Consider the following 288,319-nt stretch of genomic DNA (forward strand, 5'->3'; position numbering starts at 1 on the left):
TGGGTTCCTCAGTGGCCCCTGACTAAAGAAAAGATACAAGTAGCCCATGATCTGGTCAAACAACAATTAGCGGAAGGACATTTACAACCTTCCGTATCTCCCCATAATACTCCCATTTTTGTTATCAAAAAGAAATCGGGTAAATGGAGATTATTACAAGATTTAAGAGCAATTAATAATGAAATGGTCATTATGGGACCTGCTCAATCAGGGATTCCTCAATTGTCTGCTTTACCAAAAACGTGGCATGTTTTAGCTATAGACATTAAAGATTGCTTTTTTTCGATTCCAATTCATCCCGAGGATAGTCCACGTTTTGCATTTACTATCCCTGCATTAAATCATGAAGGTCCTGATGAGAGATATGAATGGAAAGTACTCCCTCAAGGAATGGCTAACAGTCCAACTATGTGTCAAATATATGTTAATAAAGCAATCCAGCCACTTAGAAATCAAAATCCTGAACTAAAAATATTTCACTATATGGATGATGTATTATTGGCACATAAAGATAAAAACATATTGCTGGAATGTTATGCCACACTTACAAACTTATTAAAAAATTATAATCTAGAGATAGGAATAGACAAAGTACAATTAAATTTTCCAATTAATTATTTAGGAGTTCTATTATCCTCAACCATGGTCCGTCCACCTAAAATTCAAATACGAGTAGATCAACTCAAATCACTTAATGACTTTCAAAAGTTGTTGGGAGATATAAATTGGATAAGGCCTTATCTAGGCATACCAACAGGAGAGTTGGGACCTTTATTTGATATTCTAAAAGGTCCATCAGATCCAAATTCACCCCGAATGTTAACTCCTAAAGCTAGAAAGGCATTAAAAATTATTGAGACATATATGGAAAATATGCATTTAGATAGAATTGATATAAGTTTGCCTTTATTATTTATTGTACTACCAACAAGAAATATTCCTACAGGAGTATTTTGGCAGGAAGGTCCATTATTGTGGATACATTTATCTTATTCTCCTAACACTATTCTTACTAGGTATCCTGAGGCTGTAGGACAATTAATACTCAAAGGTATAAGAGCAGCAAAGACAGTGTTTGGAATTTCTCCCAATAAAATTATTACTCCATATACTATGGAGCAAATTGATGAGTTAGCTAATGAATTAAATACTTGGGCAATAATCATGTGTAAATCGAATGTTTCATTTGATAATCATTTACCATCTAATCCTTTGTTGTCTTTTTGGTCTAAGCATCCTGTAGTTTTTCCTAAAATGACAAGAAAAACACCTATCATGAATGCTCCAAATATATTCACTGATGGGTCTAATAATGGTACAGCTGCAGTAGTTACCCCTGATCAAACTTTTACATTTTTAGTTCCCAAACAGTCAGCTCAAAAGGTAGAGCTTAATGCAGTTCTACAAGCTTTTGTGATGTTCAAAGATTCTGTATTTAATTTATTCTCTGATAGCCAGTATGTAGTTAATGCTATAACATCCCTTGAAGATGCTGGTAGGATTTCCCCTTCCTCTACTGTTTTCTCTTTGTTTTCCACTATACAAAGTCTAATCTGGGATAGAAAAGATCCATTCTTTATAGGACATATCAGGGCACATACAGGATTGCCTGGAGCCCTTAGTTTGGGCAATGATTTAGCAGATAAAACTACACATGATATACATATTTTTTCTACTGTAGAAGAAGCTACAAATTTTCATAAAAGGTTTCATGTTAACGCTAATACTTTACAAAAGCGTTTTAAAATAACTAAGGAACAAGCCAGGCATATAATAAAACAATGTCAAAATTGTGTGACCTTTTTACCACAAGTTAATCTTGGAGTCAATCCTAGAGGATTGATACCTAACCATATTTGGCAGATGGATGTCACACACTTGCCAGAATTTGGAAAATTAAAATATTTACATGTTACAGTTGATACTTCTTCCGGATTTTTGATGGGCTCCCTTCATGCCGGAGAAAAAACTAAAGATGTTATAGCTCATTGCTTACAAAATTTTGCCACTGTGGGTGTTCCTAAACAGTTAAAAACTGATAACGGTCCTGGTTATACGTCTAAATCTTTTAAACAATTTTGCTCATCATTTGGTATTACTCATATAACAGGAATCCCATACAATCCACAGGGACAAGGCATAGTTGAAAGAGCTCATCAAACTATTAAAACGTACCTATTAAAGCAAAAAGAGGGAATTGGAAAGGGGTATATATCCCCCAAAGATAAACTTAAAATAACCCTTTTTACTCTAAACTTTCTACATTTGGATTCATCAGGACTTAGTGCTGCGGAAAGACATATGTATCCGAAAAATGTACATAAGCCTAAGGTACTTTGGAAAGATATTCTAACAGGACAATGGAAAGGTCCCGACCCAGTTATTGTCTGGAGTCGGGGTTCCGTTTGTGTGTTCCCACAGGGAGAACAGCAGCCGATTTGGATTCCAGAGAGGTTAACCAAAACAATTTCTACAGAAAAAGAAGATGATTTGACTGAAATCCATAACAGCTGATATCCAGAGCTCCAGCTTGGCTATTCTTACATCTGCGACAGTGATTAATCACGGTGCTTTTTTTTCAATATCTATTTTATTATTGCTTTTTCCCACATCATAAAGTTCTATTTTATTTTTTGAGCTCATACAAACCTAGGTTAATGTTTTTCTGATCAGTTTTGTTTTTTGACTATGTTTTATTTTTTGACTGTGGAGTTTTTAAACATTGCAATGGAGATTTTACCTAGGTAAAGCTACAAGGCCGTTATTATTGTCTTATATGTTGTATGTTATGTGTGCCCTGTTTTGTGTTGCATGTCAGTATGTGTATATTTTTATATGAGGAGCGCTCATGAAAAAATGGATCCGAATTTTTTTTTATTCACGTGATTTAAGTGGTTTAATTTAAATTAGTTAAACAGCTGTTAATGATTGCTTTCAAAGGTGATTAACAGATCTGTTTGCTTACTATTGTTTTTAAAGGTGATTAACAGATCTGTTTGTTTACTTTCACTTTTCCTTTTCATCATATTTAATAATTCTGTTCAGGATAATGTCTCTTTAACATCATTGCCAGAATTCCCATCTCCATCCCAGTGCCGGTGAAGACAAAGAAAACCAAACTACAGCTTCTATGATAGCTACCACAGTAAACTGTATAAACTGATGCATCAATGAATATAACTCAACAAGTAATGCTCAATCAAGGACTTGATTTACTTTGGGAGGAAATGGACATATTGATAGACTCCTCCGATTTGAACTGCCTGCAGAACTTGCCTGGACTATATATCAGTTGCATGCATTGTGAACTATCGTCTGGTGCAGCGAATTGTGGTACTGCTGGCATATTTTTGCTGATGGTGTCACCAGTGATGCAATTTCCTTGCCAGCGCACCCCATGTTAATTGTGGTAATGCTGACATCTTTGCTGATGGTGTCACCAGTGATGCAATTTTTCCAAAGGAGCCGTCAATTGGCTTGGTGTCGTGGCATTTCTGTATCTTCCTCCCTTCTACTAGTGATGGTCTAAAATTTGGGGGCCAACAGAGGTGAGGCAAGAACCTCACCCCCCACTGGCACCAAGGTTAAATTTGGGGGCCAACAGAGGTGAGGCAAGAACCTCACCCCCCCACTGGTGCTTAGGCCTATCCACAAGCATGGCTGAATGTTGGACCGGTAGTCAGCGACGGGTTGATCTGATTGCAGTGGATTCAACCTAAGACAGGGGACTGACGCCTAGAGGTCAGTTCATCCGATGACGGGTAAGAACCATATGTTGAATTGGACAACCTACCAGGCACGGTCCTAAGCCGCATTGCTTGTTGTTTAATTAATCAGAAGGGGGGAGATGCTGAGGGCCATTACCAAGTAGGAATGACGCATCGAAATTTCCTTGCCAAGCGTACCCCATGCTGCTTAGAGGACATTTGATGGAACATTGCATGCATGCTTTAATAAGGTGACCTTGCTCAAGGACCAAGGCGGATTCGGGTTTAGAGCTGATCAGGTTTGAGGAAGTAACCGGCTCCTTGAGTTTAAGGCGTTGCCAGTTTAAGATAATGGGTTTTAGGGAAGTTGGCGGTTGAAGATTATTGCCGGGATTAGGGTGTTCCTGCTGCTTGTTCCCGTTGAGTTCTCCTGAGATTAAAATGGGATTTGGAGAGAGCCTCGTGGAGTAGGTTGTTGGTGCGGGAGACGGCAGAACGTGTTTGCCCCTGGACCTGTGTGGAGGCGGTGTGAGAGCTGGAATAAAGAATTGCTGTTTGAACCTACAAAGCTGTGAGTGCCTCGTGATTCTGGTGCCAAGCCGAGACATTGGCCTTGGCAATATTCTAATTATCTTCTGTATTTTAATAGTGTCTTTTATGATACAAATTTAGAAATTTTTGTTTTCTCTTTCTCTTCATTAGTGTAGCTAAGGGTTTATCAATTTTATTTATTTTGTCAAAGAACCAACTTTTTGTTTTGTCAATTTTTAAAATTTTTTGTTTGTTTGTTTCAATTTCTTTGATTTCAACTCTGATTTTAATTATTTCCTGTCTTCTTTTGCTTTTAATGTTGATGTGTTCTTCTTTTTCTAGGGCTTTGAAATGTAATGTTAGGCCACTTCTTTGATGTTTTATTCTTTTAATGAATGAGCTCAATGCAATAAACTTTCCTCTTAGCACTGGCTTCATAGGGTTCTAGATATTTTGATATGTTGTATTGGTGTTCTCATTTACCTCTAAGTATTTTTTTTATTTTCCCCTGTTTTCTAATGCTATGCATTCATCATTCAGCAGCATGTTATTTAGCCTCCAGATGTTGGAGTAACTTCTGTGCTTTTTCTTTTTAATCATTGATTTCTAGTTTTAGTCCTATTATTCTGATAGAATTCAGGGTAGTATTTCTAACTTTTTTTATTTGGTCAGAGTTGATTTGTGACATAGCATATAATGTATTTTAGAGAAGAATCCATGTGTGTCTGAGAAGAAAGTGTATTCACTCAATGATGAGAGACTTTTTGTTTAAAAGATCTTCCCAGTGGTGAAAGAGGTGTGTTAAAGTCATCCAGTATTATTCTGTTGTGGTCTATTTGATTCTTGAAGTTAAGAAAGGTTTATTTGATGTATGTAGATGCTCCATTGTTTGGGGCATATATATTTATGATTGTTATGTCTTATTGATGTATGATTCCCTTGGCAATAAGAAATATTCTTATTTATCATTTCTGATTAACTTTAGCTTGAAGATTACCTAATATGAGGAAGAAAAACTTCATTTGTTTAGGAAGTCCATGTGAATGACATTTTTCCCCCAACATTTCACCTTCAGTCTATGAATGTCTTTTCCTAGGAGGTGAGTCTCTTGAAGACAACATATTGTTGGGTCTTTTTTAATCCAATCTGCCAGTCTATGTCTTTTTATTGATGAGTTTAGACCATTAACATTCAGGGTTATTACTAAAATATAATTTTCATTCCTGTTCATTTGGTTTATTTTTGGTTTTTAACTTGACTTGGTTTCTCCTTCGATTGACCTTTCCTTTAGTGTAATTTTTTTCTTTGCTGTTTTTCATTTTTTTCTTTTCATTTCCTCTTCGTGAAATATTTTTCTGAGAATGTTCTATACTGTAGGATTTCTAATTGTGAATTCTTTTAACTTTTGTTTATCATGGTATGCTTTTATTTCATCTTCAAATCTGAAGATTTAGTTTTACTGGATTTAAAATTCTCAGTTGAGGTCCATTTTCTTTCTAGGTTTTATGTATGTAGTTCAGGACCTTCTGACATTGAGGGTCTGGATTGAAAAAGTCAGCTGAAATATGAATTGGCTTCCCCTACATGTAATTTGACTTTTTTTTCTCTCACAGCCTTTAAAATTATATTCTTATTCTGTATGTTAGTCATTCTCATTATAGTGTGTCTTGGTGTGGGTCCATTGTAATTTTGTACATTTGGGTTCCTGTAAACCTCTTCTAATTGATTTTCCATTTTATTCTTTAGATTTGGGAGATTTTATGATATTATGTAATTGAAAAGATTGTGCAGACCCCTAGCTTGTATCTCCATGCCTTCATCTATTCTAATAAATCTTAAATTTAATTTTTCATGTTATTCCCATATTTCTTATAATTTCTGTTCCTGGTTTCTGTTCCTCTTCTCCATACAGTTGACTTTATTTTCAAGAGTATAAAGTTTGTTCTTCATTGCTTGATATTCTGTCTTCCAATTAATCTAGTTTGTTGGTGATGCTTTCTATTGAATTTATAATTTGGTTTATTGATTCCTTCATTTTGAGAATTTTTGCTTGTTTTGTTTTTCACAGTCTAACTCTTCATTTTTTTAATATTTATTGTTTTACTTATAGGTGGACACAATATCTTTATTTTATTTTTATATGGTACTGAGAATCAAACCTAGTGCCTCACTCATGGAAGGCAAGTGCTCTATGTATGAGCCACAACCCCAGCCAACCTAACTCTTTATTGAAGTGATCTTTCACTTCTTGTATTTTCTCTTTGATTTTACTCCTCATACTATACTTTGCAGGTTAATTCAACTATGTACATTCTAAACTCCTTCTCAGGACTGGAATTTCTTCTACTGTGTCTACAGATTATATTACTGAAACATCTTGGTTTGTTTGAGGTGCTTTGTTTTCTTGTTTTTCAAGTTGTTTGTGTTCTTCCCATCTAGTGGCATGGATCTGAGGCAGTACAGTTTCCTATAATCTTATAATGTACCTGAAGGCTTCCATTCCCTTACCTTTAAGGTGCAGACCAATGTTAATAACATCCAATGCAAACAATATACAACCTTAAACTGAATAGCTCCTATTAAGGCATCTACAGTTTTGTTGCAATAAATAGAAATGATGTGTTCACTTATTGTCTACAATATAAGCAGTAAGTTTGCTAAAAATGTTTACCATTTCAAATGATGGACAAAGAGATACAGAAGTAGTGTAGGATGTGATGTTTATAAAGGAGAAGGAGAGAAGATAGAGGTAAAAAAAAATATATAGGAAGATAAAGGAAGGAATTAATAGAGGTTGGCTGTAAGCATGAGAAGTGAGGAAGAGAATCCAAGGAGACATATAAGTGAGAGAAAAAAAAATACAGATATTTTTACAAAGTTAAAATATAAGAATACACAACCAAAATGTAACATACTATTCAGACATCCCACTCTTTAATAAATTGATGCATAAAACATATTTGGATTTAAAGATAGTAGAGGTGTGAAAGAGATAGAAAAGAAAAAGGAAAGTCTCTATGGAAAATTGCCACTGCTTCTGTTTGCTTTCAATAATTTTCTCACCTTCCATTCTCTGCTTATAGGTAGGATTGTCTGAAGTTTAACTGTACATCCAGTCTTGTGCATGCCGGACCAATTGACTGAGTGAGCCAAAACAGGATGCCGTTACACCTTCTTCCAGTTTTTCCTCCTGTAGCCAGCTCCTTTCTTCCCCACACCCTTCAGGACTCACTGAGCTGGAGAGAGCCCAGGTTTCTCCAGTTCCTCTAACCTGTGCTACCCCTGGGAAACTGCCCCCAATCTTTGGCTTTCCACAGGCTTTTCAGGCCCAGACTGGCCCATGCAGATCCAGCTGCAATCTGACAGACCTGGGCTTCATATTCTGCAGGCTCTGCCTTGCTGCAGTCCCACTATCTCAATGCCATTCCAACTTGCAGAGAGACCACCAGGGATGCACTCACACAAAGTAGAGATCCTGCAAAGAGGCCACCAGATGGAGGCCACTAGAACACTCAGCAGGAAGACCGTAAGGGCAACCAGACCTACAGGTATTCTGACAATATATTTCTAGTTCCTGGCCAGTGTCCCCTGACTGGGGGAGCCACACCTTGAGAAGGCAGAGGTGGCTGCAGATGAAAATCAGACAATATACTGGCCAAAGGCTGGTAATTGCAGTGGACAAACAGGGGAGGGGACAAAGAATAGAGGATCAATTGGCAGCAAGCACTGTCTTGCAGAGAAACAGTATTTTCTTTGCTTGAGTCACAAAGTGACAAGGAATGCAGCCTTCCTCTAGCTCATCTCAGTGGTTTTTAACCTTCCTGTTAGAAAAAGGAAGCATATTGAGTAGGGGCCTGCTTGTGATCAGATATTCTAGGGTAGGGCAAGGATAACATGGGAAAGGCTGCTGTAGTTGCAGCTGTGAAGGAACAGAAACAGGCATTACGGGTCAGAAGAAGGCATTTTGATTAACATTGGCATAGAGCAGTGAGTCACAGATGTCTTTCAAACCATGCTGTCTCCTTTCTTGATGGCATAATGTTCCCCTCCCATCCTATGCTCCTTGAGGGCTCTTATCCTATCTGCCTATGGGAGACCTACCTTCCGGCCTCAGTTGTGTCCCCTGTTCATGTCCGTGAGCATTTCCTCAACCAAGAAATTGACCTTACTGGGGGAACTTCTTTATACTCTTAACACCTAGACCAGGTCCTAAATTCCTTATTTAGCATCTTACCCTGACTGGCTATGCAGTTCTAAATCTCCCTCACTGGAACAGGATACATTCTACTGAAGTAGGCTCCTTGCCACAGTTCCTTCTACTGCTGCAAGGAGCACTAACTGTCTCCAGGACTGGAAGAAGCATAGCTCCTGTCAAAGGCTAATATACACCAACCTCACCATTGGCCCCTGTGCCCAGCCAGCCCATCCCAGGAGGAACTGGCAAGGAAGGCAGTGATGAGCATGGGTATCCCAGAACCAGGTCTACTGTATTGCATCTGAGCATGATCAGGAGAAGCCACTCACACAGTGATCATGGTGCCTGACTATGCCTGGAGGCAACTCACGCAGTGGCACAGAGCCTCCAACAGAAGCCAACATACTAGCAGACCAACTTGCTTCCCATGCTAAAGCTGGCACTGGCATACATGATGAGATGCCTCACTAAGCAAAGTATCTAAGTGGTGAATGACTTCTTGGAAAGGAAGACCAGGCAGCAGATCAGCTCCACTGCTCTTGCCTTGTACAACTCCATCAAGTTAATGGCAGCTATTCACCCAGAAGAGTGACTCATCCAAGGACATCTGGGGTGACAAGATCACCTTGACCAAGGGCTATAAGGCCAGCTGTGAGACCATCAGGCTGCTCATGAACAGTATGAATGACCTGATACTCCACTGCAACAGCAAGCTGGTCAACTACAAGATCAAGGGTCAGAGGAAAGCCATGGGTTTCTGGTAACCCAAGCAGTGGGACAGATTTTCCAGTTGATAATCCAAATGGAAATAAAAGATGTGTGTGGTATATATATTATTTAAATAAAGACTGGGGTGCTAAGGTAAGTGGAAATATACTTCAAATTTTCCAAGAAGGAAAAGCCCAGTTTGCTAACATTGAACCCAAATTTGATAGACTACTATTTTTCTGATTAGACTGGTGGCAATTCTCACATGCTACATGCAGTGGCAACCAGCATATGCTACAAGGTAACAATAACTTTTGTATTTGATATAGATGAGAAAGCATGAACTAAATTAAAATATCTAACAGGTATTAGAAATATCTAACAGGTGTTAGAAATACCAAGAATTCAGAATATGGGTAGGCAAGGCAAACTTTTACTCCTGCTAGAAGGCCTGCTACCAAACCTGTCTAGCAAGCACCTTGACAGAGAGTCTGCCTGCCTATTTACATAAATATGACAGTAGAGTGTATTTAAACATATTATGCTTACATATAATATAACTTATTCTAATTAGTATCACATACTTGTGGCTGTTCCTCTCTTCTCTGCTGCTTCTTTTATTTCCTTTCTCTTTTCCTCTTCTTATCCTTCTTCTCCTTTATCTTTATTTTCATGTCCTATACAGTTTAATATCAATTTAACTTCTTGAAAAACAATCTTGTAGAGTATACCCTCCTTTTATCCATTTCAGAACTACTGGAGTTGGAAAAAACATTTTTAATAAGTTTTATAATCTATTAGTTTGTGGTTTGCTATCATGTATTTGGTGATTATCATATTCCCTCAAAAAGATGGAAGGGGTTGATTAAAGCACTGTGAATACATTGATTAGATGCTTTGACTTAGAGGCATACCTCTGTCTGGGCACACATATTAAGGTAAAAGAAGTCTACTAAGTCTACTAACAATTTCTCTAAAAAATAGGCATGAGAGAGATCCATTCAAGGAAAAAAAATCTCAACATAAAAATACAGGTGACAAAGAAAGTAAGGAAATAATTAGGGAGACTTCTAAAAATCCCTCTACTCTAATGAGAATAGAGAAACAACATACAAGAATCTCTGGTATTCTGTGTGACCAGTTCTCAGAGTTTATAGCTGTGAGGGCCTGCACACACAAAAAAAATCAGAAAACTCTGAAATAAATAACATAATGATGTATCTCAAGATCCTATAAAAATCAATAACACACCAATTCCAAAAGAACTAGAAGGAAGAAAATAAATAAGAGTTGGAATTCATGAGAGAGAAAATTTAAAAATAATAAAAAGATTGATATAAAAGTTGGTTCTTTAAAAAGTAAAACAAGGGCTGGGGATGTGGCTCAAGCGGTAGCGCGCTCTCCTGCATGCATGCGGCCCGGGTTCCATCCTCAGCACCACATACAAACAAAGATGTTGTGTCCGCCGAAAACTAAAAAATAAATATTAAAAGATTCAAAAAAAAGTAAAACAAGATTGATAAACCTTTAACTAAATAAACCAAAAGGAAGAAAAGATCAAAATTAAGAAAATTAGACATGAAATGAGAAGGTAAAATCACAGACATCTCAGAAATCCAGAGGATAACTAAGGACTATATTCAAACACGTATTTTAATAAATTAGAAAGTCAAGAAGAAATGGATAAATTTTTAGGCACAAGTGAATTACCAAAATTACCAAACTTGAGCACAGTGGATAAAGAAAACCTAAAGATACTGATAATAAACAATGAAATTGAAGGAGAAATAAGAATTCTTCCAACAAAGGAAAGCCCAGGACCAGATGGATTCTCAGCTAAATTCTTGCAAAGAATATTAACAGAGATACAGTGATGCAGAGGCAGGAAAAAAGGCTCCAAGTGGCCATGTTTATTTATATCAAAAGGTTATGTTTGGTCATTAGTGCCATAACTACAAAATTGTTTAGTGTTTCTTTTTTCCCAGGAGCTGAGTGTCTGAGATCAAGGTCCATGCTAATAAGACTAGCGCAGAGCCTCTTCACGAAGAACATTATCATAGCAACTAGACATTGCACATGTATTAGTTATCTTACTAGATTCTCGGAGAAACTACAGAGCATTCTAAACATGGGAAACAGTATGCCTTTTACTCCCGGGAGTTTGCTCACCAGAGGAATGCTTTCCTGTATATTTCCATGATCAGAATCCCTACAAATTCTACCAGACTTTTAAAGAAGAACTAATATTCATGCTTTGTAAATTATTACATAAAATAGAAGATGTGGAAATACTCCTAAGTTGGTTCTAAGAAGTCAGTATCACCTGGATAACAAAAAAAGATTAAGAACACATAAGGCATGAAAACTATAGACTAATTTCCATGATGAACAGAGATGTAAAAATGCTTAATTAAATATTAGCAATTTTTATTCAAAATTACATTAAGAATAATATACATCATGATCAAATCAGCTGAATTTCAGGAATATAAGAATTGTTCAATATATGCATAGAATTAAAGACAAAAGTCACATGACCATATCAATAGATGCAGAAAAGGCATCTGATAAATTTGAGCACTTTTTCATGTTAAAAACACTGAAGAAATTAGGGTTAAAAAGGAACTTAACTTAATATTATAAAGCCACAATCATGCTGTCTGTTGAAAAATTGCAAGCATTTCCTCTTGAATCAGAAACAGCACAGAGATTTTCATCAACACCATTCTTATTAAATATAGTATTCCAAATTTTATCCAGATAAATTTAGCATGAGAAGATTATAAGGGATACAAATAGAAAAGAAAGAAGGCAAATTACCAATATCTGCAGATGATATGATCCTATACTTAAAATATACAAACAACAAAAAAGTCCATCAGAAAACTTCAAAAACTGATAAAATCAGCAAAGTTCTGGGATACAAAATCAACACACAAAAATTAGTATCTCTTAAATACACTAATAATGACACTGCTGAGAATGAAATCCATTTATAATAGCTCAGAAAAACCCCACTGAGGAATAAATCTAACCAAGGAGAAAAAAAATGTCTATAATAAAAATTATAAAACACTGAAAAAATATTGAAAAAGACACTAAGAGATAAAAAGATCTCCCATGTTCTTGGGTAGGCAGAATTAATAGTGTCAAACTGGCCATAATGTGAAAAGTATTCTACAGATTCATTTCAATGCCCATCAAAATACCAATGATTCTTCACAAAACTAGAAAAAAAAAGTTGTAAAATTAATTTGGAAGAATAAAATACCCAGAATAGTCAAAGTAATTCTAAACCAAAAAAAAAAAACAATATTGGAGGCATATCAATATCTATGTTCAAATCATACTACAGTGCTCTAGTAACAAAAACTGCATGGTATAGCATAAAAACATACATGTAGACCAATGGTACAGTATGGAAGACACAGAGAAAAACCCATACAAATAGAGTCATCTGATCTTGACAATGGTGCCAAAGCCATAGATTGGAGAAAAGATTATCTTTAAAACAAATGGTGCTAGAAAAAACTAAATATCCATATTTAGAAGAATGGGCCCCTCACTATACTCACATCATGAGTTTAATTCAAGGAAAAAAAGGTAATCTGAAGAATTTCTATAAAAGGTATGTGAAGTATTTGAATCTATCATTCTGTTTTTACAAATTCTGACAGCTACTAATAGCATAAGCTTTCTTCAGAAATTTTTTAGTTTAGATATTTCCAGGTTCTTTCTTATGAAGAAAGCCAAGAGACTCTTTAGAAAATATTATTACCTTATTCCCCCTTTATGGAAAATGCTCCCAAGCTTTCTTGATATTTGTGTTTTAAGTAAAGTTTCAGGTCTTCTCAAGAACAGAGAACAAATAAAATACTGACCTCCCCCAGCTCCAACTCATTTTTAGCAAGATAAGCAAGAGTGTCTGTATTCAAAAGGAGCAAGAAAGACTAACTGAAATGACTCCCCACTACCACCCCACTTCCTATAAAGGTAACCTGTAAAGAAATAAAGAACCTACAACAACTATCATTTTCAGCTACTCCTTAAAGATTATAGAACACCTGTGTTAGAAAATTATAGGTGATAGAGAGATTGAATGAGAGAGATTGATGTTAAATATGAAAGCACATTCTGGAGAATCTCCCCTTTGCTACAGATTTATTTCAGCTGGGGAGTCACCCGTCAACTTGTGCTTGAACTGAAACTAACTGCTATTTGTTTTTCTAGAATCTGGCTTCAGCAGATCTAATGAAGACCAATACTTATGTATGCACTTCTCAGATTTTGTTCTTTCTTGTTTGCATGTTAAAATTTTGAATAACTTATGCTGGCTTCTGTGCCTATTGTTTAGTGCTTTTCTCACCTTCCTGGTACTTTGATAGGCACACTCTTTAAAAGTATGTGCTGTACTAACCTCCCCATTTTTAGTTATTAGATTCTTAAAGTTGCTATGTCAATGCTTTCATATTTAACATCAATCTCTCTCATTCAATCTCTCTATCACCTATAATTTTCTAACACAGGTGTTCTATAATCTTTAAGGAGTAGCTGAAAATGATAGTTGTTGTAGGTTCTTTATTTCTTTACAGGTTACCTTTATAGGAAGTGGGGTGGTAGTGGGGAGTCATTTCAGTGTAGCAATGAGGTACTAGAGACAAAGAACTTAGTGGGAGGGGGATGAGAAAACTTTCAAATGGGCTTAAAATGAAAGAAGGGAATTTCTTTTGCAAAGGCATGGCAACTGGTCACTATTGTAAACTTTAGAAATTCACAAGAAATGCTGTTCTCTGACAGAAAATACTCTTAGGTTTATTTTCTTTCAAACATGGCAAAGGGGCCTTAATATATCTCATGATGAATGATTGCTTCCAAATGTGTGAAACTCTAGATAGAGTGCAGGAAGCCAAGCTTCCAAGTGAAGCTGGAAAACCACAAAGTTTTCTCCTTTCTTCATTTTTTCCACTGGCTCCTCTCATTTCCCTGATTACTTCAAAGTCTTTGCTATGGTTTTTGGGTAAATAATAGCATTGTGGGTTCCAAAGTTTGCTTAAAAGTGTTGCCACAGGAATCCAGGGTTAGTGGTCTCTAAATGTTTGGAGTCTGAGGCTAGTACTATGAAAATCATGTGTCCTAGTCACACTCCAGATTTTTTTTATGTTTCATTAGTGCATTATACTTACACATAAAATTGGGGTTTATTTTGATATAATCATGCATGGATAAATTATAACATGCTCCAATTAAGTCCCCAATACTTCCACATTCCCTTCTCTCCTCTCTCTCCCTACTCACCTCTCTCTAACTCACTGGACTTTCTTCTATTTATTTGTAGATTTTCAATTTTTAATTGGTGCTTTATAGATATACATAAAGATAACACTCACTGTGGTATATTCATTTATGTACGTAGCATAATTTGGTCAATATTATTCTACAATTCCTCCTTTTTCCCTTCCCACTTCCATCCCACTCTGCTCCATGGGTATTCATTGATTTTTTATGGTATCTTTTCAACACATGTGTGGTGGGGTGGGTTACTTAGAAAACTCACCAAGTCCCAAGTTTATCCAAATTAAAGAGTCTTTATTCTGACCAGTTGGGTCTGCTTCTCACAGGATCAAGTTGTCTCCCCAGAAAGCAGCCCCACCTTTAACAATTCAGGATATTTAAAGGCAGAAACACACACACACACACACACACACACACACACACACACAAACATGCAGTTAGGTTAGCATAGCAACAAGCAAGCAAGCACACACACATACAGAAGCTGAGTAGAGCTGTTAGCAAAACAATGTAAGGTAATTAATAATATTTGTATTCTCATGGGATTTTCCATAACCATAATTAAAAGAAATAGATCAAAATGTTCCTAGTCAATACAAGTAAAGAATGGCTGTGCTTTGGTTTTGACTGCTTTTGCTAGGTATTTAAGATCAAGATGCTCAAACTGAACTTGCTCCCATCTATTGTTAAGAGTGAGGTGAGTTCCCTTGGGGGACACTCTTGGGGAACTTGTGAGCAGCATTTTAGCTCTGCTAGTGCCATTTGTGTTAGGATGGGTCAAGGTCTTGCTAACCATGTGGCTTTCCCTTGGAAGCGTCAGGTGGGTCTCCTTTTTTCAATGGCCCTCCTCTTTTGCAGCATGCCCACTGATTGGCTTTCCATTCTCCAGTGATCTCATTAATCTCCCTTATTGGGAGGTTAAGTGGCCCAGGGTTGCAAAGCTCTTCCCCTTTTCCCTAGGTTCAGGCTGACTCAGAGGGCAAGAGCCAAATATTGGTTTTCTTGGCCCCTTTATTTTAACCTTCATCTTTAAACCTTGGCCTTAAACATTCAGCAAGTCAGTCTTATCAGTCTTAAACTAAGAGTACTTGAATTTAACTCTAATGTTCATTACTTTATGGTTCATTTTATTTCTTTCAATTACTGTCTATAGATGATGGCTTTATATCTCAAATTAATTTAGGTTTTGTGTTCTTGAATTATTACCTCTGCAAAACATTAATAGGCATTAGTTACAAGAAAAATACAAAGTGAAATTAACAAGAGTAAAAACATATTTAGCTTGTATATAATTTTGAGCATTGGCTGAGTCATACATTATATCCCCTGTTTGAGATCTTATAATAAAATCAATCTTTGAATACAACTTTAAATGAACTGAAGTCTGGCTTAGTTTGGAGTCATTCTGACACACTATAAAGTGGAAGGCAGAGCCTTGTCTCAGGTAAAGTGGGGCTCTTTACAAATCTTAGGTAAAATGTTCTAGTTCTGAAGTTGGTCTCATAATATTAACCTTTAAATGATCAAGCTGTCATTATCTTTTAAAATACTTTAAAATTTTTGTATCCAGTTATTTGTAGGTAAACAACTCAGCAGGGTGGGTAGGTGCCTAGGAATGCTCTGTGGGTCTTTCCAAGGACAAGGGTCACGCCCCCTTCCTTGAAGAGGCTTTGCTCTGAGGTAGAGGCTGGTTTTTCACTGCATAAATGTAAATATATGAGTGTGGGGTATGTGTATGTGTGTGCTCATGTATGTGCAAGTGTGAGTGTGTGTGTGATACAAATGAAAACAAAAAGACACATTTCACAGTATCTGGGTTTTATTCACTTAATCCACAATCCACATATACCTATCCCAGCCTTTTCTCACTCTTTTTAATACTTTTATTACTTTAATACATTTTGTGAATATGATACCATTATTTATTCAGTACCTAGAGGCTGGGATAAAAAGTTTAAGTTCTTTCTACTCATTTACTGTTACAGGAAAAACAACAACAACAACAACAACAACAAAAACTCTGCTGCAGTAGGTAATCTTGTTCAATTTTAACATCTTTTATCTGTGATTCCAAGGCCCAAACTTACAAAACTGAAAATATTTTCATTTGGCATGCTCATTTGGCAGCTAAACTGTAGTTGAGAAGATGTTAGGCTATTTATAATATTTATTTATACTACTTAATGTGAATTTGTGTATTTTTTCACCAATATATAACTGTTTGATTATAGGCTGTTACCCCCAACTCCTACTAGAGTTGTTACAAGATATACTCAGTTGTATACATCAAAATATCTTTCAAAAATACTAAGAGTTTTGGGTAAGTGATAGTGGGTCTATAGATGTTCATTTTTATGAGTTGTATCTTTGGGATAAATTTGAAAAAGTGGAGTTGCTACAGGTATGTGCATTTTAAATTTTGATAGGTATTATTAAATTGCTCTTCAAGGAGTAAATGATTTATATCACCAACATTAAATGAAAGTACATAGTCCTTAATATTAAAAAATTACTTGATGTTTGTTAATATAAGTGAAAAGGTGATAACTTACATAGTTTCAATTTCAGTTCCTTTTTTATTGGTGAGATTATGACTATAAAACTTATGGTTGATTTTTGTGCAAATATTTAAATTTTTAAATATCAGATTAATGGGCTCTCATGAATCATGAATATTCACCCATATTTTTTTTGTATTTTGACTTATATTTTATTTATTATAATTTGTTGAAGAAAGTTTTAATCTTCATATTCATATTCATCATCAATCCATATGGAATTTATTTTGGCATAATGGATTTTATTAGTCTTGAGTTGTTGCTATCAAAATTGTCGTAAATTTATCAGCTTTAAACAATTCAAATATTATATCTCAGTTTTCTGAGTCAGAAGTCCAGGACAGCTTAACAGAACTCAGGGTTCAGTCTGGACTAAAATATTTGCTCAAGATTTCACTAATCTAAAATCAAGGGAACATCAAGGATGCATTTGGGAGAATCTATTTTCCAAGTTCACTCACAATCTTGGAAGAATTTAGCTCTTTGCAGATGTCAGAGGTCCCCATTTCCTGTTTGTCAGGAGATGGGCTCTTCTAACCCTCATCCCCTGTCACATGGCCCTTTCCACGTATGGTAGTTTCTCCTTCATCATCCACATTAGAGCATCTCCTGCAGCTCCTCAACTCTGAATTGACTTCTGCTACTACTCTTCTGAGGGTTTATGTGATTTCACTGAAACATACAAATAAGCCATGATAATCTCTCTACTTGAGGTCAGTTTGGCCACATAAAACACATAACACAATCATAAGAATAACACTGAACAAAGATCTTAAGAAACATTTCAAATTCTGCCTACTACAATAAAGAGGGGTCCACTTTTATTTTTCTTCCAGATTTCTAGCCAGTAGTCCCCAGATTATTTTTTAAATTTTTTGTTTTAATTAGTTATACATGACAGTAAAATACATTTATGCACTTTGAAATACATAGCTGGGATATAATTTCTCATTTTTCTGAGTGTACATGTTGAGAATCATATTGGTCATGTAGTCACATATATACATAGAGTATTAATGTCTGTTTCATTCTACTATCTTTCCTATCCCCAACTCCCCCTCTCCCTTCACTTCCCTCTACCTAATCTAAGATAACACTATTCTTCCCTAGTGCCCCCCACCTTATTGTGAATCAGCATTCTCATATTAGAAAAAATATTTGGCCTTTGGTTTTGTGGGACTGGCTTATTTCACTAAGCATGATAATTCTCCAACTCCAACCATTTATTGGCAAATGCTATAATTTCACTCTTCTTTAAAGTTGAGTAATATTCCATTGAGTATATATACCACGTTTTCTTTATCCATTCATCTATTGAGGGACACCTAGGTTGGATCCTGAGAGACACCCAGATTATTTTGATTAAGTCACTAGTAACAATTTGGTTGGTTGCAGAGGCTGGCTTTGAACTTGCAATTCTGCTGCGTCAGCCTCCCATGTCACTGGGATTACAGGCATCTGCTACCATTCCTGGCTTTAGTAGTTCTTCTTATTAAAAGAGATAAAAACCATTCTGGAAATTTGTCTTTTAATTTAATTAACTTTTTCATTCTATTTATATTCAAAATTTAGTTGTGGAGTTGTTGTTTTTTGTTTTGCTGAGTATCTTCTCTTTCTTCTTCCAATCCATTCTTTTTGGGATACAAAGAAGAGAAAGAGGATACTTGGGTTTTTATTCCTTTTTAAACTTCTGCTGGTTTGGAAACTAATTTTATTTCTCTACCATAAGATTGCCATTAACTATTTAATAAGTATATCAAATATGTTACAATCTCTAAGTTAATATATTCCTTCCATCTGAATAATAATTAGAATTTCTTAATTTGAATAAACTTTTGCATATTTCTACATTGCTTTTTTCTCTTGAAACTAGTCATTTTAATTATTTTATGAACTAAGTATTTGAAACTTGGTTTTCAAATTTCTTCACTCATGCTTCCTTTTTGTATCTCACTTCTCCCTTGGAGCATTCAATTTCCTCAAGAACACCTACTTAGAGGGAGATAAATAGAGGTAAACTCCTTCAGTAAGGGTTGAAGTAAAGGGTAGAGATAAAATCCAGTAACCTTCCAAAAGATTAAGAAGTGAAGTCACTTAGTAAGGGAGAGATAAACTATCAATCTTTGAAAATTTTATTTCAACCTCCACTTAAATTACATTTTATAAGGGTTTACTTTCATTCAGTACTTTCAAGTTTTCTTCTGAAAAGCAATACTAGGTAAAGCTATTGTTAGCCTAATAGTCAGCTATTGTCTTTAATTGGTTTTGCAGGTTACTTTGTTTCCTAGCAGTCTCACTATATCTAGGCTTTTATTTATTTTCATTTTTCCAGAATCTGATGATCATGACTTTCATCAATTTTTTTTGGGGGGGGGGTACTTTTAAACTTCCATCAATTCTTTAAAAAATGTTCAGCTTTTATCCCTTCATAAAGTGACTTACTCTCAATTCAGTCCTTCAGGAATACTTAGGAGATGTATTTTGAAATGTCTCATTCTATCATCCACATGTTAATATCTATATCCTAAGAATCCAACAGTGTCCCACAGAGTCAGTGCTCAATAAATATTTGTGGAACAATTGAAATAATTATTTATACTGAACCCATCATGGAAATCAGAATAAATGCATCAGTCCAAGTAAAGAATTGGACATCTCCTAAAGCCCAACTTCCTAGTAGTTGAATCTTCAACCTGGTAGTCAAACTCAGACACAAAACAGCAAAATTGAAGATCATTTGCTGACAGGAACCAACTGTTGCAGTATGCTACTTACAAGAGTCAGGATGGATACTATGATTTGTTCTCTATTTTGAGGAATTTGCATAAAGTGACAGAAAATATGTTGCACATCAACATACTGAACATTAGAAATTATATGAAATCAGGATTTAGTATGTATTTGAAGTTTCCTTTTGGACACTTAATACAGATCAGAATTAAACAGTAGTTCTCTAATTATAAAAAAAAAATCAACATTTTTTATAATTACATTGATGTAAAAACTGAAGTGACTTTCCCAAAGTCACCTTTAGTTAATTGGCTAAAGCCAAATTTGATCCTGTGTCTGCCCCAGGGCCTGAATTCCTCCCTCACACCTTTCCCCTTTGACTAAAAGTTGCCTTCTGGCAATGCTCAGGAAACAGAACCAACTCCCAGTCAGGCAGTGGTAACTCAGTACTTTACTCTGCAGCAACTGAGCCATGGCATTCCAACTTATTGATTACTAATAAAAATCATCATTCTCAAAAAAAAATACTTCATTCATTTACATATATTATTGCATTAACTCCTCCTCCTCTCACCATACCCATGAGCAGAAGCAGACAGATATTTACTCCACTTTACAGATTAAGAACTGGACATTTACAACAAGTGAGGCACTTCTTCCAAATTGACAATGTGAGCCAACAGAGAGTGGAAAACAGTTCTGATTTCAGCTTCACTTTCTCTCACAAAGACAGAGGGTGTCAGTGGGATACAGCACGCTTGGAGAGGTGGCAGCTGCTCCGTTGTGCATGGTGGGTTAGGAGAAAGTAAACATCCCCAGAAGGCGGGCTCTAATTACTGATGCCATTGGACTCCTTGGCAGAGCTGTATACAAAGAATCTCAGCAGAATAACTGGTATGCTGTTGGTTGTGGTTTTAGAAGAGGTTAATTTGGACAGGTTAATAATCTGTTGAATTCTAATGCAGTTCATCACATCATTCATGAATTTCAGCCTCATGTCATAGTACATTGTTGCTGAGGGCCATTACCAAGTAGGAATGACGCATCGAAATTTCCTTGCCAAGCGTACCCCATGCTGCTTAGAGGACATTCGATGGGACATTGCATGCATGCTTTAATAAGGTGACCTTGCTCAAGGACCAAGGCGGATCCGGGTTTAGAGCTGATCAGGTTTGAGGAAGTAACCGGCTCCTTGAGTTTAAGGCGTTGCCAGTTTAAGATAATGGGTTTTAGGGAAGTTGGAGATTGAAGATTATTGCTGGGATTAGGGTGTTCCTGTTGCTTGTTCCCTTGAGTTCTCGGGAGATTAAAATGGGGTTTGGAGATAGCCTCGTGGGGTAGGTGAATTGTGCGGGAGACGGCAGAACACGATTGCCCCTGGACCTGTGTGGAGGCAGTGTGAGAGCTGGAATAAAGAATTGCTGTTTGAACCTACAAAGGCGTGTGGTGGCTCGTGATTCTGGTGCCAAGCCGAGACATTGGCTTTGGCACATTGTGCAGCAGAGAAGACCAGATGTTGTAGAGAATCAGCCAGATGCTGCTTCTCAATTTAATGTGGATGCTTCTGGGAATTTAGCTAAGGAAGCAGCTGCAATTGGAGCATTTCTCATTTATATTAGCTCAGATTATCTATTTGATGGAAGGGATCCACCTTACAGTGAGGAAGACATACCAAGTCCCCTAAATTTGTAAGGTAAAACAAAATTAGGAGAAAAGGCAGTCCTGAAGAATAACTTGGAAGCTGCCGTTTTGAGAATTCCTGTTCTGTATGGAGAAGTTGAAAAGCTTGAAGAAAGCGCTGTGACGGTCATGTTTGACAAAGTGCAGTTCAGCAACAAGTCAGCAAACATGGACCACTGGCATCAGAGGTTTCCCACACATGTCAAAGATGTGGCTACAGTGTGTTGGCAGCTGGCAGAGAAGAGAATGCTGTACCCATTAATTAAGGGAACCTTTCATTGGTCTGGTAATGAACCGATGACCAAGTATGAAATGGCATGTGCATTGAAGATGCCTTCAACTTCCCCAGGAGTCACTTAAGACCTATCACTGACAGCCCAGTCATAGGAGCACAATGTCCACATAATGCTCAGCTTGACTGCTCCAAATTGGAGACCTTGGGCATTGGCCAGCTAACACCATTTCAAATTGGAATCAAGGAATCACTCTGGCCTTTCCTCATTGACAAGAGAAGGAGACAGTCTTTCACTAGTTTATTATTATTTTTTTTAATGAAAAGTATATATTTTGTGGCACTTTTTAAAGAAAAAAGGAAATAGTTATGTATGGGTACTCTTTAATTGTGACTCAAAATCTTTCAGGTAAATGATATTCTTACACTAGTGAAATTGTCTAAAGAAACTACAGGGCAATGATGCTTTATTTAGTGATGATTTTTATCATATTTGTTCTGGCTGAATTTGCAGTTTGAAATAAAATTATAATTCTTAAATATTTAGAGCCAGGATGAATCAGACCTGCTGTAGACTTATTTTGTATGAAATGCATTGTTCATTTCTACGAGTTCTGTATTTTCAGGTTTGTTTTTTTTTTAAGCTGTTGACTCGTATGTTGATTAAAGTGTGAAGTCATACAAAAATCATTGGTGTTCATTTTGTGCTTTGCTTGAGCGAAGATCAAAATATTTGAAGAAAGAAACTTTATTTTTGCAACTTAAGTACAGTTTTTATGCTTGAGATACTTCAATATGTTATGTATATGGGAACTTCTGCAGTTTGATGCCTCCTGCTTTCCTAGCAGTGATGGTGAACATTTGAAAGAGTATGTATGTGTATTTTTAAATATAAATATAGAACTATTCTTTTCATCCCATGTTGCTAAATAACATTTCATATGTGTGGTTATAATAATAATAGATCTCATAATTCTTTGACCACTCATGAATAATAAATATGTGCTGCTGACAAAACAAAATTTAAAAAAATAAAAATCTTTTAACAGTCAGGTGTGGTGGCTCACTCTGGTAATTCCAATGATTTGGGAGGCAGAAAGATCATGAGTTCAAGGTCAGCCTGGGTAACTTAGACCTTGCCTCAAAGTAAAACATAAAAAGGGATAGGGATGTAGCTTAATGGTAGAACACCTCTGTATTCAATTCCCAGCACAAAAATAAATAAATAAACAAACAACAAACTTACAGGCACTGTAATCAAAAAATGTTTTCACACTTTATGGGGAAATTATATTTGTGTATCATTTTTCACTTTATTTACTCAAAATTGTACTGACTTTGTCATATCCCCAGTGTTATGTTAGTTATATGTATAATAAAAAACATCTAGATATTTTAGCAATTTGTTTCATATCAAATGAGGACTCCGGTGTGGCCCTTTTAAGATTAATAAAGAAAAAATTTTGCTTAATTATGTGGCACATGTAAATTAACCACTTTCCTCCATTACTACAGTGAACCTCATACCAGTAGATATTCTATTAGCAACTTGTTTAATCAGAAAATGTTACTAAAATTTAACATGGGTAAATAATTTTGCAGTAAGTTTATATCTGTCAAAATATGATTATGAAAATGAGTTGGTCCCTAATAAGCAAATCTACAAATGGGGTTAAGGATCAAGCCCACTTTTACCATGAACTAACCCAATATCATAAAAGACATTTTTAAAATAAAAGAAATAATTCAAGTGACCCAAACACATAAATATTTTTATTCCTGAGATTAACTACATGGACATCCATAGTAGAATTGTTTGGATTCTAATAATCTTAGGTTAGGATCATTAGAAGCAGTATATGAAGGAAATAAAGCACCGGACCCTAGAAAAAATTGTTCATAATGAAAACTGCCACTCAAGAGAGTAGACAGTGCCTCCTTTTGCTGGTAATAAACCAAAAGCAAGTCCAAGATGTGTCTGTGTCAAAATTATTCAAGTCCATTCCTTATCACTTGTTTCCACTTGGAAGGATAATACAGATATATTAGGTTATTTTAGTAATTTTGATGTGGCACCATTCTAGAAAATATCTAATTGATATGTTTACTTTACCAATCTTATGTACACACACATATGTACACAGAAACAGTCTTGGAGATAATTCTGAAAGGAAAGGAAAGAGATAATCAGAGTTCACAGTTCATACAAATGCATACCACCCAGCTCAATGGAAAGCCATGTCTCCCAGAATGCACAGAAGGTAGGCAATGTTCCAGAGAGTATCACTGTCAGCTCTGGTGATCTGATTTTTGAGTGGTGTTGACCCTAACACGCTTTTCCAGTTCCAATAAGTTTTGGTAAAACCTTTCAGCGGTGTCTTCATCTATATCCATCTGAAAAAGAAGCCAAAAAAAAAAAAAAAAAAAAAAACAATGACAAGAAAGAAGAAAAAATAAAACAAATACCATGTGTATAAAAAGATGACATTCTACATATGTAAGAGAACTAAAAACAAAGGAGCTAGAAGAAAAGGGCATGGTGGAAACCGAGACTATAAAAACTCTCATTTGAACTTCAACACTCACCAAACCTACTGCTGCTCACCTTAAACAGTAAGACTGAAATATCTGAGTACTGCTATCTCCCCAACTCCCCTGTATCAGTTACAGAAGATACCAATGATGAAAGAAAAGCACAAAAGAGGAAAATCAAGAGAATTTACAATTTCCAACAGCAATTACCAAGATCCATATTCTTTTGTAAAGGAGCCCTTGTTTTTGCTGAGCTCACAGTTGTCCAGACAAAAGATTACGCATTTCCTACTTCCAAGGTAGCTATGGGTTCCATGTAACACCGTTCTGCCCAATGACATGTATTCAAAAGAATGGGGCATCCCTTTTCTTCCTTCTTCCATACTGTTTATTTTAACCAGAAGGATGAGGGCCATACCCTAAGGACAGCAGATCAATAACAATAGGATGCCTGGATGCCTGACAATTTGTGGAGCTGCCGTGCCAACCTGAGGCTGCCTTTTTCCAAACTGCTTTTACCTGAAAGAAATCTAAGATTCTATCTTATTTAATTTTCTGTTATTTTAAATTCTTGTGTTTAAATAGAATATTCCATTTTGGCTATTTTTTGTTAGTGCATTATTTTTTCCACAGAACAATGGGGTTCATGTTGACATAGTCATATATGTATGGAATCTAATTTGTTCCACTTCAGTCGCCCAGTACTTCCCCTTTGCCTTCCCTTCTCCTTCCCTCTGTTTCTTTTTCTCTACTCTATTATAGGTCTTACTTCTGTTTATGTATAGTTTTCTTAAAATTTTAATTAGTGTTTTATGAATATACATAAAGGTGAAATTCATTGTGGTATACATGTACACAGCATAATGTGGTCAGTGTCATCTGGCATTTCCTCTTTTTTTTCACGTTCTTCCTCTCCTTTATTCCCCCTCCTCTGCTACAGTGATCTTCCTTCTATTTTCCTGGGATTCCCTCCTATACACACTTTCCTCTCCCTTCTCATTCCCCTTCCTTTGCTTTCACTGATCTCCCTTCTATTTTCTATTTTTCTGAACTTTATGTCATGCTACTGACATAGACAAAGATCACTGCCACTTATCTGACTTACTGAGATGACTTGATTTATCTCTTATTATCATCCCTTTCCCCCCTTAGTTAGGTCTAGTTTCTGTATATAAGGAAAAACATTCAACCCTTGACTTTGAGTCTGACTTATTTCACTAACCCTTATATTCTCTAGTTCCATCCACTTACCAATAAATGTCAAATTTTCTTTCTTCTTTATGGCCAAGTAAAACTCCAATATGTACCAAATTTTCTTTATCCATTTATCACCTGGACTGATTCCCTAACTTGGCTATTGTAAACTGAGCTACTATAAACATGTATGTGCCTGTATCACTATATTATGCTGATTTTAGCTCTTTTGAATAAACACAAAGGAGTGGGATAGCTGGGTCATACAGTTATTCTATTCCTGGTCTCTGGAGGAATCGTCATACTTTTTTCTAGAGTGGTTGTACTGATTTGCTGTCCCACCAACAATGTATGAGTTTATCTTTTCCCCCACATCCTCACCTGCATTTATTATTTGTATTCTTGATGATTGCTATTCTAATTAGAATGAGATGAAATCTCAATGAAATTTGGATTTGCATTTCCCTGACTGACAAAGGTGCCAAAAACATACACTGAAGAAAAGAAAACCTTTTTAACAAAAGGTGCTGGGTATCCATATGTGGATGAAGGAAACTAGATCCCTACCTTTCACTCTGCACAAAAGTCAATTCAAAACAGATCAAAGACCCGGGAATTGGACAAGAAACTGAAACCTCTAGAAGAAAACACAGGTTCAACATCTGACATATTGGCAAAGCCACTAAAACCAAGGATCAATAAGTGCAATGACATCAAATTAAAAAGCTTCTGCACACCAACGGAAACAATTAAGAGCATGAAGAGAGAGCCTATAGAACAGGAAAAGATCTTTGTCAGCTGCCCCTCCAACAGGGGATTAATATGCTGAATATATAAAGAATTCAAAAAACATAATGCCAAAAACAAATAAAAACCAAATAACCCAATTAATAAATGGGAAGAAGAATTAAACACTTTTCCAAAGAAGAAATACAAATGGCCAACAAATATATTAAAACATGTTCAGCATCCCTAGCAATCACAGAAATATAATCAAAAATCTTATTCTGATATAATGTATGTAAAACACTTTCAGCCTCTCTAAAACAATGATAGCTCTTTTTTTAAGAGAATGCAGAGGCTAAAATTTAAAAACAGGCTCTTTCTTCACACAATTGAAAAACTAACAATTAAAAAAAAACTATTTAACATTTTAGAAATGACATTATATTCATTCAACCACATTACAATTTTTTCCATATTAGAACTGGAAGAGACATTAGCGATCTCTTGTAGTCCAGCCTTAACTTTTAACAGACTAAAGCTGACATCCATGAATTAAAACATTTTCTTCCATGTACTTCCATAAAATGCTAATGAATTACTTTAGTTTGCAGAATTAAATGCTTTCTCCCTTTGAGAAAAAAAAAAAAACCTATTCCCTCTATATTACTATATATTCTACTAAATTCAGATAAACTCTATAACCTTGAAAATAAACTAATTTACAATAGAGTTCCCCCAAAATGTATTCTTTGGAATGTTGAGGGGAATATAAAATCTAAGGGAAAAAAAATTCACATCATCAAGATAATTTGGAAAAACCAGGATTAAACATGTCACATACACATTTCTGAACTCTCTGAACTTCTGAAAGCCTTTCATGGACTAATGTGCACTTGTGGAAGTCTTAGAAAGGGAATAATATGAAGCATCACTCAAATTTACTTGTTCAAAGAAATGCTTTTTGCAAATATTCTCAAGAAACTAATATCTCACAGAACATATTTTGAAAAACACATAAGATTTGTTTTTAGTAAGCAGATAGCATGGGAACCAGTGAACATGGATCTCCTCAGACCTCATACTACTGAGTTACAAAGATCACTGCTACTTATCTGACTTGCCTAAGATGACTTATTTATCTCCCTCTAGTTTTATTTTATGCCAATGCCTCCTCACAATAAGATAGGCAGATGGGAGGCTGAAACAGACCTTACTCATGACAGAAGTACAACAGTTCTTATACTTCAAAATAAATTTTCTCATTTCCCATGATTTCTTTTAAGATTATACAGAGTCCCAAAAAGAAACACAATATTATTTTTTTTTTCTGTATTCCATCCCCTTCTCTTCAAAACATTGATCTATTAAAGCTGATAATTGTTGTAAACAGAACTGAATACTCAAATGGAAATTAACTACACATAGAGATTCCTATTTTAGGGCTGGGATGTAGCTCAGTGGCAAAGCGTCTGCCTTGCGTTCGCAAAGCCCTGGGTTCAACCCCCAATTCCAAAAAATACAAAAAAAAAAGAACCCCACCAATAATAATAAGATTAAAAAAAGAGAGAGAGAGAATTCCTATTTTACCTAATTTGCAACATATTATCCAATACCTTCATGTGTAATATAAGATTCTAAAACTGGGGGCATAGTCCTTTTCAGAAAGCTAATATGATGATAGGATAACCCAAGGATGAATAGTGTTACATAAGAAAGTCTACAATTTAGGGACCTGACCTGGTCTAAAGGGTCACAGAAGGCTGGGAGGGAAAAACAGAAATCAATCAGATGAAAGAAGAAGTGTAAAAGCAGCTCAGGTAGGAAAAACAGAATATGCAAAGCTCAGAGGAAGGAGAGAACACAAAGAAATGAAAACAAGCTAAAGTAAAGCTACTGAATAGTGATGCCGTCTTCCCCTGAAGATGCAGGGAAGAGAGGCTGGGAAGGCATAAGGCTGGAATGCAAGATCCAATCCCTCAGCCCAGCAGCTAGTATCTTCAGTGTAGCAATGTAAACAGATTTACCTTTTCCACTGTGACATAATTACTTCCAAAGCCTGTAGTAGCACTCAGATATTTGATCAGAGGATTGAGAGACTCTGGCTTTTGATGGAAAAGCCAAATCTGGAAAGGAAGAATATGACAATGATTTCTTTCTTCTGTGCGAGTAAGATTTACAATCAGCACCTTATAGAACTTCCCAAACAATTTCTAAAATCCTCTCAAATATCATCAGCTAATTGTTAAAATCTCATGAACCACTCATATATACATTTTTCCTTTCCTTTTTTGCAGTTTTGGAGATTGAACCCACAACTTGTGCTATTATAATTTGAAAAGAAAAAAAAAAGACCACTTAATAGTATCCTTTGAAAACTTATTTACAGCAAAAGAATCATACTTGCTAAAGTATGTCTTTTCCCTTAGTCCTCAAGTAAATTTCCTGGTCTGTAGATCACAGTAAAATATAGGCACTGATGTAATATTTTATTAATAGACAAGGATACTCAAAAGTTGTATATTGTAAAAAGTCTCCCTCCCTTTCTAATTTTCTAGCCAAAAAGCTCTCCTCTCTGGAAAGCATTTTTTGTTTTTAAACTCTTGTATATTATTCCAAAGAAAATCTATTTACTGAAAAGCATTTATATCATTTTCTCTTACTCAATGGAAGGATAACATATAGATGTTTCATTTATAAAATATGGCTTGGAGATACTTTCAAATTATATATGTAGAGCCCCTTCATTCTGGTTTTAAAACAAACACAGTATCCCATTTTAGGAATATACAACTTATATAAGAAGTTCCAATTAAAGGATATATAAGTTGTTTCCAGACCCTGCTATTAGGAATTATATTGCAATGGATGGTGAACATATCATTTCATACGTTTCAGTGTATCTGTAAGATAAATATCACAGATAAAACTGCTGGGTTGAGGGTACATGCATTATTTAGTATTTTGACTGAACTTGCCAGAGTCCTTACTAACAGCTATATTAATTTACTCTCCCTTGATGTAGAAGAGTTCTCGTTTCCATACACCTTTTTCAATATATATGTTATCAAACTTTCTGATCCTTGATAATCTGAGCTTTAAAAGTTTTCAATAAGTTTTAATTTGCATTTCTCTTAGTATGAGTGAGACTAAGCATCTTTTCACACAATAGAAACCATTAAACTTTCTATTCATGTAAAGGACATGAACAGAAAAAAAGGTTTATTGTTCTAACAGACTTCATTTCCTGATTTGCTGAAACTCTGTGTTTACTAAGAGTGGCAGATATATATTTTTCTTCCAGTTTGGGCTTTATTAATAGTGAAGTTTCTGGCCAATCAATTTTTTTTTTTTGGTCAAAATTTTCAGTCTTTCTTTTTGCTGTTTCTGCAATTAGATAAGGATTTACAATCTTGAAGCCATTCATAATTCCCCCATATTTTCTCCTAGTAATTTAATATTTTAACATTTTTTAAATTTAATCTCTTAGTCTATCTATAATGTTATTTTGGTATGAGGTATGAAGAAAAAAATCCTATTCTACGTTTTTTGAAACATTTACTAAATAACCCACCTTTTCCCCACTAATTTTGGAAATGTCATATTTATAACATAATAAATTGCTACGGTTTATGGGCCTGTATCTCAACTTTCTACTCTGTTCCATTTGATCCATCTATTTGCATGTCAGAACTATACTTGTTTTTTTGTTGTTGTTTGTTTTTGCAAGTGCTAAAGATTGAACCCAGGGCCTCACACACGCTATGCAAGTGCTCTATCATTGAACTATATATCCCAGCCCATACTTTTTTCACTAAAATAATTTCCTTTAAATTCTTAAGCGCTGAAATATACTAAATCCTCTGCAATATACCTTCTCTTATTTACATCTAATTCCTATTTTATAGATAATGAAAGGCTTAGCAGGGGTCGGGGATATAACTCAGTTGATAGAGTGCTTGCCTCGAATGTACAAGGCCAAGGGTTCAATCCCCAGCACCACACACACATATAAAGGCTCAGATGGGCTGGGGTCATAGCTCAGTTGGCAGAGTCCTTGCCTTGCCGAGTATTCATAGCCAGGAACTAGAGAATTGGGGATTTGGACAGAGTTAATAGTAATTCTAGTGCCCTCACTCTTCATCACTGTGCTTTAAGTCTCTCAAGCTCAAGTTCAAGCTCTCCTTTTAAGGAGATAAAACGCATCTAGAGACTGAAAGAGATTGAGCTTCTCCCCATGTGCTATGCTCACATTCTTATCCACACCCACCAGCAGCTATGACCATCACTGGGTGGTATTTAAGGTGATATTCTCCTACCTATCCATATTTTGGGAAATTATAGAAAGGTTACAATATTTTTAATTGTGATACTTGGGTCATCCTATCCAAATCCTTCCTGACCCTCAGAGCCTAGATCAATTCAACTCAGTGAGCAAAGTCTGCTCCAACTACTCCAGTCCCTTCACTGGTCCTACCTTCTGATTATTCCTGGAGGAAGCATTATATGATGTCTTATTTCTTGTATATTTTGTGGGTTTACTCTTTTTTCTAAAATAATTCTAAGCGACTTAGCTAAGAGATTTTTTTTTATCCAACTATTCCCCATTACCTCTGATACCTATATGTTCTTGACCTCTAGACTTGATTTTCAGTACTATAGATGCACAGATGAGTAATTCCTAAGGATTACATATTAATACTTATCCTCAACTGGCATCTATATTAAGAATTAATTAAAACATAGTATAGGCCAGAAGCAGTAGTACACACATATAATCCCAGAGGCTCAGGGACCAGCCTCAGCAATTTAGCAAGGCCCTAAGCAACTTAGTGAGACCTTGTGTAGAGTGCCGGTGTGAGTTCGGGAATAAAGAATTGCTGTTTGAATCTACAAGGCTGTGAGTGGCTCGTGATTTTGTGCCCAGCCAGACTGCGGCACAGTGCCACGGTGGATGCTACACTTTCAAGCTCCAATCCTAATGTTCTGCATCTACCCTGATGGTTCACCCTAGTACTAAACAGAACCTTGATTTTTCAGTTTATTCTCTTACCATCTCTCATTATTTTTTCAGCTGAAACTGTTTCTTTTACCAGTGAACTCATAATTCACATCAGCTAAGTCCTTATACAAGCTATAAAAACTCAAGAAACATACCAATGCTTCTGTTCCATTATATGGTGTCAAAGTAAAAGAATTTGCAAAAAAGCGAAGCTGAGAAAAGAAAACAGTCATTTTGAGAGGGTTAGAATAGAGTCACAAAAGAATTATTCATTTTAATATTAAGAAAGAAAACTTAAACTTCTGATTAAGGAACATTTTTCAATATTGAAAAAAAATAAAGACATCAAAAAAGAAATATCAATCTCCAACACTCTGAGTCAACTACTTTTAGCATGAGACATCTTTACTTCTGAACTTTTTTCTATGCCTGCGCAATAAAGGGACATTTTTTCTCCTGACTCCTATCAGGAGGAACATTTCCTATCTGTACAATTTTTTAATGTGTACTAGAGGAACTGGTCTTACAAGATCTCAAAATGCAAAACAAATGAAAACAGTTCTGGGTTATATAATATACAATCATTCCCTTATTGAGAAGCTTTTTATTATCATAATTTTTTTATTTTATTATTAATTATTATTCATCTTTTACAGTGCTTAACTTATAAATTAAACTTTATCCAAAGGTAAGTGTATAGATTCCCAGAAGAAGCAAGTCTTGAAAAATTTTAATGCTCATAAACACATTAAAAATGCAAAAACAGTCCAGCTTAACATTGCTTAACACAGGTTTCCCAAAATTATCTGAATACAGAACTCTTGGGATCCATGGTGCATTATCAAAGAAAATGCTCAGATACTAGAGCAGTGGTAATGCCAGAGAGTTTGGAGCAGAGGCTACATATAAGTAACATAAAAACCTTCCAGTTAAATAGAATTCTGACACACGCAGGTTCAATTTCTTATGTCTTTTCCCAACTCTTAAATTAAGAAGTATTACTCACCAGCCAAATCACTGGCATCAGCAGTGTCCATAAAAATGGAGGTAGAATTCCATAGGTCAAATTGGTCAGCACTGTCCCTGGGCAAATTACACTCGAATACAGACCCTGGAAGCACAGAGAGGAGACACAATATGATTTTAATTCAACATACATTGACTCAGTCCAGCTATAGCTAGTGTATACACTAGGTAATAAAAGAGATACATACATAAGCCAGGAAGCCAGGATATAAAGAATTTATACTCCAAGTCATCTCTGAAGTTGGGACTATTTTACTTTAAGAATCAGGTACTGAGAACCCACTATGAGAGACACTAAGGGTGCATAAACTAGTAAGATAAAGTCTCTATTTTCAAGAAACTCACAGCATAATTCATCACATCAATACCCTTAAAGACAAGAATCATATAATCCTTTCAATAGATGCAGGAAAGCACTTGACAAAATATAGCACCCCTTCAATTAAAATCTCAATGACATTCCTCATAGAATTAGAAAGAGCAATCGTGAAATTCATTTGGAAAAATAAACGAGTCCCAGAATAGACAAAACAATCCTTAGCAAGAAGAGTGAAGCAGGAGGCATCACAATACCAGACCTTAAAGTATACTACAGAGCTATAGTAACAAAAAATGACATGGTACTGGTACCAAAACAGACATGTAGACCAATGGTACCAAATAGAAGACACAGAGACAAACTCAAATAAATACTGTTATCTCATTCTAGACAAAGGTGCTAAAAACATACCCCAGAGAAAAGATAGCCTATTCAATAAATGATGCTGGGAAAATTGGAAACCACATGTAACAAAATAAAGTTAAACTTCTATCTCTCAAAAACTCAAAGTAGATCAAAGACTTAGGCACTAGACCAGAGACCCTGTGCCTAACAGAAGAAAATGTAGACCCAAATTTTCACCATGTCTGCTTAGGAACTGACTTCCTCGATAAGACTCCTCAAGTGGAAGAAGTAAAATCAAGAATCAATAAATGGGATGGATTCAAACTAAAATGCTTCTTTTCAGCAAAGGAAACAATAACGTGAAGAGAGGGCCTACAGATTGAGAGAAAATCTTTACCACATGCACCTCAGAGCATTAATCTCCAGAATATGTAAAAAACTCAAAAAAAACAACACCAAAAAAGACAAATAGCCCAATCATTAAATGGGCAAAGAAACTGGACAGACAATTCACAGAAGAAATACAACTGATCAACAAATATATGAAAAAAATGTTCAATATCTTTAGCAATTAGAGAAATGCAAATCAAAATACTCTAGTCAGAATGGCAATTATCAAGAATACAAACAACAATAAATGTTGGCGAGGATGTGGAGAAAAGGGTATATTCATACATTGCTGGTGGGAATGCAAATTGGTACAATCATTATGGAATGTGGCATGGAGATTCCTCAGAAAACTTGGAAATAAACCACCATTTGATCCAGCTATCCCACTTCTCAGTATATACTTAAAGGACTTAAAATCAGCATATTACTGTGTTGCAGCCACATCGATGTTTTTATAGCATCTCCACTGAAAATAGCTTAACTATAGAACCAAAGTAGGTACCCTTCAACAGATGAATAAAAAAAAACTGGTACATATATGATGGAATATTGCCCATCCTTAAAGAATAATGAAATTATGGCATTTGCCAGTAAATGAATGGAGCTGGAGAATACCAGACTAAGTGAAATAAGTCAAACCCAAAAAACCAAAGGACAAATGTCTTCTGCTAATTCACAATGGAGGGGGGTGGGGCTAGGGAAGAATAGTTACTTTAGATTAGGTAGAAAGGAGTGAAGAGAGAGGAGGGGGTATGGGAGTAGTAGAATAAATAGTAGGATAGTAGACTGAATTAGACATCATTACCCTATGTACATATATAACTTATGACCAGTGGGATTCTACATCATGTATAGCCAGAAGAATGAGAAATTATATCCCATTATATATGATGTACTCTACTGTCACAAATAACTAATTAAAACAAATTTTAAAAAGAAAAGTATATTGCTATCCATGCCAAGTGTAAGCAAAATTTTATTGATGTTCTGTTTATTGAGATAAAATTTCTAAGATCAATAAAAAACAATTTTAAAAAGTACCACAAAAGAAAAAAAAAAAAAGAATAACCAATCTTGAAGCTGGAGGAGAAAAGTAGAGCCTTATAAGGACTTGATTTTTCTATAGTACTAACTTAACTGAAGATCAATTTATCAATCTTCATAAGCACTTCAGATGAAAAGACTGACAGAGTTTATTTAGTCCTTGCCTTCAAAAAGTTTCTGATGTAGTAAATACAGATAGCCAAACCTAAAGTATGTATTGTTTCCCTGTAGGTCCCTAAGACCCATACCTCTAGCTTGAGATGGGTGTTCCTGGCATGAGAGGAACAAAGAGTTGTTCTGGTGCCATGAAGGGCTCCAACTGAAGATATCTAAATCAGATCCTTAGTCTGGGATTCATCAGGTTAGAAAATTCTGTCTTAGAAAGACAGCCTCAATTAACAGAGCTTATGTTAATAAGAAGGGCCCTATGCCATCTGTAGAAAGCTCTGTGGCACTGGGCTTGGTTAAAACTATTTCATTTAGTTTAATTTTTACTACATTTTACCTTATTTTAATACTGAATATTTTAACTCTTTTTTTTTTTTTTTTTTACATTTAATCTCATTTTTTTCCTCTCAAATAAAAATTAGGGGGGCTGGGATTGTGGCTCAGCAGTAGAGTGCTCACCTAGCATGTACGAGTCTCTGGGTTCAATCCTCAGCACCACATAAAAATAAAATAAAGATACTGTGTCCACTACAGCTAAAAAATAAATATTAAGAATGAATAAATAAATAAATAAATAGAAATTAAGGACAGGCATCATGGTGTGCATCTATAATCCCAGCACTTCAGGCTGCTGAGGCAAGAGGATCCCAAGTTCAAGGTCAGCCTCAGCAACTTAGCAAGACCTTGTCTCAAAATAAAAATAAAAAGGGCTGCCCGATGTGGCTCAGTGGTATAGCATGCCTGGGTTCAGTCCCAGTACCGAAAAACAAAACAAAAAGGCAGTGCCAGGGTAACAGACAGATCAATGGACAGATGGCACACTGACAAACAGAAGCTGGAAGCTTTTCATCATTTATTTGGTGCTGCAGAGGACTGGTAGTACCTGACATGGGTCATTCACGCCTCAGAGTTCCTTGGATTAACAAACAATTCTCTGAAAAAAATGTCAAGAGCTGGAACTCATCACCACTATACCCAAAAATTCTTCCCCAAAAAAGTATCTTATTTTGCCCCAAAGATCGCTAAGGAAAAGTTCTTATTCTAGAAATAGTTAGAAAATATTTAGTTCCAAATGAGAAATCTTCAAACAAAAATACAGGGTTTTAACATGTAAAACTTTCTTTGATAAGCAAAAGAAATTAACAAGACACCTCTCCATGCTTAGTTACAGGGAAAAAATTGTGATGATCTTGAGAATTTCTATGTAGCTTATATAAGGACAGCCTACATTAATGAATCATTAAAATCTCTCAGGTAGCCAATACAGAACCTGACACTTACAGTAATACAAAGCTTCAAAAGGAATTTCCTAATGTAGTTCTAAGTTTCTTCTCTCCTTATAAAAGCCAAGGAGGAAAAGCTTGAACCAAAAAGCTAAGAACTTTTTTTTCATGTAATTGTTGATTGATTGTATATCCTCTTCTGAGAAGTGTCTGTTCAGATCCTTGGCCCATTTGTTGATTGGATTATTTGCTTTTTTGGTGTTTAGCTTTTTGAGTTCTTTGTATAGAGCTCTATCTGAAGTGTGAGGGGAAAATATTTGTTCCTAGGATGTAGGCTCCCTATTCACTTCACATATTATTTGTCTGGCTGAGAAAAAAACTTTTTAGTTTGAATTTATTCCATTTGTTGATTCTTGGTTTTAATTCTTGTGCTATAGGCATCTTATTAAGGAAATGGGGGCCTAGCCACACGTGATGGAGATTAGGGCCTACTTTTTCTTCTATTAGACTCAGAGTCTCTGGTTTAATTCCTATATCCTTGATCCATTTTGAGTTAACTTTTGTGCATGGTGAGAGAAAGGGATTCAATTTCATTTTGTTGCATATGGATTTCCAGTTTCCCCAAATAAGAGAGCTCATTGACGCATGTATTATAATTATTCATAAAAGTAGGATTCATTTGCTATATTCATACATTTATATAGCATAATTTGGTCAGTTTTACTCACCAGTTCTTTCTCTTTCCCTCCTTCCCAGAGCTTTCTATGAAAGGAGAAGCTAATATGACCTTGCCCTTTAAAAGGGAGTTTCCAGAGTACAAAGAAGCAATGTGACAAGTTTTTAAACATCTCAAGAAACATTAGAAAGAGGTACCTAAATGGACCAACACACTGAGCACAAAATGAAATAATAATAGACAACACATGAACATACACAAGAAGATGCAGACACCTACACAAATACACACCCCACACATACACATACAAATGCATACACACCCACAAAAATACACACACACACATACACACACAGGTATCCCCATGTGAATGCATGCACATACACACATATAAATATCCTCACATTCTGAGCAACACAGCACTTCTGTGAAGGCTTCATATTGATCCCCTCATTCCACTCTCCTAACAAATCCATGAGGCAGACATTTATTATCCCTATTTTTTCAGAAGGCAAAACTGAGACATAAGGAGACAAAATAATTTGGCAAAGATTAAAAAGCTAGTAACAAAGTGAAAACTCAAATCCAGTTTTAGAGAAGATATTCTTATACTACCCCGAGTTAGTCAGATTTTAAACACTGCAACCAAATATCTGATAAGATTAACTTAGAGGAGGAACATTGATTCTGGTTCATGGTTTCAAAGGTTTAGTCCAAGGTTGGCCGACTCCACTGCTCTGGCCCAAGGTGACAACAGAACCTCAAGGTGGAAGGGCATGGCAGAAGAGCACTGCTCCACTCATGCCAACCAGAAAGCAGAAAGGGAAAGAGGAGGAAAATGAACTCTTCCAAGGCACACCACCAGTGAGTCACCTCCTCCAGTCAAACCTACCCACTTCTAGTAACCACCCAGTTAGTCCATTCAAACTAGAATAGACTGATTAAGTCACAGCTCTCATAAATAAAATGTACATGAGAAAGATCAGAGACTTGCAGTTAATATTTTAGACATAGGCAATCAAGGCAAAGAAGCAGTAAGTTCCAAACCACAATGGGTACAAGGAGCCAACACGACTCACAAGGGTCAGCTTCTCCAAAGAAAACCCTCTAAACTCAGATCCCCATGGAAGAAGAGCTCTGGAGTCATCTAAAAATCACCATTATCCAAAGAGCATTATAACTATTGACTGGGAGGTAGTGCAGTTTAGTGGGAAAAGTCCAAACTGTGAAGCCAGCTGGCCTGAGATTTTTGAGTAAATGACTCAAGTTTTTTTGTTCTCATTTGAAATATGGTAATAATCAGACCCACCTAACTACACAGGGAAGACAATAAATAACAAACAAGATAAAAAGTAGAACACCTGACAGTAAGTACTTAAACAGTGGCTATTGTTATTGTTAATAGTGTCATTCTCTTAACAGGTTGGAGTTCCTAAATACTACATTATAATAAATGAACCACATAAAAATACAAGATCAGGAACTAATCATCTCTGTTCCAAAGCTTTCATGTATACCAACTCTCACTCTAAACTACAATAGTAAGTGGGAAACCAGTCATATTATTAGGAAATAGATTGTAATTAAGAAACTACTATTCTGCCATTTCCTTAGCACTGAAACAGGACTCACCTGCTGGTTGAAGTGCTTATTCAAAGCCACATTTAGAAGGTCAGTGGCGTATTTGGAAGAGCTGTAGGGTTCCTGGCCTTTCCTGTGCTGGATGTCTTCAAGACTGAAATTAGATTTCCTTGCATTCCGAGATGATGTCCAGATGAGTTGAGATGGATTATAACTGTGACAGAGGAGAGGTTCTAGTTCCCGAATCTGAAAGGAAAAAAAAAAAGAACAAAAAAGTATCAAAATCTGCTGAGCGGTACAGGATAACAATTTTGAAAGTACTACATTTGTATACTGGAATTGAATTATTACATACATGGATTGAAAATGGAAAGAACCAGTTGTCACTGATGGAGTGAAAAAAATCACAAATAAGAAAGAGAAGGAGGCTAGAATGATCCATGAGGAAGAAATTAGAGACATCAGTATTAACTCATGTCCAGCCTTATAGGAATACAGATTAGTTACATATAAAATAGATATGTATGCATCCATGAGTTCACATGCACATACTTATCTCCTTAGCAGAGAGGCATGAAGCAATTGACATCTCAATAGTAACAAGCACCCAGATCTTGTTTTCTGATAACAATTTTCCAATAAAAGGAACCAGATCTCTTTAGAGAAACAGCTGTTCTAGGATCAAGGCAGAAAATACAAGAAGCACCCTACAGTGCCCAAAAGAAAGAAAGTGCTCTAAATGAAAGTTAGAACAAAACCAGGAAACTCAAACAATGGCATAAAAGTACAAGAGATGGGGGAACCAACTGAAAGAACCAAGTAGAAATTGTACATCCATGAGTCCATATGGATATAAAAAGATGATCAAATAAAGAAAGATTTAGAAATGGAAAAGACACAAATCTCTATTGCCAGAAAAATTCCAAGTAATTTCTATAGATGATCTGCCCTTGTCCCTTCCTGGGACAAGAGCATAGAGCATGCTAGATAAGCTACACATCTCATGTTTAACTTTATATGCATGCCTGAAATTATAACACCAAAGTGCTAATGCTTAAGAAGTCAGAAATCATGAAAACAAAAAATTAACTATGTATTACTGTTTAATAATGGCTTGTCTACCATCCCAAACTATTGGATGCCAAGCACACTTCCAAAGACTACTTAGAATTAAGAATAGGTAGCAGGGCATGGTGGCGCATGCCTTAATCCCAGTGGTTTGGAGGCTGAGGCAGGAGGATCTTGAGTTCAAAGTCAGCTTCAGCAACTTAGTGAGGCCCTAAGCAACTCAGTGAAATAAAATATAAAAAAGAGCTGAGGGGCCAGGGTTGTGGCTCAATGGTAGAGCACTTGCCTAGCATGCGTGAGGCACTTATATAAAAATAAGCAAATAAAGGTTAAAAAAAAAAAAAAAAAAAAGAGCTGGGGATGTGGCTCAAGTGGTTAAGTGTCCCTGAGTTCAATCCTCAGTACCAAAAAGAAAAAAAAAATGAAATAAAATAAAAACTAGTATGCTTTATCTCAGTTCTATACATTATTTATGAAGGTTACTGTACATTTTCCACTTTCTATCGCGATTCGCTACAGTCCTTGTTAAAAGAAAAAAAAATTATATATCAATAGGTCACTATAGGGAAACAATGTTTTCAAAAAGTCAAGTGAAATAAAGTGATTACCTTATTTATTTACTTGTTTATTTGTTTACTGGTACTGGGGACTGAACCCAGAGGCACTTTACCACTGAGTTACATCCCCAGCCTTTTTACTTTTTATTTGTAGACAGGATTTCACTAAGTTGCTGCAGCTGACCTCAAACTTTCAATTCTACTGACTCAGACACCCGAGGCACTGGGATTACAGGCCTGTGTCACTGCCCAGCTGATCACTATATTTAAATACTCAAACATTTAATGCTAACCATAAACTAATGAGCTTAAAAACAAAAGAAAAAAAAATCACTGTAATGTGTCCATGCAAGCCCTTAGGATCATAGCACTAAATATGGGTTTAGTTAAGTCTTTTTTTTACCAGGATAAAGTGTCCAAAGATATTGGTTGCAAACACCTCCTGAAGCCCATCAGCAGTGACCCTATCCTGTTGGGTCAGCAGTCCTTCAGCTGTGGAGAACATATGAATCGCTTTTCTGAAACAGCAAAAGACAGTGGTATGACTTTTTAAAGCTTCTTTAATTAAAGACACTCCCCATTTGCCCCACTCCCCCACCAACACATACACACAAGCTACAGCTTCCTTGAGTCTATAATGACAGAAATAGAAATATCAGTTTCTCAGACAGGGTTATTCTGAGTATTAAATGAGATAAAAAAAAAAAAAAGCTTTCTTTCCCCAAATTCATGGAAATATTTATATTCTTACCATTCCACTACCAAAAGGAAGCCATGTCTCTCAAAACCTGCTTCTAGCAAACACTCTCTTCACCTCTTTCCAAATCAGGTTAATGATAAACTGTTCTGAAGGAAAACAGCTATGCCAAGAGAAAAAAGTCTACCTGCATAGAGTTTAACTGCTTAAAAAAAAAAAAAAATAGGCAGGTTTGCTTTTTCACTAGGAATTTTAAGAGCATTGAACATAGTAATATGCTGTTTTGCTACGCAATCAATTTAGCAGGTCAAGACCAGTGTTCTGGACACTGAGGAATAGCAGGAAGCAGGTTTATTGGCTGCAGGGTTCAGAGGTAGGTCTCGCCTAAGAATTCTTCTTCTGAACACTTGAGTTTAGAAATATTTAGAATTTTATACCCAGTGTACAGGGGGAGGGGGAGCTCAGAGGTTCACAATCTGTAGAAGTCCACATAAAAGTAGTTTTGTTTGTTTGTTTTTTCTCTAATGTACTTGGCAGTTAACCCAGTCTAGATACAAATAAATCAAGGATATTCTCTGTAAAAAGCAGTGCCTGGGATAGGGAGAGTTTTTCTCCCTTTTCCTTCAGCAGCTAGTTTTCAAGGATTTCTCCAGTGTTTGGGTTAGTCTTATCACACTCTGCTTCAGCAAACATATCTCCTGCCTAAAAACTTCTTTCAGAATTTTTTTCTGATAGTCTAAGAGCAATTATGGTGAGGGTCTCTAGAGAAGCTTAATTTAAGATTTCCTGTGAAGAAGGGGGTGCCACTACAATGTGGGATTTGTCTGTGTATATTTTAATGCAAGAAAAGCATGCAATAAAAATATGTATTTATAAATAAGTGTACCGAGTCACAAGACATTTCTTACTCTGGTTTATGATTTTACTTGTTGCAGTACTAGAGATTAAACCCAGGGTCTTGAGCATGCTAAGAAAGCACTCTACCACAGAGCTATGCTCCCAACCCAGGTAAATAGGTTTTTCTTTTAACATTTTTTTTTTTTAGTTGTAGATGAACACAATACCTTTATTTAATTTATTTATTTATTTCTATGTGGTCCTGAGGATCAAACCCAGTGCTTCACACATGCCAGAGGAGTGCACTACCACTGAGCCACAACTCCAGCCCCAGGTAAACATTTTTGAAAGCTAATACATCAATGTGTATCGAGAAACTCCCAAGTAAACACTAGTTCTTTGAGTTTCTCCCAGCTACCAGTCAGAGCACCTGACATACAGCTAAGGAAAAGCTTCCAAAGCAGCCTTTGTGAGCCTGGAGTCTCCCTGGAAACTCTAATGTAGAAATGATCCTGCAAATAGGCACTCTCAGGCAGACCAAAACCCAACATCCTGAAACATCCAACCACTTGGAATGTCCTAGAGACCTAAAATACCATAAGAAGGAAGTTGCATGAAAAAATGAATGCTTTTCTTTCATGACCTGGTTGTAACACCTGCTTTGTATGATTTCATCCTTCCCAACGTTCCTTTGCCTTTCATTCCCCACAATTTAACACACCAAAGACAAAATTAGGAAAAAAAAAAAAAGAATACCTTTCTTTCAATCAATTCACCTAGAAAATTATGGAAATTACCTTGAAAAGAGGCCAGAGAAAAATGCTTTAATATTTAGCTGTGGGTTAGGCATGATTCCAGCATTTAGATACACATAGTCTAATCTTTGAAACCTGCAAGTAAAACATTAAGACAAGATTGTTAGAATATGAAGACAAAAGGTAGTGTATTCTATCTCTAGAGTATAGAAGGCCTGAGAACAGGAAAAATTTTCTGGCTAATTAAGATGGCCACTTCAAGATAAATAAATAAGACAGTGTTATAGCATTTTTCTTTTTTTTTTTAGCCCCAGTAAATGTTTGAGTTTTTCTTTTTTCTTTCTTTTTTTTTTAACTTTTTTTTTTGGGGGGGGGGGTTTTGTTTGTCTCTTTGTTTCTCTGCTTTGACACTGGTTTCCATGGGCTTGAAAGTCAAATCTTCTCTGATCAATAAACCCTTTCAGGTTTCCAATTAGGAAGTGCAGCAACCCTCTCTTAATCTGCTTTCCTGTTATTACAAAGTTTTTTTTTTCCTTGCATTTAGTTAGTTGGTTAATTAATTAGTTCACCATCCCCCCTAGTTGACAAATGAAATTTATATCACATATAATAGATCTGGCCTAACCTATCTGAAGGCCAAGATGTCTACTAAAATGGAGGACCCACACGGAAGCCATTCAGCATTCATGGACAAGAACTATTTACCATAAAATGATGAAAGTTCACTATCATATGGTGACATTATAAGACCTGAATGGGGGTAAGATATTCTTGGAAAGTTTGGTCCAGAATACTTGTGGAGGGAACTGTAAAATGGTGACTTGAGAAAACTTTTTTATTTTTAAACCTATATAAACCTAAATCTAAGTGTAACCCTTTTGAACTAGGTTCAAGATGAGTGGAGCCTCTTCTCATGATACTCAAAGGTACCATGCATATTAAAAATAATTCCTATAATTCTATGTACACACTGTGTCTTCTGTATAGACAGAAGGACAGGGCCATAGCTATTAAAACTGGACCTTGAAATACATATATGGCTGCCAATTCAGATCACACATAAGTATTTCTTATTCATCTTATAAATAATTAACAGTCAAAAGACTCTAGTTACTAAGCTGTTTAAACACTGGTCTTATTAAGATCAGTTTATCACACAAGGGCCATAAAGATAATAAATAGTTCCAGCTATTGTTTATGGTTCCATTATCTAATTTTCAAACTTCCATCTAAGACTATTAATCTATTTTGCTAGGAATGAAGACAAAATGCTTAGTGAAGAATAAACATTGCACCAGAACATCAAATTAAGCTCTGGCTTCAATAAAAGAACAAAATATTTTCAAAGATGAAATGATTGACACAGTTGCTCTATTCTGGATACATGAGAATCACTATTTCTTATGAGTTTTAAACTGCACATATCTAATAAAACAGAGTATTATAGATGAAAAGACCAGGTTTCAAGGATGGTGCTGCTGAAGGGATCCTTCTCAAGCTCTCAAATTTACTTCAGGATCAGAACCAACAATATCCATTTGGGCCATTAAGTATAGTATGTAGGGTCTACATAGGCAAGAGATCTATCCATACACTTTCAAATATTCCCAAATTCATGAATATCACTATCACCACCATTTCCTAAAACCAGGCAATGCTGCCCATCCCAGAGAAAGGATTTTGTGGATTAAACAAATACATCAAAGTTGCACTAAAAGTTGACGACAGGCAACTGAGACAACTGCCATCTTACCCTCTTCAATGCTCCCTTCTGTTACACAGCCTTAAATTTGTGCTAAATCACTAAATATCTCATTATATTACTAAATTTGCAAAAGATTACCAAATATCTTGAGTCTTTGAAGGCAACTAAGAATAGTCCATACTACAAATATTAAAACTTAACATCTCAAAAGTCAATTATATTGACATGGACCATTTTTCACAAAGGATGAAGGTTCTTTTCCACCAGAAAAGGAAAAAAAATAATTCAATTTATACTAAGTAAGATAACTAGCTGGCTAGGAAGGTCTGGGGAAAGAAGGCCTGCAAATTTCTCTCCTGACTCAGGTATTTGTTATTCTTTTTAGATATTTTTAGATATTCGTGACAGTAGAGTGTATTTTGACACATTATACACACATGGCATATAGCTTATTCTAATTAGGATATCATTCTTGTGGTTGTAAATGATGTCAAGTTTCACTAGTTGTGTATTCACATATAAACACAGAAAAGTTATGTCTGATTCATTCTACTGTCTTTCCTATTCCCGTCCCCCGCTTCCTTCATTACCCTTTGTCTAATCCAATGAACTTCTATTCTTCCCCACCCCACCACCAATTGTGTATTAACATCCATATATCAGAGAGAACATTTGGCCTTTGGTTGGGGGGACTGAATTATTATTTCACTTAGCATGATAGTCTCCAGTTTCATCCATTTACCAGCAAATGCCATAATTTAATTCTTCTTTACGGCTGAGTAATATTTTATTGTGTACATATACCACATTTTCTTTATATTTGACTGTTGAAAGGCACTTAGGTTGGTTCCATAGCTTTGCTATTGTGAACTGAGCTGCTGCAAACATTGATGTGGCTGTGCCACTGTAGTATTCTGCTTCTAAGTCCTGTTTGTAACTCTATAAAGAATCTTCATGCAGTTTCGGCTTGAAGACTGTCTAAGTTATGGAAGAATAAGGGGTATAAAACATATCACAATTTATTGGAAAGTAGAACCTATAAAATCTCCTCGTTTTTTTTTTTTAGAAATATAATGTGACAGAAAACTCCAGAAATTCAGCAAGAGAGAGAAACTGGATGCACAAGGTCCAAGGCCATAGAGAACAGGAGTGGGGTGAAAATACAGCTTCATAACTTGTGCATTTGTGACAGGGAAATGCAAATGACTATGAAATCACAAAAATAAAATACAAAGTATTATTGTCCAGGAAATGTCTTTACCAAGAACACCTTCCTTGTATCTATCACATTTCCTCTACTGTACAAGGAAATAAAGTAGTTTCCTGTTTCGTAAAGGCCTCAATTATTTAAAAAGAAATAAAAAAGTATGAAAATTAATCAATGTGGATAACACTATGGCTCACTCGTATTTTTACTGTAGGATTTATAACCTTTGGAGATCATAAATTCCTCTTAGAATTTAAAGAAAGGATCCTCTGAATCCAGAAAAAAATGTACTGTGTACCAAGGCACAATTCTGTGTGCACTTCCAGGGAAATTAAACACCCAAGGACTCTATTCCTTCATATACCAAAATACTCATCAAATGCCTATCACATGACAATTATTGTACAGATATGAAGAAATCTTTACTGCCTGGGGAAAAAGATTTCTTAGGAGCAAGGAAGAGAACTGAGCTTTAGAACAGCCCAACCAGATAAAGTTACATGATCCTATTAGGCATATCACTCCTATTTCTGTATTAGTTTCATCAAGTGTTAAATATCAATACTCTCCCTATCAATTAGTGAGTTTGTTATGTGGAAGAAATATGTAAAAACAGGTTCAAATATCAAAGGAGTTACATTAATTTAAGCCTTTACAACTGACCATATATCAGGGTATATTCACAAATTTATCTTCATGACTGAGAATGAAAATGTGATGTATTGAAATGAAACTGAGATGTATTGAGGATCACTCTACAGATTTTCTCAGCATAACTTCTGACCTGTTCAAAGTTTTCCTATCCTTTGATATTTTATTAAATGTTATGTTACACAATCACATGAGAGAGAAATGTGACAATAGGAGACATACCTTTGCTTAAGTTCTTTGGCAGCCTCGAACACTGACTTTAAGTTGCTGATATCCACCTGCACAGTGGTGACTTCAGCAGAGGGGTAACAGGCCAACAGAGTAGCACGGACAGCTTCTGCCTTGCCCGTGTTCCTGCACGCCAAACAAAGGTAAAGCTCATTGTCTTCTGCCAGAAGCCTCTTGCAAAGGGCTAGGCCGATGCCACTGAGAAAGCAATTCAGGTACAAGATATATGTAAATTCAGATGGTGCTAAATAAAGGCATTTCTTTCTGACTGTATCAAATTGAGCTCCAAGGAGGAGTAGAGACGGAGAAAAAAAATACTTAAGCATTATTTAAAGAAAATAGGAATCTGCCACTCAAATAGTCATTTGTTCAGGATGATGTCTTGTTTGTTTCTCCCATTCCAAAAAATCTCAATGGCACAATAACTGGTTTTCATTATGTACTTAGTGTGCTATTCATGAAAGTGATACGTTACTAGCAAGTGTTGAAAAGAGCATTTTATTAGCTGTTTCTTGTGCTTATGGTTTATTTTGCTGTCTACATTCTTCAAGGTCCAGGGCTCCACCACCTATTGGTACCATCACCACTATAAGGAGCACCAGAAATCCCTGATAAGGGAATGAATGAGTTTTTTAGGAAGAGGCATCAGTGACAGGCAGGAGGTATAAGTCCCTCTCAATTACTGTGACTGAATAACCACTACAAAGAGAAAGAACTCAGTATTATTGAATAGGAGGTATCAATAAATATTAGATGGGGACCAAGAAAGAGATGCAGGGTCAAGTATGCTTAGACTTTAAATAAACTACTTCAGAAAGAGCACTATAAAACTTCCCACTAGATGGCGACAGCAGTCAGATCATCTGCTGGGACTAATGAAAACCGGGGCAATAAATTAAATATTAGAATTCCAAAAAGAGCCTGAAACCATCAGTAATATGTTGGTACTACCAATGCTGCATCAAGTATGTTATGTTTATTCATCTTCACTAAAGAATAACAGGACTTTAAATATAAAATTGCACATATCACAATATATGAAAAAGAAGCAAACACTAAGTCAACCCTGCTTTATTTATCCCCCGTTGGCAAAGTAGAGGGCATACGGAAAAACTGTGCATGGCAGACACCTACATAATTGATTTAGTTAATATGAATATGGTTAGATAACTGAAGCAGGGCAATCTTAAATGACATTCATTTACCATATTTTCTGTCTTAATCTCTCAAAACGCCAAAAAGCAATTAGTAGAAAAATGGATTGATTGATTTCATCCTCCACACAGTCTTCGTGAAAGTACAAATTTACTTTGTAAAACAGTCAGTCAATAAAGGAGGCTGAGAGTCCAGGTGAGCAATCCCGGAATATTTATGAGCTAATTACTTTGCACTCGGACTATGCCTTAACAGGAAATCATTTTTTCCTATGTTCCTATCATATACTCTGTATTACAGAGTATGTATTAGTGCTGTGTGAAATGAAATAAGACACCAGCTCCCCACCGCGCGCGCAGGCTCCTGATGCTCATGGAAGTTGAATTTTAAAACTAGGAGCATAAGGACATGGCCACGTGCTCAGCACCGAACTAAACTTCAGGAATTCACAGTGTATACTTCAGAGTGGGTCAAAGGTGTGTGCAGGGTCCGCGTAGGAATCTTCCTTTTCCCTGGATAATCACAAGCAACCCTGACGACTTACTGGTGGTGTAGTTCTCCCTTTCACTGCCATGTTTAATTCAAAGCACCAGTTTCGGAGTACCTCAAGGGGCCAGCATGCCCCATACCTTGGCGAAGGAACCAGAGAATAGTAGGACGGGGTCTCGGCCCAAGTCCCCAACGGAGCAAATTCAAAGACAGGCAACTGCCCGGGTTATCAACGGCAGGTCGCCGGCTTCTGCTCCCTCCGACCCCAGAACGCAGCCTCTGCAATCCCCAAAGGGCCCTCACCTGCTCGCCCCGGTGACCAAAACCACCTTTCGCATCTTCGCACACTCAAGAGCCCGGCAGTAAAGCAGGTCCTCACCTCAGCGTTCGGAACCCCTGCGAATTCATACTAACTTTGGAACCTCCCTCCTCCCCCGCTCCGCCCCCAGAGAGGCTGCACCCAGGCGCACGCCCACCAATGGGGGACCGATCGGGACTCTTGCGTCATCGACTCCACACCGTGCCTGCCAATCGCAGTCTGCCGTCGGCGCGCAACGCCTAGGCCGGGTGGAGTGAGATAGGCCGAGGGGCGGAGCCGCGTGACGCAGAGCGTCAAGCCAATCCAGGAAGTCCCCGCCTACTCCGGGGCGCAGGTGCTTCCCGCCCAGCTGCTCCGGGCTTGCGGCAGCTGCGTTTTTCCGCGTGGTGGGGCTCTTTGAGCAGAGCATGGGTTGCGGTGGCTCGCACAGAGTGGATGTACTGGAGCCTGAGAATGGCCTTAGGATGGTTGCACCCGAGCTTGTATTAGAGAAAAGGGATAGATACAGGAGCTAAGGTTCAGGGATTATGTGCTTTTCCACTGTTTTTTTTTTTATGTTTATCACATTTATTAGTAATGTGCAACAATGTTTAAGATGTCATCAAGTAAAAATAATGCATATTATACATAATTATTTGAAGTATATATTAACTTTTGAAAAATATTGCCTAAAATAGAAAATCTGAATATATGTGAATTTCTTATTTATGAATTGTGAAATTTGGAAGAAATATTTGTATGTTTTGTATTTTATCATTTTATCAAAAAAAATCTCTCATATTAAGAAAAAAATAAGAGGGATAAAGGGAAAGTGAGGAAATTAAGAAATAAAGATAAATGCTTGAAACTTTCTAACAAAATAAATTTAAAATGATCACTTACTTGTCTCATGTAAAATGAACATTGTATTAAAATGGATAGTATTGCATTATTTAGAGTTCTTTGCATTTAACACATTTAAAAAGTCAACCTAACTTATGCAAGTAATAATGTGATTACAATTTGTAACTAATTAAAAAAAAAGTGTGTCACATTAGATTGGGTAGAGAGAAGTGATGGGAGGGGAGGGGAAGGCAGGATAGGAAGGGCAGCAGAATAAAATAGACATTATTATTGCTGTATGTACATAGGTGACTGTATGACCAATGTGATTCTGCAACCTGTACAATCAGAAAAATGAGAAATTTTCCACTGTTTTTTGAGTGTATAGATCCAGCTTAATCCTCTTTTGGAAAATGAACATTGACTTTATTAAGAATTTTATGTAGAATCATGCATGAAATATCAATCTTCAAAGATTGGAATGTGGTATGGAATCAGATATTCTCAGAACTTCATTCTCAGAATGATGTACTGAAAATATACTATAATCTACATCAATGCCTCTCAAACTCTTTCTGGCCAAGAAGTAGTTTTTTGTTTCCAAGCCATTCCATATACGTATTTTTGGAAAATACGAAAAACAAAAAAATTACTGGAAAAATTAAAAACAAAATTCATACAAATTACGAGCCCTAGTTTTTTTTATTAGAATCAACACATATAAAAGTACTCTACCAAACGGCTGTAAAAAATTTCTAATGTTTCCTCTAGGTTTCTATATTTCGAGTAGACAGAAGAACCATTACCATGCCCTGTTAACTGAATTAAACTGTATATCATCATACATCAAACTACTGAACATGCTTTAATCCACTCCATGGCCTCCTTCAAAATTTCAATTACTTATGAACAGCTATGATCCCTAAGACACTGGGATAATTGGTATTGGTTTTTGATCCTAGACGTTTTGATTAATAATACCACTGAGAGTAATCATTTATCTTATGCCAATAAAATTAGATTTTAAAAAGCGAATCTGATTATTTGAACATTAGATTCCTAGATAAAAATTTTTCATTATTGAGGTGGGACTCAACTTTCATTGTTATCTCACTTTCAATTGCTCTGAAGAGACCACAGTTCATCAATATTTTCTAAATGTATCAGAGTGATATTAACCCCAATCTTGAGAATATAAATCAAACACTTTTAAAATGTCCTGGAGCTCAGCAGGCACATGTGAAAGGAGTAAGAGAGGAAAGAGAGATGTGTGGCCATCCCAAAGAAAATTAATTTCTACACAGAAAGTAGAGGGTACAGACTCCAGAGGTTCAGCATCACCACAATCTTGCGATGATAGTGTAGGATGAAGTGTGAATTATGTGAAGGCCATTTGACTGCAGAGCAAGGGCATCGGGGTCTCATCCCTTATGACTTCCATTTAACTGAATGAAGTAACTTTGGTCTCTTTTTCCTTTTTTTTTTTTTTTTAGTATAATCTGCTTTTTTCAGGGTGCTGTGAGCTTTGAAAGATGGGCTAACCTACTAGAATAAAACCATTTTTAATAAATGTCATTTAATTTTGTATTTTAAAAATGTTATGACACATAAAACACAGCTCAATAAATATTGGAACATATTTTTTACTAAGTAGATGAGTTTGGGAAGGTATGTTTTTATAATCTCAAGATGAATAGGTTTTCGTTGTGCAGAGCTCATTCTGTTTTCCTGGAAACCAGGCACACAATGATTCCATCTATCACTGACAAATCTCGGTTCCTATTATTTGAATAGTAAATGTAGCAACTATATCTATCTATCTATCTATATATATATATCCTTATCTACCATGACCACTATTGAAAGAAATGTGTTCATGTTACTTAGATAATTGAAAATATAAATTTATTTTTATTCTTCAGGCTAAAAATAATGTATTATGTTGACTGATTTCACACTAATATCTAACATGAAAACTGAATCTATATTCTGATTGTGTATAATTTTGTTGGTTTGTGCATTGTGTACAATCTAAGACAGACCATATTTGGATTTAGCAGGGATTTGTATAGATAACTCTGTAACAATAACAAGAAAGGTCCCCAATAAACTCTAGACTGGTTTCCTCAGAACTGGATAATTAATTTGAGGATATAAAATCACAGACTCTGGTATATTTGGATATGTCAGAGACTAGAATGTTTTTCTTCCAATAAACATTCAACTAAGGTGTTAGAAGCCTATCTAAATAACCCTGTCAGACAACCTCAGCAAGAGACAGCCATACTATACTGTATAACTTCCCTATCTCTGTCCCCATGTCCCATTACTTCTCCAAAACTGATGTAAGAAATCTCAGGTGATGTTTACACAGAAATAAGGATTCATTAGTATCATAACTCTTTAATCATTGTTATTTACAATTTATCATCTGACAGACAGAGAATAAATAAAGAAAAGAAAATATACAAATGGTATCATGTTTCTTTTTCTAATACAGAGAATTTTTACTTATTCTATTTTGGAATGACTATAATAGTTTTAAGCAAAAATTAAATCCATTTGATGTTTACCCCTTGATGAGACACATTATCCTCCAAAGCCTATGGAATAATGCCCAGATGTTTCCTCATCATTGCTGCAGAAACTCAGTCCTCCAAAAAAAATTACCAGACAACAGGGGGAAAAAATAGGATATCATGAACAGTAAAGAACTGTTAGGCTAGTTTACAGATTCTTGGTGTGTATGCAATAATTTTCCCAACTTTCAGTTACTTCCAAACCTTTCCTTGAAAAAACAATTTTACAGTGCAAATGAGTACCTCATCCTAACATACTCTGCCGTAAGTTTTTGGTGTGTTTTTGTTGTTGTTATTATTTTCAAATTCTTCCTTAACATGCACAGGCTAGCTTGGGAGGCAAATCCCTTCACCTGTAAAGATGTTGACAAAGTGTCTACAGGAGAAACTAGGTTTGGAGCCAGAGTTTGGTCCTTGCTTTTAATCTGGTACAGTGTTGAGAACTACCTTGCACTGCTGTCTAATTACCTCAAAGAATGAAGCATTTCCATAGATCAATTTCGCTATTTCCAAGTGTGCAGATGGAGAATGTATTTTACCTGGTACAAGAATGAGCACTATGTCCTCTTATTTGAAAATAAAATTTCTGTTACAACAAAGCAATCTCACTAACGTCACCCTAGTTATACTAGATGACAGGGTTTTTGTCCCCAACTTTTATTCATTCAAAAAACAACATTTGGAAAATATTTATCAAGTGTTCACTTATGTGCTAGGAATTTTATAAGACACACATTGTTATAGTCTTGTGACCCTTCAATAGGGCAGCTTAAAAAATGGCACTCACAAAACTCAAAAGAATTCAGTACCTAAAGGAATATATGTATAAAAGTGGTGAAATCCAAATAAAATCTGTAGTTTAGTTAGCAGTATTACACCAATGTCAATTTTCTGATTTTGAAAATGGTTCAAAAGGGACTATGGTTTCTGTGGTTGAAATGGGCTATGTAAATTTTATCAATTAGGGAAAACTAGATCTAGGGTAAGAACATTTCTACACTTTTTTTTAACTTCTTGAGAGTCTTAAGTTATTTCAAAATAAAAAGTTTTCAAAAAGGAGACAGCAACTAAACAATTACTCATTAGTCTTCTGCCACCACGCAATGTATCTAATTGGAGCAGATGAAGACATTTATCTGTTTCTATACAAATGTGAAATTTCAGTTCAGAAGTATTTCTCAGAGTAGATCAGGATCTGCATCTTCCAGAAATATTAGTGACCTACCACATGCACTAACAAAGAATAAAAATACGACAGACAAGAGAAGACTAAGATGGCAAGATCAGGGTTTATGAATTCAACTTAGGATCAAAAACATAATAGCTATACACTGTCATCCTTTTCATTTTTTTTTTTTAGTTTTGAGAACAGATGCTGATGTTTTATTATATTTCTTTGCAACATCTTCCTTTTGCCTCCTTTAGACACTCTATTCTACTTTACTCAAAACACATGGCCTAGCCCCACATCATGGCTTTCTTGTGGGAAGACTGGATGGAACTAGAAACATGCATGTTTCTAACGTGGCACATAACTCATTGTGTGGAGGACACCAGATGAGATTAAGTTTTACCTAATTTATGCCTATTTTTTCCAGTTGTCTGTTGCCATTCTGGGCACAGCAATGATGGACATCCTTGAAGATGGATTTCATTAACAAAGGCAAGAGGAGGGAATGCAAAGTTTCAGGAACTACCATTAGCTCCCCGTATCTAGGTCTTCATGTCTAAAATAACCCTTGGAAAGTCAAATCCAGTTCAGGCAGAGAGTTGACCTCTCACCAGCCCTTGAAGTACTCTAGAACACACAGGGGCTTAAACTGCCTCCCTCACCCCCTGACTCTGAAATTAGAGGATCATTCCCTCATAGTTATGTGTTTTTAGATCTGTGGAGGACATCCCTACATACCTTTAAACAATAAAAACAACAATCCTGTTTCCATTACTGCACCTGTCTTTTCATTTTTAATAAATATTTTATAATCTCTATCACCCAGTATTTCCTCTTTACCATCCCTACCTCAAGTCACTTTTCCTATCCTTTCTCAGGTCTCTTTCTAAATTTTTGCTTCCTTGCTTCAGAGCACATTCCATCAGCTCCCGTTACCCCTGTTTCTACCTTGTTTGACTAGCCCCTATCCATGGCTCTCATGCACTCTCATTGCCTCTTTTTATTGCCTCTCTACTATCGCCACTCTCTTTCCTAACCCCTCCTCAGCCTCCCTGCCCAGTCATATGCACATTCATGCATTCATTTTTTGTCCCACTTGCATACTTCCCTCTTTGCTATATATTCTTCAACACTTACAAGTGATCTTTCCACAGCTTACTCTCCCTGGATACTTCTTTTCACTCCAGTAAACACTTGCGAACTAATCATATATGTGTCTGGACAGCACATCAAGATTTTGACCTAGCTATCAACACGTTAACCAGCACAAGTATAAATTAAAATCTTGACTATCTAAAAACACAACCTTGACACAAAATAGCTTACATGCATCATGAAGAGGATAACTTATAGCAAAGAGAAGAAGGTCCTATACTTTCTTATCATTTTCCCTATTTCTTTTCCTAGCTTCATTCCTCTAATTTAGATTTGAACACCTTTTTAATATAACATACTAAGTCTACATACTAAGTCTTTACCATTTACTCTGTTGGGTCACTTTTGTGCTGCTGAACTCTACAGGTACGAGTTAGGTTAGAAGTTAAACCTATGTCTATAGTGCAATTTCTCAGTGCCAAAAGATGGAGAATTCTTCATCCAGAAAAGGATACTTGTACATGATAATACATATTTGGCTGCCACCTAAAACAGATTACTTCCATGACTCAAGGTCAGGAAAATTCATATACTTTAATAACATTTTAAATATTTTTAAGTATGGGATCATGAAATACAGTGAATTGAGGCAGAATCCTAAAAAGTCCTAAGCAGAAAGATGTTAGGCTATGGAAGGGGAAATGGTCTGGAGGTAGTCCTACCAGAGGCATATGGATAAGTAGACTGTAGGTTCTGATGTCACATCCTTTTATTTCTAAGGAAGTTAACACTTTCCTTGAGATCAGAGGGTGGTAGGTCTCATAGGAAAACATGTCTAGCCCTGTACATATAAAATGAAATAAATATTATAGAAATGGTAATGCTAAGGCACTATACAGATGCAGGTGCCATTGTTACTACTATTACAGTAACTTCTCCCAAGATCCCTTCTACCAACCACATTTTCCAGAACAAGAGATGACCGGATTACTGAATCCACATCAGTTATAGAAAAACAGTATTCAATAAGCACTTCAATGCCATCTAATTCAGTTTACTCACTTTACAGATAAGAAAACAAAATTCAGAGAAACAAGATGGCACACTTGGCTTAAAGCAAAAGATGGTCAAACATTCTCCCGACTCTTAAACCAAAGTTAGTCATGGAAGAGACTGAAGTCCAGGCTTAGAACAACCAGGGGGAAAAGGTATTTGCTATAGTCAGAAGATGACCTGCAAAATGAATGTTGGGGACTTAGATTTATGTTCATGCAGGGCCTGGAACAATTTTGAAAGCTAAATGGAGAAACATTGACGTTTCTAAGAGACTATAAAAAGGCAGACTATGGAAGCAAGAGAAGCAGATCCAGGGGATCAAGACTATTTCTTGCCACCTTAGGAAGTTAGTTTTGTAATCTTCTCTAATTTTTTTCTCAATGGGAATTAAGGGTCCCCTTTTCTAGTTTTCCCAATGAATCTGGAAATTTATCATGTGTCGAAAGCTCAGAATCTTCTCTAAGGAGATTCCTACTCAACAGGTATCCACTTCCATGAATTCTGAGAATCAGAGCCTCATACTATCTTGTTAACAAGATGAACACTAAGCAGTAGCACTGAATGGCCATCCTATGCCTCTCTGGAATCGATGATTCTTGGGGTTAGAAAATCATTAAATATTGTCTAATATAGCTATCTTTCCTCTATTTGGAAACCTTCATCTTCTTGCAGAGTTCTTTAGCCTATATATGATCCTCTGCAAAAGACAGAGGACTCTCCATCTCTGGAGGCAGCCCATTGATTCTTGTATGTCCTGACTGGATGTATTTTCCCTAAAAAGAATAGATTTCAGTTTCCTTTTAACATCTCCTCATTGTTCTGGGTCAACCTTTTGGGGACACTCAGAACAGATCTACTCTGTTATACATGTCCTTTAGGTATTTATGCCTGAGAAATTCAGTCTCCAGTTCATACATCCAGCGATGTTAACCATTAATAGAAACTTGTACAAGGTGAAACAAAGGGTCTATCATCAAGCTATTAAGACACCAGCCTTTACTAATTAAAAAATCAAATACCCACTAAAACACACACATAAAAATTTCTTAACAAGACAAAGAAGAGGACCCTCACAAGTGAATATTGAATAGGATACTTGTTATCTGTCCTTCATAGAACTCCTTTCTTACATCTGTTATCCATTCAAGAATCCTTCCATGCAGGATGTACTTTTAAAAAAAAATAACTGTTCTCTTACATTTAGCCTTGCAGCAGACATTCTTTCCTCTCCATATCCCCTGTTACTTTATAAATGCATTTCAACCATGACCCCTGCCCACGAATGAAGAAAATACCCATTCCAAAAAACTAGGACTTTTCCAGAATACATTATTCACTTTGATAGGAGAGGGAAATCAGAAAATGGTACATGTTCAGAAGCCAAATCAGAAAACCATCTGTGGTAAGTTGTTAAATATCAAGTCTTCAGATTCTCCATGGCTACTACATGCTTCCCCTAAGTCTAATCTCATGTTTCCCAAGACCTTAGTATTCTTCAATTTTTTTTTCTCTTTCTGAAGACACTTTATAAAAGGTGACATGGAAAAATATTATAGGATCTGCACATTTATAAACATAAGCATATTTAACCTTTATAAATTATCTAAATTTTGTAGCTTTTGTTATCTAACTCTTTGGTATATCAAGATTTCTTTTACTAGATTTTATCTGCCCTAGATTTTTTTTTTTTCTTTTGTAGTGCTTTAATGTAAAAAAAAAAAAAAAGTATATATGAGACAGTGGTAGGGAGTGAAGGAGTGGCATGGGGTAGGTGAGGGACAGAGAGAGACAACAAAGCAAAAGGCCTGTGTCTCTCAGTTCCGTAAAATGTCCTGATGGAGTGGCTTAGGTATGGTTGAGTGGTAGGTCTTGTGGGAAGAACCTGGGCCATTGGAATGCTGTTACGCATTGACGGCATCACTCATCCCCTTGTTGAAGGAGCAAAAGGTGGATTTCTTGAAATGATGGACGGTGCTTTGTATCTCTTCTCCAACAGCTGAGCATCAGCTTATACACAGAGTCAGGGCAAATGGCTGGTTGAGGGAGGTAAATCTTTGGAAACAAAAAATTTAAAGAAGAGAGAGAAAAAGAAATATTAAGATCAGGAAACAAAATGAAGACTGGTTGCATCATAGTTTAGACATCCCCCTTGCCCACTTTCTTGAACTTGATAACTGAAATGGGTGTTTCTATACTCTATCAAACTTTAAACTCTACATCATGTACAACCACAAGAATGATATCCTTATTAAAATAAGTTATATTCCATGTATGTATAATATGTCAAAATACACTGTCCTGTCATGTCAAATAAAAAAAATGTTTTTAAACTTTTAAAATTTAAATACTGAAATTTAAATAAGAAATCCAATAGTAATTAAATAGTAAAATGTAATAAAATAAAAATCAAATAAATTATGCTTAATCTATTAGTTTAGAAAATTTTCATCAAAAATTTACATTTGGATGTTTGTAGATGAGTTTACTCAGCTTGTAATGATGCTATTTGGCTTTGGCCTGGCTTTAGTCAAATACGGACTTTTAGTCCATGAGCATTGATAGTCAAAAATGTATATTTTGTGCACCACTAGCACTGATGAAGGTAAAAATAGTGGACTTTTTAAAAAGTCCACTATATTTTTATTTATAAAAAATAAATAAAATAAAATCTATAGGAGAAATGTCTCATAATCAAGATAATTTAGAACCCCCTCCTAAAAAATATCTAAAGGATATCTAGCTTCTAGCAAGCTTTAAATATCCACTCATAGGAATATCAAAAAACTGAATCAACCAAAAAAAAGCACCCAAGTCTTCATCTGTTCATCCCTAAATACTCTTACCTGCCTCCCCTGGTCTCGGAAGAACTCTCCAGTATTTTCAATAACCTGTTCATCTGACAGCTGAGAATACGGCTGCTCTTGGCAAAAGGTGAACGTCTCCCACAGAGTCACCCCAAATGCCCACACATCACTTGCTGTAGTGAATTTGCCCTATTGAAGTCAAAAAAGGAAAACTCAGAATAACCCATGCAAAACAAGAGCAGGTTATATTTTCATAATCTGGAGTTAATTTCCTTTCCTCAACCCAGGGCAAAGAATACTGAAACTGCCAAGATCTGCACAGAGGTTCTAGAAATAACAATGTGAAGTTGTCACAAGGCAAGCCATTCTCTCATCTTCATGATCTCAACTTAGATCTGCTTTTCTTACAGATGAGAACCAGGAGCTGAAAGGAACACAGCCACAAAGCATTCATCATAAACTGAATGTCAGAGATTCAACTTTTAGGCTCTAGGGTACCTTGGAAAAAGGTCCCTGGGAAAGTCAAAGATAGAGGAATCTGGTTGAAGTGTCTGGAGTTAAGTCCCTGAGTGAATCCAGCACTCTTTCTTCCCACTTCAGTGATAGTCATAGTATTAAAAAAGAGACTATCAAGTGATGGCACTAAGATTCACATGTAATTAGCATGTAATAAATACTCGGACCCTTTTTATTCAATAAATACAACCACACAGCACAGTAGATGATATATTTAGATCAGAAAAATGAAAGAAGAGGGTTTGCCAAATTACCATGGTTAATAAGAACATAAAATATTGGAGAAATTGAAATTTGAGCCAGGGTCTCTCTACCTCAGTCTTAAATATTTTTTTAACAACATAGAAAGAGCAATTACTACTTACCTTAGAATTAGGTAAAATATAAAGATTCACATATAGAGATGAAAAATTATAAAGATTTTTGAAAAGCTGTATATATTACAGCATCATTCTTAATAGCAAGAAGTTGAAAAGAACTTAGACATCAAATTATAAAGATATTATTAAATCACAGAACATATCCCTACAATAGAAATGATTCAGTCACTAAATCCATGCTTTAAACAATATGTAATGATATTAGACATTAAAAATATATAGAATTGTATGAGTTGGCATCATTTCAATTACATAATATACACTTTGCACAGAAATAACATAAAGAAATTAAGGCATATGAAAAAATTCTCAAAGGAAATATACTAAAGTATTAACTGATGAGGGGAAGGAGATAATTATATATTTTCTCATTTCAAATTTAATTTTTGAATCCTGTAAAAGGATGAGCTGTAAATAAGCAAATTAGCTACAAATAAAACCAAAGTGACTTTTCTCTGCAGTACTACAAAAGATAAAATTATATGTACACAGTATTGTAGCAAGTAAAAGTACATAGCCTATTAATCCTTTTAATCAGTGAAATGTTTATAAAACCAGCAATGGAAACTCTTAGGTATGCATGGTCATATAACATCTCCAAGAAAGACATTAGAAAAAGTCATTCATTCATGATGGAGAATACCAGGAATTAAATAAAAGATAGAAAACAAATAATGATAAACTTAAAAAGTAAATGGTAAAGACCATAAAAATATAGTGATTAGACAGGATTGTTGGCACTGACATCTAGGGCAAAATCTAATGAGCAACATGATTATGAAGTTAACATAGAAGAAAATTTTTTTATGTGATTAACATTTCTTTACATAATAAGATTTTTAAAACCCTAAGACCAAAGAGGATGTGGAAAGGGTAGAAAAAATATGATACTGAATCCCACATCATACTGTTTAACTTTCTTTCCTAAAGTATATTACTTTTTTTCAATTAATAGGTAAGTATTGAATAATAATAATAATAATAATTGGTACACAAGAAAGATCATCTCCAATCAGAGAAAATATGGAGGTCTACGGAGCTTGACTCCTGCTCTCTTTGATTTGTCCCCTCCTAGGGTAAGGCTTACAAATGCCAGGAACTCACCAGCAAGATGCTCTCCCAAGACATCCAGCGGATAGGGAGCACTGCTCGACCCTGGATCCGGTAGTAGTCACCACTGTATAAGTTTCTGCTCATTCCAAAGTCAGCTATCTTGATGGTGTAGTTCTTACCCACTAAACAGTTTCGTGTAGCCAGATCTCGGTGGACAAAATTCAGAGAGGAAAGGTACTTCATGCCAGAGGCAATCTGGGTAGCCATAAACTTCAGGTTGACATAACTGAGGAAAATACAAGAGAAGAGAAAGTATGGATACAGGAAGTTAGGAAAGGTACTCATTCTAAAGTTGATATCAACAAACCAAGCATTTAAACCTTAACATTCTTTCACTATTCTTAAAGAATCCCTTTTGCTTTCTTCCTAAGGGTCAGCTGCTTTTTTATTCCCTGCAGAATAGTCACTCACCATGCCAGAAAAATGATAAACTTTAAGGCTTATTGCTGTCTGTTTTAAAACTCCAAGTGACTCTCATGACCACAGGGAAGAGATAGAAGACCTGACTTATTTACCTGACAGTGGGTACATTGCTGGAACAAGAATTGGCAGGCTCATGGCGGGATAGAAACTGATTGAGGTCTCCATTCTCCATGTATTCCGTGATCATGCAAAGAGGGTCATCAGTGATACACACAGCTAAGAGACGGATGATGTTTGCATCCTTGAGCCGGGACATGATCTTTATCTCCTTAAGAAAATCATTCCTTTGGAGGATACAGACACAGATAAACTCAGAGATTGCCAGGATCAGAATGAAGAGGGGAAGTATGCACATCAAAGTCTATTTCTATTTATTACACCAAGGCTCATTTGTCTTTGGGAAATCTTTGAAAGGACAGAGAAATTGGCACTATGAACTGTTTCATTCTCCGTATCTCCTGGAACATCACTATTCAATTATAATGGTTTTAAGAATAAGATTTAGGATTTATTCACATAAAAATCGCATTCCTAGTATTTAACAAAATGTCTGTCGTGCAGAAAGTGGTCAATATTTACTAAATCAAATATATGCTGCATAAAAAACTACTCTGAAAAATAAAACTTTTCACTGGAAATCATTTGCCTTTTCAAAAAGCCACAGATTCACACTATTAATAAAGTCAAGAAAGTTTTTATAAAGTGGATAACCACCTTCTGGTTTATCTCATAATTTTTTTATTTTCTCTTACTGATTTTTCTTAATGCAGTCTATTCCTACAGTCAGTCACAACACACATTTGGTAGCATGTTCTTTAAAGGCTATGGTGGTAAAGTGGGGTCACGTCAAAAGAAGTACTCACCTAGTCGAGACTAATAATTCTCTGAGTACATAATGACAGTCATTCTTGAGTTATATAAAGTAGCAACATTTGCTTTGGTGAAGCCACTGGCCCACATTCTTAAAAGTATTGGAGTCTCCTATGGGTTGCATAGGAATTCTCTTCTGAAAGCCGTACTATGTCAGTATTAACCCTTGGAAACAATATAGTCCTAATCCGAGATCTTCCTTCTTCATTTTCCCCTTTAATCTTAAATCAGAGGTATCCATGGCCTAGAAGGGCCCAGAGTCTAGACCATTCATCACTGGTCAGTACGCTGGGCACAGTGCAGCACGGTAAACCTCACCAAATAAAACAATGATAAGGACTTTATCATATTCTATGTTTTTGTTTCTCTCCTTGCCATTTTTTCCACTCATGTGCTAAGATTAATATGAAGAATACTCCATCTCTCCATGGGAACCAGAGAACATGTCACTTTTCATTCACACTAATATCCTTAAGACTGAAATTCTCAGTTAAAAGTACTCTGTTCCATCTCTCGCCTTTCTCTCGTTTTGATTCCACACCCTGTTAATTTCAAGACTTAATGAAATAGGAATAACAAACTTTACCACACTATGAATATCAGTGATAAGAATCAAGGCAACCCAAATGCATATGTTAACCAGATGTGCAGATTTTTCTGGAACACACAAACAAGCTTTCAATCAGCATGCCTCTCTGTGTGAGAATTAACTCACCATTACTGTAATGGAAAGGCTCTCAGACAATGGAGTATGACTGGAAACAGCAATTTATGAAGTAAAGGATCCAAGAGATTATTAGCAGTTTGAAAAACTGCTAAAGGATTGTGGATCCTTTTGCTTTAAGGTCCATGGATACTTTTCCAACTAGAGGCAACTTCTCATTTGTGGGGTTGCTGGACATAGAAGAAAAGGAGCATAAAAGAGAAAGAAAGGATGATAAAAGTAAATAGAGATGCAAAAACAGGAGAATGTAAAAAGCTTAGCAAGAAAGATGTGTTTGATTGTGAAGTGTGGTAGGATGTAATGAATTCAGAAGTCTGTGTAATGACTAAAGAAGTACCCCACTAGACTTTCGTGTATTGGGAAGTATGGTGCTGTACAAAGGGAGTTAAGAAGTCAATGTGACAAATATAATGGAAATGTACATTTATGTTTGAGAAAGATGGAGAAGATGAGGACTTTGACTGTATTAGAAAAATAAGGCATAATAATGGAAACAAGGGTATTTACCAAACTCTCCATCTCAAATGAAAAAAAAAAAAAAGATTCTCAGATGTTTCCAGAAATATTCCTGGTCAGAAAGATGAAATAAATAAAGGAAAATTCAAAATGCAGACCACAGACCTGGCATTCTTGTTGGCATCTGCTCGGAGCATTTTCACAGCCACCAGGACAGGCTGGTTGGCACTGACATCTAGGGCAAAATCTTTGTCTTTGAATTTTTCCATTCCCTCCACTTCACAAAGATGAACCTAGACAAAAGTCATCTAGTCTCAGCATCATCATTTCTCCTGAAGATGTCTCAGTACTCTTGCTGGGCATTTCCTGGAGATAAACTAACTCTTACCACTCAGGCAAAGTAATCAAAAGAATGATAAGAAGGTATATATAACATATCTTTGATTCAAATGATAAAAGTAAAAATAATGGTAAAGTACCCAGCTAATAGGATATGTTACTGTCTTCTAAAACAAATATACATTCAGTAAGGGAATACATGAATCTATAACATAAAATTTCATTATAACATAGCTCCACTCTAAAATGGAAAATACATTCTTCTGCCACGTATAGCTAAAAAGAACAAGTTAAAAAAAAAGAATAAAAAAAATGTTTCAATTTAAATGCTTGAACTTGGATTTGAGAAAGTTTAGTTACTGGAACCTACAAAATATAAGTCAATTTTCTAAAATAATACCTTAGTATGGGATTTAGCATTGCAAATTATTCCTGAGTTTTAATAACATTATAATGAGTGTGGTTTTTCAACTCAGGAGACAGAATGAGTACATATAAACACCATAAGCAGATAAAATGGGCTCCTCTACCTCCCCCAACACCAGACCTAATCAAGGGGAAAACATCTGACCCAAACTGAAAACCAATAACATATTTCTATAAAACCAGGTATTCGGGGTTGTTGACGAGTTCCTATTACAAATTAAACATTTCTGTATCTCAGAAGGTTTATGTGACTGCTGCGAGAGTGAAATACTTAATATTACACACATCATTCTGAGGACAGTTGAGAAGAAAACTCCTCCTTATGTTAGTTGGTGAGTCATTCCCTAGTAGCTAATTCTGGGACACACAGCAGGGGCGAGGTTGGTTTTGACTACTTTATATGTAACTCCCATCTTAAAAGGAAAAAAAAAAAACAAAGTGGAATAAACACCCAGCAGCAGGGTGTTCCTGGATGGTTTATAAAAGATGATTACATCTCATGAGCTCCATTCTATTATAAACATTTTGTAACCTATTATAAACATTTTTTGGAAGCATTAAATGTTTTTCAGGATATCTGAAGTCTAATGACGTATTTGCCTTACAAACCCTTGTATAGGAATCAGAGTTTCTAGGAACTCCTTAGCTATATGACTAAGATGAAGTTGACCTAATTACTAGTCATCCAGAGGACAATTCAAAGAAAGCCAAGTAGAGAAAACTTTCAGTTGGGCATTCACTTCTGGAAGGGACACTTTGTTCTACTGACCATTGTTAGGCACTTACTTCATTTGAACCACCAAGGACTAGAGGCCTCACACAAAGGGTCAACTCACCTCTCCAAACTGGCCTTCTCCTAGCTTCTCCTTGAAAGTTAAGAGTTTCCGGGGAAACTCTTCCACAGCCACATCTTTTCCTGAGAGAAGGTCCATGGTGACAGCAGGAACTGAGTAGGTGTTGCCTCCAGTCACTCCCTGGAGGTTCACTATGTCAGCCTCTGCGTAGTGGGGCACTCCCTCAGGTCCGTTGTGTTGGGCTGGCTTCACAATGCCACTGCAGCCTGGGAAGACAAAGACAATGAGTCTCATTCCAAGAGCCATCTTTGGAGATCTCTTCAAGAAAAAAAACCAAGAGGAGATCTAGAACATGCCTCCATGACAGTCTAGCCTTCTTCATAACTCTCTTACTTGGAGAACACTTTTGCTTCCTCTAGAGACTCTTGTGATTTTCAGAATGTAGGTGGCCACCATTTTGTTTCTCATTCTCCCCATAATACATGATCATTAACAATTTCTTGGGTCAATCTTGTAACCAAGAAAAGCTACAACAAGTTTCCTGCTATATCAGGATGGGAGTATTAAAGATTGAAGGTTTAATACCAAATTTCCTTAATTTTAAAACATTTTAATTGGTGTAAGAGCCTATTTTAGGGATTAAGAATATGATCAAGTTCATAAAATCTTGTTTAAGATACATGTTAACGTCTTTAAAAAAAACCTAAAATATGAGGTGGGGAATGTTTAAAACTTGAGAGAATACGTAAATAACTTCAGCTTAGCCTAGAAAATAAATTCATTTACATTCCTTAGTCTTGCTGTCTCTGCCAAAATTACTTAAATTCAATATGCTTTTTCAATGTCTTCTATCCACTAAATGATAAAAATAGGTGTTGGTTTCCTTCCTTCTTTCCACAAGATCCCTTCAGGTTTGTTCCCTCAAATGCCTATGCTCTCCAGTTTAGTCCTGTCTGATTCCACAACTGGCTCAGGCTAAGTGCTGCACAAGTCCTCTTCTGCAGAATGGGGTCACTCTTAGGTTGATGAACTATGGAACAGCAGCTCTGAGTTTCAGAGATGACCCTAGCATCCCCAATACAGTCAGGCACTGTGCAGTACTTTTAAAACAGGCACTGGGAATTTAATCAATTAGCATTACTGTTACTTTATTCAATGTTTTTTTTTTATATCAAAATAATATTAAATTTATTTTTTTATTTTTTTTATTGTTGGTTGTTCAAAACATTATCAATGTTTTTATTGATAAAAAGCAAGAAATATTTACTCTCATAATAAAATCTTGTATTATTTAATAAATGTTGACCAAAGACAAATCAAGAAAAATAAGATAATTAATTATGTAGATAACTATAAAACTGGGAAATTCAGGAATTATTTTTCTTTTTCTTTTTTTTTTTTGTACTGGGGATTGAACCCAGGAGCACTTAACCATTGATCCACATTCCCAACCCTTTTATATTTTATTTTAAGACAGGGTCTCACCAAGTTGCTTAGGACCTTGCTAAGTTGCTAAATGAGGCTGGTTTTGAACCTGTGATTCTGTCTCAGCTTCCTGAGTCACTGGGATTACAGGTATATGCCATCATACCAGGCTGCAATTCAGAATTTCTTTAGCTTCACTTTAAAAATATATATATATATTTTTTTCCAGGTGAAATTACAATCCTGAATTTATCCTTAATGAAGTTTTATGTTACATGAATGTGCCCTATCTGGCCCTTCTCACATTCTTCATAAAATGAGCAAGTTAAACTAGTTAAACTGATCAGTTTCTTTTGGTGTTACCACCTTAGTATCATCTTTTATTTTAATCAAATCTAGAAAGAGAATGTGGATTTCTCAGGAAGCTAGCACAGACCAAAAATAGATCCAGTTATCTAGGAGCAAAACTGTTATACCTATGTAACATGTGTGAAGGCTTCTTCCTCAATCCCCTGCTCACTCTTTCATTCTCACCTGACTCTTCCTCCCCTGGAGCAAATTCTGGGAGCTTTCGTATCAGTCTGGATGGCTCCTGGTAGTCAGGGCGAAGAGGAAATATGCGATCATAAGTCGAGTTGGACTCCTGTTCACTTGGTGATGAGGAGCGGTTATTGTTGAACATACTGGACTCGCTTGGTAGGGAGAGGCTGACAGTCATTTCATCATCCAGCATCCTCCGAGAAGCCTGAAGGAAAAGAGCAGAGAAGATCATCTAGCACAAGGGTATTATCACTTCCTTTACTTTTAAAACCTAGCTCTTCCATTCAGTTTATTCCTGCTAAACCTAGAAACACTGTAAGTGACAGGGATACAGTCTAGTTCCACAAACTTCTGTGTCAAAAAAACTTTGAAAAATCCTTCATTTCTTCAAGCTAGAACTCCTGTCCTGTTAACATTCATTAACTTTCACTGAAGCACTTCTAAGCATTATTTACACAATGAAATAAGAACCTATAAGTAACCAAAGATCTTCTAATTTTTATTTTTTTATTGATTTTTTAATAAATGACAGCAGAATGCATTGCAATTCATATTACACAGATAGAGCACAATTTTTCATATCTCCATTTGTATATAAAGTATATTCACACCAATTCATGTCTTCATACATGTACTTTGGATAATGATGTCCATCACATTCCACCATCATTGCTAACCCCATGCCCCCTTCCTTCCCCTCTTATTCCTCTTCCTTTTCTAGAGTTCATCTATTCCTCCCATGCTCCCCCTCCCTATCCCACTATAAATCAGTCCCCTTGTATCAGAGAAAACATTCATCATTTGTTTTCTTGCAATTGGCTAACTTCACTTAGCAGCAGCAAAATTCACAGTAGCTAAAGTGTGGAAACAACCTAGATGCCCTTCAGTAGATGAATGGATTAAAAAAATGTGGCATATGTACACAATGGAATATTACTCATGTTTAAAGAGATTTTTAGGTCCTTTTAAATAATGAGTTTTCCTGGATTACCTTATACTACTTTGATTCTGGGTAAACGTAAGTTAAAATGTTCATTAACTCATTAGAAGAGCTGTAACATGATGTTAATAGTTCACCTCATCACCTAGCAGCATGGGTTAAGATAACACTCCCCATCCCCTTATATTTACTAACAAAAATTAAAATGGCTACAAAATGGGATAAGAAAGTCCTAGGTGTCTGAGGATACCAAGACTAATTATATATAATACAGAAAGAAAAAGAGCCAAATAATTAATTGTTATGGCATATCATTTAAGGTAATCTGCCCATTCCATCAAAAGGAAAATGCATCTGAATTGATATAACTATTTAGAGTTAAATGTGTAAAATGCTCCACTCCAACAACATTGAGCCCTTGGGTGCTCAATGGAGAAACTTAAATCAAGGTGTCATTCTAGAGCACCTTGAATTATCTTACACTGAGTGCATTAGGATAGAAAGAATTTCTTGAAGGACCAACTTAAATATTCAAGGACAAAATATTTGCTCTCCCTTTTATCTGGAGAGTCTTTAATCCAATATTCCTTTCTCAGCTCATGAAGACATTCCAATAGGCCTCAGAAGAAAGGCCTAGAGAAGGGTAGTATATTCTGGCTTAAATAAAGAGAAAAAAAAAGATATTACAGAATAGAGAATAAAACACAGAAATCAATCATTCAGTAAGGAATCTAAGTTGCCTAATGAGCCTTTAGTCTCTCATCTTTTATCACTACCACCCTTTGCTACCCTTCATGCTAGAATTCCTTATTTAGACACCTCATGTATTCCAGCATTCTAAAGGAGCAAAGATTTTTTTCCAATTTTGTTTATTTAGTTTTTTTTTTTTTTTAACATGGTGCTGGGGATTGAACCCAGTGCCTCATACGTGCTAGGCAAGCGCCCTACCACTAAACCCCAACCCCAACCCAGAGCAAAGATCTTGATATCATCTCATAGATGCCTTAAAACATAGTCACACAAATTGGTGAGCTCTCTGTGGATTCTTTCTTTCAGTGTTCAAATCTTCTTTATATCAGGCTTTAATTTAGCTAAAGTGTTTATTTAGGTAAAGTGTTTTCAGATTAATGGTAGAGATCCTTGTTGGAAGCAAAGAGACTTCAATTCCATGAATATTCTTGCCAAAATCTTAAATTAAACCTCAACCATCTCAAGAATCCGAATGTAAAACAGGTCAGAATGATTTGCAGGTCACCCATCTGGGTTGCTCTTCTTCTTTTCTTCTGTCTATATTCAAAGAGTTTTGGAGATTCAAGCCCATTCTATGGTGAGCTTATCCTCCTCTAGAATATACTCCTACATGAACACAGAAATCAATCAGACAATACCTTCCTTCCTGTCCCCTTCTTTTGATAGGCAGTTCAAAACCTTACAGCCCAGAGTTTCTATGACCATGTCAGTCCCTGTCCATTAAAAACTCATTGCCCAAGGGCGGTGTTTATGCCTAAGGACATTGGCAGCGGGCCCAAGAGAATCAGACACTTAGAAGCAGTGTCAATTGAGTTAATATCATCTATGATAAAATGTAACTTTGGAAGAAAGATGGCAACATATTTCAATATTTGCAATTGAAAAGAGCATAAAAGACACTATACTAGCTGCATGACCTTGAATTCATCCAATTTTCTCATAAAAATTTTTTTAATATAACCACTATGCCTATCTCACCATTACTCAGAGGTTCATATAAAACAATACATAAAATATTATACTTATATACTATAAAATAATAGATAAATGTAATGAGAAATTATTTAGATCATTTGACCTAGATAGAAAGAGGAAGCAAAAAGACACATAATCATAATATTTAAATACACAAAGAAATAAGGGTAGAATTGTAAGAAACTTGATTTGTATACTAACGAGGCTGGATGCTTTTCTACTCACTTTCTCTCACTCTCTCACTCTCTCCAAAAACAAACAAAAAGAGAAGAGATGGAATTTCAACAGCACTATCAGAAATTTTAACTAAGCTTTAGAAGAATGATTCTCAATCTTGTATATGCATCAAAATTACTTTTTAAATGAAAAAATAAGAAATAGATAGATGATAGATACATAGATAGAAATAAGAAATAGATAGATGGTAGATAAGATATATAGAGAGATACATAGATGCCTGTACTCCATCCCAAGCCAAATGAATAAGAATTTTCATGAGAATTGTCCAAGTGAAAATTTTAATGTATTAGGAAGCATTTTCTGAGATTTCTAGGGAGGTTCCAAAATCTTCATTCTAAAAATGAGGAAATGAAGTTAGCTAATTCTTTTTCTGGTTCCTTTCAGCAACTAGCTTCTCAATTTCTATAGTTCTTTGCAGTCTCTGATGACTCCTTTGCCATTTGTAAACTCTTGTAATCTGCCTTTTTACTCCTGGGTCAATAACAGCTTAATAAAGAGAGGCACAACCTCCTGTCCCATGCCAGTTATGCACTTCCTCACCTTCTCCAGCATTTTCTGCCAGAACTGTCTCCACAAGATAATGACAATGATGGCCAGGAGGATGAAGATGATGGCCACCAAGCAGCCAATCAGGATCCGTGTGTTGCTATCATCAACTTTAAGCATTGGATCTGTAGCCAGGAAGAAAAGGCAAAGAATATAATCATTTTATTGGGCAAATAAAAGCATCAGGGACTGAACTGGGGATGGGGAAAGAAGTGCACTCTGTTCTTTCAGGATAATTCCAAAGATTCTACCTTGACATTTCTACTTATTCTTGATTTTGCTACTGTTTTGTTACTTTGCTTCTGTCTCTTACAGTACCCCTTCATGAGATAGTAGCCTCCCTTTCCCCATGTCTCACGACTGGGTAATGAAGAGCTTTCCCATTCTTCCCCCAATTTATTCCTATATTACCATGGCATAGACCTAATCACAGCCCATGAAATACAAGTGAGGAACTGGTTTCACTCTCCTTATTCTTTGCAATAGGCAAAGATTGCTGATAATCCTCTTTGGAAACATTAAATCAAACATATTTCCCAGATTGCTGGCAGATACAGTCAATAACCGCCTGAAGCAAAGAATATACTTTTGTATATTTATCTTCAATTAATGGGACCACTATTTGGATTCATAGACTTCTTCCTATTTATTGAGATCCTACCATGGGGTCTCACTTAGGAATATCTCTTTCTCTATTTCTGCCCCAGGGTTCTCAGATTTTCATGGAGCAGTTGGAACACTCTAAATTCTGTCTCCCCAAGCTAAAGAATCACATGAATGAGCAGTGAAGAGAGTAAGTTTGAACTCTCAGCTTTGAAGGTGGACTATCCTACCTTTCCAGGGCTACTCTTCATCCAAAGCCACCTGGTATCAAGCCTCCCACACAGACAGTCAGGCCTTTGCAAATCTCCACCCTTCTTCATCCTCCAGGAGGTGACTTCAATTTAATTTTTATAATTAGGAATCACACATACCATAGGTTGTCGGTGCCATAGGAGAGGTGGGCAGGGCTCCAGAGTTGTTGTACATGGCCGCATCTGTTACAAAATAAGAGGGAGTCAGAGCTGGGGAGAAGATAGTCAGGTAGTGGCTTATCTGAGGGTTGTGACCTGTCACAGTGTGAAATCACTTTAATGAAAATACTTTCATTTGATTATTACACAATGAGTGCATTATCAAAACACCACACTGTACCCAATAAATACGTACAACTTTTATATGACAATTAAAAACAAAATAAAATGAGATCATAAACACATTGAGTAAAATTATAACCACAGTAAGGGGGACCTTTATTTTGCAAAATTTTAGTTTCAACTATTATATAATAGGTGTTCAAGTACAAAAAGTTAAGAGGTTTTGAGAGCTATGACCACACATTATCATAAAATATGCACAGAAGGCAGGACACAAATTTAGCAAAATGTAGAGAGAATACAGTGGGTAAGTGGGCGTGGGACGGACATAATGCAAAGAAGTTATTTCCCTCATGAAAATGAAATTCTTTCCATAAAAGTCTTTCCACTATGCTTTATTTCCCAAAGTCATTATCTTATAAATTAAGACTTCATCCATCCTTAGAGAGAGAATATTGATATCAGAGATATTGATATTTGCTATGATGCTGCAGCTTCTGAGACTTGGCCCCCAGAGTGTATTTGTCAGGTAGATGTTGACAACTAATTTTTTTCCTCTGATTTGTCTAATCAAGGGAGTCAAAAACTAGAATATACATTCTCATATGAGACATTCCTTTCAAAAATTTTATTTTTCTTCTTTTTAACCTTACTATAGAAATTAAGGTGTCTAGCATCGACATGTACTTTCTGAACTGAGTCCTTAGTCTCCAGTGAAAACTAATGGCATTGAATTTAAAGATCAAGAGGACCCAGGAGCCAAAATCCATAGTCCATTGCTACAATTAGTCAAAAATCAGGTAAGTGTATCAATTACTGTGCCAAGGGTATCCCAAAGGATACATAGGAATCTATTAGTCCCCCAGTTAACAGAGTATTAAGTGGCACTGTTTTTGACCACCTTGGTTTCTGCTCTCAACTGATACTCATATAACATAATCAGTCTGTTTACTCTTAATAAAATCACTAGCTCAGAAGGCATTTAGGTATCAAATTTGTTTTTCTAAATACAATCTATATTTCATTATCAGTACATCTTAATAAGGAAATTCTTGGAATTTTCTTAATTTAAAAATTAAATTAGATGGTGGGCACAGGGGTACCCACCTGTAATCCCAGTGATTCAGGAGGTCAAAACCTAAGTAAAGGTTCAGAGGGATCTTTCCCATGAAGAGAAAATGATCTGAGACCAGAAATCACTTTTAGTATGACTGAAAGTGATGGAATCCAGTATTACATACCAATGATGAAGTTCAACACAAAATACACAGTAAGTATCAAACTTGAATCAAATTAGCCTATAGATGTACAGGCTTCCAATTTATAGACATGACAGAGACTAGAGGTTCTTGTAAAATAATACCACAGAAAGCAACCAATCAAACCAAAATGAATTTCTTAGGTAAAGGGAGTACTCTTTTAGACTCAAGAAGATATTTAGAAGATATAACCAAGACAACCTTATTTGATCCTGAATCAAACAAGACAACTATAGTAACACATTATTAGATAATCAGAGATACTTGAATATGGACAAGATATTAGGTGATATTAATGAATCATTTACTAATAAATGTTTATGGATACTATATTAGGTGATATTGAGGATTTATTTATTCATAAATGTTTGAGTTTTTATAAGGATATTATGCCTATGAAGATATATTTATTTTATTAGATTCATTCCAGAATTGTTAATAGTAAAATCAAATAGTGTTTCAGATTTGTTTTAAAATACTACAGGGGGAAAAAAAGAGGACTAGACTGAACAAGAATAGCAAATAGTGACAGTTAGTAAAGTTAAGTGATAGATGGGGTTCCTTGTTCTGTTTACTTTCATAAATAATAGAGACTTTCATTTGAATAGCAATACTTAGGTGTGATTCACCTTAATAGTCTTAGTTTGTATAATTTTTGGCAGATTGTGTCACATTTTTAAGTTCTTTACCACATATCTTTTCTAGATAAATGTGTAAGGAAGAAGAGTCAAGTAAATATTCTGTTCATTTCCATTTTCACCCCTACCCCTCCAAAATTAAACCTAGTCACACAAAGCATTCCCTCTGTCCATCAGTGAGAAACCACCTATACAACCCTGATATTCTCAGAGATGTGCCGGTGGAAGCCTAGATGTGTGCCTTCATCCTTAATCACCCTGCTCTGACTTCCCGATGGGCCTCAAGCTTCTTACCTGATTGGAAAGTGATCTCACTGAACATCATCCAGGTGTCAGCAAAATGGTATTGGCATTTGATGGCACTGGCCATTCGGTGGTGGAGAGGCACTGTGACAAAGCGAGCGCTGGGGTTGACATCATCCAGGACAAGAGGGAAGGAAACAGCATTAGGTTCCCACTCATTGGCTTCAGAACGGAAGTAGCACTGTACCTCCTTAAAGATCTTCACACCTTTAGCAAACATGTTATTGCAGTGGACCTGGCAGAGAAAAAAAGCACGTGAGTGACAGGTTGGGCCAGCTAAGTCACATAGGAACATGGTGCAAGCAAACCCAGAAAAATCCTAGACCTGCCTGTTTCTTTGAGCACCACCCTTGGTGAATAGCTGATGATCCACAGACTTCTGCATTTTTCTCTCTAGGGACTTCATAGTGACAAGGATACAATGATCAGGTCTTATAAAACCTGGGCTGCAACCCCAGTTACCTTGATGCAGCTGCATGCCTCCTCAATTCATGTTTCTGGGCTCCAATATCCTCATTTGTTAAATGAGAGATGAACCACCATCCTCTCAGGCTCTGAACTCTATTAAATCTAAGATCCTCTCAACCACAGTTGCTACCTACCCCTATTTGAGCTATTCTGAACTAGGCATGAGATAAATTGCCATCCTACCTCCTTCCAAAGCCAGACTACTCCTTTTCAACAAGGAAAGGTAAGAAATTTGAAAGATGAGAATATATAAACCAACACAATTTCATATTGTTAGATATCTTATTTCAAGTATCAGAACTTTTCAGCCAGAGACACAGACTTAATCATCTCTTTTAATTAAATTCAGTTTAAGTTATTCTGATGCAGTCATCAAATATTTCTCATAAGTAACTGTTGAGATGAAAAAAAGGTCTATGGGAAATTAATTGGCATGTTTTTTCCCAATGTCATGATTGCACCAGTTATTTATATGGTTGTTTAAGGCCATCAGGAGCAGAAATTCCACAACAGTCCCTCTGTAGCACATTGCTGTATTTAATAACCCGCAAAAATAAAGTGTATATATTTGTAACTGACTCAAGCCCCTGTGGTAGTTCAGTAACATATCCTCTGACTCGGTCTTATGTGGAAATGGATCTTTGCTGGCCACTATCCATTGAATTTAAGGATTTCTTGGGTTGAAAAGATATTATCGTCATTCACAAAATATGCTTTCTGTTTCTGTTTTAATATGTTGCATAGGCCCTGAGTTATAACCCTTTAATTGCCTTAATACCCTCCTGGGGTTTCTAAACAATCAATATAGGACTATACTATAAAATTTGTTTTTAGTTGAAAGATCAGCAATGATAGAAATTCAATAACTGAAGACCACACCAGAGTGTGGTCTCTAAGAACAGAATGTTAGAACTACTAGAGATTGTAAAAATCATCTAGTCTAACTCTTTACTTACCAATGACACACTGGTATCAGAGAAGTTTGACTTGCCTATGAGATAGTGCTCTTTCCACTTATTATGTCACACAGAAATGTGGCAAATCTTCTGAACTTTTCCCTTTGGGTTTTTCTCATTTCAAATGTTTTACTGATGAAAATGTGTTAATACCTTCCTTGGGGTGAGTTAACCATTCTAGTTTTTTGAACATAGGTCAATGGAATAATAAAAAAATAAAAAAATAAACAGCATCCATATCTTCAACAGATTTTTCATGTTTTTAAATCTGCAAAGTGTTGGACAAGTGTCCTGTGGGAAAGGTGATAATCTCTTCTACAGATATTTTGGGAATTCTCCTAGAATGCAAGTAAATAGCATAGGATTTCATTACCATATAGTTTTACATATTTGTTTAATAAACAATACATTTAAAATGCATTAATATATCTTAATGGTATAGTTTCATCATACTTCAAAGTGAGAAATGTGTAGTAATTTGTCCAGGAAGCAAAAACTAGTCTCTAGAAACTCCTTGAAAGTCATATTTTACTTTTTATTTCTCTCAGAAAAGTCAAAATATGCCAGAGATCTGTTTGGTTCTTCAGGAGACTTCCCTGAATCCGCTCCATAGATACTTTTGACACTTTCTTATTGCTGTCTAAGCTCTTGGGTATTTTTAACCTGTGATAAATTATTGAACAGAATCCTGGGGATTCTAGAAGATCAGTGTCTATTGACTAAACAATATAACTTTATAGGGAGTGTAAAAATAATTTTATCATTTATTATACTAAGTAATCTCTCAATTGTTATCTATGTGTGAATTTACCTACATGCCCATAGGTACATATGGATATAGACATTATTTAGGACTAAAAGTAAGTTTTCTTTTAAAGCATTTTTTGTTGCTATGTATATTTACTTCCTCTTTTCTTTTCCTCCTTCAAAAAAAAAAACCTGTGAAGAATAATGTGTTACACACAGTCACACACACTTATGTTGTACAACTGCCAAAGAGCTATCCTTGAATGATAAACTAGCAGATTGGGCATATGTTGATTCTTCTGTTATCATCTTTAATGTTTGTTAATTTAATGAATATCTGTTCATCTAATTGGGAGATATCATCATTCTAACATCTGGATGAAATGTAAAAGACATGCATTTTTCTTTTGGAAACCTAGTTTGTTCAAGGAATCGAAAGTTTTGCGTTACTAGAAACCCTTAATGACAACACACATTTCCTTCTTCTGAGTCCTATGTCAGCCCATAATATCTGCTTCTGCAAATAAACATTGCCTCTTCAACTGAACTGCATTGTGTTCCAAAATACAGACTATTTATTATTCAACTGTGTACATTCAGAGCTGAGTAGTACCATTTATGCTTCAAACATAGATGATAATAACAGACAGAAGAATGGATGAATTTAGGAAATAAATATTAAAGCTGAAGACTGAGTACAAATAGAGGCAATAATAGACCTGCATTAATTTTTGTTTACTAATAACCTGCACCGAACTATTTTTTTAAGACAGTGAGTGAGAGAGAGAGAGAGAGAGAATTTTTTAATATTTATTTTTTATTTTCGGCGGACCCAACATCTTTGCTGGTATGCGGTGCTGAGGATCGAACCTGGGCCACACGAATACCAGGCGAGCGTGCTACTGCTTGAGCCACATCCCCAGCCCTGCATCGAACTATTAATGGGGATAAAAAATATATAAGAAGAATCTATGTGTGATTTTCCCACTTTTTTCCCTCAAGGCTTATTTTGAGGACCCCCTCATACTCCTTCATAAATCAGTAACACTGCATGACATCCTGCAACTTTTTTATTAATCCATCAAGACAGCTTTCCTTCACACTCCTGAGTCCTAATTTTCCTCAAGCTTAGAATTCAGGTTTAACAACGAATCTGGTCACTTTTTCGCATGAAAACATGTTAATACCTTCCTTGGGGTGAGTTAACCATTCTAGTTTTTGAACATAGGTGAATGGAATAAGGCTAAGAAAAAAAAAATCAAAGAAATAGCATCCATAGCTTCAACAGATTTTTCATGTTTTGAAATATTCGAAGTGTTGGACAAGTGTCCTGTGGAGAAAGTGATAATCTCTTCTACAGATATCTTGGAAATTCTCCTGGAATGCAAGTAAATAACATAGGATTTCACTCCCACACAGTTTTATATATTTGTTCTTGCCTTCCATTCCTTTCTTTCTGAAACAGACTTGTGATTGAGTAAGAGAAAAGGAAAATAATTATTTGAGCTAAGCACCAGGAAACACATAATTTTATCAACAGAAATCTCCTCAACTCTAACACCAAGACTGGGCTCTCTGGTGGGGTCCTGCTTCAGAGAATGGAACTTGGGGCTTCTCCCCCAGCTCTTCTCAAGTGTCTGAATTCACATGCCCAGTCTTTAGATCTTTTCCAAGCCTTTAGCCTCTATCCAATTACATAATAAAATTCACCTATTCTCTCTTTTTTATAAGCTTTTAATTTTTATTTTTTATTGGTTATTTTCAGTTATGCATGACAATAAGAGCCCATTTTGATAAAATCACACAAGCACTGAATATATCTTATTCTAATTAGGACCTCAGTCTTGTGGATGTACATTATGATGAGACCTATTCTCTCTTAACTGCTCTCTCAACTGCAGTAGTAAATGTCAACAACAGTAACAGGATGACAAAATAGCTGCTGTGCCTAGTGAAATGTACACATTGGCTCCAATGTTGCTAGAAGGAAGGAAGGAAGGTAGGAAGGAAAGAAGGAAAGAGATAGGAAGGCATTGAGAACTATTGTCCTAGCCCAATCCTTATAATATTTACAAATTAATAAATAAGCCTTAGAGATAAACTAACTTTGAAATGAATATAACTAGTTACTAATGGAATATGTATTTGAATCCAGTTCTGCTGGCACCAGCTAAGGGTTCTTCCTGGCATACTTTTTCTCTTCCACACTGTGAGTTTACCCTCCTGGAAGAAGTTCCACCATACCTATCTCCACTGACCTTCATGGTAGTGAAATTCCTGATTCGGTCAAATTCAAACATGATCTCAATGTAGCCATTGGTGGCACTCTCATTCCGCCAGCCCACGTAGTCATAGCCCGGCCACACGTGGTATTCATGGGTCTGGGTGAAATCATCCAGACCAGACACCCCATCTGTCAATTGGCCCAGTCCTTCAGTCATGCTGCTCAGATTAAGATAGGTGAAGGAAAGAAGTTAATTACACATTCATGGAAGAGCATTCACCCAACTGCTTCACTCTGAGTTTTTTAAGAGCTGATAATCTTAGATGTTCATTGAAGGATTATAAAAACGCAGTTTTATTTATGGTAGTGATTCATTTATCTCAGCATCAATGGAAAAATAAGAGTTTATATAAATGAATTTTACAAAATTCAATGCTTACCATTTTAATAGCAAAAGTTTTAAATAATAATTTATATGAAAATTTTTCTATAATCTCTTCTTATATATTGAATATCATGTCTTAATATGTAGTGACTCAGTATTATCAAATGCACTTGAAGAATTAATTCATTAATAAGTGAATGAATGAATGAATGCCATACATAGTAGCACTTGTCCCATCACTAAATAAATATATCCAGAGCTTGTTGGAAATTTTTCTGACTCTTCTTTGACTATGTGTTGTCATTATTCAGTGAATCAATTTCAGAGAAGCCAATCATGTCCTCGTATACCTCACATCTCCAACAACCTAATTTAACTAGGGGAAAAAATTATCCTTACAAAATTTAAATGTTATTTTTATTTAATTTTAAGTAAATATGTAGAATACTAGACCCATGGAGCAAAACACATGGATTTCATGAGAGTCTCAGGTAATTTTGTTTCTGAGCTTAATAGCCTTTTCTACTTTTGAGTGTGAGGTTCTGTTTTGAATAGCTGAGTTTGTCTGACTGCTGTATGGGACATAAGTATGTTTACATAATTTGACTATATGTAGGACATAAAAAAGCCTTCTTCCTTCCTTTTATGGTGGGAAAGAGCAGGAACTCATCAAGTGAAATGTGTCTTTCCTCAAGCTCTGAGAGATATATCAGGAGTTTCTTAAAAGAAGATACTGCAATAGTCATTCTCAAGCATTATTGGATGTGACCTCTAAAGTTTCTAGCCAGAACCAGTAGAATATAAAATTTGTAAGAAAAAAAAAGATTAAGATGGATTGTGCCAGCTTTGTATATACACTTGAAACTATATTTATTCAATAAAAATGTTTGGCAAATTATAAAATTTGACTGGCCTTATCCACAGTGACCTGGATCTCCCTTCCAAGGTTTTGCCATCTTCTTCTCTCTACAGATCAGAAGGCTAGGAGAACATAAGTTTACTTGTGATAAATGTAGTTCCCATTGTCCCCAGAAAAATAAATCTCATGAAAGTTTTAAGAGAAGCAACACAAATTAAGAGGAATGATTATTCAGTTTCTTCAAAATAAAAATTAAGTGGAGAATACACAAAAAACTTTCCAAGTTAACTTTATATTGTATTAAAATTTACTACAATGAGCATATATTACTCATATTTATTTTAAATTAATAGTTATTTTATAACTTTTTAAAAATTAAAAATTATTATGATTTCATATTAGATATAATATCTGTCTTTAAGTCAGTTCCAATTACTAACTGATTATTTTAAAATGATCTCAGCCAACTGTCCACAGTTATCACTGTTTCATAACCATTTGATTTTATTCTCCATCAAATTGTGTGTAGTTTTTTCTTTTAACATAGTCCTTAAATTTAGAAGATTAGTACCATAAAAACTTTCCAAAAAGTAATCCATTCAATTTGGTATAACACAAACAAGACTAAAGAAACATTTTTAAAAAATTACACACACACACACACACACACACACACACACACACATTTGTGGAGAGGAGTTCATACTGCTCCTGTATTAAAGTGGGCTGCATGGTGGTAGGCAGGTCATGCTCTCCATCAATCTAGGTAAAGACATCATTTTTAATATCTACTACTACTGTATCTGGACAAATATATATGATACAAAATATGGTAACCAGAGACAATGTAGGATTAGATGGACAGGGTCAAATGGAGTTTGTCAAAAAATGAATTGAACCCCATAATTCTAAAATAATTATGATGGCAGATTCAGAATTAAAAATATAAAGTTATTTTATCCAACAGTTCAGCTCATTATCAAATGAAACATTAACAGAATGATGAAGTTCAAAAATGCCCCTGGATTGTCTATAAATCTTTCAACAAATGTTTTGTAATTTTCTGTCTTTTATCCATAACAACTCTTTTTCCTGAGACCCTTATCTAAGTACCTTGGATCTCCTCAGCCACATCCCAATCAGAAATGTGATTATCTCAGTTATTAGTGTTTACATTTCTATAATTATCTGATCTTTCCTTTTGGGTCTATAGCTATATTTTCAACTAACTTTCTTATTTCTCCATTTGAATATTTTGAATATCCCTTTGACTTATATCCAAATGAAATCTATCTTTATCTCCTATTAAACTAAATATTTCATCCAGGTTTTCCATTTCTGCCGGCTATACTTCTCTTTCACAGTCCCCGAGAGTGCATCCATATTAAACCCTCAAAATGTATTTGCTGTGCAAATAATGTCAGCTCCATTGTTTCAGTCACTTAGACTGTCATACTTCATCTCTTTATTTCACCATACTATCTTATCCCTTACATCCAATCAGGTTGCTGATGTCCTGTAAAAGAATATCTGACCCTCAGTCCCATTCCCAAGGTCATGATTCTGGCCTTGGTCATTAATTATTTTATCTGACAAAACCGGAATTTAGGAATATCCCTAATTTTTTATTCTATTCAAATCTAATCTTTGATTAATCTCTCTAAAGCACAGTGATCATGTTCCCCAGCTTTAAAAATGTTTAGTTGCTCATCATATTGATAATGATGTTAATAATAAGCAGAACAACTCTTCCTCATCATCCTGTTCCTTCCTTTCTTCTTTCTTCTCCTTTTCTTGTTCCTCCTGGCCCTGACATTCAAATTCCTCCAAATATGGCATAATCCTTGTTCTACTTCTCATCTACTACTTTGCTATGTAAATATGGTTGATGGTTAACTAAACTGTTCAATTTTTTTTTACAAATATTCTTCTGAAATTTACAACCAATGTTCTTTTATCCCCATGTTATTCTCTCAATCTAAATGCCATTTCAAGATTCTCTACCTATAGAAGTTCTATCTATCCTTTGGAATGCATTTTAGATTTTATCAATTCCATTTATCTTTATTCGTCCTCCAATAAGATAATAACTTACACATGTATAGTACTGTACTTTTACAAAATGCTTTTCTTAAGTATTTTAATTTACTTAACCCTAAAAAAAAATAATAATTCAGAACATGGGGAATCCAGCCATTCTTCACTCCCAACACTGTATGGCTTACTCTTTCCTTAGAACCTCAAAGTGTTAATAAAATAATCTCTTATTCATATTCTTGCATCATAGTAGTTTATATCTTCATGTAGCCTCCATTCCAAACTGTGAGTACCTTAAAGGTAAGATCAATCAACAGCTTATTTATTTTATAATGCCTAACCAAATTCCTTACATAGAGTAACAGTGAATTAGCAAAGGTTGATTAAACTAAACTGAGTTCAATTGATCTCTGGTTTCCTTTATGACATGAGTATTTGCCGTCTGGGTCGTGCTGAGTAAAATGATGCTAACACAGTTTAAGCAAATTGGAAAGACCAGTGACTAAGAAGGTGAATAGGAAGTGACTAAGAATAGAAGACTGGATGAATAAGGATTTCACCCAGAGGATGACAGCTGGGGGCAATCATTTATTCTCTACACCTAAGCTAATGGCAGTGCTGTGATTCCATATCCCCTTTCCTGAGACTCACTAATATTTCCCTCTCTCAGCCCCTGTAAATCCCCATGATCTCTCCCAGGCTCAATCTTTGCAGATAAAGACAAAGATAAGAGAGAAGAGTATTGGGATAGGCTAGAAGAATGGTAAAGCTCAGACTGGAATGGGATACATCTCTTATCTACTTCTAAATTCTTACTTATTTAATGATATTTCTCTGCTATGGCTCTCTGTCAGTCCACTTCAGGGGGCTCTCTTGGTATTTTGCAGCATCCAACTTCTGCCATAATCAGACCATTCTTGTTCTCAACCGTGTTTCCTCTGCTCTCCTTCCCTCTACCTTACCCTGCTTCAATTCTCATCTCATCCTAGAAATTTTCCTTGCCTATTGTCTTACTAATTTCCACAATTTCTAAAAGATTTATATTTATGAAGTCCATTCTTTGTGAACTTCTTGACTGCTCCCAATTTATTATGCTTATCATTTCAATTCTTCTGGCCCTTCTTTTTCACAGCGAGGCCAATATTTGTGTCAGGACAGATGCCCTGTTCTCTGGGTCAAAAATATGGCTACCGCACTTTAAAATCATACCAAAAAGTTCAGCCTTGATTTGTGTAATTTATTGTTGCTTTCTATGTTGTTACTTTGTCTTCCCAAGGTAGACTTTAAGTTCATCGGAAATAAAAACCACACAGTTGGCTTCATCTAAATCACCTTACCATGTATAGTCTAGGGACTAAATAAATACTTGGTTGGTTTGATTGGTTACTGATGTAAAGTCATGATAAAATGATATTCTTAACTCCTGGTGGTCATTTTCCCATTCTGATGATCCAGCTTCCCCAAATTTACCTGTACCCAACGGCTCCATCATAGACAGAATCATTCAGATAAATGATAGAGCCTCCAGGGAGTACAAACTGCTGCCCAGCTGGAGCATTGTAAGACACCAAGCCATCTGCCAAAGAAACAGAGTTGTCAGTGTCTTTGGGAAGATGTGCTTACTCCTCAGACCAACTACCTCAGGGAGCTACATGAGTTTCAAGGGTGCAGTTCTGTGCAATGTGTCCCATCAGGCTCTATTTGGGTAAACAGGGAGCACTACTGAAAAGCTTTCCTTGGTGATAGTCAGCAAAGTAACTTTGAATATGTTATTTCAGGTGTGGTGCACCAAGCCATGGGTGGATGAACAACGCATCTTTCTCTAATCAAGAGGACATCACATCCTTCTGGCAGTAACTAGTCCGATCCCTTTCTGATTTGGTTGACTTTATTTCCCAGGGAGTGGGGTTTTGCTTGAAGTCTATAAAATCCCTGTGCTAGAGACCTACCTAGCCAGACACAGCCATAAAGTTCCACCCTCATGCAAACATTCATGGAGTGGTCAGTGACTGGAATGAAGCGAACAAATCTAGCTACAATGGGTGGCTCCAAGTCCTTTAGGAAAATGTCATACGGGTTACTATTTCCATCTAGCACCTGAAGAGAGAGAAGAGAAAAAGTGAAGAGATGGTATAAAATCATGTTCACTTTTCTTCAACCCTATCACCCATTTTATATGGAAGCTGTCATGTAATTCAAAGAACAGAATATATTGATTCAGCTTTCTCAACAGGCTTGATGACCCTCCCTGTGAAACCTCCTTCTCCCTAGGTCCCATTAACTAGATCATGCCAGGTCTGTAGGCACACATATCTGCACAGATAATCTGTGCTGTTCTCCTTCTCACCTAAATCAAAATATTGTCTGCAGACACACCAGGGTGTGGACATCTCTTCTTCCTACCTGTTTGCCATGCCGGTTCCGCCAAGAAATCCAGCGAGTGCCATCCCGACTATAATTGATCTTGTACATGGGTGCAAACTCGATGCCATGACCCCCTGCATGGCGCCCCTGGGTCCCCACAAGAGTGATAAAGTGTAGGGTGTGCAAGTCAATCTGCAGAAATTCCTTCAGGTCATCAGGTTCCACTGGAATCTCAGGGCACCAGGCTCCATCTCCTTCTTCTGAGTCCAGCCTTGGAAGGCAAGAGTCGGGGAAAGAGAGAGCAATGATGAAACCAAGTTGTTTACCAATTCACAAAAAAAAAAAAAAAAAAAAACAGCTTTCCTGACCCGAGGGGAGAGAACAGCCTGGAAGTCCAGTCCAGACTCACATCTGGGTTCTTCCCACCAGTCTGATTGCCCCCAACCATTCTTATTTAGGCTCAATATTCTTTCTTTGAAGCATCATGGAACCCAGGAAAGTCACCATCAGGGAGTTTAAGGCCTTCAGAGTATTTTCACATTCCCTCTCAATTTAGAAGATCCAAGGAAAATGAAACAATTTCTATCCCCTGTTACCCTATGGAATCATTTCACCATCCCCTTCTCCTACTTTTTTTTTTTTTTTTTTTTTTTTTTTAGACACAGCCTAATAAAATTAGCCACTCCTGGCTTGGATATCAAATTATGGGAGTGGAGAGGGAGGAACAGTAAAATCTCCAGTGTGGGCTATGCAGTGCAGTGGAATTTTAACCAGCAGGATGGGCATGGCCACCCAGCAAAAACCATGGAAATCCACAGCGAGGGTGAGGAATAAGAGCATGTTAAGGGAATTGTAAATGATCTGGTTTCACTTTTATTATCTCCAGGCTGAGTTACCACTAAGCAAAATTGTGAAATCAGTATAAAGTTTACACTGGGAACCTTTTACCATTTTCTCTCTTTCCTGGAATGCTCCCTTTTCTCGCAGATGTTACCCGCTCAATTTTTGTCCCCTCTAACCCCACTAACCCTCATCTTTCACCCACCAAGATAAATATTATGGGGGAGGTTTACCTTTCCTTTTGGGCCATTCCATTTTAATAAAAATCAATACCTTACCCTCAAGAATTCGATTCCAAGAGGAGGAATAGGTCCTGACCCACAGAGAACTTTTTGATTTGGGAGTTTATTGATTTATAGGACTCCTAAAACTTTGCCAGAAGAAACCTACCACACCCTGTTTATGAATGAAGATGGTCCTTCGGTGTGGGATTTCCTTGATAGCAGAAAAGGACTTGTTGGAGGCAACAAAGTCTGATTAAGTCCTTGATTGTTTATCGAGTAATTGGTATTTCACAGACACGATCTGAGAAGGAGGCCTTTTCACTCTCAATGTCCTATATAATCTGCATTTTCCCACATCTGCTACTTTGGCCTCTCTCCTGCAGCAGCTCTCAGTGAGAAGGCCAGATAAGCAAACTGAACACATATCAATCAACCCATCCACTGGATGCGGTGTGGCTCCGGAGCCTCTGTGGTTGGAATGAGGTCGCCAGACCAGCACATTAGCCAAGACCTGAATTCTGTCCTTAAAAACATGCAGAGTAGGACAGACCCACTTGGTGCCTTTCTTCTATTCTCACCGCCTCTCCCCAGCATCACCAATCTTCCCCAGCTGTTTGAGTCAGGACTGTGTGTCCGGGAAATTTGAACTACCCAGAGTTCAATCTTCTCGATACAGCCATCCTCACCTTCCATATTTGGCAGCGGTGGACTCTGACCACTGACTGGAAGCTGTGATGTCCTCATCAGGAATGTGGCCTCCTGACATGCCCAGAGGATACCTGCATATAGCTGGACCAAGAGAAACCAAAGAAGAGTTGAGAGGACATGTTTTTATTTTTATTTCAAAAGCCCCTCAGAAAGACTGCAACTGATTATTAACAGGGAATTAAGAGAAACTGAAGTCTCCTAAATTCCTCCATGACCCCAGTTTGACCATCCTGACTCTACCAGAATTTTCTTCCTAGCCCTGAATCTAAATGCCACTTTTGTTTCCGACATTTGATCCTTAGCCAAACTTATCTTTTAGTTCAAACTCTGTTAAGTGATGTAATATGATATAATGCATTGGTTTATCCCTTTATTTAGTAATAGATGTGCACTTCTAATCAATTTCCCAATTGTAGTGCTCTTTCACTACTTATGAAACCACCAGGTACCCTGCAATCCATAACATTCTTTTTTGTCCAGGTAGCCAATTGCATGAAACATGAAGAAAACCTACAAACTCTTCTAAAAAGGGATTGAATGAGTATTTTTGGCCCCCATTAGCATCATGTCTGTCCCCTAGCTAAGACCAATAACCTCTGGGAATGGACATCTACTTTAACCCAAGCTAGAGTAACAGACACCAGATTTACTCTCCTGTATGAAAGAAACAGAAGGGGCCAACTATATGGGAAACTGGCCTTCAGATCATGAACATCAGGGAACAATGAATAGCAATCTCAGAGAGATGGGAAAACAAAGATAAGCCCTGGAATTGAGCCAACTTACTGCCCCGAGAGTATTCAGCTACAATATAATGAGTGCAGAGTCAGAAAGAGCCTACAGAATTCATTAATTCATTCAACAATTTGTCAAACACTGTGGGGGTACAGCAATGAACAAAACAAAGTGTGTTTTGTCGTAAAGTATACATCCTAGTGTAGGAAGACATTCAATAAGCAAATAAATATCTGAGAGAATATAGCAAGGGCAATGGAAAGGGAACAGACGCTCATTCCGCAAAGAGTCAAGGAAGTCCTCCTGGACATGATGACTTTGAGCAGAGCTTGGAGTGAAGGAAAACAGATGAGCTCAGTGACTCTCAGAGTTGGGGATGTTTAATGCAAAGGGAACAAAAAGTACCAAGGTGTGGTTGAGGAAAAAGCATGCTGGTTAAGGTGGCTTAAGGTATAGTGAGGAGGCCATTTCACCCCAAGTTGATATGCTACCTAACATTATTATACTACCATTCTCCTTTTGCAATGCAATGAACTAAAGCAAACATATTTAAAGAAGGATAATAATGATTCCAATATATGTCTCCTTCCTCTATTTTCTGGCATTTTTTAATCTCTGATATAACATTAGATACACCCTGCTTCATAATTTAATTATTTGTATGAAAGTCCTTTCCCCCTATAGATGGCAATTTTTTTCTTGGTGGGAGGACTATATCATACTTATTTTTATTCCTCAGTGCACACATAGGGAAAAAATATATACTTAAATATATTTATTGAAAAATAGGTAAGCCTTAGAAATAGAGATAGGAGAGGAATAAGAATAAAATTGAGCAAAATACAGACTTCTTTCAAACCTCACTGCCCCCTGAGTTTCTTCCCTTTCATCCAACTTAATTATTCTAATGACTCAAGACAAAACTCTTGAGTCCATTCTTGACGTCTTTCATATCCCATACCTAGTCCATCAACTAGATGGACAAAAAGTTCTGATGACCACATTAGAAGTATTTCCATATCCCATCTACTCCTTCCCACATTTATTTTACTGAGCCAGTTCACAGTTCACTCTGAGCCAATTCCCAATCTTCTATCACCAGGAATAGTATAATTATCTCATGACCAGTTTCCCTTTGTCCACTTCTCCTCGTGTATCTTAAAATGTAAGTCAGATCATGAAACTCTTCTGTTCAAAGTCCTCGAGTAACTGCATATCTCACTCATAATAAAATTTAAATTCCTTGTATGGTTCCCAGGGCCCTGTATAACCTGTCCCCTTGGCTGTCTTTGACCTTGTCCCCACCCCACTCATACCATATTCCCCATAGTTACACTGGCCTTGATATTCCTCCATCACAATAGTATGTTTCTTCTTTGGAAATCTGCATTTACCGTTTAAAGTATTTAATTCAGGGACACGCAACTCTTCATGGGGGTCAAGGAAGAGAAGTAGAATACCATATTTCCTGTTTGTACACATGTTAACATCTGGTTACTTACAAGCAAATAGAAGAGAGACAGAGATCCCACAGATACTCTACTCTTTGGTGTCAGAGGAGTGTCAATTCCCTTTCTAAAGACTCCCTGCTCTCCTTATCATGAATGCATTTCACTTATTAGAATTGTGATACTTAATTATGCCTCTTAATTTAATTGGTAGTTATTTTTTTTCTTTTTAGAGGAAAAAATATAGTAATAATATATCTTAGTAGCTTATTGAATTTGATGAAATACAATAAAAGCAACATCCATTTAGAAGCATTTAAAAATGTGAGAAATTATAAGCATTTTCTCATTCAATATTTTATGTTTCCCATGAATTCTACATTCTACAGGCAAGAGGTTAACTAAACAAGACTATTCATTGAGTAAATACTAAGCCATCTTGGAATCTGCCTCTAAGGCCTCTGATCTACCAAGCTATGCAACCTCTGAAAATCACAACTTCAAATCCATTTCTGGCTCCAGCACTTAACCAGAGGGGACTTGAACCTAGACAAGTTACATGCCGGCTTTTTGTCTCAATTTCCTCAACTAGAAAGCAAAGGGGCTGGATTAGACTTGCTGTAAGGCAGTGGTTCCTGAAAACCAGTCCATGGAACAATTGCTTTAGCATTGCCTAGAGAGGTTTCAGAACACACATTTGTGAATCCCTCCTAGAGACTTAGCTTTGGAATATCTGAAGCTGAGTCCAGAAACCTGCATGTTTATAAAACTATGCAGTTTTTCTGTTGTATTCTCAGGTTTGGGAACCACTGCTCCCAGGTTCTATCCTGTCTGGATACATAATGATTCTCTGGAGCCAGATAATCTAACCTCCACAGTTCCCTTGGGTTTCCATTCCTGGCCATCATGAAACTTCAGACTCTGAGCCTCTACTTCTAAGGACATATGAAGTAAACCAGAAATGTGGAAGAAGGCTTGCACAGGCTGAGTTATGATATTATTGCAAATAACTCTACCAAGGCACTGCTCACCCTTTGGAATAGCAATCCAGAAGTTTAAACAGAGCAACTGCTGCTGCAGCTGCCTCTGTGACATATTTCAGTTGGATTCTATTTCCTAAGATCCTTTCCTCATTAAACCCATCCAGGAAATTTCCATTTAATAGATGAGGAAAATAAAGTAAGAGATATTTGAAATATGTGTAATCGAGAGAAAGAATGAAAAATAGTAGAGAGACAGAGTGATACTACATAGGATACTCTGCTACTGGTGTCAGAGGAGTGCCAATTCTTTCCCAGAAAGCTATCTGACCTCCTTATCAATGTTTTCATTATCTTATGGTTTGAGCTGTGATTCTCAAAGGGCAGCATCAGCATTCCCTGGGAACTTACTAGATATGCAAATTATCAGTCCCCATCCTAATCTGAGTCAGAAACTTAAACTCAGGTGAACCAACAATTGTGTTTAAACCACACCTACAGGTTACTCTAATGCACACTGGATTTTAAGACTTAAGCCAGAGAATGAGCCAAACAAGTTGGTGCACACCTGCAATCTTAGCAACTAAGGTAGCTAAGGTGGAAGAATCACACAAGTCCAATGCCAGCCTCAGCAACTTAATGAAATTCTGTCTCAAAATTAAAAAAAAAAAAAAGAAAGAAAGAGAAAGGATTGGGGTTTTAGCTCAAATGGTAAAGGTAAAGTACCCCTGGATTCAATCCCTAGTATGAGGGGTGGGAGTGGGGGGAGCAGGGAATTAAATGAGGCTTCAGTTCTCCACATAAAGAAATATTAAGTGCATTACTGTCCCCCCCTGACTCATTCCCTCATGGAAGAGTTTAAATCAACTGTGCATAAACAGCAGAATAATAGTGACATTGATAAAGGACTCTTCCAGAGATAGCACAGATGGCCCCAAACCTCTGCTTGAAGACCGATATAGAACATGCAGAAAAATCATTCAGGAATGATAGGTCATACCAGGAGGCAATCAAAGGATGAGAAGTTGCTATGATTTGGTCTTCCCAAACTTGTGTGTTGGAAACTTAATTCCCAAATTCATTCGTTAGTGGTATTTGAAGGTGAGGCCTTTGGGAAATGGTTAAGATTTTATAGATCATGAGGATGGGATCCCCATGATGAAATTAGTGACTTTTATAAGAGGAGGAAGAGAGACCTGAGTGTGCTTGCCCTGTCTCACCATATGATGCCCTCTGCCATGTCATGATGTAACAAGAAGGCCCTCCCCAGATGCCAATTCCATGCTCTTAGACCTCCCAGCCTTTAGAGCTGTAAGAAACAAATTTCTTTTCTTATAAGTTACCACTCGATGGTGTTCAGAGATAGCAACAGAAAACAGACTAAATCAAAAATAAACTGGTCCTTTGAGAATCATCCAGACCATCAAGAGGTACAGAAAATTCTACTTTCTGCAAATTTCTTGAGATCAGCTACATCTTGCCTTCTCTTCCAACAACTCACAGCTGGACTTCCTAGCTCTTTATCCTGCTTTTGTTCTCTTGTTCCTTCTCATATCACCCAAGTGAATTTCCTAAAATTTATTCTGACATCTTAACAGTTCTCCACAATTCTTAAGAAAATATGGCCCATGAGATCTGCAGAGTCAGGACCCAGTCTACTTTGTGGCCTCACCTTGAACGTTTCCCCTCTACATACCAGTACACTGGCCTTATTTGAATTCTTTAAATGTATAAAATACTTAAAGCCTCAGGGTCTCTTTATGTATGATACTCCCTTTAGTAGGGACATTCTTCCTTTCTACTCTACCTGCTTACTCCAACACATCCTCCAGCTCTCTGCCTATCAATCCCTCAGGGAATTCCCCCCAAATGCTCAGCTAACTTAGGAACCTCTAGTACATGCCCTTGTACACACTGTTTTCCCTTGATACCTATTTTCACACTCCTCGTATAAATAGTTATTTTATTTAATTTTGGTCTTTCAACTAAATAGTATGCATTAGGAGGACAGGAATATCTACTGCATTCCCATTATCTCATAAGGTGTCTGAAATTAATGAGTGTTCAATAAATATCTGTTGAAAAACGAATGAGTTTTCCGTTGTTCATTTTTACAGGAATTAAAAACAAAGTCCTATAAATTTAGTCAAGGTTACCCCTAACTCATGATGTTTAATCAGGCAGCAAATGTATGAGTCTTCCTTATAAGTCTGAGTCATCAGAAAACTTATTGCATAAGAAAACTTTATGTTGGTGTATCTAGTTAACAAATGTATTTATTTAATGATTGTTCACATATTTATTTAGTCAGTAAGCTTTTATTATATATTAGGTACTATTCAAAATATAAAGTAGTGAACAAGATACATGAAATGACTGATCTATTCTGGTATGGGAGACAAACAAAATAGATTTTTCAATAATCGAGGAGACACACACCTCAACTGTCTATTTGACATAGCTATTACTAGCAATTAGAGCTGAGAAACAAATTTCTTATACATTACCAATCTATGGTATTCAGAGATAGCAACAGAAAACAGACTAAATCAGAAATAAACTGATCCTTTGAGAATCATCCATTGGCAATTCTGAGTCTTCACTAATGTCTGGACTCTCCTCCACAGAGTTTACCCAAAATAGACATTTTCAATGGGAAAACCACACTGGTACTGCTGAGACATGCCACGTTGGTTGTCTGAAGGAGTGATAGGCAGAGAGCTGGAGGTTGTGTTGGACCAGTACTATATTTCAGGTAGTCTGACAAAGTTACTAAAACATGGTGTCAGGATAAAAGTGATGGGAGGGACTTATAAGAAATCCCCTTCATCGTCGATTTTCATGTTTTACTTATGCTTGAGTAGCTCCTTACTGGAATTATAAGCAATGTTGAGCACAGTAACTGTGTCAGATTATTCCATTTCCCCCTGAGCACTTCCCAACACACAGTACTAATTAGATGCTCAACATACATTTGGCAAATAGGTAACTTCAAAAGAGAGAGAGAGAGAGAGAGATGGGTAGATGAATGGAAGGATGAATGAATGGAGAATCCAACTCTAATGGCCGGTGCTATATCTGATTCATTTCTCTGCCCAGAATCGCCCCAGAACATAGTCATCTGAAGTGTTCAGCACATGTTAAGAAGCAGCCTATTCAGCTGCACTCTCCCAAATCAGAGTCAATACATCATAGGGGGCACTGTCTTTTTCCAATTCACAACCACCTCCAGTGAGTAATGAGCAGAAGGGCTTTCTTTCAGGAGCTTTGGGGGCATTTGCATGGGAGCAAAAGAGCTCTGGCAAAAAATACGACTCAGTGGTTACTGGATAACTACCTACCAAGGTGAACTGAGGCGGGATCCCCAGGCTTTGGTTAGAAGAGACACAGATGACTGGAGAAATGGAGACTGGCAGGAATCTTGCTCTATGCTTTGATGAGGATTCCCAGCTCAATGCTAAGAGTAAGCCTCTGGGCCACAAGTGCTACAGCTGTCTTCCTTTATTGGTAGGCAATATGTTCTAAGACCCCCAGTGGACATCTGAAACCACAGGTAGTAGCAAACCCTATACATAGTTTTCTTTTTTTCTATACATACATACCTATGGTAAAGTTTAATTTATAAATTAGGCACAGCAAGTGATAAAAAGCAACAATTAATATTAAAATGAAATAATTATAACAATATTCTCTAATAAAAGTTCTGTGAATGTGGTCTCTTTCTCTCTCTCTCTCTCTCTCTCTCTCTCTCTCTCTCTCTCTCTCTAAATATCTTACTGTATTAAACTTATCCTTCCTGTGTGATATGAGATGACACCATTGCATACATAATGAGATGAAGTGAGGCCAATTTCACAGGCACTAGGAGGGGCAGAGTGGCAGGGCATGCGATTTCATGACGCTAATCACAATTTTAAACTTATGAATTGTTTATACCTGAAATTTTCCGTTTAATATTTTCAGCCTGCGGTTGACCACAGGTAACTGAAACCACTGAAAGCAAAACCCCAGAGAAGGAGGACTGCTGTATAGACCATTTGGACAGTGGGAGTTAGGCTGGAGGTCTAAAAGTTGGGATCAAAGGAATGTACAGATGAAGACAGGGAATTCAGAAATAAGAACCAGTGAAGCAGCAATAGTCATATCAGAAAACAGGCAGAGTTCCTTGATGAATCAGTATTCCCAGGGGCCTCCCAGAAAGGGCACAGGAAAATGGACGAGCTGATCTTGGATGGCCTTTATCATCCTACTGAGTCTTTGGAACCAGGCGAAACCTTTTCCCAGGACAACCAACGTGGCATGTCTCAGCAGTACCAGTGTGGTTTTCCCATTGAAAATGTCTATTTTGGGTAAACTCGGTGGAAGAGAGTCCAGACACTAGTGAAGACTCAGAATTGCCAAGCTGGCCGGAGTCCTCAATGTCAGGTCCCCTCTCTTTCACCTGAACCCCCATCTTGTTCATCAGATCCCACCAACCTCTCCTCTTTCTATTATGAAATGTAAAAGAAGCATGAAAAATGGGAATTGTAGCCAAAAAAAAAAAAAAGTACCTCCTGATTTTGCCTGCTGAGTTGTCTTCGTGGTTTTCTGATGCTTCTGCTACCCACCAATCTCCTGACAGAGAAGCCAATTGACTTTTCCAGTTTCCCAGAGTGGAAAAGTACCAGCACCAGCTGCAGCAGGCCTGGCTGAAAGCTTCATCCATCCTAAGCTCCGGTAGGGCCTGGCCAGCAGTCTAAGGAGAAGCAGCTGCCACCAGTCCTCAGCTTCCCAAGAATTATTTTTCATACTATCCTGCCAAGGTTGAAAGGCTGAAAGGGCTTCTTGTTCCATGATGTTTACCATCTCACTACTAGCTGCAGGCCACAGGCTCCCTGTCAATGCGTGTCCTATATACAGCTTCCAGGAAAACACAGCCTAAACATAGAGATCTGGTCCCTAGCCTTCTCTGGGCACACATAGCTGACTGAGGGGCAGGTACTGAGGTCATCTGGGGGCCCAAGCAAGTTGATGGCTTAATTTGCAATCACAAAGCTTTAGGGGTTTTTGTTTGTTTGTTTATTTGTTTGTGTTTTTTTTGGACTGGGGATTGAACTCAGGGACACTCAACCACTGAGCCACATCCCCAGCACTATTTTGGATTTTATTTAGAGACAGGGTCTCACTGAGTTGCTCAGTGTCTTGCTTTTGCTGAGGCTGACTTTGAACTCGCTGTCCTCCTGCCTCAGCCCCCCAAGGTGCTGGGATTACAGGAAAGTGCCACCATGCCCTGCTTGGAATCACAAAACTTTAGATCCAGGAAGGAAAATTAAGATTCCAACCTCTCCAATGGCTCTATACTAAATATCAGAATTTCTGAGACCCAGAAACATGAACTTACTTGCTCAAGGACACACAGATGACCCGTGTAACCAGCACTGAAATACAGATCTCCTGATGCCTGGTTCTTTTTCCTTCTTCAACCCCAGACTACCAAGATCAACTTCTTCTAATTCCAGAAAGGAACCCAGTAGAAGCTGTCTCCTGGGACCCTGCTCCCTGCAAACTCCACATAACCAACGACCTCAGACTGATTCAGTGGGTAGATAAATTCCTAATGGGATCCTGCAAGAGTCCAGTAAAGATTTTTTTAGGCTCCATTCTTCAATCTACAGGCCATACAGTGGGTCTGTTTCACCCATTTCCAAGTTGAAATTCCCATTAGAAATCGTTCTTTAGCATTTCAATATTCCTTTAATCCCAAAATACCTCCAGAAACAAATACTATAGCGCTCCAGGAGTAAAGGCCTCAAACTGCAGTGGACTTCAAGGTACTGAGGTAGAGATCAGAGAAGACATTTTCTTCCTGGTTAAGTGGGTTAGTGAAAACTTCACAGTAAAATAGTATGACCTTTTGCCCAACAAGGAGGTAAGTCAAAGAGAAAATGGGTAGTCATGAAGGCTATGAATTGAGAGGAAAAGTGGGCATGGTTTAGAATCATGATAGGTCTGTGCTTAAAACTTGATTCAGCTACTTCCAAATTCTGGGACCCTGAAATTAGTTACTAAACCTCTGGGAACTTCAATATCCTCTTCAATAATCCTGATAAGTAGAGTTGTTAGAGAGCTTTTATATCATATACACAAAGAACTTAACACATTTTTTTAAAAAATAGAACTTAACACATTTTATGGGATAGAATAGAACTTAATAAATAATACCTAGAAGGAGCAAGAAAGGGGGTTATTTGTGTTAAATATTACACTCATTCTTTCTTCAGCAATTCAGAAGTTTTCTAACCTTGGAAAAGTTACTTAAGCTTATACTTTCAGTCGAATCATGATAATAGTACTTGTTCATAGGACTGCTGTAAGAAATATATGAGCTAATATGCGTCAAGAAATTAGAGCAGTGTAATATTTAATAAAGCCTAGTTATTATTAATTTTTAATTTATTCTTAATCTGATTCATGCAGATAAAAGATTTGAGCCAGCTTCCTAAGTTGCATAAGGTAAAATGATATGAATAAATAAATGAAGAATATGGGTTAAGAGGGAAAAGAATAGGAAAAGTAAAATAATCTAGAGCTAGGTTAGTATTCAGAATATATTACATTTAAGCCTACATTCTTGGCTGTTTAAATTTGGCTGTGAGCTTCCTAGAAGTCAATTTAAAAATCGAAACACAATTAGTTAACATAAATCACAATGAAAACAAAGTGAAAGTTAACTTTTTATTTCTGTTTTTAGGTGGGTTAGAGTAGGTTGCCATGCTCTCCCAAGAGTAACTGAAAAAAAAATAGGTAAAATTCATAGATGATCTACACTGTTGAAGCAATAGGAATGGAGAGACTAAGATTTCAGAGAAGGGAGAATATCCGAAAGGTGAGAGAATTTCCGCAGCTACTTGCAGCCATTTGCCAATTGGGGGTAGAAGCAAGAGATTGATTCTGGGCATGGCACTTACTAATAAAGAATTGCTACAAGAAAGAATTAGCAGAGGAGAGCTGGGATTCATCAAGCATGCAACACTTTTCTCACTCAGCACATGTGCCAAATGTTTGGGCTGTGTGGATCAGGAATGTAAAACCCTAAGGAGAAACCCCTCTGAAAAATCAAGCTGAGTTTTTAGTCTGACATAATAAAGATATCTTAAAAACTTGCCAGGAAGAGAAAACACAGAGTTTTTTGAAAAGCTCAGAATGACCAAGAATTCAGGCTTACCAACTACCCAGAGCAAAGATGTTTTGCTCTGCCAAGAATGGGCAGATCCAGTTGTTGGCCAATGTAGTTGGGTTCATATCCTCTTTAAAAAGCCAAAAATCCAAGTACATTCTCCCATAAAAGACCACCCCAGCTTCACAGGGAAGTGGGCCAAGCAAGTTTTTCACCTACAGGCTGGGTGCTTCAGTAGCTATAAATAAAGAATAAAGTACATAAATATGCCCAAATATATATGAATTTAAGGAATTCTCTTGGCATTTCAAGGGGGAAAATCAGATTAAATCTTTTGGGTGCACAGTCCATATTCAAGAGGTAAGAGCTAACAATGAAGTATACCTTCTATATACAAGCATTGTTAACTGAAGAAATGTTTCATCCTCGTGAAAGACATTCAGAATTAGTTTTATGGAATCAAGAAACATACCAATAACCAAAGATATGTCATTCTATCATTATTAATTTTTTGGTACACTTATCTAGCAATAATAGATTTTCTTATCTTTCTTATTGAGCAAGTTCTTTAATAAGAAAATCTATTAATGAGACAGGGACAAAGGACAGGTAGTCAACCTAGATAGTAAATGATCAAATGACTGGGTCAGAAAGATGAGGACTGATTTTCAAAGAAAAGGAAATGGGTGGCTAACACCTCCATCTCTTCCAGGCTCAACTGGTTGTTAAAACTTGGCTGGGGGGGGGGGGGCAGGGGAGTCACACTTTCCCACACTGTAGCCCTAGGGCTGCTCTTTCCTAACTCTGGAAAACTTAGACAGGATATAAGGGGGAGGTAGGAAGGGGGAGAGAGGAAATCTGAGATCTATAAAAGGGCAAGACACACCCTCTCCTGTGGGCACGCAGCTCTGGGCCCTGACTTCTCTCTGGAGACGTCTGCTATCTCTGCTCTGTCTCTTTCTTAAATAAAACTTGCTTTCTATGTTTGCCTCAGCATTTCTCAGGTGTTTAATCTTCAATACCAGAGGAACGAGGACCCCATCCTGATTTCCAAGACCAGTATCATTATCAAATAGGTATGGTGTTGCACCACCACCAACACCACCAATCCCAGCAACTTGGAGGAGCTAAGGCAGAAGGACTGCAAGTTTGAGATGAGTGTTGGCAACTTAGTGAGACCCTGACTCAGAATTTAAGGAAAAAAAAAATTAAAAGGGCTAGATATGTGGCTCAGAGGTAGAGCACTCTGAGTTCAATTCCCAGTACCACACACACATAAAAAAAAAAACCTTAAAGTCTAACCTATTAAAATCCAACAAGTAAATTTAAAGTATAGTTTTCCCAAAAGTTTTCCCGCTGCTCTCCACAGCCAGTGCTCCTCCCATGACAGAATGAATAATTTCTCAAGTTAGCAATGCTAAGTTAACATAGACAGTATGCTTCATTATTACTATCCTCACTGAAAGTTACAACATTTGGAAGATGATATCTGAATTCCTATCTTCACATGCCAAGAGTAAGAGACCTACACAAAATATAAGCACATTTTCCTTTATGTATAACCATCAAAATCTATTGTCTATAGTCTAAAGCAGGGAGAACTTAGGTATTTAGGAATAGGCACAGAGACTTCACCCTCCCCTGCAGCCAGAGTTGCTCTTCACCTACAAGGGGATGGGCTCTCCCAGGCCCCAGACATCACAAGAGTGGACCTTGGTGCTGCACATTGATAGTTACAGCTCAGGGACCTCAAGCTCATCACTCTCCTGATTTACTGACTTCACTTAGTATCCCTATAAGGGATATCATTCCTAAGACTTCTTTTTCAGCTTCCCAAGATCAAGTCTCACATAGCATGATTTTCTTCCTCTTCCTCCTCCTCCTCTTCTTTCTCCTTTCTTCTTCTTTTTGCAGAAAAAAAAAAAGAGTTCCTAGACTTCTTTGCTTCTCTCCCTCTCCTCATTCTCAAAAATTTACTAATTGCCTCTAAAAACCAGGCACTATCATAGGTAGCACCGTGATAGGTAGTGGTCATGGGTGCACAACAGATCATCACCACAGCAAAAAGATAAAAGCCAAGGTCATAAACATCTCTGAATCAGGGATGAAGGAAAGTTGCATATTTTTAACAACTCATCACCTCACACTTAAGCATAAAAAAAAAATCTCAAAAAAGATTTTGACTATCTTAACTTTTGTTTTACTTTACTATATATGTATCCAAACCACCAAAACTTCTAGGAGACCTCTCTTGCTACATGCATGGTCTTCTGAGACTTGCTAGCTAAAACCAAGAGTTAAGTCAACAATCACACTATGGTCCCAATGGGTTAGGGGAACCACTGTAATGGATATTCTCAGCCTGAACTCAGGGCCCTATATCCCCTTGGAGTTAGGATAGCCAGAGTCCAAGGCTATTGGAAATCTTCATTCCCCACAGGCACCTGGAATCTCTTTTGTAGACCACAGGGGACCATAATGATTACCAGTGACTCTCTCTTTCCTCCCCCCTGCTATCATCTGTTTGGAAGGAACTGTTGTTTTGGGGTGTTTGGGTTATTTTAATTTCTCTCTTTTCCCAAAGTAACAAAATACATCTCAATATATGCATATAACTTTCCAAAACCCTTTCACATCCATTTTTCACATTCACTATTGTCTCATTCACATCCTCCCCCATCCCATAATCCTACAAAGTACAGAAAGTGGAGCTATTATTTCCATTTTGTAAGTGAGTACTATGGTTTAGGTTTGGTTTATCCCTGTGGGGATCCATGTGTTGGGAGTTCAATGTGTGAATAGGGAAACTGATGGAATCTTTAAGAGGTGGGGCCAAGCAGGAAGACCCTAGGTCTTTGAGAACCCTGCCCTGAGAAAGAAATCAAATAATTTTCTCATAAACCCAATCATAGTTGGTTGTTATAAAAGCCTGAACCTAGCCCCAACTGCTCTCTGCTTTCCTGGTCAATTGCTCCTTCACATGCCATCCAACATGATGTGACGCAATGGAGAGGCCACTCACTAGAACTGAACCAAGGCAGGCTCCGTGCCCTTGAAACTCCAAGACCGTGAGTAAAACAAACTTTTTTTCTTTATAAAGTTAGCCTATTTCAGGTATTTCATTATAGCAGCAAATAGCTGATAAATACAGTAAGGTATGGGGATTTACCTAAAATCATAAAGCTAGGTAGTGACAGAGCTGAAACTAGCATCTAGACCTCTTGATTTCTATCATCATGGTCTAATCACCATACCATGTGGTCATGACATCCTGCTGACAGCACACACTGTCCACACTGTCACAGTGTGACTCCAATGGTTGAAGAACCTTGAAGTGAGAAAACAATATGGATGGAGGGCTCATGGAAACTTCCTGCCTATCTAAACCTAGTTCTGCTTCCAGGATGTATTGAAATATAATAGCAAAAGATATCTGCATGCTGGGGAGGAGGACAGGACATAGTATTTTGTTAGCACTGAGACAAGGCCTTTGATCATAAAGTATTTGGCACACACTGAGAATTCCAAAATTCCAAAATTAGGTGTCTCCTATTTTTGATGCCACCCCAAATCCACCTTTTTTTTTTTAAAGAGAGAGAGAGAGAGAGAAAGAAAATTTTTTTTTAATATTTATTTTTTAGTTCTTGGGGACACAACATCTTTGTTGGTATGTGGTGCTAAGGATCGAACCCGGGCCACACGCATGCCAGGTGAGCGCCGCTACCACTTGAGCCACATCCCCAGCCCCCAAATCCACCTTTACTCTCATGATTCCTCATTGACAATCATCCCTATCCTCTTTGTTTTCCTTTTGTGCCCATGAGCCTTTTCTTAAACGCAAATGATTTCCCTTACTCTTTCACCTGCTCTGGCAAATTTCTTCAACTCTAACTCACTGTCATAACTTAGTATTTTAACTATCAGGAAATTCAGCCTATTTGGATAGCACATGAACATAAATAAATCGTGTATCTTGATTCTATAGTATTCAAAGCCCTAGAGTTCTTCCAGCTATTAGAAAAGTTATTGGGCCAGACGCATGGCGCACACCTGTAATCCCAGCAGCTCAGGAGGCTGAAACAGGAGGATCACGAGTTCAAAGCCAGCCTCAGCAATGGTGAGGTGCAAAGCAATTAGTGAGACCGTGGCTCTAAACAAAATACAAAATAGGGCTGGGGATATGGCTCAGTGGCTGAGTGCCCCTAAGTTCAATCCTCGGTACTCACCTTCCCCCACCCACCGCCAAAAACAAAAAAGAAAAGTTATTGGTAAGCAGAAATGTGAAAAAGCAGTGATATGTGGCCCTAATTGCTCCAGTGCTTGGTCTCCATGGTAAACCAAAGACACTGACTGGCTCCTTATCTGTTTCTGCCAACATTGTTGGTCCTCTTGTAGACTATTAGCCTTTCCACATCAAAGCCTTGAGAAAACCTGAACTCAGAAGATTATAGTGAAAACCAAGAGGTCCAATAGGGACTTCAGTTGGTATGAATAGTGTGGTAACCTTCCAGCAATCTCACAATCAGGCTTCTGGCCCCTGCCCCTAATGACTGAAGAAAAGTGGAGCTCTGTCCTTTCTTGCACTAATTACAACTTACTGTCTACCTTTTATAAGCCAGGAATCTAGGCCTCAGAGTATTAAATGGAAGGGCACAAGCAAAGTTTTAAAGTATAAACAGGGAATTCAGCTGACTACTTTGGATGGAAAGATGTGTTTATTCACAAACGCACTTTCATCCTAAAGTGGTGAGACACAAGTATGAAATATCTGCTCTAGAGGATAGGAATGGAGTTTTAAAGTATAGTGTAAATAATTAATTTGGAATATAGAAGACTTTAGAATAGTGGAAAGACTATTAAAATCCACTATCTTCAAAACACAATATAGAATTAAGGAAAAGGAAGAAGAATCAGTGTTTATTAATCACACTCATGTGTTTAATGCTACATTAGGTACTTTACATATACTCTTTTAGACTTCATAACAACCTTTAAGGTGACTAGGGATAGATGATAGTGATAGAGTGAGGTTCAGAAAAACTAAAGATTTGTCCAAGCTTACCCATGTAGTAGGTAGCAGAGTCGAGATCCAAAGTTAGGTCTGGTAGTATTTCCAAACATGCTTCTTGCCTTCACTTTATCTCTATGAATCTCACTTTCCTCATTTGTATAAGATTAGGTTAAATCAAATCTGATCATTCTAAGCTTTTTCTGGGACTGATCACAGAATCCTTTGGATATTCAATAATACTTAGAGATTTCTTTAGAAAATTGATTTTGCCTCCAAATGTTACATTTAGGATACAAGTTCACAGGCCCAATATCCCTACACAGCTGACTCAGGACTTTGAGTTTCCTCTACACTGACATTCTGTGAGACTCAACATCCACAGGAGCCAATACAGTACAGAGGTCAAGATCTGGATGAATCCAAATTCTGTCTCTTTGCTTCCTCTTTAGACTTGAGCAAGTTACCTAATGTTCATGGAACTCAATTTCTCCTCTGTAAAACTGGAATAATAATATTACCTAATCACAGGATTATTATTAAGATTAAATTTATTTACATCCTTTACAATGGCACCAGGAATATATTAAATGTTTATTGAATATCAGTTGGGGCTTTCCTTTGAATTTTGCATTCTCTTTTTCCCTATTTGGCATAGCTAAGGGATCTCAAGGAGGCAGCTGAGTTTCTGTTTCCCCAGAGTAAGATCCTTTTACTGGCAGGAAGAGCACCAGAGGCCACCATCAGGCCAAACTCCACAAACAAACATGCAAACAAGAAAGAGCCCATCTGAGCAGTGTCTAGCATTGCTCACTTAAAAGAAATTGAAGCAATGGATAATTAAACATTGCCTTCTTATTTCCCTACCAGGCCCCTGCTCAAACCATCACACACAAACACACACACCCCTCAAGCCTGAAACCAGTTCCACATTCTTATTAACAAATGAAACCATTTAAGTCCTCAGCACATCTCCAGGGACATAAATGATGAGAACTGAGAGAAACAAGAATGATTCTCCAATTTGGAAATGTGCAAAGATTACATAATATGAGGGGGTAGGGATAAAGAGTCAACTTGGTGCAAAAGGGTACACGAGTATCCCCAGTGCTTTGGTTTCTTTGCAAGGCTGAGTTGTTCCTGAAGGATTTCTAGCTCCAATGTTCCTGAGCACAATAATAAGACTCAAGTTTCTGATATGAACTCTATATTCTTCTGTTAGACTTACTCTATTTTTTTTTATCTCAGATTGTCCCTCAATCTTCATTACCTATCACTTCCTAAATGTACATTGAAAATTGCAGAAAGGAAACCATGAGGTTGCAGTAATGTATAGGATTTTTCAGAGAAAAAAAAATAGTTTATTTGTTCAAATCACTCCTTTAGGGGCCTGGTAGTGTGATGAAATGAACCTGGGACTGGAAGATAGGTAGCCTGGGTCCTTGCCCCCACATTAGCATTAGATAATTGTGCAATCATGAACAAATCACTCATCTGCTCTGACTCCCATTTTCCCCATCTGTAAAATGAGAAAGAGAAACTTAGATGTCTCTAAGGTTCACTATGATATGAGTGGTCTAGGGTTCTAGTTGCCCATATGCTAAAAACTCACTGGAGTGTGGAACTGAGACTAGAACAAACAGCACAGTGGTGAACATGCTTGATGTGCAATTTGCAGCCAGGAGAACAGCTCGGCCTCTTCAGTTCTCAAACCCTGACTATCTTTACCACTCTTTTCACACTCTTTTCAATTTAGAAACATTTTGGACACAGGATATGTGGGATGGGGAACACCACCGACTCCCACCCCAATCTTTGAACTGGTAGCAAGTTGCCTGGTTTTTTTTGGTGGGGGTGGGGGGGAGGCAGGGAGTGTGGTGTGAAATCGGCGTCCCAGCACTACCCTACTCTGGCTCTGTGCCCTGGGTCCTAAATGTGAATGTCTGGCTTCCCTATTGGGGAGAAAGGGTGTTTCTTCCTTTCCCAAGCACAAGCAGGTGTCACAGGCCAAGTTGGGAGATGAAGGCCAGCTGTCTCTGTGCTCTTTACACAAAGCAGCTCTCTACTTGGCTGGCTGGGTCCCTGCAACTTCGGAGTCCTGGGCTTGATTTTTAAGATAATCAAATACTTCTCCTCATTCTCCTGCCTCGAAGAACATAAGGACCAGGAGGTCCCTTTAGCCATTGACACCCCCTGGAGGGAGGAAGTCCTTGTTAGCTAGACAAATAACTTCTGATGGCCCAGTATATTCTTGTACCTGGTTGTCGAGACTGAAGGCTCTCCTTTCCTGTAGATTTTCCCTTAGTCCATGATCAAGTCCAGCATCCCAGGCCCAAGTTGGAATTGAAGGGAAAGTTGGCCCAAGGATGATGCCATTAAATAGGGAAGCAGCCCCTCTGGGTCTTTCACTCATCGTCCTCCACCAGGCAGCCCCACCGATACCTCTCACACACGTAGAATTTCCACGTGAGGAGAGGCAAGCAAGCATTTTCACAAACGTACCCTTATGCTATGCAAGGGACGAAATGAAAGTGCCCTCAAGAATTTAATACAGCTACACAGAACATACGAGTTCTACATACTATATGGCATGGTAAATGGGTTAAAACACTTTGGAAAACTCTTTGGCATTATGCAAGATCACATGCTACATACGACTCAGAAATTCCACTTCTAGATAGAAACCCAAGAAAACTGAGTGTATATCTCTACCACAAATTCTATTAAAAAATCATGTTAGGAGCTTTATTCATAATGAGCCTAAATTATAAATATCCAAATTCCCATCCACAATACACTGGCTAAATGAATTATTCAAAGAAATATTATACAACAATGAGAATGAGCAGTCCCACAAAAGCATGCAAAAATAGGATGAATATCGTAAACAAAATGTTGAGTAAAAGAAGCCAGACATAGTGTATTTACGCATCATATGATTCCATTTATCTAAAGTTCAAAACAGGTAAAACTAATCTATGTTGCTAGAAAGCAGGATAAGGTTAACCTTTGGGTCAAAATTGAGGGAAGAAAAGACTAGAAAAGAGGATGAAGAAGGTCTTGAATCTGCTGATAAAGTTCTGTTTCTTGATCTGGGTACTATTTAGTTGAGTGTGTTTGGCATGTGAAATTTACCCAATTGAACACTTAAGATACATATACCTTTCTGTTTATGTTTGTGGAAGAATGAAAATAAATGACTCCAATTCTTCACCTACCCCAGAGATCAGTTCTTCACCCAGGACATATTTTGTGCTTTCCTAGTCTGACTCTAGGCATGACCATGTGACTTATTTTGGCCGATGAAGTCTCAACAAAAGTGTTTTAAGCAGTGGCTTGAAAAACTTCTTGCTCATTCCTGCTTGTTATTTTTGTTGTGCAATTTCCACGAAAAGATCTAGGCTAATATTCTGCAAGATAAAGCAGATCCCAGCCAAGATGCTCCTACTCATTAGCCAAAGCCATCCTAAATGAGCCTAAACCAGCCAGATGACTTCTAGATGTGCATATGAACCATGAAAGAGTAAGAAAAGAGTATTCCAACCAAGCCCAGCATAAACCATCAAACTATAAGTTCATGAGCAAAATAAGTGCTTATTTTAAGACACTGAACTATAGATCTATAGATGGGTTGTTAAGAAGCACTATTGTATAATAGACATATGACACAAATAAATACTTCAGGTCAAAGTTTAAAAATATGTGTAAAACATAATACAGACACACAAATGAATCTTATCTTAAAAGATTCCTCATACATATCTATTTTGAGGATGATCACATCCTGTAAGAAAGAGACCCTTCCCGAGATCCTGCAGATCCAATGTTCTAGAAGCATAGAAGGACATCTAAGTAAAATCTAAGCCAGAGACAAACTGAAACAACAGATAAACCAACCTGCACAAGTTCCCCAGGGCATCTAAAAATTATCTTCTTCTGTTTTTTCTAGAAGATGCAGAAGCAAATGTTTGCCTTTTCCACCTCCCATTTTTCAGAAATGCATGTGCTACACCCTACTCTATATATCAACACTGTTTCATAGCATTCAACATGTGATATTATGGTAAGAGAAAGAGTATTATATTCTGTTTCTTATTGGTCCACGTTTCACCATACAGTCACTTTTTGACTCCCTTGGCAGGACTTTCCCAAGATGAACATTAATGGACTTGACCATTCAACTGGTATTCTAGCATATAGCTGGGCAGTGGTTGTGTTACCTGGATTAACCTGAGCTTTTGCAGAACTCAAGATAGGCAGCAGCAGGAGCAGCACCAAAGGCATTCTGGGAACCAAGATCATCTCAGAAGGTGGTGTTGGGTTCTGCAGTAAAGAAACAGAAAAATGAGGGAACATAATTAGTGAACATAAGGGAAAAATGAGTGAACATAATTATCACAGCTAATTTTGTGTTCTTGCAGTGTCTATTTCTATATTTAGAACTTCAAATTATAGACTTATGAGTTGAATCCAACTAATCATCCAGTAATCACTTAATATAAAAATTTTCAAACTCCAAATGATCATACACTTTCAGAATTAAAATTGGCAAAACTATGGTCAGGTGATAACATTTTACTAAGATAAGGGCAAACAATAAAATAAAACATATTTCTGGGGTTGTCAACTCATGTTTTCATAATTTCAATGTTGATTCCAATATTAAACAAGGAGAAACATTCAATAATTTTCATGTGTTTGCCTTTCAAAATGTGTAAGTTCCTGATTCATTAGCTCAGAAGTGTTAACTGGGATTGTATTTTTCTAGTTTCCTCAGAATGACCATGTGATAATGGATTAGATATGGAGATACCAGTACAAACTCAGGTTTAAAGAGATACAGATAGTTACATATGGAAATATTTATAGGTATTTGTGTATACACAAGTTAATGTGTAACTATTATTATCTGCTCTATCGGCTGAGAGGAATTAAACTAAATGACATCCTAGGAATGAGTATCCAGGAAACAACAAAAGCAAATCTAGTGCTTAAATCTTGGTTTCTGATACCATTATCCAATAAAAGGAATTAGTGTTCCTTAGAAAAATGGCTGATCCTAGAACTAGGACAGGAATTAGTCAAGATAACCTGGAGTATCTCTTATCTCTTAGTGCCAGAAATTGAGAAAGTATACACACACACAAAAAAAAAATGATTAAAGTATATCAAAAAGTCAGAAGCCAAATGAAAGATTTCCCAATAGTCCAGTTGGAATAAAAATAAATATCCATGAGTTAATGGTGATGTAAATAAATGATTAAATAAGCAAATGTGGGAGAATTTGCATTTCCCATGAAAAAGAATTCCAAATAATTTATATAGTTAATCTACATTTAAGGAGTGGAGCATAGCTATGTCCTCCCCTTTGAATGTAAGCTGCAGATGGTTACTTTCTTCCAAAGGGCGCAGGGTGGAAAAAAGAATAACTTTTCAGTGTATAAATCTAACAAACATTACTTCAAGCCAGGTGTTCAGAGTCAATATCAACAATGGTGAGTCATATTGGTAGTATGTGTTCTTGACATGATATGACAAGAATGGCACTTGACTCTGTGTTCTTCCTCCCTAGAGACCATTACCACAGTCTATGCATGAGAAAAACATTAGACAAATCCCAAATGAGGGATATTCTACAAAATTCCTGATGAGTAATCCTCAAAACTGTCAAGATCATCAAAAGCAAGAAAGTCTGAGAAACTTTTACAGCTAAGGGAGCCTGAGGAGACAAGATTAAATGTAATGTAATGCAATATGTGATATCCTGGATGGAATCCCAGAACAGAGAAAAGACATTAGGAAAAACTGAGGAATTGGAATAAGTTATGGACATTAGTTAACAATAAAGTGTCCACATCAAATCACTCATTTTGACAAATGGACTATACTAATATAAGATGTTAATGATGGAGAAAGCTGAATGTGGGGTATACAGGAATTCTGTGTCCTATCTTTACAATGATTCTATAAATATATAACTGTTCTCAAATAAAATGCTTATTTTTTAAAAAAAATTATCCCCTAAGTAACATTGATATTCAATCATACATTGGATTCACTGTTAGAAATCGAAGGCGCAATAAAATTGTAAAAGTTTCAGAAATCCCTTTGAACTGAACTGATTAGGGAAGATTTCATGGAGAAATCAGTAACTGAAGGACAGGCTGGATTATAATGGGGATTAAGTAAAAAAAAGAAAATGGAATAGATAAGGATAAGGTATGTTTTCAGCCTACAGAATTTTTCTATGATGATTTCTAGACAATAGAATGATGACTCACCAAAGTAGTAAATTAAAAACAAATTTAAAAAGTCAGATATTCAAATGATTTTGTCTGAAAACAATGGTGCCAAAGCAAATGGAACTCAGAAGATAAATGTGGCCCTGTTATGAGGCAGGGAATAAGTGGTCCACAGACCATAAAGACTAATAAACTGGGTTTCAATTTATTATTTTGGATGTAATAAATAGGTGATTCAGTGTGCCTTGCCACTTCCAACAGCAGGAATGCTATTTCCATAAATGTGTCCCCAAATATGCTCAGAAAAGAAAATATATAGGCAGGTCTAGTATACATTGATCTGGGTTATAATCTAGCACTAGCTCAGGACCATGATATACGATGTTCTTCCATAAAGTCCTAAGCTCATATAAGTAATCTTTTAGTTAGTGCTGAGTCTCAGAACTGCCTTGTCTAACCATACTCTTTTGTAGAAGAGTCCTACAATTCTCTACAATTCAGTAAATTAAAACATTAAAAAAAAAGGTATCAGGGAAGAATGGAGAGAGATTGATCAATGGGTACAAAGTTACAGGTAGACAGAAGCAAGAAGATCTAGTGTGCTATTGCACATTGGCTGATAGGCTACAATAATGTACTGTACATTTCAATAAGCTAGAAAAAAAGAATTTTGAAGTTTTTCCCCATAAAGAAATGGCAAATGTTTAAGGACATAGAAAAGTTGTCCTATTAAAATGTACAATTTTCATGATTTTTTTTCTGTGTCAGTTTAATATAAATGAAAAAAAAATATTTTAAAATGTGAAAAAAAGAAAGGTATGTATATGTGTAGCAAAGAAAAGAAAATTGAGAAATGTGATAGAGAGTGATTAAGAGCTATTCCAAGGTGGCCAACAAAGGTCTCTTTTACATAAATGATCTCTATAAATAATTTTAAGAGCCACCAGGAAATGGGCCAAATAAACAAAAAAAATTTTACCAAAGGAGACAATATAATGCAGTAAATACCTAAAAGTGTTCAATCTCCCTAGCAGTCAGAAAAACAACCATTAAAGCATGAATTAAATACCAGTCTTGACCATCAGATTGGCAGTTTCAAGTATAATATCTCACATTATTGATAATTGTCAATAATGTGGGGAAGTGCATACTTCCATGTTCTGCCATTGGGTATATAGACAATAATTTAAATAAAATGCATAAACATATGATCTATACACACTATTTATTATTGCTTAAACTAGAAAGAGACCCTGTGTACACAATGAGGCATGTGCAAAGAAGTGTTTTGTCACTTTTTTAAATAACAAAAATGGGGGAAATGCCTATTAATAATAGAATGCTATAAACTATGATATATTCCCACTGTGAAATACTATGGAATAGTGAAAAAGAATGGATTAGAGCTGTATGTGGTTTCATGGTTTGACATCCATGACATGTTTTAGGTGAACAAGCAGAATGCAAATTTTATGAAAATACTTTTATGTATTTTTATGAATACACACACACAATTATATGTACTTAGAAGATGTGAAAATTAAACACCATGCTGAAAGCAATGGTTCCCTCAGAAATGTAGTTGGGAAATGAACTGCAGCATTTGGCACCAGAGATGGTGAATGGTAATCAGAAGAGATCAGTCTTATTTGTAATGTTTTGATTTTTAACAAGGAAAATGCGATTCTTGTTCAGTATCATTTATATCAGTTTTTCTGACAAAAAAAAGAAAGAATTATTCTTGGGAGCAGGCTATCAGAATCTCAAGAGTGCTTTCCAAACAACTCTGTATATTGCAGAGTTGAAGGAGATATTGTGGTGGGGGAACATACACCTTAAGTCATTTGTAGTGTGGAGAGGTATGTATTAATTAATACATCTAGCATGTGGATAGATTGAAAACATAAAGCAGTTGAGATGACTGATTATGTTTTCTATTTTAGAATGCTTTGTATTTATTAGGTAAATTAAACTGCATTATGTCATTGAGCCTCAATTACTAATCCCCTTTTACAAAGTAGGAAAGTAAAATCACTTCATGGACAAGGGAGGCAGTTTTGCTTGGTCTGGCTGCTGCTTCCTATTCATTGTGCTGTCTATAGTTAGCCTCTTCACTATAGAAAAGCCAGACAATGAGTTATTTAAAATCGGGCATCTAGCTTATCTCTATATCAAAATGAGATTAATTTTTATTTGCCTGGGTCATAAAGCTAGAAAGAGGCCTGGTTAGCATTGATTCTCAGTTCCTCTGGCCCCTGAGGTCAGTTTTTCTACTTCCACAAAATTTCCAAGGTGGCTCAGAGAGAATATGTACTTTGTAGTAAAGAACTCCCTTTCCTCTTCCATCAAAACCCTCTTCCTTTGCCAAGCTGGATGAACACTCCAAATTGACTCCAAAGAAAGCCATGGCCCAGGACCTCCCATAAACTTTACAAGAGCTGATGGAAGATGGTTGACTCTTCACGTTGGGACTGCCCACGCCAGAATCTGGACAGACCATGGGTCAAAGCTGTCAGAACACAAGGAAGTAAAATGGAAGATCAGGCAAAAAAAGTGTGGCAGCCACACCTGGAATTTAGCAGCTCTCCAGGAATGAAAGAAACAACCAAACAAACAAAATGCCTGTGAGATTCAACTTCTCACAAATTATCTCTGAACTTGGAAGAACTTCCAAAAGCCTCTCTTGGAAATACAATCAGGGTTTTTTTGAACAAAATGGCAGAATAGAGAAGATCACTTTCCTGGTTGTTCTTTGGAATGAAACTAAGAAAGCAGTCAGGCAGCTTCTCAGCAAGGTGAGAGGGAGACATTTATTGGGAATAAATTCTGGACACTCAAAGAAGATCTGGGACTCGGGAAGTTGCATACAGCCAAAAGAAGAAGGAAGAGGAGGAGGAGGAGGAGGAGAAGAGGAAGAGGAAGAGGAAGAAGAAGAGGAGGAGGAGGAGGAGGAGGAGGAGGAGGAGGAGGAGGAGAAATCCTTAGCACCACTGCTACTGGTGGCAGTATCTGCTAGTGCAATCCTCCCTGACACACACAAGAAAATAGTGGAGAGATAAGTCGATTAAAAAAAAATAAGGGGGCTGGGGATGTGGCTCAAGCAGTAGAGCGCTCGCCTGGCATGCATGCGGCCGGGGTTTGATCCTCAGCACCACATACCAACAAAGATGTTGTGTCCGCCAAGAACTAAAAAATAAATATTAAAATTCTCTCTAAAAAAATAAATAAATAAGATTTTTTGGAGACCTGAAACATGTCTGGGTACAGAGAGATCAGAGATCAAATACTCTGCCCCACTAACCTGAAAGGTGTGCTGCACAATATCCTTGTGCAGGAAAGCAGCCACATCTTTCCTGGCTCCTAGGGAGAACAGAGGAAGGAACCATTTGCAGGTGCAATGCAGGAACCAACAGTTGGGGGGACTCATTCGTGGACATTGAGCTTGGCCTGAAAATCAGGCCTGGCAAACCCACACCTTACAGCATAGAGGTTGCGTAAGTGACCAGGAGAAAATCCAGTATGGAGAGGGTTTTACCCAGGGCAATACAGGTAGGGAAACCTACCATGCTTCTCCCCACCCACTCAAGTCCACCCATTTGAAAGATCAGCTGGGACAGATGTGCCTGGCCGGGAATTCTAAAGGAGGGTAGGGATTGATTGAGTTTAGAGACTGAACCCGAGAGACCAGAAAACGCATGAGTGACTGAGGAGTGCAAGGATTGGCACCTCCACCACAGAGTGAAACCCAGGGGAGATTCCCAGGGGTCAGTCTCCCAGTACCAACCAGAAAATGCTGGGCCTGGGAGGTGTGATGATTTAAAAGGTTCAGACCAATTGCCATTCAACAGAGAACCCAGAGCCTACTTATGCTAAAACCCTGCCTCCAGAATCCCCGACTACAGGATTTCCTCTCACACCCCAGCAACCCCACCTTACACAGCTGAGAAGGGAAGCCAAGAATCTTTTGATGTCCAACACAAACCATTCTTGAAGTTTTCACTAAGATCACTTTTTTTTTCTTTTTACTTTTCTCTGTTCAACTGTGACCTGAATGACACATGGACACTTATAAATATTCATGCTTCCTTTTACCCATTTCTAGCATTTTCTGAAGACAGTTTTTTTTTCTTGGATCATCATTTTAAGGACTAGGATGTTTGATTAGTATGTTTCGGGTTTTGTTCATGTATTCTTTGATTTATATTTATATTTTTTAATTTTTATTTTATCAGTTTCCCTTGATTCTCTTTTTTTAATTAATTTATTTTTATGTGGTGCTGAGGATCAAACCCCAGGCCTCACACACGCTAAACAAGCACTCTACCATTGAGCTACACCCAGACCATCTTCCTTTAATTTTAAGACTTTTATTTTCTCTCCTCCTCCCTCATAATCATCACATCCTACGTCTCTTCTGTTCTCTCATTGTTCATCACTTAAAATTGTAAACTTACTGTTCTTACCATGAGCTATAACTGATGGTATCATTTCTGTTTATTGTGACAATTAACAATGTAAATGCCATAGCAGAAATTATTTGGTTTAATGCTGTAAATTATTTGCATTGATTGTTATTATTACCTGTCTTCCCCAAAAAGGTGAGGTACTAAACATCTTCAGGGAAACTATAAGTCCTCAGAATAGAAATTCTACTGCTTCAACACCATATGGTTAGATGGGTAGACACACCAACAACATAAAAAAGAAAGGAGAAAAAAAATCACCCCAAACAAAATAACATACTTCAATAACAGAATCGATTGACACTACAGTGGATGTCAGAGGAGTTTAGAATGTTCATAGTTAAACTAATCTCCAATGTAAAGGATGATGTAAAGGAGTGATATCAGAGAGGAAATACAGGAAGTGAAAGATCACTTCAACAAAGAGATAGAAATTCTGAAAAAAATCAAACAGAAATCCTTGAAATGAAGGAATCAATAAACCAAATTAAAAATTCATCGGAAAGCATCATTAGCAGACTAGACCACTTAGAAGACAAAGGTTCAGGCAATGAAGACAAAACATATAATCTTGAAAATAAAGTTGACCATGGAGAAGAGATGCTAAGAGACCATGAACAGATCTTCCAAGAAATACAGAATAACATAAAAAGACCAAACCTAAGATTTATCGGGATAGATGGAAAAAGCTCAGAGTTACAAAAAAAGGAATGCACAATCATTTCAATGAAATAATATCAGAAAACTTCCTGAACCTAAAAAATGAAATGGAAAATCAAAATAGGAGGCATCTTGAATCCCAAATATACAAAATTACAACAGATCACACAAAGGCACACTATTATGAAAATGCCTAACATACAGAATAAGAATAGAATGTTAGGGGCTGGGGATGTGGCTCAAGCGGTAGCACGCTCGCCTGGCATGCATGCGGCCCGGGTTCGATCCTCAGCACCACATACAAAGATGTTGTGTCCGCCAAAAACTAAAAAATAAATAAATAAATATTTAAAAAAAAAAAAGAATAGAATGTTAAAAGCTACCTGGAGAAAAAAAAGTGACAGGTCACATTTAGAGGAAAATGAATCCAGATCTCAGATGATTTCTTAACTCAGACCCTCAAAGCTAGGAGGTCTTGGAATAATATATATCAAGCTCTGAAAGAAAATGGATGCCAACTCAGCAAAATTAAGCTTCAGAACTGACAATAATATAAAAACCTCTATGGTTAAAAAAAAAAAAAAGTTAAAAGAATTCACAACTAGAAATCTGGCACTAGAAAACATACTCCATAAAACGTTTCATGAACAAAAAATAAAAAGTAAAAATGAAAAACAACAAAGGGAGAAACTACAGTAGAAGAACGGTGAATCAAATGAGAAACTAATTTAATTTTTAAATAAATAAATCAAAATGAGAGGAAATGAAAATAATTTCTCAATTAGCATTGAGTGTAGATGGTCTAAACTCAAAAACCAAAGACAAAGACTAGCAGATTGGATTAAAAAACAAGACCTCCACAATATGCTGTCTCCAACAGACTCACCTAATAGGCAAAGACATCCACAGACTGAAGATAAAAGGATGGGGAAACATATATCATTTGCATGGATCTCGTAAAGAAGCAGGGGTTTCTATCCTCAAATGAGATAACTGGACTTCAAGATCAGAAGAGACAAAGAAGGTCATTTCATACTATTTAAGAAAATTATACAACAACAAAACATAACATCCTAAATATCTATGCCACAAACAATAGAGCATCTACATACATCAAACAAACCCTTTTAAATTTCAAGAATCAAATAGACCACAACACTATAATTCTGGGTGACTTTACCATGACTCTCTCATCACTGAATAAACCATTCAAATGAAAACTAAACATAGAAGCTATAAAACTAAAAACACAATTAATAATTTAGACTCGACAGACACATATAAAAATGTTCATTCACCAATAACTGAATAAACATTTTCTCAGCAGCACATGAATCCTTTTTTAAAATAGATCATATCTTAGGCCACAAAGCAACTCTTAACAAGTACAAAAAAAAATAGAGATTATACCTTGCTTTCTATCAGATCATAATGGAATGAAATTAGAAATCAACAATAAAATAAAAAATAGAAGTGACTCTAACACCTGAAGACTAAATAATACACTATTAAATAACCAATAGATAGCAGAAGAAATCTGGGATGAAATTTTAAAAATAATACTTAGAGGTGAATAAGAATACCTGCCGGGTTTCTGTTCGCAACTAAAAGGCTCAGGGGTCACTCCAGTTAATTTGGGTTAATTGGGCTGCACGAAATAACCACAAAAGAGACACAAATACTTTTTCTTGGGGGTCGCTGTGATGGCTCCTCTGACCTTAAGGGTCCGCAGGAAGAGAGAGAGTGAGCACATGCTGACCCCTTTTATTGAGGAGAAGTTATTCAAATGAGGCAGGGGTCAGGTTTCAGGGGGCTGAGTATCTTCATGATGTCCACTGTCAGCAGGTTGACTGACACCTGGGTAGGCCACACCCAAGGGCACAGTAAGAGGAGAGGACACACACAAGGCACTTCCATGGAAGATTCTATCCTAAACAGGGCAAGGGGTCATATTACAAAGGAACAGGTGAGCGTAGCTCCATCCATGGGGCTGTAGCAAGACACACCCATGCACAAGACACCAACCCTCGAACCCAAGAAGGTTGGGGAAAGCTCTGCCACATTTCTGTGACTGAGCGCCTCAGCACTTAGCCGGGGAATGTGACTCAGTCAAGTGCAAGATTGGTCTCCCACAAATACCAACACAACATATCAAAATCTCTGGGACACCATGAAGGCAGTTCAAAGAGGAAAGTAAACTGCACAGAGCTCATTCATTAAAAGAATAGGAAAGTCACCAAATAATAAATTAACATTACATCTCAAAGCCCTAGAAGAAGAACAAATCAACAAGAAAGCTACAGAATACACGAAACAAATGAAATCAGAGCCAAAATCAATGAAATTGAAACATACAAAAAACAATTTTTTTCAAAAAAAAATAAACAAAACAAAAACTTGGTTCTTTGAAAAAATAAATAAAATTGATAAACCCTTAACCAAGCTAACAAGAGAAAGAGAGGAAAAACTCAAATTACTAAAATTTGTGATAAAAAATAAATATCACCACAGACACTACTAAAATATAGACAATAATCAGAAACTATTTTAAAAATCTATATTCTGAGAAATTGGAAAATATGGAAAACATCAACAAATTTCTAGACATATGACCTACTTAAATTGAATCAGAAAGACATATAAAATTTAAACAGATCAATTTTAAGCAATGAAACTGCCCTCAAAAGCCTATGAAGAAAGAACTAGATGGATTTTCAGCCAAGTTCTACCAGATCTTCAAAGAACTAACACCGATTCTCCTCAAATTATTTCATTAAATGGAAAAGGTGGAAAACCTTCCAAACTCATTCTATGAAGCTAGTATCAGCCTAATAGCAAAAAACAGACAAAGACAGCTCAAGGAAAGAAAACCTCAGACCAATATTCCTGATGAACATAGATGCAGAAATTCTTAGTAAAATGCTGGCAAGTTGCATACAAAAACATATTAATACGATACTGCACTATGATCAAGTGGGGTTCAACATATGGGATCAAGGTTGGTTCAACATACAGAAATCAATAAACATAATTGACCATGTCAATAGACTTACAGACAAGAAGCATTCCCCCTAAAAACAGGAACAAGACAGAGATTTCCTCTTTGACCACTTCTATTCAACATAGTTGAAACTCTAGCCAGAGCAATTAGACAGAAGACAGAAATTAAAGGGATACAAATGGGAAGAAAAGAACTCAAACTATTCCTATTTGCCCACGACATGATTCTATATTTAGAAGAACCAAAAACCTCCACCAGAAAACTTGTAGAACTCATAAACAAATTCAGCAAAGTAGCAGGATATAAAATTAAAATTCATAAATCAATTGCATTCCTATGCATCAATGATGAATCTGCTGAAAGAGAAATTAGAAAAACTATACCATTCATAATAGCCTCAAAAAAACAATAAAATAAAGTACCTGGGAACCAATCTAACAAAAAAGGTGAAAGACCTCTACAATGAAAACTATAGAATACCAAAGGTAGAAATTGAAGAAGACCTTAGAAGATGAAAAGATCTCCCGTGTCCCCTGATACAATTAATATTGTCAAAATGTTCATATTACCAAAAGCACTATACAGATTTAATGTAATTCCTATTAAAATTCCAATGACTTTCTTCATAGAAATAGATAAAGCAGTCATGAAATTCATTTGAAAAAATAAGAGGCCCAGAATAGCCAGAGCAATCCTTTGTGAGAAACGTAAAGCTGAAGGCATCACAATACAAGACCTTAAACTATACTACAGAGATACAGTAACAAAAACAGCATGGTATTGGCACCGAAACAGATCTGAAGACCAATGGAAAAGAATAGAATACACACAGAGACAAACTCACATAAATACAGTTATCTCCTGCTAAACAAAGGCACCATAAACATACATTGGAGAAAAGAGAGCCTCTTCAACAAATGGTGCTGAGAAAACTGGAAATCTATATGTAGTAGAATGAAGTTGAACCCTAATCTCTTATGCTGCAAAAAAAACTCAAATCAATCAAAGACCTAGGCATTAAACCAGAGACCCAGCACCAACTATAGGGCCCAACTCTCCATTATGTCAGCTTAGAAACTGACTTCCTCAACAAAACTCCTAAAGCATAAAAGTAAAATCAAGAATCAAGAAGTGAGATGGTAACGATGTAAAGCTTCTTTACAACAAAGAAACAATCAAGAAAGAGAGCCTACCAAATGGGAGAGAATCATTGCCACATGCACCTCAGATAATTAATCTCCAGGATATACCAAGAACTTAAAAATCTTCACACACACACACACACCCAAAAAAATAACCTAATCAGCAAAGGAACTAAATAGGTACTTCTCAGAAGAAGAAATATGATCAGATAACAAATATATCTAGCAATTATACATATGCAAGTTAAAACTACACTAAGATTCCATCTCACTTCAGTCAGAATGGCAATTTTCAAGACTACAAGTAACACCCATTATGGTGGTGCACACCTGTAATTACAGCAGCTCAGGAGGCTAAGGCAGGAGGATTTCGAGTTTTAAGCCAGCCTCCACAACTTACTGAGGCCCTAAATAAGCCAGCAAGAACCTATCTCTAAAGAAGATATACAAATAGTCTGGGAATGTGACTCAGTAGCTAAGTGCCCCTCATTCAATATCCAGTACCAAAATAAATAAGTAAAAGTAGCAAAAATGTTGGTAAGGATGTAGGGGAAAAAGTACACTCATACATTGCTGGTGGGACTGCAAATTGGTACAACCACTCTGAAAAGCAGTACAGAGATTCCTCAGAAAAGTTGGAATTGAACCACCATTTGACCCCATTTTCCCACTCCCTGGGGACAAAGACCCAAAGGACATAAATCAGCATACTACAGTGACACATCCACATCAATGTTTATAATACCTCAATTCACAATAGTTAAGCTATGGAACCAACCTAAGTGCACTTCAACAGATGAACGAATAAAGAAAACATGGTGTATATACACAGTGGAATATTTCTCAGTCAAAGAAGAATGAAATTATGGCATTTTTCTGGAAATGGATGGAGTATCATACTAAGTGAAATAAGTAAATCCCCCAAAATCAAAGGGCTGAATGTTCTCTATGAATGTTCATGCTAACATACAATAAGGGAGGGAGAACAGAAGATCATTGGATTAGACAAAGGGGAATGAAGGGAAGGCAGGGGTGATGGGAATAGGAAAGGCAGTAGAATGAATTGGACAGAACTCTCCTATGTTCATATATGAATACACAACCATTGAAACTCCACATCATGTACAACTGCAAGAATGGAATCCTATTTAGAATAAGTTACACTCCATGTGCTTGACATATTATACCTACATGAAGTATAACATAAAAAAATTTAAGTATGACTTATATAAAATTTTTTTCAAAAGAAATACAATCAGGGCCACACCATGGTGAAAGCTTGCGTCACCAGCATATCTGCCTAACCCTGTTGTTCCATGGGGAGCTCTCACTGAAAGGCTCACTCCTGGTCATTCCTAAATATCCTGCAGCTCTGGGTTATATACCTCTGAGATCATGCTCCTCTTTACCAACTGCCTGTAATAGAGCAAGGAATCTGGAAGGACAGTGTGGAAATTATTTTTTTGAGCCATATGGAGACAAGGTGAGCAGAAAGTTAGGATCTCTCTCACACCTGGTTCACATGTTCAGGAATCTTAGAGTAAGGTCCAGTTCTCTGCACTGGTGATAACAGCAGCCCATTAGAAGTCCAAGATATAAGACCCACTGCAATGTCTATTTTTCACTATAGAACTGATAATAAAATATCATTATGACAGATTTGAAAACTTAACTGTAATAGTTAACATTTACTTGGAAAAATAGCTCCATCATTCCTACCCCTGTGATCATATGGAACTCATGGCATCTTTTGCTCTAACAAAATGGAAAGTTTGAGTAGCTCTGTTCTTCCCGAGCCCCCTTAGAATAACCATAACTCACAGAGAGCACAGTGCTTTTCCCCCCAAGCCTGAATATCAGCAAAACTGTCTTTTGCTCTGAAGCAGAACCAGAGGCATAACCCATTTTAAGAAAAGTCTGAATTTACCAAACTCATAAATCATGAAATGTTTACCCACATGACAGAACAGTACTTTGCAAAAAAATGTTCAATGTTGCTCCGGTGATTCTGAATATGAAATCCCACAGAGTGCATTTAAAATAACACTTGGTATGAAAAAATGTTCCATCTACTTACCAAACTCATAAATCATTAAGTGTGTAGCCACATTACAAAATAATTCTCCACTTTACAAAAGGATCCAGTGCTGTGGGTCTTCCAATAGCAAATCCTTTCAATACATCCAAAACGTGATTCAGTGCATCAAAATCCAGTTTATACCCAACTTTTTAGGAATATGGCTGCTGTACAAAGCAGGGAACATCTGATTTGGCAGGTGGCCATTCTTCCCAGACAGTCTGTCTTCCCAGATCCTAAAGCAAGGGACAATCTGAGGTGACCCTGACTTTGCTAAAAAAAATAAAATAAAAATTCACAGATTTCCTTCAGGGATGTTGATATTGACAACGACCAGAAAGGAAATGCTGGCCCCTCCTGGAAAATCGGCTATGGGCTAAAATCCAGGACCCTCCACCGAAACCTAGATAAAATTTCCCTGCAAGACAGGATGGTGTCCTGGAAAGGCTGGAGTGAGAGTGGAGGTAAGAAAAAGGGACTAGGGTCAAGTTGGAGCAAGCACACAATGTATGTGTGTGTGTGTCGTGACTCTATCTATGGCACTTAAACGTATGTGGAACGTTAATGTTTGGTAAAGACAATGAATCTCACACACTTTAGGGCCATATATTTCATCCAGAGCCCATTCAGGGCATTCAAAACTTATTTTTCTCTCTGCTGAGTCATTTTCATTTCAAATTCAACAAACAAAGAGCAATCTTTGGAGTGTTTCATATTCAGAAAACAAATATGCAGAAATGACCTTGGTTTTGGCAAGAGATGGGCCCCCAAACACACATACACACACACAAACAACGCCATCCCAAACATTCTCATGTTTTATCTTGATTCCTAGGGATTTGCTGAAGTTTTCCTCACTCTCAAATTTCCTCTGGGAGTCCCCAACCTCGTGCTTCTCAATCTGCTAACTCCTCAGCACTGAGCCAAGGCCCTCGAATGGCCCAGTCAGTCAGTGTTTAAGGACACAGCATCTATACTCAGTGACCTGGGGTGACCCACACTGCCCAGAGTGGAATGGAACAGCCATCTCTGCTTCTGCCTTTGTTAGGACGGTACACTGTTTCTCTCTGCCTGGGTCTTTTCGTCTGTAAAATGGAGACAGCTAGAGTTTGTAAAAGAATGAGGTAGAGAAAGAGCCAATAGCCTCCTCCTTCCATTGCTTTTCTTCTGGAAAGAGGAGCAGATGCTGAGCACAATCGATGTCAGAGGAGACACCCTTCTTCCAGGGCAGAAAGGAGCCACTGGACAGTGTGAAATTGCTTTCTTTCCTTTACATATTCTACTCAGAGTTTCCAATCTAATGTCTTCATGGCACTACAAGGAGAAAGAAGGAGTGTAAATTCAAAGTGAAGGCAGTACATTTTCCCAAACATAGAACTGGATGCTAAAAAATTCTACAATCCAGTATCCCTCCGCCTGCCAAGATCTTGGGCAAGACCTTGATGAAGTCTATCAGTCCCTGGCTCTCTGAACTGTTTCCTCCCCTTTCTAATTTCCAAACAGCTGAAAATTATCTTGTGCCGATAGATAATCCTGCATGCAACCATTTTCGTTTCCCATCTCAACTTCATCCCAGGCTCCTCCGTCCTCTGAAGCACGGGCTGGTGAGCAGAAGCTGTCTGTCTACATTATGGGGCACAGGAAGGTCAGCAGGATGAGCTATGGTCAGAGGGCCTAGAAAGTAATCAAAGAAGCACGCTAATCCTCAAAATCAAAGAACCACAACAGTGAAAGCTCAAAGGGTCCTGAGCCCTCTTCTTTCCCAACCCCTCTTGAGTTGGAGGCAAAGAAAGGGAGGCAGCCCCCAGACCACATGACTTCTCCAGGGGCAATTGCTGGTCAGAAGCAGAGACAGGCCTCTGATCGTCTAGTCCAGCAGGCATTCTCTTATCATTCTTCCTCTTCTGGCCCAACCGCCTGCTTTTCTTTCCTAAAATTCAGAGCTACACATACATTCTTTAGGTGCTGACTGCTTCAGATAACTGTTTTCCTGAAGCCAGAGGGAAGTTACCAGGAAAATTTCTATGGTCGTTTTAAAATGTGTCAACAAATTTTTTGACTCTCTCCCACGGAGACATTGGGTCTAATTTCCCTTTCCTTGGATATAGGCTGAACTAACTCACCTCTAACAAAATGAATGGGGTGAAAGGGACCACATGAAAACTCAGAGGTTAGATCCTAAAAGATGCTCCACTTTGGGCTGGGGAATGTGGCTCAACTGGTAGCACGCTCGCCTGGCGTGCGTGCGGCCCGGGTTCGATCCTCAGCACCACATACCAACAAAGATGTTGTGTCCGCCGAGAACTAAAAAATAAATATTAAAAATAAAATTTAAAAAAAAAAAAAAAGGAAATGAATTTAAAAAAAAAAAAAAAAAAAAGATGCTCCACTTCCACCTGACTCTCTGTCCGAGGATTATGGTCCTGGAAACCCAGCTACCCTGCCATGAGAACACTCAGGCCACAAGGAAAAGCCACACGTAGATGTTTTGGCTAATAAACAGACAGTGGAATCTCCTTTCACATTTGTGAGTGAGAAAGCATTTGAGACCTTATAGCTCCTCTCTGCCTGCAACGGCACGGCAGACCCTGTGTAAGAACAGCCTAGCAGAGCCCAATCCCTTCAAAGTATGAGAGATAATAATAACTGATCATGGTTGTTTTCAGTCACAAATTTACAACAGATGATTTATTATACAGCAAGATTTAACTGGAACAAGTTCCTTGAGTAAGAAATAGCCTACCTAAGTACTGATTTATGAATGTTGTCTAGTGTGTTAATTCATCACCAATCTGGCTGTTGCCTTGGAGCCTAGAATGAGGACTTAGGCCGTATGGTAAATGCAAAATGGGAAATAATGTCAATCAAAGGATCCTGCTTTCTCCTTAATCCTGAGAGTGAGTTTAAAGACAAATGATATCTAAGATGTCTTTCCCTTGAGAGCTCACTGGTGAATCCCGAAGCCACATCTGACTCAATTTTCAACACTTCCTTTGGCTCCTGGATCCCCTCATTCAATGTGCTGCCTCCTCCTCACCTTATTCTCTTTCTGAATCACCTTTTCTGAAACCAAAACTGGTTTTGAGTTCTGTTCTCATCTCTCAATAGCTGTAGGGACTAGGCACACACCTGAACCTTGACACCTCTGTTTCCTCATCTGTAAAAACAGGAATGTTAAGGATAACACATAAGAGTGCTTGGAACAAGTTTATGGTGACATATACCTGTAATCTCAATGATTTGAGAGGCTGAGGCAGGAGGACTGCAAGTTTAAGACCAGCCTCAGCAACTTAGCAAGGCCCTAAACAACTTAGCAAGACTCTGTCTCAAAATTAAAAAAAAAAAAAAAAAAAAACATTTAATAAAGGCCTGTGGATGTGACTAAGTGGTTAAGTGCCCCCTGGGTTCAATACCCAGTACCAAAAAAAGATAAAAGTCTTAGGACAGTGTCTAATTCATAAATATTAGCATTTATTTGTCTTTTTATTTTAATTTTCTGTGCCTGGCATTGTTTCCTCAACAAATTTGCAAGCTAGGTGCAAAAAAGCATGCTTCCCCCAGCCATATATTTAGTTTTATGTCAATTAATACCTATATAGTAGATGCTCAGAGAATACCTGGAGGTTGACAGGTCATTTAAATTGTAATAAAATTTAAAAAAAAAAAACTACAATACAAACTCCTTGTCTTTGACCAGCACACTAAATTTTGCTGGATGCAGCCTATGAGTGATACATTTCTGAGGAAAGACACTTGGGCTTCAGCAATCATGAAAGATTCATGAGCTTAACTCCGAACCAGAATAGCAGAAGTCAGCCTGGGGCTGAGAAAAACTGGATGGTGACCACGTCATACTACATGACCCAGTGCTGTTCTATCCCTGCATGCGAAGGTGCACACACCACAGAGGCCTGCCAACCCAGCTTCCCAAAGTCACAAGGGCCAAGAGCTTATTTTGGTGATGCCATTCCACTAACACTACCCTGCCTTGGAGTATCTACAGCTGTACTGCCTCTTAAGAAGACATGGCTCTGTGTTACGCTGCTTATTTTCTGTCCAGGCCAAGTCAACATGGGCTTGAAGCATCTCTGAGACACAAATTCTATTTCATTCAGCTACAGGAAACACTGAAGTGATTATGTGAAATTGCAATGAACCTTACTTCCTGATCCCTGTGGGAGGCCCTCTAGTTAGAGACACTTAGACGCACCTTCTCAGGCACCAGCCAGGATAGGCCCTTTTGGCAGAGCCATGTCTGTCCCTTAACATGTTCAAGACCCAGGTAATCAGGGCTTATCCTGGTGATTTGCCACAAAGAGACAGGAGAACCCCCACCTTCTCTGAGACTATTAGCTAAAGAAGAAAGAGAGGATTTCTCCTCTTCGTCCTTTGTAACCATACTCTGTAGTGATAACTTCAGCAACATTACAGGTCAGCTACTTCTAAAATAGAAACGAATTAGTCTCTGGGTGGAGGTACATGTTTCTATAGATCCGGGAAGTATAAGAAAGATAGAAGTATAAAATGGTATCATTCTTAAGATGAAATGGGATACAAAGGACAGATAGCAGAGTGCCTAGAAGATAATAAGTTCTATTAGCATTATTTTATTCATAATATTATTATTAATAGAATAATGTAGAGGAAGAGAAGAAGATCAATAATCAGGTGGCATCTATGTACTGGACATGGACTGTGAGCCCAGCACAGGTCAGGTCATTTAAGAGCAATACAACCACAAAAAGAAATTAGCTCTTTGTTTGGTTGTTTGTTTTGTTGACCAGGAGGAGATTTAAATGACTGGTACTATGAATATTTGGAATAACAAGCAAGACAATCAGGTGGGCAATCAATTTTATGTCAGGTCATGGCCCAGGGATGGTGCAATAGAGCATAAAATCTACATGTGGACTTGAATGAACCACAGACTTTAGGAAACATCAAGAGGAAAAACTATGAAACAGGGAATCATTAAAAATTACAAAGTTTCAACATCCTAGCCAAGGAAAAGGGCTTGAAGGAAGTCCTTCAAGGTTGAGACAGAAAAAAAATTGAATTCTAATTGGCCAGCTTGCTCCCCGTCCCTACTGAGTTGACACACCTGTAGATCCTCTCATAGACAGAAGGCTCCAAAGTCTTAGCAAAAACAGTTCTAAACCTAACCTTCCCATTTCCCTCTGGCTTTAAGGGATGCTAACGCAAAGTGGAAGAGAGGGTACAATGTATCTATTGACCTGGGAATAAATATACACTAAGAAAAAGACTCTAGACCCTCAGGATCGGATCCTTGGCCTAACCCCAGTGTCTGAAAACCTCATTCTGCAGCTGGGTTAGGCCTAAGTATCTGAGATTCCTTTCCTGGTCCCTACCTCTTCTTCCAAGCAAGTCAATCCCTCAGCACTCGCAGCTCCTGCAATCCTTGCCAAAATAATAATATCATTTATCAAAAGGAGTTCAGCCTCTAATCCTTTCCATTTCATGGGCCCTTCACAAAGCTGGCTGGACATTCTCTTCTATTTTACTTTAACCAGCAGCCTCTGGATGAAGCAGTGAAGACAACATAAGTTGATTTAAGGTGATTAAACATCTACAGCCTCCATCTCCATTCGGGAAGTCTCCCCTGAGTCACCAGTGCTTGGCACTTAACTCTTGATGTATAAGAGTGCCCTCTCTACCAGCCCTACTCTCCCCACTTCCAAGCCCAGCTAACAAACACCACATAGTCAAGGTCAATGTGAGACCAAGGGCCTGTCCAATGCTGGCTACAGAGACTTCTCAATCCAGCCTCTGGGTTAATCTCCCACCAACTCCACCTCTTCTGTAGAAAGCCTCATACTTTCCAGCTCTCTTGGACAAGAGCTCATGGTGTTGCATTGCTCCTTTTCAGCTGGTAAATCTTCCCTTCAGACTTTTGCTCTGAGCTCTTATCTGACTTTTTGTTGTTGTTGTTATTGTTGGTTGGTTCGTTCAGATTATTGCTTTGGGAATGTACACATATTTGAACGTAGCATCTGTTGGAGGTAATATCTTTACGTACGCCCACCTTCCCTCCCAGGTTGTGAGCTCCTAACAGGAGAGACCTCATTATGGACTCCTTTAGATTCCCTGTGCAAAGAACCAAGTTTAGTAATAATCAGTTGTTGGATTATTGATTATTATGTTGAATGTGTTGGAAAGAGAAAGGATGACCACACGATTCTTTGGAGTCTACACTAGCTATTGACCTGTTAACCTCACTGCCAAGAATTGAAAAGACGAGTGCACAGGCTTTTTCCATTAGGCTGATACCTCCTCAGTGGTACTTCTTCCAGATCATAATAATGTGTCTCTTTTTTTGCTGGACTCATTGAATCCATACCTCATAACTTAAAAGATAACCACATTGTGACCTATATTGCTCTTTCTAGTTGTGCTTATGCATATATGTGAAAATCTTGCCTCCTCAATAAGACCTCAGGATGCCTGAAGACCAAAAATATTTTTCATGTCTCAGGGCTTCTGAGAATACTGGTAAATATTTAATAGAGCACTTATAAACCAGGCAGGATGCTAAGTTTTGCACACATTTTCCTCATTGTGTTCAGAGCCTCTGAAGGATCTTAAGTAAGTAAAGAGGATAGAAACAGAAACTGCACCAGCTGACATGACCCTCATCTCTGGGTCTGAGTTTTAGTCCAGCTTTGCCACAGAACCTGCTACAGCCTTCGCAGCCATCCCTTCACCTGAATGGTCTCAACTTCCAGCTCTTTCAAAGGAGGGGTTGGGATGGAAGAGAATGGAGGAGTTGAAGGTCTTTCTCACCCTGGCACTCTAAATTCTGTCAATTATGGTTCCAAACACCCCCCAGGGCTCACCACTACATGGCAGAACTGCCTCTTGATCCAGGAGGGATTCTGCTCCCCATTTCAGCCCAGGCACATACTGTATTACAGTAATGAGAGCTTTGGCTGCTTTAAATATCACAGAACAAGGGGCTGTCTGGGTTCAACGTTGTTCCTCATCCAGACCACAGAGGAGAGCATTGCCAGACCCAGACCAGAGGGGGGATGGCAAGAGAAGTCCACACACACACACTCCCTTTCAGGAACCCATTGGCTCCTATCTGGAATGAAAACCACCCATCACAGAGATTGTTAAGAGCCAGTCAGCAGGACAGTCCACAAGGTCACTCTGGAACAAAGAGGTCCTGGATAGGGTCATATTGGAGATCCGGTCCTTGACTCACCAGAGGAAAAAAAACAGTGCCAAGCTTGAGTCTGCAGGAGCTGCAGCCTCTCACCCCTGGATTAGCCAGGAGAGTCCAGCCAAAGTTCTCCACAGAAAAGAGGCTAACATCTCCCTCTGGGTCCTGGGAGGCATCTTCAAAGCAGAATGACAAGCATTAATCAGAAGATAAGTAGCGGGTAAGCCTGTGGACAGGACCGGAGCCAAACACTTCTTCTCTTAGTGCTTTCCCAGAAAACAAAGGGCAAATCTGCAGGGGAATCTAGCGGACATGGAGATCTGCTTGAAGCAAGACCTATGTTTTAGTCAGCTTTATTGCTACTGTGACCATAAGACCTGAGGAGATCAATTTTAAAAAAGGAAAAGTTCATATTGAGACTCATGGTTTTAGAGGTCCATAGATGGCCAACTGCATTCTCTGGGACCTGAGGTGAAGCACACGTCATGATGGAAGGGTGTACAGAGGAAACCAACTAGGAACATGGCACCAGGAAGCAGAGAGACTCTCCTCACTGCTACAAAATATAAACCCCAAAGGCATGCCCCCAATGACCCACCTCCTCCAGCTACACACTCCCTACCTACAATTTCCACCCATTAATCCATATCAGTGTATTAATGCTCTGATTAGGACAAGGTTCTCATAACTCAATCACTTCACCTTTCAACACTCTTACATTGTCTCACACTTGCACTTTTGGGGGACAACTTACATTTAAACCATAACAGATGGTCCATTCACCATAGCAAGTCCTTAGTAAACTCATTCTGTAAAATGGTCCATGACTGTTCAGATTCCTTTATTGGATAATGCTATAGACTGACTATGCTCATATGCATACTTACCCTGCAAACATACCTCCTCTCTCTCTTATCACTTCATCCATTTGATTCCACTATCCTGAAGTATTCCCTGGTGATGAGGAACTGCAACATATTCTCTCAGGTCAGGAAAGGATTAGGGGCAGAGAGATAGTCTTTCTATAACGTGTCTGCCCAATACGCATCCTGCTCAAATTCATCTGTTGAAATCCTAAACTACATTGTGATTAGGAGGTAGAGATGGTATTAGGAGGAACCTTCATTTTGCGCCTTAATTAAGAAGGGTACTCTTTTAATTCCCTTAAAGAAAAACTCTAGAGAGATCCCTGGCGTGTTCTACCATGTAAGGACACAGCAAGAAAGTGCCATCTATAAACCAGAAAGCAAACCCTCACCAGACACCCAAGGTGCCAGCGTCTCAGCCTCCAGAACTGTAAGAAATAAATTTCTGTTTGTTATATACAACCTAGTTTATAATATTTTTATGGCAATCCAAAGGACTAAGACAGAAAGTTATCTGATGCTGATATGTGTCAAGTCAGGTAATAAGGTTATATACACTAAGCAATTCTCCATACAGAAAATGTGTATGGCTCTATGCACACTCACCCTGCAAACATGATTCCTCTCCCCCTTATCATTCTCAGACTTTTTGATTCCATTGTTCTAAGACATTCCCTGGTGATTAGGGAATGCAACAGACATTATCTCAGGACAAGAATAGATTAGGGGCATGTGACACTCTCTCTACAACTTGTTTGTCCTGTACCCTGAACCCTATAATATGTGGTTGCTCCACCAGAATAAGAAATTGATAGATTTATCAAGAATTTTGGTTTGACAGCAAGATACATGGAAAACGCTTCCTTAAACTCATGCATGATAAGTCTTTTCAAAAACCATGCTGGTCAGAGTTTGAAAAGGGAGATTAAAAGTCTATAGTAAAATGAGGGTTTGAGCTCCTTTGGCCAGGATTAACCAGAGAAATGTGCATAGAGCAACAGGATCCAAAAGTATATGATGTCACCAATCCCCCAGGGATTCCTTCATACTCACAAGTACAAAACTAGATTTGGGGAAAACAGACTCAGAAAAAAGTTGAGGTTAGGTGGAAGGAGAGAAGCTATTGCAAAATTTATTATAAAGGGAAAACAGAACCTATAATACCTATATGTAAGAGGAGATTACATGACTTTAACACATCCTTGTTGAAATGGTTTGGTAGACTCCTAGCCCAGTGCCTGGCCTGCACTTGAATTTATAGTTTGTGAATTTAGAGATATTAGTTCTTTTAATCACCAATGAATACCTAAAACCCAATATAAATGCCTGCCACAGTTCAGGTGATCAGGAAATATTTGTTGAATTAATTAATGCAAAAATAAACTTTTGCATCCCTTTTTACATTCTTAATCTCTTCTGTCTCAGAAACTTAAGCTGAGTGTAGGCTTTGTGGGCTTCTTGCCACAAGTGACTTGTACTAAATGGACAATAATGCTCTGAAATACGTACACTTCTCATTTTCCCTCTAGTCTCCCTTTCTCCCTCATAGTCACCCCTCACCCAATGAGAATGACAACCTAATAACAGGCTCTCCATTACCTTCCCTTCCTGGAGCTCTTTATTGTTGTTGATATTCTATGGGACTAAAAGTTAGTCTTTACCACATGATTTAGTCTTGTCTCTATTTTTATCTCATTTATATTGTGCCAACCATAATTACCTCGTTATAATTCACTGAGATCGGGGACTAGGTTATACATCCTTCATAAGCACCATAATATCCAGCATGATGCTTTAGATAATTTCTGAATGAGCATCATAGAACAAGCATAACTCTCACTTGAGTTATGAATTCCCTAGTTTTACTTATGTTTCATTGCAAACTAGTCTTTTCTCTTTAGTCATTTTCCCCACCTTCCAATGGAAAAAAACCTTAAATATTCATTAATGAGCGTATATTGAGAACTTATTACATAGCAGACAATGTACTGGTTGATAAAGAAGAAAAATGCACACACAAGGACACATACACACACGTATAAGATCAGAAATAAAACAATTTAAGTCTCCTTCTCTAAGAAAACCAAGGGAGTGAGCTAGCTAAGTGATTTAGAGAAAACAGCATCTGGCCAGCTGTTCCCCTAATGATGTAAACTTGGATGAGCCAGATATTTTCCCTGTAAAATATTCTCTCTGTTTCTTCATCTGTAAAACAAAAGGGAAGACTGCCCAGGACACCCTCTCTCTCTCACAAACATTTTGTTCCTTCTGAACAATAAGCATTACCAAAGCTTATGTGATTAAATCTTATAGTAGAGAACAAAAATAATATAGCCATGAAAAGAAGAATAAATCTATGAAGCAGATATATAATTAACAGGTAACAATTAAACTGCATGTAGAAGCAATTTTTCTTGAGCCCACATCAACAGAGTACATACTCAGAGTCTGCAGTCATTACAGACCTTCAATTAATGGCACAGACATTTATTAAAATACCTTGGATGTTTCAGTTAGTAAAAAGATGACTGCACTGGGAATTGATCTTCAAATGTGTGATGCATCATCCTGAAATAGAGGAATTCAGATCATACAATAGATATCCAAGGTCTTAATTAAAAATCAAAGAAAGACAGATTTCAATCAAAATTATAAGAAAATATCCTAAAAATTAAAGAGTCATATATATGGATCTAATTGGGAAGATAATACCCGAACAAAAGAAGACCAAACAATGTAAGAAATTTCACTGTTCTTGGTTTTTCTGAGCTCACAGATGCCATCGGTTATAAGTACAAGCTGCTTGCATTTTAAGTATAAGCTGGAAGACAATTTAAAAGACTCTAAAGGGTATCTCTTTTCTCTAGCTAGTTAGGGAAATTAAAAATTCCTGTAAGAAGAATGGAAAAATAATCCAAGAAGGGAAGCAGAATGACAATAATTGTGAAAAGCAAAGACAAGGAATGAGAGTCAGTACTTTTATGTTAATGCTGTGTAATGAGAATACTTTGAAGAAAAATAAGACAAAGGAAAAAGAGAAGAAACCAAAACTGTATATCTAGGACTTATAAAAAGGATATGGCTCTTCTTATAGACAGTGAATGTGACTTCATGACAAAGTAGCTATACTCCAGGATCTAAAAGTTTATGGAACTTAATATAGCCCGAGTGGGAAGAGAAAAGTAGTGATGTGTAGTGACTCCCTACCAGAAAAAGAAGAATCCCTGGAAGACCCTGGGATGCTTCAGACAGGGGGGAAAAAAAAAAAAGATTGTATCAGAACTTGATCTTCAAGTAGGTGATGGACCTTCCTGAAGTAGAGAGATTCTGATCATGCAATAGAAATCCAAAGTCATAACTAAGGAAGATTCAGAGAGTCAGGTTTCAACCAAATATAAAAGAGAACATCCAAAAAATTCAAGACATTGACAAATGAAGGTGCTTTTCTGTGAGGGTAAAAGCTCCCCATTCCTAGAAGTATTCAATTAGAGGTTGGACATGCATCTTATTTGAGAGGGTTTAGTAAGGAGGCTTCTATTCAGGACACTGGACAAATAATCTCTAAAATCAGCTCATCAGGTACAGAATCAGGGTAACTTGACATTAGCCTGACACAGGACAGATACAATAGAATTGAGAGAGCTAACTTATTTATATTGATACCAACTTGAAGCCTCACACGAAAATAGCTTATGGCCCAGCTTATGGTCACATGGTCTGTAGACAGGAACACTTTCACACACATATGCAGATACCAGGGTTGTGATAACTTTCGTTTTGTGCAACATGTTATGTGGCCTAGATTCTATGGCAAAACTGGGATATCAGGCAGTGCTCCACCTGTTTAAAGCAACTTTAACATTCAGTCAAAACTGAGATCTAGAGGGAAAAATTGAACACTTCTCTGAGAAAATATGGTCAACCTATTTAATACAACTTAGTTGCAAAAAATAATTAGATTGACTCTGAGCTATAAAAATCCTAGTTACTCAAGTGTTTTAATCTACAAACACACATTCACAAATTACCTTTTTTTATAGTTCCTCTTTCCATGCTCCTCCCAAAATCCTAAATTATTTACAAGGGTCTTGAATATCACTGAAATAGAACTCAACATTGCTCAGTGGTTTTCCTATTTCATTTCACTACAGCACATGTAAAAGACAGAATATGGAAAAGAAAACATGGGTTCAATTACAAAGCAATAGCTTCCTTTCATCTCTACCATGAGCACAAGCGGTCTGGGGGAATAAGCTATATGCTATTCCCCGTAGTGCCTTAGAAGTACACACTACATACTTCATCTTCTCAATATCATCTTCTCCAAAGTCTTGCCATGGCCTTAAATGCTTATGGTTGGGTCCTAGAGAAGAATGCCCCAACCCCAGCAAATTCATGCTTCTTGCAAATATTTCCCATTGTATGGAAGTTTGCACATATACTAGGAATCCAAAGCTGAAATCACCTGATAAAAATTCAGCACTTTCCCAGAATCCCAGCACCTCAGGCATCTTAAGAACAAAATATTCCTCTAGGCCTGAACCATCAATATAGTGCTTAATTGAGTGGCAGGATTTCCTTGACCTAACTTCCTGAAAAAAGAATGTGGCCTATGGAAGTGAATGGCAGGTCACACTCATGGGTTCACAATAGACCAATAGGCACAGTGGTCATGAGGTTCAGAGCCTGGCAATTCAGTGATAACAAGAAGGAATTAATTTACCCAAAGTGACAAGATGAGGTTGACAGTAGAAACCAGAATATTGTTGCTCAACCTCAAGTGAGGGGTGGGCTAAGGCTGAAAACAGGACAGCAAACCATATGGTTAGAATCTTGCCACATTGGCAACAAGAAACTTGGTAAGCAATAAGCTCAGGGTAAAGTCATGGTCAATTGCCAATGAGGTAGACATCCACCTCTATGTGGTTTAAAGCTCTCTCATGAATAACAATGTTTGAAAATAGAGTTGCAGATGTTTATGATTATGGTTACGGCATACAAAGGATATCACTTTCCCAACTAACTGAGGCACGTACCAACTAATATAATATGACAAGGTAAGAATAGAATCTAATTGGAAAGAAGAGTTCTTTCTGAGGGTTATCTAAACTATTTATCTGCAAATCTAAAAATCTTGGCATTTCTATCTAAAGAATTTCACCATACAAGTCTGGCTCGAATTTTTATCTATAGATTATGAAACTAAAACTGAGTTTGAATTTTATCTATAGATTATGAAACTAAAACTGAATTTAGGCTAAGATAAAATTGTTGACATTCGTAGAAATAATAAATCATTCTTATAGAAAGAAAATCAAAATGAACTTAAGAGAACTTGAATACTTTGGAAATACTCTACATTTTTGCTTTTATTTCTTCATAACTTTGAATGGCTCAAACAAGAAATAGAGAATAGCATTAACAATATTCAAACACCAGATGGATGGTTTGTGAATCAGATTACATAAGCCTCAAGCCATTCTCCAGCAAGACCCCATACTCTTCAAAACCAATGTTCATAAACCATTCATGAGAGCACACTCCTATAATCCCAGCAACTCAGAAGCCTAAGGCAGGAGGATTGTAAGTTTTAGGCCAGTCTTGACAATTTAGTGGCCAGTCTTGACAATTTAGTGAGATCCTGTCTCAAAACAAAAGTCAAAAAGATCTGGGGGAGTAATTCAGTGGTAGAGCACCCCTGGTTTAAAACCAATGTTCATGAAAGTAAGTAATCCCAGGTTAGAATTAACTGAAGTCAGAATTAACTAAAGCAGATATTTTTTCGTAGAAATCTAGGTTCAGAGTGCACGATCAGGTAATCACTATCCTATAAACAAGTGATACTGGGGAGCAGAAGTATTCAGAGATGACGCAGAACTGAATGGACATAGGTGCTTGAAAAGCCTCAAGCATGTACACAGCAAGAAGCTAACTCACTCAGGTAAACAGAGCATCTACCTAGACATCATCTTAAATCCCTTGACTGTTCCGCTTGGACACAATATCCCATTAAGCTTTATCATTTGATCTTTCTCCCTTATCAATTATTCTCCCTTCTCAGTTCTCCTCTAGTCAGCTCCAGTGTCTTATTTCACCCAGCAAAGTGCTCTAAGAAGATAGTTCTAATGCTGATAAATAAGCAGATAAATTGCAAACATTAGTGACCAGCAAAATAGCAGATTTTTTAAAAAATATTATTTAATTGTCAATGGATCTTTATTTTATTTATTTATATGTGGTGCTGAGAATAGAACCCAGTGCCCCACACATGCTAGGCAAGCGCTCTACCACTGAGCCACAACCCCAGCCCAAATATAGCAGATTTTATTCAGGGTCTCTTTCAGAATTTCTTTCAATGGCAGTTGCTCTATTATTAACGACTATAAATCTATATAAATCTTAGGGTTAGAATTAATAACCCCAGCCCATCTAATCCTACACAGACTCTCCTTTTAATAACACTATCGAGCTTTATAGCTCAGTAGCTGAGACACAGGCTTTGGAGTGCCTGGCTTTCAATTTCAACTCTAACCTTTACATAGCTGAGTGATTTTAAACAAGTTAGGTAATACCCAGCCCTTCGCTTTCTCCTCTAAAAATGGGATGCTAATAGCAGTGCTGCTTGAGAAGACTAGCTTGAGTAATAAATGAGTTAATACTGAGATCAGAGCTTGGCATCAAGTCTTAACGTACTATTATTACAACTGGAGCCGTTTAAACAACTGGAACTAGTCTCATTTCATAGTAAATCCATTTGACTCTCCTTAGTCCATGGCTAGGCTCATACATATTAAATAATCATAAAATTACAATATATTGGCAAGCAAAAACAAACATACTAAAAACAAACAAAAAGCCCCACCTCCTTTGTTATAATAAGAAGCAGTCCAGGTTAGCATGAAAAGTTGTCAGCTTCAATCTTCTTACTAGAACTTATTTCTCCGAGTATATCTAATTCTACAAATTTCTTATAAACTTGTTGGGATACTTCATTTTTTTCAGCAGAAGACTTTGTGAGACTCTGCAGTTTTAATTCTTCCTGCCAGGAAGATCTTATGACTGGATTTTATGACGTACCCAGGAGACCCAACTTTGGCTCCAATAGTTGGGCTGCTTGGTGTACTCCTGGGGACGGACAGTCCTTAGTTTTTTTTAAAAAAAATTTCTATAGTTCCATCTCTTTTAAGAAATACATACTCTAGCCGGTAATTCTTACCCATGAAGTTCAACAAACAAATTTCAAGGAGAAATGTGTTATTACTTTTCTGCTGAGCTCTCCTCCATAAGATCATGATTGGATTCAGGATGCACCGGGGATTGAGTGAAAGGAGTGTAGAGACATAAGAACCGAAGACATCTGAGCCTGTTGTAGCACAGAAATCTCAGCCAAGAAGTGGAGATTCTAGTCCCAGAAATAAGGAAGCAAATCCAGGAATCTCAAACAGAAGAAATGCATAGTCAGACAATTAGGAGCTTTCAGCCACGGAGAGGACTGGGTTAAGGAGCTGGGACAGGGGAGAAGGCTGGGGGGGACATGACTCCCCTCTGATTTCAGCATTGAGCTTGGCCAGCATTGAGGGTGTGGGTGGGGAGGAGGGGAGAAGAAGCCTCTCTTAATAAGGGAGTGGTCTGGGCCCCAACCAGGAGGGTGTAGCTGTCAGTTTCATTTGGGGCTGGGGATGGGTGAGGGGGCCTGTCCAGCCATCACCGCCACCAAATGTGCATCCAATCAGTGTCATTTTTCAAAGCCTCACCTAGCTCAGGCCAAGGAAGCAGAGATGAAAGCCAGAGGCCCTGGCTGAAACAGGCAGGAGCCCTGAGCTCTGTGGCAGCCTCAGCCCCAGAACTCATGAAATAGGACACCCGGAGAGAGAAACTGAAGGAAAAGAGTCACAGCTATACAAATCCGCCCTCGGGCAGAGCCCAGAGGCCCAGAGGAGGCCCCCAGCCCTTGAAGGGGAAGATGGCCAGCTGTTCCGGCTCTCTTCCTCTCTAGGGTCGCAGCTTCTCCAGAGTACAGACTCTTTTTGCTCAGAATAAAGTCAGCTGCCCCACACACAATTTAGAGATCTTCTTTTGAGAAATCTCACTGGGTGACACTTATTTTAGTATTATTTGGTATAAAGGATATTGTTTCCATCCTTCTTTGGTACAGGTAAAATTTGCTAACACTTCTCTTCTACCCTTTAAACAATTCTGGAGCACATGAATGCATTATATCATGGATAAACCACAGCAGTAACCTAAAGTAAAATGCATTTAGCTCTAGAATGTGTTAGTTGATATTTTTTTTTTAATATGGGAGGTTAAGGAGCCTAGTGATTAGTATCTGGCTACATTTCAAGTTATCCTACCACTGATATGCTGTGTGACCTAGAACAAATCACTCAACCTCTCCTATGCAAAATGGGATAATGGTAGTGATCCCAAATAGCTGTTATTAGAATTCAATAAAATAATCTACTTAAAGCAGTTATTACAGTGCCCTACATATAGTGATTATTCAATAAGTGATGGGATATAAGTGTATCTGATGTTCGAACATTTATAATTTTCCAAATATAATCCTTAAAACAATGTTCAAAACACCTTGGCACAGTGCTGCATATCCCCATGTTAAGCCCTTTCCAGCTTTCCTATAGTCACACCTCAGAGGGATCAATAACATCCTTTCTCATATAGATGCAAAGCATGTGCTTAAGATCTTTCTTGCCTTTCCCACCCTTTCATCATGTTAAAAAGTTTTCATTTCCATATGAAGGGTCTGTGACAAATTGGAAAGAATGTTCACCTTAGTATGCCAAAAACTTGACAGAACTCATAAAGTTTCAGAATTTTTTTTTTCTAGAAATAAAAACTCAGTTCTGGAACTCAGTCACAATAACGATATAGTCCTGCAATCAGAGCAAGATATTTGAATCTCTACATTGGAATGTTTTCACAGATACATTCAAAGTTTTGTGAACTGGAATTTTACATGTGATTGAGTAAAATGCAGTAATGTTAAAATTTGAAAGATAATGGTTACGAATAATAGAACACAAAATGACCAGGGATGAAAACTTAAAACACAAAGCTGGTCTGGATTTGGTGAGTTGATAAATATTTTTCTGGCTGTAAGATGTTCCTATCAGTTACTTATAAAAGTATTTCTAGAGTCTTGTCCTATGATAAAGATCTAGCTCAACATGCATTCATTTATTTAGTATTTATTAAACAATTTCCGAATGTCAGGAACTAGGGTAAGGAGGATTCAAACAGACAGAGTTATTTCCCACCTGTTGTGTTAGAGTTCAGTGGGAGATTCAGAAGAATGAGTCAATTGCAAATTAATATAAGATGGTATGATCAATCAGGATAGCACAGGATGCTATAAGAGCCTGGTGAAAGAACATCTGGCCTTGGTTAAGGGACCGGAAGTTTTCCAAACAAAACACCTCAGCTGAGACCTAAGGGATGCACAATACATGAAATGAGTAGCTGGAGGAAAGTGCTGCAAGAAGAAGCACCCTTATGTAGACTGACGGGCCCAAAAACTAGGGAGCTCAAATGGATTGGGGAAACGGAATCTGTTTCACATGACTTGAGCACGGAATAGACAGCCCAGCCAGCAAGAAATTGAGACCAGATAGGGAAGCAGCAACCTCAAAGGAAATTTCTCTGAGCACAAAAGAGAGCCACTGGAGGACTTTAGGAAGAAGAAGAGTGTCATAATCAGATAAGTCACTTAAAATCAGAGGAGAAAAAAATTGGGAAATCAGAAGGCCATATTAAGAAACCACTGCCCAAATAGACAATAATGGTAGGAATGGAGAAAGAGTGGACGGATTATAGAAGCAAATAGTCATGATTTGATTTGAATACAAAGGTGAAGAAGAGAGAAGTCCACAATGAGGCTTGACTTTCTTGCTTCAAGGCTGGCCTCCTCTTAAACCAGAACTTTGCACTTAAAGTTCTGTCTGCCAGGAATGCTCTTTCCTCACATACCTCCCAGGCTTCCACTGAATTCAAGTTTCTAAACAAATACCGCCTTACCAGAAATCTTCTTCAACCCTCTGACTTAAAATAAAGCCTACTAAGTGCCCAAATCCTCAGCTCATTTCCATTATTCTCTATCTTCTTACCCCAATATTACTTCGGGAGCATTTATTGCCAACTGATATTTTGTGTATTTGTTAAATTGCCTTTCCATTCCCATGAGAATGTAAGTTCTATGAGAACAGTAACTTCCCTGTTTTGTTAATCCTCAGAATCCAAAGAATCCTCCTGGCATGTATAGTCACTCAATATATATCTGTTTAATGAATAAATTGATGAAGACAAAAGAAAAAATACACACATGATCCAGAAAAACATTCATGGCTATTTCTAACACTTTCATTCAGAAACCCCATTTTTTTTAAGTTAATGACAATATAAGATACACAAAAATGTATACAAATGCTATTGATTTGAATACAAAGGTGAATTACAGGTTGTTCCCTTATCTGAAATGTTTGGGAAAAGAAGTGTTTCAGACTGTAGGTTTTTTTTTTTTTTTGGGGGGGGGGGTTGAAATGTTTTCATAGACTTTACCAGTTAAGAATTCCTAACCCCAAAATCCAACATCCAAAATGTTGTAAAATCTAAAAATTTTTCATCACCTTACTGGAGCTCAGAAAGTTTCAGCTTTCAGATTTTTGGCTTAGGGATGTTCAACCTGTAGAGCAAAATGAACACGCCCATCTATCACCACTTGGGGCAAGAAATATAACATCCTCAGCTACTCAGAAGTCCCCAACAGGACCCTCCCAATCACTACCTTCTTTGGTCCTTTCCAAAGGAAGCCATTAAGCTGACCCCTAACCCCATAAATTGTTTTATTTGTTAATTTGAACTTTATATACATATATTCCATTTATTCTTTGGAGTATGACACTTTTCATTCAAAATTAAATTTGTAAAACTCATCCATCTTGTGATTATGCCTTTTCTTTTTTTTCTTTTTTCTTTTTTTTTGTCTTCTATGTGTAATAAGAATTGTAATACATTCCACTGTTGTGTATTTTAAAAAATAAAATCAATGAAAAAATAAAAATATTTATTTTTTAGTTGTAGTTAGACACAATAGCTTTATTTTATTTATTAATTTTTATGTGGTGCTGAGGATTGAACCCAGGGCCTCACACACGGTAGGGGTAGGCGAGCGCTCTACCTCTGAGCCACAAACCCAGCCCCATACTTTATGCCTTTTCATAGCTGTATAGGTTTCTACTTTATAAATAATCCATAATTTATTTTATTTACTATTAATGAATATCTGGATGTTTATAATTTAGAACCATTACTTAATGATACTAAATGAACATTGCAATACACACCTTCAGGTTAACATATGTATATACATTTTTAATGTTTTTGTTAGTGCATTTAGTTACACATAATAGTGGGGTTGGTTTTGACATTCATACATGCATATAACATAATTTGATCCATTTCAATTGCCAGTATTTCAGCACTTCTCTCTTCTCTCTCCTCCTTCCTTCCCTGAACTTCTTTTTCTACTCTACTGTTCTTCCTTCTATTTACTTGTTATTATTTTTTTAATTGTTATATTATAGCTACACATAAAAGTGGAATTCATTGTGATATATTCATATCTGCACATGGCACTCTATGGTTCCTGCCCTTTTACACCCTTCCTGACCCTTGATACCATCCTTCACCCTACTGTTCTTCTTTGTACATAAACATATTATTAAGCTATTTATCTAGAAGAGTAACTACTGAATCTTAGAGAATGCATTTGTACAACTTTAATAGAGACTGTAAAATATTTTTCAAAGGGGTTTGCTATTTTTCCATTGCTCCAAATCCTCAATAATACTATTATAGCTCTATTGAGTTGTAGCCACTTTGGGGGCAGGTGTGTAGTGGTATTCATTTCCCTAATGACTAGAGTGGAGATGCAGTAGGTTGGTCTACTTTTGTATATGTTGTTTGGATATCCACTCTTATGAAGTTTACCTCCAATTCTATTTCCCCTCTTTTTGCCTATTGCTGATTGATTGGTGAGAGTTCTTTATATGTTCTGAACACAAGCCCTTTCTTGGGTATAAGTACTTCAAATATTTTCTCTGACTCTATTGTTTGCCTTTCCTTTTCTTCACAGTGACTTCAGTGAACATAAATTTCTTAACTTTAATGTGATCTATTTTGTCACTCTTTCCCTTTATGGCAATGTATTTTGTGACTTGGGCCTTGACATGTGATAAAGATCTAGCTCAACATGCATTCATTTATTTAATGAATAATTAAATAAATGAATGCATATTATTTAATGAATAATTAAATAAATTTTATGCTGCTCATAAAAGAGGGTGAGTAAAGGCAGGAAAAGGAGATGAAAGAAAATCACTTCCAAAATGGAGAGAGTGGGATAAGCCGCAGCAGGGATTTGTTCCCAAGACTGTGAAAACTCTGAATTGGCCAGAGTAGGTTTGTGTGAGGAAATGTGGAAGGAAAGTTGAGTGAGGTGAAGTGAGGCTAGTCTGACAGGGACCTTCAAGACAAGCCAAGGCATTTCTGCTAGGCTTGAAGGCAGTGAGGATGCTCAGAAGGCTCCTGTCTCCACCTTCCTAGAATTCTTCCTTACCCTACAGCTTACCATGTGAATATGGTCACCACAGAACTGAATCAGTGTCCCTGGGACACCTTGTAACTTGTGCATACTTCTCACACTGCTTTATCACACTGCCGCTGCAATTTATATAGATTCCAGTCTAAACTGACAATTTTTTAAGCAGACATTGACAGTAGAGTACAGGGCCAGCTTGTACAGCCTCATGAGAAGTGATTATTAAATGCTCAGAAATTCTGAGAGCGAGTTGACATCACGCTGTTAGCTCAGAATCAACCATGGGAAGAATATTTACACCATGGAAACTGGAAAAGGCCTAAACACCTCTCATATAGAACCAGTTGTAAAGTATTTGCAGCACATCACTACACACTACTTCTATTCATCGTTATATGCCTGTCACTGTGTATAGAGTCTGCATTGATGTTAGTTTAATTAAACTGCATTTTTTTTACCATGTCTATTATTTCTTTTAGAATCCTGAGTAAATATATTCTTTTAATAATAATTATGAGAGTTCTGCTCTCCACTTCTTCAGTACAACAAGCATGTATGTCATGTTTATCAATAATACACCATGACACCATCACTGAGAGTTTAAAAGGAATCCAGAAAGCATTTAGAGAACAACGTGGGGTAAAGCACAATCAAATGGAAGGCGGTGGGTTAGAGAAGCCAGTCATTCCAGAGTCCAGTCCTCAGGAGATACTTACATGGCAACTCATGTTCCTAGGAAGTCTGTGAAGTGTCCTTTCCCATGAAAATCTCAGAGTAAAAAGAGTCCAGGCATTTCTTAGAGCCAAAATCTCATCTACTCACAAAGCCCTGGAGGAGGAGCCTGGGACCTGCTGTGTCAGACACATGGGCATGTCGCTTGCTGTTCCCTCCAAAAACAGGATGGGGAAATGTCAAATGGCAGGAAAGCACATGAGTCACACCAACAATGCCCCGTGGGGGGAAAGGAGTTTTCAGTAAAAAGAATGAGTAAAGTTTTATTTGCCACAAAATCCCAAGAGCTCAAAACTTGGTGAAAGAATAAAAGATATAACCCCAACATTTCAAAAGCAATTAACAACTTTAACTTCTCTTTGTTTTTAGAGCAAAGATACAATTCTTAATCAAAATAATACCCAGGACCGGCAGGAGGGGTCAGCATATAAGAATCTCAGGAATAGGGATGAGGGTCTGTGTGATTCAGACAAAAATCAGTCAGCGTTATAATTGTTTTAATGTATTTTTAGTCTCGGTAAGTCACTGACTTGGAAATTTTAAAGAACATTAAAGAAAGCATAACAATGCTTATGAAATATGGCTTTTAAAAAAGCGTTTTCAAAAAGATGGGAAATATTTGTCTATTTTTATTCTCATCTATTATAGATGAGGAAACTGAAAATTCAACTGTAAACTCTAGAAAAGCCTAGACCAAGTCTTACCAGATTGTGTCCAGCACTAACAATGCCCAGCACATGGGAGGTCTGCTAGAAACAGCTGTTGAATGAACAAATGAGGAAGAACAAGAGAGAAGGCATGACTCAGCCAGTGTTCCATGTCCCGTTTTGGCAGGGTTGGCGTGAGTGTCCTAAGCCAAGCCTGGTGGTCTTTCCACCCTAGAGCGGTGGTTAATGAAGAACACGGAATCTGGAGGCAGACTGCCTGGACTCCTACACGGTTCCATGGCTTACAAGCTGAGTGACTGTGAATGGGTTTTATAATATCCCTGAACTTCAATTTCCTCTTCCATAAAATGGGAATAATCATAGTCCAGCTCTCAGGGAGCAGTCACAAGTACAGAGTGAGGAAACATCCATAAAGTAATTTAGATAGTCCCCAGCTTGCGTGCTCAATACATCATGCCCTTTGTTATATTATACTAGATAATAAGACGGAACTACATAAACTTAGTCCCTAATGACTCGGCATTCTGTCTTCTGAGTTCTTGGTAAGTTCTTTGAAAAAAGTAGCCTGAAATAAAACCTTAAAGTAGTTGGGCATAGTGGTGCGCACCTGTGATCTCAGAAGGTTGAGTCAGGAGGATCACAAAGGTCAAGGCCAGCAGGGGCAACTTAAGGAGACCCTGACTCAAAATAAAAGGGCTGGAAATGTAGCTTAGTGGTAGAGCACCTCTGGGTTCAATGTCAAGTACTAAACAAACAACAAACAAAACCCACAAAGAATTATTCATAAGTGACCCCTTGTGTTTTTTTTTTCCAGAAGTTCATCAACTTAAAGTAAACCCAGGAACACCAAAAACTTAAATAACTGAAACCAACAAGTCAGTCTTTGCAGGAATTGTCCATGTTACCCAGGACTTCACCCTATAAGGGCTGGCAGAGGTCAAGGGAGCTAGGCTTGTGGTCAAGAGCACAAATGTTAGGCTTTAACTGCCTGGGCTTAAATTAAAATTGCCTGAAATTAAATCCTAATTCCTCTACTGGTTTACTGTATAACCTAGGGCAAGTTATTTTCCCTCTTTTTGCTTACACTTCTTCAATTGCAAAATGAGTTTAATAACTTCTCTCACCATGTAGGGTTGCCGTGAGGACTAAACAGTACCTAGTATCTTTCTGGAAATACAAGAATTAGCCATCACCACACATAGTAGACATCCATGCGAGTTTCCATAAATTTTCTACGTGACAGAGTGTGGTTGCCCTGTCCTTGGTTATCCTTGCAGAATACATTGCAACTGGCACCAGAGCCATCGTCCAAATCTACAGCACTGACTCTAGCCTGAAGAGATGCACAAATAATATACAAAGCCAACACAGATTACTGGAATGAAGTCCCATGACAATCAGTCTGAATGATGGAACCTTGGTCACATAACAAGAGTGTGAGCAATTTTCTGGCAGAACACTGTAAGGGCAACCCAGGGACCTGGGTCTTCATCATCAGCAGAAATAAGTTCCAATGGACTAACACATTAACAAAAATCTGGGGAGGACCAGCATCATAGCCAGGACTGGACAACCTATGATTTGCAGGTGCCCACGGACACACCGGTAGCTGAAAACTCTTAGATGACCTCTTTGCCTCTTGGTACTTTCTCTGGGCTGTCTCTCCAGCCAGAGTTCTGGCAGAAGCACAATTCAGTTCAACCCAGGACAGCGCTGGGAGTCTCACGTCCACTGACGCACCCTGGATGCCCCTCCTCTCTGAGTCATGACAAAGTCTTCCTAAGGGTGGATTCAAAACCCAAACCAAGCTTTTGTTTCTTTAACAGAGATAGTATATAAATGTTCCTCAAATAACAGAACTTAAAATCAGTAGATTTTACAGAGCCAGTTGCACTGTTGTGGTTAGGAGCTTAGACTGTAGAGCCACTTGCTGCCCAAGTTCAAATCCTGGCTGAACCACTTATTTGTCTTGCTTGAGATACTTTACCTCTTCATGCCTCCGTTGCCATATCAGTAAGATTTAACCAATCTATTTACCACATATGGTGTTCATAGGATTAAATGAATTAACATGTACTAAATATTTAGGAGTGCCCAGAAACTAGAGTGTACCCTACACAGGCTAGCAGACCACTTGGACTGGTGGTAAATGTGTCTGAGCGAATGAAGAGAAAAGAGACAGAGAAGTCTCACACCAAACAGAACCAAAGGTTGTATCCATTTGTGTGTGCTGGTTCTTGGAGTGGAGAAATATTCGGTCTTACTTGTCTCATTCTTAATGTATGCTCAAGTATTCCCTTTAGTAAAAGTCACTTAGAACCAGTCCAAAGCAAAGGCTCTTTCAATTGTTCTCACTCCTTCACTTGCATAACACCAAAGTTGCTGAACCAATCTCATTCAAAGTTTCCAAAACAATCACCTTTGGACTGAGTTGACCTGGAAACTTTTAGTAGACTGAGTTGCAGTTGCAAACGTTTGAGAGTGAAAATACCAGACATTCATCTACATCATGTCTTGCTTTTCTGATTGCACCAACATATAAAAATGAACCCACAAGAATGATCTACACCAGTACTCCATTATTACTTGGTGGTGTGTATACCCTGAATACTCAGATTCTTCCAGTGCTTGAGGTTATTAAAAGCTGTGCTTCGAATTATTAAAAAAATGAATAATGCCAATGAAATGCCTATTAAAGCAGAGATAAACAAAGCACATATACTACACCAAATGTAGTTCAATTCTGATAAGCTTTAATTAAATTTAGCTGTATGGTTTTTGTTGCTGTTCCTTTTAGATACACATGACAGTGGAGTATATTTTGACATATTATACATACATGGAGTATAGCTTATTCTAATTAGGATATCATCCTTATGGTTGTACCTGATGTCAAGTTTCACTGTTTGTGTATTCATATATGAACATAGGAGAGTTATGTCCAATTCATTTTACTCTCTTTGCTATTCCCATTCTCCCTCCCTTCCTTCCATTCCCCTTAGTCTAATCCAATAAACTTCTATGCTTCCCTCCCCTCAGCATATTGTATGTTAGCATCCACATATCAGAGAGAACATTTAGCCTTTGATTTTTTTTGGAACTGGCTTATTTCACTTAGCATTATAGCCTCCAGCAAATGCCATAATTTAATTCTTCTTTAAGGCTGAGTAATAACCCATTGGGTATATATACCACATTCCATAGCTTAGCTATTGTGAATTGAGCTACTACAAACATTGGTGTGGATGTGTCACTGTAGTATGCTGATTTTAAGACCTTAGGGTATATGCCAAGGAGTGGGATAACGGGATCAAATGGTGGTTCCATTTCAAGTTTTCTGAGGAATCTCCATTCTGCTTTTCAGAGTGACTGTACCAATTTTCAGTCCCACCCAGCAATGTATGAGTGTACCTTTTCCCCCACATCCTCACCAACACTTATTTTTACTTGTACCCTTAAAAATTGCTGTTCTGACTGAAGTGAAATGGAATCTCGGTGTAGTTTTAATTTGCATTTCTCTGTTAGAATGTTGAACATTTTTTTCACGTACTTGTGGACCATTCATATTTCTTCTTCTGTGAAGTGCCTGTTCAGTGTCATCATTCATTTTGAGAATCAGATATATAACTGCTCTAAGACCATAGCTGATGAGGTCAAGGTCTTAGAACTCAGTTCCCTCCCTTCAGTCCTAAGAGAACACATGTCACACCCCCCTCATGGTATCACAGGAAGTCACAATGAAAACTGGGACTAGAACACCCAGAGTTATTGGCTCCCAGAAGACAGCTGGGAAAACACCTGAAAAGATCAAATCCTCTCAAAAATTTATATGTTGGTCAACTTCTCAATGCTGGGACCAAAATACCAAAATATCAGAACAACTTGATGGAATTGGTTTTGGGTTCCTAGTTTCAGAAGGTTCAGTCCGCAGTGGACCATCAATTCCACTCCGGAGTTGAGGTGAGGCAGAACATCATGGTGGAAGAGCATGGCAGAGAAAAGGTGCTCAGCTCATAGCAGCTAGGAAGCAGAGAGAGGGCAGGAAGTGCCTGCAAGAAAGATGAACCTTCCAAGGAATGTCCCCAGTGACAGGCTTCCTCCAGCCACACCCCATCTGACCACAGTTACCACCCAGTCAGTCCGTTCAAACTAGGATGATCTGACTTGGTTACAGCTCTCATACTGTAAACATTGTACCTCCTGTGTTACCATAGGTGCTTTGGAGGGAAATCGTGATTTAAACCCAGGCAGTCTGTCCCTTGAATTTGCACTTCTGACCAATCATCTATACTGCATCATGAGCTTAAGAGGGAATTTTTTTTATGACCCAGTTCAAGTTTGAGTGTTAACACTTATACAGATTTCAAATTTTCTTGCTTGGTTTTAATCATGGGTATTTATTGTAGTATTCACACAGATGGCTTTGGTGCTAAGGGTGCTGTATGTGTGTGTATGCGTGCACATGTGTTTTCTGTATTCCACTTACGTGTGTGTGTTTCAGAGTTCTCAAGGACCCATACTGCATGAATTTACGTGTAATATTACATAGAATAATGTCGTCTATATCCACAAAAAAATACTAATATTTTGATGAAAATTATGTTAAACTTATATATTTGATTTGGGGAGAATTACATCTTTACCATATCTTTACTATGTTGAGTAATTCCCAGAACACAGTATGTATCTCCACTTACTGAGATCTTCTTTTGATTTGTTCTATTGGGTTTTTAAATTTTCAGTGTATAAGTTCTGAACGTACTTTGGTATGTTTACATTTAAGCATTTTAAAATGTTTTTGTCAGTGCACTATACTTATACATAACAGTGGGGTTAATTATGACATATTCATAAATGCATATAACACAATTTGCTCCCCTTCCATGCCCAGTACTTCTTTCCCTCTCTTCACTCTCCCTGATTCCCTTTCATTACTCTATTGGCCTTCCTTTTATTTACTTATTATGCTTTTTAAAGTAGTGCATTATAATTATACATAAAAGTGAAATTAACTGTAATATATTCATACACACACACACACATAGCCTAATTTGGTCAATTTAATTCCATAGTTCTTCTCCTTTCCCAAGCTTCTTCCTTCCCCTTTGATCCCCTTCTTCTTCTTCTCTACAATTCTCCCTCCTATTTTCCTGAGATGCCCATTTTAAAAATTGCTTATTTCTATCTAGCTCCTGTGTATGAGAGAAAACATTTAATCCCTGACTTTCTGCGTCTGGTTTATTTCACTTAGCACTTTGTTCTTCAAGAATCAATAGTTTTCCTATACTCCAATAATGAATCTGCTGAAAAAGGCATCAGAAAAACATCTCCATTCAAAATAGCCTCAAAAACAATAAACAAAGAAAACTACTTGGCAACAAATCTAACCAAGGAGGTGAAAGACTTCTATCATGAAAATTATAGAACTCTGAAGAAAGAAACTGAAGATGACCTCAGAAGATGGAAAGGCCTCCCGCGTGCTTGGATAGGCACAATCAATATTGTCAAAATAGACATTTTACCAAAAGCATCTACAGATCCAATGTGAGCCTCATCAAAATACCAATAACATTCTTCACAGCAATAGAAAAACAATACTAAAATTCATATAGAAGAACAAATGACCAAGAATAGCAAAAGCAATATTGAGCAATAAGAGTGATGCTAGAAAAGGGGATATCAAACATGATAAATATACGTGGAAGATCAATGGAGTTGAAAATGAGAGAGGGGGAATAAAGTTGTGGAAGGAGAGGAAATAGGGAATGAATTTAACAAAATCATTTTATATGCATATATAAATATATCAATATATATATGTGTATACACACACACACACCAATCAAAAGAAAATAAATAAAGAAGTGATAGGAAGATCACTGGAGTAGAAGAAGGAGAATAGGTGATGGGAGGAAGAGAGAAACGTGAGGGTGAAATAAAAATTGAAATCAGATTCCTTGCATGTATTGTTTTTATTTGTTCTTTTTAGATATACATTACAGTAGAGCATATTTTGATATATTTATGTAAATATGGAGTATATCTTATTTTAATTGGGATTCCAGTTTTATGGTTGTACATGATGGGAGAATCTGATTTTAAATTACAGTATAGAGTAACAGTAATGAAACCAACTTGCTATTGGTATAAAAGCAAACATGAAGATCAACAGAATAGAAGACAGAGAGAAACCCTCACAGATACAATCAGCTGATCTTTGACAAAGGTACCAAAACTATACATTGAAAAGCCTGTATTTAAACAAATAGTTTTTGGAAAACTGGATATCCATAAGTAGAAGAATAAGACTAGATCCTTATCTCTCAGTCTGCACGCGCGCGCACACACACACACACACACACACACACACACACACACACACACACACACCAAAATGGATCAAAGACCTAGGAATTCGATCATAAGCATTGGAACTGCTAGAAGAATACACAGGGTCAACACTTCGACATAATCTAAAGCTAAAGAAATAAGTGAGTTGGCATCAAATTAAAAAGCTTCTGCACAGCAAAGGAAACAATTAAAAACATGAAGGGAAAGCCTACATAATGGGAAAAAAATCTTTTGCCACTACTCTTCTGATAGGAGATTAATATCCAGAATATATAAAGAATTCAGGGCTGGGGATGTGGCTCAAGCGGTAGCGCGCTCGCCTGGCATGCGTGCGGCCCGGGTTCGATCCTCAGCACCACATACCAACAAAGATGTTGTGTCCGCCGAAAACTAGAAAATAAATATTTAAAAAAATTCTCTCTCTCTCTCTCTCTCTCTCTCTCTCACTGTCTCCTCTCTCACTCTCTCTTTAAAAAAAAAAAAGAATTCAAAAAATTTAACACAAAACATAATAATCAATAAATGGCAAATGAACTAAACAGATATTTCCCAAAAGAAAAAATGCAAATGGCCAAAAAGTATATTTTTTAAAAATGTACAACATCCTTAGTAATCAGGGAAATACAAATCAAACCACACTGAGATTTCATCTCATTGTAGATAGCATAGCAATCATCAAGAATACAAATAACAATAAATGTTGGGGAGGATATGGGCGAAAAGGTACACTCATGTTTTCTTGGTGGCTGCCAGCTAGTGCCATCACTTTAGAAAGCAGAATGGAGATTCCTTAGAAAACTAGAAATGGAACCATCATATGACCCAGCTATCTCACTCCTTGATATTTATTCAAAAGAACTAAAATTTGCACACTATAGTGATACCTGCATACCAATATTATAGTAGCACAATTAACAATAGCCAAGTTATAAAACCAGCTTAGATGTCCCCAAATAGACAAATGGATTTTTAATTTAATGTGGTATACACACAATGGAGTTTTACTCAACTATGAAGAACAATGAAATTGTATCATTTGCTGGCAAATGGATGGAACTGGAGAACATTTTAATATTTTTGAGGGATTATAAATGATAATTGATTTTTAATTTTGACACCCACATATTAATTACTGAACTATAGAAATACAATTTATTGGACTCGGATTGTGGCTCAGCAGTAGAGCACTCATCTAGCACGTGTGAGGCCCTGGCATCACATAAAAATAAGTAAATAAATAAAGATATAAAAAAAAAAGAAAGTTTAAAAACCTGAACTTTGTTTTTTAAAACATACAATTTATTTTTATATCCAGTGAGCTTGCTGGACCCATTTATTAGTTCTAGGAGGATTTTCTAGACATTTCTTGAGATTTTCTATGTAGGTGATCATGTCATCTTCAAATATAAATTTACTTCCTACTTTCCAATCTGTAAGCCTTTGATTTTTTTCCCCCAATGGCTAGAATTTCCAGCACTATACTGAATATGAATGACAGAAGCAGGCATCCTTGCCTCCAGCCCAGGCTTAGGGAGAGAGCATTTCATCATTAAGTATAATGTTAACTCTAGACTCCTCAAAGAGGCTTTTTATGTAAATTTTTATTTATATACGACAGAAGAATGCATTGTGATTCTTATGACATACATAGAGCACAATTTTTCATATCTCTAGTTGTATACATAGTATATTCACACCCTTCTGTGTCTTCATACCTGTACTTTGGATAATAATGATCATTACATTCCACCATCATTAATTACCCCATGCCCCTCCCTTCCCCTCCAACCCCTCTGCCCTATCAAGAGTTCGTCTATTCCTCCCATGCTCCCTCTCCCTGTCTCACTATGAATCAGCCTCCTTATATCAAAGAAAACATTCAGCATTTGGCTTTGGGAGATTGGCTAACTTCACTTAGCATTATCTTCTCTAACTCCATCCATTTACCTGCAAATGCCATGATTTTATTAAAAGAGACTTTTTATCAAATTGATGCTCTGCCCCTCTATTTCTAACTGCAGAGAGATTTTATCATGAATGGATGTTGAATGTTGTCAAATTATATTTTTGAGACAATTAATATGATCATGTTACTTTTTATATTGAACCAGTATTGCATAACTGGAAAAAACCTCACTTGTATGTAATTATTTGTATACATGGTTCCATTCAATTTGCTAATATTTTGTTGAGATATTCCATGCCCATTAGTATAGCTACTCCTGATTTCTTCTGTTTAAAGTTTGTATCATACAGCTTTTTTTCGTCACTTTTCTTTTGACATACCTGTATCCTTATATTTAAAGGGAGTTCTTTACAGACAGCATGTAGATGGATCATGTTTTTAAAGAATTCTGTTGTCTCTGTCATTTTTATAGGTACAAAAAATATAGTAATTATACATGTTTCAGCCTAACGTATGAGTTTATTTAATCCTCAAAATATGTCCATTCCCTAATGAAGGAAACTGAGACAGAGGGAGGTAAAATTAGGAGCTCCAGTGATGTAACTGGTTAGAACACGGTACTGGTAAGACAAAGAGGTAAAGGTATCTGCTGAAGTTAACATACCCAGGAAGCAGTGGAATTGGAATTTGAGTCCAGTTGCACTCCAATGTTCTTGCTTGCACCCAGCATGCATCACCAGCCTGAGCAAGCAAGGCTATTTCATTATCAGTCCTAGAGCTGAGTTTGGCAAAGACTGCACTAATTCTAACATGTACACCTGCTCAGTGAGCTCCAGCCCCACTTGGGAGAGAAGTGAGGTTCCAGTTTACCGTGTAGGACTTTGACTTGATAATATTTACAACCATACATACCAGTCATGGCTGACTGCTGATACTGCTAGGTTCAAGCAGGCAGGGTATGTCAGTGCACTCCACAGGATCCCAGAAAGCTTAGGGCAGTGGGCGGGGGACAAAAATCACTGTCAGGCCGCATGGCCAGAAAAGAGTCCCTGGCCAATTAAAAAAGGAGGGCCAGATCTCAGCCTAAGAAAACAGAGCAGCAGTGTCCAACTCAAGGGAGGCTCACCAAGATAAACACTGATCTCCCGCCTCCACCCTCACTGTGGATTTCTTCAGGAAAGAAGAGGGAGTGGGCTGGAGAGGGACATAGGGCAACACCTTGGATCTGGTCCAAAGTAGACTTACAGGCATGACCAGGCATCTCATGTGATTATAGCTCAGTCCTATCCTTTTGGCAGGAGTCACCTAAATGCTTCAAAGGGGGCCCAAAATTAACCTTCCTCCCTTGAAATGAAGGAGCTTATAAGATGACTCAGAGTAGAGGACTGGAGGTGTCTACACACAATTCACGGCTCACTGCAGCTGGGAGCATTCCTGTGCTGTGAACAGACAGAACGTTCATGTTCCCTGCTAGAATCAAGGTTTATGTTCTGCCCAAATTCTTATGTTGGAACCTAAACCCCAATGTGGCAGTTCTTGGAGTTGGGGCATTTGGGAGGTGAATGACCTCAAGGGATTAAGAAGGGACCCAGAGGAGCTGGGGATGTGGCTCAAGTGGTAGAGGCTCGCCTAGCGTGCATGAGGCACTGGATTCAATTCTCAGCACCACATAAAAATAAAACAAAGATATTGTGTCCATCTTAAAAAAAAAAAAAAAGAAGGGACCCAGAGAGCTCCCTTTTACCTTCTACTATGTAAGAACATAGGAAGAAATCTCTATCTGTCAACCAGAAAGTAGTCCTTACCAGGTACCAGATCTGCTGACATTCAATCTAGGACTTCCAGCCTCCAGAACTTTGAGAAATAAATGTCTGTTTCTTTTAAGTCGTCCTTTCTATATAGCTTGTTTTAATAAACTGAACAGACGTGGACACTGTACTGCCACCCACATCATCCATGCATTGTTTCTTGGAATTTGAGTGAGGCTGATGGCCTAATTCATGAAAGAGAGAAGGAAAAAATTCTCTGATAAATTACCTCTGTCACTACAGAGAGGAGTGGACCAAGGGACAATCATGAAAAAACACAGGCAACCAAAGAAGTTGTATAAATCAATCAATTTTAAGTTGTATAAATCAATCAATCAAACTTCAAGGAAAGACTATGTAGATAATATCTGAACCACGAATTTGTAGAAACCTTTTGCCTGTGTGCCAAGGTTGAGCACAGCACACTTTAAACAAATTGGCATGCAGCGATCTATTTTATAAAAGCTAAAAACTAGATCCCAAAAGGTTAAGACCCTTTTCTCAAGGTTATCCAGCGAAATGGGAAGTAGAGCCCAGGCATAAAGTCTGGTTTCAATCTGAATCTTTTGGCCCAGACAGTGTTCTCTTCATTCTACCTCACTCCATCACAAAAACAAGCAGATGTGGATGCTCACATTGGTAAGGTCATGGTACTCCTCCCAAGAAAAGAAGCCAGACTGACTTCCCGGGGGATAATCAACAAGTCCCTGACTGAACTTGAGTTTTCTTAGAAATGTCTTGGCTCGGGGCTGGGGATGTGGCTCAAGCGGTAGCGCGCTCGCCTGGCATGCGTGCGGCCCGGGTTCGATCCTCAGCACCACATACCAACAAAGATGTTGTGTCTGCCAACTAAAAAATAAATATTAAAAAATTCTCTCTCTCTCTCTCTCTCTCTCTCTCTCCTCTCTCAATTTCTCTTTAGGAAAAAAAATATCAAAAAAAAAAAAAGAAATGTCTTGGCTCTATAATTTCAACTTTATAAAAAAAAATGTGTGCTTGTATAAAATGATTTGAATGTGTTCAGTTGATAGGACTATGAGTCAATCCTCTCCTCCCCCACCCCACCAAAACAAAACAAAAAAACCTCTAAGGCTGGGTTGTCTTATTTTTACACTTTTTAAAATATTACTTGTACACTTTCGTAAAGGAGTCCATTCTCCTAAATACCATTCTAAATATCTCTAAGGCCATTGAACTAAATGAAGCTTTTGACAAGAAAGAAATGAGCTAAGCAAGTGTCATTCTTACTACGAATAGGTCTTAGCACTTTAGGAACCATCCAGACAAAAATAAACCCAAGTTCTCGACTTAAAAATAAGACGTTGATCAGGATCTCTTGAGAATTTTCATGTTTCTCTCTCCATATGGAATTCCTTCAACACCTCTCAGGACACTTGCCTTGATCCACTGGTCTCCAGGATTCTCAGACTTCACTGAGTTCACCTCACCAAAGTGACCAGAGACAGACCAGATTTTCTACCTCACTACTCTTTGAACACAACCTACTCTGTCATCTCAGGAACTTCTCTAAAACTTTATAACAGTTTGAGGTCTTTATGGGGAGATACAAGATCACCTCTAAAAAGTTACTTCCCCTCTCCTTCAGTCCTTCCGGGTGAAAGAAATGCGCTCCAGACAACAGACTTCAGACTGCTTCCTAATTCCTCAATGACTTGTGTTTCTTCATTCAGAAAAGAGGGGCTTGGGGCTGGGGATGTGGCTCAAGCGGTAGCGCGCTCACCTGGCATGCATGCGGCCCGGGTTCGATCCTCAGCACCACATACCAACAAAGATGTTGTGTCCGCCGAGAACTAAAAAATAAATGTTAAAAAAATTCTCTCTCTCTCTCTCTCTCTCTCTCTCTCTCTCTCTCTCCTCTCTCTTTAAAAAAAAAAAAAAAAAAACCCAGAGGGTTCACTTGACAGAAGTTGATATTTGAGGGAAGACAGAACTTTAGCAAGCAAAGAATAATAACCATTTTAATCAGTGTTTACTGTCTGTCATATACTATTCTTGGCACTCTATATACATTGCCTCATTTAATACAGCAACCCTATGAAATAGGAATTGTAATTATTATAATTTACACATAGGTAAACTAAGGTTCAACTAAGTTACTTAACCTTACCATGATTATGCAATTAGTAGGTAAAAGAACTCAGCTAGTTTGGTGCCAGAGCCATGTTCTTAGCTCCTATTACATGTGGAAAGATCTGTCTAGGAAGCTGAGCTCAGTATCTCCCCAGCAAACAATCTTTACTGACTTTAAATTTTAACACATTTACTTTCCCAATTCCCTACAAGTTGACAAACTTTACCATGATTTTCCCTCTATAAAATGAAAAAAAAATGTTTTAGAGAACAAATAAATTTGCTCAAGCCCCAACATATTCAGTAGAAATAATATAAGATGAAAGAGGCAACAAAGAGCTGTATTTTTGAGTAGATATGAAAGCCAAAAGTTGAGAGAATGAAAGTCATATACAGTGGACGGGGAGGAATTTTAGACACAAGACACCTTCATGAAGCCCTGAAATCACTAAAGGCCCCAAATTTCACACCTCCCTATTTTGCTTGCTTCTAAAGGATCCCCAAGTTAAACGCTGCTTGAGTGTTGCTCTTCAGTTCCAAGATACTAAATAAAAAGGACATGTTCATGAATCATCTAGAGCTAGAAGACCTCTCTAGAATGTCCCTATTTGTTCAAGTAAGAAAAGGTCTTTGTTCTAGGATTACCAAACTAATGAAAAAGTCATTTGGAAAAGAAATGAAGAAAAATAAAAAGACATAAAGAGTCTGGAACAATCACCTGATGCTTATCTATGAATGGAGCTTTACAAAGAAACTAGTCAATTAAGACATATCAAGAAATAAAATTTTGCTGGGCGCAGTGGCACACGCCTGTAATCCCAATGGTTCAGGAGATGGAGACAGGTGGATTTCGAGTTCAAAGCCAGCCTCAGCAACTTAGTGAGGCACTAAGCAGCTCTGTGAAACCCTGTCTCTAATAAAATACAAAAAGGCTGGGGATGTGGCTCAGTGGTTAAGTGCCCCTGTGTTTAATCCCCAGTACCAAAAAAAAATGATAATAATAAAATATTCATTGAATGCCTTACTTTTACTTAAAGCCCATGAAAGTCACAACACAGAATTTGGAAAGAGCAAACCCTTCATATATTTGAAAATTTCCACTCAGTAATAGAGCAGCATTTGGAAGTGGTTCCCCCATGGGATAGATGGCATCCTACAAATCCTTGGGAAAGAAAAGAAAAAGCCAATATTTTGAGGGAAGGGGAATCTCTATCCTTGACCCACTGTGGGCCTGGATCTCAAGTGGAACTATTATCATTTCTTGTACACTCCTGGGATCCAGTTCACAGCATCCAGAGCTTGAGCAAATCCAAACTGGCCACATCTCTCAGATAATACTGGTTTGAATTAACATCCTATGATTGGGCAGACCCCCTTGAGCACAAAGGAAACAATGGTTCCTTTTAATCAGATTATACCCTTTTATATCCCAAAGAGAGAGCAGTGACTTTTCCATTAGTGCAAGAAACAGAAAGTTGGTCGTAGGGTATCATAGGGAATGGAAGGTTCTAGAGCATGTTAAAAGCATACACTTTTGAGATCTGATTTTGGCTCTCAACCTAGCTGTGCAACTTGGCAAGTGACTTAACCACAGTGAACCTTGCTGCTGTCATTTGTAGAAGGCAGTTGATAATATTTATTGCCTAGGTTTGGGGCTTTTTTCTTTTTTTAAGATTGCATATAATGTACTTGGCACTGTGCCCAGCACACAATAGATTCTTAATAAATAGCGATTGTTATTGCTATTGTTTCCAAAAGATGCAGGAGGCAATAATGAGATTTTATTTTATTATAAAGCCTTTTGAAGGCTTTATGTTAAATGTGTGGGGTTTTTTTCTTTAGTTTATTTAATACACATTGGCTGAGAATCTATTATGTGCCTCAGTAAGGTAGATTTGGATAGAACAATACATGGCACACTTTGTCAACTTAAAGAATTCACAGGCTAGCAAGGGGGAGTATCATATAAACTAATAACAATAGAGATCTTACAAGTATATGGAGAAAGGTACTGTGTGAATATAAGGAAGAAGCAATTAACAGCTAAGTCAGTCAGGAAGGATTTACTCTGTCCATTTCTGCACGTGATCAGGAGTTAGGCATAAGAAGTACAGCATGAAACTTTAGGCCAAATAAAAAAAGTATTAGATAGTTTTTAACTGCTCACTTGCACTCATGGACACACACTTATTCCAAAACACTAGCCACACTGCATTCCAAGACACACACACTCCAGTCACACACATACACATCCCAACTCAAGTGCACACACACACACACACACACACACACACCCCACATATTTTTCAACTCACTTGCCTACGCACAGATGCACACATTTCACTAGTGTACATTCACACAAAACACAGCTCACTACCTCGCATGCCTGCATGCACATACACTTACACACACACGTGCAACTTAACCAAGCTCACTTGAACATTCCAATCAGTCACCACAGTGTGACTGCACCTCTATGTCTCTGCTTCTCTGCCTGACAGACCAGGCCTAGGACTTCTCCCTGAGTTACTATGGCAATCTGAATACCCTTTCTGTCTACATTTTCTGTTCCTTCCTCATGCTGTTACCTTTCCTGTATATGCTCATGGCTACAGTCTTATTCTTACCAATTCACCCAGTGTTCTGTAGAAGAAGGGATTTTTCTAAAATTCAAACTGATCAGGTCATTTCCCTGCTTAAAGAAAACTCCACTGACCATTTATCTGTTCACTCCCTCTTACGTATTCCAGCATGACAAAAAAGACCCCCAGGATGTTGCCTCTCCCAATATCTCAAGCTCCTTCCTGCCTCAGAGCTATCATTAAACAAATATTAGCCAAATACCTACAATGTTAAAGTCTTTGGATTTGAGTTCCAACTTTAGGTCTCAACTATCTAACTAGGCAACTTAGCAAGATGCTTAAAAATAGAAAGCTTTGCTTCTGGTATTTCTTTGAAACACATACTTCAGCCGGCCTGAAAAAGGGCGGTTCCTTAAAAGCTTTAGGCCCGTTTGCAAGCCCCAAGCCCTTGCTTATTAATTCCTTTGACTGTTAAAACTCACCTTGGACTCTGATATACTCACCATCCTTCTCTTTCCACCACCGACGGTAGAATGGATACTGGTCCCACTCAGCTTTTGGTGAATGCTGTACCATCACTCACATCCCTTCTTCTACTCTCTGGTTTACATGCCCAACCCCAGAACCCTGTGATCTCCATATTATTCCACATCCCCAGCACCTGACCATGAGAATATTTCAGAAAGCACTTGCTGTGCAAGCAGTGTTCCTTCTCTGATTGCAGTCATTAAAATGTGGTGTGGGCTCTAGTCCTCCCAGTTAAGCTCAAGATGAGGTTTTCCAACATTGATAGTAGCTTTATCAACAATAATAACAAAGCAATTAGCAAGTAGTAAATAATCTTCATACAATGCTCTGTCATACTAGTAAGTAACAAAAGTAGGACTTGAATTCAAACTTCTGATTGAATTATGCTGCTTAAAAGAACTGAAAAAACCAGGCACAGTGGTACACATCTGTAATCCCAACTACTGGGGCGGAGAGAAGAGGATAACAAGTTTGAAGCCATCCTGGGAAATTTTGTGAGACCCTGTTTCAAAATAAAATATAAGGAAAAGGTTGGGTATATAGTTCAATAGCAGAGTGGCCCCTGGATTCAGTCCCCAGCAATACACACACACACACACACACACACACACACACACACACACACTAAATCAAGGAAAATACTATTTAAGTTCTTCAGAAAACGAAATATACGACTACCAGTATGCCACTCCTGGGTATGTACCCAAAGGAAAGAAAATCAGCATGTTGATGAGACATCTGTACTCTCACATTCACTGCTGCACTATTCACAATAGCTAAGAAAGGAAAATAACTTAAGTGTCCACAGAAGGATGACTGGATAAAGAAAATGACACACACACAAACACACACCAAAAAAAAAAAAAAAAAAAAACATTCTTCAGTCATAAAGAGGAATAAAATCCTGTCATTTGCAACAACATGGATAAAATTAGAAGACTTTGTGTTAAGTGAAATAAATTAGGCACAGAAAAAGAAATACTGCATGATCTCACTCATGTGGAAGTTTAAAGTCGATTTCGTAGATGTTGAGCTGGAACAGTGGTCAGGAATGGGAGTAAATGGAGGAGGACCAGACCATGGGTATCAAAATACAGACAGGAAAATTGGTTCTAGCATTCTCTAGCACAGTTGGGTGATGATAGTTTACAACAGCTAATTTTATATTTTATAAAGAACTAGAAGAGAGGAGTTTGAAGGTTTCCAACACAAGAAATGATAAATGTCTGAGAATATGGAAATGCTAATTACCCTGGTTTGATTATTATGAATTGTATATATGTATTAAACTGTCACACTAAACCCTGTGAATGCTTATGTAATTATATGTTAATTAAAAAGAAAAAAATTAAGATTTTTGAAAATTGATAAAAAAAAAAGAGATTTTTTTTGGTAAAACAGTAAAGTAAAATGAGTGGTCTGTTGTCCCCAGAAGAGAAGTGTCACACTTTACCCTGTTTGTTGGTTACCTATTGTGTTAGTCCACTTTTCATCATTGTGACCAAAATACACAACAAGAGAACGTAAAGGATAAAAAGTTTACTTTGGCTCGCAGTTTCATAGGTTCAGTCCAAAGTAGGCTGTCTGCCCTGCTGTGCGCCCCTGGTGAATAAAACATCATGGCGGAAGAGCAGGGTGAAGAAAAGCTGCTCTGCTCACGACAGCCAGGAGGCAGAGAGAGCAAGCAAGGTGCCTGGGACAAAAAACGAACACCCAAAGCAAACCTCCAGTGACCTATTCCTCCAGTCACCCGCTACCTGCCTACAGTTATCACCCAGTACAGCAGATCCCTCAAAATATTACCCATCCAACAAATTAATCCACTGATTAGGTAGGTCATGGCTCTCATAATCTAATAATTTTGCCTCCGAGCATTCCTGCATTGTCTAACATGAGCTTTGGGGTAAGACACCTCATCTCCAAGCCATGACACCCATGAAAGCAGGCTAGTCCCACTCTGTATTACTAACTCCCGAGAAGCAGAATTTCTGTCTTTCATTCGTTAATTCCTCAATTTATAGTATTCAGTACACATTTCAGGTTCTGTGTTAAGTGCTGCGTGATCCATTGTGCATAGAGAGGATGCGAATTGTTGTCCTAGTGGAACATAACAACACGCTGGGGAAGTTGATAAACAAGCAAATTACAAGGCATGCTGAGTTCCGTCAAAGGAATAAGAGGACATAGTGACCGAGAAGGGTTAGGAAATCTGAGGATAGAAACACTTTCCCTGACAAGGTGACAACTCACATCTAAAGATGAGAGGTCATCAGGGACAATGTAGAGATAGATGGTTGCTTCAGACAATTAAAAAATCTTGCATTCAGGCTTTGAAGCTGAAAAAAAGTTAGCCTATTCGAGGAACCAGGAGGCCAGAGTGACTTAATTGGAGATAACCTGGCAGAGTAAAGATCACAACACTTAAAGAAAGTACCCCAAATTCTCAGGTTGAAGTTCCAACTCCCAATATCACTACATTTGGAGATAGGGACTATAAGGACGTAATTAAGATTAAATGAGCATAAAAGATGGTGTTATGGTTTAGACACGTGGTATCCCCCCAAAAGCCCACGTGTGAGGCAATGAAAGAAAAGTTTAGAGGTAAAATGATAGGATTATGAGAACTTTAACATAAAAAATTAGTTATGAGAACCTTATCAGTGTTTTAATCCCCTGATAGGGATATGGATGGTAACTGTACCCAGGTAGTGCATGGCTGCAGGAGATGGGTCACTGAAGATGTACCTTTGGGGTTTATATTTTCTCATGATAAGAAGAGCCCCCCTTCCCTGCTTCCAGGCGAGATATCCTAACATGCTTTCCTCCACCACATTCTTCCACCTTAATATTATACCTCCACTCCAGCCCAGAGTCACAGAGTCAGCCATATGTGAACTGAGGCCTCTGAAACTGTAGGCCCCCAAATAAACTATTCCTCCTTTAATTGCTCTTTTGGTCATAGCAGCAAAAACGTTAACTAAAATAGATTGGGCCCTACTGGCATCATAGGATTAGTGTCCTTATAACAAGGACACTGAGATACCTAGAACTTGCTTTTTTTTTTCTCTCTCTCCTCCCCACAACCCTTCTACCTTCCCACTCTGCCACATGAGAACACAATGAGAAGGTAGCTATCCACAAGCCAGGAAGGGAGTCCTCACCAGACACCAGATTCTTTCAATGCTTGATCTTGGATTTTTACATCTTTTAGAACTGTGAGAAATAAATTTCTGTTTTTCAAGAAGCTAGCCAGTCTGTGGTGTTTTGTTATAGCAGCCTTAGCAGATGTATCATGGTAAGAAGCTTGAGTTTTATTCCATGAAAATATTTAAGAAAGAGGGTGTTCTGAACTAATTTATCTTTTATAATAATTGTTCTTGGTGGAAAAGCAATAAATTTAAAAAAATTGAGGGAAAAGATGAAGAGAGGCAAACACGGGAGCTGAAAAAGCAAGAATCAGTTAGCATGGTGAGCAACTGAACTGAGATATGGCAGTCTGAACTGAGGCACTAGCACTAGAGAAAAAGGGAATCAGACAGATTTACAGTATATTCTGGGGATATGTTCTGGCCAGATAAGCCTTGGTGATGCCTCACAAATACAAAGAAGTATGGTCAATGATGATGTTGTTTAAATGCCTGAATATGATAAAACGGATATAGCGTAATTCATGGGGATACTCTGGCATTAGTCTGGTTTTGGTGGGGTGTTTTTGTTTTAAGTAGAGTGCCATAGAGAGGGGGGAAATGCAGAAAGAGATGATTTATCGAGAGTTCTTATAACAGATTCTAGTTTAATCAAGGTCTGCACTGTTAAAATATAAAGCAATCTCTCTCTCTCTCTCTCCTTCTTTCCCTCCCTCCCTCCCCCCCACCTCTTCCTCCCCTCTCTCTCATGCACAGATAATGATAGAAGAAAAAATAGACAGATGATAAACAAATGCCCATACAAAATTAAAAATACAAAAATATAAACCTCATGAATCCAAAATGTCTCATCTGCTCATCTTTTAGTAAGTCACAAGAAAAACAAAAATCCAGGATTGCCCTAACATTAGTTCTTTCCTCTCTCATGACTCATTAAGCATTAATGTCACCTTAACATTTTTCAGTTAAGAGAATAAGGTTCTATATGAATTAAGGGAGTTCTTTCCTGTCCTTTATAGCCCCATTGGGGTGCCTGGCTGACATAAAGCAGCTCAGTCTGTGGGGGAACATATAAAGAGTGATGTTCTCATGTCCTTCCTGAATCAGGGTCTCTCCTGTGAAAACACTCACTGGCTCCCCAAGCTGCCCTTTAAGAAAGTCTTTTCATATGTAAATTTTTAATGATGTATTAATTTTCCTTGAAAAATAGAGTATGGAATCATTATCAGGCATCAATAAAAATACCTTTAAAAAGAAAAAAGTAGCTTATGGGAAAGATCATGACAGTACATTTGAGTTGATATATCTCCAAATTTAATGTCTTTATATCTAATTGCAAAACTGAAATATAAAATGTCTTTATATCTAATTGCAGAACGGCTAATAGAGCCCATAATTAAAGAATGCACATAATGGTGAAATTATAGTGGGCTTTGATTTAGGAACAATCCTAATTATACTCTGTGAACCTGAAGTGCCTGGAACTATCCCATTTTGCTGTTCTCATCACAGAAATCAATTGCATGAGCTCATCTCAGTGGTTTTCCATGTCTCTGAGTGGGATCATTTCATGGGGATAGAGAGGTCCTAAGAACATGCCCACTAGTAACTTTTACTAAAACCAGTCAACCCAGCCCACCCTTATGAGAATGACTGGTACACTGGAGGAAAAGAAATCAAAATTATCTCTGATGATTAGAGAGATGGAATGCTATTCTCTAGATAGTTTTCAAAAATTAATCTTTCATCACACAATAAGCAGAGATTTGCCTAAATCTTTTCATTTAGAAGCATCATCAAAACATTCAATTAATTAATAAACACAAGAGTATTCATAAATCATATGTATATATGAGTCTATGTATACATATATATACATATATTAGTTTAGCATGTATATGCATGTGTATGTCATATATATATTGTTTTAGAGGAATATGAAGAAAGACAAGTATATCACATGTAATGTAGTTCATATAGATCCAGCCACTAGTTTGTGGACTATTTTGCAAACAACAGAAATATCAGAAGTAGAATGAGAACTATAAAACCAAAAAGGCAAGGTATGAACGAAAACCTGTGGAGAGACAAGGAACTTGATATATCTACTAGATGGACTACTGATAGGATATTGGACACTTTTGTAAGCACTGCACATGAACTCATTTAATTCCCATCACACTCAGAGATGGAACAAATACTTTACAGATGAAATACCCCAATTCAGGGTTGTCAATGGCTTGCCCAAGGTTACCCAGGTATGAAGTGACAGAATCAGGTTAAGAACCCAGGCATCTGGCTATGGATCTTAGCAGTGAACCCTGAAGGCTTGTGAGTGACAGAGTAACAAGTTCTATAAAGAATATGTGCTCCGAAGGCTCTAAAGAGGATGGACTAAAGTGGAGAGAAAACTGTAAGCAAGGGAGGGTGAACAGCTTCCCAGAAAATGGTCCATGATGGTTCAAGTAGGCATTGCAGGTGATGGGAGAGATAGGAGACTTCATAGGGGTAGGGCTATGTGACTTGTGGGTATGACAGAAATGGAAAGTCAAAGTTGATAAAGTTTTGGACCCGAAAGAAAAGAAGGATGACAAAATCATTAGATGCAGAAAAAGGGAAGGAAGAATATAATGGAAGAATTGAGTTCTTCACTGATGGTATGTCGTGAGCCCATGAGGGCTTCCATGACGAGGTGTCCATCAGGCAACCAGAGGTTCAAAACATGAGCTTGAGTGAAATATTAGGCTAAAGAAGGTCTGTGAAGACAGGAGCCTGAAGCAAGGTGCAGTCTGAGAAAGCCAAGGGAATGAATATGGATGAAAAGAGGCTCACAGAAAGGATGTGACTCCAAAGTAGGAAAGGTATCAATAATGAGTCACTTCTCAAGGGGTTCCCTTAACTCTAACCCAGTGTCGTTATTTGGATATGAAGTATCCTCCAAAAAGTTTATATGTCGAAAGCATGGCCTCCAAAGCAAGGTTCAGAGATGGGGCTTTAAAGATTGAATGATGAAAGCTGTAACCTCATCAGTGGCTTAATCCATTTGATGGATTAATAACGGGAATGGATTACTAAATGGTAACTATAGGCAGGTGGGGTGTAGCTAGAGGAAGCAGCCACTGGGACCATGGCCCTAGACTATATCTGTCGCTGCCCTCCACCCACTGTCTTTCCTTCCTGGTTGCCACATAAGCAGGCAAGAACCTTTCCTCCACCACGCCTTTCCACCATGATGTTTTGGCCCACCTCAGGCCCAGAGCAACGGTCAACTGACCATGGACTGAACCTCTGAAATCATAAGCCAGAAATAAACTTTTCCTATTCTACATTGTTCTTGTCAAATAGTGTTGTCATAGTGATAAAAAGCTGACTACCATACCTAGACGAGTCCCCCATTTCCTCTATCATAAACCACATGCTTGGGAAATAGGAGCCCTCAATAAATACTTCCAGCGTGATTACTGCTGAAGGGACAGGGCTCCCATCTGTCTTGCTCACTCCTGAATTCTAAATGCCTTGTGCCTGGCCTGACACTACATAAATATGTCCGGAGTAGTGAAGAAATGAGCAGACTACAGAAATGGAACCAATGAGAAACTGGGACTAGGAACTCATTCTACGTCCAGCGCTGTTTCTACCATGCCTCACTCCCTCCCCCGCCACCTCTGCCCACTGTTTCACAGGGAGTAGGACTCAGAGCTCAAGAATGAGCCCCCACACAGTGCATTTCGTGTTATAGACCTTGTGTGTGCCCTGATGATGCACAGAAGCCAAGCCACAGCCACTTTTCCCTAACAGACCACACCTCTCATTCACTGTGAACCTCCTGGCACACAAATAAAAGATCAAATCCAGTATTTAAACCACCATAACAAGTATAAAATGTTTACAGGGACCAAAGAGGAAAAAAAAAAAAAAAAAAAGAACATCCCACCCTCTGACTCCACAGAACTTGTACCAGAGTCAAAGCACTGAAATTAGTGTTCTGGCTCCCTCGCTGACATAACCACTTTCCTCTGGCAAATCAGAGTGAAGCCTCTTACCCTTCAGATAACATGAGCCTTTGGGTACCAATGGACAACTGAAGTAGCCCGGGTTTTGCACTTGGTTAAAGCAACTGGACATCAGCAAAGCGGAATTCAGTCCGTATCTTCCAGTGTATATCAGCTAGATTGTTGACACCAAAGAGGAAACTAGAGGGCAACAGAGCCTCAGAGTCACAGTTTGTCGAGGTGTCAACTTGACTGGGCAATAGTCCCCGTCCTTCAGATCCTAATGTAGGTGTGGATGTAACGGTGCTTTGTAGATCTGAATGAAATCCATAATCGATGCCTTCAAGTGAGAGAGATTATCAAAGATAACCAGAATCAGCCCGATTTAATCAAGTGCAAAGCCTTAAAAAGCAGAGGTGAGGCTTCCCTGAAGAAGAAATTCCATCCTTGGTCAACAGTACTAGCCCAGGCCAAGAGTCCCAGTGTGCTCTTCCAGAGAGCTTACAGATATTGAACACGCTAACCAGCCTCCACAAATGCCTAACCCAAGTGCTTGCAGCAAATCTCTTGCCATACATCTGCTATTGGTTCTCTGGTTGAACCCAATCAGGGATAGACTCTCAGCAGGTACATCCATTCTGTAAACAATTATTGATATTTTGATGTATGCATACACTGTGTTATGATCAAATTTGGATAAACAACATATCCCTTTATTAAATATCATTTCTTTCTAGCCTTAACACTTATAATTCCCTCTTCAAGCTATTTTGAAATGTGTGTCACTTTTCATTATAGTCTCCCTACAGTGGAAGGAAACACTGGAGCTTATTTCTCTTATCTGACATGGTACCAGTTGACTCACCTCTCACCACCCACCTCCCCCTATAGTTTCCCATAAATTTGTGCAATTATTATGTGCCAATCAAAAGTAAAATTAAAAATATAAACCAGGACTAATTAATGAGTTGCTTACTAGGTACAAGGTACTGTTCTAGATGACAGAGATACAAAAGGGGACAGCTACCCATCCCTTGTGACAAATGACTGTCAGATTGCCTGCCTTCCCTGGGGCGCCTTCTACCACAGCCTGAAATCACAGACTTTATTAAGTGCGTGCACGGTGCCCGAATTACACTTTCCCAGTTATCCTATAGGGTTAACAAGGAAGGTAATAAGGAAAGAGGATTCATTTGACAGAAGTAAAATTTCAGTTTTTTCTAAGATGGAGGAGAGCCTACAAAAAACAAGAAGTCTCTAAGTAAGGAAGTGAGGAATGGGTGGCAGAAAGCAGCCCTCGAGGACAGGGATCAGGAAAGTAGGTCACAAAATTCTATGGAGGTACCCAAAGGGAAAATGGAGGCACCTAACACACTTTCTCCCTTCTACTGCCAGGTCTAGGTCAGACCTGTGAAACCTTGACTCCAGTCAAGCACCAGCCCTTCGTGCATTCTTTCCAGCTGCTCTATTTAGCTGGAGTAAGGGAAATCTGTAGTAAAGGTGGATATTTTTTAGCCCCAAGGAAAGCAGATAGAGGATATGAGTCTGAGGGTCTCACTAAGCTCCTAACCATTTAAAACTTGGGAAAATTAAAAACAACTCTTCTGATATGTGTCCAGTGACTGTGGCTCTCACAACAACTTTCCAGGTGAGCCGGAGGTCCAGCCGTGAGTCCACACTGCAGGCATGCAGGATAGAACCCAACTTGAGTTCACAGTGAGATTCAGACATGTTCTAGCACGTATGGAAGGCTTTTGAGATAGAATTTTCTAGAAGTCTATTTGATGAAGGACTGAGGCGCCTCCAGGGAAAATCATTTGCTCTAAGAAAGAGAATTGAGACCACAGGTTTGGCCAATTAACTCATCACTGTGTTGGTGGCAAGGGTGACAGCAAGTTCACCCCAGTCCTCTCACTCATGCCAGCCCTAGCCAACACATCTCAGGAGAAGAATCCTGAAGTAAGACAGGAAATATCTGTATATATGATATATATGCATTCTCTAAGAGGCATTGAAAACACCAGACAGAACTGGATTCCAGTGGGAAAGTGAATCAAAATGATGCTTCCTTTTTACTGAAAAACCCAGACAGTGGCATTAAGAGGATGAGGATTTCTCATAAATAAAGTTATCTTATACTAGACAAAGGCATCAAAAACATTCATTGGAGAATGTTCTGGAAATCTATATCCAGTAAAATGAAATTAAACCCCTATCTCTCGCCATGCACAAAACTCAACTCAAAGTGGATCAGAGACCTAGGAATAAGATCAGAGACCCTGCGCCTAATAGAAAAAATAAAAAATAAAAAGTAGACCCAAATCTTCATCAGTTAGCTTAGGACCTGACTTCCTTCACCAGACTCCTAAAGCACAAGAAATAAAATTAAGAATCAATAAATGAGATGGTTCAAACTAAAAAGTTTCTTCTCAGCAGAAGAAACAATCAATAATGTGAAGAGAGAGCCCACAGAAAGGGAGAAAATCTTTACCTCCTGCACATCAGAGCACTGATCTCCAGGAGATACAAAGAATTCAAAAAACTTAACACACACACACACAAAAACAAATGATCCAAGTAATAAATGGGCTAAGGAATTGAAAAGACACTTCACAGAAGAAGATATACAATCAATCAACAAATATATGAAAAACCTGTTCAACATCTCTAGTGATCAGAGAAATGCATATCAAAACTACTCTAAGGTTTCGTCTTACTCCAGTCAGACTGGCAATTATCAAGAATACAAGCAACAATAAATGTTGATGAGGATGTGGAGTAAAAGGTACACTCACACACTGCTAGTAGGACTGCAAATTGATGCAACCACTGTAAAAGTAGTGTGAAGATTCCTTAGAAACCTTGAAATGGAACAACCATTTGACCCAGCTATCCCACTCGTCAGTTTATACCCAAAGGACTTAAAATCAGCCTATTACGATGACACAGCCACATCAATGTTTATAGCAGCTCAATTCACAATAGCTAAACTGTGGAACCAACCTGATGGCCTTCAATAGATGAATGGTAAAGAAATTGTGGTATATACACACAATGGAATATTACTTAGCCTTAAAGAAGAATGAAATTATAGTATTTGCTGTTAAATGGATGGAGTTGGAGAACATCATGCTAAGTGAAATAAGCCCATCCCAAAAAACCAAAAGCCAAATGTTTTCTCTGATAAGTGGATGATAATCTACAATGGGGAGGTGGGACAGGGGCAAGGGAAGAATGGAGGAACTTTGCATTGGGCAGAGAAGAGTGAGGGGAGAAGAGGGGGTGTGGGGGTAGGAAGGGTGGTGTAATGAGATGGACATTATTATCCCATGTACATGTGTGATTGCACAAATGGTGTGACTGCATGGTGTACAACCAGAGAAATTAAAATTGGTGCTCCATTTGTGTACAATGAGTCAAAATGCATTCTGCTGTCATGTATAACTAAATTAGAATAAATGATTTTAAAAGAAGAAGATGACCATGACAACAAGGGTTTGACCAGACCGGGCAGTTCAGGCACTTCAGAGCTGTCCCTGTACAGTTCTGATGTAGCCAACTATAATAGTTGTTCCTGGGTAATGTCCTTGACTGGATGGAGCAGGAGGTGTGGTTGCCATGGAGACAGTGGTAGTAGTGGCTCTGACCTTAAGAGCAGTCAGCCCCACAGAATCCAGAGCTGGAGCCAGGAAAGAAAAGAAGGGGAAAAAAAAAAAAAAAAGAACAGCTTCTTCTTCAAGGTAGGTGAGAAGCTGGTGATTCTGAATACAGGGCTGACATCTCTGAAAAGTCCCCGGAGCAATTGAAAGAAACTTGAAAACTATGGAAGAGAAAGAGATGGTTTTTCTCTAATTGGGGATTCAGACAAAGAGAAAAATTCTTTTTTCGCTGTTGTAGTAACACACTGTTTACCCATACCCGTTTTTGTTGGTTGGTTGGTTTGTTAAGGGGGATTGACCGCAGGATCACTTGACTACTAGGCTACATCTCCAACTTTTTTGTTTTTTAATTTTTTTAATTTGGGGACTGGCCAAACAAGTTTCAGGCTGACTTTGTATTTGCAGTCCTCGTCCTGAATAACTGAGATTACAGGTACATAGCACTGTACCCACCCATGGACAGCTCTCTTAAATGGGCTACTGATTCTAACCAAAAGTAGAAAACAATGTAGGGCATTTCAATCCCAAGTAAACAGAATTTTATTCCTAAGAAAAAGAAAAATGCTGCATATAAAGAGATCGATACCTCTCCCTTGTACACAATGAGCACTCAATATAAGTATTAGCTATTATTGTTGAATTATTTACTTTATAATGGCATATTTATTGATCATACAGTAATTTTGGATTAGTGATATACAATTAAAATATTGTTATTATTGCTGATTCAATTAACTGAAACTACACAAGCATGTTCACTAAGAGGCTAACATTCCAATTTTAGAATTTGGCAGTATTGAAAAATAGGGGAGAAAATATATTTGGTTCCCATTTACAACTCAACTTACTTAAAATACTAATGGTGTTCAATAGTCTGTTTCCCAAGCTTTTGACAACCTCACAGGTTCAAACAATAGTCATGTGTCATGAAGTAAAAAATCAGGATACTGGGTCTGACAAAGAACACTTTCCCCTAGTAGGTGAATTTATATGAAAAATCTCTAAAAGTTATCCTAGTTATATTAGTAATGATATAGTAAATTGCTTATATTGAGAATGAAATATCCATAAAAGGAAAATATAATTTAGTAAAAATATTTTCAGTTATTGTCTTTTAAATACTTGAAATCAGGACTACCCTTAAAAACCCCCACACTTATTTTTCATCATGTCTGTGAAGAGACACTGTAAGATATGCATCCCAATGGACCTAAACTGCATTTCTTTAGGTACTTAAATCAGATCAGAAGCCTACACTCCCAATGCACTGCCAGATTCCTGCAAACAGGTAATATGTTTCCACTGCCTCTAAGTTAAACCCCCACTGTTTAATAGTGTGGTGGGTTGAATTGTACCCCCATTCCAGAAAGATAAGCGGAAGCCGTAGCCTCTGGTACCTGTGAATGGGAACTTCTTTGGAAATGAAGTTTAAGATGAGGAATCTGGATTGAGGTTTCATCCAATGGGATCTTTATGAGAAAGAGGTGGACATAGAGTCAGAGAAGGACCGAGGGAAGATGGCTATGTAACTACAGAGGCCAAGACTGGAATGGTTGCAGGCACCAGCATAAGGGACAAGAGTCAAAGCAGGATGCCTCTCTAGCATAGAGAGGCAACAATTTTTTTTTTTTTTTAAGAGAGAGTGAGAGAGGAGAGTGAGAGAGAGAGAGAGAGAGAGAGAGAGAGAGAGAGAGAGAGAGAGAGAGAATTTTTAATATTTATTTTTTTTAGTTCTCGGCGGACACAACATCTTTGTTGGTATGTGGTGCTGAGGATCGAACCCGGGCCGCACGCATGCCAGGCGAGCATGCTACCGATTGAGCCACATCCCCAGCCGAGAGGCAACAATTTTTGAATTTTGAATTTTGAATTTCAGGAATTGTGAGACAACAAATTTCTGTTGTCTTAAGCACCCAGTTTTTGGCAACTCATTACGGCAGCCCTAAGAAATGAATAGAAATGGTCAAATTCAGTATCCTTTCCATTTGTATATTATTTTATTTATTTACTGTCTCTTGGAATATGTTTGGTTTGTGTATTTTGAATAGAGAGTTAGAAATGACTTGATAAATAATATCCATCAAAATAGCTTACAAACCACTTAAGCTGCTGGTCATTATATGAAGTCAAGATAGCTTGTCCATACACGTGGCTCTGAGTACTTCTGCTAAAAGCGCAGAGAAGGAAATGCATAAGGAGAGCAAGCAAGCCAAAGAAGCAGAAAGGGTTAAGTTGGAAATATGCCTCTCAGTTACTTAGTTCCTTTCAAAACACATACCTCCACCAGGAAAGTGTCCTATTTGATAATAATGGTTGTAAACATTTGGTCTGAAATTAAAGCACCATAGAAGAGCTCCATTGGCTAACTGTGAATTCAGTCTCAAATCACAAATTATTCTTTTTCTACAGAAATATTTTTCCTTAAAGCACAGGCTAGTCACATGTGTGTAACCGTCAAATGATTAACCAGGATTTCCACAGGTCAAAGAATGAGCTCAGTTCTCCTTATTGGTATAACTTCACTTTCTGTGGCTTTACTGTAAAGTTTTATTTATGAATAGGTTTTCGGCTCATAGACTGTACTTTGCTGATTGATATATTAAGTACCGAATTAAAAGATAATTTTTCTCTCTTGAGTTGGGCTTGTGGCTCAGTGGTAGAGCGTTTGCCTAGCAGGTGTGAGGCACTGGATTCGATTCTCAGCACCACATATAAATAAATAAAGTCCATTGACAACCAAAAAATGTATATTAAAAAAAAAGATATTTTCTCTTGGTCCTTAAATTTTTTGGAGACCTCTTATAGCTTGTACCCAAGACAAGAGCCTCACTTTCTTCCCCTAGGCCCAGTCATGTCTCCCTAAGATTTTCTTCCTACTATGTTCATTAGTTTGCATTGTTTTAGTTGGTTGAAATTATTTAAAAACAACAACAACACTTTAATATTGATAAAATGCTCACATTAACAAGTTTGCACTTGTGAGAGTCATTTTATATTTTTGAGTAATTATAACTACATGGTAATCCATAATAGTATTAAATTCCATCTCTCTCGCACATTTTTCTTGCTTCTAGTCAGATGTTAAGTACTTTGGAGGCAATTAAATCAGGCCAATAAAGAAAGTCTTGAAAAGAAAAGAAAAATATGAAAGTAAACTTAGAAGAAATTAACATTAAAAATTCCCAAAACTTTAGTTTTCTTTCTTTTATTTATTTAATTTTTTTTTTTTTTTTTTTGGCTAGCTCTTGTTCCTGCCAGCCTCTCTCCCATGCTCTTGACCACTGAGAAATGCTTGGTCTCCAGTGACTCTGACAATTGATTGCATCTGTGAATTTTAATAAAATAGCTTTTATTTCCTGTAGATAATTAAGGAAGGTGGCAATTGAGGCCAATCCTAACCACATGCATATGGGCCCTCCCTAGACACTTCTCTTGGGAGAGGGGGACAGTGACATTGGTAGGATTGTTGGAAAGTCCTTTGTAAATCCCCTGACACATTTATGCAACCCGTACCAGCCTCACCATTTGTACATCATACTGAGAACATTGCAAAAGAGATGATGGCTCATTAAAGAACAACTCATCTTATGCTGGCTCCTCACTCACCACTGGTATATCTCTTCCAACAATCTTTTAAATGTGTTTGGCCTTGAGTTTGAGTGTGTGTGAGTGTGTATGTGTGGTTTTGTGTGTGGTGTTTGTTGATGTTGTTATTGTTGCTGGTTTTTGTTTCTTTGTTTGTATGCTTTATATAATTCAAAGTGCTTGCCTGCTCACTGATCCACCCTTCTCTGCCTGGTTGTGGATATTACCTCTCAACTCATGCTTTATTGCAGTGGGATAAAAGGAGCTGTGGACTAGAATTCAAGGCCCTAGGAAATCTGAACTCTGCTACAATCTTGCTGTATGTGTCTGTGTGTGTTCCTGACAGTTCACTTGCTCCCTTCACCCTCTTTTTTCTTTATCTGTTTTACAGAGCAACAATTTCTACCTTGCTTCTCATGGTGGTTATGAGTCAAGGGAACGATACATGTTAATGTGCCTTAATACTTAAGTAACTGCAACAACGAAGCATATAAATATAAATGCATAAGAAGGTTCATTGCAATAATGTTTGTAATCACAAAATACTGGAAGTGGGGACTATAAGTAATTTATAGTTTATTAAAACAATGAATATTTCTGTCTTTGTTCCAAAAGTAGGCGACTTAGAAATCATTGGTAGTTACATACATAGATATGAAATAGTTCCATTTTAAGGAACTTTGGGAAGATGACAGGAAGGGTAAGCCTCAAACCTGAATGTCAAGGAATGTAGTCAACTCTGAGGAATTAGAAGAGATAGCTAGGATGGAAAAATTTACTTCTCGTTTTATATAATTCTTAAACGATATGTTTAAACCTTCGTATTATTTAGTGATTTTTTCAGAGTTTTTAATTAAAAAAAAAATTAAGGAGCCATTTGGGAGGCTAAGGCAGGAGTATATTAAGTTTGCAGCCAGCCTCAGTTGCAGCTCAGAATTAGAACCCCCCTGGGTTCAATCCCTAGTACCAACAAAAAGGAGGAAGGAGAGCTACATAAAGTGCAGGCCTTCACTTGCAATCAGACCAGATGATTTTACATACATTTCTTTCTAAGGTATTCATGTTTAATCACTACCACGCCCAACCCCAACACACACACACACACACACACACACACACACACACACACACACTCCCTTTTCAACAGCAGGGGGAGTCCATTGGACTTGAATAAGTCCAATGAAGGGACTTATTCAAGGTTACAGTACTAGTAAGTCAGAGCAATCCTCCATCACCCATTCTGACTACGACCTGATACTCTTCCCACAGTTCACATTACCCCTATTGCCATCAAAGTTGTCTGTCCTTCCTTTATTCATTCATTCACTCCACAAATACTTACTGAATGCCTACCCTGTGTTTAGCACCATACTTGATTCCAAAAAGAACTGCAAAGCTGAATATGGCAAGATTTCTACACCAAGATTTTTTTTTTTTTAATCTCTTGTGCTATTAATAAGAAACAGAAAGAGAAAGAATGCTTCATGGGGTTGAGAGAAAGAGTAAACAGTTGGGAAGCGTCCATCTGCCCTGGCTACTCTTGGGAAGGGTGAGTCAGAAGATGGCTCTGGATCACCTCCTTCTAACCATGCCCCTTGGGCGGGAACATGGCAAAGATGCTCTTGGTGTTTGGGTATACACTCAGTTTCCTCCAGTCGTCATTGTTTCTGTCCAACATGGATCTGAGTGGTGAAGATAAAGGAAAGGACCAAAGTATTTGCAGAAATTTGAAGGAGCAAGAAGTCTTTAGTCATGTTTGGAATCATACAAGAAATATAGGGTTAAACTAATGGTAGAAGTGGAACCTATTCCCTGGTAGGTCCTATGAAGTGCATATTTATATGCTGGCTTTGAAAGAAAAGAAAAAACATCCTCTGACTCAAAATAAAGAAACACAGATTTATCATGGGTCTCTGTGTGTTTTTTCTTAAGAATATTGGAATAAATAGTCTATATATTCCTTTGCCCTTAGCAACTGGGACACAGATTGGGCTCTATTGGACCATAAAGCAAAGATTTAAGGAAATATGCATTTTCATACCAAACCTCACTCAGCTAGGTTCCCCCACCACCATGGGATTGAATTATCCAAATGGTATTATCTATTGAATCTCGGGCATATGCCATGATTTTGACCAAAGGCAGTATGAGTGAGGGGACAATGGAATCACACATATAGTCCCTGTTAATTAGAAATATAGACAACAGGGTCAAGAAGAAAATAAAAGATTAGCCAAGGAGTGCAGGGTTTGACAGTTGGAGAGGAAGAGAAAGGCCACTTAAGGCAGCAGTCACAACCTGAAATGAGGTACAGACAGATGAATGAGCAAACCTAGGACAGTAGGGGACAAAGCTCACCAAAATTTAGAACTTTAAAGAACCTGGACAACCACCTATTACACTCCCTTGTTTTACAAGTGCGCTGTCTAAAATCCAGAGTCTAAACTGACTTGCCAGGACCACACACCATATCACCGTGGTCTTGCTGAAAGAGACTACTACCTACAGACTTTAACACATGCTCTGTGAAAATGTCCCCAGGAACAAATGGGTAGAAATGGGTAGTTGGGACATATACAAGAAATCGTGAGTATGAAGGTTTTTTGATTTGAATAAAAAATACATATAAGGAACTAAAATGGAAAGAGCCATTGGAAATTGACTCTGAAAGACCTCGGATAGCAGTCCAAGGGATTTGGACCTTGTTTTCCATGTAGGTTATAAAAAAAATTATTTTATATGTTTGAACAGAATTCAAATAGCAAACCTGCAATTATTTGCCCTCAGGAACAAACTGATAAATGAAACTAAGTAGAAACAACAAAATTCCTAAATCAAATAATATTGACATTTTTAAATCTCATTCATGTATCTTATCTATTTGACTTCCATCTTTGATTATTTAATAAGTAAAAATAATATGTATGTGTACAATTCTGGGGTTGGAGAGAATAAGAGTTTTTATTTAATGAAAGTAACTTCAACTGTTCTAACAGTTTTTCGTTAATTAATAAATATTTTGTATATGGATCAAAGTCTCTAGAAAATTAGTTTGTAGAGGGAAAAAATATCTAAATTAGTCTACTCAACCCTTGACCATTTTTTTCCATCTTTGCTTTCTCTTATCTTCTCATCGGTATTTCATTCCTCTCTCTTTCCTCAGAAACTGCCCCACCCCTTTGCCCTCCCAGTTTCTCAGATTCTTGGATATTATCAGGTCTGTGATTTATTAAGGGGGATTCCATTTTGCATTTCCTAGTACAGGGCCCAAGTCCTCATGCTGAGACGTCTGCAGCCTTGCCCAGGGCTTTGGAAAGTGCAGTTTTGCAACAAGATTAATGGTGCTTTCCTGATCCTCACCGCCTGTGTGTTTCTCATTATCTCTCCTTGGATGCAATCATTGCCTTTTGTTCTGAAGCCAGAGAAGGCTGGTCTTTGCTCCTCCCAGAACCAGGCAATTTCTCTAGGGTTAATAATAGTGAGGAGGAAGCTGAATCTCCAGTCTCTTGTGTAGTCCCCTCCTCCCTATTCTACCTATCACAGGTCTGTTTCTGGCTCCTTTACAGCTCACTTGCTCTTTTGCTGAACCTCCTAAGGAATGTCCCAACCCCCAACTCCTTTCCCTCCAATCTTCCTTACCTTCAACAGCAAGATCAAGTCTTCCTGGAGAGAAATTCATATTATCTTACAACCCTGCTCAAATATCTGTGGTAGTTCTTTGTTACCTACATGGACTGGGGGATCCAAAATTTCACAGTGAATCAATAAATATTTATCATGTGCTTTTAAACGAACAAGCCACAGCATTAAGCACTATGGAATCTGTACATGTTCTATGTCATGCTTGATGAACCGCTTTCACACTCAACATGTTTCAAACTCAACTCTTCTTTCCAAATCTTTGTTTTCAGTCTAATAGTTCTGCCATTCACCTTCTCAAGATAGGGCATATACAAGTTACAGATATGGAAAGATTTGAGGTACAGAAGATTTTAGCTTTGCAAAGCCCATCATAAAAACAATTATTATTAACAATCAATAACGTGAAGAGAGAACCTACATAATGGGAGAAAATCTTTACCACATGCACCTCGGATAGAGCATTAATCTCCAAAGTATATAAAGAACTCAAAAAACTTAACACCAAAAAGACAACCCAATTAACAAAGGGGCTAAGCAACTGAAAAGACACTTCACAGAAGAAATATGATCCATTAACAAAAATATGAAAAAGTGTTCAAAACTAGAGAAATCAAAACTCACTGAAATTCCACCCTTTCCAATCAGAAATGGCAATTATCAATAATACAAGCAACAATCAATGTTGGCAAGGATCAGAAAAAAAGGTACACTCATACATTGCTGGTGGGACTGCAATTTGGTGCAACCACTGTGGAAAGCAGCATGGAGATTCCTCAGAAAACTTGGAATGGAACCACCATTTGACCCAGTTGACACAGCCACATTAATGTTTATAGCAGCTTAATTCACAATAACTAAATTATGGAACCAACCTGGGTACCCTTCAACAGATGAATGGATTAAAAAATGTGGTATATATGTGTAATGAAATATTACTCAGCCTTAAAAAATAAAATTATGGCATTTGCTAGTAAATGGATGGAACTAGAGAGTATCATGCTAAGCAAAATAAGCTCATCCCAAAGAACTAAAGGTCGAATGTTTTCTCTGATATGCAGATGCTAATTCACAGTAAGAGGGAATGGGCTAGGGAAGAATAAAGGTACTTTGGAGTAGACAGAGGGGAGTGAGGGAAGGGGAGGGAGTGTGGGGGTAGGGATGAGAATGGAATGAATCAGACATTATTACCCTATATGCTTACATGATTACACTACTGGTGTAACTCTACATCATGTACAACTAGAAGAATGAGAAGTTATACTCCATTTATGTAGGATGTGTCAAAATGCTTTCTACTCATTTATATCTAATGAGAACAAATTAAAAATTAAAAAAAACAATTATTACATATTGGCTTTCTTTTAAAAAATATTTATTTTTTAGTTGTAGTTGGACACAATATCTTTATTTTATTTATTTTTTTATGTGGTGCTGAGGATCGAACCCAGGGCCTCACGTGTGCTAGGCAAGCACTCTACCACTGAGCAACATCCCAGCCCAAATATTGGCATTCTTAATTGTGCCTAGAAGAGTAAAGAAGTTCAGAAATTAATATGATATGTCTCTACTGTTATAAGCATATAATCTCCTGGGAGAGACATAAAAGCCCTGTCCAGTGTCAATTCATTCACTGAAATTATGTCTTACAAGTCTCCAGATCCTCCCCCATCAATCATTCAGTTTAGAAAAAGTGGTCTAGGACATCTCTGCATGCTTTCCACATATCTTATTGTCTTCTACTACATTAAAATCAATCCAGGAGTACCTCATATTTACAGAACATTCTTCTGAACACTACATAATTTTATCCTCACAACAAAGTCACAAAGTATATCTTTATCACCTTCATTTTACATAAGAGAAAGCCGTGTTTTAGGAAAGTAAAGTTACATAATGAGTACCTTTCAGTATAATAAACATACGTTTAATGGCTAATATGTGTCAGGCAGTAGGGGTAAAAATATATGAATAAAACTCTCTTCCATCAATAACGTTACAATCTGGGGAGAAAGGCAGACACTTAATGATTTTCATGTAACATGGTATGATGAATATCCATTCATCATATGCAAAGTTTGATGCAAAAGCAGAGAGAAGGAAACATTCAATAACTCCAATGCACAGATTCAGGGAAAGTGGAATGGGGAGAGAAAAATCATGGTGACTGAATTAGAATTTCAATGAGGAGTTAGTTAGCTCACGAATCTAGAATCTAAACTCAAGCATCTCTGATTCTTCAGTGTATGTTTTTCCCACACCCTCCCCTTACATGGAATATTTTTAGATGGATAATTGTGGAATTTATTAGTTAAATAATTAATGTGCTAGACTTCTTCCAATAGAGAGAATGGCTGAAATATCAGCCCAAACAATAACTTTGGCTTTAAACCCCCATATTCTGACCAGCTGAGATATTGAGCTAAATGTGCCTGAGAGGATGTGATGAGGGTTCCCAGCAACAGGGCGGGCAGTTCTTAGTGTAAGAGGTCCTAATTCACTCTTATCATCTCCGAGTTAATTGGGGGTGAGATATACTCTAGAATGGAGGCAAAGACTTATGTCTACACCATCTTCTCAAAATACCCTGTCAGTGTCCTGTGTTATGCAGACAAAGAGGAGGAAGGGAACCAAAACTAAAGCTCCTGGAGCCACAGCCAAGTTCCCCACAGAATTCCACACTGAACGTCTTTGGCTTCAGATAACTCTGGATGAGGGAAAGGATCTCAATTCTTTCACACCCACCTCTACTGAAATTTGATTCCAGAAGCATAGCCAGGATCTCCAACACTTGCAGATCAGAGCAGAGTGCCCACATCCTTGAATGATTGCATGGGGCCCGCCTCTCTCCTCCCACAGCCTCCGGCTGCACTGTTTGTAGAACAGATGCCTGCAACCCAGCCCCTCTTCCATATTTCCTGCTTCTTGGCCCAAGCCTTCCATCTCTGTATGCTTGGCATACACATGCAGCTATTCTTGGAGCTTGTGTCTGCCATTATTTCACAATTCACAAAACCCTAAATAAGAGACAGGTGGTGGGATTCTCCAGGGGAATTAAAAGAACTCCAAGCCCACACCATCTGAATCTAGCTGTGCAACGAAGAGTCCAGAAATGGGCTGAGTCGGACAATACCTTTTCAGGCTTAAAAATAAAGATTATATCCAACCCATGCAAGGATTTTTTTTTTCTTTTGGTCCCAAACATATGCATATGTCTACTCAGAATTTCCTCTTCTACTCTTTCCAATTCTTGGGAAAGTGAAATTTACCTTAAACAACTAAGGAAATCAATTTGTGGAAGAAGGATACATCTCAATAAAGTTGTAATCTTTTATTCTAAGAGGGAGAGATTAAATGGGACTTGGAAAGTCATAGATTCTCTGGTACCATTATTTGGATCAACTGGACTCAAGATTTTTCATTGTCTACTTGGGAATTACAATTTACGATTCAGCTTCTCCTAGAGCAGAGACAAATTAAGATAGGCTTACAAATTTTGCCACAGGGGCAAAAGATCATAGCTACTTCCTTAACTTTAAAAAAAAGTTAGGGTTCTTCTTGTAAGTCAAAGTCTGTAAACTTTTTTCTGTAAAGATATAATTTCTGTCATAATTATTCAGCTCAGCCAATGTAGCACAAAAGAAGCCATACATAATCTATAGATAAATGAACATAGCTACATTCTAATAAAACTCTATTTACCAAAACAGGTTGGTGGACTGGATTCAGCCCAAAGTCCCTAGGTACCAATTCTATCATAAACCTGTTGTATAGAGGAGTGTCACAGTACGGGGGAAATATTGTCCAAGGACACTCTAAGACAGGAAATAACTACTTTGATAGTATAAAATTTTAAGGCCTAGCTACTCTGTCATTACCTAAGAACTATGAATATGTTAGATCCTGTACTTAGCATGATCCCTAGGTGACTTGTGTAAGAAAACAAAAGTCTCAAATGCCAAGAAAAATATGTCTTCTACTTTATTCTGAGGCCTGAATTATGAACTCTTAATAAGCTCTTAGGTTATATTGATACTGTCAATAGGAAATATTTCAAGTAGCCAAGATCTACTGAAAACAATTCTCTAGAAAGAAAAGAAGAAAGAAAGAAAGGTAATGGTGAAGAGAAACATGGAAACAGGTGGGCTCCTGCAGCTTATCATAAACTACCCAGTTCCTTTACCCACAAAAAAAATACTACAGGTGTAATATATGCCAACTGCTGTGCAAAAGCAAAAATAACTGACAGAGACTCAGATCTTAAAAGAGGAAATCACAGTCATCTGAGGGAGAGAAAACTCATATATAATAAGAATTAATTAATATATGAGACTATGAATTTTTCTTGTAAGACAAGTAGACACCAGTGAGAAATTCTTAAAATTGCTTTGAGTGTTGAGAAAGGAGACTCTAAATCCCACTCATCAAACTTTAAAAGTAGAAACAAGGAAGCAGGAACTTTTGAGTAAATTTAAGCTTAGGAGGCAATTCAGGATACATTGTCAATCAGGAAGACTTGACAACATTATTACTATACTGTATAACTTACATTTGGGGCTAAAATATGTATCGAAATAGGAAAAGTTATAATGAAACAATGAACATCTCCAAAAGATGTTTCTTTCCCTCCCAAGAATATACAATTCAGGTGTGAATCCCTAAAATGGTGTCCAGATGTTTCAGCCCGGCCAACAGTCAGGACGTCCCAGTCTGGCATCTACTCTTTGTCTTCCACCTTTATCTTCCACCACTCTTCAACCCACACTCTGCTCTAAGCAGACTTCTATGTTTTCCCTCTTGTTCACCCCACATGCCCAACACAGATCTCTCTGGGTCCTTGTTGCCTATATCAGCTGTAATGACTGACCCACATCTTTCCTGTAGGTATTGAATTCCTTTCCAGAACCAGTTTCCAATCCCAAACTGCACCCTCTTTATTTAGGACATTTGTTCTTTGACCAACCAAGAATCAAGTGCTCTCTCTTTCCTTAGACTGTTGCTCTTTTGAGTATAGTTCTCTTTTTTATTCCTTTTCTCTTCTTTTAGCTCCTGCCAAACACAGGCTGAGATTATCTCTTATTTATATATTTATATTTGTGCCCCTCAAACCTTCTCCTGGTTCCTTACACAGCACAAATGTTCAATAACTATTGTTCTAACCAAAATATTTGAGAAGGTTCCAAGTGTAATACTATAAAGGTGGGGGTGCTGGATGGCACCCAAATCAGGTTTCACAGGAAAGTCTATATATAGTACATGCCTTGGATATTGAAACAATGGCTTTTGGAAATAGTTATTTAAGATCAGTGACAGAGAAAGAAAAGACCACAATGATAGTTTCTGAAAGGTAAAGCAGAATGATTCATAGATAAATAATGTCTGGGAATCTAATGTAACAGAGAGATGCTGCAATAACTTCTGATTAGTGGTCAGGCATAGCTATGAGTTAATCATTCTGAAATGTATACCATAAAGGCTTTATTAAAACTTCTAAGCTCTCCTGTATCAAGAGTCTATCATAGCAAGGAAGGAGGGAGGGAGGGAAGAAAAAGCAAGTTTCTGGGAAATCTGTGAAAAACAGAGAATTTATAATGTTAAACTATGAATTATCACCACAGGCAGCTGAGGAGTAATGAAGAGTTCTCCAGATAACAAATGGAAAGCAGTATATAATCCAAGGAGCATTGTGACAGTGAGAAGAAACCTGGAGAATGTGAAAAATATACATACTACATTAGCCCCTGCTCATAGCCAGTCATCACTTATCACTCGCATATACTCATTATCTACTCAATCATTCATTCATTCAACAAGCATTCTAAAGCTCTGAGGAAAACAGTAAAGTCTGTGCCAAGTAGGCGGGTTCTCACTGAGCATCTTCCACGTATCAGACTCTGTGCTAGGGTTGAAAAGGGAGGCAGGAAGAAGATATGGTTTCTAATTTCAATGAGCTTAAGCTTCGTAAGGTCTCTGATTCAAAAAATCGCTTCAGGTCTAGATTCGTAGGTAAGATTTGAGCCTACCAAAGGTTGAACAAAGAAGTCTCATTCAGAAAAAGATTCACCTGTGGTAAACCACCTTGATATGTGGGAATGCTTCCTGGTGTCCTAATAAAAGTTCTGCAATGCATCATGCCTCTGTTTTTTTGCCATGAGTCCCTGTTTAGTGTTGTACTGATCTGCAGTAAGACTCTCTGGGCTAGAAATTCTTATACATTTACTGTATTATATATCGACTCTTGTCCTGTTTTCCTGGTTTTGATGTTTCTATTAAGCATTGTTTTACTGTAAGTCACTTCAAATTATTGCTAGAAGAAAGTAACTTTAAAAAAAAAATCAAGAGATTTCTAATATTAGAAAATACACAGCAATCCAGGAACCCCAGAGTCCAGTGGAACCAGTAAAGATGGAGAAATCCCAGCCTGAGGCCAGATACCCCACTCAGAGTTGGGGAAGACATCCTTAGCCAGTACACCCCAAGATTGGCCTCTCACATGGGTCTCATCACAACCAGATTTGTAGAAGAGGAAAATGTTAACTGAAATTCAACATCAGGTTTCTTATATAATCAAATGCATTGTCTCTTCATTTGACATTAGCTATAAGCACAAAACCCAAGCACTAAACTCCTCCTGTGACACCAGCCTGGATAAATGAGGGCTTCAAGGGGAGTCACAGGGCTCCTGTCTCTGTCTTCAATCACACGTGTTGACAAAGCTTCAGCAACTGGCCCTACTTACATCAATGGGTGCAGAACATTCTCTGTGGAGCAGGATCCTCGGAACAACTGGCCTCGGCTTCTCTTCAATTATTTTGGAACTTGTTAGAGCATTGAACCCCAGAGCACCTGCAGATCTCCTTTATGGAAGTGGAAAAAAGAAAAAGCTCTATTTTATTGCAAACTTTTGCTTCATTCACATTTCTTTCCTTCTTGGCATCCCCCTTCACCACTACACAATAAAGCTGCCAAGCACGTGAGGCACTGAGGGAAACAGACATGGCCCAGAGAACCTCAAAGAGATTGTGTTTATGTCTCCTAGAATTTACTGTCTTACAAATTACAGCTTTTACAAATTAAAATGTTTACAAATTAAAACAAAATAAAAATTTTTAATTTATTAATATTAATTTCTTAAATAATAGTAATGTGAGCACAGTAACAATTTTTAGGTAAAAAAAACTTCTCTTCAGAGAAAACTTAGGGAGAAGAGTGACATTGTTTTTTTTAAGAAAAGCAAACATTTACTTCAAATTGCAGTATATGCTTTTGAATCACAAAAAGAAAGAAAAGAACAGTGATCTGACAGTGGTCACATCCTGTGCAAAAAACCTGAAATACAAAAAATGGTAGCACAAGGTATCTGAGCTGCTTACGTTGCAGGAAAAAGGACATACAGTAGCTGAAATATGGCACTCCTGGGAATCGACTTCTAAAGCAAATAGAATGCCTTTTGAAATTATTAAATTTATTTGTGTATTAGTAAGAAAGCCCCACCACCATAAATAAATGCTATTGTAGAGTGACATTGTTTTGTTTTTGAAAATCTCTTAAATGTCTGGCTTCATCAACACAGTTTGATTAGCATATATGCTTCTGGATTCAATTTGTTGCAATATCACATGTCACTTAACCTCTGGAAAGTTCTACCTTCTACTCATGAGAGAATGGGAGTGAGAAAAGAAAAAACATCTTAGTGTTATTATGAAAATAAATTTGGTCTTTTGTACCTCTCGAAAAAAAGCTCAAGAAATTTCCAGAGATCCAACACAACGTCCCATATAATTGAAAAGTAAACCCCACATCCACCTCAGAATATCATCTCTTGCTTAAGAAGGCAACTAGTTATCTGTTACCTTAGTATTTTCTAGAAATAGTCTACATGTATATAAAAACCATGAATTGTATATTTTTAATCTCAAAAAATCAAGTATTAACACATGCATTTCACCTTGGTTTTTCTGTTATTCATGTTAGGAATAGTTCCGTTCCAGTCTATTTAATTGCCTCATTCCTTACCTCTGTTCTATTGTATTCCACTGAATAGACATAGCTGTTTAACTATACGTGGTGCCATGGTGTTCAGTAGTGTTGCTAAATGGCACTCCAAGTGGCCAGTTGCTAATGAGAATGAAATGTCCTCACAAAGCCAGAATAGGAGCCATAGATCTTCAGACAGCTTTCTCCTGGCTTTTACTTTCCTAATCAAACATATAGTTGATTGCTTCCATATTTGAGAAAACAGCCAAATTGTTACTATATAACTGAACCTTTATAGTTGGGACTTACCTCACTACTTCAGAAAAATGAATATTAACAATGTCTGAGCCTGTGGGTGCAGGAATGTTTACAAACATCAAACTCTCTTAAAATATGCTCTCGCATCAATGTCACATCATCACGAGGGAAAAAAGCAGGGTCTAAGGGTTCTCAAACAGTTTTTCTTGGTTTCCTTACTAAACAAATTTTTTATTCAAATATTGGTGCTTTTATTTTATTTAATTTTATTGGTGCACTTAAAAAAATGTAGTTGTAGATGGACAGCATGACTTTATTTATTTATTTATTTTTTGTAGGTGGTGCTAAGGATAGAATCCAGTGCCTCCCACATGCTAGGCAAGTGCTCTGCCACTGAGCCCCAGCCCCAGCACTATTGGCGTATTTTAATTATACATAACAGTGAGATTCACTCCTTTCCCAGTCCCTTCCCCTTCTTTTCCCTCTTCCCTCCTCCTGATCCACTTGCTCTACTCTACTGATCTTCCTTCCATTATTATTATTATTAGTAGTAGTAGTAGTAGTACATTATTATTTTATATATAAGAATTCATTGAGATATATTTGTATATGAATATAATATGTATTTTGTATATGAATATAATATATACATATTATATTCATATACAAATATATGAATATATATCCCTCCCTCTCAACGCCCTTCCTCTTAACTATTAACCTCCTATCTTCCTAAGATACCCCCTTTTTCAATTCCTTTTTTCTCTCTCCCTACTTCCACTTATAAAAGACATTTGACCTTTGATTTCTCTTAGCATGATATTATGAAAGCTATTTTCCTACAGTATTAAGGGGTAAAAGGCTAATCCTGTTGGTTTACAAGTTTCCTAACATAGAAACAGTAAAAGAAAACTCCACCAATACAGCTAATTTGGTTCAATCACATCAAAAATCTCAAACGTTAATGACCAGATAGACTATCTGGGTTCAATTCCTCACTCTGAAATATACTAGTTGTACAGTCTCCAGAGGTGAGTGTGCTTCTATTTATTTATACAAAAGAGATAATTATACCTATTTCATAAAGTTATTAAAAATAATAATTATGTATAAAACCTTCCCACCATGTAAGTAGACGCTCAGTGCTCAGTAGTTGTTAGCCCCCTCCTTTAATTGTTCTTTTTTTTTTTTTTTTTTTAAAGAGAGAGAGAGGAGAGAGAGAGATAGAGAGAATTTTTAATATTTATTTTTTAGTTCTCGGCAGACACAACATCTTTGTTGGTATGTGGTGCTGAGGATCGAACCCGGGCAGCACGCATGCCAGGCGAGCGCGCTACCGCTTGAGCCACATCCCCAGCCCCTCCTTTAATTGTTCTGTAAACCAAAATGAGTTGTGGGACTGATCTGATGGCCCGAACTAAGCTGGCTTTTTGGAAGACCTCTATGGTAAAATTTAGAGACATAGGAAACTAGGAAAAATGAATGTGGCGGAAGAAATTCCAATCAATAAGGAATTTCTTAAAGTGTTTATCATCTGTCTGATTCAAAATGAGATGCACAAGTCTGCTTTCCTCTTTTCTGCCTAACCAGACCAGGAAAATGGGCACAACAGTCCCTGTATTTCTGTTTTAACTTTCTAGTATGCCTCTGAAATTTCATAGCCTGGTATGGTTTGTACTTATAAGTCCATAGTACCAAGAGAAATCCAACCTGATTTGGGTGAGACTCTTATGACGGATGATTCACTTTTGAAGCATCTCAGGAGTAGAACCAGCACTTGCAATAATTGCAGGACAGATATATTATTGCTTTCATTTAAAAATGAAAAAAGGAAAGTTTAGAAATACTAACTAAATCCCTCAATACAGCATAGCTAACAAAGGCAGTCAGAATTCCAAACCAAGTCTAACAATAAAACCCATGTTTTCAGCTATTCAGGATCTGATTTTCTAGCTAGAAAGAATATCACCCTCCTATGACAGAGGCCAGCAAGCTTCAGAGAGATGAAAAGAGTTCACAGGAGACACAAAGTATCCTTAGCTGTTTTTAACTGATGAATTTACTAACCCAATATCATGATAAAAATAAAAGTTCTTAAGAAAATCACTCTCAAACTAGACACAGAAGGATGGATGGAAAAATATCAAAACCAAGACTTAACTAGCTTATGATTGTTATTACTTATTTTATTTAAATTTAACCTACATTTTATTAGATATTATTTCAAATTATACACTTGGTTAGATTAATAGCTTAATAACTTAATATTGATTCATCCAAGAAAGTTTCTGAGCTCCTAATATATACTATGTATTATAGGTAACATAAAGATGAAGAAATCAATGTTCTCTGGCCTCAGAGAAGATATAATTGACACCTGCTGTAGCTTCTGGCCACTCCCTAGGTCCTCAGTCTCTTTCCAGCATTTCTTTAAGCTTCATTTGCCCCGTGTCTTATTTGCATACTGTGTATCAGTCCTTACTATGGTTGAGTCTGTACAGAAAATGCACAGACTTTTTCCTGTCATTGTTGCTTAAATAATGTAATGTAACAACTGTTTACATAGAATTCACATTTTATTAGATCTTACAAGTAGTCTAGAGACGTCTTGAAGTACATGAGAGGATGTACATAAGATTGTATGCAAATACTATGTCATTTAATGTAAGGTACTTGAACATCTGCAGATGTGACTCCTGGGATCAATCCCATGGACACCAAGGGATGACTGTATATAGTCAATTTCTTTTTTTTTTTTTATTAGTTGCTCAAGACAATACAGTGATCTTAACATATCATGCATTTGATTCAAATAGAGTATGAATTCTCATTTTTCCACATGTACAGATTGCAGGATTGCATTGGTTATACATCCATGTGTATACATACAGCAATCCTAGTATATAGTCAATTTTAAGCAGCAAAACCAGGACTAGATAGATTAAGTGACCCCTGAGAATTAGCAACTGGAATAGTTCCATGTGCCACATGACATGATTAGATTCAGAGAAGCCTGAGAACAAACTACAGACTTCATTTATCTCTGTTACATCAGTCCAGCACAGCAACTGTGCCCAACCATATAATCACCTAAGGGGTTCAAACCACATCTTACTCATGTTCTTGTTATTTTCCTCTGAGCCTCTTCCTGCTTCCACCACCAGTTATTATAGAATAGAAAAATCACAGATAATTTTCTTCTTTTGAACATACACATGATCTCAGACTTTCATGGTTGAAAGAAACTTGAGAATTCATCTTGTATTAGTTAAAACTTCTGAGGAAACTGAGGCTGAGAGGGTTCATTGACTTGCACTAGGTCTCCAGTTGGTAGTAGATCCCAGACCTAAATTCCAGACTCCTGTTTCTTCCCATTATACTGCCAATTTTAGTATAAGGGACATTTTTAAAGACAAACTCTCCAGAACTTAATATCTCTGAATATATGCTATGCATCCCTCCTCCCAGGTGCTTCTCCTACAAAAAAAAAAAAAAAAAAAAAAAACATGGTCTGATACATTTGTGAAGTGCTGCAAGCTAACCTCTCTTAGACAGTCAACATGTTTATTACCATATGAAACACTCTGGGAAGTCCTGCAGCAAAGAAATCTGTTTCATTCTCTAATAATATTTTCCAAATTAACTTGACCACGGAACTCTGTCCCTTACCCAACCCCTGTTATCTATCCAAAACCCACAAGTTTTCAAGGATTGGCTCATTAGCAAGATGCCCTTCACAGGTCCCAAGCAAAAGTGCCCCTACTGAGTACTCCTTACTATGGGGACCATGTGGGAGAGCCACAACAGCTGAGGAAGAAAAAAGAAACAAAAAATTGTCCTCATTTGTTCCAGAGTCATTTATTTGCTCTGCCAGCAACAGAAGGTAAGATAGCCACAGGACACTTAGACATGGGATCCTAATGATAATCTTAGAGCACTCATCTTTGACCAGGGGTTCTTATGGGAAAATGAGTTTGGGGTTCTCATATACTGCACATGGACTAATGTGTGAGTTTCCCAGTGCTTCTGTCCAACATTGGCATTGATGCTGTCTTGCCAGTGTCCTTTCCACATCTCCTCTAGTTTTTCCTTTCATGCTCCACCATCCTGGTCTAAAACCTATCATTCCATGTCTGGACCTCAGAAAACAGCTTTCTAATGAGTTTGCCAATTCAATTCCTTTTCCCTGGCAATTTATCTGACATGCTGCTGTCACATTAATCTTAGAACGACACTGCATCTGCTTTCACATGAAGGAAATGGTCAAAATTCTACAACATCCAAAGCTCTCATGGATGTCATAAAACACATCTGTACAGAGCAATGCTCTCCATGCTCCCTGGGGCACATTTCCCACTACTCTGGGCTCATCTTCCACTATTAACTGAGCCAGCCATAGCAGTCTGGCTGCCAAGACTCTGCTGTACTTCTCTTTGTTTCCTGCTTATCCAGTTCTTTCCAGTTCTTACCTTCCAGCATCCACTGCTAGCCCCCTGAGCACAGAAACACTTCCACGCACTTGCAAAAACAGAGCAGTTATCTCCACAATTACATGTTCTGCTCTTTTACTGTTTCCTAAATTTTTTATCTTATAAGAAACTCGAGGAGGGAAAAGACTATGCCTTATTAAGTGCAAGGGTACTTGGTAAGTACTCTAAAAAAATTATGCCAAATAAAAGAATCCACATTAACCTCAGACCTACAAATTATGCAGAAAACTGCAAGTCTACAGAACTTCAAGTCAAAAACTAGGGAAACTAACATCTTTCTGGGCCTCAAAGGCACTTAAATTTTTCTAGTTCAATTAACTTAGTTTTAGAAAAGGGAAAGACTTTTTTCTATTGCAGCCTGGAAGAACCAGGAAATTTTCGCTTTTTTTCTTACAGACATTCATGTTTTTTGTCCCCTTCTCATAGGCTCCTTGCCATACTTGGCCTCTGAGAGTCTAGACCCGGTATATTAAGTGATATTTAAACATGTATCTCTAAACTTTCCAAGGCTCTAGCCAAAAATATATTCTTCCCAAGAATACATGCTCTCTTGACAATTTTTTTCATTCTTTCTTTCAATTATTCAACAAAGATTTACTGAACAGTCTTTAAGATGCAAAGATAGATTTTTTTAAAATCATGGTTCTTCAGGCACACACAGTTTAATCATGTGGCCAGAGGGAGACCTGCAACAGAATCACCTAAGAAAGGCTGCTAAAACAAGAAGGTCTCCTGGATACTGCATGTAAAATTTCTTATTGAGTAAATCCGGAGAGAAGCATGGAGTCTGACTTTCTTAGGAAAAAAAAAATTATATTCCAGATGATCCTGAAGCATACTAAAGTTTAAGTTCCACTGACTCAGTGGAAAAGACAAACATATAAGGGGATAATTATAGAACAGTTGAGCTTATTAGCAGTAAAGGAGAGATTCACAACATAGAGTGGAGGCACATGGAGAGTAACAAAGAAGTGGGTAAAAATTCACCTGTTGCAATGAAAAAGATATAGGTTAAAATTCTGACACTGTCACTTGTCATGTGATTAGCCATTTCTTAGAGTCACTTGTCCTCCTATGCAAAACAGGAAAACTATCCACTTCATGCAATTATTACAAGGTTTCAGTGAGATTTCATATATGAAGCGATTAATTTAATTTTGGTGCATAATAAAAATTACTCTGAGGCCATCACAGTTTTCATTAATTAAATCCAAAGGAAAAGAACAGATCAGAAGTTTTTCTGAAAAGAGCCCAAATTTAGCCTTTGTACAGTGTGTTTCAAAGTATAAATGCAATCTTACAACCCACAAAATTTCAAGTAGGAATGGAACCACCATATGACCCAGCTATCTCATTCCTTGGTATATATCCAAAAGATCAAAAATCAGCATACTATAGGGATGCAGCTACATCAATGTTTATACCAGTGCAATTCATAACAGCCAAGTTGTGGAACCAACACAGATACCTGTTAAAGAAGAAAATGTGATATATATATATATATATTACACAAAATGGAATTTTAATCAGCTGTAAAGAATAATTATGGCATGTGCTAGTAAATGGATGGTACTGGAGAATATCATGTTAAGTGAAATAAGCCAGACCTAGAAAGTCAAGAATGGAACGTCTTCTTATATGCAGAAGACAGCCCAAAATAAGGGAGGGATAGAATCCCAGGAAAATAGAATAGAGTTTTCTGGAATTTTTAAAATTTGTATCTTCTACAATTTGACATTTTAATACAAGTTGTAACCAAATACCAACATAGAGTTTCAAGGCCTGACTTTTCATTTGTGTTTATAATTGTACAAATGCCAAATGAAAGATCAAGACAAGAACCAATCTAGAAATAGAAAAAGAGGTGGGAAAACTGAGTCATAGCGTGGTGAGGGGCAGTTTAATCTGTTCAGTCATAGCAATCAATGCCATTTTCATGCTGTGAGCAGATGTGTGATTTGGAATCGGACTCTACACATACCAACAAGTTCCAATTTATAAACAGAAATTCTTAAGCATAAATACACAAAGTAGAATGGTTCTGTTCCTGTTTTTATTTGTAAGGAGATTAGATAACTACATAATACTAATGTTATTATCTCCACAGTGCTAACCTTATCTTCAAGTAAATTCAGAAAATTATCAAATGATACCTCTTTAACACTGACATTTGATGATTGCCTATTAGAGAGTTGTGTTTGAAAGTTGGTTTTCCTGAATTAACAAACCCTTGAGACTATTAAAATTAACTTGTTCAACAAACTTACATTAATAAGCATTCTTTGAATGAGTATTAATACATTTAAATAACAGACCCAAATTAAACAGAACTGGACCCTGAGGATACATGTTCCACTCTAATTTCCACACTAGTGCTTAATTTCAACAAAACCACAATACCTGTCACATTAAAATAATATTTCTAATTTAAACATGAGCAGGCTTATAGTTATGTTTGACTTCATTCATAAGTTTGCTTTGGATTTATAGTTGCATAAGAATATGAGCATAAGAAGTAAATATAACGTCAAGTTTTTGCACACACAAGTGTGTGTGTGTGTGTGTGTGTGTATGTGTATGTGTGTGTGTGTGTGTGTGTATGTTACTGGGGATCAAACCCATGGCCTTGTGCATACTAGGCAACTATACTACCACTGAGCTACATACCAAACCCCAAGTTTGTATATATTTTTTAATAACATACTAATAATTGATCATTTGAAGAACTGAAAAAATTTTCTCTATAAAATAGGTCCACATATTATTCAGGTGTAAGTAATACCAGATTTGACAATTCCAAGGAAAGATTCCTTGGAAACTATGTCTACTCTACCATCAATAACTCTGTCCCTCAAAAAGATCTGGTTTTCCTGAATTAACAAACCCTTGAGACTATTAAAATTAATAATGTCTTGTCTATTCAATAGAGTGTAAGCAGCAAAAAATGTGCTACATCAGCAACTTGTGACCAAAAGTGCCCCTGTATACATCAAATCCACAGAGACTCTAGTCATTACTTTGAGATTTTTCTATTCCAATGCATCCTACTTCACCACTGGCAAAGCCATTATTCTGGTTATCTTAACATCTTAACATCCAAGCTCAATATTGCTTCAGTAATAAATGACTGAAAAAAGTCTTAGAAAAACTGTTTACCTCTAAACATGATATTAAGCAGCAGTTAATTTGCTTAATGTGATACAATATTTTTTAATTCAGAATTTTTTGGGAGGCGCTTTTTTTTTAATGAAGGAGGTATGGAGAAAGAGAACAAGAATACTCCATAGTGAAGGGAGGAGGTAATAGGCAAATACTTCCAATATCAGAACCCTGAGCATACAAAGAGGAAAGGGCATGATTCAGAGAAAGACTCCAGCACTGCCCATGGTCAAAACAAGAGAAGCCAAATCTGGGAGTGTATCCTGAAACCTAAAATGACTATTCATCGCCTTCTTGGACTAACCATCTTCTGTTTATTGTTAAAATAAAATAAAATAAATCAGCACTATGTATTCAATAATGTATTGACTACACTATATACTATAGTTTAGGGTATATACTATACACCCAAGGTACAGTAAACATTCATTTGTAATCGCATCTATTCCTCCACATTTATATTGTGAAGACACTGGTATCTTTCCTCCACTTCCATAACCAACAAGAATCAGGATCTGAGCCCAGTACTTTTGATAGCAAACCCAGCGCTTGGAGCATTTCTCTATGACCTGGTTCTCTTGAGACTCTGACCCTACAAAATAACAAATTAATGGAAATTAACTGAACTCTTTTATATTCTCAAAGTTTATAGATTATGAGGTTTTAATTACTCCCTACTAAGAATTTTTCCCACCAATAAATAAGCGCTATGTTAGGCATATTTAAGTCCTTAATGCATCTTGAGGGCTCAGTAATTACTCACTTGGAGTTATGCTATAAAGTGAGTTATAGAGACCACCTAAGACATAGTCCTTGCTAAACTAGTGGTCCTGACCAAAAGAACTGGGGATTCAAATAACAACAAATGTTGGCAAAGATGTGGAGAAAAAGGTACACTCGTCACAGCTAGTAGGACTGCAAATTGGTGCAACCACTGTGGAAAGCAGTATAGAGATTCCTCAGAAAACTTGGAATGGAACCACCATTTAACCCAATTATACCACCCCTCAGTGTATAAACAAAGGACTTAAAATCAGCATACTACAGTGATGCAGCCAAATCATTGTTTATAGCAGCTCAATTCACAATACTTACACTATGGAACCCACCAATATGCCCTTCAACAGATGAATGGATAAAGAAAATGTGGTGTATACATACAGTGAAATATTAATCAGCCATAAAGAAGAATTGAAATTTTGGCATTGGCTGGTAAATAGATGGAACTGGAGACTATTATGCTAAGTGAAATAAACCAATCCCAAAAGAACAAAGACTGAATGTTCTCCCTGGTATGTGGATGTTAACACAATAAGGGGTTGGGCGAGAATAGAAGTTCATTGGATTGGACAAAGGAGAATAAAGGGAAAGGAGAGAGGATGCCATTAGGGAAGACAGTAGAATGAACTGGACATAACTTACCTATGTTCATGTATGAATATGTGACCATATTCATACATGAACATAGGTGAACTCCACATCATGTACAACCACAAGAATGGAATCCTAATTTGAATAACTCATACTCCATGTATGTATAATATGTCAAAATACACTTTACTATCATGTGTATCTAAAAAGACCAAATATTCAATTACAAAAAAAAAGGAACTGAGAATTCCTATAAGTGATATCTTGAATATATGGAAAAACTGAAACTTTGCCTATTTTTTAACCAATTGTCTTTTTTACTATTGAGTTTTAAGAGTTCTTTATATTTTAGTTACTAGTCATTCAGGTTTGTCTTTTGCAAACATGTTTCTCCTATCTGTGGCTTATATTTTCATTCTCTTGACAATGTCTTTTATGGAGAAGAAGTTTTTAATTTTAATGAAATTATCAATTATTCTTTCATGGCTGGTGCCCTTAGTATGGTACTTTAATCACCATGTTCAGGATGACCTAGCTTTTCTCCTGTGTTGTCTTCTGAGTGTTACAGTTTTGCATTTACATTCAGGTTTGTGATACATTTGAACTAACTCAGGTCTGTGTCTGGATTCATTATATCTGCAGGCAGAGATCAGTAGTTCCAGCCCCATTTGTTAAAAAGACCATCTTTTCTTCATCGTATTCCTTTTACTCCTTTGGTAAAGACCAGTTAACTATATTTTTATGGGCCTATTTCTGGGCTCTCCACTCTGTTCCACTGATCTATTTGTTTATTCTTTTGCCAACACCACTCTTCCTTGATTATTATGGATTTATAGCAAGACTTGAAGTCTAGTGGTGCCAGTTCTCCAACTGCTTTCTTCTTTCAATATTGAATTGGCTATTCCGGGTCTTTTGACTCTCCTTATGAATGCTAGAATCAGTCTGTCAATGTCTAGAAAATATCTTCCTAGTGTTTTGATTGGAATTTTCATTTGTTTTTAATTTCCTTTTTATATTATGTAAGCATTATCTCAATTTAGAAATCTACATAATGTACATGTTCTAAAATTAGAATTCCATCTAAGTAAGAGTTAACTTGAGTTATTCCTGAGTGAATTTAACTCTCATTCTCTCTCTCTCTCTCTTTCTTTCTCCCTCTCTCATTCTGCCCACCCACTACCTTTCCACCTTAGATCAACTTGTTTCCCTGAATCGAAAGGAGGTACATCCTGAGGGACAAGTGCCAACAGCCTTTGTAACTTTTACCGGTTCTCTAAGTTTTATGTGCTTTCAGGAAGTTACAGTACTGCAAGGCATTTTGTTATAGCTCTCATGGGCTGCTGAAGGGTGATCTCCCTATACAAAGCCCAAATTTTAATTCATTTTACATTTGGTGAGCAATGCAAGTGGCATGTATTAATGTGGTGGCACTTTAAAAGCGCTCAAATCATAAGAACCCCAAATCACACAAATGCCCAAATCACACACATGTATATGCACACCCGCCTGCACTTTAAACTTAGCATGGGGATATGGGAAGGATTTTTAATTCTTGAATTTAGACAGAATGATAATCATAATTATGATAATAATGATGAATAGTTTAGCAACAAAGACAATAATGATGATAAAAAAAATACAGTCCCAATAAAGACGATAGGACTGTTAGTAATGACTTTATATTTTGTTTGCCTATACAGATATCTTCTTTATTAATTCAATAATATTTGATGTGCTTTTGAAGTTTTCTCTAGTCACTGCTATTGTTTCCCAAGTTCCTAAAGACAGAGATTATGTCTTTTACGTCTAGATCTTTCATTTCTGCTTTTTTAATATATTTAGTAGGTATTTGTTGACTCTCTACTATGATTGTGGTAAGCCCTGGCCCTGAACTAGGCAGGCATTAAGTGTCCAGCAAATTTTTTTACTAAAAGAGAGACTTCAAACTATACATATAGGAATTATAAATATTTTGAGAAGCAGAAATATGATGTATTCTTTTCTACTTCTATAATAGCTAGTTGAGAACATGCTTAACAAAAATTATTGATAAATATATATATATATGTATATAATACTACAATAAAAAGGTTATTATTAGAAAAATGTACAAAGGGTAAAAGGAATATAATAGAATTCTCATTCTGTTCTCAATTTTTCTATAGGGCTAAAGGTACTCAGAAATATAAAGTATATTAATTCATTTTTTAAAAAAATTTTTGTACCAGAGAGTGAACTCAGGGCTCTTAAATACTGAGCCACATCCCCAACCCTTTTTATTTCTTACTTTGAGAAAGGGTCTTGCTAAGTTGCTCAAGATCTCATTAAATTGCTGAGGTTAGCTTTGAACTCATGCTCCTCCTGCCTCAGCCTCTGGAGCCACAGGGATTATAGTCATGCACCACCACACTTGGCTTTTTTTTAAATATTTTTAATGAACCAACTTTATTTTATCTCTGGGGCTTTATTCTAATCCTACTTAAGTTTCCTAAGTCTATTAATTTTAAAGAGAAATTATGAAAATTAAAATACAAAATTTGGGATCTTATTTTTTTTTTTGAACCATATCTGGCTCCATTGACAATCACCATGCAAGAACTAGTTCCAAAATATTTTAAAATCACAGCTCAGCAAATTTTAAAAAGCAAAATGTTATTAAGCCAACCCTGAATACTAATTTTTCCCAACGGACTTTTCTCCAAATTCTTGTTATATCCCCACAGAACTAAAGTAATGAGATTTTGAAGAAATAAATAGTCTTATTGATAACTAAAACCAAGAACAATGCCTGGCAGAGAGTACCCAATAATTATATGCTGAGGAATGAATAGATTAATATAGCAAAGACAAAATTATGGCAGTGTTTCAGGATGCTGTGGAATTCATAACAGGTAAAGAACATACCTTGAATATCATCTCAAAATAAACACTACTGTCATGTTTCTCTAAAAAGAACAAATAAATTTTAAAAAAGAACATGAGAAAAAGAACATACCTTGTGACATTTTTAAAAACCAACACCACTTGGAGAAAAAAAGAAAATTAATGAGAAGCTATTTATCTTAGACTTGAGAGTTTACTGCAGTTTTTATTATTTTATGTTTTCCAAATTCATAGTATCCAAAGTTTAAAAAGAAAAAAATTTTTCCAAAAGTACTACATTACTCTAATTTTTAATCCATCTCCTGTCTCAATTTATTGTGGGCTTGAGCCACTCAGATCCTAAGCACAATCTTGCATTATAGTAAAGCTTGCTGAATTTGCTTCCTGTGAAATGTGTCCAAAGGGCATCCCACCTATCTTTTTTTTTTTTTTTTTTTTTTGGTACAATGCTTTCCATTTCATATACATTATCTGATCTGAATCTAAGGGAGGCAGATGAGGAAACTGTGGCCCAGTGAGGATAAAAAATTCCTCAGCTACAAAAATCTAGAAAATGATGGTACTGAGACCAAAGCCTCACTGTGTTCTTTGTACTACATTAGGCCCATGAAATTTTATTTATCCCATGCCCTCTCCCTCTCCCACACATGGCAAAGCAGCAGTAACCTCTGAGAAATACCTCCAAAGGACTTCTCAAAGATTTTTGGGGGGTGCTGAGCATGATGGTACATACCTGTAATCCCAGTGCCTTGGGAGGCTAAGTAAGTAGAATTTCAAGTTCAAAGCCTGTCTCCGCAAATTAGTGAGACCCTGTCTCAAAATAAAAAATAAAAAAAGTCTAGGGATAAAGCTCAGTGTTAAAGTAGCCCTGGGTTCAATCTCCAGTACAAATTTATATATTTCTCTCTGAGGTCTCTCTAGGTACAAAACACTAAGCCACAGGACAACTGAGTGTGTGAATCTGTTACATACAGTGCCCAGCAGAATCCGGGTGTTTCAGAGTAAGTCTAAACCTGTGTTCAGGAATTTATTTGTCTCTGAAATGCTCTTCCAATCCAGTGATACTTCATTTAGCCCAAAGCTGACCTTCCTCCATGCTTAGAGGCCAAAATGAGATTCCAGCTAATATGTACAAATGCTCATTGAACAAAATTAAATTAAATAGAACAGAATTGAATTGCCAAAGGTAACACACTTGAAGATTCATCAGCTGAGGTACTTAACCCTCCTGGTTCACTTTATAATCTGGAAAACATTTTGAAGTATCAACTCCCTTTCCTCATCCTTAAATATTTTAATTTAATGTGTCTGAAAATCCTCAGGATCAATCTGGTGTTCCAAATACACTGGTGAACAGTCTTCAATAAGAATAATTCCTGAATTCACCAGGCACTGTGGCATACACCTGTAATCCCAGCGGCTTGGGAGGCTGAGGTAGGAGGATCACAAATTCAGAGCCAGCCTCAGCAAAACCAAGGCACTGAGCAACTTAGAGACCTTGTCTCTAAATAAAGTTCAAAATAGGGCTGGGGATGTCGCTCAGTGGTCAAGTGCCCCTGAGTTCAATCCCCAGTACCCACCCCCAAAAGAAAAGAATGGTTACTGAATTCAATGAAGCTCTGCCCAGAGATGTTGGACACATGTCTGGACTGAGTATTCATTGTTGGGAATGAGATGATTGATTCATATATTGCAGTTTCAAAAATGGTCGGAGGTATAAAGACTCTAGTGTGCCCGTGTTGCGGACAGGTAACAGCTTTATGTGAGCTGGCACAAGACATTAGCATGTCAGTGGAGGTCCGTGTTTAGATGAATGTTTGCTTTCTGGATGTCTGTGAGACATGTGTTTGGGTTGTATATTTGAGGTGTAGGTGATATGAAGTCCCTGAAGGTTGATCTTGTAAAGAAATTTGGGAAAAAATGTCTGAGAGTTTAGGCTAATTTAAAATGATGTGACATTAATATGTGGAGACAGATTAATTTTATTAGATCATCCATCAAAAATGCAATCACATGGTAAAGTTGAGCTAAATTTGAACTAAACTTCTTACATGGGATGGAAAACTGGCATGGCCTCAACAGAGAGGTTGAGATAAGAGGTAGGTGATGAGACTCCATTGTATTATTGATGCTTCCACTACTTGGACATGAAGACTGTTAAGGATTCTAAGTAAAATTCAAAATGAGAGGCCGAAATGAGATTCCAGCTAATATGTACAAAGCTTCTTCCCCATTTCCCTTACCTTTGAGGTTTTAAAGGAGATTTTAACCAGAAACTGAAGGAGGGCCTCTGCTGCATGCCGACCCTCCACCACCAGGGGATGAAGGTAAAGGATGAGGAGAGATGCCCATTGCCAGTAACAAGAAGGACCTAGGTCTAGCATCTGAGCTAGACACGAAGGTTCTCAAATGTCTTTCTCCCTGGAGGAGAAAGTGAAAGACTGGTCCTGGCCAAATCTTTCTTGTTCAGAGCTACAACAGATCCAAGGGATGCTTAAAGAAGCCCAGTGTGCTTCATCCTCCTCTACTTTGTGTGAGGAATCACAGACAAACCCTGGCACCCGAGGAAAGTTTCAGAGAGAAAAACCCAGAAATATTTCCAGGGAGGAGTGATTGTTTCCATTCAAAACAGATGGGCACCTATTTCAGAGTCTCACGCATGGCCAAATGCACCTCTCCTCCTCCCCCCCGCCTGCCACTGGCATCACCACCAACTCCTTCACCTTACATTCTGGTGTTCAAGTAATCAGTCATGAAAGCCATTATAGCCCTCAATGCATTCATGTCCGATGTCTCTTAAAATAATAATATTGCAAGGTATTGTTGTTCCCAGGTAATCAATAGAGAAGCCAGAGGGCAGAAAAGGTGAAACAACTTTGCCAAGTAGTAAAAGGTAGAGCCAGAACTTAACCTAAATCTTCTGACTCTAAATCCCAGGCTCTTTACATGACAAAGGTTAAGTATATACCAACTGCCTAGAAATTAACTCACATCTGACATGCAGATAAATTTGCATCCAAGTGCAAAAGTCACCTCCAAGAGGGGATTCAAATCATTCCCCTAAGCCTGACAAATTTACCTCCTAGTCACTGAATGAAACAGGGAATTTGACTCCAAAAATAACCAACCCCTAGTGTGGAGGAGGGTGAGGCAGTTATCAGTTGAACAGTGATTCAGAGCACAGGGTTTAGAGTTAGATGTACTTGAGTTTCAAACACCTCAGTTGCATTTCCTCTAAGCAACTCATTTCACCTCCCTTAGCATAAATATATGTATCTATAAGATAGAGATAATGCCTTACATAACTACAAAGATTCAAATAATGTACACTAAGCTCTCAGTATGGGGACTGGTACATACACAATAAGTACTCAAATGTTAGCTTTCTCTTATTTTTCCACACACAAACACGAATAACCACAGATACCATTAACATCCTCTGTATTGCTTATAACTATCCTTGTGATGACTTGTTCATGAAACTGCCTCTAATATCTCAGCCAGAATAAATCTTAAAAGATGAACATGGAAGTTGAGGTATAGAATGGAACAAGTACTGGATTAGTAATAGTGAGAACCTCAATTTCATTTTTAGCTCCACTATAAAATGTGCTGTGAGACCCAGGACGGGTCAGTCCCCTTTCCACTCATTTATGACCTCTGGGAAATGAAGGGACCGAATGAGATGGCGAAGGCCTTTTTCAAGTCTCTTGTTCCTCCAAGGAAAGGAAAGGATCGGAAGGCAAACAGTCCGCAAAATGGTGCTGAACCCCCTACTGGCGCGAGCAGTGTGAATTCTCGCCTCAAATGGCTGGCCTGAGAGTTTGAGCCACACGGAAAAACTCTCTTTCCCTTTGGATGGGACTCTGAAACCTTGGCCAGGACTCCGAGGTCCCAACTGAAAACAGCTTCAAGTCATTGGATAACAAAGGGAAAAGCACCCAGAGCCAGCAAGAAAAGTCTGGGAAGCTGTATTTCATCGTCAACCGACTGAAAATTCCACCAAACAGCCAGCCTCCAGCCCAGCCACCCCCAGTCCTCATCCAAAGCTGCCTTTCTCACAATCAAATCAGCAACTGCCTTGTAACACAGAAAGTGCTTGGTTATGTCTCTCCAAATCTCAGGACCCTCAAACAGCCCTCTAAATGCCTAGAAACCTAGCTCCTCTGCTTTGCTTTCTCTTTCCTGAACCTAGCTCTGGAATCGGCCTGTCTTGCCTGCCAACAATTTCAACTCTGCTCACACTGTTTATTGTATCTTGCAGCTGCCATGGATTCATTTACTTTGCTTCGACCTTCTTTGGTTATTAACACTCTTTAATCCTCCCTGCACAACACAAATCCAGACCCCCCCACACACACCCACAAACATGGGATCTGACATTCTGAGGCTGTGTGCTGCCCCACTCCCCACACTTTCTTGCCTCACTGGAGACTCCCCCTGAATCTTTTAAAACTTTTTCCTGAGACATCAACAGAAGTGTATTAGGAGCTTTCGTTTTCGAAAAAGAAGGGGAAAAAAAAAATGAACAAAACACAACTTACTTTCATCCGGGGGTGCACAGTTTTGGAAAGAAGAAAACAGAGGTATAATCCACTGCGATTCCCCAGCCCCAAAAGCAGAATTTGTTGTGAAATGCTTCTTTTTCAACTTTGCCCGTGAAGGAGCCCAGTGGTAGGCATACATCCACAGGCTGATGCAAGATGCCTTTGAGAGAAACCTCACATTCTGAGGATTCCTGGGAAAGCGCCAGGGATCCCAGCATCCAATATATTGCACATTTGGTTTCAATTAGAAAGGGGGCTGGGGAGGGAAGAAGGAAAGTCACCAATCAGAGCTGTTTTCTGTTTAGAGACTATTTCTTTTGACCCAAGGGACCACAGCAAAGCTATAATTTACAGCAAAACCCATTCATAGAAGAAAAAATATGTATAACCATAGGACAGACTTAAAGATGTAGCTCCTTTCCGCCTTATCCCCACCGGCATCCATCCCCAAGCCTTCCACCTCCGTCTAAGACTTGGTCCTCATCCTGTGACCCCCACACACCTCATTTTTCTTACTCGAGTTGAAGCTGTAAGCAGAACTTAAGTTTGGAGTCTCTTCCAATTGAAACTTCCAGGACAGTTGGGTCACATACATGGAGCTGCTCCTTCGTGTTTTGACCATAAGAGATCAGAGCTGAGCCCTCCTTAAAAAGATTAGATTTAATTCCTTCCCCCCACTGCCTCCTTTACCAAAAAATTTGGACGGTTCCAGCATCCATGATTCCTATTTTTTTTTTTTTCCACTCAATTCCCAGTTGGCTGCTGCTGCCAAGGGTCTGTTGCTGTCCTGGATTCTTGCTGCTAAATGAAAACACAAGCGTTTACAAGGACTTTCTAAATTATTTTGTAAACTTTTTTTTTTTTCCTTTTCTGTGGCCAGGGCCAGAGATCATGTGAAAGTGGCATGTAAGGCAACAGGGGAGGAATCCTTGCTCGGCTCTCCATAGGATAGCTATAATCCTCTCCATCCACCCAGACTCCAGCTTTAACCTTTCAAAGCCTGGATCACTTCTGAGCAAGCGCAGAACCTGGAGCTCCTGATTCTCTGTGAGTGTAGGGAGTACAGAGACATGAGGGAAGGGAATCCACAGAGGAAGGTAGATGGCAAAAGAGAGGTTAAGAAGGCCTCACCTACCTTTAAGAACCACCTCCTGGTAAAGGGACCTCCTTCTTTGGGGCTCTTGAGCTATCACCAACTCTTCTCTGCTTATACGTGACATGTGATTGCACAGCCTCAAAGACTAGCAGGAAGAGAGGTGGGGCCACCAAGACAAAGAAGGAGGGGCATCCCCATCGTAAGTTTGGAGCATGAAATGCTTCATAAAGGGAAATACCAAGCAAAGAAACCTCCAATTGAGAATGAAATTGGTAAAACTATTTTGTCTGGTGGTGTACATGTACAAATATGTAACAACAAATCTCACTATTATGTATAAACATAATGCACCAATTCTAAAAAAAAACGCTAATTGAGGTGGCCATAAAATTAAAGTCCAAACTGTCAATGTTAAGCCTCGAAAAGGTTCAGCCCAGCACCAATCTGAGAGTCAGAATGCAGCTGTAATATCTGTGTTTCATAGTTGAAAGACGATACAGAGAATGGAGAGGTTGTTCAAATGACAGCCACAGAGACAGAAAACAAGACTTAAGAGGAAAAAAAAAAATAGACTTAGATTTATTTTACAAACAGAAAGGTCAATACAAAGAAAAAGTATTAAGACTCTTCAAACAACTCGCAGCATCTGATATCAGGTCTGCGGTTACTGAGGCCAAGATGTTCGGCTCAATTCAATATATACTGAATTCAATGTATATTGAGCATTTATCAGGAACTTTAATGGGTGCCTGCCAAAAACATCTACAAACATCTGGTTATAGAAATCATCCGAGAGTTCTCAGACATCCAAGCCAGGAGGGGTTTACGTCTTTGGCATTACTATAAAGAATGCACTGTTCATATAAACCATGATTTCAGATTTGGTGAGGTTACAGGTCAAATGTGAAAAAGATAATATCTTCATGAAGTCAGTACCTAATAAAGGACAGGTACCTGAGTGCCCTCAGACACCAGGCAACACTGTTTGTATATGTGTGTAACTCCGATTCCACCTTGAGCCAGAAATATTGATTTCAAAAATCCAGCCCTCCTGGGCTTGTCTGAGGAAGGATAGGCAGTCCATTAGGACTTTACATACAGAGCAAGGAGGCTTCTGGGGAAGAACTCACTGAATGAAAAGAAAACTAAAAGGTAAAATATGGTCCAAGTGCAAGGGAGCTTTGTCAAGGGTAAGGAGAAGCTCAAAGAAAAACACTAAGTCACCAGACATAGTGGTATTCATCTATAATCCTAGAGACTCAGGAGGCTGAGACAGGAGGGATGTAAGTTTGAGGCCAGTCTCAGCAAACTAGCGAAAGCTTGTCTCAAAATAAAGAGCACTGAGGATGGGGTAGTTCAGTGTTAGAACAACCCTGGGTCAACTGAAAGAAAGAAAGGGGGAAAGAAACAGGAAGAAAGAGAGGGAGGGAGAGAAAGGGAAAGAAAGAGAGAAAAAGGAGGGAAAGAGGCAGGAAATAAGAAAGGGGAAGAAAGGGAGGGAGGGAGGGAGAGAGGGAGGGAGGGAGGGAACCATATCTCTCACTCAAAATTATGCCTGTCACTCAAAATACCATCTCTATTATTCAGGCTATCCAGAGCCAAGTTCAAGGTCTAATCCTGAACTTTAAGAAGTAGATGCTACCCAAAAAAGAGCAAGGAAAAACTGAAAGTCATATTTCACTGAAATGTTTGAGAGACATTTAAAGTTTTAGGAGGAATCGCAGGACTTGAGCCTCAGTTTTCAGAGGCGACTCTGGTTGGGCAGGGAGGGGTATACTTACTCAGCCTTGACGAGTCATTGCTATAGGAAACCAGATTTCAGAAGAAAGAAAAAAAAAAACAACAAATGCTGCTTCAAAGCTGAAAGAACCAATTCACGGAACACAAAGAAGAAATTTCCTGAGGATTCTCAAAACTATTTGATGGAGTTTTGAGTAAGGCTGGAATTCCTAATATTGTGGGAACAGATGTGGAGAAATACTATTTTATTACTCTTTTGTGAACGGATTTTACCCCCTGGTTGGCTCGGCTTGGGAAACATGAGTCATTGCAATCAGAATTATTTATGTTCCATAGAAGGCAATACATCCTAGTTGTGAGGACATTTTTACACTGAAAATGAATAACTGTGAAGCAAAACAGAATTCCAGTACTAGGATTTTACTAAAAGTGGCATCAAAATATCTGAAATGTTCAAGATGCAGTGTTAATTAGAAGTAAGGAAATGTGCAAGATGACTTTTCAAGATCTTTTCTAGTCTTCCACCCATGATTCAAGCAAATACAAGTGTTGAGAACTGAAATTAGTATTTCTATATCTAAATGGCTCATGCCTTTGTGATGCTTTAGGAAATACAAAGAATAATGGGAATAGAAAGGATTTAATTGATTTAGTTTAAGAAACACACACATAACTTAAAATGACATAGAAACCAAATCTACATGGTACTTTTAAGTTGCAACAGGAGTTAGCAACCAGTAACCTCGTTTTATCTCCTCCCTCTTCTGCCTTCCTCTTCTCTCTTATCCTATTTTTTCCTCCATGTCTTTCCTCATGCATTCATTTTTCCTGACACTCTCTGTCTCTTTCTTCTGCATATTCCTGAACATCTTGCTTTAACCTATTTCTTTTCACCAAACCAGCTCTTTCAGTTTCTTTTCACACATTCCTAAGCGTTAGCCTAAAATGGCACCTTAGCTCTAAAACTTTTATTTTTTTAAAGAGAGAGAGAGAGAGAGAAGAGAGAGAGAGAAGTTTTTAATATTTAATTTTCAGTTTTCGGTGGACACAACATCTTTATTTTTATTTTATTTTTATGTGGTGCTGAGGATCAAACCCAGCGCCCCACGCATGCCAGGCAAGCACGTTATCACTTGAGCCACATCCCCAGCCCTCTAAAATTTATCTCCTTGCTCCAAGGGAGCATTAGAGAATGACTAGTTTTGTTGAGGCCCAATTCCTAAATTTTGGTTCAAAGAATTGTATTAATTGATCAAGTGTGCTTTATTTATTTCTCCTCTGTCTCTAAACAGTGGGGGGCAATGGGTGAGATAACATGAATATATTCCCAAGGGTCCACACTCATAGATGTCATTTCTCAGAAGATAGGTGTCATGCATTAGAAGAGCCCCACAATTTTAACAAATAATTATGGCAAATAATTAGCAAAGCCTGACAGTCCCTGGATTTTAAAGATATTATGCCTCACTGACCCAAATCCAGAGAACATTATATAAAGTCATATTGTACATACATTTAATATAAGTGCCAATCTTATAACCCAATTCTTAAAATGAGACTGTTTGTTATTGTATAATAGATCCACAATAGACAAATCCATTTATATATTTATATATATATATATATATATATATGCATAAAATCTTAATATTTTTAAAAATTCAGTATGGAGGAAATTTATAGATAACAAAAAATACTTGTTTTCTTAAAAGTAGAATAATCTGAATGTCCAAACAGCTGCATATAGACTTCCTTTGGTTCTTCCTGAGTTTAGCTCATGATTCTTGATCTTAGTGTGCTTAGGATTTATGTGGCAGTCAGGTGAGATGATAACATGCCTGCAATCCCAGCAACTTGGGAGGCTAAGGCAGGAAAATTGGGGCCAACCTTGACAACTAAGACCCTATCTCAAATTTTTAAAAAATATACATATAAAATGAGCTGGGCATGTACCTCCGTGGCAGAGCACCTCTAGGTTCAATACCTAGTGTGTGTGTGTGTGTGTGTGTATACATATATTATAAATTTCCTCCATACTGAGTTTTTTAAAATATTAAGACTTTATGCCTTTATATATGTATCAGTGGATTTGTCTATTGTGGATGTATTATCCATTAATAGGTAGTCTCATTTTAAGAACTGGGTTATAAAATTGGTACTTATATTAAATGTATGCACAATATGACTTCACTGTATACAGTGTATATATTTATAAAAATAAATATATGTGTGTGTGTATGGGGGGGAACCGAGCATTGAGCTCAGGGGCACTCGGCACTGAGTCACATGCTCAGCCCTATTTTGTATTTTATTTAGAGACAGAGTCTCACTGAGTTTCTTAGTGCCTTGCTGTTGCTGAGGCTGGCTTTGAACTCGTGCAATCCTCCTGTCTCAACCTCCTGAACCGCTGGGATTACAGGCATGCACCACCACACCCAGCAGATTTAAAAGGTTTTTAAAAGACAGTTTTAACCCTAAGAGATTATTATTTCCTTTATGATCTGGGGTGTAACCCTGCATGCTACCAGATGTTTTCCGGTGATAGAGTTTAGTGAAAGATAATTGAAGTTCCAAACTCTACTGAGGAGAGTCACTTTGAATGAGCCATTCTAACAGTAAAATGAGAGGGAAATATGAACTGAACTCACAGGGTTGTGAGGGCTTGATAAGGTTCAGAAGAGATCATTTAATGAGTGCTTACCATGTGCCAGGCATTCTTCTAAAAATTTTACATGTATTACCTTATCTAAGGCCGATAAGAGTTTTCTGGGGTAGGTACTATTATCTCCTGGTGTCCGGATGAGGAAACTAATGCACAGAGAAGTGAACTTGTACCTGTTGGAGCTAGAATACATATGTGTGTACACATGTGCTTTGCTGACAATAAAGTTATGTGTTTATATGGTGGATAGGAGATATTTCAGATCAAGTAGGACATCATTAATGATGAGTTTTCCTGGGGATTGAAGTCTTCTTATCCATACAGAAAATCATCTGTGTCATTTCCATTCCCATCCTTTTTGCACCAGAAGCCCATCACTGACTCTTTCATTGCTCTGAGCACTTCCACCGGAACAAAAAAATGTGAGTTAAAAAAAAAAAAATTCAAAACAGTCCCCCTGGTGAATCTCCCCTGGATGAGCTAGAAAAGTCAAATAAAGAGGAAGTGGAGGTTAATATTTGGCAGTAGGATTCCTATTTGTTTTTAACAATGCCACCCACGTACAGTATTTCACAGCTTCGGGAACGCTTTCACAGACATGACTTCATCTGACACTCAGACAGCCCCAATATGTACTCAGCGTGGATATTAATATCCTCATTTTACAAATAAGGAAAAGGAAGCTCAGGGAAGTCGTAGCTTACCAACTTTACTTTCTGGTAAATGGCTGAATCTGAGTTTGAGTCCAGTTCTTGTGATTCTCAGTGATCCTTTTGCCCATTTGGCATCAACAACAAACCTCAGAGCCTCTAGACTTTATCACCCAGTTCCAGTGAACGAGGGTATCTGGTCTCCCTGCCTGCTCTGAGGTTCTTTTTTTTTTTTTTTTTTTTTTAAAGAGAGAGAGAGAGAGAGAGAGAGAGAGAGAGAAGTTTTTAATATTTACTTTTTAGTTTTCGGCGGACACATCTTTGTATGTGGTGCTGAGGATCGAACCCGGGCCGAACGCATGCCAGGCGACATCCCTAGCCCTGAGGTTCTTTTCTTCCTTTTTCATTTCATAATTCCTTGCTGAGGGAGAAATTCTGAGAAGCAGGATTAAAAAAAAAAAAAAAAGCCCCCAAATCTAAGAATTGTAACTGGGCAACCCCAAGAGTGAGAGATGCAAAAAGAGTTATTAAGGTGGGAGGATCTTATTTCACACCATTGTTCCAGGGATATAACCCTTCTCTGGGCTACAAAGTGAAAACCTGCACTATCCTTAGATTTTTAAAAAGCAACTTTTAAATGCCTCTCAAAAGCCCAATAAACAGCTATTTATCAGCACTCAGCATCAAAAGTTCTGCTTTATATCTATCTTCAATCTCCCCTGCTGCCACTGGTACCTGGTCTCAAGCAAAAACAACTCCTGTTAGTTAAACTACCTTTCAGTTTCTCATACACCTATATGTCAGATCAGAATGGATTTCTTGCAATAGCATTATTCTCCATACTCAGGCCTAGACAGGAGCAATCATCTTATACATAATGATAACCCTCCCTATGAAATTTCTGGGCTGTGATTTTTCCAGAATCTGTGGAGGGGGAAAATGCATACTTCCCATTAACTGTCTTATTAGGGATTCAAGAACTTCAGAAGATCAATAACTTATTTGAACTTTATTTTAGGAATTCACCCTATTTTTCTCATCTATATAAGAGGGAGCTAGGATGATTGAGAGGATAATATCTGTGTTTATTGGGGATAGTCTTTTTTAAAATATTTATTTATTTATTTTAGTTGTAGTTGGACACAATACCTTTATTTTATTTATTTATTTTTTTTAATGTGGTGCTGAGGATCAGACCCTGGGCCTTGCACATGCTAGGTGAGCCCTCTACCGCTGAGCCACAATCCCAGCCCCTGGAACTAATCTTATAAATAAGTATTCAAAATCATTTTGTCCTCACAAACAACCACTTTATAGAGACTTTGCACCAGGACCTATCATTCCGCCCTTAATGTGTAACTCCATCCCATTGCCCTAAGTTACACGTAAACACCACCTCTCTGTTTCTAATACACAACAGAAAGGAATTTATAGCAAGCACCAATGTTATTTTTCCACATACAAGTCCAGTGTGGACTGCCCAGCAGCGCTCAAATTGCCTTTCAAGATAGAGGCCAGATTCTGATTCTGGACTTCTGGGAAGGCTCAGATGTTAGTCTTATGGTTAGAATCTGTGTTCTCCAAGGTCCTTTATGTCCCAGACAGAAACCCAGTTGCCCAAAATCCTTTCATTTGAACACTTAAGAAAGTTGAGGCTAACAAAATAAATAGGAAAATAAATAAGTAAAGCATTTTAGACGAATGGAGGGTTAGGGGAGTGGCTTGAGGGGAATGGAGTCTGAGGAAGATGGTCCCATGAGCTGTCAGCAGTCTTGGAGAGCACAGATCAAGGTCCACAAGTTCTAGTCTTTGCTTATCCCATGGGAAGTCTGTCTCTTTAATGGAATGATGAGTAGAGATAGAGCTAATTTTTTTCTTTTTTCATGAGAAATCTGGAATGTAGCTGAGAGATCTGGCAGAGGTCAATGACAAGATGCATCTTGAGTCCACATCTCTCCCACATCTGAAGCTGGGGCTCCTGAATTCTCACTTGCAGACTCAGTCTCAGCCCCCTCCCTGCCTTTTTAGGAGCAATCCACACCTGAGGTGGGAGGATCTGTACTCGAGGGCTAGTCTGTCTGGGATTAAAGACTTACATCTGATCGTGGCCCCAATTCCAAGTTTCAACTGCATTACTAAAGTCAAGTTTGGAGATGCTTGTACATCTTCTCAGTCCACAAAAAACTTGCTAACGCTCCCACCCCTACAGGAGTGGACTACAAGAATCCAGGCTTACATTAGGTAACATCTTCTTTCTTGACCATAATTGAAGGGATCAGGAATAACATACCTAACCTAAGTTGTTCTTTCAATTCTATATCATAAAATTTGAAAATGGAGAAAGAGATTGCAAGTCCCATCTAACTAGTTGATTGGAAAGAGAAGGTCTTAACCCTGAAAACATAGGTGGTAATATTTTCTGCAACACATGGACTATGGAAGCCAAGAAATTTGGCCCCCAGGTAAAAGTAATGAGGTCAAAATACAGAAAAATGTAAATACAAGTGAGTTTCCTGACATTTTTCTAGTTCCTAGTCCTGAGCTCTTTCCACTTTGGGATCCAAGCAACACTCTACTTTCTTATAATATAATCCCATTTGTTGCTTAAACTGTGTCAAATGGGCTTCTGTAACTTGAAATCAACATCTTTCAAGTCTGTGCAGGTGTTTCTTCTAGTAAATGAACTAACACGTCAATAGTAATAGAAAGTAGGTATTATTATTCCAATTATGACAGACAAAGAAACCAGCTAAGGGATTTGTATTGGCATTCCCAGCAGCTGTGGCCACCAGTTCACCAACTACTTACTTGCCTGGAGCAATATTTTCCTCTTGGGATTGATGCTCTGAGCTCTACTTCTATATTAGTAAAATATACACCACATCAGAAAAACACACCACAATAGGTATTTCAACAGGATTTTGTATAAAGAATTGGTCATAAAGCTGTTGGAGGGCTGACTGAGCACAAACAGTAACTGCAGAAAGTAGTTGCCATCCTAAGATTGAGGGAATAAAAGTGGAAGAATTGTACTTAAGAGCTACAAGAAAGAGACACATGAAACTGAAGCTGAGATCTTTGAGGCGGTTTATGACATGGTTTTTTCTGGTACCACTGAGGAGAAAGGTTGACAGTGGTTCTGGAAAGTGAAAAAGCTGGAAGCCATAACAGACTGCCATGATAGTATGAATTTCCACCACAGGACAAGGCCATTTCTGGAACAATAACACTGAGGTCAAGAAACAGAAAATGACCCCCTCTTCCCTTCCTCCAGCCTTTCAATCTCCATCTCCTGCCTTCTACTGGCAAACCTAAAAGAAAGCCTGTTAGTAAATGAATCTGTGAATGTAGTTTGCCAAGTCCCAGCTTTGACATGACAACACAGAGCAGAGAAGAATGGATTTAGAGCTGAGAAGCAGCTCTTAGAAATGATAGTACTCTTTCTATCCACTTGTTGAACACACTTTCTACACTCATTACCTACCCTTTACCTAAATTTCCACCTACATGCATCCTCCTTCCACCACAGTATACAGTTTATTTCTGTATATCTTCTAAAATGTAAGCATTATTTATTTAGTTTACTATTGTATACCCAAGCCCCTATAATTATCCTTAGGGACTCATAAAATACTTGTTGAATATGGAAGGAAGAAAGGAAAATAGGAAGGACACAGGGCGGTAGCAAGGTAGGGAGGTAGTGAGAAAGGGAAGGGAAGGAAGGAGGGAAGGCCAACCCAAGGTAAGATCTGAGAACTGGAAATATCTGTGCCCTAAACAAACAAGACAGGAGAACAGAGAGAACACTTCTTGCCTGGTCTGAAAAATCATCTCTGAGATTCAAGAGGAGAGAGATGAACATAAAAGGTTCCAGAGTACTTAAAACCATTCTGAAATGAGAAATAAAATGACAGGGGGTGAGCAGAACGCAAGAGGTCAAGGGTATCCAGGTCTTTCAGCACTTCTTATTCTAGCCAATAAGCTGAAGGAGCTGTAGCTAGTACTCCATGAGGTGTCTATTTCTCATAACAGAAAACGTAGTTGCAAGATGACTCTTAGGCATGTAGCTGGTAGTGTGGGAACAGTGGGGCGTCACAGTATGGATAGGATGGAATTGTGGAATTTGGCAGGGACCAAGTCATTCATCCCTTAGAAAAGCCTAGTCTAGACTCAGATAATTGGTCCTTATCCTCAAAACAAAGGCATACTTCCATAGGTAGAAAGAATATGATTTTTACATGTTTACATTCTTCTCATCACTATGACTAAAATACCTGAAAAGAACAACTTAAAAGAAGAAAGATTTATTTTTTTCTCAGAGTTTGCCAGTCTTGGAGTAAAGGTACCATTTGGAATTTCAGGCAGAGAGAACCAAGCCAACTAGGATATATATCAAGGCCAGAAAGTGAAAACCACATTTTAGAGGCAAAACATGGATACCAAACCGTGGGCAAATCATGGTTCAAGTCAAAACAAATGATGATGAAGCCCCCAAACACTAGTACTCTGTGTGTGACTGAAGCAGAGAATAGAGAAAGGCATTTAGAGCGATAAAGAAGAGCAAAGAAGGAACCAGGTATCTGCCTGTAGTCAAAGAAGTTAACAAAAGGATGTGGAAGAGAGATTCTGGGCTAAATAATAGAGTCCTATTAAAGACAACAGGAAGGAGGAGCCAGCTTGCTAGCTCTTGAGGAATGAGTATGAAGAAGAAAGCAGGAACAGTGAAAAAGGAACAATATTTTGTACAATTTTACAGTGAAAGGCGATCAATAAAAAGATAGTAGCTTGACATTAATAGGTGAAACAAAGGACTCTTACATGCAAATTGGCATAGCGCAGTGGTTAAAAACATGATTCTGGAACCTGGTCCTTGATCTTGAATCCTAGTTCACCCTACTTGATATCAGGGTGATTGCAAGCAAGTTATTTACACTCTCTTTGCCTCATTTCACTGATACAAACCCTGGGTGATTGTTGTGTGGATTAAATGTGATTTTCAATTTAAAGCAGTTAAAATAATATCTGCTTCCTATGAAGCACCCCATAAATGTTAATTAGAACACAGAACATAGAAGACAGAATATATATACACATATATGTGTACAGACATATTTAGTGTATGTTAAATATATAGAGAAATACATAGAAAGAACATAACTGTTAGGAAATTAGGAAAAGTCAAATACACTGGATAATTAAGGTTTACATTTCATAATCAGAGAGATTTCTGCTTGAGCCACAGAAAAATATAAATTAAGAGCCTAACAAGGTCTCGAAGCTCATTGAGCCCAACCACTCCCCTGCCCCAATATCCATACTCTCTGTTTTATACTACAGAGAAGGAAATTGAAGCTAGAAAAAGTAAGTGGCATTGGGTTTCTCTGGCTATTAACTAGGCAAGATGAGAATCCAATCCCCTCCTCCTCCTCCCCCTCCTCCTCCTCCTCCCCCTCCCCCTCCTCCTCCTCCTTCTTCTTCTTCTTCTTCTTCTTCCCTCCCTAGGAAATCAAACTCAGGACCTTGCATGTTCCAGGCAAACACTCTTAACACAGAGCGACATCCCCCAGCCCACAAAACCCAGGCATCTTGATTCCCAGTCCAGTGTATATCAATCATCTCATAGAAAATGCTATGTAGAAGATCTGCCCAGTTGATCCAAATTGAAATGATTTACCAATAGTTAAAAAAAAAAAATTAGAGGGAGACCTGGAGAAGTTAAAGGGCAAAGGTTGCTGAGGAGCAACTGCACTGAACTAGGTGCCAATGTCTCAGTCTTGATTCTCCAGCATTTTTATTCCTACTCTGGAATTAGTTTAAAAAACCATTTCACCAGAAACAACCCACAAGCATTCAACTCTGAAATACAATATTATATGATCATAACCATCTCCAAAATGTACATTTGAGAATAATGAAGAATTCTGTGCTTCAAAGAAAAATTTAAAAGTAGAAAAAGTAAACCACACCAAAAACCTTCTGTGGGATGATAAAAATAAAACCAAAATATTGAGTAAGCTTTTTTTTCAAGTTTTATCAAATGATATAATTTTGGTGCATCTTATTTTGTACTAAACAGTCTTTATTGTATATGGGAAGCCAGAAGAGAATGTTGTGGTCAGAGATGGGCATATATTATTCTCAGATACACTAGACAAAATTTGGTTACTCAATAGGTCAGATTATGTTTCTGATTAAACAATGTGCTGGTTAAATATAGTACTTAAACCAGCAACAGATTACCAGTGGTTTGCTATTGTTCGGTTCTTCACAAAGGAGCAATTATTTGAGAAACCAGGAATGGAGGAAAGAAAGGAAGCCTGTTTTTGGAATAATATGAAAGAATTTAATTTGCAGTTTTCAGAATGAAAGAAGAATCAAATTAAAATAAAATTGCTGCTCTGGGTTCGGGGACATAAACAGGCCCAATATTGAAAAAAGAAAAAAATATATTACGGAAATGTGAAACTATCATCATCATTTCAATTACACATTTGAAAAAAAATAGAGAGAAAATGTCTAAAATAGAACCTTTATTTGGCCTGTCAACTGAAAATTGATATTTTCATTATGCTTTCAGTCAAGGATTGATTTTTTAAATACAAGGTAGACTTCTTCTCCATAAGTTGATCTGCTTTTTCCTCTATAGACAGAAAAACATTTGTTATCTTCTGAATTATCTTTAAAATCAAAGTCACAATCTAGCCACATCCCCTCCAAATTTTCCTTCTGTACCAAGGTTTCCTACAATCTAGTGGAAACATAATGAATCATTTGTGGATAAAAATTATTCTTACTTAAAAATTATTAAGTCATAAAAAAAAAAAAATTATTAAGTCATGAGGACAGTATATGATTTAGATGAAATAAGATTAGCAAAAAAAATTGATCATTATAAAATTTGGATAAGTATTCCACAAACATATGTAAATTCATAATATTATTTTCTCTAGTCTGTTTTAAGTTTTCCATAATAAAAAGTTTTAAATTAACTAATTCTAAAATTGAAAAAATTCTAACTAGTAAAAGAGGGGAAGTACCATTGATTGGGCACATCAATGTGAGGTTTCTTATCTTCCAAAATACAAAGAAGATTCTTCAGCCTTCTGGAAAAGGGGGGAAACTACACACGAGAATCAGACAAGCATCAGAGTTTTTCATTAACGATAATGGATGTTTGAAGACAATAAAGCAATACCATCAAAATTCTGAAGGAAAATTATCTACCCTGCCAAAATATCTGTGAAAAACCAAAGCAAAATTTACAAGAACTTGAGAAGTTTAATTCTCATTTCCCCTTTCTGGGGATGTTACCTGAAGATTATTGAAGAAAATTGAGAATTAAAACCAAGAAAGAGGGGCTGGGGATGTGGCTCAAGTGGTAGCGCGCTCGCCTGGCATGCGTTCGGCCGGGGTTCGATCCTCAGCACCACATACCAACAAAGATGTTGTGTCGGCCAAAAACTGAAAAATAAATGTTAAAAAAAAAAAAACAAGAAAGAGGTAGATATAATTTCAAAAAGAAAAACATGCTAAATTCAAGGAGTAGAAGGAATTGGTAAAACATGATACAAAAGACACGTTTCTCTTGCCAACAAGAAAGAGATGAGCAAGAGCACACACCACAAAAAAATAAAATAAAACTAACTATAAAATATTAAAAAGTTCCTTCATATAAAGAAATAAAAATGCATATTTAAATAATGAGATGTTTTTAAATCTATCAAATTATCACAGACATGTTTATAATGGCCGGTGAGGGTAAGGTTTGGTGAAATAATAATTTAAGTTGCAAATATGATTAAGGGTAAGTACCTTGGTATGGGGAGGTTATTTGAGGTTATTTATTGTGTAGGTCCCCTCTGATCACATGAGTGGAGTACAATCTTTCTTGGCTGGGTCAGCGAGTTGAGATGACTGATGGCAGAAGAATAAGTCTGAAGATGATAGTGAAAGGGTAAAGTTTCTAAGCTGGAAAGCTTTGAATGTAAAAGATCAGGTATTATTAAGTTCCTCTGTTACACCCAGATTCCTGAGATAGTAAAACAATGCCCTACTGGCCATTTAGCCTAGGGCCCTGTGCAGTTCGTCACAGGGCCCGAACCAATCAGTTTGAATGTGTAACCCGCTTAGGAATGACCAATCACCCCCACACACACCTGTTCCCGCCAATGAATGTGCCAATCACGTCTCACAGTTGTTGTTCAATTTTCCCGCGCCTCATGATGATTTGTTCTGATGTATGCAAAGCCCACCGCCCTCTCCAAAAAGTGTACTTAAGCTCTGCTTGACCTTTGCTCTGGGCTCTGGGCTGCTTTCCCTCCTTGAGTGAGCACAGAGTCCCAGCGCGCTGGAATGGATCCCCAATAAATATCCCCTTTGCCAATTGCATGGAGTCAGTCTCTTGGGTGGTCTCTCCCTCCGACGTTTCGCCAAACCCTTACAATAGCATAAGAAAGATTCAGCACCCTATTGGTGGTTCTGAAAAGAAGGAGCCCTATGTAAGGACCAGAGAGAGGCCTTTGGGAGTTAAGGTGTCCCCAGGGGACAGTCAGCAAGGGAACAGGGACCTCAGTCCTACCATCCGATAGAACTCAACTCTACATCTGAATGATCGAGAAAGTGGCTTCTATCTATTACAGAAAATAACCACTGTTGACAATAACCTAATTTTAGCCCAGTGAGACCCGAAATAAACTTTTGACCTGCAGAAATATAAGATTTTAATTTATGGAGTTTAAACCATTAAGTTTGTGGTCATTTGTTACCTCAGTAATTGAAAACCAATACTGGTAAAAGCATACATTAGCAAAATCCTCTAGGAGAACAATATAAAAACATATAATCAGAACTTTAAGAATATTTATACCTTTAATCAAATAATTCTCCTTCTGGGAATCCACACTCAGGAAATAATCATAAATATGGAAAATCTCTTATTAAAAATATTTACAACAGTAGCAACAAAAGCTGGAAGAAAAAATATTAGCATCCAACACCAAGTGAAAGATGAACAATCCCACCTGAAGAAATATTATCAGCCAATAAAAATTAGATTTACAAATATTACGTAACTCTATTAAGAAATGTTTATGCTATGGTGCTACTTAAAGACTTTTAATATAGAAAAATATGCTCAAAAAGAAAATACACAAAAAAATAGTAATAGCAGCTGCATTCAAGAAAAGATGACTCAAATACACTTTCTATTTCTTTGCATTTCTGAATTTCTCTTGATAAGTTTGAATGCTTTTCATCTGTTGGGTTGAGACAAAAGACTATGGTTATAGATGACCTTAGTATCTCTCAAGTGGCTACACAGGTGGGCTTTTACTCAACCCCATGTAACTTGGACCTGGCTTTATGTACAGCTGATTTAGGAAGTTGCCTCCATAGGATAAACTGACAGAAAAACTTTAGGTGTTTCATGAAGCGGGAAGATAGGAAGGAGTGCTTGGCTTGCTAAATTCTAAGAAAATGTATCCATTTATTTTGTGCAAAATTAAAGGTTATTGAAGATAAAGACCAAGTTTATTTTCTTTTCCATTTTATTGTCATCAGCTAGCACATAACCTGGCACAGAATGAGTGCTCCATAAGCATTAATGGAGAGATGACTATACCTTTTGCAGATTCACTTGTTGGCCCAAATATACTGGCCCAAATTAACTTGGTCATTAATACCTAAGGGACATAGAAAGATTAAGATATACTCATGTTTACATTTCAAACCAACAGAAAAATTATTTGCTTTATGTATTATATGTAATATATATATATTATATACTATATATTCAAAAGCAGGGGATCTGGGTGCCATGGTCTACACCTGAAGTCCCAGCAACTCAGGAAGCTAAGAATTGCAAGTTTAAGCCAGACTCAGCGACTTAGTGAGGCCCTAACCAACTTAGCAAGATCCTGTCCTAAAATTAAAAATTAAAATTAAAAAAGGCTGGTAGTGTAGCTCAGTGGTAAAGCATCTAGTTTAATTCCCTAGAACCACCCTTCAAAATAAAGCAGTAAAGAGAGTGAGACATAAAAGATATACAAACTGCTTTTATATAAATTACAGAAGTAACTTTCTTTCTACTGTACTTTTAAAACATTTTTCTTTTGATAAAACTTGTTTGGGAATAATTTTTAGTTTATTGCAAAGATAGTGCAGTGTCTTCCTGTATGTCCCTTGTTCACTTTTCCCCATCAAAAATATGACTTTAGGGCATTATCATTAAATGATTTTCAGACTTATTTTGGACTTATTTTGGACTTCGCCAGTTTTTCTATTAATGCTTTCATTCTATCACAGCATTTAATTTAGGATACAACTGTACATTTTGTTGTCACAAACTCCAGTCTCCTCTGGTATATGATAATTTCTTAGTCTCTCCTCATTTTTTTAATAACTATCCTGTACAATTTCTGAGTTTGTTTTTTTCCTCATGATTATACTGAAGTTATAGGTTTTTTTAAAGAATGTCACAGAAATGAAGTTGTTCTTCTTTTTGCAGATAGATGATATCCACATGACATCTCTGGTGATGTTAAGTGACATTACTTGCTTAAGGTAGTGTTTGCAAGTTTTCTGTACTGTAAAGTAGCTAGTTTCCCCTTCTTTAATCTTTGGAATCGAATCACTAAATCTTAGCTCACCCTCAATGGTAATTAAATTTACCTTCTAGAAAATAACATCTATATATGCTACATATTGTACTTAGACATCTTTTTAAGACAGATTTTTCTATTTATGTCAGTATGAACTCATGTATAGTTACTTCAGACTTTATATTATAATCCAATGCTGCTGAGGGCCATTACCAAGTAGGAATGACGCATCGAAATTTCCTTGCCAAGCGTACCCCATGCTGCTTAGAGGACATTCGATGGGACATTGCATGCATGCTTTAATAAGGTGACCTTGCTCAAGGACCAAGGCAGATCCGGGTTTAGAGCTGATCAGGTTTGAGGAAGTAACCGGCTCCTTGAGTTTAAGGCGTTGCCAGTTTAAGATAATGGGTTTTAGGGAAGTTGGAAGTTGAAGATTATTGCTGGGATTAGGGTGTTCCTGCTGCTTGTTCCCGTTGAGTTCTCATGAGATTAAAATGGGATTTGGAGATAGCCTCGTGGAGTAGGTGGTTTGTGCGGGAGATGGCAGAACGCGATTGCCCCTGGACCTGTGTGGAGGCGGTGTGAGAGCGGGAATAAAGAATTGCTGTTTGAATCTACAAAGTGTGGGTGCCTCCTGAATCTTGTGCCAAGCATTGACCTTGGCACAATGCTGCCTTATTTTGCTACTCAAATTATTCCATATGATGAGCTTTTGCAAATTGACTCTGTGTCCCATTGGCATGGCTTATCTTTTTGTTTGGGTTTTTATTTGTGTGTTGTTAGGGTTTTGAAATGAGGTATCCCCCAAAGCTCTTATTAACTAACTTGATTGTGATGGTTATTTTGCAAAGTATATTTACATCAAAATATTTTTATACCACATAGAATATAGGTATAAATATACATATATGTATTAATTATAAGTGATATCTCAATAATATATTTTAAAAACTTAAGAGCCTACACAGGACCTCATTGAGGTGAAGTTGGACATAGTATACTGGTGATATTTACGACTGATAAGCTCCACCCCTCCGAGAAGGCAGGGATGAGACACGGGGTTGAAAAGGAAGAATGGTTTGGAAAATCTGTTTGGGCCAAACAGAAAACTTAAACTCTCTTTCATAACCCAAGATCTCCAGATTCTACCTGCTCTGCCAAGGGAGAAACAAGGTTTATTCTCAGGGAAATTTAAACAGACTCTGGCCTCAGGAGCATCTGGCAGAAAATAAAGAAGGCACAGATTTGAAAACACTGTTTGGTGAGGATGTACATCCCGATTCAAGTAAATTGCCAGCTCAAACTCTTCAAGATCTTGTAGTTAAGCTCATAAAGACATAGCCTCACTGTGAACATAATTTCCCACTTCTCTTTAAAGAAGTATAAGTAATCAATATATATTTATTATTAAATAATGTTATTATTATATATAAATAAATATCAGAGGGAAACACCTAACATAAATAGACTAATATAAGAAATGAAAAAAAAACTGGAGAAAACAAATTATGCATAAAGCAGAAGACAGGCAAAACTTTTAAGAAAAAATTTGTTATTGAAGAAAGGTGAGGGATGACACTGTGTTCATAACACAGAAATAGGGTGGTATAAAATAAGAGCTATATTTAATTAAGGATACCTACTAGAAATTAAATTAATATTATAAACAAGATAAAAAGAGCTAGGGGGATGGTTCAGGAGGCTGAGACAGGAGGATCATGATTTCAGAGCCAGTCTCAGCAAAAGTGAGGGGCTAAGCAATTCAGTGAGACCCTGTCTCTAAATAAAATACAAAATAGGGCTGGGGATGTGGCTCAGTGGTTGAATGCCCTGAGTTCAATCCCTGATACCACAAAAGAAGGAGGAGGAGGAGGAGGAGGAGGAGGGTAGTAGTAGTAGTAGTAGTAGTTAAGGGGGGAAAAGGGTGTTTGAGACTAAATAAAAGAAAATTCCTCAGAAAACAGAAGAAAAAGAAGAGAAAAATAGATTGGAAAATGTGGGAAATTTGGATGGTTAATTCTGCAGGTCTGACATCTCATAGGAATTCCAGAAAAGGGTGAGCAAGGAAAATAAACAGGAGAAAATTATCAAAGAAATAATACATAAGATTTCCCCAATTTTAAAAGCATTCTCAAGAACGAACCCAGTAAAATTACTGAAAAGTGGCTCACATCAATTAATTTTATCATGAAATTAGAAATTCAGATAAAAGATTTTCAAAGCTTGAGGAAAAGCAACATAGGGAGATCCATGGGGTAACTGGTATATATCGAATTTCTCAAAAGTAATCTTGAAGCTAAAAGATAATAAACCTGAAGGAAAATATTTTTTTTCAATCTGAAAATCTGCACGCCCAAACTAACAAGTCTGACAGTAAAATATTTTTAAGAATACCGGAATTCAAATAATTTACCTGTCATGCATCCTTTCTTGGAAAGTTACTACATACGGTATGTTCCTCATCATTACAAGAGTTAGCCAATGAAGAAGACAATGGAATCAAGGAAGCCACAGAGATAAGGAGCAAAGGGGAGGATAGATAAACACCATATAGCAGGCTTAGAGAATACCCATTCGGGTCTGAGGACAGGAAAAAATGGAAGGGATGTGTTATGGTTTGGATATGAAGTTCCCCCAACCCTTCTCCCAGCCAGATCTCCTACATCAATGCAGGAATGTTTGGAAGTGAAATGATCGTATTGTAAGAGCTGTAACCTAATCAGTCTGTCCTTATTGAATGGACTGACTGGGTGGTAACTGTGGGCAGGTGTGTGTGGCTGGAGGAAGTGGGTCACTGAAAGCATGCCCTGAAAGGGTATATTTTCCCTGTGTCTCTTGCCTCTTGTCCCTCTCTGCTTCCTAACTACAATGAAGTAAGAGCTTTCCTTCTCCATGCACCTTAACCAAGATGTGCTGCCTCATCTTAGGCTCAGAGCAATAGAGTCAGCTGTGTATAGTTTGAGATCTCTGAAACAATGAGCCCCAAATAAATCTTTCCTCTTCTAAGTTGTTCCAGTCAGGTATTTTGGTCACAGCAACAAAATGTTGACTAAAGTGGGTGTCTGATATCTTCAAACATTTTTAAAGTGTCATTGTTTCTCACTTTCACATCTCATGAAACATTTGAATAAAATAGCAATAGTTAAATAGAAAGATAATTAATTAGGAAGAATGAGGGTATCATTATTTCTAGGTTAAATGAAAAGTTATACATAAAAGAAGGCATAAGCATTGTATATTCTCTGGATTGATTTCGGGACGTATCTATTATAATTATGGTATTATAAATGCTAAGATTGTTTTAACCAAATATTTTGCCACATCCATTTTGGGAAGAAAGAAAGAAGATTAGAAGTAAGAGAGGATACAAGAGCTAAACCCCCTACCTTAACACCTGAGGCAAACAACTGATGAGGAGGAATGGTTTATGTTGGCTTAGACTCAGGGGCACATGATAAAGCAAAGCTGCTTGCCTCGTGGGAGCTGGTAAGCAAAAAGAGAGAGAAATGGGTCAGGGTTCCAACACCCTGCTCAAGTGATACACCTTCCTTCTGCTAGGCCCCATAGCCTAAAGTTTCCCCCATCTCCAGCCAGAACTGTTAGGTAATAGTTGGCCATGAGCAGAGAAATGCGAGGCAAGGTCACAAGTGTTCTTTAATTACTTCAGATTCTCTTAACTAATTTCAAAGTGCCTGAGAAAGCAAAGAGTGGTAGTTAATTTGTAGAAAATAAACAGAAGCAAACAAGATAATGGGAAAATATGTCAAAAGAAAAGGATTCACGGGATGAACTCTTGACAGGGCCCAACAAGGTGGTTGTGAAGTTAGGAATCATGGCTCTAGGTGCCTCCATTTGTCTGGAAGACTGCCTTAGCAGCACAGGTGCACAAAGATAACGTCTGACTGGCCACTAACTCCAATGACCACATTAACATGGGATTGACTTGTAGACGAAGCCCCCCTACATATGATGGCCACCACGACTGTTGCAGAGAAAGCCAATTAAGGTCAAAAACTCCACTGCCCCACGTGAAGGAGGAGTTCAACAGCTGGTTGGTGAAGGTTGCTGAAGGGGTTACCTCAGTTCTCCAGGTAAACATCAAACAGTAATAAATTTGGGGACAGCATTGTCTCCTTTGTCACTCTCTTCTTGGAGATGGCCAACTCTCTCTCTCTCTCAAGTGCTCTCTGCTTCAGCCTTCCTTCGCTTTTATTTTAATTTTACCTCACTTTCACTTGTTATAAAGTTCTCTTGCATGGCTTTTGGTGTCTGATTTTAAATTTTCTTTCATTGGAACACAAGAACGAAGGTTTAGAGTTTCAGCTCCCTGCTTTTCTGTGACAGAACCACAAGCTGGTGATAAAGACTTCAAAACATGGTCTTTGGGGGACCTTTAAGATCAAACCATAACAACACCAAAAGAAAAAGGGTTTACTTCTGGGGAACAGGACTTGAAGAAGTTTGAGCTAGGATGGGACAGAAGAGTAGTATTTTTTTTATTATTATTATAAGCCTTTTATTATCCATTAAGTTTTGAACAAGAGAGTTAACATGTTAAAGTAAATGTTTAGTAGCATTTCAGTATAAATGAATGAATCACACCCTTTCTTTTTGTAATGCTAGGGATTAAACCCAGGGCCTTGTGCATCTGTTAAACAAATGTTCTACTACTGAGTTATACCCCCTCCCCATAACCTTTTTAGGAAAGGTTTTTTTGGGTTGTTGTTGTTTTTTTTATAGAGTCAAACCTTGAAAGGATATATTTAAAAAGTAATTTACCCAATTTCCATAATTCATGCTATTGGTGCTATTTCTCCCAGCCCTGAGCTCTACCCATTCTCATCTTTCTCCATATTCACTACCATTTTATCCACGCCTAGAGTTTTAATTACTCCCAGTGAAATGATGACTCAAAAATTCTTAACTCCAGCTCAGGCCTAGAACCTAGTCTGAACTTTGTCATTAACTAGAGTATAACCTGGAGGGAATCACTGCATTTTGGCCCAGAATTGTCTGTCGGAAAAGAAAGTCCTCAGACTAGGCACTCAGATCTCTTGCATAAGGGAGCAATAACAACAGAGACACATTTGTGTGGGTGAAGCTGAAAAACCAGCCTCTACCTCAGAGCAAAGCCTGTCCAAGGAAGAGCATGACCTTTGTCCTTTGTCTCTGCTGAGTTGTTTATCTACAAACAACAGGAGAGATCTGCTAGCCAGATGTCCCTGACTCGGTCAGGCTAGGTGGGGACCCATAACAATCCCCTAGCAGCCACCAATCAGCATGAGACAGGGAGATACCTGGGATGCCAGATGACCCTCTCAGTAGTTTATGGTGGTTGATAACCTATTTGGAAACATGTAGTTCAGCAGGAACACCCCTCTTGGCTTAAACCAATCAGTTCAAATGAATCCCCCTCTTGTAATAACCAATCACCCCACCCAACTTGTTCCCGCCAGTGAATGTGCTAATCATGTTTTAGAGTTGTTTTATGATTTTCCCGCGCTGTGTGATGATTTGCTAAGAGATGCTATTGAAGCCAGATTTAAAGATAGGTAATCAGTGTAGTTAGGAAAATCGGGTCTAATATGAGTAAGATCCAAAATGGAGGCCATGTTGAGAATGAATTCCGGGAAAAGCAGGACAACTCATGAAATGTTAATGTCCCCAAGGCCCAGAGCCCATCCCAAAGAAGTGTTAATGAAACAGCTCCCAGCAAACTTGAAGATGCTGACCCAAAAGTCCTTCCTGCCCAGATTACTCCTTTGGCCCACCTGTGCCCCACCCTTGACAGAACAAAGGACAAGAATGTGACAGGAATGCGGGAAACCAGATGAAGGCCTTAACTATAAAATGGGGAGACAACCGCACTTCCATGGATTCCACCTCTTGGGTCCCCTTCTTGCTCCGGGAGAAGTCTTTTCTGCTGTCCTTTAATAAACTTCTACTTTCCACTCTGACCTTGCCTCGGCATGCTTCTCTGGTGTTATACTTCAACATTGGGGAAGCATGGACCCGTCACTGGTCAACAGTGGTAACACTATGATGTATGTGAAGTTCCCTGCCTTCCCCAAAGAGTGTATAAAACTGCTGCAAACCCTGGGCTCAGGGCCTCTCAGCATTACCAGCTGCTGTGTGCGCAGAGGACCGAGCTAGCTCGCAATACACACTTCTTTGCTGCTTACATCGATCTTGGTCTCTGGTGGTCTTTTGGGGGTCCCGAATTCACGCATAATAAAGCTATGGTAGTACCCCCCACACCCCCTGCCAAAATTTTGATTAGAGGTGGGCAGTGGACTTCCAGAACATTCATGCTGACATTCATATCTACACATTCTAGAGTCTCTGGGTTCCCAGGTTCTCCCAAGGCTAAGAAGTAATTCCTGAGCATTTGAATATATTGCCCTCTACTGCTCAGAAATAACCCTACTGGGAAGGACACAAAGAACTCCAATAACCATGGCCAGCCAGGACAATTCTGGGGGGGTGGGGGGTGGGGCGGGAGCTGATTCACAGGAAATAGTGAAAATCAAGTCATAAAACACTCAGAAAATAAGTGAAAAATCAAGCCATGAAAACCTGCTTAATCAAGTACATTCTGCTCCATCACTTAAGATCTTACTAACATAAAGTTTTGCTTACATTAGTCCCCATGACAGCATGGCAGATAAGGTAGGACAAGCAACAGAGCCAAGAGACACTGCTACCTTCTAGAGGATTCCAGATAGTTCCAGAAAAAAAAAGTCCTTTGAAGCGTCATTGTTGAAAGACCAAAAGAATATGGAATGTGTTTAAAAGGATGGAGCAAAAATGACTAATAACTAATAAATGTTAATCAAAAGAAGTACTATGGGCATTTAATTGGTTCCATTTGAACATTCTTGTCTCTGATTGCAAATAGTCCAATAAGCAAAGAAGATAGTCTTTCAAGTTTTTTTTGTTTTTTTTTCCTGCAGGGCTAGTTCTCAACTTCCACCTGCAACCCAAGGCAAACTGTAGGTTGCAATTGCTTTCTTCTTATCAAACCGAAGCAAGTTATCAAGATTTGTATTCCTGTAAAGGTCTGGCGAAACGTCGGAGGGAGAGACCACCCAAGAGACTGACTCCATGCAATTGGCAAAAGGGGATATTTATTGGGGATCCATTCCAGCGCGCTGGGACTCTGTGCTCACTCAAGAAGGGAGAGCAGCCCAGAGCCCAGAGCAGAGTTCAAGCGGAGCTTAAGTACACTTTTTGGAGAGGGTGGGGGGCTTTGCATACATCAGAACAAATCATCATGAGGCGCGGGAAAATTGAACAACAACCCTGAGTCAGGATTAGTGCATACATTGGCGGGAACAATCAGGCAGGAGTGATTGGTGCTCCTAGGTGGGGTACACATTCAAACTGATTGGTTTAGGTCCTGCAATGCCTACGTGCCAAGCAACTTGGAACCCTTAGCTATTAAACAACCAGAAAGTCAGTGGAAATATTTACTGGGCAGTTCCAGTATTGTCCTAACAGCTACAGGGATTACAGGTTTTGGGGGTAGCAGAGAGACTAACAATACCTAGTCTTTTACTTTTTAACTCAATCTCTGCACTTTGGAAACTTTAGGATGCCTGGTCTTTTACACTTTAACTCAGGCTCTGCGGCTTAGAATCAGCTTGGAAATTTTACCTTTACATTCCATTTCCCAATAGCTCAATAAATGAGATTGAATTTAGCATTTTCAGGCCTTTTCCTGACCTTGACTGGTACTAGTGATACCACCGGATATCCTGCTTGCTCACATGTTGAAGTTTGAAGCATGACGAGGCAAGCATATAAAGGAGGGTTTACTTAAAAAGGGGGTAACATAGACTTCTCCTGGGAGGGAGAAGGGGACCATAGCTGATATCCTGATATCCCCAGAAGCAAGGTGTTCTGCCCTTTTTATAGGTCCTAGGCTTCCTTTGTTCTCCTGCCCTCTTCCCCTTATCTTTCTCCTCTCTGCATATGTGACTAGGCATTTGATTAGGTCTAGGAAATGCTTGGTGGGATGGCCAAAAGGTGGGAGACAGGTGGGCTAAAGGGGGAAGGGCAGGATGGTACAGCCCAGGACACATTAATTAACAACTTTATAGCTCCCTGAAGGGAGGGGCAATTCCTGGGACAAGTTACCCTAGCAACAGGTTGGAGCTTGGGGAGGTTCTAGATAAGGGTGGAGGAAGGGCTCTGAAGGAATTAACATTTCAATCCCTCAGGGGACAGTCTCTGACTTGCCAGACTCACTCAAAATTGGCCTCCTTGATCCTACCGGACTTGACTTACCTATCTATAATGACTGCCCGTCTAATTCTGGCTTCTCTAGGCTTACTGTGAATTCATTTCACAAAAACACTGCCTTTCAGTACGTCTTCTATGAACATAGATGGACATGTGCTGAGAACATAATAAAGGGAAGGGAAAGAGTATGAGAAAAAATTTTCCACTGAAATAATTAAACTTGCCTAAATATAGCACAGTTCTACTCTCAAATGTTGTTAGTCCCAGAACTACTCTTTGCTGTTCCCTGCAAACAAACATGCACACACTTTCCTACAAATAATGAAGAAATGTAGCCTAAACTCAGTGTGAGAAATAAGAAGTTCAGTGGTCCATTTTCAGAATACAGTATTTAGCCTTAAATGTAAAATCACTGGGGATATAAGATAAACAGTGAGAGGGGAAATAGAGCAGAGTGGTTACCAGCAGTTAACTCTTACATAGTCCTTGCACCTGAATAGCCAGCCCCTTGACAAACAGAAGGTGAGGGAAGGGGTTGCCTTGACCAGCAAAGAGAGAAATCTCTCTGTTCAGAAATAGTAACTTAGGTAAACAAGTAATAATTGTACACATACCAAAATGCGCTCACCCAAGGAAGACTTTCCCACCACATGAGAACAAAGGGAGGTAGAAACAATTAAAGGTACGTTTTCTTTAAACAACCCAATAGAAGACAGTAAAACCTACACAATGTCCAGAAAGATTATGCACCCCATAGTACTCAGCCAATAAGAAACCGGGGGAGGATCTTGCACACTAAGGGATAAAATACTGATTTTCTTGTCACTGCTCTGGGTGTGCCTGGCCACCAGACACTCCATCTTGCGAGACCATCGTTAAAGTCTCACTTGGTCAGTGTCTTCCCAGGCCATTCTTTGGGTTTAGGCAGGTGAGAGTGTTTCTCACATCCGGGAAAACTGAAATTGGCTTTGGGCTGGCATGGCATAACCTTGTCATGTGATTCCCCTTATTTCACACTGACTTGAATGCGGCCCTGGCTGCAGCCATCTGGCCCTGACCATCATCTCTGTTCTAGTGCCCTTTCTCCAAAAAGACTTTCAGGCTAAAGTGCCTCTTACAAACCTGAATTTCCCTGGAACTTCTGATTATGAAGTTCACCTAAACAATTGCTCTCTCTTCCTTATTAAATGTTTTACCATTTCTCCTCAACTCTGAAATAGATTGAATTTGCTTCCCCCTCCCATCTGAAATTGAGAATGGTTTCCGCCTGCTGAGAAATGAAGCTGAAAGACTACATACCCCTACCCTGACAGGCACCAGAGAAGCCAGAAAGCAGAGAATAGAGACAGGAGATCAACCCCAGCCCCAGTCCTGTTTAATAAAGGCCAACTAAATCTACATATGTATATCTTCTGGCTTTTGTTTCTATAAATTGTAACTGTTTCTGTGGAGCTGGTGAGAAGAAGCCTTTCCCCAGCTTGACCAAACTGCATGAAATTCTTTTTTTCCTTTTTTTTAAAAAAGTGTAACAACCACTTTTGTATAACTCAATGCAGCCAGGCAGTTGAATCCAGCCAGCTGGGATCCAAGCAAGGTTAACAACTCTAATAGCTTAAAATTTGTAAAGCACAACTATTCCATTCCTTTACTTTTTCAAAAGCTCTAGTTGAGCTTTTAGGCAAGGGTGTGGCAGGAAGTAGGGATTTCAGAGACAAATAGACTTGGTCTTTTATCCTCAATCTGCCATTTTGCTAGTTATGAAATCTCAGATTATTTATTTAAATTCCCTCTGTCTGATGAATTATTTTATAATGAATTTTAAAACTTAAAAATGCATGGGGAGTAAGATTTTTTTCCTTCTCCATTGAAGTATAACTTCAAAGAGTAAAATAAACAAATCTTAAGTGTTCAGTTTGATGAGTTTTTGCAAATATCTCTAGCCACTCTGGTTCAAAAATTGGAATATTTACAGTATTCCGGAGGCTCCTTTGTGTTCCTCAACCAGTTGCTATTTCTTTTACAGGACTTTACTATTTTGACCTCCTCCACTATGGATTTGTTTTGCCAGTTCTTGATCATTATATATTTGGAATAATATAATGTGTACTCTTTGGGGTCTGGCTCCTTTCTCCCAATATTACTGCTAGGTGATATGACATATTTATGTTTAACTTTTTAATAAACTGCCAAACTGCCTTCCAAAGTAGAGATGTATTGTTTTTGTATTGGCATCAGTAAACTTTGAGAGTTCCATAACCTTGCCAAAATGTTTGGTTTGGTCAATCTTTTAAATTCTACACATTCTAATAGATATGTCATCTCAACATCATGGCTTTAATTTGTTTCCCTAAAGATGTTTGGTATCTTTGTGTGTGCTCATTTGCTATCAGTTTATTTATTTATTTATTTATTTATTTGTTGAAGTCCCTGTTTAAATCATTTGTCCGTGTTTAAAATTGTTTTTCTTATTATTGGGTTTCAAGGGTTATTTATGCATTGTGGATGCAAGTCCTTTATCAGATATGTGATTAGTAAATAATTTCTAACTGTCTATGACTTGTTTTTCCATTAAGTGTCTGGCAAGCCACAGTGTCTAAATTTGGATAAAGTTCTATTTGTCTTTTTTTTTTTCTTTTATGAATAGTGCTTTGGGTGATATAGCTAAAAAAGCTTAGTTTAACCACAGGTCACTGAGACTTTCTTTTTCTTCTAGAAGTTTTATAGTTTTTTTAATGACAATAATAAAAACTTTAATATCTAATTTAACACATAATCACAATATTCAAAAGCTAATATTAAGAATAAATGTATTCTGAACATAATTATCCCCTCCATTTTATCTTTTACATTTTGGTCTATGATACAATTCAAATTAATTTTTATATATGGTGCAAGGTATGTAAAAAAAAGTTTTCTTTCTTTGTTTTAATGGATATCTAATTTTTGCACCATCATTTGTTGAAAAGAATGTTTTTCCTTCCACTGAAATGCCTCCATTCCTTTTCTGACAATCAATTGATAATGTATGTGTGGGTCCGTTTCTGGACTCTCTTCTGTCCTGATTATATATTTGGTTACCTTGTCATCATTATCACCCTGTCTGAATTACTGTAATTTTAAAAGTCTCAAAGTCAGATATTATAAATTCCTCAGCTTTTTTTTTTCAAATGTTCTTTATATTTCTATATGCAGTTTAGAATCTTCTTATTAATGTTTGTGATAAAGTCTGATATTGACTGAAATTAAGTAGAATACATAGACGAATTTGGGGAAAACTGACATTTTAACAACACTGAATTTATTTCTTTAATTTCACTCAGCAATATTCTGTAGTTTTCAGGAAATAGGTTTATCACACATTGGTCAGATTTATCCGTAAGTACTTCATGTTTAACACTATAAAAATTCCAATGCCTTGTTCTTTGTTGGTAAGATAAATACAGTTGATTTTATTATTTTGATCTTATAACCTACAACTTTCCTAAAATTATTACTTCTAATAATATTAAGTGTAGGTTTTGTATCAGGTGCAATGGTACATACCTGTAATCTCAGCAACTAGGAGGCTTAGGCAGGAGGATCACAAGTTTAAGATCAGCCTGGAAAACTCAACAAAGTCCTGTCTTAAAAAAAAAAAAAAAAAAAAAAAGTGTTGGGGATGTATAGCTCCACCAAAAAAAAAAAAAGAAAAAGAAGGTAGGTTCTGAATACATGACCTTTGTTTATCACATTTATCTCTTTTATCCCTAGTGAGGATTTTTCTTAGCAAGGGATGTCGATTTTGTAAAGTGCTTTTTTTTTTTGCAACTATAATTTACCTTTTTTAGTTTGTCATTATGTTGTTTTAAAATGGAAAACAGCATAATGAAGCCCATGTTTCTCTTTTCAAGAGAAGTCAACTTATCCTGCCTTGGAACATAGATATTCCTGGTTCACACTTAGACTGGGACTTAATATCACTGTTTCCCCTGGCTCTCCTGGCTTTGGTTTTGGATTAGAACTACACCACTGAGTCCTGGGTCTTCAACTTGTGGAAAGAAAATCATGGTAGCCTCCCTAACCACATGAAACAATTCCTCATAATAAATCCACCTATGAATCTATTTCCTATTGCTTTTTTTTTTTTTTGTCAGTACTGAGGATTAAACTCAGAGGTGCTCTACCACTGAGCTACATCCCCAGCACTTTCAACTTTTTGAGAAAGGGTTGAATTTTCAATCTTTCTACCTCAGCCTCCCAAGTCATTACAGGGATGTGCCACCATTGCCTGTCTCTACAGTAGAGTTCTTAAGGGAGTTCTGCTACAAACTCTAGTTTGTAACATCCACTTTTGTATAAGTCATTGATTTTAAGTCCTTACATCTTAGTACTAAATTTTCTTTCCATAACTTCCCATTGTGTTAATTTTCTCTTTAGCTAGAATGCACATTTAGTAAGGAGTTGACTATGAAGTTTACTTTTTTATTCCCTTATGGTGCTGGACACATGGGAGGTACTCAGACCTTACTGGCTGCCTCATTTATTCATCACTTTTCATTATATTCTTTCTAAACCAGGCAAAAGAGAGGCACAGATTGTAAAACATCAGTCTCAGACAGTAGAAAAAAATTTTTTTCTAAGCCAACAGAATGATTCGTATTTTAGACACTTAAATCATGCATAACTTTTCCTTGCTTCTTTTTGCATAGATGACTGAGATCTGACTGTATACTGATGAATCCTCAAGAGCAAATGTTAAAATAGTACACTAGGGCTAGACATAAAATCACATACATTAACCCCTCCAAAACTTCTGGAACAAGAGTAGGGATTGAAAAATAGTGTATTTTGTTCATACATGTGACTGAATTCACCATTGGTTTAGATATTCATTTGTACTATCAGTAAAATTAACATCATAGGTATGATCTGACCAGCCTCAAAATAACTATTACTTCTCACATAAATTCTACATTATTGCCAAATGATTCTAATTCATATTTTATAAACATGTTAACCAATTCTGCATTTCCTGAATTAGAAAAATTATTTAACAACTACTCTTAAAGAGATATATATAATGTTACTTCCTTACAATTTCATGGCTTGGAAGCTCTTAGACTCTGCCATTAACTTATTCAATGTTTTCCAGTCATTGCTCCTTTCTAACAAAACTACTAGCATAATACCATGCTTTCATTTCCCCCTTTTCCTAGCATTATTAAAGAGAGAGGAGAGAGAGAGGGGTGGGGGAGGAAACAGCAGGTAAATGTTCAGAAAAAAGGAGATGAATCCTATTCAGGTGCTACAAATTCTGAAGTTCTGTATTCACAAATCCATTTGGAGCTCATTCTAATGAGAATTCAAATTCCACAAAACTTTTTGAAAAATAGAGTGGATAACAATTGCAAATTGGGTTATTATTAAAATAAAACAGCAAATATGCAAAATGTACTATTCAGGCCTTAGTACAAGAACAACTAAAAAAGATTTCAATATCATGCTTTTTTTTTTTTTTTTTGGCAGTAAGGGGGAACCCAGAGGTGCTTTATTACTGAGCAACGTCCTCAGTCCCTCACCATTTTAAATCTTATTTGGAGACAGAATCTGGTTTAGTTGCACAGGCTGGCCTTGAACTTGCAATCTTTCTGCCTCAGCCTCTGAAGCTGCTAGAATTATAGTTATGCACCACCACACCCAGCTAATATCACATGCTCTTTAAAAAAAAAAAAATGATCCTTAAGGACTACACATGCTATCCCATTTGGCAAAAAATTAGTAGAAAATAAAATTTATTAATCTTGATAGAATTTTTAGAATCTCTCATGTATCCAGATGTTAATTTTTATGCTTTTGGTCAATGCACAAATGTTATATAAAATACATGTATAAACTTCAATAGTTTTATGCAAACTGCATTTTAGACACACAGAACCCCCAATAATGACCAGTGATCTCCGGCGTATATTTAAAAAAATCACCTTTGTCTCTCTTCTTCTTTTTTTCCCCTAATTTTCTAGCTGGAGAAAAACAAGTACAGTAGTTATTAATTTGCCTGAGAAAATCCAGAAACTATCTTTTGAATTCTTAAGTGCCACAAAATATTTTGGCAAAATAAGAGTAAACAAATTACTTAGAACAGGGTCTCCCAAACTTGACACTTGACATTGGCTCAGATAACTTTGTATTGTTGGAAGATATCCTGTCAATTATGTGATGTTCAGCAACATTCCTGGTCTCTACTCATTAGATGCTAGTAGTATCATCCTATCCTCCCAGCTGTGACACCCATAAATGTCCCTAGACAGCTAAGTGCCCCCCTGGGATGGAGGGGATTACCTCTGGTTGAGAGCTATTATAAAGTGATAGAAGACAAAAAAATCCAAAGTTAGATGTTCACTGAAAAAGCTCTATGACCCCACAATATCAGAGAAGTATCAATTTGCTTTAATGCATTATCTCAAAGTTTCTCCCCAGTTTCATGTTTTCCTGAAAAAATAATTTCTTTAAGGTACAAATAATAACACTCCAGAAACAAGAAGATAAGTTTATTTTGCTGTCCAATTATTTCCTTTAAAAAGTTTAATGCTTGATAAAATAAAACAAACTTTTAGTATCATAAAAACCTTCTGACATGTACATGACATATTATTACTATGTACAACTTCGAAAACAAAGTAAAGTAATGTTGAACATCCTGACTATAGTTAAGCTATAGAAAACTTTATGGATGGTCAATATTTTCCTTGGCTGGAAGAAAAATCATACAATTGAAAAATATAAATAAAACCTTCAATGAGTTGAGAATAATAAAAACACTATCTGAAATTCAGTCATCTGGATCTTGAAAAGTTTGTAGTAGTTTCAACAGTTCAGCAAGCAAAATGAAATCCTGTGAAAGTCTTCAAACTTCAGTCTTCCAGGAGAGGTCCTGCAGTTTCACAGTTGATCTATCAAAAATAAAAGCTATTTCCTATTGTGGTAGAAATTGGTAGATGGTTCATATACCATTTTTCACCAGCTCATGGACTCCGTTCTCATCAATGATTAAAGGTGCATGGAACTCTTTATCTGCCACATAACTTTCTATTCCCTAAAAGGATTGAAATTAAACACAGTTAGAAAATTGGTGGATGCCTGTCAAGCACTGCTGGACTTAGTGGTTGTGATGCCAAAAACCAAGCTGAGATAAAGAATTTTAAAGTAAAAAATCTATTTCATGTACTTTAAAGCTAGACTTAATGATTATTGTTTTTTTTTAAGAGAGAGAAAGAGAGAGAGAGAGATTTTTTTTTAAATATTTATTTAAAATTTTTTTTTAATATTTATTTTTTAGTTTTCGGTGGACACAACATCTTTGTTTGTATGTGGTGCTGAGGATCGAACCCGGGCCGCACGCATGCCAGGCGAGCGCGCTACCACTTGAGCCACATCCCCAGCCCAAGACTTAATGATTATATATGGAAGCATAAAACAAACAACAAACAAAAGAAAGTAAGTTACTCTGATTATAATAATTTCTTTTTTCTTTTTTTGCAGTTCTAAAACTGAACCCAGGACCTTGAATATGCTACACAAATGATTATCATATAATTTCTAAAGTTAATAAGATGATTTTCATCATCACTCAGTAAAGTTAACTTTCTTAGTAAGATGGATATCTCCTGATGCTACAACTAAGCAATACTAAAAAGGATCTCCAGAAAAAAAAATATTAATAATTTGAATAGCAGGGACCTTCAACTCTTCAGGTGTTAAAAGTTACAGTAGAAAATGTACATTGCATTAAAAAGAGCTAAATGATTTATCAAAAAAGGTCAATAATATATTTTAAAGCCTAAGGATTTTAATGGATAGGTGAAACAAATTAACATTATAGACTTCTGTTACTGACAAGTCACTCAATTATGGGATAGATGCAAAGACATAACAGGAATTCTCTAAGAATTAAGAATCAAAGCAGCTTCACAACTCATTCCTAGAAAGAGGTCCTCAGGACAGGATGACAAGAAAATGCTCCATTTTCTCAAAGGGTAACTCTACTTAAACATAATACAAGAATCCTGTTTTTCTTTGTTTTTAAGGTTTATTCTTAACTGACAAATAATTATATGTATTTATGGGGTACAATATGCTGTTTCAATGCACATATACATTGCAGAATGATCAAATCAGGCTAATTAACATAATTCTCACCTCAAATACTTACTGCTTTTTGTGAACATTTAAAGTCCACTCTTAAAGCTGTTTGGAAATATACAATACTCTTTAAAAGAACAGGAGGGGAAAAAAGGAAAGCAAACTTACTTCTCCAGCATAGGAGATAAGAGGAGAGATTTCACACTGGATTGGTACATCATTGGCATCCTTCAAGCTAAGGAAAAAAAAAAAATCCCAAAAAAGTGTTAAAAATTTTACTTCCCATATTACTTGCCAGAGTTAAAATGAAGACCATAACTTCCCTCTGAAAAGCTTGCAGATAACACAATTATTGTAGTTGAACAAATGAAATATATCCTACCCTGATGATCATTAAATTCCCTGAGTATTAAGTAAACATGAAATTCTCATGGTCAGAAAGATACTATTTAAGGAAAGAGACAATAATTACTGCTAACTCTTTAAAGCATTTCATCAATATTTATACACTATTCCTTTCTACACATCTCATTTTTTACTAATCCCAAGTTTTATAAAGTTGATAGAGAAGAGCCTATTAATTGAGTACATACTATGTGCCAGGCCCCCATTGCTAGGTGCCTTCAAACCTTTGCATTGCCTTTTAAACCTCATCATAATCTTCCAAGTCAGGTACTAATATTGACTAATATTCTAGAGCCAGACTGTCCAATTCAGTACCCAATGGCCATATGTGGCTACTTAAGTTTAAAATAATTAAAATTTTAAAAAATTGAAAATTTAAAATTCACTTTCTCAGTCATAATAATCATATTTTAAGTGCTCAGCAGCCATGAGTGACTAATGACAAACAAACTGGAGAGCAGAGATGTAGAAAACTTCCCTCACTGCACAACATTCCATTTAGACAGTACAATTCTAAAGATTATTTAAATTATTTCCCAATACTTGCTTTTTTTTTTTTTACAATCCAAATATCCTAGATTAGCTGAGTTAATTTATTAATTACATTTTATTTTTAAGGCATAGGACAGAGTTTATTTAGGAAGGTAGACATGCATTCAAGGGAGAATGTAGGCTATCTCAAGAGTGAGAAGCCTATCCATTACACTTTAAAATACTTCTGTTATCAAAAGTCCTTTTTAAAGTGCTAAGGCAGAACACACTCAAGCAAAAGCAAGGCCAAAGTCACCATCTGTATAATTCTCAGTCACAATGTAATATTTATACTTATTTGCAATTCTGAACTTCCAAATCATCTAACATAAAAATCAATAAACAGTATTTTCAATACATTTACAGTCACTAGACTGTGGCATTATTTGTCATTTCAAGAATGTTAGAAATAGGACAGGACACACAAAAAAATCCAGTCCTGTATAGCCTCAAACTATGTTCTCTTTCTAGTAAGAAGTCTTCAACTATGGTGGAGTCAATAAAATTAGAGGTTTTCTGAGGTCAGCCACAGGCCAATTTTTCTCCAAACAGAACTCTATATCTTACTCCAATTTACTTAATCTGACTACTTTCTACTTGAACCAGAAGAGTCATATTTTCTTTGGATCCTTCCAAGTCATTTTCAGCTATGATCCATTTGACTATAAAAATTATAATGTTCCTCCAAGATTTAGCTCTTGTCCCCACCTCTCCTAGACCACTGCATTTCATAGTGATTGCTTCCATTCATTTATTTAAAAAAAAATAAATTTATTAAGCACCTGTTAAGTCTCCCTGCCTCCTAAAGTACTGTTCATACCATTGTTAGCACATAATCACATAATAATGCCCCTTAGTTTTTATGAATGTGCATCTTAATTTTTATGAATATGCATCCTGAACTCTCAGTAGGCTCTCTTTTGTGTAGACACTTCAGCACCGAAGATACTAAGAGCATCTGTAAGTAGGTCTGTCAATGCTTGCTGACTGAATGAATAAATGAACCATGAAAGCAGATGGACAACAGCCTAATGCAGAGAAAAGAGGAGGCACACACTTCACACATCTCTCCAGATATGTGCCAGATTCTATCACAAGAGTTATACACCAGACTCTCTGGATGGCTTGAAGTCACACTAACCAAATGGAAAAAATGAGGGCCCATCCCACTGATGGGCAATTGATATATGTGTGTATGTGTGTGTGTGTGTGTGTGTGTGTGTGTGTGTGTGTGTGTACACTAAACCTAACAACTTTGAAAGTGTAGCAAGAATATCATGCTGTCTTTTTAACTAAAAAGATAATGGCATTTAAAAACTTTGACAGTACCCAAATAAGAGGACATATGGCACTTCTAGCTAAAAATGATCTGTTAAAGACAAAAAAAGATACTAACTGACCAAAATTACAACACAATTACACAAAAAGAGAGCTGTTTATGTACGAATAAATCAACAGAATAGCTTTCTCCATATTAAGAGCCATCGAATATATATGAATAATTACAACCTTTATACTGACATCATATTATCTAATTCAGTAAGACACATTTTCAGAATACTTTCTAACTTATGCTTATGCTAAAAGCTGGAATTCAAATTTGTTCCCTCTGACTGTAACCTGCTCTGGGTTTTGCCTAACACCTGTAAAACTGTTACTATGGGCTCAAATACCCATGGTCAGATTCTTTAGTAAAGCATGCTCCCCATTTCCAGCATGCACTGAGATTCTGAGTTAGTGCCATCCAGACAGATACCTGCCACCAAGTAAGCAGTGCACCCCCACCAAAGCTTCAATCATCCTCCCTCCAGACCCCCAAAAGGCAGAGCACTAAACTACAATGCCAGTTAGTATGGAGGGAAGCACAGCCCCATCACCATGCACTGCAGGCAGGCTGGTATATTTACTTGTAATTGACATCAGCTGTGATGGTCTCTGACTTTCCATTTGTAGCACTGTTATGTAGGAATAAATAAGGATTAATGGGAATGGAAAGAAATCAAACAATAACAATGAAGTGGAGTTGCAAAGTACACTTGACCAAATGGCATATACTTATGGTAAATCGTGAATCTAGCACGAGAGGCCTCAGGGGGTTAAAAAAAAAATTCAATGGTCAAAGATGAAGCATGAGAACAATATGACATGTCACAAAGCAAGCTGATTGACAAGGCAGAGCCTGTAAGTGGCCTTGGACTTGGAGATAGAAGCTAACACTGTTCCTTTTTCTAAAAACAGTTATCAAACAGTAAGTTCCAATGCCCAATGTTTTAATACTTATTGAAGTATTCTAGTGCTTTAGTATATGCAGCCTTTTTTCCCTTAAGAACATAAATTAAATGGCAGAATGCTTCTCACCCAAGTACAAAAACACCAAAAAGCTTAAAAAGGGAAATATAGGTGCCAATGAAGGTTTTATCATAAAATAAAAGATTCAGCTTAAAAGTGCTTTATCTCAAATTTGAATAACTACAAGTACCTTCTTTCTTAAGCTTCTGAAAATATAAAATATTTCTAAAGTTTGAGTATCAGAACATAACTGGCACCTTTCTTAGTGCCGGGAGAAGAGCCATGAGGCAACATCTCCTGAGGGTGGCAGGGCTTTAGATGGGTCTCACATATAACACTTGCTGTGAGGCCACAGATAAATGAGCAGCAACAACCCATCTTCTGTGGCTGAGAAACTTGCCCTGTGTATAATATGTTGCTAATGGGATTTTAAATTATCTTCTGACCATTATTTAATAGAAGTGATTTCGTTGACATGGTGGGGCTATTTGAAAAAAAAGAAAACAAAACAAAAAAAAAAAGAAACAACTTTCTCTTTAAGAGAAAGTAAAGCTGTCCTTCTCTGTAATGGGCAAAACTTGATGTTACTTCTTATCACGAACTTCCCACACAGCAATAATTTACTATCTTAAAAGATTTTAAATTTACTTTTTTATAAAAAGATTTCAGGATATATCAAGAGAGAAGTCAAAAAGAAGTCCAAGAAAACATTCCCACTGAAGAGAAAAGATACTGACTTACCGGGGAATTGCTGGAAGGCGGGAGCCATTTTCATCTATAAAGTGGCCACCTGCATTAAGGACCCAGCAATGGTGAAGGGACATCAAAGCATGCCTTGCAGTAGTAGGGTTGTCCTTCCCATTCTGGCTGTCCGCATTCTTTAGTGGAGAAAACTCATCTTCCCGTAATACCTCATACACCACAAACTTCCTAGAGTGAAATCATACAAAGACTTCTTTCTCGTGAAATAAAATTGCATACAGAGCTTCTCATTCCTCTCTATATAGCTAAGCCTTTAGTATTCAATGACAAGTTTTCTTAACATAATTTTAGGTATATTACAAAAAAATAATGCTCATCCCTTGAACAAAGAAAATTGTAATTTTCTTCTCCAGTACAAAAATGAAAACTCATTTCTAACCCCAACTATAATAAAACATTTCATCTTAGATCAGAAAGATCAGAAATCCTAATGCACAAAGATCATATTAGCACTGGAGCTAAGAAAAAAAATATATAAAAAAGATGCTTTAGAAATGTATATGGAGAGACTTACTGTATACAGCTAATTCACATTCTGCATTTTCACATTTGTCAAATTCTGAAATAAGTATCTCAACATCAGATGTGATCTTTATTATAGAGAGGTATATAATCCAAAAACATGTTCACTAAAACATTTGCTCACAGGTCAGTAACAGATCCCAAACACAAATGGGTCAATTGTTTATCTTAACCTTTTTAGTCTTTCAGCCAAGCAAGATAAATGACTTTAACAACTTTGCAGGAGAGCCAGATAACAATCCAACTGATAAAAAGAACACTGCACTCTAGGTACTCAAACCACACTCCTTGGAGTGGTGGTTTATTGTAGGGAATGATAATCGATCTAGATGATATACTCATAATCAAAATGCCTGAAATACATGCTATCCAGTGTTTCCTGAGAACAGTTTCCTGCCTAAGAGACTAAAAAGCAGCATTTCGAGACAAATTTAATCTTACTGGTGTTATTCAAAGCATACTTTGCAAACTGGAAGATGTCAAAAACAAATTTCTCCATCTTTATTCCATTTGGTTTGTCTGGCTTAATTAATTGCCCCTGGGAATCCACATATGGAATCTTCTTTTGAGCCACATGATGCTGCAACTGGGGTTCGTAAACACTAAGAATTAAGGGGGAAAAACAGACAATCACTTTCCAGATTTAAAATGCCAGAAAATTTGATAATAATCAGGCACAAATGTTAGAACAAAGTACTAAGATTTTCAAAGTGAAGAACATTTGTTAAGCTTTGGTTTATATTAAAATACTGAATGAATAGACTTCTCCCACTCATTTCCTTATATTTAAAAAAAAATAATGATTTCCACATTAAAAAACATACACACCCATGCACATATAGACAGAGGTTACATCAATGTCTCTCTTATTACTTTTATGACTTTTATAAAATGTTCTCTTGCTCTAGCTTTTTCAGCTGAGATTCCTTCAAGTATAGGATGGAAAGGTAAATATTAAAGTTACTATAGGTGAATACATAACACAGCTACAAAAAACACAGTAAAATGGGAACTATTTTACAACTGGAATTGTCTGAAGTAAAGCTTAGCTGACTTGATTTGATCATGCCACAATGTATACCAAGAGGAAAATATCACTTTGTACCCCACAAACACATATGATTATCATTTATCAATTAAAAAATAAAAATAAAGTATTAATTTTTTAAGGAGCAGATGGTCATTTTGAATATATGAATGCTATCAAGTGAATCTAACAGTGAAAACACCCTTCATTTAAATATCTGGTGATATATACTAAGCTCTTATTTAATACCTTATGGCATTGCCAGGCTGACTTCCATTCAAGTCTTAAGTCCTTATACACAAGATTCTAAATGCTAGTCTGGTAATAGCTGAATTAGAATTGTGTGAGCAGCTTTTAAAAAAAATATAGATCCTCTGGCTCTGTCTCCAGAAATTGATTCAGTTGGTGAAGGGTAGACATCTTTTTTTTTTTTTTTAATATTTTTAGTTGTAGATGGACACAATACCTTTTTTCATTTATTTATTTTTATGTGGTGCTGAGGATGAAACCCAGTGCCTCGCAACACATGCTAAGCAAGCGCTCTACCGCTGAGCTACAATCTCAGTCAAGACATCTATTTTTAAAAAGCTCTCAGTTGTGGTAAAGAGGAGGTTCATTTCTTAATTCTTTGCTTCAGCAGAATCTAGGACACAGGGGATTGAGAGGGTGAGAAGAAAATGAAGAAATGCTTTGGACTTCACCCAATGCGTTGGAGAAAAGCTCCTATTAATTTCTACCTTATAATAATGTCACTACAAACAATCACAGTTGAGATAAATTTCCATTTGATAAAAGTAATCCTCAGGAAAGATGAATTCTATGGGACATGGGCTTAGGGAACTAAATGAAAATAAAATTTTATATACCATACAATCCTATCCTGGTTAGAGAAGGGCCTATAGCATAGGAGGATCTATCCACTTCCCAGGTGGTTTAGTTTCTAATTAATAACAAAAATAATAAGAGGTCTCCTCTGTATTTCATAACTTTAGGAAAATCATTTGGTTTGAATGAATAGCAAAAAATGAAAAAAAGAAAAAATAATAATAAGAGGCTCTATCTTAAGGAATATAATAGGAAAGGAAGAAATCAAATTATTACTATTTGCAGATGATATGGTCCTATATTTAGAAGATCCAAAATATCAAAGACATCTTTACAGAACTAGAAAAATTGTCCTAAATTTTACATGGAAGGGCAAAAGGCCCAGAGAAGCCAAAACTATAAAGAGCAAAAAGAGACATCACAATACCTGATTTCAAATTATACTATGGAGCTATAATAACAAAAACAACATGGTAAAACATAAAAATAGACACGTGGAACAATAAAAGAGAGGACAGAGACAAACCCACATTGATACAGTCTCTGTTCCTTAACAAAGGCACCAGAAATGTACAATGGAAAAAAGACAACTTTAAAAAAAAAAAAAAAAGAAACAGTGCTGGGAAAACTGTATATCCCATACACAGAAGGAAACTGGATCCTCATTTTTCACCCAGCACAAAAGTCTATGCAAAGTGGATCAGACCTAGAAATTAGACCAGAAATTCTGCAACTGGTAGAAGAAAACATAGGGTCAATACTCTAGCAAAAAAGTGCCAATATAGACTTCCTCAGGCATCACTGACTTCTAAAGCTCAGGAAATAACAGCAAGAATTAATAACAACTCAATTAAAATGGGCAAACTAAACAGATATTTCTAAATAGAAGAAATACAAATGGTCAACGAATACATGAAAAAATGTTTAACATTTTTAGCAATTATGAAAATGAAAATCAAAACTACACTGAGATTTTATCTCACATGAATTGGAACAGCAATCATCAAGAATACAAATAATAATAAATACTGGCAAAGATGTGGGGAAAGGTAACATTTATACATCGTTAAGTTATGGAACCAGTCCAAGTACCTTCCATGCATGAATGAAAAAAGAAAATATGGTATACATAAACATGGAGTTTTACTCACTCATAAAGAAGAATGAAATTATGTCATTTGTAGGAAAATCAATGAAACTCAAGAAAAACATGTTAAGCGAAAGAAGTCAAAGTCAAGGGTCATATGTTTTCTCTCATATTTGGAAGACATAATAAAGAAGAAAAAAGGGATTTTTATTTTTTAAAAAAGGAAGGGATAATAGCATAGAGAGGGAGAGAGAAGGGAAACGGGAGGAAATGAGCAATGAAATCGACCAACTTATGTTCTGTGCATAAGCCAATCTATCACAATGAATTCCACTACTTTGTCACAATTATAATGTATCAATTAAAAAAAAAAAAGGCCCTAATTTTGCCCATACTTGACAACGTCTCTCAGAAATGGTACAGTGAAGAAATGATTGGCAATGTTCCCTGCATTGAACAGCAGTCTTCCATCTGAACTTCGCTTTTGAGCTGTTGCCAGGGAAATCTCACTATATTCTACCACCTGGTATACTCCATCCACTCGGCAAACCACTCCAACTGGTTCTGTAGGGTTTGTTTTCTCTACCACCTGCCCAACAACAGAAAAAAAAAAAAAAAGACAACATTAGAGGAAGAAATTTAATTAAATGCTCCTTTGGAGATTTTCCATTGTCAAAGGCCATATTTACAATTTTGCTTACATTGTCTGTAAGGTATTAACCCAAAAGGAATCTTTAATTTTAGAAAATCAACCACCCATAGTTTGACAAGCTATTTTCCAACTGGAGATGAAGTATATACATTATCTCCTTCCTATTTACCACTTAACCAAACTGGGATAGAAATACCATCATACATATATGACCCAGAGGTAATCATATAGGACTTGGCCCTAAGATATTTTATAGTTGTATTATTTATTTTTATCCATCCTCAACTAATTTGAGAATAAATAAAATTTCTCTAGGATTCACAAGACAAAAGACTTAAGTAAGGTATTTTGTCTCTCATTCTGTTTTGTCTACACCATTATTTCATTTTAACACAGTGTTTTTTCAATTTTCATTCATGAATGCAGCATTTTTTTGTGTGTGTTTTATGGACTTGGATTAGAGCAGGCAAGTCATTGGGCTCCCACTCTAACTTTAAATCAGAAAAAAAAACTACTCATATCTATCCATTTTGCATACTATGTTTTATTTGAAGTAAGAGATTCTAGGCTTTTAAAAAGTCTGAAAATGAGTGATTTAAATCATTTATCAATGGCCCTGGGCTAGTACAGCAACTGGGAGAAGAGTCTATCGAAATCAGAGAGAAAGGTAAGAGTATGTCATTTTTAAAAAAATTCACAGGTGATTCTGATATGTCATACCATTGTCCCAACATTTCTGGCCCAAGTTAGAAGAAAATTATGAAAGAAGTGTATACAATGCACTAATATAAAATCAAGGTTGAGATGAAACGAACAGCCAACACAAGAGTTAGACAATAAAGAATATTTGAAGGTATTGCTCTGTTTGCCCTATCCAATTAATGATATAGCATGCTTTGGAGTATTTTTAAAAATCTGTATCCAACTGGGAAACTGTATTCTAGATACACATGAAATTATATCAATAAACTTAAAAATTCTCTTAAGCAATTGATTTCTTGAATAAACAGTGACTCATAGTTATTTCCAGACAACTAAATCCACTATTGAAAACTTCATTTACAAAGCAAATAGAGATATATGCACTGCATCTAACTCAGTGAGGCAGGGCTACTGGATACATAAGCTCCTGTGTAGCTGCACTGTTTGCTAACCTGAAAGGGGAACAGCACTCAATGAAAAGAAACTTTTCACCAAGGAAGTGGATTAAACTGGAAGGAAACATACAGCAAATTATTTAAACCAAAATTATTTAAACCAATTATTGATCTATTTCTGCCAATTATTTGTCTATCAGCCCATCACCACCTCTCATTTCATGTACTTATACAGTGGGTCTCTTACAGAGCAGGGAATTCTGGAATAAATTCCTCTCATCCCAATTTTTAAAATGCACACAAGGGGACCTGAAATGTAGGTCAGTGATAGAATACTTGCCTACAACGTGCAATACTTTAGGTTTAATCCTCAACATTACACGCACGCATGCACGCACGCACGCACGCACACACACACAATGCACACAGATTTATTTTCCACTTGCCTCTATACATCCCTAATTCCAATCAGCCATGGAAATAAAAATAAGCATATTCACACTTTACATTTTACAAGTGTTAATCTGCAGGCATAAGGTTTACTTCTATGGTAACTATTAACCTCCAAATATTATTATTTAAACTATACAAGAAAGCATTTGTATACTATATAAAGTTAGAAGTTAATTTATATTATAAGAAAAAAATGGGCTGGGGATGTGGCTCAAGCGGTAGCGCGCTCGTGCATGCGGCCCGGGTTCGATCCTCAGCACTACATACAAACAAAGATGTTGTGTCCACCAAGAACTAAGAAAAAATAAATAAATATTAAAAAAAAAAGAAAAAAATACACAGTGTAAAATCAAGGTTTGCTCAATAACCCATGAATTTAAAATTTCAAAGCAAATATCCATAACAGTTACTATAATTGCTTTATATAATTATCCTAATTTTTTAGCTTTGTACTTTTGTAAACACTGTAAGTCCTTTCCAAGGCTCTTGTTCCATAGGAAAATACTTCATGCCATATGATAAGGGACTATTAAAGAAGTACTGCAAAGAATTCTATTCCAACACTATGAATCCCTCCCTAATTAAGATGTTTTTCAATATACATTTTAACATCTTCATTTTCTTATTTAAAAAGGGGGAAAGAGAGCTAAATGGTTTCTAACATTTCTAAAAGTTTGACATATTTTGGTTCCAACTGAACATTCATTTATTAATTCATTGTTTGACTACTACATTAAATGCCAGACACAGGACTAAGCAGTATGTATGAAAGGAAGACTGATTCTGAATTTATACCTGTTTATACAATAACACTTATAAAATATAAAGTGTTATTCCTGTTTCCCATGGCTGATTGGAATTAGGGGTGAACAGAGGCAAGTAGAAAACAAATCTTGTGGGCTGGGGATGTGGCTCAAGTGGTAGCGCGCTCGCCTGGCATGTGGGCAGCCCGGGTTCGATCCTCAGCACCACATACAGACAAAGATGTTGTGTCTGCTGAAAACTAAAAAATAAATATTAAAAAGTTCTCTCTCTCTCTCTTTAAAAAAAAAAGAAAACAAAAAGAAAACAAATCTTGTATGCAATGTGTGTGTGTGTGTGTGTGTGTGTGTGTGTGTGTGTGTGTGTGTGATGTTGAGGATTGAACCTAAAGCACTGCATGTTATAGGCAAGTATTCTATCACTGTGCTACATTTCAGGTCCCCTTGTGTGCATTTTAAAAATTAGAATGAGAAGAATTTATTCCATGGGTAATGAAGAAGAGTGACAGGTTGGATCTCTACAAACATTAGCATGCTAGCCAAGTGTGTCTATAATTCAGTCATTAGGGAGGCTGAGACAAGATAATTCGAAGTTCTAGGCCAGCCTCAGCAATTTAGTGAGGCCCTAAGCAATTTAGTAAGACCCTGTCTCAAAAGAAAAAAGAAATGTAATTTGGATGTAATTCAAAGACCAAGTAAGTGCCCCTGGGTTTAATCCCCAGTACCAAAAAAAAAAATAAATAAATAAAATAAAATAAAAAAAGTTAGCACACTAGTTTAAAAAGTTATTTGAGCTACCAGCAAATGCAAAACTAGTCTGATGGTGGGCTGGAGTTATATCTCAGTGGTAGAGTGCTTTCCTAGCACATGTGAAGTACTGGGTCCTCAGCATCACATAAAAATAAATAAAATAAGGACTAAAAAACAAAGAGTGTGATGGCATAATGTGACATACTAGACAAAGAGAAGGGAAACTGAATTCAAATTCTGGCTCTGCTAATGTGTTAAAGGACCTTGAGACTGGGACTTAAAAAATGTTGGAACTCAGGGTGCTTATTTCTGAGATTAAAAGAGTTGACTGGATCATCTCAAAGGTTCAACTCTTTTTGGTCGTATAGACTTTAAAGTGATTATGAAGCTTGTAACAATAAAATTGTTTCTGTTTTAGAACAAAGAGTGACACCAAGTGGAACAAAATAAGAAATACACTTTTTTTTATAGCACAGTAGCTACTTATGATCCAATATACTGCTTTTATTATAGTTTAGGAGCAATTTAAAATATATTGCAGATATTCAAAGTAGTGAATTGAAAAGATATCTTAAATAGATGAACTATGTTAAATTAACTCTTTTGTTTTCAGAGGCAGGAAGGGTGTTAGGCCTACCACTTTAATCTCTTTATATTTAAATGGAAAATTTAAAATTTCAGCTTCTGGATTTGACTTTATATTAAATTTATATATAATTTAGAAAGAAACGAACAAAATTATTCTAAACTTTCTCCTAATCCTTTTTTTTCATTTTTTCATATTTAAACTTGCAATCCATTTGAAAATAATTTTGGTATGAGCTTTGAGGGAGAGATTTACTTATTTTTTTTGGCAATTATTTCATTCACTTTTACCACTGATTTGAAATGCCAAACTTTTCAATTTATCCTTTCATTTTTTAAAATTAATCACTGTTATTTTATACATATTATGGGGTACAGTGTGATATTTAATATATGTGTACAATGTGCAATGATCAAATCAGGGTAGTTAGCATTTCCATCTCCTTAACATTTTAAAAAAATTTTGAGTAACATAATAATTATGTGTTTATGAGATACAGTGTGATATTTCAATAGATGTGTACAATGTGAATTGATCAAATCCAGGGAATTAATATTTCCATCTCTTGGGAGTTCATAACCCACTTCAATCTAATGTATGAAATATGATATGTCAAGAGCTTTGTAATGTTGTGAACAACCAATTAAAAAAATAAAAAATTAAAAAAAAATATTTCCATCTCCTTATCATTACTCATATTCATCTCAGTTAAAATGGCATTATCAAAAAGACAAAAAAGTTACAAATGCTGAAGAGGCTGTGCAGAAAAGCAAATACTTGTATTAACATTGTTGGGAGGAATCAAATTAGTATAGTCATTATGAAGAACATTATGAAGTTTTCTCTAAAAACTGAAAATAGATCTACCATATGATCCAGCAATTCAGTTATTGGGAGTATCCAAAGGAAAACAAGTGTGTCAAAGAGATACCTGTGCTCCCATGTTCATGACTATAGTATTCACAATAGCTAAGATAAGGAACAGAAGGACATCAATGGATGAATGGATTTTCTTTAAACTACGGTATATATATACACACATATGCACCAACATACATAAGTATATATAAATAAAAAATAGATATAATGAAATATTGAGAGAGAAAAGTAAAAGATATCATTTGCAGCAAAATGGACAGAATAGCAGGATATTAAAATGAATCAGAGAAAAACAAATACCACATGTTCTCTCTCATATGTACATTCTGAAAAGTCAATCTGAATGTAAGAGTGATTACAAGAGTGAAGGGAGGGGAGATGAAGACAGGTTAAATAACAAGTACCAAAACACTAAAGGAATAAATTCTAGTTTTCTATAATGCAATGGGGTGACTTTTATAATGTCTATAATATATTTCATGAATAACTTAAGCCTGAAATGCCATTTTTCTATGATGTGCTCTATTTATGACTTGTCTATTCTATTTCCATTAATCTGTCATTCTATTCTGGTTTTAGTACCACACTCCTAGTCATATTTTATTTACAATTCATTTTAATATTTGATAGATTGTCTACAGTCTCCCATACCCTACTTATCACCAATCTTTTTCAATATTTTCTTGGCCATCTTTACATATTTACTCTAAACTTTGTAATCATTTTGTCAAATGTCCCCAAAATAGTTTCACTTGGATTTTGATTGGGATTTTAATACACTTTATTTGATAAGAATGGATATCTTTATGGAATTCCAGAAATATACTGTTTATATCAATATTTTTAAACTTTTCAATGTTTTTAAGGTCTTGGATGTTTTCCATTTTATTCTAGCTATATTATATGTTTTGTCTGATACCATAAAGGCATACCTCCTATATCATCAGCTGTGCAATTTTAAAAAGGTTGGAAAAAACAAAGCCAATAACAGAGTCTTATATAAAATTACAAATCTTCCACCATCTTAATCAGTATTGTTATCAGTCCAGCAGCAATTAATCTCTTTAAACTGTCCTTCTCCCCAACCTGCTTATTTCCATTTTATTCACAAAAATATCATGAGATTCCATGTCAAATACCTTACTGAAGTTCAGATATGCTGTTTTTAATCATATTTCCCTACCTACTTACTATAGAAATGGGTTAATCTGGTTGAATACAACTTGATACTAATGAATCCATCCCAGGTCTAGTGATAAATCAATCATTCACTTTCCCAGGTACTTAACAAATTATCCTCACATATTTTAAATTCTTACTTGTATCTGACAATTACACAACACTATTTCTCAAATAAAGTATCACAAATTAAAGAAAAAAAGTGGGTGGGAGATAGTTTAGTCACTTGAAAGATGAATGATTCTAAAATATTCAAACCACCCCAAGAAGCCTAGTTCGACTCCTAGAATGTTTATACTGATAGAGAAAGACCACTTAAAGTCTTGTTATAATTGAAAAGTCATTACCTTTGCCCCACAGTCTGCTCCTTTCTGAATGCAAAATCCAATGAACCGTGGGTCTGCCACTTTTACCAATATGTTGTCCACACAATAGACATGAATGCTCCAAATACCTCTTTGCTCCATATCCTCCACAATATTATGGGCTGCAAGGGCCCGATAAAGACCACCATTACCATCTAAAAAATAAAATAGCCCATTAATATTACACCAAAACCCATTATAAGGGTAACCCAAAGATTGTTTAATGTTTCCAACTGGGATGGAGATCTCTGAAAAACAGTTTCACATTACAGAGCCAAGAAAACTGGATAACCATATAGAAGAATTTAGGCGTTAAAAAGTCATTACATGATTTGGAAGGCTATTAAGCGAAAATATCCATACAATAACATTATTAATAGGACCAGGCAACCCAAAGACCATGTTTCTTTTTAACTCAGCTCCTTTTAATAACTTAGCCTATAATATATTGTGCAACATAAAATTCTCAGGCAATGATAACTTTATAACATATCAAGTTTTATTAACATTTATGAGATTCAAATTAGGTCTCTATATAAGTCTCTGACATGGGCTATCCATGTCATACATCTCCAAAATGTTTACACCAAACCACTGGTTAACAAATCAGACTGATGTGAAGATCTATGGTAATTTCAGTACAGGTAAAAGGCTCTTCTTTTCCCATCTACTTTTAGTGCTGCTTTAATGTTCTTCTTTCATCAACAACCTTGTTTATTGCTTAAATAATAACAAAAAAATCTCACAACTTCCCAAAATAAAGCTAAGAATAAACAGGAAACTCTTTCATTAAAAGAATTATGATTTTTACATAGAAAATTAAGATGAAATAAAAGCCTGCATCTGGAAAGCACCATTTTTAGTACTATTATTTCTTTTCTTCCAACTATGGTTTCACATAGATATGAACTTATCAATAGGCTTATTTTTTATTTATTTTTAATTTAATTTTATTTGTTTTTCTTACTGTCTTACATGACAACAGAATCCATTTTGATAAAATTATACAAGCATAGGATTATATCTTATTCTAATGAGAACCTCATTCTTGTGGGTGGGCATGATGGTGGGGTTCATACACATTTTCATATGTGTACATAGGAAAATTATGTTAGATTTATTTTTATAGTTGTGATCATACTCAAGGTCACTGTATGTGGCTACATAAGTGGTACCCTGGCCTATTATAGTGGGTACCACCAACAAACCACAACGTGCACACACTAAGTTGAATTGTACAAAGCTATGGCCCTAACCACATTTTGTATGCAGTTCTGTCTGTATTTTTGTTCTCTTAATCTATTTAAATGACTTTTCTCTTGCTTATTGTCTCTAAACAATAATTTTAATGCTACTTAAGAGTTAATGCCATTTAAAACTATAATTTCGCCTCTTATTTATTAAACAGCAGGTGTTTTCCAATTTTTCACCACAATAACATAATGTTGTCAATGACACTACTATATATGTAAAACACTGGGTAAAGAGAATAAATATCCTGAATGCTGTTCAAATTTACTCCAAGTCAGATGTCTACGCAAAGCATGTATCCATTCTACCAATGGGCATTTCCATCTTTTTAAATCATTGCCAAGTTGCAGAAAAAAATAATTCTTTTTTTAAACATCCAAATCAAAAGGAAATCAAAATTTCATGATTTAGGCTATCAGTATTTCTAGTCATCAATAAATAAGGATGATTACAAACCTGGAGCCATAGAAACTTTGTTCTTCTCTTCTAAAATAATTTTCCCATCAAAACTCATAGCAGGCAGCATTCCCTGCTGAAAAAAGACTACATTCTCTTTTTTTAAACCAAAGTACTTGTGCTTTGTGAAAAATTCCTTTGTAGATTCCATTGTTCTGCCACTGGTCATTATATACCTTACAAGAGAAAAGTACAAGATTCTCTAAGTAATAGTGGAACCATGAGAATTAGGGCAAAGTAAAGCTTTATCTATTTACTGAGCTAAAGAAAAATTTTGAGAGCACTTGTTTCTTATTTTATCTTCCTTTGTCTTTTTCCTGGGTAAGACAAATTCATCAGCTGCTATTCAAGAGGAATTCCTCCAACAATTTTATGCATAAGCATAAAATAAATCTATATAATAGTAAACACACTTTTTCTAACAGAGAATCTATAGCTAGCTAAAATATTTAGAACTCTGTGAAAGTATATTAAATTTAAAGCTTTTATTATAAATAAATAGGGAGAAGAGATAACTACCATGCAGTCTAATGATCTCTTGTGCTTCTTTTTTTTTCAAAGAACAAATACATTTTATTATTTATTTATTTTAATTTGTTATATATGATGGCAGAATGCAATTCAATTCATATTACACATATAGAGCACAATTTTTCATGTCTCTGGTTGTACACAAAGTAGATTCACACCATTCGTGTCTTTATACATGTACTTAGGGTAATGATGACCATCTCATTCCACTATCTTTCCTACCCCTATGCCCCCTCCCTTCCCCTCTCTCCCCTTTGCCCTATCTAAAGTTCCTCCATTCCTCCCATGATCCCCCCCAAACTTTTGCCCCCACCATCCCCATTATGAGGTATCATCCTCATATCAAACATTCGGGATTTGGTTTTTTGGGATTGGCTTACTTCAATAATACTTAAATAATATTCTCCAACTCTACTCATTTACTTGCAAATGCCATAATTTTGTTCTTTTTTAATGCTGTGTAATATCCCATTGTGTATATATACCACATAAATATTTTCTTGTGTTTCTTTATTTTATTAAAAATTTTTTGTGTCTTTGTTTTATTTATTTATGTGGTGCTAAGGATCAAACCCAGTGCCTCATGCATGTGAAGCAAGAGCTCAACCACTGAGCTACAACCCAGCCCTTATTTTATTAAAATTTAAAATGGAATTTAGGCTTTGTTGCCTTCCATTTAGAATCACAAAAGTATAATTATACATTATATTGTCACAAAAATTCAATTTATGCTAGTATGGCAAAGGAGAAAAAAATTCCATCTAAAACCATGATTAGGTAACTATAGTAGTTTGGGGCCTTTACTATAAACTACACGTAAGTAGGGATTTTTGTTGTGATGACTGATTAATCCCCAGCACTTAGGAGTAGGCACTCCATTAATATTTCTTAAATGAATGAAGGTATGATTCTCCCCACAGTAAATAATCTGGGTATTTTGAACCTTGGCACAAAAAACTGGGGAATGATTTAGATGATGACAAAGAGGTAACTAACTGCTTGGCATAAGAAAACAGAAATTCTGAGTTGTGAGAAGATGGAAGAAAATCCAGCATGACTGATGTTAGGAGGCCAGGGGCATTAAGTAGAATGTTGACTGCTTAGAACACAAATGTCCTTCAAAAAACTTCCACAGGAATCAAGATGAGGGAAAAAAAAAATTACAGCAGGCCAGTACTTGTGTTGAGAAGAGCTAAAAAATCTGAAGGGGGAAAAAAAATATCTTTAAAGGCATCAGAGAGCTACAGAAGCAACACAGATTGGATCTAAAGTCCCAAAGAGGAAGAATCTTTCAAAGGGGAATTAAGGATATCCAGCTGCCTTGTCCTCAGGGTTTTGCTGATTTTGTGGTAGAGTGTCTGCACTTGGACCAAAAGCTACTGCTAAGGGCAGAGAAGAGAAGCCAGCAGAGCTTTTACTGGTCACATGAGACTGAAATAACAAGATTAGACTTGAGAGATATCAAACGCACAACTGGTTTCCCCCTCAAAATGTACTAACTTCCAAAACTACCCTGGGAAAATAATTCAAGAACTTCTAAAAAGAAGAGCAGAATTTCCTGTAATCTCTTGGTGCTTAGAATGCCAACACTGATCAAAGTAGAGGGTCTGAGAATATGTCATACACTAGTGGAGGCCAAGAACACCAGTTTGACCTACAGCAGAGAAATCAATGTAGCTTTCCATCTGGTGTGTATATGGAAAAAACGGGGTGGGGAAAACTAGATAACCTAATACTTAAGGATATTAGTTTCTATACTGAGAGAGCCACCCAGAACAGTGACTGAAAATAGACCCATACCATGTCATCATGAAATGTCAGCTATTAAATGTATAAAGAGAGCCTAAATGCTTTCAAATTAAAAAAAAAAAAAAGACTGGGAATCAAAATGGCAAAATGGCATAGATATTATAGCAATGCTGTAAGTAAAGCAATGCCTTCAAATTCTGAAGAAACTCATTTCTTTTAAAAAAAAAAAATTCTATACCTAGACAAACTATCAATCAGTATGAAGCTTCTACACTAGAAGAGACCACAGAGTAGGTCCCTTCTTAAAGGTACCTCTAAAGGTACTTGGGAATATAAAAGTTAGAAGTGAGTAGATATTGTTAATTAAGGCCTTAGAGGTCATCTATCTAGCTATAAGAAATACTAATTCTTTTTAAAAATGTTTTTAGTTGTAGATGGACACATTCTAACATATATAGTAAAATATACCTCCCGAGAAAATCAGAAATAATAGAAAATGTGTCTGCATACGAATAAGGTGTGCAGGAATTTTGAATATTATAAAACAATATTTGTTCAGACATTCCCATGAGACATATCTTACCATGGAATGATGCATTTGTTGCCATGATATTTTTCAGCTAACTGCTGTAGCTTCAGGATACGTTCTGCTTGAATCTGAAAAAGTGTCTTATGGGATGGCAACCCAACATCGTACATCCCCTTGGGATATGCAACTCCAAGTCTTGTCCCCTGCCCACCGGCTAGAAGAAGAACTGCTACTTTGCTCTGAGAAATCTGGAAAAGTCCTAGAAAAGAAAACACTTATATCACAAAACCTCTATAATTCAACATACAGAGGTATTAGCAAAAACATACCCAATCTAAGGCATGAAGAACAAGGAATCTACAAAGCATCATGAATGACTATCTTGTTAATAAAAACATTTTTATTATTAAAACAATTAAGTTTATGTAAATCAAATACCAAAAAATGAATGATATACTTTATGAACTAATAAAAATTTCTTCTAATAACATGAGGAGGCAAGGAGTAAGAGATGTTATAAAGGTTTTGTAAAAATTTATCAGATGTGGCAAATCAAGAAGATAAAAGAAGATACCAAGTTTTTAGGACATATGATGATGCTATTAAACTTCCTCCAAAAAAAATTACCTCCAGGCTATAAATCTATCAAAAATAATTAATCAATAAGCATGCAAATACACTAGGCAAGCTACTACCCTATATATGTCAGAGAAAAGAAACTTTCAGTTGGGAAAGCAGTAGAGTGAAATGGTTAGGACCCCAGTCTCTGAAGTTAGAATACATGGGCTAAAACCTCACTAAAATGAATGAAGCTTGGGGAATTACATACAAAGGGCATTAGAAGACTTCGTAGGGTGTGAGAAATAATCTAAATCTTGATTGAGGTGATAGTTGAATAAGTGAATATGTTTGTAAAACTATAAAATTATCCATAGTATTGTATGCAATTATATTTTAATAAAATTTGGGCTGGAGGTATAGCTCAGTGGGAGAGCATTTGTCTAGGATATGCAAGGCCCTAAGTGCAATCCCCTATGCAGCTCAATAAACTAATCTTGTAAAAATGTTTTAAAAAGTGGGTCATATTCAGTATTTCAGAAAATAATGAGATTCAGAGTCTTTTCATGACTAACTTAGTTCTTCTGTCTAGAATTTGTCATTTTTCACCAGTTGAATATTCAGCAATAAGTAATATTCAAACAATGCTTGAACAAAAATGTTATTTTTTGAACCAAAATGAATTCAAGATAGAGTAAAAATCCAAATGCAAACAAATAAAACTAGAAAAGCTATTGTAAGACAGAGGCTGTCAGTTTGGATTAAAAAAGAAACACCAATATCTACTATATTCCATTTCTAAGACCCATTTTTTCACTCAAAGGTGTACAGTCTCAGCATCAAAAGGCAGAGAAATTTGTTGGGGGAAGAGGCTGAATGAAAACTGGGTCTCTGGCAAGCAAGAAAAACTATAAAATGTAAGATAAGATTAAATCAATGGTTAGTTTATGTTCTAATTTTTTGAATTTCATGCTTTCATTAAAATTTTTAGAAATTTCTGTGAAGAAATGTGGCCACTGGCCATAACTATAAACCACCATTAATTAGAGTCAGCCCTTTGTATCTGCAGGCTCTGCATCCATGAATTCAACCAACTGTGCATCAAAAATATTCTAAGGAAAAAAGAATTGTGTCTGTACTAAATTTGAACAAACTATTTTTTTCTTGTCATTATTCCCTAAACAATATAGCATAAGAACTATTTACATAACATATACACTGTATTAGGTACTATAAGTAATCTCGAGATGGTTTAAACTATATGAGGGGATGCGTGTATGATATATGCAAATACTATACTACTTTATATAAGGAACACAAGCATCCAAAGATTTTGATATCCAAGGAGGATCTTGGAATGAATCTCCCACAGATACCAAATCCGGTAATGTGGGTTGATCGAATTTACGCTTTATGTATTTTGTGTTTTATGTATTTTTTTAAGAGAGAGAGAGAGAGAGAGAGAGAGAATTTGTAATATTTATTTTTTAGTTTTCGGCAGACACAACATCTTCATTTGTATGTGGTGCTGAGGATCGAACCCGGGCCGCACGCATGCCAGGCGAGCGCGCTACTGCTTGAGCCACATCCCCAGACCCATGATGTATTTTTTTATATAACAGGTTTTCTTAAAGATAATATAAAAGCAATAAGAACTTAAACACTAAATCCACTATAAAATTTGAGGTGTTATACTTGATCCTACAATTTTTTCATTAGCACATATCTATAGCAACTATTCCAACTATTTGATTGACAGGGTGGAGGTGGGGGTTACCAGAGATTGAACTCAGGGGCACTTGATCACTGAGCTACATCCCCAGCCCTATTTTGTATTTTATTTAGAGACAGGTGTCACTGAGTTGCTTAGTGCCTAACTTCTGCTGAGGCTGGCTTTGAATTCATGATCCTCCTACTTCAGCCTCCTGAGCCGCTGGGATTACAGGCATGCACCACCGTGCCCAGCTATTCCAGCTATTTATATATATATATATATATATATATATATTTTAAAGAGAGTGTGAGAGAAGAGAGAGAAAGAGAGAGAATTTTTTTTTAATATTTATTTTTTAGTTCTCGGCGGACACAACATCTTTGTTGGTATGTGGTGCTGAGGATCAAACCCAGGCCACATGCATGCCAGGCGAGCGCGCTACCGCTTGAGCCACATCCCCAGCCCTATTCCAGCTATTTTTTAATGAAAGAAGTTTAAAAGAATATTATATATTTTCATAATTTTTACCTTTAATCTGAAGTTGACCTTAGATATTGGGATTTAATTTTCTCTTTCTTCCTTAACTAGAATCAGAATTTTCCTTATTATTAACTTCATGGCATTTACTTGTATGGTAGCAGTTGAATATAAGAAAATAACTTTAAAACCCAAAATAAGATATTATACTCTCAATTTTAGAGACAAAATTCTCAGAAAAGTTAAGAGTCTTGCTCAAGGTCACATAGCTAGTAAATGTGAATCAAGATTAGAAACTCACAACAGGACCTATTCACTAAACACCATACTGGCCCCACAGTCTCTTATCACGTCCAAATATTTAATGCATGTATTACAGTACTATAATTTTTAGATGTGTAAATTTCCTTCCTAATTCTGTTGCCCTTTCTTCTCTTTTCCACTGAATTCATGAAAGACTGTCCCCATTTTTTTTAAATCTCTTCTTACCCACCATCCTATACAGAAAAGCTGTTGAATAAGAAAGAGCCTACATTCTCTAAAACTTCCCAAACACTATTTTTTTTTTTTTTTTGTCCCTTGGTGTGCTTTTTGGGATTGAACCAGGACCTCACACATGCTAGATAAGCAATTTACCACTGAGTTACAACTCAGTTGTAAACACTAAAACTTTATTCTAGATTTATGTCTACCTTAAGCAAGCTCCATAATCACCATGTAACAAAACCTGAATGAAATGAAGGGAGCATTTTAAGACAAATATGAAAACTGTTTAACACTGGGTTATTCTCTGAATTATCAGAAACTATGTTTCTAGGGAATAAATTAATTCTGCTATAATTGATCCACAAAGCATTATTTTAAAGTACAAATTCACAGTCTCTTGGGTTGGAATTATTTCTGAATGCAAAATTCTTCAAAATTTAGAAAATATGTATTTAGGAAATATATAACATTTTATTATAATTACATTCCCAGCAGTTCTGGAATGACACCCCATGATCAAATTAAATGAGATAAATAAATATAAATAGCCTCAGGTCTCTTCAGGTCAATTTTTCCTCCAAAATAGATTTTGTACCATTTCAGAATAACAAACAGAACTGCAGTCTGTCTGAACACTCAGATACCACCAAAGGTATCAGAATCAGAAATATTTCTGAATATCGTTTTAAAAAACTACAGGTAAATACTTTGAATACCGTGACTTTGGTTCTTTTTGTACTACATATTTGCCTCACGAGCACTTGTTGTAAGTTGTTTTACCATTAATGGGGCTCTTGTCAATCTTCTGGACTTTTTACTTTTTTAAATTATTTCCCTTAGCTATCTTACCTGAAAAAAGTAAAAGCCACTCTTCTACAGTCCATGGATCAGCACCTGCTCACCTAATGCCATTGAACACCAATTCAGTGATTTCCATAGGTTCTAACCAGTTATCAAAATATCGCTGCATAAACTTTTCTCTTCTTTGGATCAGTTCCCTCAAGTATTGCTTCATTCCAATTTCCCATTCTTTTCAGTTTTAAAGTTTTGCTAATCAGCAACTCACACTGGCCTCATTTATTCAAACAAGTCACGTGTTAGTTTCTACACTTTCTTCTTTCTACCTGTGGGCCTAATAACTAATCTGGTCACCACTACTTAAAACTGGCATTGAGATTATGCCCACCAGGTGTACACCTCCAGATAAACATAAATTTACATCTGTAAACATTTGTGCCAAAAAAGCTTTTGCATTAATATCTTCCTGCCAATGCACCTCACTTAGGAGTAGACAGAGAAAAACAAGAGGGAAGAAAGCAGTCTCTGGAGTATCAGAGTGGCATTTTCAAAAATAGACACAGCTACATCTGTTGTCTATAGTATAAAATTGCGTGTACACTGGCTAAAGTAGTCATCTACTTCAGTATAAAATAAAGCTGCAATGTTTATCAAAAGCATATAACAAATTAGTATGTCTTATAATGACAGATAAAACACCTATTAAAATTAAGTGGACCAATAAAATTCAATAAGCTTTTTTGTTATATGGCAATAATACATTATTTCAAACTGTATGTGTCAGAACATAAATTTTGTGTGGGAGCATGGTGGAAAATGAACTGATTATGCTATTCTATTTGTCTTGGAAAAATTAATTAATATACTTGGCCAATATGACAATTAGGAAATTATGAATGTCTCCTATTCTAAAACAACTTCTGTAGAAATATGAGAAAACCTGAAAAGTTTCAAGTTATCTTTTTCATCTCTCCATTATAGAATGTAAGAGTTAATAACTTTCCTACGGGAGGGACTTCAATACAGATCAAATAACAGGTTTTTAAAAAAGAAATGAAAATTTAAACCACAGTGAGACATTTTCTGAGCAGGAATCTCTCTCTCTCCTTGTGTTGTGGGTCCATGAGCATTTAAGTGCTTTTCCTGATAATACTTACAAGAGTTTACAGTAGACTATAAGAGATCAGATGTTTCCTACATAATTTCCTGCTTGCACAAGTTCCTACCATATACTTCACAGTACATTTTAACCTGGGCATGTGTCTGAAACAAGGAAGGTAAATAGCACAGGTGCTATTTACAGGCTGCCAAAACTTTCTTTAAATTATCAGCACTCCAAGACATTAGAATGGTATCAAAAGGCTATTCAACTAGTGGAAATAAAGGAAAGCTTATCCAAAAAAGCTAGTCAGAGGAAATATTTTAAAGTCTTTAAGTTTTAATTACATAGTATGGCTGAAACTGTTTCCCCAAAATGTTAAGCACAAACACAAACTAATCAGGGAACTCTATTTGAATCAACCCATTTTAGACATGAGAGGATTATTATAGATTATTATAAATTTTATTAGGCTTAATAACAGCACTGTAATTAGTAAAAAAAAAAACACGTATATAGAGATATATATACGGAACTATACAAGGGTAAAAATCACAGATGTTTAAGATTTGCCTTAAAATAGTGCAGCAAAGAGAAAAGGGATGAAAAAGAGGGGTAGATAAAGCAAAAGTAGCAAAAAATAATTTTTAAACTAGGCAGCATATGGGATTAATTATACCACATTTGTATCTGAATATGCTTGAAATTTTTTATAATAAATTCTTCAGTCAACTATACAAACCATTATGTAAATGTGCTTATGTGTGTGTGAGTGTGTGTTTGAGAGAGAGAGTGAGAGTGAGAGAGAGAGAGAGAGAATATGATAAAATATTACTAGTAAGTATTATCTCTGGTTTGTGGGATGGAAGAGATTTTGTATTTTTTTCCTTTGTAATTTTCAGTGTTTTCTAATTTTTCTAAAATAAGCATATATTACTTGTATTATTACAAATCTATTAAGACTATCACTACACTATAATTCAGAAAATGTAGAAGAAATAATTTCATGAATGCATTTCTTCTAAACAATGTAGCTGCTTTTCTACTATAATATTATATGGTAAAGAAACACAATTATATTAAGAAAATGTGGTGTATCTACACAAGGGAGTTTTACTCAGACACAAAGACAAATGAAATTGTGGCATTGCCAGTAAATGGATGGAAACGGAGAATATCATGCTAAGTGAAATAAACCAGACTTAGAAAATTAAGGGTCAAATGTTTTCTCTCATATGCAGAAGCTAGAGCAAAAGAAGGGGGAAAGCAAGGGAAATGAATATCATAAAGATACAGGAAAGATCAGAGGAATAGAAGATTGAGGAGGGAGGACAGACAGGAAAGGGAAAAAAATGAGAAATGAATTTAATAAAATCACACTATGTGCATATTCTAATATAACACAGGGAATTCCACCTTTATGTATATGGAAAAAGCACCAGTCAAAAATGAATAAATAGATAAGTCAGTAAAAGGAAGATCAGTAGAGTAGAGGAAGAAAGGAGGAGGGAGAAGGGGAGGGAAAAGCAGGGGAACAGGGATTAACGTAGTAAATCAAATTCCATCCATGTATGACTTTGTCAAAATGAATCAAACTACTATGTAGAATTATAATGTGCTAATATTTTTTTTAAAGCATCATTATGGGGTCGGGGTTGTGGCTCAGTGGCAGAGTGCTGGCCTAGCAGGCGTGAGGCACTGGGTTCGATCCTCAGCACCATATAAAAATAAAATAAAGGTATTGTGTCCATCTACAACTAAAAAATAAATATTTAATAAAAAATAAAAAGCATCATTATGATTAACAGGAAAATTTTTATAGGCAAAAAAAGACTAACACTGAATAGAATTATTTTTTAGAAACTTTTTACTCAAATAAATATGCATTCATCTTAATAAAGAATGGGAGGTGGTTATTAAGCAAATACATTTTCCCAGTGTATCTTTACCAAAATGATATTCTTTTCAAAGCTTCTATTTACTTCTCATGCAGATCTCAGCTTTATAAAATAAAGATTTTCCACTCTTCTACATTCCATTACTTACACCTGGCCATAAAACTTCAAAAACTATATTTAAGCAAGATCTCTTTTCAATAAGAAGGTTACCTTGGTATTCATCCTTCAGAAAAAAAAGAATTTTTCACCCTAGGTTTAAAATGTCCACTATCGTCTCAATAACCAGAAGACTTTTTAAATGATTGTACAAGGCCTTTTCCCCATCCAGAAGAAAAATAATTGTCCTTCATTTAATTACCAGGATTTTCTTACTATCTGAAATATAATAATCTTCACAATGACAATCTCTTCTCTTTGAGGATCTACTGTAGGATCTTTATTTTGTTACAAATTCATAGACACATAGTAATTTCTGGCTAAGTAAAAAGGATATAATGTCAGCCACAAAGTCTCCTTCTCCACTCTTTACTGTGGTTAAACCACATAAATATTTAGCTTGAAAACAAGCCAGAAGGAAGTTTGCTTTGTACCTTCTTATGATACACCTTGGTACTAATAGTTCTGAATTATAGTTTAAATGGAAAGTCGTAGATAAGTTCTACAGATTCCAACCAAAAGATCATAAAAAAAGATTCAAATTACAGGAGGTCCTGATTGTTCCTTATGGCCATTACACAAAAATCAAAAGTTTTGACTTTCCATAAAAGTTAATACTAAGATTTACCTTTAAAATTACAAGGTGAAATATAGGCAGCTGGAATAACAGAGGTAACCGAAGGAAAGAAGGAAGTGGAACTCAAGAGTGGAAATTATAATATCACCAGAACTTTCCATTCACAAGAATTCATCTGAAAGACATTCTCTCACATCTTAGTCACAGAGTCATTGTTTAAGTAAGGCACTAGATTAGCCATCACCAAGCATTTTAGATATGAAAGGCACCTCCTTGAAGAACATCCAATTATTTTCAAACTGCTTTTTAACATACTAACCGTTTTAAGTAAAATCTCTTGTAAAGATCAAATACACAAACTAGGAAAAAGCAGAACTACTATTGCAGTGATGGTGGGGAGATAAAGGGATTTAGGGACTTCTCTAGTTAATAGCCTGCTTTCCCCTCCCAATGAGACTGATCCCTAGCAATGAAACCTCTGGGGCTCTTCGGAAGAAGTTTAAAAATTAGTGTCCTGGCCGGCACCTGTAATCCCAGCATCTCAGGAGGCGGAGGCAAGAGGGTCTAGAGTTCAAAGCCAGTAATTTAGCAAGGTGCTAAGCACCTCAGTGAGACCCTGTCTCTAATAAAATATAAAACAGAGCTAGGGGTGTGGCTCAGTGATTGAGTGCCCCTGAGTTAATCGCCAATACAGCCCACCCAAAAAAAGAAAAAATCATTGTCATTCAACAGATGAATGGATAAAAATAGTGTGTTCTATATACACACTGGAGTATTTCTCAGCCTTTAAGAAGGACTTCCTGGGCTGGGATTGTAGCTCAGTGGTAAAGCACTTGCCTAGCATGTGTAAGCCACTAGACTCAATTCTCAGCACTACATAAAAATAAATAATTAAAGTTATGTTCATCTCCAACTAAAAAAATATTAAAAAAAAAAACAGAATGACTTTATGACATTTGCTAGTAACTGATGGAAGTGGAGACTATCATACTCAGTGAAATAAGATAGTCTCAAATCCAAAGGTGAATGTTTTCCTCTGATTATGCAAAAGCTAATCCAAATAAGGTGGGAGGCAGGGTATGAAAAAAAGAATAGAAGAAAGGTCAGTGGAGTAGACAAAGGGGAATAAAGGAAAGTGAGGAGGGATGAGAAAGGGAAAGACAGTTGAATGAATCTCACATAACATTCCTATGTACAAATATGAATATACCACGGTGAATCTCACCTTCATGTGCATCCATAAGACACTAATTTTAAAAAATACATAGGTAAATAGAAGAAAAATCAGTGGAATAGAGGGAAGAGAACAGTGGAGGGAGGAGAACAGTGGAAGGGGAAGTACTGAAAGACTGAATTAGAACAAATTATATTCCATGCTTTTATAATTATTTCAAAATAAATTCTACTGTCAGTAAATTTGTGAGCCTAGAAAAAGATACAGTCAAGTATACAAAAGGTTGATAATATCAGTTATCTTTCTTTTGCGGGCAGGGGGTGGGCAGGATGAGAGGTAGGACACCAAAGACTGGAAGAAAAATAGACATGGTATGGTGCAAATAAAGATATCATTACATCTATAAATTACTGCACATCTATCAAAGGAAACATATACAACTGGGCTACGAATATAGTTCAGTGATAGAGTGCTCAGGCAACATATGCACTCCAAAATCCCCAACAATGAAAAAGAAAAAAAAAATTTACACCCAACATGTATATAACCAAGTGCCAGGTGGTGATATGAAAAAAATAAAAACAGTTTAAAATGGATTTGATGAAATCATAGACAATTTCTGTTATTTTGATACTAGCTTCTGTAATAAAGTAATGCATTTTTAAAAGAAAAGAAAATTATTAATCCAATCAGCTCAATCACAAATGAGGAAATGAAGCCAAGATTGGACAAAATCAAGGGCCTTGGCTACAATGTTTAGTCAACCTTTTACTTTTCTGAGAATAGTAGATTACATCCACAGCTCTTAACTCTACCTTTTGTATTTTGCTATTCTCAAAAGAATGTGTGTTAAATCCCCAAGCAGAAGAGCCACTGCACTCCACAACTCCAAGAGATGACTTTCCCAGGTGACCCACCTAGGTAGAGAAAGGGCAAAGACCAGACCAAGGTTGGATTAAAAGACAGAAAGGGCATAATGTAATGTTCAGGAAAAAGGGAATTATTTGGTTCAGTTAAATGTGTGGGAGTAGGAATAGGGAGAAACAGGGAAGAAAATGGGATTGAAAATACAGGCTAGGGACAAGTTAGGGAAGATTTTCAGATTAAACCAAATTAAATTGAAATGTTTTTTTTCCCCCCCAGAGGAAAAAAGACAGTGGAGGTATAGAAATTGAGAAACCTAAGATTCTTTTGAGGTACTTTAAGACTTAAATGAGAAGAACCTTGAATGGGACATAAGAAATGAAAATGGAATACAAGGACCAGCAATGAGAGATGTTGCTGATATCCTGGCAAGATTATTTGGCACTTTGGTCAGTCCCCTGGTTTAAGGTAGTATGAGAGTTAAAATGTTAGTTACATGATCCAGCTACTTTAACAATTTTAGTATGTCTCTAATAACAAGTAAGATATGCTCAGTACCTTCACTTTCCCAGGCGTGGAGCTGATCTTGATCCCTGGTAGCACTGCCCAACACTTCTCGGGGAACAGGCTCCATTCGTGCATCCACTTTCTCTTGGTGAGAGGACTCGTTAAATCCTTCAATAGCCTTTTGGAAAAATAAGTTCAACTCCTCAAAGTTCATGGCCTGGAGTTCAGCATAAAGTTCTACCTGTTGGGTTTCTTCCAATTCATTCCAGAACTGTAGCAGGTGTTCTTGCCCAGCTCTGGACAACCTGAGTTTGAGGTCATTAACATTCATAATGCTCTGGTAGCCAACCTCTGTGAAAACAGGGGTATAATTTTTGCAACTGCAAGCCTAAAAAAGAAAAGAGATGAACAGCAGGTCAAAGTCCAACCTTCAAACCTAAGGGTTTTTTTCCCTACTAAATTAAGTACAGGTATGCACTGTATACCGATGTTTTGGTCAACGACAGACTGATATGACAGTGGTGCCAAAGATTATATCACCTAATGACATCACTGCCATCTTCATGTAAGTACACTCCTTGATGTTCACACAATGACGAAATAGGCTAACAACACAATTCTCAGAAATGAATTCACATCATTAAACTACACATATCTATAATTTAAAGAAACCTGATATTAAGAAAATTAATTTCTGTCCTTCTGTAGCTCAATATTTGTAAGGGAACAAACATGTAAAAGAACAATAATTAGCACTATGTACCAGACATAAAGTACTTAACCTACATGGTCTCACTTAATTTTCAACAACTCCGTGGCCCACATACTATTGTTATCACTATTTACAGTACAGGAGACTGAAAAGACTAAGGCACAGAAAGGATAAGCAACCTAGCGAGCTGGTGGAATGGGATGTGAACCTGAGCAGTCTGGTTCCAAGGGCTCACACTCTGCCACATTTAAGTCTTTGAACTATTCCTCTGACCACTAAGCTACCAGTTAACACGTGAGCTATTCTCCTTTTAACTCTAATGATAAAAATAACTGTTGTTGCATTCAGAATACAGCAATCTTCAAGAATAGAGAACTACTTATGATCATAAAAAATACATTTCAATTCAATAGTCACTTCTGCAGAGAAGCAAAGAAAATATGTCCATTATCTCTATTCACTAAAAACTTGAATCCAGATTCAAGAGACACACATAACAATTAGAGAAAGAGACAATTTTTATTTTTAGAGTATTCTGTGACCAAATTCAGGTCAAAAGAACCTACAAGTATGTCCTCTGAGGTGTAATAATACAGCATGCACAGCCTTTCCAACAAGGGAAGATCAATGAGTGCAGTATTGCCCACCTGTAGACAGGGACATAAAAAGTCAAAACAGAAGCTGTAGCCCCAGAAGACCACAGGCACCCTGGAAACCCAGTTCATCTGCACCTTCTTCAACCATAAGAAGTCTCAGGATATGAAAATGGACCATACTCCAACCCTGAGGTTATCTCTTGTCCCATGTACTTAGGGGAATTCCAGATGCCCATCACATATCAGATTTTAGAATAAAACAGAAGTGACTTGCATTCTAGGCTCTGCTGCCTAAATCAAATTAAAAAATGTTTTCGACTTTGGTATCTTCATCTATTAAGTGAGAATAATAAAAATTTCTTCACAAATTCAGAGACATAACTTGAATAATCCTTACAAACACAAAATGAAACACAAATAACTTAAATAATTTGCCCAAGATTTTATAACTAGTGGGTAGAAAAACAGGAATTTAACACCGATCTACCTTACTCTAAAAATCTATGCTCTTTCCACAATAAATCTTTCATAAAAGTAGAGGAAATACTGCCAGGTGTGGTGGTGCAAGCCTGTAATCCCAACAGCTTTGGAGGCTGAGGCAGGATGAGTGCAAGTTCAAAGCCAGCCTCAGCAACTTAGCAAGACCCTATCTCAAAAATAAAAAGGGTGAATGGGCTGGGGAATGTAGCTCAGTTGGTAGAGTATTTGCCTTGCATGCACAGGGCCCTCGGTTCAATCCCCAGCTCCACCAACAAAATAAAAATAAAATAAAATAAAAGGGTGAAGATATAGCTCAGTGGTTAAGCATACATGGGTTCAATCCCCAGTATCACATATATACACAAAATCAGAGGAAATACTGAGCACTCAACACAAAACCTCATAAAAAACAGAAGCACTAGGAAGTAAATGTATCCAAGGAACAGAGTTGGGATATGGGTATCAATATTTGATAATTCTACTTTGTCATGTGTTGTCTAACACCTTGGATATGTCCTGAGAACATAGGACATATGGTAGGTGTTCATCATTGTGTGAACCTCATACAGTGTCTTTAAACAAACCTAAATGATATAGGTCAATAACTGAACATGGTCTCTTGATGTAATCAAGACACAATAAACACAAGGTGTATGAGGCTTCTGGTGGTGTAATACACATACTGTCTTAGATTTTATGAGTAGAAGTGCACTATATAAAAAGTATAGCATAGTAAATAAACCAATAACAGTCATTTATTATTATCAAGATTTATGTATTGTACATAATTGAATGTGTTATAATTTTACTAGACAATGGAATACTAGGTTTGTTTATACCCAACATCACCACAAATATGTAATGTGATGAGCTACATTATGAGGACAATGATGTCATTAGGCAGGATAGGAAATTTTCAGTTTCATCATGATCTGTGAGACTACCATGGTAGATGTGGTTCCACCATGGACTGAGACATTGTTATGTGGCACATAACTGTATTTCTATTTTGTGGCTGTGGGTCCAACAACCCATTCTCTTACGTGAATAGGTTATTCCTCAAAGTTTTCCCTTAATGAAAATACGTTATTAAATTATTTAAGAAGAAAAATTAATGTTCGTATGCCATTTTTTATTATTTATTTATTTATTTTTTTTTTTAGTATTGAAGACTGAATCCAGGGGTGTTTTACCACTGAACTATATGCCTAGCCCTTTTTTAAAATTTTTATTTATTTTATTAATTTTAGTTGTTGGACTTTTTTTATTTATTTATATGTGGTACTGAGAATCAAACCCAGTGCCTCACACATTTGAGGCAAGCACACTACCACTGAGCCACAACCCCAGCCCCTATGTCTATCCATTTTAATCTTTTTTTTTATTATTTTTAAATTTTAAGACAGGGTCTTCCTAGGTTGCCCAAGCTGGCCTTGAATTTTCCATCCTCCTGCCTGAACCTCCTGAGTCACTGGGATTATAGGCATGCACCACAAGGACCAGCTCACTCACCAAATATTTAATGAGCACTGACTTCTACATTATCTGGGTGATTGGCAAACACAAAGAAGAAAGCGACAATTAATATGCTCACATTTCCATGTAGGAGACAAACATAAAATTATCATATAAAATTATTCTTATCTCATAAGAATAATGAAGAAAAATAAAGTGAGAGAAGGAGCTAAAAAGCAATAAGGATGATGGCGGTTATTTCATATCAATGGTCAGGTAGAGCCTCTATAGAGCTAACATTTGAGAAAACATTCAAATAAAGAGGGAACAATTTTTTTTTTAATATTTATTTTTTAGTTTTCGGCAGACACAACATCTTTGTTTGTATGTGGTGCTGAGGATTGAACCTGGGACGCATGCAATGCCAGGCGAGCGCGCTACCGATTGAGCCACATCCCCAGCCCAAGAGGGAACAATTTAATAACTTGGGAAGGAGCATTCTAAGTAGAGAATTTCAAGTGAAGTGACCCACTTAATATGTTCACAGAAAAGTAAAAAAGGTCCATGTAGCTGGTGCACAGTGACAGAACCAAAAAATGATTGGAAGTAAGGCTGGAGATCTAATTAAAGGGCAGAATGAATGAGGTTTTGTGGTTACAGTAAGAACTTTGGGAAGCCCACTGGAGAATGTCAAAGAAGGAAATACCATGGTCTGTCTCAGGTTTTAAAAAGATCATTTGTTGTTGTGTGAAGGGAGGGGGAAAAAAGGATTGTGACAAAGGAAAAAAAATGGAAGGAGAGAGACTAGTTAGGACATTAATCCTGTAGAGGACATGAGAGATGATGATGCCTTAGAGTGGTGGTGAAAGTGGACCAGCAGGATTAAGTAATGGATTGAACGTGTAGTAAGAAATCAAGCAAAGATGACTCTACCTTATGGTGCCATTTACTGAAGACAAACCCTAAGATAGGAGCAGATACAGGGATAAGTATAGCGAGTGGGAAGAATCAATACTTCACTTTTGGTCATATTAAGTTTGATATTAGACTTCAGAGGAAATACTAGAGCTAAAGCTAAAACTTTCAAGGTCATCAGCATACATGATCTTCAGTTATGGGTTAAATGAGATCCCCAAGGAAGTGCAGGTAATTATAAAGCAAATTCAGGAGACTGAGCCGTGGACACTTACTAGAATATTCAAAGACATTTCTACTGATTAATAATACTGCTATTATTTTTATGTTTAAAAACATCATATTAAAAAATAGTTGAAAAGAATGAATTTATATCAAATTATTTTCCAAGCTATGGCTCCTACGGTCTCATTTATACTATCACTATTGCTCAGATTCAAGGTAGTACATTGTAGTGGGAAGATCAGCAGGTAAACGGTAACAGAAGAATAGGAAGTTCTTTCTTTACCTATCATTTCACTTTCCTGTGTATGTATGTATGTGTGTGTGTATATATATATATATATATCTCCTTATGAAGATAAGATCATCAACCCCAAGAGTCATGAGTAGAGTAGGCTTACTCTGCTAAAAAATATATACAAACCTACTATTATAACAATGAAAATTATAAATCAAAATTTTCCTAAAAAATCATTAGATACTCATTCATACAAATATAACAATTCACAAGTTAAGTTTTGATATCTGGGCCCAGAACACTGGCAATCTACAAAAGTTAACAAGGTCACATGTGCACATTTACACATAACTATGCTTAAGTTCTGGACAAACAATTCATCTAAGATGTTTACCTGAAGTAAATAACCACCTCCCTCATATCACTATAGTACACTTCCCACCAGTACTGGTTAGAGGAGTATGTATGTGTGTATGATGATAAACAGCAATGAGGAAGATAGTTTTTAAAAGACAAGATTTAAAAAAAAAAGACAAGATTTTTATTCTGACAAACAAAATCTGAAAAAGTTGAAAATCTGCTCTAGAAATTGTGATGAAGCTTGGTACATGCCCATAGCCTAATGCATCTGTATGAAAACAAATGACAAATAGGTAAGAAAGCACCATTATCAAATATACCTTTATTGCAATGTAAATACCAGTATATTAAAGAAATCCAGTATTTCCTCTTCCTTTTCTTATCTCTTTTTTGTCCCTATCTCTGCTTTGAGGGCTAAAAGTATACACTCATTATGGATAACTAAACCTCTTTAGAGCTTTTTGAAAAATAGTGTTGAGGTTGACCATAACCACTGACTGAACCCTGTAACTGCTTGGCAGCACGGCCCATGAAGTCTTTTGTAGCCCCAGTTAAGGGAGCCAACTGACTAATAATGTAAGAACAGACAACTGCCTTCAATTTCCTGCAAACCCTTGGGTCCACACCCAGTTGCTTTCACCTCAAAGTCTTTAAACTTTAACTCTACATAAGTACATATACATATTATAATCACTACCACCTGATTTCAGATTTCATGAACCAGGGACAAATAAATATAGTACAGCGAGCGGGCATACTTGATAAAATCTTCAAGAAGCCATCTGTTCAGCAAATATGTGGTCTCTTAGCTCTCCAATCCCATTCTGCCTGGCCAAGCGAGGGGAAACCCAGAAATTTCAACCTTCTCCCACCACCAATATTAAGACAAAAATAAATAGTGGCAAGCAAGTTTGGTCATATTGTCATGTCCGCAGCAGGTATATCCTGTCCTTGTCAAAGTCCTCAATTCTTTTCCTCATACATTCAGGACACCCCCACTCGCTCCCACCTGACAGTCCCAACGACCACACCTACCCCGACTGAAGGCCTCCCAAACTTGACAAAACTGTCCACAGGATCTGACCTGAGAACCTCAAGGTTCCTATCCCCCACCCAGGTGAGGGCTCATTTCCCCGCCCCCAACCGCCTTGAAAAACGTATACACATTATAATACTGTCCAGAGATGGCCCAAACCTCCTCTCTCAACATCCCCACTTTATCTGGGACGTCCTCGTCCCATCCCCGCCCCGCCACCCACCCGGAGGCCCATCCCACACACCCTCCAGATGGGTCTTCCAAGAATGGGGTGCAACTGCGGGGAGCACGAGGTGGCGCGTGCGAGCGCCGCGGGATCCGAGACGCGGGCCAGGTGGCCGGCGCTGTGCCCGTAGTGCGACGCGTACCCACGTAGGCGCGCGTGGCGGAGGGGCGTTTGGGTGGTGGGGGCGAGACCTGGGACCTGTCTCCTCACCTACTGGGAGCCCCTTACCTCCCTCCGCGCGACCGCAGCTCCACTCGGCTCCGGCTCCTACGGCTCCGCCACTCATCGGCGTTCCGCGCCCGCTCGGAATATATACCCTCATCCGGGGGGCCAGGGCGGCGGGGCGGGCCGGGAGCTGGGGCCGAGGGGAGCGCCAGCCCGGGCCACCCCGCCTCTCTCGCCGCTCTGAGTGGCTGCCGGTGCGGGGAGGAGCGGAAGCCGACCGCCCTGACACGTCAACGGCGTGAGCGCAAGCCTCGAGGCGGGCACCGAGAGGGGCGCGGCGCGAGGCGGGGCCTCTTCGCGTCATTCACTCTCTGGCCCAATAGGGAGGCCCCGGGCGTCCTGTCAGTAGGACTAGCCGGGGGCGGGGTCAATTGCGTCCGCTCTCTGGGGCCCGGCCAGACGACCCGGGGCAGTGAGCCAGTATCTCTTAGTCGTCCCTTTGGCCCAGAGCCGCGGGGCGCACACCCTGTCCAGAAGCGGATCAGAGTTGGGCGGAGAGTTGTATCTCTGCAGGGCAGATTTCCGGACACCCACGCAGACGGTTGAGAAAGGACCACCGATTTCTCCGGAAAAACTTCCAGGGCGGGCCTGGGGCGCCCTCTGACCTTGGGCTAGTTATTTCGTCTCAGGTTCGCTAGATACCTGGGCGGGCCCCCAACTTCGTCAGGGGTGTTTTTGAGTCCCAAGCTGGTGAAGCCAGGCCGCTTTCCTTTTGCAGAACCAGACTTGAAAGAAATGCCAAGAAAAGATATTAGGTAACCTAAGATAGCGGTGAGCTTGCCAGTGAGAGGGAGCCCGGGGTCACCCTAAGGTGCCGGTGGATTTAACCTCGCTGGCCACTAAGATGGTGATTGAATGACCTCCGGGGCCATTCAAGGGCGGATGTTTAACAGTCCTGTTACACAACCCTTTGCGGGTATGCAGATACAGGTTATATATTAAGCACTCTGTCCTTGAAAGTTGTGTTTGCATTTAAAGTTGTGTTTCATTTTTCAGTTTTTGTAAGAAGTCCGATACGAAATATCAAAAGCACCTAGATTTAACATAGGGCTCCTCATAGGGAAATTCAGGCATATTTAGGTGCCTTCCATATTAGTAGGTTTCCTGTTTTAACTTTTTTCTTCTTGCATGTTTTCTATGAGAATTTTAGTGTCAATTTTTCCAGTTTGTAACTTAACCAGGGGTTGTCATTTATAAATTAATTTTCCATTTGATAATTATTCTTGTGATTTTCAGGAATCACAAAAAATTGTAAAAACAATTGTCCAAACACAAAAGTAAATCTTTAACCAACAGAGCACACGGCTCTGGAGGAAACGGATCAAGGAAGGGTGTGATAGCCAAAGAGTACATTTACCCTCTGGTATCCAGTCAGAATGCCAGGTCACCCAAGAAGCTGTAAATGTCACCAGCAGTTCTGTTTATGGTGGCAGCTGTGCTGCCTTAGGACAGGAATAATGATAGGGAAGTGTTTTTCAGACTTCTAGTTGAAAACAGGTTTAGCCGGACTTGGAAGCAAACACCTGTAATCCCAGAGACTCTGGGGTTTAAGACAGGAGGATCATAAGTTCCAGGCAAGCCTCAGCAATTTAGAGAGACCCTGCCTCAAAAGTGTGGGGGTGATTGATGCTGGGGGAGTAGCTCAGTGGTAGGGCACCCCTGAGTCCAATCCCAAATTGGAAGGAGGGAAGGAAACACTAAGATTTAAGGATTAAATGAAGAGCACGAAACCTGTATGCATTGGAGGTTACTTGGAATCTCTTGATATTCATATATGGATACCCCTGAGGTTAAACTATTAAGAGCAAACTGCCACACTTTCTAGGTGATATAATCTCACCATGGGGAATCAAAAGATTCTGTGTCCTCAAGGAATTTATACGAGAGATGTTCATTTTTAAAGATAAAGGACCATAAAAGTGCCACAGCAAATGCACAAATAGAGGAATTCAGAGGAGTGAGAGAATAAAAGAATGAAGAAGTTTCCCCAAAGGACAGGCCAATAGGAGAAGAGGTGGGAGGTGTAAGGGACATCTTCACAAGAGGCTGCCCTTTGATGCTTAGCCTTGGAGGCTTTTATGTTTTCCCACTGGTAACACCATCACCTTTTCTTCTTCTTCTTCTTCTTCTTCTTTTTTTTTTTTTTTTTTTTTGGATTGGGAATTGAAACAGGAGTGTTTTACCACTGAGCTACATCTCCAATTCTTTTTGATTTTTTATTTGGAGACAGTGTTTCACTAAATTGCTTAGGGTGGCCTCAAACTTGCAAGTGTCCTACCTCAGCTTTTGAGTCTCTGGGATTACAGGAGTGCACCACCACACCCAGCCCATCATCTTCTCTAACCCCTGCTGACTACTTAGTAAAAAAGTCCAAGAAATTTTTCATACATGAAGAATTTAGGAAGTGATGTATCCACCTACATGGTGCTACTCAGTACACTGTGAAATTTTAAGCATCAGAAGTGACTTTACCAAAAGGTATGTATTTTTAGTAACATATCTCATCTTTATTTAAAAAAAAAGATAATTCTTTCATTTGTTAGATGAGTGGATGGACAGAGAAATAAGTAGAGAGATTAGGAAGATGGACATCGTGAGATCTGGAAGAAAAATCACATGAGTTCTTTGATATCAGTTTCCTTACCCACAATAATTGAGATGATAATATGTGCAGAATTTGAAAAGAGGAATGAGAAAGGCTCAGCTCATAGTAGCAGCTATTCAATAAATGTTAGGTGAGTTAAAAAAGAGAGGGATAGAAAAAAAGCTAAATGGAATAGAAGTATATGGAACACAAGCAGAGATGTTTTAAATGGACCATTATTGTGAAGAAATTTTAAAATGTAGACAGTCATACAATAGTAGGTTTTTATTTTTTGTCTTTTAGGCACAATGGGATTTTGGTGGTTTTTATATTCTTTTGGATGCTTTTGGGAAATAAGTTCTGAATCTGCTAAAGTGGAAATTAATTTTAGAAAAGCAAATGTGTTACTTAACAACTAAAACAGCTGTTTGCTTGAATGATTTTCCCTACAGTTGTGTCAGAGAGGTGCCAGTCAGCCCGCAATTTCTTGCTTTGTACATTTTTCAAACAGTAGGCTAGTAACTGGTGAGGCCACACCAGGAGTTTTCCCTGCATTGTCTTGAATGTAACAGCCTTAGCTAGACCAATGAACTTCTAAAGACACTTATTTCCCAGCAGAGTATAGGAGGCACCAAGAGAGTCTAGTTCTGCTCAAGGCTCTGTTCAAGGCAAGGCCTGAGCATTCATGAGATCACTGTTTCCAAGAAGCTGCAAATGGGTGGTGCAAAGGTTAGTATTTTGACTTTTCTGTTGACAGTTTCCTAGGACATGAGTAGTTCTTTTTCTCAGGAGACATATTGACCTAGCTCACTCCTCCTCCCACACTCTAAATTTTCTGTAACTCAGAATATGTTTTGAAATACTGTGAAGTGATGAATACACCCTGTTAAATGTCAAATTTTTTATTCAGTATTTTCCACACCCTTTAAAATTTTTGCAATCTCTCAAAGGCTTTTGAGCTAGAAAGTTCGGAGAGGTCTTTGTACATCTACAGAGTGTGGGATCTTGGGGTGATAGAAAGATGAATAAATGTACAATCCCTCAAAACTGAGTATAACCAAATAAGTACATAAATAATGAGGAAATAGACTGGAGAGAGTGGATAAGAGAGTGTTGATATGCTATAATTAAAAGAAGTTAATTCCTCAGCTGCAAGAATCCACATTGAGAAATGGTTTTTACCATGTGGAAGAGTGAACTATAAATTCCTTTTCAGTGCTGTTGGCTAGACATTATTATCTGGTTTACTTCCCTTAATTAGTAGACACATTAACTAGAAGTAAATGGTTTACTTAAGAACAATATAGGTAGGAAGATGCAAAAGCAAGATTAGTAGTTAAGAGCTGGGGATTTAGCTCAGCAGAAGAACATTTGTCTGGTATATGGCAAGGCTATGTGCTCAGTTCCTAGCATCACACACACATAAAAGAAAAAAAGTCAATCTATTGCTATGTACCAGAGTTTCTCTGGAGGTAATGAGTGTAAAAATAATCCAGTAATTAAAAACTTCAATCACCATAACCATTCCAATATATTTACTTCTTTTAAAACTAAATTGCTCATTACCATTATGAGTCCTAGGTCAAATGTTGAATACCTCCTCTTGGGAACCTACTTGGCTGGATCTTTCTAATGGAGGGAGCCTTACAGTGATACTATCTCTAGAGGAGATTCCACGGAAACTTAGCCTACAATGACCTCTGACCTACAGTGAAACCAGAATGGCCACATACCCTGTTCCAAACCTGCCTCCCCACCTTTCTGGTCTTCCTTCAGCCACTGATCTCTGCTTGGCTGGATGACCTTCCATAATGCAATTTCTCAGAGGTGGACTATTTCCCATAATATGCTTTCTCAGTTCTACTGTAAGTACAATATGTTTGGATTTATTGTGCATTTTACCTCTTATATTTTTCAACTCAACATGAATGACATTTAAAAGGGATATAGCAAGATATTTTTGTTGGAGAATATCTCCTGGTCACCTATTGCATTTTAAGAATCTATGACAGATTACTTACTTTATATTTTACAGATAATATCTTCAAATAATAAAAAGATAAAAATCAGATATTATACCTAAGAAATCTTAACATTAGCAAGAAATTCCTCAGTAGATTCTGTTTCAGGCCCCATATCTCCCCTTGGTCTGTACTAGTTAATATTGATGGAAGAAAGAATCAGTGTTTTAATGTCTCTCTGGCAGTACCAGGTAGCTTGGCATCAAAACTGAATTACAAAAGTGTGGTCTCAAAACTTACTTGGGGTCTCAGAATTTCTGGTAATTATTTCCTGTATCCCTAGCAGCATTTATTTATTTATGTAATGTGTCCAAGACAACTTAACATAGTAGGTGAGAACATGAAGTCTGATGCCAGACAGCATGAGTTTGAATGTTGGTTCTGCAGTTACTAGTTAAACAGCCTTCAATAAGAACATTTTTTAAAACTTATTTTTAAATACTTGGGTGTTAGACCAGGACGCAAGAAAAGACCACTGACTCCAATTAAAATCAAATTAAAGCAAGCTTATTATTTCGACCGGCCAGGCTGCCTCTCCCTCCCAAAACTGTGGGAACAAGACAGCCACCCCAGCTTTCCTGCAGCCCAGCTTTATAGCCCAGAAAGTTACACAAAGGGGGGTTACAGATAACAGAACTCTGACAAGCATCACATTAATGGTAGTTTACATTTTTTGCTGGCCCCAAGATCAGAATTTATGAGGACCATTAGAGCCTCAGAGAGAGCCATTATCTGGCCAGGGAAGGGCAATATTTATGAGGTGTCACTAAAGTTTCAGAGAGAGGTGCTATCTGGTCAGAGAGCCAAGCATGGGTGAGTTCAAGGCACGGGCAGGCATTCCAAGCAGGTTCAGAATTTGCAGTAATTTATAGTAAAGCCAAAATTATCTTTTCATGGCTTTGTGGCGAGATGGCTCCCAATTTTAAGAAAAGATCAGATTGGGTCTATCAGGGATAAACTGTCCATGGTCCATTCTCTACCTGTGAGCTACATTCCACCTCATGCCTACTCAAGGACTTCACTCCAGTACTTGATTCTTTTTTTTTAATATTTATTTTTTAGTTTTCAGCAGACATAACATCTTTGTATGTGGTGCTGAGGATCGAACCTGGGCCGCACGCATGCCAGGCGAGCACGCTACCGCTTGAGCCACATCCCCAGCCACAGTACTTGATTCTTAATAGTTACCTCATGATGAACATCTTTAACTGAACTCCTGATTTATTTCTGTACCCTTCCAAAAAACCTGCTTCTCTCAGTCTTTCCTATCTCTATCACTTCTCAGGCCAAAACTCTAAGAGTCATCCTTCATTCCTTTTGCTTGTTCCAGAATCAGTCTTTAGTTAAATTCCACAGGCTCTATCTTTAACATATATCCATAATCATACCGGTATATGAACATCATTTTCTCCCAACCTAGTCTAATCCATCATCATCTCTTACTTGGATTATAGTAATAGCCTCCTGTCCAGTCTTCTTGCTTGCACCCTTACACTTCTTAAGACCATTCTCAATTATGACAGCTAGAATGAACTCTGGAATTATTTCTCTGCTCAAAACCCTCCAGTGACTTTCAAAATCATCAAATGAGGGCTGGAAATATAGCTCAGTTGGTAGAGTGCTTGGCTTCCATACACAAGGCCCTGGGTTCAATCCCCAGCACCACAATAAACAAATAAAAAATCATCAAATGACCCATGTGGTCCTAAAGGTCTATCCCCCTACTACTGTCCTGCCTACTTCTTCTCCTTATTCCCATTTCTGGTCTCCATATCCTGCCCTGGCTCCTCAGACCCAGCCACCCTAGAATTTAGGACTTGTCCTGAGAGCAGTGGGGAGACCCTAATGTGTTTTTGTAAGCCATTATTCCATCGTCTCTGCCTATAAAATGGGGGGAAAGATAGACATTTAACAGACCTGTACTCCCTGTGGTATCAGCTTCTTATATTTTACGATTGTAATTGACCTTGGCGACACAGCAAAAGGCACAAAGGATCCCTTTGAATCTAATTTGGTATCCCCTGAGATGAACATTTTTTAAAACTTATTTTTAAGTACTTGGGATAAACTGTGATGAAAGAATGAAAACAGAAAAATCGAAGACCCAAAACAAATAAGTCACTCCATGGGCCTGCTATGTAAAAATAATTCCTACCAACGCTTTGGTAAGTTTCCTTAGACTAGAAATTCTTGAGTATTTTTTAATTATTTGCAGCATTCCTCCCCTCCTCTACATTCCCAAGGGGAATGAGGAACAGTATCTTCTTTGAAATCCTGATTTCATATAACATGCTATACACCCTGTCCAAGCTAAACTTATTTCTCACCAATAAGTTTTAGAATAGACACTTTGGGATTTGTTTATTAGCCCGTGACCTTTCTGGAATTTCATTGAAGTAATTTTTGAATAGGTTTATCTTGGCTCTAAGGCTATCTAGATTCTGCTCTTAACAGTGAAATAATAAATTTTGTTGTACTATATTTCCAGCAGATATAATGAATGGGTGATAAAATACAAATAGGCCACCAAAGAATGAAATAAGTCCTTTTGACTGAAATGAAGTAAGATACAGCTTACAGAATAGGAGAAAAATCTTTGCCAGCTAGTCTATGACAGGATTAACACCCAGAATATATAAAGAACTCAAAAAATATCAACCCCCTGCAAAAAAAAAATCAGTAAATGGCTAAATGAACTAAACAGACACTTCTCAAAAGAAGAAGTATGACTGGACAATAATTATATGCAAAAAGTGTTCAACATCTTTAGTCATGGGGAAATACAAACCAAAACTACATTGAAATTCCATCTCACACCAGTCAGAATGACTATCATCATTAATACAAATAACAATAAATGCTGATGAGGATGCATGGGAAAAGGAACTCTTATACACTGTTGATGAGACTAATTTATAGTACAAACAATATGGAAATCAATATAAAATTTTCTTAAAAAACTAAAAAATACAGCCACCATATGATCCAGCTATTACTCTTCTCATTATTTCTCTGAAAGAAAGTCAACATACTTAAAGTTACCTGCATGGGCTGGGGATGTGGCTCAAGCAGTAGTGCACTCGCCTGGCATGCATGCAGCCTGGGTTCGATCCTCAGCACCACATACAAACAAAGATGTTGTGTCCGCTGAAAACTAAAAAAAAATAAATATCAAAATTCTCTCTCTCTCTCTAAAAAAAAAAAAAAATTAAAAAAAAAGAAAAAGTTACCTGCATATCCATGTTTGTAGCAGCATAATTCACAATAGCCAAACTATGGAACCAGCCTAGGTGTCCATCACATAGATGCATAGATAAAGAAAATGTGGTGGATATACACTGGAGTTATATTCATCCATAAATAAGAATGAAATTATGTTAAGGAAAATGGATGAAACTGGAGGTCAACATGTTCTGTGAAATAAGAAAGATAAATATTGCATGTTTTCTCTCAGGTGGAAACTAGAAAAGGGGGGGAAATTATGTCATGAATGTGAAGCCAGATTTAAAGTTAGGTAGTCAGTGTAGTTAGGAAAATAGGGTCTAATATTGAGTAAGATCCAAAATGGAGGCCATGTTGAGAATGAATTCTGGGAGAAGCAGAACAACTCTTGGAATGTTAATGTCCCCAAGGCCCAGAGCCCATCCCAAAGAAATATTAATGACGATTACGTCTTTGGCCCACCTGTGCCTCACCCTTTGGGCATTCCCACCTACATTCCATCACTGAAAGAACTATAAAAAGGGGAAACAACCACACTTCCATGGATTCCACCTCTTGGGTCCCCTTTGTCCACCAAGAGAGAAGTCTTTTCTGCTGTCCTTTAATAAACTTCTACTTTCCACTCTGACCTTGCCTCGGCATGCTTCTCTGGTGTTATACTTCAATATTGGGGAAACAAGGACTCAGCACCAGTCAACAGTGGTAAGAAATGTAGACTATTAGTTTAGAGGAAAAGAATGAGAGGTAAAGGAAAAGAGGGTAAATGGAGGTATTGGGGAATGAAATTGATCAAATTGTGATATATTTGATCAATTAAGACATGTTGTGATATATATATATAATATATATATATTATATATATGTAATCAAATTGTGATACACACACACACACACACACACACACATATTTTGTACTAAGAATTGAACCCAGGGTTGCTCAACTACTGAGCCACATCCTCAGCCCTTTTTTATATTTTGTTTAAAGACAGAGTCTCATTAAGTTGCTTAGGGATTTGCTAAATTACTGAGGCTGGCTTTGAACTTGCAATCTTCCTGCCCAGTGTTGTATTGATGTACAAATATGACACCATGAAATCCCCTATGCTGTATAATTAGTGTGCATAAATTAAAAATAAAAAAAATAAAAATTATAATGGTTAATTTGATTTGTCAATTTTGGATTAAGATATGCCCATGATTAAGAGGCTTCTGGGTATGACAATGAGGGTGTGTCTAGGAATGACTGGCATGTGGGATAGCCAACTGAAGTGGAGACCCTCCCTAAGCATGGGCAGCACCATCCAATAGGCTGATGACTTGGATGGAATAAAAAAAGAACAAGGAAGCAGCAGCAGATGCAACTTGGATTGTTTTTGAACAGGTTCTTGATTGCTGCTGTGATCATATGAGGATATCAAACTCTCACTTCTTCACTCTTCTAAAGAGGTCACTGCCTATGATCCTGCAGGGAGTTTCCAGAAGCCTTCAATCTCAGACTAGGGTAGTACTATTGATCCCTTTTGTTCTGGGGCTTCAGCCTCATGGACTGCCCAGCTATGGTTCTTACAGCTCTCTGGCCTGCCAATGGCCATTGTGGACTATCCAGCTTCTAGTCACAAAAGCTAACCTAATAAATCCCCTTTTTATAATCATGCTTCCTGTTGACTCGGTTCCTCGAGAGAACCCTAATACAGAAATATTTTCTTATCAATACAGAAATATTTTCTTATCACTAGAATCCCTCATTAAGTTACATCATAATGGAATTCAACTGATAATTTGTTCATGTTTTTGTAAGTATTGATGTGTCCTTTATTTATCACTGAATGCTATTCTATTAGTGCTATATTTTATTAGGCTCTATTGTAACTACTAAAAAGTTGTGATATTTTATTTGTAGGTGGTCATTTTTGTTTAAATCGTTTGTTTAAAATTATTATTTATCATTGGTCATAAAAAGAAATAGAGCTTTAAACCACAATTTAGAAGTTATGATTTGATATAAAGTAACTAAAAAATTTTTCAACTTGAAAAGAACATAGACAGCTCAGCAAGAATGTTAAGAAATCATTAGCAGAACATCCAAGAATTATGGGATAACATAAAGAAGCCAAACCTAAGAGTTATTGGGATACAAGAGGGTATAGAGGTCCAAACCAAGGGAATGAGCAATCTATTCAATGAAATAATACTAGAAAACTCCCAGACTTAAAGAGTGAAAAAGAAATCCAAATACTAGAAGCCTGCAGGACACGAAATGTACAAAATCATAAGAGATCCACACCAAGACACATAATAATGAAGATGCCCAACATACAGAATAAGCAGAGAATCTTAAAAGCCACAAGAGAGAGAAAGCAGATTACATTTAGGGGTAAACCAATCAAGATAATGGCTGATCTTTCAACACAGACTCTGAAAGCTAGAAGATCCTGGAACAACATATTTCAAACACTGAAAGAAAAAGGGTTCCAACCGAGAATCATCTATCCAGCGAAATTAAGCTTCAGGATTGAAGATGAAATAAAAATCTTCCATGATAAACAAAAGTTAAAAGAATTTGCAGCTAGAAAACCAGCTCTTCAAAACATCCTTGGCAACACATTACAGGAAGAGGAAATGAAAAATAACAATGAAAACCAACAGCGGGAGGTAGTACAGTAAAGGAAAAACTAATCATAGAGGAAAAACAAATCATGTTAAGTAACATACATAATCAAATATGGCTGGAAATACAAACCATATCTCAATAGTAACCCTAAATGTTAATGGCTTAAATGCACCAATCAAAAGACATAGGCTAGTAGAATGGATTAAAAAAAAAAAAGATCCAACAATATGCTGCCTATAGGAGACTCATCTGATAGGAAAAGACATACACAGACTGAAGGTGAAAGGTTGGGAAAAATCATATCACTCATACGGACCCCGGAAGCAAGCAGGGGTGTCCATACTTGTATCAAATAAAATAGACTTCAAGCCAAAGTTAATCAAAAGCGATGAACAAGGTCACTACATACTGCTCAAGGGAACCATACACCAACAAGACTTGACGATCATTAATATATATGCCCCAAACAATGGTGCAGCTACGTTCATCAAACAAACTCTTCTCAAGTTCAAGAGTCAAATAGACCACAACACAATAATCATGGGAGATTTTAACACACCTCTCTCACCACTGGACAGATCTTCCAAACAAAAGTTGAATAAAGAAACCATAGAGTTTAATAATACAATTAATAATTTAGACTTAATTGATATATACAGAATATACCAACCAACATCAAGCAGATACACTTTCTTATCAGCAGCACATGGATCCTTCTCAAAAATAGACCATATATTATGTCACTGGGCAAATCTTAGCAATTACAAAGGAGTAGAGATACTACCATGCATTTTATCTGATCATAATGGAATGAAATTGGAAATCAATAATAAAATGAGAAAGGAAAAATCCTGTATCACATGGAGATTAAACAATATGCTACTGAATGGACAAAGGGTTACAGAAGACATCAAAGAGGAAATTTAAAAATTCTTAGAGGTAAATGAAACTCAGACACAACATATTGAAATCTCTGGGACACTATGAAAGCAGTACTAAGAGGAAAATTCATTTCATGGAGTTCATTCCTTAAAAGAAGGAAAAGCCAACAAATAAATGACCTCACACTACACCTTGAAGCCCTAGAAAAAGAAAAACAAATCAGCAGCAAATACAGTAGAAGGCAAGAAATAATTAAAATTAGAGCTGAAATCAATGAAATCGAAACAAAAGAAACATCGAAAAAAATTGACAAAACTAAAAGTTGGTTCTTTGAAAAAATAAATAAGATTGATAGACCACTAGCCACTCTAACAAAGAGAAGAAGAGAGAAAACCCAAATTACTAGCTTACGGGATGAAAAAGGCAACATCACAACAGACAATTCAGAAATACAGAAGAAATTAGAAATTATTTTGAAACCCTACACTCTAATAAAATAGAAGATAGTGAAGGCATCAATAAATTCCTTAAGACATATGAACTACCCAGATTGAGTCAGGAAGATATAAACAACCTAAACAGACCAATATCAAGTGAGGAAATAGAAGAAGCCATCAAAAGACTACCAACCAAGAAAAGCCCAGGACTGGATGAGTTTTACAAGAGACTTTAAAGAAGAACTAATACCAATACTCTACAATCTATTTTAGGAGATAGAAAAAGAGGGAGAACTTCCAAATTCATTCTATGAGGCCAATATCACCCTGATTCCCAAACCAGATAAAGACACCTCAAAGAAACAAAACTACAGACCAATATCCCTAATGAATTTAGATGCAAAAATCCTCAATAAAATTCTGGCGAATCGGATACAAAAACATATCAAAAAGATCGTGCACCATGATCAAGTAGGATTCATCCCTGGGATGCAAGGCTGGTTCAATATACGGAAATCAATAAACGTTATTCACCACATCAATAGACTTAAAGATAAGAACCATATGATCATCTCGATAGACGCAGAAAAAGCATTCGACAAAGTATAGCATCCCTTTATGTTCAAAACACTAGAAAGACTAGGGATAACAGGAACTTACCTCAACATTGTAAAAGCTATATATGCTAAGCCTCAGGCTAGCATCATTCTAAATGGAGAAAAACTGAAGGCATTCCCTCTAAAATCTGGAACAAGACAGGGATGCCCTCTCTCACCACTTCTATTCAATATAGTTCTCGAAATACTGGCCAGAGCAATTAGACAGACAAAAGAAATTAAAGGCATTAAGACAAGAAAAGAAGAACTTAAATTATCACTATTTGCGGATGATATGATTTTATACCTAGAAGACACAAAATAAAAGACCTAGAATAGCAAAAGCAATTCTAAGCAGGTAGCGTGAATCAGGCGGTATAGCGATACCAGATTTCAAACTATATTACAGAGCAATAGTAACAAAAACAGCACGGTACTGGTATCAAAACAGGCGGGTGGACCAATGGTACAGACTAGAGGACACAGAAACCAATCCACAAAATTACAACTATCTTATATTCGATAAAGGGGCTAAAAGCATGCAATGGAGGAAGGATAGCATCTTCAACAAATGGTGCTGGGAAAACTGGAAATCCATATGCAACAAAATGAAACTGAATCCCTTTCTCTCACCATGCACAAAAGTGAACTCAAAGTGGATCAAGGAGCTTGATATCAAATCAGAGACTCTGTATCTGATAGAAGAAAAAGTTGGCTCTGATCTACATATTGTGGGGTTGGGCTCCAAATTCCTTAATAAGACACCCATAGCACAAGAGTTAAAAACAAGGATCAACAAATGGGACTTACTCAAACTAAAAAGTTTTTTCTCTGCAAGAGAAACAATAAGAGAGGTAAATAGGGAGCCTACATCCTGGGAACAAATCTTTACTCCTCACACTTCAGATAGAGCCCTAATATCCAGAGTATACAAAGAACTCAAAAAATTAAGCAATAAGAAAACAAATAACCCAATTAACAAATGGGCCAAGGACCTGAACAGACACTTCTCAGAGGAGGACATACAATCAATCAACAAGTACATGAAAAAATGCTCACCATTGCTAGCAGTCAGAGAAATGCTAATCAAAACCACCCTAAGATACCATCTCACTCCAGTAAGATTGGCAGCCATTAGGAAGTCAAACAACAACAAGTGCTGGCAAGGATATGGGGGAAAGGGTACACGTGTACATTGCTGGTGGGACTGCAAATTGGTGTGGCCAATTTGGAAAGCAGTATGGAGATTCCTGGAAAAGCTGGGAATGGAAAACCACCATTTGACCCAGCTATTGCCCTTCTCGGACTATTCCCTGAAGACCTTAAAAGAGCGTTCTATAGGGATACTGCTACATCGATGTTCATAGCAGCACAATTCACAATAGCTAGACTGTGGAACCAACTTAGATGCCCTTCAATAGATGATTGGAGTAAAAAAATGTGGCATTTATACACAATGGAGTATTACTCAGCACTAAAAAATGACAAAAATGGAATTTGCAGGGAAATGGATGGCATTAGAGCAGATTATGCTAAGTAAAGCTAGCCAATCCCTAAAAAACAAATTCCAAATGTCTTCTTTGATATAAGGAGAGCAACTAAAAACAGAACAGGGAGGAAGAGCATGAGAAAAAGATTAACATTAAACAGGGATGAGAGGTAGGAGGGAAAGGGAGAGAGAAGAGAAATTGCATGGAAATGGAAGGAGACCCTTATTATTATACAAAATTATATATAAAAGGATGTGAGAGGAAAGGGAAAAAATCAAGGGAGAGAAATGAATTACAGTAGATGGGGTAGAGAGAGAAGATGGGAGGGGAGGGGAGGGGGGATAGTAGAAGATAGGAAAGATAGCAGAATACAACAGTCACTAGTACGGCAATATGTAAATCAGTGGATGTGTAACCGATGTGATTCTGCAATCTGTATACAGGGTAAAAATGGGAGTTCATAACCCACTTGAATCAAATGTATGAAATATGATATATCAAGAGCTTTGTAATGTTTTGAACAACCAATAAAAAATTGTGAAATGCAAATGGAGCTTTCCAAATGACTTTTTATGACTCTTTGGTATAGCATTCAATTATAGTTTTTATTTATTTATTTCAGTTTCAGGTGGACACAATATCTTTGTTTTATTTTTATGTGGTGCTGAGGATCGAACTCAATGCCTCATGCATGTTAGGTGAGCATTCAACCACTAAGCCACAACCCCAGTCCGGTTTGGATTATTTTTAGGATTTGATATATTATATTAACAATGAAAAATATTTCCTATTATGTGCTTAAACAATTTCTGATTACAAAGTTAAGATCATTTTCTAATAATTAGCCAATCATATTTTCATTCTCCAATCTATTGATCTAGTCCATTATCATTGAACTTTGTCCTAAGCATGATTTTCTATTGTAAGATTGGAAGATTTTCAAATATTCTTTATTAATTATATTGACTTGTCATTTGTTAAGCACAGGAAAGCACATTTTGGATAAATTTATTTAAAAATTGGATTAAGTGATGCATACAAAAGTTATGCTTGGGATGTAGTTCATTGCTTGCTTAGGATGTAAGAGGCCCTAGATTTGATAAAGTGTTTGCTTAGAATGTGAGATGCCCTAGATTTGATCCCCAGCACTATAAGAAAAAGTCTGGAAATCTTTCTTTTATTTAGTTGGTTTGTTGCTGTTGTTTGCAGTATTAGGGGTTGAACACAGGTATGCTTTGCCACTGAGCTATCTCCCCAGTTCCTTTCTTCTTCTTAAGTTGGTCTTACTAAGTTGCCCAGGCTGGCCTCAAACTTGGGGTCCTCCTACTTCAGCCTCTGAAGTCACTGAGATTACAGCTATGCACTACTGTGCATCTATCATGGGGTGGCAAGCACCCCCCCTCCAAGGTAGTTTCCTGCTCATAAGGTATAAGCCACCTGAAAAAAAGAAAATCTGAAATAATTAGTAAAGGATAAGAGTCAGAGCTTGAAAATCAGGAGACGGAGTGGACCTGATCCGTCCTCCAGGCCACATGGGAGGTGGAACTGAACAACTAAAAAATGGCTCTGGTTTTTAATTTAAAGGCAGGGATAAAGTTCCAGTGGAAGGAGTCTTGCTTCTTGGTGTGACAGTCTTGTAATCAACAGGTTGACTGGCATCTTGGCAAGCCACACACGTCTCTGACTGGCTTTGTTGTTGTGTGGCTCCAGCAGGTTACCCTGTCTCTGAACTTGTGACAGAGCTGTGTAGAAAGTCACATGTATCAGGCTGTCTCAAACCAGCTGGATTGCTGCTGGGAGTTCCCAGTACCAGACTTTCCTACTCAATGGCTTCCATGTTGATTTGGTTCTCACACAGTTCACAGATGGCTCCTGGCATGCTTCACTATTTATAACTAAGGAAAAATATTCATTATCTCTTGGGTGCATGTTGTCATTTATAACTTTTTAAAAACAAAGTTAAAATGCCCTGTAAGTGATTCTATGTTATCATAACTTCTTTTAGAAAGCAATGGTGTCAACAAAAGAAATACATTTTACATTGAGTTAATTATGGTTTAGTAAGTATGGACATGTCTGTCTTAATCTGTTTAGGCTGCTGTAACAGAAAACCACATATTGGGTGAGCTAAACAACAGATATGTATTCTCACAGTTGAGGCTGGGAAAGGTACCAGCATGGTTGGGTTCTGGGTCACCAACAGGAGCCTTCTTGCTGTATCTTCAGTAGGGGAGAGAAAAAGATCAAGTCAACTCTCTGATTTCTTAAAAGGACACAAATATTATTATGAGTACCCTATTCTCATGGCTTCTTCTAAACCTAATTATCTTCCAAAGGCCCCATCTCCAAATGCCAGCATATTGGGTGCTAGGGTTTCAACATGAATTTTAAGAACATGTAACTCAGGCTACAGCATTCTTTCCCTCGTCCCCCAGGCTCATGTTCTTCCTGTATACAAAATAAATATGTTCCAACAACTTCAAAAACTTTACTTATTCCAGCATCAACTCTAGTCTATCTTCTAAATAAGGTGTGGCAAGACTCCAGATACACTTCATCCTGAGGCAAAATTCCTCCAGATGGGGTCTTGTGATATCACACAAGATATATGCTTCCAAAAAACAATGGTGGATAGGCACTTCTATTCCAGTAGGAAGAAATAGGAAAAAAGGAAGGAATGGTGGGTCCCAAGCTAAAACCCAGCAAGGTAAATTCCATCAGATTTTAAGGCTTGAGAATAATTCTCTGATTAAATGTTCTGCCATCCAGACTCATTAGGGTGAGAATGACAACGCCCCCAACACACATACAGCTTGAGGAGGTTTCATCCACAGTGAGACTCTCTATAGTAGCCCTCACACTGATGGACATCTCAAAAGATGGCCCGACCCTTGGAAACCCAAGAGAAGCTAACCCTGTCCAACTGGAACTTTAATGACAATAGCAGTCCTGATACCGTCTGAATTGCTTTTGGGTCATTTTTCTTTTTTCTTGAGGATTAGTGCATATTCTCAATAACTAATGTATTGAATGTTTGTTATTAAATTTCACATAATTCTTTTCTCATTTTATCTTTATAATAACCTGTTAGGTTAATACTGATATTATTTTGATCTTGTAGTTCAATAAACTAAAGCTGAGAAATGTTTAATATCTTTTACAAGGTCTCATCCAGTGTCACATTTCAAATTTGAACATGTATTTGACCACAAATACATGCTCTTAATTAGTTTTACAGAGTCCTTGTCTCCAACAACTTAATTTTAATAATAGTAAATACAGTGCCTCAGCACCAAGTTGGATCAATATTGTATAGTAATGTCTCAAAAAGACAATAATGATGACAAATATTGATTACCCAACTAAGCATACATGCTAAGTTAATAACATACTACAGAATAAGTTATATTTTACCTTTCAAAAACATTTTTTTCTTCATGAAAGCTCACATCATGTATAGTAGCATGAACTTTTTATTGTTTTATACCTGAGCTTTTGGCCTCTGTTTCACATGGCTGCTGTAATAAACACTACAAACTTAGTGGCTTCAAAAAACACAGATATATTATGTCAGAGTTTCTCTAGGTCAGAAGTCTCGGTGGGCTCACCTGGATTCTTTTATTTAGAGTTTCAAAAGCTGAAATGAAGGGGAGTCATCAAGGATGCACTCCTGACTAGAAGTGCTAAGAAAAATCTGCTCCCACACTCCTCATGTTGTTGGTGCTTTGAGTCTCTCTGACATCTCTCTGGGTATGGCTGGAGGAAGTTCTGTTGTTTAAGAACTCTCCTAATTAGAATGTCTTGCTCCTTAGGGTAATTCAAAATAACTTTCCTATCTTAAAATTTGTAACTTTAATCAGATATAGAAAGTCCTTTTTGCTCTTAGTTTAAACCTACTTGTGTTCTTGATTCTGAAGTATTTCTCTTATATACAGCATATGATCTTTTATCCAGTCTGACAGTCTCTGCCAACTTTATCAGTGTTTAGTTCATTTACATTTACTGTAGTTATTCATATGTTTGGATTTACTCCTGTTATTTTCATAATAGTATTTTATATGTTTCATGTCCTTTGGTTTTCTATTCCTTTTTGATTGCTTTTTTTATGTTAAGCACATATTTTATGTACCATCTTAATCATTTTTTTTAACTGTAATCTTTTGTCATTATTTTATTGTGGCAACTTTAATGAATACAATATATATTGTATTATCACAATGTACTTGTGGTTAATAATGATATAATTTTGATAAAGTATAGCAGCTTTGCTCCAAAATAGTTTCATTTTTTTCTCAAACCTTAAATTTTTATATTTATGAACTGAAAGTAAAAGAATTATTCCTTTATGCACTCTTAAGTATTCTAAAGAAATTAAGGTGAAAATTTTTCAGTCTTACTGATATATGTATTTATATTTTCTGGTGCTCTGCATTTCTTCCTGTGGATTCACATTGCCATCTGTGCCACCTCCGTTCAGCCTGAAGTACTTCCTTTTTTTTTTTTTTGTCTTTTGGAAGCAGGATGGCTGGCAAAGAATTCTCTTGAGATTTTTTTTTTAAAAATCTGAGACTATATTTAGTTTGCCTTTGTTTTTTAAAATCATGGTTTTCCATCCATTTATTTCTGATAAACTTTGGCTATAGGGGCTGGAGATGTGGCTCAAGCGGTAGCGCGCTCGCCTGGCATGCGTGCAGCCCGGGTGCGATCCTCAGCACCACATACAAACAAAGATGTTGTGTCCGCCGAGAACTAAAAATAAATATTAAAAATTCTCTCTCTCTCTCTCTCTATCTCCTCTCTCACTCTCTCTTTAAAAAAAAAAAAAAAAAACCTTTGGCTATATTTGTTGAAACATCAGTTTCTCACTTTCCACTCAACTCAAGACAGCCCCTTTCAGTAATGTAACTTCCCAGTCCCACCTTGGTAGTGCACTACCAAGCTAGTGAGCAGGGGAGGTGAAACCAATCCTGGCAAGAACATCAGAGTCTCCCACTGCTTGCACAGACATTCTCTAATTTCTCATGAATAACTACTTCTTAATTTACTTGCCTTTGGTCTTTTGCCAGGACTCTTAAATTATTATTATTATTTTTGTTTGCTGGTATAAATGTTGCACTGATTTATACAGATAAATATGTTCAAAAGTTTTAATTCTTAGAATAGCCATTGACTTGAGGACCTCTGTGGTTTTCTTGCCTGGATCATTAGAAGAGTTTTTTTTTCCCATATTTTTTATGTGGTTTACTATAATTTTACATAATGGAGAGATCTGTTGTTACATATTCATACATGCACACGATGTAAAAATATAATTTGGCCAATATAATTCCATAGTATTTTCCCTTTCCCTTCCTCTTCTGCTTCCACCTGGTACTTATCCTCTATTCTAATGATCTCCCATCAATTTTCATGAGATATCTCTCAACTTTCTTTTCCTCTCTAGCTTCCACATTTGAGAGAAAATATCTGATCTTTGAATTTCTGAGTCTGGAATTTTTCACTTAACATAATATTCTCAAGTTCCATCCATTTTTCTGAAAATGACATAATTTCATTCTTTATGGTTAAATAAAACTATTGTGTATGTATATGTATGTGTGTATGTGTGTGTGTGTGTGTGTGTATATATATATATATATATATATATTCTTTATGAGATGATTTTCCTATCTTACCATAGATATCTATTGCTCTGGAGTGCCTGATTTTTTTTTCCTGCTGAATATAGAAAAATTCTCTTTTCATCAGAGGTAACAAAGTACTTAGATTTACTGAGCATATGCCAGGTTTCTGGCATGGTGTATGTTCACATGCACTATTTCTGTTAGAAATAATAATATGAAGCTGGGCACAGTGGCAAATGCCTATAATTCCAGCCGCTAAGGAGGCTGAGGCAAGAGAATCGCAAGTTCAAAGCCAGCCTCAGCAGTGGCAAGGTGCTAAGCAACTCAGTGACATCCTGTCTCTAAAAAAAAAAATACAAAATAGGGCTGGGGATGTGGCTCAGTGGTCTAGTGCCCCTGTTCAATCCCCAGTACCCCCAAAAAATAAAATAATAATTTGAGGCTTTTATAACGATAACTACAATATAGCTTATTTTTTATATTTTTTTTTGAGAGAGAGAGAGAGAGAGAGAGAGAGAGAGAGAGAGAGAATTTTTTAATATTTATTTTTTAGTTATCAGCGGACACAACATCTTTTGCTGGTATGTGGTGCTGAGGATCCAACCTGGGCTGCATACATGCCAGACGAGCGCGCTACTGCTTGAGCCACATTCCCAGCCCCAATATAGCTTGTTTTTGAAAAATATAAAAGTATAGAAAAAGAATGCTTCCTTGAGAAAAATACTTTGTGACTGCTTTTCTCTTAAAAATTATTGTTGACAATAGGAAAGACTTCCATCAGAGCAAATTTAGAATAAAGAAAAAATTAATTTTAATCTGAGGTTATTAAAATTTATTTTAATCTATAAATTACTTCTTGATTCAATAAGAATCAAGAAGTAATTTATAGACAGGATATAATTTAATAAAATAATATAATCCAAACCCAGGAAAGAGCAAATGTTTCAATAACCAGGATTTGTCCTATGAAAGGAGCAACCAAAACAATAACAATATTCAATGTCTATTTTGTTTTTTAACTTTAGATGTAGTGTCCCCAAGGGACATAAATGCAAATAAATGTTCATCGTAGATATTTGGAGTTGTGCTCATATTTTACTTGAAGTCAGTAGAAATCATTGGCTGCTCTCCCTGATGGGAAAATGGAATTGGAAATGGCATACCCACCCTCACCCACCACTTTACTCCAGAAAAGAAGAGCTGGTTCCTCTTCCCCCAGGAGCTGACACAGACTGAGCAGCAGGAGCCACTATCAGCAAAGCTCTGAGTGCCTAGGAAGAGACAAAGAAATAGTATTTCCTTTGCCTGTATTTGGAACAGTGGCTTCAGGTCACTCAATTGGGAGGTTTTGGAGGCAGAGGAACAACAGAGAAGTGAAGGAAAAGAAATGAGGGAATGACAAGATTAATCAGTCAGTTTGGACTCTTAAAACCCATTTGGTAGCCATGGTGAGGATATGACTTAATCCTAGGATAGTGATCAGTTTCAGATATATGTGGGTACCACAAAGTTGAAAACTCTTTCAAGTGAATTCACAACCATACCAAGGCCTCCTTAGATCACCATATTTTTATTATCTAAATAAAATATTCCCAATTTCTTTTCATGGTTCATGTCTTTGGGTTTCCCACAAATAAGAAATCACTTCATGTATCCAAGAAATGAGAGAGAGGGAGAATATGATGCTAGAAATCAAATTGAGGGCCTCATGCATGCTAAGCAAGCACTCTACCACTGAGCTACACCTCCAGCCTCCAGAATCTTTTCATATACAGAGCATTTTGGTTTCTTACTATTTCCACACACTAGTCTATGAGTATTACCTTTAAACAGCTCAAAGGCCCACTGAATTGTCCCAAGCAAAAGATGAATTTTCTCTGGAACTTAAAATGTGGTGAGTAGAACTGTAATTTTTTCTAATTTGTGATTGCTATTTAAAACTGTTTTAAAGTGATTGAGGTTTTCCTGGTTTCTTGTTCAGAGCACATCTCCAGGATCTTCATGATCCCTCTGGGCTATTTTCTTTAAAATTTGGTACTCTTTTTATGAACAATGTCTTTGGATGAGAAATTAAATTATTAATTCACTTATAATGAATTCCCTAAACTTGAAAAAAAAAAAAAAAAAGGAGGGTTATATCATCTAGCTGACTCAGGCTGGACTTTCAATTCAATCGCTAATTCAATGTAGTCAGCAAACCTGCCTTGTACTATGTTGATGGAATTCAGGGTGTGTTGGGTTGTTTTTAACAGTGATCACAGTTGGCATAAAGAGGGATTCAAGTTGGTTAAAACAAACAAAACTTTTATGATGTAGTGAGTAATGCAAGAATAAGGAAGGCCTGTGAACTCAGGTAACTGGAAGTTGAAAGTGTCAAAGACAGATGCAGTTCAGATCCCCTAAGGTCAGTCAATGTGTGATTTTGTTTTCCCTTGAAATAGAAAATTAATCTTTGGTCATGGCCTCAAACCTCAAATATCATTAGCAATGAATTAACTATGAATTTTATCCAATAAATATAGTCTACCTCCATGAAGCACATGTACAAAATTATTTGACTTTGTTGAAACTGGTCTTTAAAAGCATAATTAAGGAGAGATTTAAATCTTGAAATTCTTGCCATGCAGGGGATTAGATTAAGTCACAAGATTTTATTTTTGACATAGTAAGCAAGCAGGTTAAAAAACAATTGGCCCATATAGGCCCACACCTACATTAACTAATTTGTGAATTGATCATCAGCCAATTTACTGAGGCTTGAACCCAGGAGTGCTTTACCACTGAGACACATCCTCTTCTCTTATTTTTTGAGACAGGGTCTCACTAAGTTGTTGAGGATCTTACTAAGTTGCCCAGGCTGCCCTTGAATTTATGATCCTCCTGCCTCAGCCTCCTAAATTGCTGGGATTATAGGTGTGCACCACCATGCCTGGCTTTTACTGAGTTTGGGGGTTTTTTTTGTTGTTGTTTTTTAATCCAAGTAACAATCCCCTTATACCTACTCACACAGCTATACACTGTAAGTAAAATGAAGTGCTCATTTTCTATGGAAAGAAAAGTTTACTAATGTTCAAAATTCCCCACCAAAATCTTCATTGAGACCTGACAGTGAGGTTGTATTAATGAGGTTAAATTTAATATTTAATAATTTTATATGAAATAAAACTACTGATAGAAGTATTAATTTTCTCCATAACACCAAAGAGTAGAGAATATGATTTATAGTTAAACATCCTTTGACAGTTTAAGAACCTAATGTAAATAATAATAATAATCATAGAGACACAAAGACCAAAAAGCATTAACACTTGTTTCTGGATTTATTGTAGATGACATATTTTCCACACTTGCAAGAAAGTCCCCCCTCCCCTGCCAAAAATTCTGCCATTGGAGATGTTCCTTCCATTAGAAATTGTCAGGATGAATTGTGTACTTAAATGCATATGGTCAGAAAAAGAAGATAATACTGAAGGAAGGGAAAAGTTTTGAATGACTTAAGTTATAACCTGACACAAGAAGAATAATTAGAATGATTAGAACAAAGCAATATAAAAAATTGAGAGGGGGAAGCAAAGCATCTCTCTGTGGAGTTTCATGTGAATTTGCTTGTTTAATGTTCACAATAATTTTGTAATGTAAAAACAATTATTATCCCTATAGTGCAAAACAGAAAAACA

General features: G+C 37.2%; 3 protein-coding genes, 1 long non-coding RNA gene and 2 pseudogenes across 14 annotated transcripts; 3 read left to right on the forward strand and 3 right to left on the reverse strand.

Annotated features, from left to right (window-relative positions):
* The window catches only part of LOC101963387 (egl nine homolog 1 pseudogene), a 19,589-nt pseudogene extending 10,066 nt beyond the window's left edge, over positions 1–9,523 (forward strand).
* Positions 9,524–21,032: 11,509 nt separating this feature from the next.
* Positions 21,033–22,000, forward strand: LOC101963105 (methionine adenosyltransferase 2 subunit beta pseudogene; annotated as a pseudogene).
* Positions 22,001–23,378: 1,378 nt separating this feature from the next.
* Hsd17b7 (hydroxysteroid 17-beta dehydrogenase 7) lies at positions 23,379–47,651 on the reverse strand. 2 transcript variants are annotated; one of them, XM_005340956.5, is made up of 9 exons: positions 47,509–47,651; positions 45,556–45,759; positions 41,813–41,905; positions 39,885–39,999; positions 37,908–38,102; positions 32,091–32,195; positions 31,240–31,296; positions 28,110–28,208; positions 23,379–24,027 (listed from the first exon to the last, which is right to left on the reverse strand). In XM_005340956.5, exons 1-9 carry the CDS (start codon positions 47,541–47,543, stop codon positions 23,923–23,925), a joined length of 1,008 nt encoding a protein of 335 aa, XP_005341013.1. In that variant the 5' UTR covers positions 47,544–47,651; the 3' UTR covers positions 23,379–23,922. The 2 variants fall into 2 exon arrangements, with proteins under 2 accessions (XP_005341013.1, XP_077883254.1); XM_078027128.1 differs by having other exon boundaries at positions 45,556–45,687; positions 47,509–47,629.
* On the forward strand, positions 40,391–44,853 carry LOC144368324 (uncharacterized). The gene is made up of 4 exons (XR_013428121.1): positions 40,391–40,551; positions 41,114–41,186; positions 41,283–41,349; positions 44,542–44,853. It is a non-coding gene; the product is annotated as an uncharacterized LOC144368324 (long non-coding RNA).
* A 3,082-nt stretch (positions 47,652–50,733) lies between the features above and the next one.
* Ddr2 (discoidin domain receptor tyrosine kinase 2) lies at positions 50,734–197,860 on the reverse strand. 7 transcript variants are annotated; one of them, XM_078027129.1, is made up of 19 exons: positions 197,741–197,860; positions 178,660–178,777; positions 127,117–127,185; positions 103,204–103,306; positions 83,635–83,737; positions 81,924–82,155; positions 81,470–81,617; positions 80,991–81,096; positions 76,274–76,457; positions 71,836–72,079; positions 69,483–69,545; positions 68,503–68,633; positions 65,052–65,262; positions 63,135–63,358; positions 61,699–61,826; positions 59,576–59,767; positions 59,052–59,286; positions 57,091–57,240; positions 50,734–56,299 (listed from the first exon to the last, which is right to left on the reverse strand). In XM_078027129.1, exons 4-19 carry the CDS (start codon positions 103,283–103,285, stop codon positions 56,165–56,167), a joined length of 2,568 nt encoding a protein of 855 aa, XP_077883255.1. In that variant the 5' UTR covers positions 103,286–103,306; positions 127,117–127,185; positions 178,660–178,777; positions 197,741–197,860; the 3' UTR covers positions 50,734–56,164. The 7 variants fall into 7 exon arrangements, with proteins under 7 accessions (XP_077883255.1, XP_040143257.2, XP_005341011.2 ...); XM_040287323.2 differs by lacking the exons at positions 127,117–127,185; positions 197,741–197,860 and adding exons at positions 192,792–192,868; positions 196,603–196,801; XM_005340954.4 differs by lacking the exon at positions 127,117–127,185.
* Positions 197,861–228,110: 30,250 nt separating this feature from the next.
* On the reverse strand, positions 228,111–273,155 carry Uap1 (UDP-N-acetylglucosamine pyrophosphorylase 1). Of its 4 annotated transcripts, XM_078027130.1 has the most exons (12): positions 273,011–273,155; positions 272,823–272,934; positions 258,762–259,098; positions 248,457–248,661; positions 245,594–245,769; positions 243,869–244,041; positions 237,560–237,753; positions 234,687–234,827; positions 233,683–233,871; positions 232,560–232,607; positions 229,885–229,951; positions 228,111–228,670 (listed from the first exon to the last, which is right to left on the reverse strand). In XM_078027130.1, exons 1-12 carry the CDS (start codon positions 273,034–273,036, stop codon positions 228,578–228,580), a joined length of 1,761 nt encoding a protein of 586 aa, XP_077883256.1. In that variant the 5' UTR covers positions 273,037–273,155; the 3' UTR covers positions 228,111–228,577. The 4 variants fall into 4 exon arrangements, with proteins under 4 accessions (XP_077883256.1, XP_077883258.1, XP_005341009.1 ...); XM_078027132.1 differs by lacking the exon at positions 232,560–232,607; XM_005340952.5 differs by lacking the exons at positions 272,823–272,934; positions 273,011–273,155 and adding an exon at positions 265,179–265,318.
* Positions 273,156–288,319: the final 15,164 nt, after the last annotated feature.

This window comes from Ictidomys tridecemlineatus, chromosome 11 (genome assembly GCF_052094955.1).
Source record: "Ictidomys tridecemlineatus isolate mIctTri1 chromosome 11, mIctTri1.hap1, whole genome shotgun sequence".
Classification (NCBI taxonomy): domain Eukaryota; kingdom Metazoa; phylum Chordata; class Mammalia; order Rodentia; family Sciuridae; genus Ictidomys; species Ictidomys tridecemlineatus.

Excerpts from the sequence above, each read along its gene's own strand:
- Hsd17b7 (XM_005340956.5), bottom strand. The coding sequence starts at position 47,543 with ATGCGAAAGGTGGTTTTGGTCACCGGGGCGAGCAG. Across the intron at positions 41,906-45,555 it reads GCCAAAGAACTTAAGCAAAG|GTTTCAAAGATTAGACTATG; the intron begins GTATGTCTCCTA and ends TTTTACTTGCAG. Across the intron at positions 38,103-39,884 it reads TCTTTGGACACTTTATCCTG|ATTCGGGAACTAGAACCTCT; the intron begins GTAAAAAAAAGA and ends TTTTCCTTTCAG.
- Ddr2 (XM_040287323.2), bottom strand. Across the intron at positions 72,080-76,273 it reads GGAATTTCACTACCATGAAG|GTCCACTGCAATAACATGTT; the intron begins GTCAGTGGAGAT and ends TTTCTCTGCCAG. Across the intron at positions 59,768-61,698 it reads GATGCCAACAAGAATGCCAG|GAATGATTTTCTTAAGGAGA; the intron begins GTCTGTGGTCTG and ends TATCCTCCAAAG.
- Uap1 (XM_078027130.1), bottom strand. The coding sequence starts at position 273,036 with ATGCTGCTACAAACATGGATATGCAG. Across the intron at positions 237,754-243,868 it reads GAGCAGACTGTGGGGCAAAG|GTGGTAGAGAAAACAAACCC; the intron begins GTAATGACTTTT and ends GTTGTTGGGCAG. Across the intron at positions 229,952-232,559 it reads ACAGCTGATGTCAATTACAA|CTTGAAGGATGCCAATGATG; the intron begins GTAAATATACCA and ends TTTTTTCCTTAG.